Source organism: Lygodium microphyllum, chromosome 25 (genome assembly GCF_053477565.2).
Source record: "Lygodium microphyllum isolate KBCC chromosome 25, Lygodium_microphyllum_v1.1.10, whole genome shotgun sequence".
Classification (NCBI taxonomy): domain Eukaryota; kingdom Viridiplantae; phylum Streptophyta; class Polypodiopsida; order Schizaeales; family Lygodiaceae; genus Lygodium; species Lygodium microphyllum.
Window position 1 is genome coordinate 68412902 of NC_141159.1, and position 288358 is coordinate 68701259.

General features: G+C 43.2%; 2 protein-coding genes and 1 non-coding gene across 3 annotated transcripts; 2 read left to right on the forward strand and 1 right to left on the reverse strand.

Moving 5' to 3' along the window:
* The first annotated feature begins 8742 nt into the window (after nt 1–8742).
* On the forward strand, nt 8743–11247 carry LOC148014337 (pentatricopeptide repeat-containing protein At5g39350-like). The gene has a single exon (XM_087666539.1). The coding sequence runs from the start codon at nt 8743–8745 to the stop codon at nt 11245–11247; it is 2505 nt and encodes an 834-aa protein (XP_087522665.1).
* Nucleotides 11248–96364: 85117 nt separating this feature from the next.
* Nucleotides 96365–226687, forward strand: LOC148014338 (Transmembrane proteins 14C). The gene is made up of 5 exons (XM_087666944.1): nt 96365–96691; nt 173448–173512; nt 190736–190823; nt 225931–226043; nt 226162–226687. Exons 1-4 carry the CDS (start codon nt 96421–96423, stop codon nt 226041–226043), a joined length of 537 nt encoding a protein of 178 aa, XP_087523070.1. The 5' UTR covers nt 96365–96420; the 3' UTR covers nt 226162–226687.
* Nucleotides 226688–287115: 60428 nt separating this feature from the next.
* Nucleotides 287116–287187, reverse strand: TRNAC-GCA (transfer RNA cysteine (anticodon GCA)). Its single transcript has one exon. It is a non-coding gene; the product is annotated as a tRNA-Cys (tRNA).
* Between the last annotated feature and the right edge of the window lie 1171 nt (nt 287188–288358).

Sequence of the window (288358 nt, forward strand, 5' to 3'; positions counted from 1 at the left end):
GCAAGGGGGAAAAGGTAGAGCCAAAATAGCCACTTCCATGTGCGGCTGCTCAAGCTGAAATGGAAAGTCCAAGGATAGATGAGATAAAGACATGGGAAGGGAGAACATAATGGGGCTGGGCAATCATTAAAAGGGCTCTAACTCATGAGCATTTGATGCAAAATAATGTTTGCTTGACTTGTGCTGGTGAAGTTGTGGCTTTCTTGAGCATGCACCTTAGTATAGAAGTAACTGCTATGCACAACGAGCAAAAGAGGGAAGTTAGCAATGTCTTTTGGAAGGTCAAGCTCAGCAATGTTCAACAATTCTAACTATGGGATTGCAAATCATTGGAGGGCTCAAGAGGAATGCGTGAACGGATTCGCCTTTAGCCTTTGGGCACGTGAAACCGCACACTACGTGAATGAATATTCTAAGACCAATTGTTGTGCATTGAACAAAGTGATTATCATGTTTTTTCTTTCCTTGTAGGAGTAGCCAATGGAGAAGGCACAATAATAGATCACATGTAGAAATACCACACTTTGGAGCCAATTATTGAGGATTCCCAAGAAGATGGAGACTCAAATGACGAGGTCCAAGGTGCCACTTATGTAGGTCATGATGATTCGTTGAGTAATGCTCTCTCACCTCACAACCATTTTGTTCTTCCTTATGAAGAGCATAATGCGAGGAGGTTGCTAACTTCTACATTCTGAAGTGTATTGTAGCTAAGAACCTTGCAACTAAGGAGAGAATCGATGCATGGGGCAATAAGATAGAGGCCGAGACTCTTATGGTGACAGGTCATTGGTATAAATCTCTACAAGAAGACTTGTATGAGTTGTGGGATAACAAGTTGGTAGCTTTCATATATTCCCACTTGATAAGGGCAATAAAGTTTTCTATGAAACCTATAATGGTCAATGGCATAGCCAAAGTGTTTGAATTATCCAATGAAGATCATGAGGTTATATACAATAGCATACCCTTTGAATTGTATGTCAAGTTTGTGTTTGTAAAATTATGAGATAAAACACAATAGCTTATTATGTGAGTTTTCAAGATCATAAACATCATTTGACCTGTTTATCTTAATGAAGTTTCATTGTCTTATTTTATTTCAAAGGGGTACACCACTTTAAAGGGGTGCATCACCATGTTAAAATCGTATACAACATTCAAGAAACCACATCTTTCTAAGGCTTACTTTTGTCTTTACTTTTGTCTTTAGAGACTTTACAACATTTAGTTTAACAATAGTGGTGTTGGACAATCTAAGATTTGTGTTGGACCACTAAAAAGTGGTTTTGCACCACTAAATTTGGTCCTAAATCACTAAAAAATGGTTTTGCACCATTCAATGGACCACATCTTTGTAAGAATTGCTCTTAATATAAAGCCTTAAACTTACTATTGACATTGCAACATTTAGTTTAGCTAATTTTGCTGCATCATCCAAGATTTGTGTAGGACCTTTGAAAAGTGGTTTTACACTACTAAAAATGGTGTTGAATTATTGAAAAGTGGTTTTTCATCATTTAATGGACCACATCTTTGTAAAACTTACTCAACTTCATAGCCTAAAACTAATTCTTGACGTTGCAACATCTAATTTAACAACTTATGGTAGTGTACCATCTAAGATTTATGCTAAACCACTTTTTAGTGGTCCTGCATTACTAAAAAGTGGTTCTGAGTTACTAAAAAGTGCTCAAAAGTGGTACAATGATATAGCTTTTCAATAGTTTAGTAGCATTTAGACTTAATGTTGCACCACTAAAAAGTAGTGTTGTATCACTTCAAAGTGATTAAAAACATTAATTGCTTTTAAAGTGGTCCAAAACCACCAAAAAGTGGTTTTAGACATTTAGAATTCAAAGAACTTGGAATACTACAAAAATACATAAATATAGAAAAGTATATTATAGACCATCCATAGGTCATTGTACATTTTAGGCTATCTAGAGGTCATAGTACATTTTAGGCTATGTAGAGGGTATAGTATAATTCATTCATTGTCTTGTGATAGTATAAAGTGGTTGTGAACTAGCATTGACAAATGATCCTTGGGATTGTTGAGGGGGCTATATTGTGATAGTACAATGTGGCTTTGAACAAGCATTGACTTATGGTAAACCCAAAGCCCCTTTGTTAGTCTTGCAAATTCTATGTATTTTGAGACGAAAGGTTTAGGGTGTGCAATTGACCCTTTTTGTTTATCTCTTTTTGAAAAATCTATTTTGATCAGTAGCACATTTAGATCAAGAATTATAAGTTTCTTGATCCTACAAAAGTTTGAAACCACATATTACTCTCGATTATGGGATAAGCAGCATTTGCTCTTTCTTCACTTCATCTAACCACAATTAAGCATATGTTTGACTATTATTGACCGATTAGTTTACCTTTTCTTCTAGTTCTTCAATCTCTATTGTCCAATATAGTTCTACCATATACAAATTATGTTTGTATGAAGCCCTTAGAAACACTGAAATAAACTTACATTGTAAACTTGATCACTGAATAGAATTACTTGTTGAATTGAACTACATTTGTGACACAAATATATTGTTAAAAACTTTTGGACTTATACATTTCAAACAATTGTTATCTAGGGCATTTATTTCATGTACTTCATTGTGAATGACTATCCACCTAGGTGTAGCTCCCCTTTTACCTTCAAAAAGTATAGGAATTAAAAACGACTAAAGTTGAAATATATATACCTTGACCACAAAAATAGCATGAGTACAATAATGAATGGACGTAAATCAATAATGAACACTAGACAAAAGATCACATCATTGTTCCATTATAATTGAAGTTGCAAATAAAAAAAGAAGTTACAATGGAGTCATAGGCCATAAAAGGCTATGAAGCAAGCAAAGTTAAGAGCTTTAAAGGGGGCTATATGCTACAAGAGTCTCTTTTCAGACTTCGATTTTGGGGGTTTATTGTTAGGATCTTCAAAATTAGTGCTTTTACGAAAAGGTGAATGGCCGTTTACTAATCCTTTTACCTCTTGATTTAAGCACTGCAAACTCTATGGCAACTTTGATATTCTTCTTTGGAGTGGCATGTCGCATAGTGTATTTTCTCTTCCTCTTCCTCAAAATTTCAACGTAGACCTCCGAGATTATTTCCACCTTGTCATTAGGCAACTCCAATATTTCTCCTCCAACTAGCTTTCCCTTGTCTACCTTTTCCTCTTTTAGCCTTTCAGTTTCATGTGGATGCTCCCTCAATTCAGGCACTATCTTCTCAGACTTCTTCCTGACCAAGCTCCTTGTCTTCTCCACCTCTTACTAGATGTGCTAATATTGTTGCCCCTTCCTCTTCCATATGATGGGGCTACTCTCAACCCTTTTGGTACTAGGCACTTTTTTCTAGGATTTATTTGCTCCACCAGCACATGCACTATTAATGTCATTCTCTCTTGAGGACCTAGCTTGGGAGTGCACTACACAAATGATGAAGTGATAACATTCAACATTAAAGTTCTCCAAACACTTCAAGAGAAGAATGCATAATAGAATTTCAAAGTATTACCAATGTCATCAAATAGCGATTCAAATATGGCATCAACTAGTTCTCCACTTTATCTACATGGGAAAAACAAGAAATGTTTAAAGAGTGAAACAATAATGAGTAGTTAGTCTATTGTAAGATATACCTGTACTATGGTCGTTCGTATTTGTATCACCAAGTTCTAGCATTGTCACTATATCATTCAGAGACTCCTTGCAACCGTAAGATAGACAATGCAAGTAAGAGGTATAAGTAATTATAAAGCACAATGAGTGGTATGGGTATAAAAGGGATATTTGAACATGGGTCAATGGGTTAGTATAATAAGTGTCTTACCACTAGGGTAGTTACTTGATTATGCTTTAAAAAAAAGAGAGATCATAGACATACATATTCAATGATTTTGGCAAACCTCCATGGAGAGAGCAAGGGAGGTAGTAAGATTGAAAGAGTCATCTACACATTGATCACACTTGCAACTTGCAAATATACCCATAGGACCTACTAGTTTTATGCAAAATCACATGTTTCTGAATCACACCCTATGAAATGCCAGCTTTCTAGAGGTATTCTTAGGTTCTACAATAGAAACATCGATCTTGCAACCTAAATGTTTTAGATTTAAATATTTCCCCATGAAGGTGCTTGCTTTCGATGGCTTAGATGCAACTCCTCCCTTAAAGTGCTCCTTGAAGCATGCATGATCTTGAAGAGATTATAATAGCATAAACCTTCAACTGGTTAGACATGTGCAGCTAGGTTTAGTTAATGGCATTCGATATCTACATTGTTTCCTAAGTATCTTACTCAAGGTTATGCCAAATGAATGTATGTCTTTTTAGCTATCTAGGAGAATTGAATATGCTTTTAACCATATCTAGGCAAAATGAGACATACATATTCAATGATTTTGGCAAACCTCCATGGAGAGAGCAAGGGAGGTAGTAAGATTGAAAGAGTCATCTACACATTGATCACACTTGCAACTCACAAATATACCCATAGGCCCTACTAGTTTTCTGCAAAATCACATGTTTCTTAATCACACCCTTTGAAATGCTAGCTTTCTAGAGGTATTCTTAGGTTCTACAATAGAAACATCAATCGTGTAACCTAAATGTTTTAGATTTAAATATTTCCCCATGAAGGTGCTTCCTTTTGATGGCTTAGATGCAACTCCCTCAAAGTGCTCCTTGAAGCATGCATGATCTTAAAGACATGATAATAGCATAAACCTTCAACTAGTTAGACATGTGCAGCTAGGTTTAGTTAATGGCATTCGATATCTACATTGTTTCTTAAGTATCTTACTCAAGGTTATGCCAAATGAATGTATTTCTTTTTAGCTATCTAGGAGAATTGAATATGCTTTTAACCATATCTAGGCAAAATGAATATGTGCCTTTAAAATCTTAAGTGAGATGAACAATACTCACAAGTTTCTAAAGCTCATTAGATTTGGTTGGAAATATGTCATAAAGCTTATCATGTTATCTTGATAAGATCACATTGCAAAACATAAAACCAAAACCAAGAAGTTGCTCGATCAAAGTCTGAGATGTAGTGGCTTTGATATTTCACTTTTTTTTTTTGTTAAGAATTAACTTATATCTTTGCAAAGGCATGACAATAACACAAAAAAACACATGACCATGCTATACTAGTAGTATGCCAAAGAATTGGCACAATTCTCTTCATTGTTTTACAATTATGAGGGAAGGTACCATTTCCTTGTCTTTTAAGAACATATGTGATTTTATTTTCTATTAAATATCTCCAAAGAAAGAGGGAAAGTACATTCTAACCTTGTGAAAAATTGTACTTATGAATGAAGTTGCCCTTGCTGAAATCAAGACTACAATGATGGGACAGAACTAAATGAGTAAACCATATTAATACTACGTATAAACTTTATCAATTTCATGTTGAAAACTACTTGAAGTAAGCATTACATTATTAACTCAACATAGTTTAGCTAGATGGTATTATTATCTTGATCTATCAACTCCAACTTATTAATTTAACATACTATCTATTTAATATTAACTTAACATACTTACTAACTAAGCTAAGCGAGTAAGTAAGTAAGTAAGCAAACAACTCTAAGTACTAGCTAAGTGACTCTAACTAATATTCAACTATAACTAAATAACTAAGTAATTAAATAATTAATATTTTAATTATTGATAATAAATAACTAATTGGTTAATTAATATAAATTAATGCCTAAATAATAAATTATTAACTAATTGGTTTATGTATTGCATGGTTAGTTAATATGAATAAATAATTATTTGCATAAAAATTTAACTAATTACTTCATGTATAGCAGTTAATTTATAAAATATGCAATTAGTTAATATAAATAAATTGATAATAATTACATATACATAAGTGAAACAAGGATACGGGTTTTCACACACACACACACACACACACACACACACGCACACGCGCACGCACACGCCCACGCACGCACACGCACACACACGCACACACACACACACACACACACACGCACACGCACACATGCACACACGTGCACGCACACGCCCACGCACGCACACGCACACACACGCACACACACACACACACACACACACACACACACACACACACACACACACACACTTGTTTTCTCATTAGTAGGGTTTAGGAGAACTCTCTCTCTCTTTCTCTCTCTCTCTCTCTAACAAAATTGTATTTCTAAGAAAGAAGCTTTGTATGGATAGAGAGGGTGATGTTGGAAGAGAAGGCTACCAAAAGGGAGCAAGCAATCCTTAGCATCGCTCATGGTGTTCCCCAAGGTTATTGCCTACTCCGAGGTTAGAGGAATATGTCACCTCGTACCTAGCATCCCCAACATAGGGTAGACCCCATGTTTAGTATCTTATCTGCATATTTATTGTGTTGCCTCCTTCAAGGCATTTGTGATGGTGTTAGGGCACTCCCCCTTAGCCGATATGCTGTTGCTACTCATGAGGCGCCTATTGAAATTACTGCACCTTTGAGTTCAACTTTGACGCACCTCTAGTTTAGCTTCAGCTTAAGATCCTCTGATGTGGATCCATATGGTTCACTGCATACTACAACATCCCTTGACTCAAGCTAGTGGACTTGAGCATCTCCGGATCATTGAGCCCTACTCTACTATTGGACATTATAGTACTTGCAACGATTGCCAACCACCATCACCTTTGCAAGCAAGCATACCATAGCTTTTCATTTTGGCTACATATTGTCGTATTGCAAAATCCAATGCTTGTGTGTGTGTGTGTGTGTGTGTGTGTGGGCACATGCACATGCACATGCCTTATGTTCTCTCACAATTGCATATGAAAAACTTATATATATGACGAAGACATTGTTGCTACTATTGTGGGATCCAATAACTCAAAGTTGCTATTGTAGTGAGGATTGCACAACATTGCATTTTAGGGCATTATGGGTAGTTGTACTATCATGTAAAACGTAAAACCGTAACTTTAACTTTGTATTAAATCGATAGAGACATACATGTTCTAAGAGAGTCTTCACTATCACCTCGTGTCTACACCTTCGCTTCTCACATTTGCAACTTTTAAAAGACGATTTATGATTTGCTTTTTTCGACTTCACCTCTCTTAGCTTAGCTTTTCTTAGTTTGCTTACCTCAAACAATAGATGGAAACATGTAAAAAAAGGGGTATTTTAAAAAAAATGAGAAAAAATATAAAAAAGAAACCTCCAATAGTTGTATGCGTAAAAGTTGCAACAATGAATGTTACTATCTCTATTCTAGGAAGAGCATGAGACTCAACAATTATGTGATTGCTTCTAGGATGTTGCTTACTACGTCATGAGTAGATATTAGAGAAGGGAAGACACTTTGTTTCTCTTTTTCTCTAGTCTACATGCTACACCGATATATATATATATATATATATATATATAGAGAGAGAGAGAGAATTCCAACACATAAAATCATCAATTCCCATGCTCCCCATCTATGAGTCTACAATAGACCTCCTTGCACCTCCTCCCCATCTACAATAGCCCTCCCAGTGACCCTTCCCACTATGGTAGGTTGCTTGTACCTCCTCCCCATCCTCCCCATCTGCGTCAACCATATTCTCCTCTTATGACAATTGTGGAAGTCGAGACCCTAAGAGTAGAAATACACTACCATTACAGCTAAATGAAAGAGCTCAATGTGTACATAGTGTGCAAGGAGGCAAAATACATTGTGAGTGTTGGACTAGCAAAGAGATGTGTGCGCGAGCACGCACACACGCACACACAGAGGAGGGAGCCATTAAAGGTTTTCCAAGTCAATGGCTCTAGTTTGAATTTTTATTTTTTTGGTTTTCAAGTCATTGAGTCCTAAGGAAAAATATAGGGAGTTGTTCCCATGGGGGTTTTTTGAGGGACAGTTTTTGGAAGGTTTTCTTTGAAAGCTGGAAACCCCCCAAGGCCACATGGGGGGGGGGGGGGGGGGGGCGCGTTTAATTTTTTAAGAAAACAAGGGGTTTTGATAGAAACACCCTAGAAGTGGTGACCTTGTGGAAAACCCCTTCTTTTCCAAGTAAATACATGTGGTTATCCCAAAAAAAGGGCAGGTTTTATATCAAGCAAGAGAAACAGAAGGGGGAAGTGGGGCCAAGTGTACAAAAAGCAAGGGGCAGGGTGGATGAAGCCTGACTTTTCAAATGGTTTTTTATTTAAAAATCACATGGGGGTTCAAACCCCCCATGTGAACTGATCTGGTTTTTGGAAACGTAGAATTTGGCAGAAAACCGCTTCCTGCGAGGAACCCTCATGGGAACAGCTCCTATGTTTAACATACGAGCAGTGTCAAGTTGGGCTCTGCGTCGAGGAAATGTGAAAACGAGAGATACTATAGATAGTGGCGCATTATTTTTTAAAAAGAAAACGATTCATAAAAATTGCGACAAAGAGGCAGTCAGTGTTCACGAAAAACATTTTTCGTAGCAGATACAAAAACCTCTAACTCAAGTTTTTGCAGGGATTTTTGAATCAAATTACATGTATTTACCATTTTTATAACTAAAATTTTTCCAAAGTTCGAGGTTTTAAACCTTCTTCCTTCAATTTTGAATTGAAGGTTATTTTAAAAAATTTGGAATTCACTTTACATTAAACCTCGGTTTTTTGTGAACACTAGAGCCAATTCATATCGGTGGGGGGAAAGCCACATGAAATGCTAATTTCCAGAGCATTTCAGAGCACAGCATGCGTCTGGGAATTGCAAGAAGAGCAGCCGTGGCAGCAGTTCGATCCCCAGCAGCAAACACATTCCATGTGCTGTCTTCTGCATTAACCCCACAGCTCTCTGAGGAGGAGCAGCAGCAGGACCCCTCCTACCAGCATGCCCTCAGAGCTCCCCCTCAGGACAAGGCCTCCTTTGCAGAAATCCGTGCCCTCTGCCGTGCCGGCCAGCTCGACGCTGCATTGCGGGTCCTCTCCTGCCTGACCTCGCCCTCCTCCGACCATGTCTACCTGGACCTTCTCTCAGCATGCAGCAAGCAGAAGAACCTCCCCCTCGCCCGGCGCATCCACAAGCATCTTGCCACGCAGCCCGGCAGCCGCATCAATGGCTTCCTCGGCAGCCTCCTCGTTGTTACGCTGGCCAAATGTGGTGGCCCTGAGGAGGCTTCCCGCGTATCGGAATCGCTGCCATCCCGTACGGTCTTTTCATGGACAGCGTTGATCTCTGGATATGCCGAGCTTGGCCACAGGCAGGAAGCATTGCGTGTGTATCGGCTCATGCAAGAGGACGGTGTGCGGCCTGATGCATGCACCTTTGTCAGCTTGTTGAAAGCTTGTAGCAATACGCGTGATTTTGAAACAGCAAAGATGTTACATGAGGATGCACGAAGCTTGGGCTTTGCATCTGATGTTTATGTTGGGAGTATACTTGTGAAAATCTATGGCAAGCATGGTAGTATTGAGGAAGCAGAGAATGTGTTTGCAGCATTATCTTGTCACAACGTTGTCTCATGGAGTGCAATGCTTTCAGCATATGATTTCCAGGGTCGAGCAGGAAAGGCATTGAAGCTATTCAGGCAGATGCTAGAAGTAGGTGTGGATTCAGATCAGGTGACCATATCAAGTTCTCTTCATGCTTGTGCTACACTCGTGGATAAGGAAAAGGTCGATGCTGCAGAGATGAACTTAATCAAATGTAAATGTCTGAAAATCGGGCAGGCATTACATGCAGATGCTCGCCGAAAGGATTGGACGTCAAATTCTTATGTGGGTAATTCTCTTGTGAGATTGTATAGCAAGTGTGGAAGCATTCGGGAAGCAGAAAATTCCTTTGTCAAATTGTCCCAACCTGATGTTGTAACATGGAGTGTGCTCCTCTTAGGGTACATTGAACAGGGTCAAGCAGAGAAGGCTTTACAGTTGTTTAGGCAGATGCAACAGGAAGGTGTAAATCCAGATGACCAGGTAATGGTGGGTGCTTTTCAAGCATGTGCAAGCCTTGTAGAGAAAGAAAAGGAGTTCTCTATGGGGCAGCAATTAACATCTATGGAAATTGCACAAGCATTACATAGTGATGCTTGGATGAAGGGCTTTACATCAGATGTTTTTGTTAGCACTGCACTTGTGAGTTTGTATGCAAAGGGTGGAGACATTGTTCAATCAGAGAAGGCATTTACAGGGTCCTCTGAGCACAACATTGTGCTATGGAGTGCTATGATTTCAGCATATGTTCTGCAGGGTGACGCAGAGAAGGCTTTACTGCTGTACAGACAAATGCGAGAGGAGTGCGATACTGCAGACCAGCAAAGTTTTGTAATTGCCATTCAAGCATGTGCTGTCCTAGTGGGAAAGGAAAAACCGAACACTGCTAACTTGAGACCTTTTAGAAGGATGTCCCTAGGAATTGGTGAAGGATTGCATGCTGAAGCCAAAAAGAAGGGCTTTGGATTAGACAGCTTCCTTATTAACACCCTGCTGAGTATGTATGGCAAGTGCGGAAGCATTGTGGGAGCAGAGAATGCATTTTTAGCATTGTCCCAGTGTGATATCATAACTTATGGTGCTATGCTGTCTACATATGTGGAGGTAGGCCAACCTAGGAAGGCTTTAATGTTCTACCACCAGATGCAAAAGGATGGGGTGACCCCAAACCAGTCAACGGTCACAACTGCAATTCAAGCTTGCCTTGCCCTATTAGGCAAGCAAGAGGTCACTGTTGAGGGGGCACCAGCATACAGACTAGTGATTTTGGAAATTGGCCAGGCATTGCATGTTGATGCTCAGAGGAAGGGATTTATTTCAGATGACTTCATTGTAAACAGCCTTATTACTTTGTATGGGAGATGTGGGAAATATGTGAAAGCTGAGAGCCTGTTCAAAGGGCTGGGTCAACGCAGTGTTGTGTCCTGGACTACGATGCTCTCAGCATATGTGAATTGTAGGCAAGGCTGGAGGGCTTTGCGGCTGTATAGAGAGATGCAACAGGAACTTGAAATACTGGACAATGTTACACTTCAACATGTGCTGCATGCATGCAGTGATACTGGAAGGTTAGAGATCTGCAGGCAGGTCCACTTTGACATCACTTCCTCTGGGCATGAGGTGTATTCATCCCTAGCAAAGACACTTATTCATGCGTATTTCATTCTTGCAAGAAGTGCAGATGCTTGGGCAGTTTACAATGAATTGCCCGCAGACTGTCGATCTATAGATTGCAGGCATTGCTGCTCTTTACTAAGTGAATCGTGAGACCTAAGTGCAAGAATTTCAGTCAACTATATATGCAGGTGCGAGGCGGCATTGTGCTTTGCCAAGCTTGCCTCATTGGATGCATAGGCAGAGAGTATGGTGAGCACCTCAAGTTGTTGAGCTCAAATGATTAAGAACTAGTGGATGGAATCACGTTCAAATTTATGGCTATGCTTTTAGTGGGTGCATTTTGTGAGCTTTACAGGGCAGATCAAGGACTAAAGTATTACCTGTTGTGCAGGGCAGAAAGTGCCTTACAATTTGTGAAGAACTAAAGTTGCAGCAAAGAAAATAGTGGGGTAAAGGAGGTGGATAGCATCCTTACTTTTGAATGGCAAAAAGATGGATTCAAGATTCTTCATATGCAAAAGTGTCTTATGGATTGAGTGGTTCCCTGTGAGAATCGTAATTGGAGATTTGTGATGCGAGCGCTTAAGCTGTGCACTCGACATTCTTCAACAGTCAAAAGGGCTGGCACTTACATGGTCAAAGAGTGGTAGCATAGGGTGCAGAGTCAAAGAAAAGAGCTACCTAGATTAGAAGACATCCACCCACATTCCCCATCTCACTCGAAGTCAAAGAGCGTGGTAGCATAGGGTGCAGAGTCAGAAAAAAGAGCTAAGAAGCTACCTAGGTTAGAAGACATCCACTCATATTCCCCATCTCACTCAAGGTCCTACTCAAGGCTTTGATGATCTCAAGACATTGAAAGAGAAAAGGGATCAGAAGAAGGAAGAAGGGAAACAGTGTACACAAGTAACATGCTAAATCTACTTGGATTTAGTAATTTTGATTATGCAACTAATTTGGTTGATAGAAAAAGCACAAGTAGCTATGCTTTCTTTCTTGGAAGTGAAGCAATCTCTTGGTGCTCAAAGAAGCAAAATACAGTCAGTCTCATCTACAAAGGCTTAATGCAAGGCCTTAATTACAATAGCTTGTGAAGCTACATGGTTGAATAAATGTTTGGAAGAACTTGGATTCTATGGATCCTTTGATCCCTCCTATCCTTTATGGATAACATGTAAGCTAAAACTTTAGCAAAGAATCTAGTCATGCATTAAAGGACCAAACATATTGAAGTTAGAGAGCACTATCATGGAAAAAGTACATAACGGTGATATAGTGTTGCATCATTGCAGTACTAAGGAAAATGTGGCTGACATATTTACTAAAGCTCTAGGCAAAGAGCTCTTCTACAAATATAGAGGACTTGGCATGATGGAGCTTTCCTTAAGGGAAGGAATTTGAGGATAAGGGAAGTTCATCATGGAAAGAATAAAAGTCTTTCTATCATTACTTAGCTCTTTAGATTTTCTTCATTGTCTTACATTTTTTGATTATCTTCAAAGATGCTATTGAACTTGAGGGAAGGTGTTAAAGTATGCAAGCTTTCACTCTCTCTTCATTAAGTGGGAACAATGCTTTTGAGCTAGCAAAGGTCAAGAATAATGTTATGATATAGAAATATGTGCCTAGGGTCATACATTTGACGCGTGAGTGTGTCTAAGGTCATATATTTGACCTATGAGTGCCCTTTTGTTAATACTCAAGACATGGGCATAGATAATGAAAGTCTCCTTTAATCAAGGAGAAATTTTTAGTTTACCACTTTTGCAAGAAGCAATTTTGCAAAGTTGGTATCTCTAAATCCAACCATTAAATTTTAGAGAAATAAAACGATCAAAGATTTATCCTTTTGTCTAACAACTTGATTGTTGGGGTTTTCTAGATTTGATCTCTAGACCATTTTATATAGATACAAAATTGGCTAGTTACCTAGCTACCAAAACTTAAATTTGCACCTACCTACCTACTTGGAAAGCTAAATATATAGAGCTATATCTATGATCTCATGTTGGAGTATAAAGAAAATTGGTTTTCACTCAATGAAGCATCCATCTACCAAAGGCTTTCTTGAGATTCATTGACACTAGAAAGTTATATAAAACATTTTGAGCAACCAAATTGCAACTCTATATAGTACCAATGTAGTTGTAGCACAATCTACTTCTATATAGTCCCAATGTAATTCCAACACAATCGAGCTATGTTATAGACTATGAGAGTGGTTGTAGATAATAGATAGTGTAGAGGTGAGTTATTGAGAAAAAGAGTGGTGTTAAGTATAGTCTCCAATAGGAAGATGGTGGGAAATTTGATCTTCATTACTAGCATTAGGCCAGATTGTAACTACACAGTTTGCTTAGATGGTCCATTTATGTAGGTGCCTAGTAAGCCTCATTTGGACAGTGTGAGACCTATCTTGCAGTATCGTCAGACCACATTGGATTATGATATCTTTTATGAGGTTGATTCAATGGCGCAATTATTCGATTATACTTGTGTAGATTGGCATGCAATGTTTTTTATAGGATGTTCATTAGTGGTATGTACTTTCCTTTGGAAGTGGGGTTGTGACTTGAAACAGTAAGAAACAACGACTATTGTATTAGCGAGTATAAAGATAGAGTGCATGGGTGTTGTTATGGTAGCATGTGAGGTAGCCTAGATGTTAAAGCTACTTGATGCGTTGGGAATACATATAGACAGAAGAGTTGTCATTTAATATGACAACATGAGCAATTTATAGTTAGCTAGAAACCCAATGTTTCATGCTTCCACGAACATTTGAGATTCATTACCATTTCATCAGAGAGCAGGTCTTGGCAAGTGACATTGAATATGTGAGCATAGAGGAGCAGATTGCATATGTTTTCACCAAAGCCCTAGGAGGAGAAAAGCTTCGATGTTTTTAAAGCTTACTTGGAGTATAGGTTATGGAGTTGAGCTTAAGGGAAAATTTTGAGATGTCAAGCTCAACACGAGTTCTCACATTGATCATTTCTATATTTGTATCACTAACAAGGTTGGTATTTGCATCAGCATATCATTCCAGTGATACTTTACAACTAGACATCAATTACTCCACCTACTTGAGTTATGAGATATATATCTAGTCATCTTTCTAGTTAGCATGTTCACACTATGGATTGCTTGCATATTATGTATGTTGTACTCTCTCATTATTCTTGATGGACTCATAAGAAGAAGAAGAAGAAGACTAGGGGTTTCAACTTCCTATCTTATGTGCATTCTCTATGTGTTTTGTGTCTTGCAAGAGCTCAACGTCCTTGTCTCTTCCCCCATCTTTTCATAGGATAAGCATATAACATATTATTCAGAACACACAAAGAACTATGAAGAATAGAACAATTTGCTCAACCAAATGCATTACATTGGTTACGTTGTATATTATTACAGCATTCAATTACATTTTGCTCAATCGATAGACTCCTAAAGACACAACTGAGTACACGACTCTTGAATTCTCAGTTATATGACTCTTGTCATTTCAATATTTGGTCCATCCAATAGTAGTCCCTCTAACCAGCACCCGACACATGGCATGCATTGATGATCTCAAACACATCACTCTAGCTAATCCTCGATGTCACCTTGGTCATCTGGAGCTATATCTCATTCTAAGTAGTGAACAAGGGAGCTTGAGCAAGAGCATCCTAAAATGTAATTGCAGCACAACTTGAAACCACAAGGGCAGGAGTTCAAAATGGAGCTAGTGGATGATGTGGGGTAAGAATAGAAACTGGTCTACCTTGCCTTGGAAATGGGATCAAAATAGGAAGAGGCCAATGGTAGACCTCCTCACTAAAAAGGCCGACAAGGTAATGGCAGCAACAAAGAATGGTAATTTAAATGGTGATCTCACATCCATTGGTCAATCCAATTTCAAATAGGGATTGTGGAACATTGTAGACGACAATGTCTGCAACCAACAATTCAATGAATTGGGCCATGAAGGAAGTGAGCCTTGAAGTGGAAGCATGGAGCGGAAGCAAGAGCTATGGTGGAAGAAGCAAGGGCAAGAGAGAGAGATACACAAGATGTAGGAACTTCAACAGTCACAATGTGTGATTTGCCTTCCCTTTATTCAAATGCCACTAAAAGAATAAAGAATAAAGTGATACTAATGGGCGCTTGCTACTTGCAGTGTATAGATGTGCGGGTAACTAATACACAGTGTGGATGTAACTAATATATGGGCAACTAGGCACAGCCACCCCCAATAACCTCCCACTTAAAGATGGATGTGTCCCTAGTGAGAAGAGAACAAGAAAAAAGTGACAAAGTATAAATATACATAAGTACAATAGGATGAGGAAAGACATCATCTCATCCAAAGCCCATTAACTTCCTAAGGAAGGTAAAAAGCTCCACTGAGAGGCTTTTAGTGAGCAGATCTGCAAGAATTTGTTTAGTTGAGATCTTAAAAAGCTCAATGGACTTGTTCTCAATGACCTCTCGACTAAAGTGATAGCACACCTTAATGTGCTTTATCTTTACATGGAAGACCAATTCTTGGCCAATTGAATAGCACTCATAGAACGTGAATGTAGTGTGGGACCTCATCAATAATGGCATGGTTTGCCACCACATGGCCTAACTAGAGGACCTCTTTGCAAGCCTCAATGGCTATAATACACTTTACCTCTATATAGACAAGGTTGTGCATTTTTGCACCTTAGACATTCAAGAAATACCACCTCTAGCAAAGGTGAAGACATAGCTAAAGGTAGACTTCCTATTGTCTGCATGTACCACATAATCAGAGTCAGTGTATCCCACAACTTCTATATCCTGGGGCCACCATAATAGATGCACATAACTGTTGTGTCCTTCATGTACCTCATGATACCCTTGATGGCATCCCAATGTTGTCTGCTAGGTATAGCCATAAAGTGTGCCATAACTCCTATTGCAAATACTGTATTAGAGCAAGTAGCTATCATGGCATACATCAAATTGCCCACTACGGATGCATAGGGGATCTTGCCATCTCAACCTTTTGCTCATCAAATTATAGACAATCGGTCTGACTAACCTTCACATGAGAAGGTAAAGGACAACCAATAGACTTAACATCCTACAAATGAAATCTCTCAAGGACCTTTTGGATGTACTCCTTTTGTGACAAGTAAAGGAGCCCCTTGGAGCGATCGCATGTAATGTGCATCCCAAGAATATGTGCAACATGTCCCATGTCTTTCATCTCAAAGCTCTTCTTAAGCTGTCATTTCAAGGCATCCAACTCATCATGAGCACTCCTAGAAATCATCATATCATCCACAAAGAGGATCCAAATCATAAGGTTGCTATCATGAGACTTCTTCATGTATAAACATGGATCCATATCACTATGAGAATATCCATATGAATGCATATAAGCATCAAACTTGTGGTACCATTCCCTAAATGCTTGCGTAAGGCCATAAAGGTTCTTTCTCAATCTACACACTATAGGTGATCTCCCTGCCAGGTTCTCGAAAGCCCTTAGGATGCTCCATGTAAATCTCATCGTGCAGGTCCCCATGAAGAAAAGTGGTATTGACATCCATCTAATAAAGATCCAAGTCATGTTGAGCAACCAAAGCCAATACCAAGTAGTCATCTTCACAATAAGAGAAAAGACTTTATTAAAGTCCATATCATGCTCTTGCTTGAAACCCTTGGCAACCAATCTAGCCTTATATGCTAGTTTTGGGCACCCACTTGCATGGAAAAGCACACTTTTCACTTAAAGCAAAGGAACTAAATCCCAACTATGACTTTTCTACAGTGAATCATACTCTGATTGCATGGCCCTCTCCCAAGAGTGACTATCACCTCTACTCATGGCCTCATCATAGGTAAGAGGCTCACCAACATCTGTCATCATAACATAACCCATGGAGGGCTCAAATCGAGCAGGTTGTTGTCTATCTCTGGTAGACCGCCTCAAAACAGGCTAGGGGACATGTACGTCCTATGGAGCATCAGGGATCTAGGACACTAGAGCATCAACTCTACTATTACAGGCTATCTAGCTGGCTGTACAGTAGTAGGAGGCTCCTCCTGAAATATTACCCTACATACCTCAATGGCATACTTAGGTTGCTTATGTATATTCTCTTCATGAAAAACAACATCATGGCTGTGGATAACCTTCCGAGCCAATGGATCCCATTGGCAATAACCCATCTCACTTGCATCTCCATAACCAAGGAACATACATTTCTTAGACTTAAGATCCAGCTTATTGCACTTGTCCTTGGGAACATGGTAGAAAGCCTCACAACCAAAGACATGCAAATGAGAATATGAGGGAGGTTCTCCAGATCATACCTCCTCTGCAACCTAATAGTCAAGAGCACTACATGGAGATCGATTAATCAAGTGTACGACAGTAGTAACTACCTTAGCCCAAAAATATTATGATAAGCCTACTTGCTATACTGTGAACTTGCTACCAAATTATCCTATTCATGCACTTAGCCATACCATTCTAGGACGGGGTGTATAGGGTGGTTAATTGATGCTTAATATCCCTTTCATCACAAAACTACTCAAAGGCTTTAGAGACATATTCATCCCATTGTTTGACTTAAGGTATTTCAGCCTATACCCATACTAATTCTCAACCAAAGCAAGCCAACACTAAAATGTAGCCAAGACTTTTGATTTCTTAATAGGATATGCCTAGACCTTATGCATGTAGTCATCAATGAATGTAATGAAATAATTTGCACCACCTAAAAACTTGCAGGGCATGGGACCACATACATCTGAATGAATAACAGCCAAACGCTCACCCATGTGTATCATACCAGACTTTTTATGCCTATTACATGTCTGCCTACCATATAAACGGTGATCACAAGACTCAAAGCATGTATAGTCAAACGGTGGAAGATATTGCAAATAGTAAGCATATTCATTCCTTTCAAGGATATGTGCCCAAGGTGACGATGCCAAAGAGATATATGTAAAATTGCATTCACTACCAAAATATGGTCAATTGACCTAGATACAAGCAAGGGGTAGGGAGTATTGGACTTAGCACCACGTGTAATGATAATCCATGAGGAATTACCAAAAGAAAATACATAACCTGTATCATCCAAAGTGCTAGTAGAGATAAGGCTCTTCATGAGAGCTAGTATATGACGTATATTATGAAGAGTGAACGTGCTAGATGAACCAAACTACGAACATCACCAATATAACGCTAGTTACCCAAACGGAAAGATCCAGTCATATTGTGATGGGAGTGAAACCACTCTCTATGAGGGGTCACATGAAAGGAAGCCCTTGAATCTATCAGCCAACACTGATTATACCCTGGCAAAGCATTAGTTAGTTGTGAAGTATCAAGAGAAGAAGCTACAAGTATGAAATCATCATCAAAATCAAATTGCATGATATTAATCTCTTCAATCTTAACACTGGACTTGCTAGGGGCAATGTTGCGAGCATCATTTTTGTCATGTACTTTATCGTTTGTCCTTTTCCTTGCGCTTGTCCTTGCGCATTTTATGGAACTTACGACCACGGGACTTACTGTGAGACTATCCACGTGATTGAGAACAAGACTGATCATCCCATGGTGGTCATTACCGCTCCTACCATTATTGCCTCTAACTGTCAAAGCATGATAGGTGTGGGAAGCATTGATATTCATTATGTTAACCTCTTCATTCAAGAGTGTACCCTCTACACCCTGTAAGTCTAGCCCATGAGTAGGCATCTTTACACACATAGTAGTACGAAATGTATCCCATGATTCAGGCAGTGTAACCAAGAGGAACATAAGGGGAAGATTACCCTTGAATTCAATCCCCTATGAAGAGAAATGGTTGAGAATAGAATGAAACTCATTGAAGTGGAGTGACATGAACTACCCTCCTTTATGCAAAGGTCCTTCATGGCTTTTCTTGTCATAGACATTGTGAATCTTATCCCATAATTCCCATGCGGACTGCCCACATCAGAGACAACATTATAGAAAACTTGCTTAGAGAGGGACAAAATGGTGGTGGACTTACATTGCTCATCCCATTCAGCCCAATCCTCTGCATTAATATGTTCAAGCTTGACACCTGCATGTTTCAAAGGCTTAATATGTATTTTTTGCACTAAAACTTGCTAGATTTGGGCCTTCCAATAGCTATAGCTCATGCCATCCAACTTGTCAATATTAAAGATAGCATTGTCATGAACCACCAGCCATAATGAGACCAAGAAAAATGCACAAAAGGGTAAAACATGTTGCTGTAATAACTTGCAAATCATCCCCAAAACCTCTGCCAAATCAAGCTAAAAACAAGGGGTACTAACCAAGTAATGAGCTATCCACAAACTCAATGCAAAAAATTGTCAAATGGAGGTGATTGCTCACATAAACAGTGCAGTAAACTACAATGACAACATGTTGAAAATAAAATTCACCAAAAAGAAATCAATGCCAAAGAGGGGTAGTCATTGATACAAGACAAAAATGCGACTACCAGGGTATAACTGCAACAAGAATTGAGTGAATATGTGGTTGGCAAGCACTGAGAACTATCAAGGGATCAATATGTCATGAGACGAGTAACATAAGAGACCAACCAAAGGTACAATGGATTGAGCAATGTAACGAAAGCTCAATACATAGCCAACCAAGATGCATACATCACTAACAACAACATGACAAAGATAAGTGCCAACCCAAAAGCAATGTTAGATCAGCCCACTAAGCGTCAACTGCATACATAAAGCATGATGAGAGCATGTACATGCCACCAAGTCCCACATGGTCTCACTATAAGACCTTCAAGCTCAACTGCATAATCAAATGCTCAATGTAACATCCAAGTGTTGAGTAGTAACGGCTCCCACTAGAACAAAGTTTGAATTCCAAATGAGCAAATAAAGCTCAAAACATCATGTGGAAGGCATCTATACATCTAAGATCCAAGTAGCATCTATCTGAGTAACTTGCAAAGCTCTTACGGTAGCATCAGACGACCATTCATAATGGTGAATGATAGCCAATGTCAATCTCAAGAGAACAACTAAGCATGTAAGATCAATGGTATACCCTAGTATAGAATCCAAAGTGCTCGAGAAGCATCCAATAGCAATAGGCATACAAGATCCCTGATAAAATAGTATTTAGCCCTGCTTATGCAACAATAAAAAACCTCTATAAATTAAGAAAATGAGTGCTCAAATAAGTCCCATAGCATTCCAATACATTGGCATAGCATCCCCATATATGGTCATCAAATAGACATCCTGAGAAGCATAAGTGACCTCCAGTGTAGTAAGTGTTATTGTGAACTATACGATTATCACAAACTGTGAATCCATGGTTGATCCTAGGAGCTTCAAATGATGCCTAGAATCACAAGACCAATGTTGGGGAAGAGTCCACAAGGTTTCCAAGTGCCATGAGCAATGCCAAGAGTTGAAGGATAGGCCTAAGAGTGTCAGGAAGTGGGCAACATCAACAGGTTCAATTCACACTGTTGTTGCTACTCCTATTTCTACTCTTGTTGATGGGAATGGGGTTGGAAAATCACCTTGGGAAACTTAAACAAGTTAGAAGAAGCCAATACAAGCTAGAGGAAGCACGAGATCAAAGCTCACCTTGAATGGAAGAAGCCATGGCTGCCATTAAAACTATGAGCTAAAGGTATTATTCACAAGCTGAGTCAGGTTAGTGGGGTCAAGCTCTCCAGGAAGATGACATTGATACTAGAAGGGAGTGAGCCTTGAAGTGAAGCACATAGTAGAAGCACGAGCTATGGTGGAAGGAGAGAGAGAGAGAGAGAGAGAGAGGATGTGGGAACCCCAAAAATCACAATGTGTGACTAGACTTCCCTTTATTAAAATGTCACTAAAATAAGAAAGAATAAAGTGACAGTGATGGGTGCAGCTAGGCACATACGCCTTTACCCCCCAATAAGCCACTTGATGCACCTCTTGCTCTACTACAAATGATCCCTCTCAACATGAGCTTGTATCATGTATTGCTCCAAATGGCCAACGCAACGTTATGATGAGTATGGTTGTCCTCAAGAGTATAAATATGCATTAGGCATTTGGAAGCCAATGCCTTTGTTGTAGTGAGCCACCCATGCAAGTGTACCAATTGAGAGCACTTTCTAATGTCCGAAGTCAACTTGAAGTGAGCACCCTACATCTAACCCTCCTGCCTCTTCTCAGGTGACTACTGCTACCCACCAAACAAGTCCTATTTGGCTTGCCTAGACCCTTTGCCAGAGACGACTTACCTCACCAAGTACTCTAACCTTTTAGTGTAGACAATGATGGAACTGGGTCAAAATAATCAATAGATTGAAGAGGCACGATAGCATTATGCATATAAGTCACTAGTGTCTTCCACTTCTTTGGTGGAATGTGCTTGAAAATTGTTTATTGCAAAGTGAAGGAAGCGAAAAACGAGGCATCAAGGGGAAAGTGCAAGGCGGAAAAAAGGAAAAGGCGCTCTACAAGAGAGTGGGCCCAGAGGAAATCTAAAAGCATGGGAACAACTGCAAGGAGTCCAAGGCACAACCATGGAAGCTGCAAGAAGCCAAAACCAAGAAGGCGCACCTTTAAATATAAAGGCGCAGCCAAAACCTCTGTAAGAGAGCGCCAAGCTCCCTCCTATGCAATTTGTAACCATGCGAGTGGTAGGAATAAGCTATGAAGTAGGGTAAAGGGGAAAAGAGCCAACCATGTAAAAAGGGGATGGATATCCATGGGATTTTACAGCATGTATATAAAGTTCAAAAAGTGAAAGAAAGCTCATTCTTTGGTTGTGTCGCAAAGTGGACTCTTCTTCTTCTCTTCTCTTCTCTTGTCTTCCTTGCCTGCTTGTGTGTGCTTGAGAGAGGGAGTATAAGAGTGTGAGGGTGAGGGATCAAGGAGATGAAGCTCTCCACCGTGTTGTCTCTTCTTCTTCTCTTCTCTTCTCTTGTCTTGCGCATGGCTATGGAGGATGGAGCATGGAGGTGGAAGCTTGAGAATGCTTGAGCTTACATCAAGAATCATGGAGCTACTGGTGTGCTTGAGGGAGGAGGCAACTCATTCGGGCATCAAGGTAAGCTCACTACACTCGTAGAGAGGGATAACACGTCAGCTATGTGAGAGGTAGCCATTAGTGCTTGCTTGAAATGCTTGACCAATAAGCAATCCATGGGTCTTGGCGGTTGAGCTTGAGCTTCGCCTCTACATTTTGGTTCTGTTGCCGAGACCATGGATTCAAGCTTGAGCGCTTGCGCGCTTCAAATTGAGCATCAAAGTAAGGGTTTCATCCCTAAACTAGAGCTTGAGATAGATAGAAGGTCTTGGGTTTTTAATCCATGCTGCAAGTAAGTATTTTTGGTTTTTGATGGTTAGTTGAGTAGAAGAAATCTGTTCAGTACCTTGCTTTCGATTCTTGTTGCATTTAGAGTAGGTTAAGGTTAAGAGATTGGTTGAAAAGTATAGGGCTTGCTACTGTAAAACAAGCCAAATAGGGCACAGATCTAGAAAAAAACAGGAAGAAGGAGTATTGAAGGGGGTTGTGGTCGACAAGTGAGGGGGCAGGAGTGGCAAGAACCTTGCGAAGGAGGGGTTTAATAGCCATAGGAGACCAAGGGGGAGTTCATTTGAAATCTTGGTTGAGAGAGAGAGAGAGAGAGAGAGAGAGAGAGAGAGAGAGAGAGAGAGGAAGAGAGAGAGCTCCATTGCGTGGATCTGCTTCAATCGCATCGTCGATAAGTTGTTGCCTACTACAAGTATACCCACACCTTCTCCTTCACGTATAGGTAGGATCTAGAGGTTCTCAACTGGTGTGAAGCCCACAATCACCCGCGGCGCAAACAAAATTTTCATCACTTTAGAAAAAAAGGTGCTGCGTTCAACCCATCGTCCGTTGTAGGTCGATCTTCAGAATCGGCCCTCGGCCCTCTCTTATATTCAGCCATTCGGCCCACTCGACTCGAACTTGCGGAATATCGGCCCTTGGCTCTCTCCTGTATTTGGCCATTTGGCCCACTCGACTCGGACACCCACCGCTTGGCCCGCCGTCTCGATCAACCTAGAATCTTGGCCTCTGTCCCAGTCACGCACTCGGCCAGATTACATACTCGGCCTTCGGTCGCTCAGCCCATATGAATCAGTCACTCCGCCCCTCCAATTCGGGCCTCTTGGGATGAGTCTGATTTTTCCCATAATTTTTGAAATTTGGACCAAACCACCTAGACACCGGTTGAACGAACATCCGAAGGCCATACAAAAGCTTGAGGCGCCTTTCTAGCACAAAGAACAAAGGAATCAGCAAGACACAGGCGTAGAGGCTACACTAGTCGACCATCTAGCGATCCGGTTTGTCAGCAACATCAAGCGGAGTCGTAGAGCGCAAACGAATGATGACTGAGTGGAGGGCATATCGAAGAACCCTATGAACTAGTGAGGACGGCCAGTGTACAAGCCTATCAAGCTAAACCCATGACGAGAGTGCTAGAGCCATCCAGACACTTTGTTTTCTCACTTACTCTGATTTTCAGCCCTCAAAACACACTTGAGAAGAGCTAAAAGCCTGATTTCGCGCACTCGGCCAGATTACATACTCGGCCTTCGGTCGCTCAACCCATATGAATCAGTCACTCCGCCCCTCCAATTCGGGCCTCTTGGGATGAGTCTGATTTTTCCCATAATTTTTGAAATTTGGACCAAACCACCTAGACACCGGTTGAACGAACATCCGAAGGCCATACAAAAGCTTGAGGCGCCTTTCTAGCACAAAGAACAAAGGAATCAGCAAGACACAGGCGTAGAGGCTACACTAGTCGACCATCTAGCGATCCGGTTTGTCAGCAACATCAAGCGGAGTCGTAGAGCGCAAACGAATGATGACTGAGTGGAGGGCATATCGAAGAACCCTATGAACTAGTGAGGACGGCCAGTGTACAAGCCTATCAAGCTAAACCCATGACGAGAGTGCTAGAGCCATCCAGACACTTTGTTTTCTCACTTACTCTGATTTTCAGCCCTCAAAACACACTTGAGAAGAGCTAAAAGCCCGATTTCGCACAATGCACAGAAAAGAACACACACACGCACATAGTGAGGGTAAGTTAAGGACTAGTTGTAATTCACAAGAAACTCACCCAAACTTAAGAACTTGAAGGAACCCACCAGTAAGAGAAGACCCAAAGACATAGAAGGGTGATCGAATCCTCAAAGGTAAGACCAAGCGAAGAGCACAGCTAAAAAGCCACGCAACAAGGACATGTGCTATCATGGAAGTGGATCTACTCGGCCTTATCAATTTGATCGACAACTTGGCAGAACAAGAAGCCTTGGACATGGAAGAGGATAGCTCAAGCCGTAGAAGCAACAAAGAACTGGACCAAGGCAATTTTCCTGAGGCCGTCCAACAGTTAGTGAACAAATACGATGCTCAAAACTGGCTAAAACACCGCCGTAGACCTCTAGAGGATGTCATAGCATATCTTGAGGAGGAGAGGAAGCTGGCACACAGAGCTTTGCAAGGCCTAGCCGTGTACGACCAGGAGCTTGCACTAGAATATGGAAATACGAGAGATCCGAAGAGTCCTAGCCCTAGCAGGTAGAAATTAATCGAAGAGCGAGAGAGCGCTAGGAGACCTCACATTGACCGAGCTTCTGACAAAGCGGCTGCTAGATAACACGAGAGTAGAGAAAAGTGTTGCAGCATTAGCAACATCGCTGCTAGCAGGGTTAGGAGTCAACCAAGGCTCTAGAGCCAATCAAGAATTCATGAGGTGGTGAAGCGGTTGGACAAATACCAACGACCCGTATAGCTTTGTAGAATAGTTCAAGCAGGTCTGCGAGGCCAATGGCCTTACTGACCCCACGCAACACTCAGAGCTTTTGGACCGTGTTTGGGTGATAAGGGTTTCACCTGTATACGAGTCTGAATGCTGCGGAGAGTACGATTTCAATGGTTTGAAAAATCTCTTCATTAAGAGATTTTCCGAACCTAGGTACTTCGATAACCTGCTAGTGAGACTCATGAACATCAAGCAGAGATAGAAGAAGGATATTCAATATTATGTTACCCATGTGAGGAGCTTCTTCAAGAGAATCCCAATGGGTGAGAGACCAATTGAAAGAGCGGTATCCATGGTATTCATCAGCAGAATACAAAGTGAAGAGCTCTACAAAGCCTTTTGGTTGGCAACTCGAGCTTATAGCGAGACACACTGGCAAGGGTCTTTGAAGAAGCTATTAGAGTGGATGACCAGCTCAAGGAAAGAAGCTCCAGAGGCTTGAAATGAGAAGAGTTCAATGACGAGAATTCCAAGAGGGCCTCAATGCCAAGTGAGAGAGCAGTCTGAGGTGCGTAGGACAAAGGGAAGGGCACTGATTCATGACAAGAGCTAGCAGAGATTAGGATGGACATAGCCAAATTGTAGGAGGTGATGAGATGACCAATGTGCCCACACGTTCAATGTGTCCATTGTGGTGAAATCCACTTGCCAGTCAAATGTTAGGACCCTAGGTCACGACCTTGTGCTAATTGTGGTAGGTTCGGCCATGATGCCATGCATTGTCGATTACCTTGGAGACTCCCATAACCTTAGCCTTACGGTCAACACTACCTTATGAACATGCCACCGAACTTCTTTGGAAGGGGAGCTCCATTGGCTCTCCCGACACTTAACGACATAGGATGGAGATAGATCCTACAAGTATCCCTAGACCACATGGACCCTACGTGACCCACCCACCGAGTGATACTCCTGTCCACTACGTGGACGAGCCTAGCATCGAACTTATGTGAACCCATACGTATCGTACGATGAAGAAGGCAATGCAGTCCTTATGGACTACTAACCAATGCCAGTGATGGCGTTAGGTAGAGGGAGAGGCAGAGGCTTAGGAGGGTAGAACCAAGAACCAATAGTGTGTTGGACTTGCAGTCACCCAGGACACGTTTCTTCACGCTGCCCTAAGAGGGAGCAAGCTAATAGAGACAAGGCCGACCTGACATGCGTTGAGTGTGCAATCACTCACCTCTTTGTCAATTTCCCTAGATGGAAACCATCCTCCAATTCGACAAACGAACCATCAGTTCCATTGGGATTATTGGGTGTCGAGACACTTGATGGGGAGGCCATGCCTATCCCATTGCATGTCATGACCCATGCGTAGAAAAAGCAGGCCGGTATATCATTGCTAGGGCCTAGCCTTGATGCAACCTTAGTTGGAAAAAAGATTTAGAGACGGAGGAAGAAAAGGCCAGACGTTAAGGTCACTCTCAAAACCAAAAGCGCCACAACACTGCCTACTAGAAGGAAAGTCATTGACGTAGAGGAAGAAACGTTAGCTCCACGAATGGCTGAAAAAGGAAGTGCTAAGGTCAGGGAGTACCCCAACCTGAAGCACCAACTTGAAGCCATCCAGAAGGTGAAAGAGTGGGTGAAAGAGGCCCAAGAGTACCTAAAAGATGCTGAGTCCATACTAAAAGACGAGATTGATGATCTCTCAAGTATAAGCATGCCATTCTCTCTCCCACGAACAAAATTAAGGGAGCCGATGGCACCACAGACATGGCCACCTAGACAAAGTCTAAGTGCTCTGGGCTAGCAAAACAATTGAGGCCATTGGCCAAGAACCACAGAATTAGAAGAGAGGCAAATGGCTAGCAACCTCCTTAATACATTGGTGACCACTCCTGTAACTCTAAGCTTAGGCGACCTACTTAGGCAACATCCAACACTGTGGCTGGAGCTGAAACAGTGGGTCGAGGAATCGGATGAGCCAATTACCATAGACTTGCCTGAGCACGATGCAAAAACACAACTATCGAGTTTGACACTGCACTTCTTGGCTAAATCCTTGCACGTTAATGCTTTTTGGGAAGGCACAAAAATGCATACATTCCTGCCAGTCTTAGCTTTGGGGGATGTCATAAGAAAGGGGATCGTAGACATAGGGGCAGGAGTGAGTGTGCTAAGCCATGCGGTACTCCAAACTTGGGGTAACCCATCGGTTGAGATTGCTAGGTTCAACGTCACATTGGCTAACAGAATGAAGGTGAGACCATTCTCACAGTGTTGAAAAATTGGTCACTGAAGTTTGCAGGAATCCAATTCTCTATCGACTTTATAGTCATGAAGGGAGTGGACTATGACGTCCTACTAGGCCTAGATGTGCAACATGAGAGTCATAGAAGATTGGAGAAATGGTCTCATCTTTCTAGGAAATCGAACAGAGGATGTAAGAGTAGCATGCAAGCACTAATGGCTACCTCTCACATAGACGACGTGCATTTCTCTCTATGAGTGTAGTGAGCTTACCTTGATGCCCGATTGAGTTGCTTCCTCTCTCAAGCACTCCGATAGCTCCACGATTCTTGATACAAGCTCAAGCATCCTCAAGCCTCCACCTCCAAGCTCCATCCTCCATAGCCGCATGCGAAATAAGAGAAGAGAAGAGAAGAGGAGAGAAAAAGAAGAGAGGAGATGGTGGAGAGCTTCACCTCCTTGATCCCTCACCCTCACACCCTCACTCCCTCACACTCTCACACTCCCTCCCTCAAGCACACACAAGTAAGCAAAGAGAAGAGAAGAAGAGAAGAAGGTGAGACTCTTGTTGCCACACACCAAAGAATGAGCTCTCATTCACTTTTTGAACTTTATATACAAAACCCTCTTTCCCTTAGGCGGTCATCCTCTTTTTACATGGCCAGCCATAATCTGGGGCCTTCTTTCGATTGTTCTCCTATCTTCCTAGCTTCTCTCCTACCGCCCATCTACCTTTACAATTTGCATGGCGAGTGAGAGCTCCATGCTCTTAAAATAAATCATGGTGTGCCTTGCACTCTTTTACAAAAGTATTGACTTGCGCTTTTTCTTGACACACCTTCGTCTTCCATTCCACTTTTGCCTTGGCCTTGTCTTCTGCTTTATATTTTCTGGATTTTCCACCTTGTTCGTCTCACGGTTAACATTACCCCCCTCCTAGTTGAGTGCTAGTCCCATGGCACTTGCTAGGTAGTGAGTCGAAGGGATTTATGGAACTGAAAGGCCCTTGCATTGGATATGATCCCTGGTGTTAAGAGAGGCTAATGGGCAGGTCCATCTTTGAAATTGAATATTGTGTTGGATGGATTCGTCGTCTAGCCTTTTTCGGTTTCCTTCTCTTGCGTTGTTCCAAATGAGCTTATTCATTCACTTTTCGACTAGCGCTGTCGTGTCCTTGGTTGGTTGTGCCTGCATGGTGGCATATTGCGTAAGATGGGGAGTGCATTGCATGGATAATGGGGTCTGTGGGGTCGATGGTGGGGGTGTCAATTGGCACCTGGAAAGAGAAGAAGGTGCACTACCTGGGGATGTGTCTACCTTAATGTGGAGTGTGTGGTACCAGTGCTTGTAGGACTGGGAGATCGGTCCAACCTTGCCCTCGGTGTATCCCACACTTGAGGACCCAATTTGTGAATAAGGGAGGTGCGTTGCAGGTGACTTAGAGTGACATGCCGAACCATTGGCAAGAATTACCTTGCTAGGTATGTCCTGCCCTTGATGTGCCCTAAGCATGTGTCGCGGGGGACAGGGCTAGGTATGGAAACCCTAGGTGCAGAGATTGTGGCACGCAAGGCGATTCTTTGGGGGGTTTTGTTTTTTTTTTTTGTGGATGTAGATGATTATAGCCAGCATTTGGATACAAGGGGTGCTCTCCGCTCTACCTTGATCTTCCTTGGACAAGTCATGAGGTGGTCTTAGGGATTTAGTCAAAAAGGCGGCTCTGCAAGTATTCCTTGATGTTAGCCTTTGCATTAAGAGGTGTGGTTGACAAGAAAGGATGATTACACCTTGTAAAGTGGCTATCGCTCATGTCTTCAAGGATCCTCATATAAAACGAGGAAAGTAGGGTTGCCCTCCTCATGAGCCTAGCCATAACGCAGCTATCTATTCCTAGGTTAATGTTAAAAAAGAGTGGGGGAAGGTGGGCTTCCTCAGCTGCTAGCTTTTTTTCAAGCAAAAACATAATGGTCCTAGGGTAATTACAAGTAGTTATGAAGGTTGGGTCGAGCAAGAAGAGAAATCCTCGAGGAAGTGGTTGATGGAAGGGCACAAGTCCCCTACTGTAAAGATCATGCATTGCTCAAGAGTTGTTGCATTGACATTGTAGATCTTTGGAAAGTCGTACATGCCATGCACCCCCTATCGTACTCCACTCCATGTCTGCAAGGGTAGGGCATGTAGATAGGATCATTCCGTTCTTCTTGTAGCGTGCCGTAGAAGGCCATCCATGCATCAAGATTGGTGTCCCAAATCCTCCTCCGTCACTTTGGCTAAACCTCGTAACCTCAGATGGTTTTGGGAACCTGATAGACCTTGTCTTGCCAATAGTCCATGGGCTCTTGCCTCCATTGTGTGATCGTAGTGCTCTACTCCTCAACCCATTGATTCGCTAGCCCAAACGAATGATCCTTTCCACCACCTCCAAGGGTAAGACTTAGTCCAAAGCTCATGGGTAGAGGAAGGAGACCTCGAAGGGTCTAGATTGGATCTCTTGCTATTGCTAGATAGTCAGCTCTTATGGCTAGTTGACAAGATGTTGATCCTTACATAGTGGCATGGGCTCATCAAGAAGATGCTGTGGCCATGCTTGTGCCCTTTGTTGGGCTTGCTTCACAAGTTCTCGTCTTCTTCTTCTTACAACAATAATGCCCTCGGAAACCTGGGAACCCTCTGGCTCTTCCCGAGATAAATCAGGCAAGGGCGGACTAGGCTCTCTGATTTGTAATTCTTTTTCGAATGCATGTTGCTCAAAGTCCGGCCCTTCCTTGGTGTCTTGTTCCATTGTGAGTTGGATTGGGGGTGGATGGGGTTGCTCTTGTTCCTCGAATCCAAGTTCCCTGAGCTCATCGATGGAGAGACCGCCTTGTCGCAAATAGCTACATTGCTATTCCTTGGTTATGCTTGTGCTGATTGGAAGTATGTGCTCTTGCAAGCCATACCTTATAGCTCTGGTTGTCAATTCCAACTTCCTTTTCATTCTCTCCACCAAATCCTTGCCTTTAATTTGTGTGACATGAAGCACAATGCTAAAAAAGGCTTGCCTCTACATGTGTCAACAGCCTCAGCTCTGGATTCTACGAGCACCCTCTCACACTCGGATACTGCCAGGCACTTTATCAATCCTCTCACTCTTTCAAAATTGTGCCTCTCCCAATGCTGTGCCTTCTCTTTCACATTTTCCTTACCCCTCTCCATCTCTTGAGACAACATCATTACCACCTGTTGATGCTCATTCCACACTTCTATCATTTGGGTCTTTTCTTTATCCTGACAGTTTAGCTGCTCTTTTGCTATCCTCCTCCCTTGCTCAGCCATGGAGTATTGCTAGTAGGCTTCTATGATCCTTTCTGATAGTTCTTTAGTAGTTTGTATGCAGCTTTCTAGCTCTGCTAGGTGCAACTTTCTTTCGGTCATGCCCATGGCCATTAGTGCCTCCACCTCCTACGGGGCGTTCTCGAGGTCGTCTTGCAGGCTTCTTGTGGCTATGTCTATGGCCTCTTTCTTTATTTCTAACATGACTCCTATTTCTCTCTCTAGCCTTCCTTGCTCCTTCATTGCCGACCACAGTTAGAATACCAGGGCATCCTCCTATTCTTGGCATTGTTCTTCTGATGCCTAGTCTCCTTCTTGTGGGCTCTCCCATAATTCTGCATGCATAGCTTCCACCCGTGCCATTCGTTGCTGGAGCTTAGCATATTGTTGGATAAGTAACTTGTGGTCCTGCTGAAGGGAGCTTCAAGGTCAACCCTCGAGACCTACGGACCGCTTATTTGTCAAGCGTTTCAAGCAAAGTGGCCATAGCTACTTGTGACATAGCCGACGTGCCCTCCCTACCTATGGGGTATAGTGAACTTACCTTGATGCCCAATCGAGTACCCTCCTCTTCTGCGCACTCTGGTAGCTCCACAATCCTTGAGGCAAGCTCAAGCAACCTCAATCCCTCTCCAACAAGCTCCTTTCTCCATAGCCACGTGAGATAAGAGAAGAGTAGAGAAGAGAAGAAGATGAAGAGAGGAGATGGGGAGCTTCTTCTCCTCGATCCCTCACTCTCACACACTCACTCCCTCACTCCTTCCTCACTCCCTCGCACACTCACTCCCTCTCTCAAGCAAGCAAGAAGGCAAGAAGAAGAGAGGAAGAAAAAGAAGCTTTTTGCCACACACAAGGATGAGCTTCTCATTCACTTTCAACTTTATATACATGCCCTACTTCCCATGGGCGATCATCCTCAATTTTTACATGGCTGTTAACCCCAACACGAAGAAAGCAAAAGGAAATAAAAAAGATGCAGGTCAAAGGTGGAAAAAAGGTAGCCCGACTGAAGAAAGAAGAGGAGAAAAGGCCAGAAGTGCAAGGGCAACCTTAAAAGTCCAAGGGAAATGCAAAAGGGGAAAGGCGCATTTTAAAATATAAAGGCGCACCCTGAAATCTTGTAAAAGAGTGCCAGGCGGTGGAAAATCCGGAAAGCTAAAACAGAAGGTAAAGACAAAGGCCAAGGCAAAGAGAAACGGAGGACAAAGGCGCACGAGGAAAAGCGCAAGTCCAACTATTGTAAAAGAGCGCAAGCGCATCATGGTTTAATTCAAGGAGCGCCGGGGTCTCACCCGTGCAATTTGTAAAAGTAGACGGGCGGTGGAAAGGAAGCTAGGAAGATAGAAGGACAATGGGGAAAAGGGCCTAAGCTACGGCCGGCCATGTAAAAAAGGGGAAAAGGGGATGACCGCCCAAAAGGGATTTAGGGTTTTGTATATATAGTTGAAAAGTGAATGAGAAGCTCATTCTTGTGTGTGGCCAAAAGTAGCTCTCCTCTTCTTCTTCTTCTTCTTCTTCTTCTTGCTTGCTTGAGCTTGTGCTTGAGAGAGGGAGTGTGAGAGTGTGAGGGAGTGAGTGTGTGAGGGTGAGGGACCGAGGAGGAGAAGCTCTCCATCTTCTCCTCTCTTCTTCTCTTCTCTTCTCTTCTCTTGTCTTGCTCGCGGCAATGGAGCTTGGAGCGTGGAGCTTGAGAATGGAGCTTGCTTGAAGCTTGCACTTGGATCGTGGAGCCACCGGAGTGTGCGGGAGAGGAGGTAACTCGAACGGCACGGAGGTAAGCTCACTACACCCGTAGATATGGATGGCGCGTCGACTATGTGAGAGGTAGCCATTAGTGCTCAGCTTGGAATGCTTGAAATAATAAGCGGTCCGAGGGTCTCAGCGGTTGAGTGAAAGCTCCCACATTTTGGTTCCATTGCCGGGACCAACGGATTCAAGCCTTGAGCGTTTGCGCGCTTCGAATCGAGCATTGAAGTAGGGTTTTCCCTGAACCAGTGCTTGAGGTAGATAGGTAGGAAGCGAGGGGGTTGAAGAGGATATTCGATCTCCTTGGCAAGTAGGTTTTTTGCTGTCTTGAGATTTATGTTGTGGAATGGAGTAGTATAGGTATTTATTTTGTGATTTGGATGCATTTAGGATAGGAAAAAAAACAAAGAAAAAACAAGCAAACTGTAGGGTTTTCTGTTGCTGTATAACAAGCTAAAACAGGGAAACAGGGGACCAGATTCAAGTTTCTGGGTGAGGCATGGACAGGGAACTAGCTGTAAGGTTTTACAGCGCTGGGAAAGGACCTTAAGAGGCCTGGGAGGCCAGGACAGACCTCATTTCCTTGGTTGGCCTTGTGAGAGAGAGAGAGAGAGAGAGAGAGAGAGAGAGCTTCTGGTTCACAGGATGAGGAAGTGCTACACCGATTTCTAGGCGACAGCGATTCGTGCTGCTCCAGGTGAGTCTGGTGCTTCCCAATAAGTGCTCTAATCAGATCTAGGAAGTCTGCGGTGATTGTGTGCAATAGACAGTAAGGAGGGGTCAAACGCACGGGAATCACGCCCGCTGCCGACGTAGTCAGACCAACTTGCAGTGGTCCGATTCCCAGAATCGGACCACCCTGGTTTTGGAGTCGGAACGTCCGATTTCCAGAATCAGACCGCCCGACTGAAAGTGAGTCGGACCAGTCTAGTTCGATTCCCAGAATCGGACTAGCTCGATCGGATGTGCCACGTGGCACTCGGACCACTCAGATTCGGACCAACCTGTCCGACTCAGACACTCGGACCGCTCGGACCAACCTGTCCGACTCGGACACTCGGACCACTCGGACCAATCCATAATCGGACCACTCAGAATCAGACCAGGCCATCCAAGTCCCAGAATCGGACCAGCTCAGAATCGGACCTGCCAGAATCGGACCACCCTGTCCGATCCGATTCCCAAAATCGGACCACTTTGAAAATCAGACCACTTTTTGATCCGACTCCCAGAATTGGACATGACCAAAATTGGACCACTAGGCCGATCGGACCAACCCAAAATCAGACGTCCGATTCTGATAATCGGACTCTTGAAAATCGGACATCTGAGAATCGGATAAAAAATTGTCAAAATCGGACAGGTATCTAGAACATAAATTTTGACACATCTAAACCTCGAGATTGACCCCAAAGGCTACTTAGAGCTAAAGGCACATCACAGATCCATCACCGGGCTAAAATTTAGAGCACGTAGTTCAAAATTTGGCTATAAACGGTCCTCCAAATTGTGCATGGCTTTTACCGTAACGGCCCTGCAGACCGGGGGGGACTGCCCCCCCGGACCCCCGCAGAGGGGCCTCTGCCCCCTCCACACCTCCCCCGAGTAGGTTGGAGAGAAAATGCGCGCTGTGACAGGACCTCCAAATTGGACCCTAGTGTAGCAATGGCTCTACACGAGCATGGATTCTCACTTGCAAAAGAGCAGCCAAAAGCCCATACCTGAATAGAGACAAATAGAGACTCTAGAACCTCAATTGGCCAATCTAGCCATCCAGGGCAAAAAGGCCACACCACAAGAACACATGTACATTGTGTTCAAACTGCATCTAGTCGAAATAGAGTGCGACATCAGCAAACTACAAATGCCAAGATGACTAGACATGACACTCTTGACGAGAGATGTACCTTGAATAGCACTGCACTGACGATCCAAGACATCAGTGGGGAATCCACATCTGGTCGTGCAGTTGAGAACTCAAGGGCATCTGTCAAAAGGCTTAAATTTACAAGCCAAGACCCAGAATATGAAGACATAGTACCACCTGCTTATCTTAGGGTCAAACTCACCACGAAAAGAGAGCATACTATTGATGCTCTAATTGATGAAGGAGCAGATTTTAATATCTTGACCTATGAATCATGGACCCTACTAGGCCAACCAGAGTTCACACCGACTGATGCAACTCTTAATCCTTAGGGGGAACACCCATAAGCACTTCTAGGAAAGTGCAGAATCCTTGTAACAATTGAAACAGAAAGCTTGCCACTCCTGTTCTATGTTCCTCCCAATAGCGAGAATGGTGGAAAGGAAATCCTCCTAGGAAGGCCCTTCAAAAAGGCTACCAAGTGTGAGGCTAACTACGTAGCTCAGAGGATACACTTGACACTACCGGGTGTGAGGATAGTCACGACCTTTAGCAAGGGTGACCTCAGCAAACCTCGAGGGGAAGGCAAGGAAGGTGCTGACGTAACAGTCAAGCCCATTAACAAGAGCAAGGACTTGTTGGAAGAGTTAATACAAGCACAGGTCGAACAACGAGAGCCAGTGAGTGAGGCCATGCCTGAACCAAGAAGGTCAAGAGACAATGCCAAGGACAGGCTTTGGACTTACAAATATCGTAGAAGACCCCAAAAGAAGCCCAAGCCTTACAGACGCAAGCATCGATGGAAAGCTAGCACAACGCCACGATGGATATCCAAGGTGTTGCTTCTAGCTCAAGGGTATTATGCAGGCAATCGATGGATTTGGGTGCCAAAACCCCTTGCTAAACCTCCATGGTCGACTGAAGGCCAGATCGTATCAAAAGCAAAGAAGCGTAGGAGGAGATCTAAACGAAAAACCAAGTCTCGTGTCAACAACAGTGGAGTGACCGAGCCCCTCATGGTTGAAATCAAGAAACCAAACGGGACCAATCGGAGGGTAGATCCTCAGCCTAGCATGCGTGACAAGCAGATGCCAGATGTAATCGTTGAGGATACGCAGAAGCTGCTAGTGCCCAAGGAGCTTTTGATTCCCCAAGAGGATAACAAGCATCATAGGCACAACATTGCTCAAGGCAAGGCTGATCGCTCAACAAAGCAAATGGCACAATCATCTAATAGCCTCGAGAAAATCATTCAGCGAGTGCCAAGTCCACCTAAGAGTCCTAGATCTCCTACATCCTCTTTTTCCAAATGGACACAGGAAGCACAACAGCAGTTGTCAAGGGAAACTGCTCAATTCCAATCTCTATCTCCATCTAAGAGGTGGGACATGGCTCCATCTGTAGCTCTCGACCCAAGGATATGCATGAGCAACCTAATGTGACTAGATCTGCTCATGTTCGATCTACACAGATGAGTGCTCAAAGGTCAACAAAAGACACAACCACTTCTGATCGCCCTAATGACTTAACACCGCAATCCACCAAGGGTAGCCAGCCCACTAAACTAGCTGCTACTACTTCCAATCAGGGATCACAGCAGTCATAGCCCTTGGCCGTGACAATGCCCCTTGTGAAACATGTCCTTAGAAGTTTACCTGTAGAGGAGGTGTCACAACCAACTTCCTCAACAATGCCAGCGCTTCCAAAGTGCCTAAAGCCTATGCTAGAGGAGTTACACGCAAGGGAGTTGGCTGAAGAGCTAGACTCCCTAAAAAGGGAGGCAGGTGTGCCCTCACAGCCTGGTAAAGCAATTCAGCAGGCCACGACTGTGTCCCATGAGGATACACTAGAGAAGGGAAATGCTGAGGCCCAACCAAGCACATCAGCGAGGTCGACCTAGCCCAAGGTCCTGAGCCATTAGATGCACCTGCGCTAACCAAGAAAAAGAGGAGAAAGCAACGAAGACAACAACAATCACAACTGGTTGTGGAACCCAAGAACAATGAGACGAAGAGCGCCGGAGAGCCGATGAATAACGCATCGAGTCCATCCACCAATGAACCCATTAATGCCTCTCCTAATAGCGGTGAAACCTCAGACACATCCGCGTGTTCTGAAAAATCAAAGCAGCTGTTACCATCAATAGTTGCTTGCAGCACTCTATCCATTGAGAATAGAACTCACATTGACCAATCAAGGGTGGATACAATGTCGTCACAACAGGGTGACAAATCTATATCAATCACATCCGAGAAGAACCATGACAAAATAGCAGCAAAACCTCAAGAGAAACGTGAGAACCCCAAGAGCATAAGAAATCCTAGCGTTGACCAATCTTGCTCATCTAGGCCTGAGCCCCCAGCCATGCTAAAGCCTAAGGAAACTCTTAGAACTTTGCATGAGATAGCAACCGAGCAAGCCCTCGTTGAACATAGAAGTGTTGCAGAATGCTTAACTGAGTTGGAGGCTAAGCTCAAAGTGGTCGCGCGTGTCTACGTCCTTGCGGACATGGGCACAATCCCCAAGGAGCAGCTTGGAGATTACTTGACCTTTTCCTCTATCATGGGAAGAACAAGAACATCTTAACGGGCACTACGACAGGCTCATGCATGAACACATGCGACTCATCCCTGACGAGGAGGCCGACAAACTGCGCTTAACTGTCACGTTCAATGAAGTGCTCTGCCGACCAAATCTCGTAGACATAGAGCTACTAAAGCGACTGTCAGTAGGCCAGAGTCAATTTGAGCAGCGTTGGTGTGAAAGCCGCATTGTAATGGCCGAAATAGGGGCTCAGATCATGACGGTCTCAGAAGAGCGATTGGCCAAATGGCGGTCTCAAAGAGACCCAACCTATGTGGCACCGACTTCTCTTCGAGTGCTGACTGACATTCGGGGTACGGACTTAGCTGGGACTAGGCTATAGGGCCCTTTGATTGATAAGGTTCTCACTGAGGAGAAGTTACATATTGCCAGTAGACTCGATCAAGGTTCCATGCTACTCGACGTGGCAAAATATCTATCAGTATTAAGTCAGCTGCCACGAATACTGGATGTGTGTGCCATGCTCCGGTACAACCCCGAGTTCTACACTTGGTTCTTATCCTCGTGAAGTGACATTATGTATATAAATAAACATTGATTCTTGTGTCACCTTGTAAAAACAATATCAACACACACAAGCAATGACAGTCAAGCGCAGGGAGAAGAGTTGGGTCTAACAGGCTAAGCTCCTCAAGTCCTCTTCTCATCACATAGTTAAAAGCCGTGTGACCATTCCCACCTCCAAGTGAAGGGCATGCAACCCACATTACCACCATAGGAGGCCTTGACCAACAACACTGATGATGTAGACAAGGTGCAATCCCTTTCTATACACCTTCTTCCCGTTTTGGTCTATCCTTCCGAGGATGTGCCCTGTCCCACTCCATGACAACCAGTCCATACAACTTAGCATAAGCCAATATCTGCTAATGGCTAGAGGCAAAACGAACATCATCATGGGGGCCATCCCTCTACGACAAACACTGCATGTCTCACCCCTCCCCTTCTTGTCATATGCGCTTCATAAACCACGCTAAAATCCCTTCCATGCAAACAGTTGTATCCTGTATCAAGGTCTAAACCCTTGGGTTGCATCTTGCAGGCTTCCAGACGAAACACATGGAGAACCATGGACACCTGGCATGCAAGGACGTTCTTCGCAAGAGACGAGAGCATGTGGCATGCGCCCCTCCACCGAAGCGCTACGTGCCCACCATCAAGAGGTATGCCAAGAAGCGAGGCCCTAAGCGACAATGTCCAGGGCGAAGGCCGAAGAATCCTCGAGTCAAGAAAGTCGAGGCTCAAAATGCGCAACAGATGGCAGCACTAGTGGCACAAACCTCCAACTCGCGCTCGGGCCCCAGATGCTCAAGGGCAGAAAGGGAAGCTCTGGAAAGGGAAGAATTCAATGAATTGTTTAAAGACATTCTGGAAATGGTAGCGGCCCGGGACTACACTATTCATGTCCCGACCGACATGTTCCCTACCCAACCCCACAGGAGCCCCATGCCAGCAGAGCCCCAATCAATCGGCAACCCAGACTCGCCCCGCCTCGTACAAATAGAGTAGCCCCATGTTGAATAAAGGGCTTATCAAATGCTATCGGGCCATGACTTTTTGTCTTTAAATGGTTAAGTGTTGACATGTTCCCGAATTGTATGAACTTTTCATATCTGCATTTAATATATTTCACTTCTTTAGCAAAAGAAAAAGCTAATCAAGCGCAGGTGATAAATATCTAAGTCAACACCATAGAATTCTGATAAGTGATGTCTCCTTGCATTGCACTGGTTTATTATAGTTGCGGCATATACAATGCATGTACTCTCATGAAGCGACAAGTGGATGCAGGATAATACAAGTCCTTGTGCGAAAATGTTCAATGCCCAATCACCGCAACACCAACAACCCCACAATGAGCCGCGGCAAAGCCACGCTGCCGAAAGCACCCTTGCCAACCGCCCCCATCGCATGGTCCAAAGCACATTCATGGGACACGCTCTCTTTCTGGGTAAAACTCTATAGTTGGCTCACGATAGTCGTTACCTCACTTGTACCGACATCGAGTGTGTTGCAAGGAGGTTTGCAAAATCTCAAGTGTATCTCTTCATCTCAACAACAGTTCTCCTAGCATCAAGGCTGGTGACACAATCATCTCTGTAATATCCATCCTTCACAGCCTTTGGATCCCAACATTTCTCAATCCAAATGAAAGGCTAACAGCCTCAATGTATGGCATTGATTGTATTCATTTTTTCCACCAAAAAAAAAAAGAGAGAGAGAAAGGAAGAAAGAAAGAAAGAAAAAAAAGGGGGAGAAAAAAAAAGAAAAAGAAAAAAAGAGCACACACGATCACGGCACCGCACTTAGGGGTCCTCAAATTGGGTACGTCTAGTGACCTTGGTTGGCTGGCTCCGTCCCTAATCCCCTAGCCCTTTATACATCCCCCACAATTGTTCAGGGCACATTAAGGGCAGGACATACCTAGGGAGCTCGCCTCGCCTATGGTTAGACCTGTCACCCTGAACCACTTGCACAATTCTTTTGCACTAATCTCAATGCCATTACAATCCACAGTGGTAAGCAAGGCATGAAAGACAATGGAAAAGTACACCATACCTTTCACGCAGTATAGGTAGTCACTAGCTACCAAGCGCTAGACATCAAGGAGCTCACTTATGCTACATGGCCTTGACAAGACCATAATGATGTCTCAAGCAATCTTCAAGTGTACTCCCCATCTTCATCGACAAATTTTTCCATCAACTTAGCCCCTTGCTTCACTGATTGCTATACAAGGAACTAGGCCGATAGTCTTCTAACTAAGTAATACCTAAATATGCACGTGTACACACTTAATATTCACACTATAACCTATACACGGTTTGGGTCCTCAAGTGCAGGACAATACTCCAGGCTTGCTTAGAGTTTGACCTGTCTCCCAAACTAATCCAAATATATCTTGTGCACGATAAGAAGACTAGCACTACTCCTTAAGGAGAGACCACATGCGAGGTTTTCCACTTGCAGGTATAAGGTGTTGTTCGCTCTTCATCAAACTCTGACTACTTATCCCTTACCATCCGACAAGCCCGCAAAGAATCGTCATGTGCAGAATCCCCAACAAACTACCACTTGTGCTGGCCATCAATGCAATCCCCAACACAAAATAGCCCTACCGCCAACTCCAACAACCTTCCACCAGCCACCTTGGCCACCACCAGGCCCCCCGGACCTTCTACCACACCACCACCAATACTCCTCCACGGAAACCACCGGTGTCCTTGTCACCCATGTCTTCGGTGCATGCTACAGCCTGCTACCTACGATGGTGAGTGCCATGGGACTGGCACTCATCTAGGAGGGGGGTAATGTTAACCCCAACACGAAGAAAGCAAAAGGAAATAAAAAAGATGTAGGTCAAAGGCGGAAAAAAGTTAGCCCGACTAAAGAAAGAAGAGGAGAAAAGGCCAGAAGTGCAAGGGCAACCTTAAAAGTCCAAGGGAAATGCAAAAGGGGAAAGGCGCATTTTAAAATATAAAGGCGCACCCTGAAATCTTGTAAAAGAGTGTCAGGCGGTGGAAAATCCGGAAAACTAAAACAGAAGGTAAAGACAAAGGCCAAGGCAAAGAGAAACGGAAGACAAAGGCGCACGAGGAAAAGCGCAAGTCCAACTATTGTAAAAGAGCGCAAGCGCATCATGGTTTAATTCAAGGAGCGCCGGGGTCTCACCCGTGCAATTTGTAAAAGTAGACGGGCGGTGGAAAGGAAGCTAGGAAGATAGAAGGACAATGGGGAAAAGGGCCTAGGCTACGGCCGGCCATGTAAAAAAGGGGAAAAGGGGATGACCGCCCAAAAGGGATTTAGGGTTTTGTATATATAGTTGAAAAGTGAATGAGAAGCTCATTCTTGTGTGTGGCCAAAAGTAGCTCTCCTCTTCTTCTTCTTCTTCTTCTTCTTGCTTGCTTGCTTGAGCTTGTGCTTGAGAGAGGGAGTGTGAGAGTGTGAGGGAGTGAGTGTGTGAGGGTGAGGGATCGAGGAGGAGAAGCTCTCCATCTTCTCCTCTCTTCTTCTCTTCTCTTCTCTTCTCTTCTCTTGCTCACGGCAATGGAGCTTGGAGCGTGGAGCTTGAGGATGGAGCTTGCTTGAAGCTTGCACTTGGATCGTGGAGCCACCGGAGTGTGCGGGAGAGGAGGTAACTCGAACGACATGGAGGTAAGCTCACTACACCTGTAGATATGGATGGCGCATCGACTATGTGAGAGGTAGCCATTAGTGCTCAGCTTGGAACGCTTGAAACAATAAGCGGTCCGAGGGTCTCGGCGGTTGAGTGAAAGCTCCCACAATGGCCAGCCATGGCCTAGGCCCTTTTTCTCCATTCTTTCACTTCCTAGCTAGTCCTACTGCCCTTCTAAGTTTACAATTTGCACAAGAGGGAGCCTGGTGCTCTTTTACAAGGATTTGAGAGCACCTTTGCATTTAAAGGTGCACTTTCTTGCTTTTAACTCCTCCCAACTTCAGCAGCAGCTGCGCCTTGGACTTTTGGCAGCTGTTTCCATGCTTTTGGATCTTTTTCGGATTTATTTTTCTTCTAGGCGCCTTCTCCATGCCTGTCCTATGCCTTTTCCTACTTCTTAGATTTTTCTCTTTTTCTCTTTTTTTCATGTTGCTGGTGTTGCAGTAAACACTACCCCCTCTAGCCGAGTGCTAGTCCCATGGCACTGATGAGTGGTAGCTTGGAAGGTGGTAGTGTTGGTGGCCGTGTGGCCTTTTGAGTTTGTATACATGCCTTTATCGAGGATGGTGTTGGAGGGATTCATCTTGAAATTGAAAATGATGTGAATTGGGTCCCTCCCGAAAGGTGTCTTGACAAATATCTGCCCTTGAAATTGAAAATGGTGTTGGAGCGGATCCATTGGTTGATGTCTTTCTCGTTGATACATCCCGATCTTAACCTACAAGGCAAAGTTGTGCACTTCCTAAGGGGTGTGTCTACCTCTCCGTGGTGCGTGCAATGCACGTGCTGGTGGAACTGGGAGTTGGGTTGAACCTTGGGCCAAACCTTGGGCAAGCCCACGATGTTGTCCCACACTTGAGGACCCAGTTCGTGCATCATCATGGGTGCGGTGTAGAGCTTAGGGTGACAGGTCTGGTAGTCCTACCCTTGATGTGCCCTAAGCATGAGCTGGGGAAGGGGCTAGGGGGAACCCTAGGTGCAGTGAATGTGGCACTCAAGATGCTTCATAGGGAGCTCAACCCCTTGCTTTTCTCTTTCTTGCACCTGTTTTTGTCTCTCCCTTTTTTTTGGACGACCTATTGATGATGATTGCGACTGGAATACCAAAAGAGTTCTTATACTGTACTCTTATCATCATCGAAGGGTCCACGAGGTGGCCTCAAGCACTTAGTCAAAAATGCGCGGCTTTGTAGATATTCTTTGATGCTAGCTCGTACCTTCAGAGGTGTTGATTTGCATGCAGAAAGAGGGGAGTAAGGTTGCTCTCATCATGAGCCTAGCCATGGTGCAACTATCGATGCCTAAATTGATATCCAAAAAGAGCGGAGGAAGGTGGGCTTCCTCTACAGGATTTTTCTTAAGCAGGAACTTAACAAGCCTAAGGTAATTATAGGTCGTTATGAATGCTGGGTCTGGACATGACGAGAAATCCTCGAGGAAGCGGTTGATGGATGGAAGGATATCCTCCAATCTAAAAGCCAAGCGTCCCTCGGGAGTCCGTGCATTGACGTTGTAGACTATTGGAAAGTTAAGGGCCCCATGCAGGTTCCTATCATGGTCGACTCCATGTCTGCGGGGATAGGACATGCAGTCCAGGCATCAGAGTTGGTATCTCAAATCCTCCTCCTCCACTTCGGTTGTGCCTGGTAGCCTTGGACGGTCTTGGGGACTTGGTTCACTTTGTCCTGCCAATAATTTGCTGGTTCTTGCCTCCATCTGGTAACCGCAATGTTTCTTGCATCTATCCATCTGTTGGTGAGGTCATTGGCCATTTTGTTGACCCTTGCCATCATCTCTAGGGGTAGGACATGATCCAACGCTCATGGATAGGAAAAGGACAGCTCAAAGGGTCGTGTCTGGAACTCCCGCTGTCGCCATATAGCCAACTCCTCAAAGACCAATTGATGGGATGGGGATCCTCGCGCATCGGCATAGGCTCGTCAGGGAGTTACTGTGGCCGTACTTTCGCTCTCCTTTCAGCTTGCTCCGCAAGCTCTTGCTTTCTTCTTCGGGCTGCTATTACGTGTTGAGGGATTTGAGCCCCTTCTAGCTCTCCGGTGGCAATTCAGGCAAGGGTGGACTAGGCCCTCTGTGTTGTTCCTCCTCATATTCCTGCTCAAAGTCCGGCACCTCTTCCGTGGCTTGCTCTACTGCCTGTTGGTCTTCAAGAGGTGGTTGTTGCACTTGTTTTTCAAACCCTAGTTCCCTGAGCTCGTCAATGGAAAGGCCGGCTTGCCACAAGTAACTGTGTTGTTGTGCCGCAGTAATACCTGTGCCGGTTGGAAGGGTGTGTTCTTGAAGGCCGTATCTTAAGGCACGAGATATCAATTCCAACTTCCTCTTCATCCTTTCCATTGAGTCCTTGCCTTCAACTTGGGTGGCATTCAACTTCATGCTCAAGAAGGCTTGTCTTTGAGCGTCTGAGCACACCTCCGCTCTTGATTCTGTGAACATTCTTTTGCCTTCACTCGCTGCCAGGCATTCTGTTAGTCCACGCACTCGTTCGAAGTTGTGCTGCTCCCATTGTTGTGCCCTTTCTTCCATCTTTTTCCTCCCCTCCTCCATTTCTTGAGACAGCATCAGTACCACCTGTTGCTGCTCATTTACTAAGTCTAGCATCTGCGTCTTCTCTTTATTGCAGCAATTCAACTGCTCTTTGGCTATTTTCCTTCCTTGTTTCGCAGTGGTAAATTGCAGTTCTGCCTCTACGAACCTCTCCGACAACTCTTCCCGGATCAGCTTGCAGCTTTCTAACTCTACAAAGTGCAGTCTTCTTTTTGTTATCTCCATAGCCATGAGGGCTTCCACATCACTTTTTGTGTTTTCCACATCATCTTTAAGCTCCTGCATGCTTCTTCCTGTGGCATCCTTCCTTTGTTGCTCCAGGGCTTGGATTTCTCTTTCTAGCCTTCCTTGCTCCTCTATTTCATACTATAGTTGAAACATCAGGTCGTCCTCTTATTCTTGCCGTTGCTCTCCCAACTCCTGGCCTTCTTGCTACCAGTGCATCTCCAAGCAAGCGCTCCTTTCCATCAGCTCGTTATAATGCTGAATTAACATTTTTTGACTGTCTAGAAGGGCTACTGCATCTTGTTCTTCCTCCTTCATCCTTCGCCTCAAATGATCCTCACTCTCTTGAGCTTCCTTGGTCTTGGCATCCAACTGCTCCTTTAGAGTCTTAAGCTCTTCTTGATGAGCTGCAGCCTGCTTGGACATTTTGAGCCTCAAAGCTGTCGAGGCTTCCTTTTCAATGGCTAGCTCTGCGAGGGCCGCTTTCTTCTCCTCTCCGACCTGGCTCCATTGAGTGAGTATTTCAGCCACGGATGCATCGTAGTCTATTGCTAGTGGCATTGTAAGAGGGCCCGTAGTTGTCGACGCTTTCAGCTTCTGCTGCTTAGCATCTCGCCGTGATTCTGCATTTGCTACGGCTGGCTTCTATGTTCCTTTTTCGGGGGCAATCTCCACCACTTTGTTAGCCAGGAGCTGTATCATTGCCATTAGTTGAGCCGTGTCCACAACTGGCACTGACTCCTATGTCGTGGTGGGTGTGGTTTCAGCTAGGAGTGGCACAAGGGAAGAGAGGAGGGGGTGCAATGGGGCCTTGCCCTTTCCTGCAACCACCGGAGCTGTTTTTGTTAAAATACTGAGAATGCATGCTATGGAGGATCACTGATGAGCCAATAGACAATCATAATGAGGCAAAAGCATTGATAAAGAAGAACAACTAATATTATCCAAGCATAATCATTGGCTGGTCACCTAATCCAATGATGGTTGGTGCTTGCACAAATCTAGGACTTGGTCAAAAATGACTGTGATGGAAAGCTTGCTAAACAAGACTCCATTCAAATGTAAGGTCTTTCTTTGGAGAGCGTTGATTGGTGGACTTCTCCTTACCTCAACTCTTTTAAAGCACCAAATCTTGAATGGCAATTGTTTTTTTTTTGCACTACTAGAGCAAAATCCTCTTGTCACAAATTTATTTCATGCCATTTAGCCAAGAGAATTGGGACCCCTCTTGTCTCATATTTGGAGAGTTGTGGTTGGGCTATCATTGTGCCCCTTTGACTGGGTCTTCCCTAAACCAAATACAGTAGGTGGTATTGGTAGGTGGAGGTAGGTGAAAAGGGACCATGGTATTCAACAACCGTAGTTTTAATAAACCGTGCATACATGACCTAGTCTAAGGCTTTATTTGCAGTCTGATTCTTTGCCTTGTTTGTCCCATACAAAGAGGCTATGGTGGATGTGATTGCACATTTCTCAACACCCCTCCTCAATCACAACTGTAAAAGACACTGATTATACATAGGCTATCGTGAGTAGAACCTTGCTAAGTGTAGACATGGAAGAAACAAAAACAACCATACAAAGCTAGAGGCTGTTACAAGGCCTCACTAAGTGTGTAGAGGCTGTAGTGTGCAGAGGCTACATGAGGAATTTTAGGAGCTTATGGTGGGAGCATAAGGCAAGTCCACATGTTGAACTTTAAAATAGTCTATCATTAGAAAATGAGCTACAAAAGAGGGACTGGTGAGTCTTATCCTTTTGATCTTGGGTTTCTTCTTCTCCTTCTTCTTCAATGTTGTCTTCATCTTCTTTGACTGTAGCAAGATATGCTCTTTGAGACTTTTTCTTAGCATAGCAGAATTTCTCAATATGCCCAGGTTTCTTACGAAAGTCACAGACTATGCTTTTCTTCCCTTTCACATAGAGGAGTTGTTGGTCTCCTCTTGGGATTCTTGTTTCTCCTTTGTTCTTGATCTTCTTTTCCTCTTCTAGGAGAGAGGCTTTGATGTCCATAAGTTTTGGTTTTGGCATGTTGATTAATGTGGTAAACACATTGTCAAACTCAAGTGGAAGACTTTTGAGAAGCACTCCAATGCAAATTTTCATATCCATCTTCAAGTTGATCCCTGCAAGTTGAGTCAAGAAGCTTTCCATATAATTCAAACGGGTTGCAAGTGAGGTATTACTTTGCATGTCGCGCCTAAAAAATTCAATTAGTAAACCATATTTTGAGGATTTGGAATGAGCTCCAAATAAGGTTTCTAATCGATCCCATGTTGTGTAAGAGGTTTCACAATCATCAACATGATGAATGTAGTTGCCATCAAGTTCGAGCTTGATAATAGCTTGAGCCTTATCATCATTTTTATCCCATACAACTGAAAGTGTAGCATCCCTTGGTTTCTTCTCTTGACCACTTGTGATTGACCACAAGCCTTTCTTCATTACGATCAATTTGATCGTAGTTTGCCATGTATGGAATCCAACACCATTGAATTGGGATGTCGGTGAATCCTTGCCCATTTTGAGATTGCAAGATCAGCAGCAAATCGGCTCCAAAACACTTCAGATTTCAGTTGAGCAAGTGCTAAGAAGTACTAGATGATTAGTATCAAGAGATACTAGATGATTTAGTGACTATGTTGCCCTTGAGGTTGGAATCTTCAAGATCTTGTAAGTCCGAGTCTTCCCCTCCTTGATTTGATGTTAGAGTTACAAAGAAGAACTAAGAATAGTCCAGCAGAAGTGTTGAATTTAAGTGTGTCAAAGGACACAAGAGGATTAGTGTTAATCAACACTAGTATTAAGAGATACAAATGTAGTTGACATTTGATGTTGATTCTTCTTCTTGTTGATTCGAAGTGGTAACTTGACTGGGAAAAATCAGTGTTATAGTAGATCAAAGGGTCAGTGACAAAACTGAGCCAAAGAAAATAGGAAAATGAAGAGAAAATTGAGCTTTGAGGTTGATGGCTATGGAGTCTGCATTAGGGTTTCTAGGGGTAGCCTGGTTTTTTCCTTCGTGTGAACTGAATACCTAATCATTTTCAAAACTTTCTTGATAGAAATGAAGCTTAGGAAGCATGCTATCAAAGCCCTATGACGCTCATCAGCATCACGATGTGTGTAGGTGGAATCGATAATACAAATGGCAGAGGGCACAGAAAATGGCAGTGATTGAGAAAACGTGCAATGCTGGAGCTTACAGTCAACAGTGTTGGGCTTTGATGTGATGGGTAGGAGCGCCTTGAGTGCGCCCTGAGTTGAGAAGTATTTGCCTAGAAGACACCACGAGTTGAAATGGCCTAGATAGGGAGAATCAAGTCCTCCACTGAAGGTGGGTAGCTATGGAGGTAGGTGAGAATCTCATGGGAAAGTGGAGGGAGGCAGGATTTCAAACTAGAATGACTCAATTAGTGGCTTGATGACTCATTGACTTAAAAATCGCTCTGATGCCATGTTAAATTACTGAGAATGCATGCTATGGAGGATCATTGATGAGCAAATAGACAATCATAATGAGCAAAAGCATTGATAAAGAAGAACAACTAATATTATCCAAGCATAATGTAAGTACAACTGATTGATAATGACTGACTGAATGAGTGTGGGGATGAGTGCCTTTTATAGGCTTACAGTAGGTGGTATTGGTAGGTGGAGGTAGGTGAAAAGGGACCATGGTATTCAACAACTATGGTTTTAATAAACCGTGCATACATGACCTAGTTTAAGGCTTTATTTGCAGTCTGCTTCTTTGCCTTGTTTGTCCCATATAAAGAGGCTATGGTGGATGTGATTGCACATTTCTCAACAGTTTCTACACTGCCACTAACTCCAGCCTCATGAGGCAGGCTCAGTAGGCTCATCTCTCTCCCTCCATGGGTCTCTTCTACAGACCTGTGAGTTGCCTCTACCAAGTCTGCCGCTTCCTTCCTCATGTCTTCAACTTCATCCTCCGCTCTCCTCTTTCTCTCCTCCTCGGCTCTTCGTGACTCTTCTTTGATTCTTTCAAATTATTCGTCTTCTTTTCTCCTTCATTCCTCCTCCATTCTCTTGGACTCCTCTTGTGCTCTTTTCAACTTAGCTTTATCTTCTTTACTTATATTTTCCTTACTCTATTTTTGGATTTTGGTCATCTTTGCCTTTCCGTGTGACCTAGCTTCAGCTTGTGTGGAGGGTGCTTCAGGCATTTCTCTGTCACTCATGGTGTGTTCGCTCGATCTATCTTCTTCATGGGGCAGTGGCTGGGGGGTGTGGCTATCTCTTCAATTCCCTTTGCTTCCTTGGTGGCCTCGTGAATAATGGCCATCAGTACACCACTGTATCTGATGGTAGAAGCCTTGGCAAAGGGCCTCATGTAGAGGCAGGGGACTCTCCTCCAGTTGTTGCTACACCTGTAGCAAGGGCCTTTGCTGCTGTCTCGATGGTCTTTTCCAATCCACTTCTTTAGGGGACCCTTCCGCTATGCTTTCCAGCACCGGGACACTGATCCTGTTCATCAAAGCATTGTACCTCTGTCCTGAGAAGAGGGTGTGGACCATCTTTGCTTGCATCTTCACTTCCAGGTTTGGGATGTTTTCCAAGCTTACTCCATCCACTGTGTGCACCTCACTCTTGTTCATCCTGAGCATGGCATATCTCTTCTCTGATGCTTTACTGCCTTGGGGGCCACAAGCCAAGGGCCTTCTCCACCACTTCCACATTAAGTGGTACCTCCACCTGGTGGACAACATCCCCTCTTCTTACTGTCACTATGCCACTGTTCTTATGAGCATCAAAACTCCTCAAGAACTCTGCATAAGCACTGTAATCCACTGCTTGTCCCACTTTCTCCACATACTTTTGGAGAGCACACTTGTCCCAATAGCTGCTTCACTGCTGGCTCCTCTAGGATGGCTTCATCCAAGTTTAGAGTGTGCTTGAAGGTAAACTGATCAAATCCCCATGCCTCCACACCTATCCCGTACTTGGCTTGCTCTTCTTCTGTCAACGGAAGCTTACCGCCTTTCTCCTATCCTGCCCTTGTGGGTACCTGCCATGTGACAATACTCATAATTAGTGTTGATGGGATAGGAAAGACTGAATCATGACATTATGAAAGATTTGAACAATTAGAAAAGCTGCACAAGAACGTGAAATTTGAGGATTATCACACTGGAAGAGAAGACATGAATTTTCCACGTGCGCTTTGCTCTCAAGTTTTTATGCGTAGTTCACTCTTCATTATGTTTTTCCTTTGTGTTGTGTTTCCCTAATCACCTTACCCCCTCCCCCTCATGGGAAGATGAAGATCCTTCCTAGGATTGAATAGGATGAGGCAAGGGCATTAAAGCGTAGCGTGGTGTGCTTATTTTGACAATAGCCACCACTGGTAGAAATCTGGGTTGTTTTCCAATTGGGCATGACGGTCAAGTTCATGCGGTCTAATGGATGCTTGCATGATGTACGTTAGGATATCCTGGAGCACATCGCTAGGTTTTGAGGCAGCTAGCCACGTGTAGCTCCTCTGCTGTAAGGATTTGGTCGATGTAAGGATGGGCCAATAAACGGTCGTCAAGTAGTTTGTTATGCAGGATAGCCATAACCCTAAAAGAAGTAGGAGCTACGTACGTGGGGTCATATTTTGCATCCTTGATTGCATGTCTCTGCTCGACATTCGTCATAATTTGGCAACCTTTTTGCTCCCATTGGAGTCGTAAGGCGTACCATTGCTGTGAGAAGGAAGAGGTATTGGCAAGACTCAGGAGCTCTTCAAGCTCCTGGATTGGTGCAGAGCTGATAGGTTTTCGATATGAGGTTAGCATCTTGCCGATGATTGCTTGCTCCTTTGAGACTTCACCGCTAGCAATCAACTCAGCTGCAACCCTGGGGAATTTTATGGTCATCATCTCGTACTCTTCCTAGGTGCATGGTAAAGCACGGACTTTAGAAGCAAGTGGCTCATCAAGAAGGCCAAGGTCTAGCCGGTCATAACTGTAGGTGAAGGTCGTGAATGTGTTGTCCAGTATTTTAATGCAAGTAACCAAGTCATCACCTGAATTGGCAGCAAGGTCCTTGGCCATAGCAAGGAATGAGCATCGCTCATATGAAGGCCTAAGGCTTGCTGGTGGCTATGGTGGAACAAAACTAGATGGATGCATTAGCAATGATGTTCCGCTAGATTGTTCCTTGGGATGAGCATATGCTTGGAAGGATGATTGGGTGTCCTGCGGCTTGGAGGATGTGCAACCTTCATCTTGAGCTGCTTTGAGCCTGCAAGAATCGATTGCATTAGATGATTTCAGGACATCTAACTATTGCGTAGGTTGATGAATTTGTGAGATCTCGAGAGACATCGTGGGTTCAGGTTGCACGGGACTAATTGGTTGAGTGTCTAAAGACATTGCTCTGGTATCAGTAGTGGCTTGTTTAAAGCCAGCGGCGGGTTGCGGCTTTGGCTGATAGATGGACTTAGGTTTTGGCCCTTTGGCCTTTGTGGTTGTCATAAATTTGATAGCTTGGATCTTAGGTATGGCTGGTTGTTTAGTGAACACGCTGCTTGAAGAAGGCATGGCCACAAGCTGTATAAGGGATTTGTTCTTAAGGACTGACGTCTTGGGCACCCAGATCTAGCTATTGCCCTCATAGTATCATTGAGCACGTAATAGGGTTATGGGGACCCATCGCGGCTTAAGGGCGCATTTACTGCTTTGGCATCTAGGCTGCTTTCTAGGTTTTGCATGAGAGTTCCTAGGTTTGCGGGGTCACATTTCTTATTGTGGGAAGGCTTGCCTCGATGTTTAGGAACCCATTGAAATGTAGGTTGCTTAACCTTAGGAGTGGATTTGGTGGGGTGGTGTTTTGTGAGCTGAGTGGGGTGTGACACATCATGACCCCCCTCCTTAGCCTTAGGCATGGTCTTCTCTATTGGTGGAGCACCGGTCTTGGAGGGACCCACATTGTTCTTGTTGAAAGTTGTCATGACGTGCTCATTTCCTATGGTGAGGTGGATACGCTACTAGTCGTAATTGACGTAACAACGGGTTTGTTTTTTGAAAGTGTGCCCTAGCAACAACGCCTTGCCTGCCTCCTTCGTGTTGGGCAACACATAGAAGATGATTGGTAAACTTCCAAACTGAATAGAGACAATGACTTGGCACTTTCCAAGGAGTGCATAGGATTAACCCCCAAATGGGCTAAGTTTAGCATTAGTTGGCTACAACTGGGGGTTGACCAATGAGGGTCCAATGAGCATGGATTAGGACATTGAATTCTGCTCCCTCATCAATCAAAGCATCAAAAGAATGTGTCTTTTGGACTATGACCGTGATTCGTAAATAAGCTAGAGCAACAGCTTCCTCATCATCCTCTATCTCGATGATGGTTGCGACGCAGACATTGACAGGGGTCTCTATCATAGGGGGCTCATGTAAAGGATGTGTGGGAGGGTAGTACTTCTTCATGTGATTGCCATTGAAAAAGCCTATGCCCTCGCCTTCTAGTGTTTCAAGTTCGACATTGCCAATCCTACTGATGGTATGCACTCTAAAAGGTCCTAACCCTCGAAACTTCATTTTCTGCTTATGGCCCTCAGAATACCACAAAGGCCGAAGCACCAAAACCTAAGTCCATCTATCAGTCAAAGCGGCAACCCGCTGGCTTTAAACCAGCCACTACTGATACCAGAGCAATGTATTTAGAGACTCAACCAATCAGTCCCGTGCAACCTGAACCCACGATGTCTCTCGAGATCTCACAAATTCATTAACCTACACAATAGCTAGATGTCCTGCAATCATCTAATACGATCAACTCTTGCATGCTCAAAGCAGCTCACGATGAAGGTTGCATGTCCTCCAAGCCGCAGGACACCCAACCATTTTTCCAAGCATATGCTCATCCCAAGGAACAATCTAGCAGAACATCATCGCTAATGCATCCATCTAGTTCTGTTCCACCGTAGCCACCAGCAAGCCTTAGGCCTTCATATGAGCGATGCTCATTTCTTGCTATGGCCAAGGACCTTGCTACCAATTCAGGTGATGACTTGGTTACTTGCATTAAAATACCGAATAGCACATTCACGACCTTCACCTACAGTTATGAGAGGCTAGACCTTGGCCTTCTTGATGAGCCACTTGCTTCTAAAGTCCATGCTTTACCATGCACCTGGGAAGAGTACAAGCTGATGATCATCAAATTCCCCAGGGTTGCAGCAGCTGAGCTGATCGCTAGCGGTGAAGTCTCAAAGGAACAAGCAATCATCGGCAAGATGCTAACCTCATATCGAAAACCTGTCGGCTCTGCACCAATCCAGGAGCTTGAAGAGCTCCTGAGTCTTGCCAACTCTACCTCTTCCTTCTTACAGCAATGGTATGCCTTACGACTCCAATGGGAGCAAAAAGGTTGCCAAATTATGACGAATGTCGAGCAGAGACATGCAATCAAGGATGCGAAATATGACCCCACGTACGTAGCTCCTACTTCTTTCAGGGTTATGGCTATCCTGCATAACAAACTGCTTGACGACCATTTATTGGCCCATCCTTACATCGACTAAATCCTTACAGCAGAGGAGCTACACATGGATAGCTACCTCAAACCTGGCGATGTGCTCCACAATATCCTAACGTACATCATGGAAGCATCCATTAGACCGCATGAACTTGACCGTCATGCCCAATTGGAATACAACCCAGATTTCTACGAGTGGCTATTGTCAAAATAAGCACACCACGCTACGCTTTAATGCCCTTGCCTCATCCTATTCAATCCTAGGAAGGATCTTCATCTTCCCACGAGGGGGAGGGGGTAAGGTGATCAGGGAAACATAATACAAAGGAAAAACATAATGAAGAGTGAACTACGCATAAAAGCTTGAGAGCAAAGTGCACGTGGAAAATTCATGTCTTCTCTTCCAGTGTGATATTCCTCAAATTTCACGTTCATGTGCAGCTTTTCTAATCGTTCGAATCTTTCATAATGTCATGATTCAGTCTTGCCTATCCCATCAACACTAATTATGAGTACTCCAAAAGAAGCAATAACCATCGTGCAATGCATCCTGTAACGCAAGGTTTGTTCACTAGATAGAGCAATGCTTGATGGTCAACAAGAAAGGTGAGAGGTGTGGCCAAGAGATAATGTCTAAATTTCTTAATGGCAAACACCATGGCCAGCCCCTCCCTTTCTGTAATGGAATAGTTCATCTCCATGTTAGTGAGCTGCCTCCTAGCAAATCTCACTAGGTAATCCAATTTGTGTTTGTCAGGTTGGCACATCACAGCTCCAATGGCAAACTTAGATGCATCTATGTGCACATGGAACATTCTGGTCCAATCTGGGGCTCATAAGATGGGTGCAGTGGTAAGAACCTTTTTCAATTCTTCGTAACCACGTTGGCATTCTTCGGTCCACTCAAACACAATTAGCAACTTGTATAGTGGTCTTGTGATTAATGCATAATTCAGTATAAAGCATCGATAGTACCCTATGTGACCTAAGAAGCACTGAACACCCTTATAATTGTTGGGTGGTGGCAAGTCGACAATAGCCCTGATCTTCGAGAAATCAGTGGCGATGCCGTTCTTGGACACCACATGCCCTAGGATGCATCCGTGATTCACCCAAAATTGGCACTTCAAAGGGTTCAATGAGAGATTATAAAGTCGACACCAAAAGACTGCTTGTAGTTTCTCTAAGTGTTTCGCCCAGCTAGAGTGTACGCATAGATCATCCACAAACACCTCTAGCACGCGTCTGAGCATGTCTTTGAAGATTGTGCACATCAAATGTTGGAAGGTTGTGGGTGCATTCATTAGCCCAAAGGGCTTAACAATGTTCATCCAGAGACCAAGCAAACACATCCATGTACTCTCATAGGAGAGAAACAAGGTTAGCCTCCTTATCCTTGGTCAGGTCATCTACTATGAATACTGGTCGAGGCTTCTCTCCTTCCCATGCCAGGTTGACTTCCTTGACTCTAGCGAGTTCTTCAATAGGCTCACCAGTCTGGCCCTGCGTCTTTGCTCCTAGTAGGACCACCACTCTGTCGCCCTTCTTGAGCTTCGTGAAGCGTTTGGGTAGGTCCTGTGGTTTCTTCTATCGTTCTGCATCTAACTCTTTTGTTCATTTCCTTCTTAGAGATGGGTGATGTCGCACTTGGCACACCTGAGATCAGCTCTCTCCCTATTAGCCTGCTCTTTTTCTGGGCATCGTGTTGATATGTGACCAAGGTGACCACAAGTCCAACATGCGACTGGGTCTTGGGTTGGCCTTGAAAAACCTCTGCCCCTTCCCCTTTCTAACACCATCACTAATACTAGTCGATAGTCCATGAGAATTGGATTACCCTCTTCATCATACGAGATGTAAGGGTTCAAATATCACTCCTTGTCATTGGGCTCTTCCACATAGTGGATGGAAGCATCACTCGGTGGATGTGTCACAAAGGGTCCAGGCGGTCTGGGTATGCCCGTGAGATTGATCTCTAATCTAGGGACGGCCGGTTTTGCATCATAAGGTGTTGGAAGGGCCAATGGGGCTCCTCTTTTGTAGAAGTTTGGTGGCCTATTCCCGTAGTACGGTGAGTTATATTACTGTGTGTAAGAAAGCCTCCTTGGCAATCAGCAATGCATTGCATCGTGGCCAAACCTTCCGCAATTTGCGCAAGGCCTGGATCTTGGGTCCTGGCACTCAACAGGATGTGGTGGCCTCCATAGTGCACACACTGGGCATGCAGTCTAGTGGGTTTCTTTACTAGCTCTTGCAATCGTGCTAGCTCCATCCTAACTTCGGCCAGCCCTTGGTCTTGTGTTGTGCCCTTGCCCTTATCTTGCATGTCAAGGGCTGATCTCTCGCTATAGGTTGCAGCTCTCTCTATGGTGCTTTGGCTAGAGCCATCTCGATTCGAGCTTCTAGCGCTTCTCTCCCTAAGCTGGTCATCTACCCTTATTGCCTCATCGAAAACCCTAGCGAGCATATCTCTCTGCAAGCCTGAGTTGCTTGCCAGTGCCTTGTAAAGTTCCTCGCTGCGAATTTCGTTTATAAAGGCGGTAGAGACGGCTCTCTCATTTGGTCATTCGTCGATAGGGATTCTCTTAAGCAGGCTACATACATGAGTGACATAGTCTCTAATGTCCTCTTTGTCCTAACTGACATTCATCAGTCGGACCATGAGGTTGTCCGAGTATCCCATCTCTGAAAATCTCTTGATGAAGAGATCCTTCAGGCGATTGAAGTCTGTTTGCTCTGCTATGTCTAGACTAGTGTACCATGTCCTTCCCTTATCACCCAAGCAGAGCTCCAAAGCCTACGAGCGTTGGGCGAGGTCTGTGAGATCGTTGGCTTTGCAAACCTGCTCAAACTGCTCCATGAAGCTATAGGGGTCGTTGCTGGGCTGGTACTTGTCCAGCTGCTTGGCCACTGCAGGGATCTTATTGTGGCTTCTTGCCCCCTCCGTGACTCCTAAGCCTGTGAGTAAAGAGGTGGCTAGCACAGTTGCACTCTGTTCTGCAGTTATATTGTCTATGAGTTGCTTGGTGACAAGCATGCTCAGCGTCAGGTCTTTCTCTAGCTCCCTCTCCCTCTCTGCATTCGGCCCTGTCGTGGCCTTACCAGCTAAGGCTAGAATGCATCATGTCTCGTGCACCTCTAAGTCTAGCCACAATTTCCTTGTCTTTTCCTCGCGATTATATGCCGTGATACTCTGTAGTGCCTTCCTAGCTGCCCTCCTCTCTTTTTCAAGACTCGTAACTACTTCCTCGATCGGTCTGCCATGGATCATGGTCCTTGTTAGCCGGTCATATTGATCGACCATATGCTGTAATTTGAGTGGGAATTCGCCCAAGTCTAGTTGGTCATCCTCTCGGTCCGCGTCCGCTCCTGATATTTCTGCAGCCTCTCGCTCCACCAAGTTTTCAATCAGTCCAATCAACTCGGGTAGTGACCTGCCCTCAATCCTATCGTCTTCGAGCTCTTCGGGGCCTTCAAGGCCCTATTAAACAGGGCTCTATGGCACCCAGCTATGCCTCAGGGTCTGCTTCTACTGGTGGGTTCTTTGTATTATTATGATTCCATGTGAGTTCCTTGTTATTAGAAGCAACTGTTAATTTGATTCACACTTGTGCTTTCCTGTGCACAGTGCCAGATCAGGCTTTCTCCCTTTTAGTGCACTTTAAATGGTGAAATCAGCATGGGGTGTGAATGCAAAGTGACCAATCAGTTTCCACTCTTTCCCCTTTTGTTCGTAGCCTAATATGGCTCTAAGCGCATTTTTTGGCTGTCCTCTTGTATTGTCCAGGGTCTATGCTGCACACTCTACACTCCGTCAAGGCCAGATTGAAATCTGAGGGTCAGTTCCAGCTCTAAGTCTCGTCTATTGTATGGCCTGCTACTAGAGGTTGACTCTAGGCTGCCCGGGTGTGGTTCCTCCAATCTCTGGCTTCTGAGAGCTGGGGCTGGTACTCAGGGATATTTGGGGATGGGTTTGGAGCGGCCTTGGCCTAAGGAGGTGGCTCACTTACTAGTCTACAATGTTCTGCCCTGGTGGTCCAACTCTAGGAGTCGGACCGCATCCGAGTCCGAGTGGTCCACCGACTAGTGGAGTCGAACTATCCGATCGAACCAAGTGGTACGAGCCTATAAATGGGCCCTACTCAAAATGGCTCTACTGCCACGTGGCAGGGTTTGACTGGTAGGGTCGGAGGGTCAGGTCATTTGTTGGTCCGATCTAACCGGGTGGTCCGACTCTAAGGTGGTGTGTTTGAGTCGGACTAGCGGTCCGACTGGACGAGTGGTCCGATTAGACAGTCCGACTTTGAGAGTCGGACGGTTCAAGTGTCCGATTCTAGGACTCGGACACCTAAAGAGTGGTCCGACTACGTTTTTCGCAGCACAGTAGCGAGAGTGCAAATGATGAAGGCAACGCGTGGGGATCCTAGCACAAGCCGCAAATTTCCAAATCCAACAAGCACAACTCAAAGAAGGTCAAGGAATACCTGGGATGGCTGGGCAATAGCAAAATGACCGGATCGAATCCCTTCTGCACCTGCACTGACAGTCTCTCTCTCAAGCTCTCCTTAATCTCTCAAATGCAAAGTGAGGTCTTCCTTGCCACTCCTAGCCTCTTATTGCCCTGCCCAAGCTTGCATTCACCTTAACCTTGCTCCTCTTACCAACATTTAATCCCAGATTTCGTTTTTTGCCCTTGTTTTTCCTGTTTTAGCCTGTTATACAGCACCAGAAAACCCTCCTATTTTTCCCTGTTTCCTTGGTCCTAATCCTATCCTAATGCAACAAAAATAAAAAACAGTGGCTCAGATTGATTTACCTACTTGTCTACTCAACAACAAACCAAAATACTTACTTGTTTTGAAGATCAAACCACCTAAATCTCCTATCTATCTCAAGCATTGGTTCGGGCTGAAAACCCTACTTCTATGGTTGATTCGAAGCGCGCGACGCTCAAGGCTCGATTCTGTCTGTCTGGGCAACGGAACCAAAATGAAGGGAGCTTCAAGCTCAACCCCCGAGACCTACAGACCGCTTATTGGTCAAGCGTTTCAAGCCGAACGGCCATGGCTACCTCTCACATAGTCGACATGCCCTCCCTAGCTATGGGGTGTAGTGAACTTACCTTGATGCCCCGATCGAGTACCCTCCTCTCTCGTGCACTCCGGTAGCTCCACGATCCTTGAGGCAAGCTCAAGCAACCTCAATCCCTCTCCAACAAGGTCCATCCTCCATAGCCGCGTGAGACAAGAGAAGAGTAGAGAAGAGAAGAAGATGAAGAGAGGAGATGGGGAGCTTCCTCTCCTCAATGTTGGGATAAAAGGCCCTTGGGCCTGCCCGTGTATAGTGATCGCCCATATTCTTTATTCCTATATATATGAAAGTGTAATAAGGCTATCATAACATTGTTGACAGCACCTACATTGTGTGTGCTCTTCTCTCCCGCGTCTCTTGCATCCCTTTCAACTAGTATCAAAGTCACTCTTTCACGAGCTCTTCACAGCATCTACACGAGGTATGAGAGCTTGCTTCTCACTCAATTATTAGCCATTCTTTGACATGAACAGTAGGGTTTCATGAAGAGGCAGCCATAGCTTCCATTATTGAAGCTTGTTCTCTTCACCTCTTGCTTGGACTTATCCTAGGCTTGTTTAGACGTATTGTAGGCCTTCATTGGCTCTTGCTTATCCCCTATCCACCTTGATTTGGCCCCTCAAGTATAGCAGCATGTTCACGTTTTATTTGCGCATGTTTGCAAAAATGGCTCAAAAATCACTCTTTGCATTCAGAACCCGATTTAGGCAAGGTAAGAGTCTAAGTTGGGGTTTTGGCACACTCTGGACGCGATGGTGATATCGGATTTGCCAAATTCTGATGGCAAAATATTCTCCAATAGATTTTAGGTCTGAGAAAGCATGTATTTGTATGCATATGGCTTATGTGATGCTTCTACTGATGTCTATTGATATCGGATCACTTGTGGATGGTATGCCTCTTATGTGAGACACATTTCGAGCTGATTTAGCTCAGCCATTGACTGTTTTGAACAATCCCATATCTGTCCAAAACAGGGCAGCCACCTGTTATTTCAATTTTATGCTTACAGGTCTTCACATTTGATGCTCGATTATGCCTCGTTGGTGCCTATACATACAGGAATGTATGCCTATTGTTTGCCTATGGATTTGAGCTTGGATTGAGCGAGGTTATATGCTGCTTGCTAAAAACTTCAGGACTGAAGCTATTTAATGATTTGCCAGGTTATGCCTATAGCATACGGGGTGCTCCCAGCTACTTGGGTTGATGTATTCACGCATTTAGATGATTCCAGGTGGTTCTTCTATGCTCCGAAATTGATTTGAGCTGAGATTAGAGCTCGATTTGGGTTTGACTGTCGTTTCTTTGTAGCTGGCATTTCATCTATGATATGGTTTATACTTAGGATACCCAATATGGGTTATGATGTCTCGGTGAATGCTTTATGCTTTGGCTGTGGATGGCAGTTGTTTGAGCTCGTCTCGATATTCATTTGAGTATTCCCTTGAACAGTTGGACATTGACTTGGTTTTTTCCATTACGACTTGGCTTTTCCGTTACGACCTTGGATGCTATATGGGATTTGATGCTCTGATTATGGATCTTGGCTATTACTTGGATGCACTTATAGGTATTGAGCAGTGAACTGATCCCTTGTTTTGGCAATTGCCTATTGAGCTGTGATTGCTCGTTTGCATTTGATATGAGGGATACTTACTGATCAGTGGACTTGGATAGTGCTTGGGATTTACAGTTATGGCCGTCCTGTATATCTATTGTATGGCATCTATGCTATTTGGGCTGCTATTGCCCGTATATGTCAGGGAGCAATTGATCTTTATGGCGGGAGAGCAAGAGCAAGAAAGAGAGAGACAAGAAATGGGAACTCCAACAGTCACAATGTGTGACCGGGCCTTCCTTTATTCAAATTGTCACTAAAAGAATAAAGAATAAAGTGACGTGACGGGCGCCCGCCACCTGTAGTGTGCAGTGGCGGGTACTGTCAGTGTAGTAATACACGGGGCGGCACGGCGGAGGCGCCTTTACCCCCAACAACCTCCCACTTAAAGGTGAATCTGCCCTAGTGAGAGAGAAAAGAAAAAGAAAAGACAGTACAAATGTACATAGGTACAAGGGATGAGGAAAGGCGACATCTCATCCAACGCCCATCATTAATACCCCTATCATCACAAAACTGCTCACAAGCACGTGAGACATATTGTCCCCCATTGTCAGTCCTAAGGCATTTCAGCCTATACCCAGTCTGGTTCTCAACAAGAGCAAGCCAACCATGAAAGACTGCCTAGACATCGGACTTTTGCTTTATGGGATAAGCCCACACTTTCCTAGAAAAATCATCAATGAAGGTAACAAAGTTCTTCGCACCACCCATAGACATGCAAGGCATAGGCCCACAAACATCGGAATGCACCAATGCCAAGGGCTCACTCATGCGTGGCCTACCCGATTTCTTATGCGTAGACCTATTCTGCTTACCATAAAGACAATGATCACACGAGTCAAAACATGCATAATCCAAAGGCGGAAGATACTGCAAACCAGATAACATTTTCATTCCCTTCAAAGACATGTGCCCTAAACGAGCATGCCAAAGTGATACATGTGGGATAGAATCCACTGCCAAAACATGGTCAACTGAGGACCCAGATACAACAAGAGGATAGAGGCTGCCAGACTTGGCGCCTCTAGCAAGCACAAGTCTGCCACGAGTAATCTTCCAGGCAGAATCCCCAAAACATACATGAAATCCTACATCATCCAGCTGTCCTGCAGACATAAGACTGCGCGTAAGCGCAGGTACATGACATACATCCCTAAGCAAAAATGAACTGCGAGTGGAAAACTGCAACTGAATATCACCCATGCCCACAATGTCAAGAGATACAGTACGGTAAGAGTGAAACCACTCACGGTAAGGCGCCACATGGAAGGACGCACCTGAATCCAATAACCAGCACTGTGCATACATACTAGGTGTCTCAGTCAAGTGTGAAGCATCAGAAGAACTAGCTGCAAGTATACCATCGGACTCCTCAGTCTGCGTGACATTAATTTCCTCAATCTTGACACTAGACTTCGTAGGTACTATGCTGCGATCAGAGGACTTATCCTGCACTTTATCTTTCCCCTTATCCTTGCGCTTCTCATTGTGCAACTCATGACACTGTGGTCTAATATGGCCCTTTTTCCCACAATGATGACAAGTGACATTTGCATTGCGCCCACGCGACTTACTACGCGACTTGCCACCACGAGATTTAGACCGACCCTTCTGCGAGTCACGGCCTCGGCCATTACCACGGTCATACCTGTCATTCCTGCCTCTAACTGTCAAAGCATGACTACCACGAGAGGCATCCAAGTTTTTGCGATTCACCTCTTCCTGAAGAAGAGCACTCTCAACATCTGCCAATTTTAGAGTAGCACTAGAGGCACATAGGGCAGTGCGGAATACATCCCATGACTCATTCAGAGTCCCAAGCAAGAAAAGAGGAGTTACTTCCTCTCCAAAGGTAATATCCTGCGAAGTCAGGTTCTTCAGTATAGCATGGAACTGGCTCAAGTGAGCAGACATAGTCGCATTATCCTTCATGCGCAGATCCATAAGCTGCTTCAACCAGTACATCTGACTTGCCGGACTTTTCTTATCATAAAGATTTTTGATCTTATTCCATAGATCCCATGCACTCTGTGCTTCCTCAAATACATTATAATGTACCTGTTCAGTGAGAGACAATACAATCGTGGACTTGCATAGCTCATCAAGTTCAAGCCAATCGTCATTGTCCATAGTTTCAGGCTGCTCCCCACTCAACTGAAGTGGCTTAATCTTATATTTCTGCACCAAGACCTGCCAAATTTGACTCTTCCAGTAAGAGTAGTTGGTACCATCCAACTTTGCAATGTTAAAGATGGCACTATCATGCGAAGATGACACCATTATGCAGGCTGGAAATGCCCAAACAGTCCAAAACTGCTTGATGTTTTACTGCAGAAACTGCCCAAAAATGACCAAAACGGGGTCCAAAGGGCGAGCAAAGTGTGCCAAAAGTTGGTGCCCACTTAGTACTAGGTGCGATACACCAAATCAGGATATTTCAGCATGAAAAGTACACCTCAGTCCACCAATAACTGCTTGCTGTAATAAATTGCAGGTATGCAGTCTAGAGAGCAAACTGTCCCAAAATAGGATCCAATGTCAAGCAAACAATGCTAGGTCCAAAGCCGGCATGAAATGGACATAAGCAAGGCCAATGATAGTGAAAAGAACATGAGCTCAACACCAAAGCATGTCAAAATAGCATCTGCCAGTGAAAGGCACACCCCCAGACACTCTAGGCAAAGTGTTCCTGTAACTGCCAAAAACCTGACACAAATAGGTGTCTGCTCAAAGAGAAAGATCCAAATATGAGACTCAGCTCATAAGCATCCTATGAACCAAGAGTACATCAATGCATATCCATAAAGATCGGAGTATGATCCCAAAGTCTCAATGCGTATGTAGCTGCTCAAGATATAAACTGCTCCAAATACATGTAAGTGCTCCAATAGCATGCAACTGTCAAAGGTCAAGCAAGCATGTAAAATGCTCCCACTGGCACAAAAGGCATACAAAGCGAGCTCAGAAGCTCAAACAACCCAAGAGAAAGCAATTGTTCTCCTATCTTCCTAGCTTCTTTCCTACCACCCATCTACCTTTACAATTTGCACGGTAGGTGAGAGCTTGGTGCTCTTAAAATAAATCATGGTGCTCCTTGCACTCTTTTACAAAAGTATTGACTTGCGCTTTTTCTTGACATGCCTTCATCTTCCATTCCACTTTTGCTTTGGCCTTGTCCTCTGCTTTAGATTTTCTGGATTTTTCACTTTTCCACCTTCTTCGTCTGAGGGTTAACATTACTCCCCTCCTAGTTGAGTGCTAGTCCCATGGCACTTGCTAGGTAGTGAGTCGAAGGGATTTATGGAACTAAAAGGCCCTTGCATTGGATATGATGCCTACTGTTAAGAGAGGCTAATGGGTGGGTCCGTCTTTGAAATTGAATATTGTGTTGGATGGATCCGTCGCCTGGCCTTTTGCGGTTTCCTTCTCTTGCGATGTTCCAAATGAGCTTCTTCATTCACTTTTCGACTAGGGCTATCGCGTCCTTAGTTGGTCGTGCCTGCATGGTGGCACATAAGATGGGGAGTGCATTGAATGGATAATCGGGTCTATGGGGCCGATGGTCAGGGCGTCAATTTGTACCTGGAAAAAGAAGAAGGTGCACTACCTGGGGGTGTGTCTACCTTACCGTGGAGTGCATGGTGCTAGTGCTTGTAGGATTGGGAAATGGATCCAACCTTACCCTCGGTGTGTCCCACACTTGAGGACCCAATTTGGGCATTAGGGAGGTGCATTGTAGGGGACTTAGGGTGACATGTCGAACCATTGGCAAGAATTACCTTGCTAGGTATGTCTTGCCCTTGATGTGCGCTAAGCATGCGTCGTGAGGGACATGGCTAGGTACGAAAACCCTAGGTGCAGTGATTGTGGTGTGCAAGGTGCTTCTTTGGGGGGTTCAGTTTTTTTTTGTGTGTGGATATAAATTATTATAGCTAGCACTTGGATACAAGGGGTGCTCTCCCGATCTACCCTAATCTTCCTCGGACGAGTTGCAAGGTGGTCTTAGGGATTTAGTCAAAAAGGCGTGCCTCTGCAGGTATTCCTTGATGTTAGCCTTTGCATTAAGAGGTGTGGTTGACAAGAAAGGATGATTTACACCTCGTAAAGTGGCTAACGCTCATGTCTTCAAGGATCCTCATACAAAACAAGGAAAGTAGGGTTGCCCTCATCATGAGCCTAACCATAACACAACTATCTATTCCTAGGTTAATGTCAAAAAAGAGTGGGGGAAGGTGGGCTTCCTCAGCTACTAGCTTTTGTTCAAGTAAAAACATAATGGTCCTAAGGTAATTACAAGTAGTTATGAAGGTTGGGTTGGGCAGTAAGAGAAATCCTCGAGGAAGTGGTTGATGGAAGGGCGCAAGTCCCCTGCTCTAAAGGTCATGCATTGCTCAAGAGTTGCTGCATTGACATTGTAGATCTTTGGAAAGTCGTACTTGCCGTGCGCCCCCTATCGTAATCCACTTCGTGTCTTCGAGGGTAGGGCATGTAGATAGGATCATTCCATTCTTCCTATAGCATGCCGTAGAAGGCCATCCACGCATCAAAATTGGTGTCCCAAATCCTCCTCCGTCACTTTGGCTAAACCTCAGATGGTTTTGGGAACCTGATAGACCTTGTCTTGCCAATAGTCCATGGGCTCTCGCCTCCATTGTGTGATCATAGTGCTCTACTCCTCGACCCATTGGTTCAGTAGAGTATTTCCCAAATGAATATTCCTTTCCACCACCTCCAAGGGTAAGACTCACTCCAAAGCTTGTGGGTAGAGGAAGGAGATCTCGAAGGGTCGAGATTGGATCTCCTGCTATTGCTAGATAGTCAGCTCTTATGGCCAGTTGACAAGATGTTGATCCTCACATAGTGGCATGGGCTTGTCAAGCACATGATGTGGCCATGCTTGCGCCCTTTGTTGGGCTTGCTTCACAAGTTCTCGTCTTCTTCTTCTTACAACAATAATGTGCTCGAGAAATTGGGAATCCTTTGGCTCTTCTGGGGATAGATTAGGCAAGGGCGGATTGGGCTCTCTAATTTGCGATTCTTTTTCAAATGCATGTTGCTCAAAGTCTAGCCCTTCCTTGGTGTCTTGTTCCATAGTGAGTTGGATTGGGGGTGGATGGGGTTGCTCTTGTTCCTCAAATCCAAGTTCCCTGAGCTCATCGGTGGAGAGGCCACCTTATCGCAAGTAGCTACGTTGCTACTCCTTGGTTATGCATGTGCTGATTGGGAGTGTGCACTCTTGCAGGCCATACCTTACAGCTCTAGTTGTCAATTCCAACTTCCTTTTCATTCTCTCCACCCAATCCTTGCCTTCAATTTGTGTGACATTAAGCACAATGCTAAAAAAGGCTTGCCTCTGCATGTTGGAGCACACTTCAACAGCCGCAGCTTTGGATTCTACGAGTACCCTCTCACACTCAGATACTGCCTGACGCTCTATCTATCCTTGCACTCTTTCAAAGTTGCACCTCTCCCAATGCTATGCCTTCTCTTTTAGATTTTTCTTACCCCTCTCCATCTCCTGAGACAACATCATTACCTCCTGTTGCTACTCATTCCACACTTCTATCATTTGGGTCTTTTCTTTATCCCGGCGGTTGAGCTGCTCTTCTTCTATCCTCCTACCTTGCTCAGCCACGAAGCATTGCTAGTAGGCTTCTGCGATCCTTTCTTACAGATCTTCAGTAGTTTGCGTGTAGATTTCTAGCTCCGCTAGTGCAGCTTTCTTTCGGTCATGGCCATGGCCATTAGTTCCTCGTTCTCGAGGTTGTCTTGCAGGCTTCTTGTGGCTATGCCTATGGCCTCTTCCTTTATTTCGGACAACCTCCTATTTCTCTCTCCAGCCTTCCTTGCTCCTTCATTGCCGACCATAGTTGGAATACTAGGGCATCCTCCTATTCTTGGCATCGTTCTTTTGATGCCTAGTCTCCTTCTTGCAGGCTCTCCTATAGTTTTGCATGCATAGCTTCCACCCCTGCCATTTGTTGCTAGAGCTCAGCGTATTGTTGGATGAGTAACTTGTGGTCCTGCTACTCTGCCACTAGGTCTTGGGCTTCATCCTCTAGCCTTTTCCTTAGGCAATCTTCGTTCTCTTGTGCCTCCTTTTCTTTGGCACTGAGTTGCTCTAGGTTTCAAATTTCTTTCTGATGCTCTGCAGCTTCTCTTTCGGCCTCTAGCTCCACAACCATGGCCTTTTTCTCTTCCTTGGTCTTCTCTAGCTGGGCTAGGAGTTCAGCCACGTAGGCGTCATAGTCCACATCCACGAGCATCATTGGCAGTGCTGTGGTGGTGGATGCTTCCAACCTTTGCGTCCATTGCAGCCAACCTTTTGGCTCCTACCCTTGGTGCCATCTCTTATACTTTCGTGACTAGGAACTGCATCATGGACATGAGCTGAGTGGTGTCCATGGCAGCCGCTCGCTCATATGTGGTGGAGGTGGTGGTGGCGATCTGAGGTGTGAGAGTCGAAGGGAGGGGATGCAACGGGGCCTTGCCCTTCCCCGCAACAACTAGGGCTACTTCATCACTACCGCTTGGTTCACCTTTGTGCCATGGGCTCAAGGTGGCCATTTCTCTAGGGGCATGGGGCTCCTCTATAGACGTGTGCATGGCCTCTACCATGTCTTCATCCTCCTTTCTCCTTAGCTCTTGTGCCTCTTGCTCTGCATTTCTGTTTCTCTCATCTTCGGCCCTCTTGAAATCTTTCTAGGCCGGCCCGTTCCTCCCTTGTCATTATTTCTTTCATCTCCTTCTGTAGCTTTGATGGGGTTCCCTTCCTCTGCGCCTTTAGCTCTCCTTGGCCGGATTATGTCTCCTACCCTTCCCTATCACTTATAGTCCTTTCACTGGATCGCACATGTTCATGGTGAGGCAATCAGTGTCAGGGGTTTCCCCTACTCCCTCTCCACCTCCCTCTATATCCTTCAAGGCCTCCTAGATGATGGTTGTTAGGATTCCATCGAGAACATGATGGTGGATGCCTTAGAGGAGAACTTCTTTCGAGTTGACCTTGCTATGGAGGCGGGAAATTCCCCTCCTACCACTACTCTACCAATGGTCAAATATTTCGCTGAGCTTTCAATGGTTTTTGGTACGAAGGCGTTCCAATCTATTTCATCTAGGGATCCCACTGCGATGCTCTCTAACAATGGCACCCTGATACTGTTCACAAGGGCATTGTATCTTTGACTGGAAAAGAGAGCAATGACCATTTTTGCCTGCAGCTTGATCTCTGGATTTGGGATGTCTGCTAAGCTTATCTTATCCATTGTTCGTATGGTAGCCTTTTTCATCCTAGCATGCTATACACATCCCTCTTTGGTGTCGCTTTGTTCTACTAGTCAAGCCTAGCGCCTTCTCCACCACTGCAGGGCTCAATTCCACCTCCACTTGGTGGGCTTCTTCCCCTTTCCTGATTTTTACCATGCCATAGTTCCTTTGGGCATTGAAGCTCCTCAAAAATTTTGCACACTTTTCGTAGTTGTGACCGCCTGCTCAACCTTCTCTACATACTTTTGTAGGCTGCACTAGTCCACGAGTTGTTTTATGGGTGGCCCTTCCATGATGACATCTTCTAGGTTTATGGTGTGCTTGAATCATTTCTATCGTCAAGCCATACTTAGCTTGCTTTTTCTTTGTGAACGAAATCTTGCTACCTTTATCTTGCCCTGCTATTTTAGGTTCCTGTCATATATCATGGTTCACCATTAGTATTCTTAAGACATTTTCTTGCTGGACGATAAACAGGAATTGATCATGATTTTATGGAAAGAAGAACATGCTTTAAGCATAAAAAAAGAATTTTTCTTCGAGCTGTTCTATTCATTTCTAGGATTTTATGACAGTTTTCCTTGATTTCACCTTACTTCACCTTACCCCCTCCCCCCTTGGGAATGAGAAGAGTCCTTCCTAGGATTAGACATGGGAGAGGCAAGATATTTGAGCATGGTAGAGTGCTATTTACTTGGGCATAAGTCAATTGCAGAAATCATGGTTGTATTCCGAGTGGGCATGACAATCGAGATTACGAGGACTAATGCATACTTGGGTAATGTACGTTGGTTAGAAAATCACCCAAGTTGATGCGGCTAGCCACTTGTAGCTCCTCTTCTGTAAAGATGCGATCAATGTAAGGATGGGGGCCAAGACCTGGTCATCTAGGTATTTGTATTGAGTGATGGTGGCCAAGACCCTGAAAGAGGTTGGTGCTACGTAAGTTGGGTCATGCTCGGTTGTTTTGATGGCACGTCGTTGCTCAACATTAGTCATTATTTGGCAACCTCGTTTCTCCCATTGGAGACGTAGGTTACACCATTTTTGTAGGAACGAGGAGTTAGAGTGAGCGAGGTGAGTGAGTTCCTCAAGCTCAATGGTTGACGCAGGCCTTTGGGGCTTACGGTATGATGTTATTAGTCATCTGATGAACGCGTGCTCTTTTGATATTTCACCATTATTGATCAACTGCTTTGAGATGATGGGGGCTGTTATGATCATAAACTCGTACTCTTCCCAAGTGGAGGATAAAGAACGAACCTCGACAGCAAGGGGTTCATCAAGCAAGCTGAGGTCATGTCTTTCGTAACTCCTAGTGAATGTGGTAAAGGTGTTATCCAAGAGCTTGATGCAAGTTATCAAGTCATCTATTGTATTCTCGGCAAGGTCCTTGGTAGCCGATAGAAATGAATGTCACTTGTAGGAGGCCCTAAGACTTGCTGGTGGTTGGGGTGGAATTGAGCTAGACGCTAATGGTTCGAAGGGTGGCGGACTTGACAATGGTGTGTCCAAGGGTAGCTCCGTAGTCTGATTTGTGTGTCCAGTGCTGCTTTGGGATACTAATGGTGGCTCCATTGGCACAAATGGTGCGTTGCCCTCTTCATGCATAGCCACTGGGGGTGCCAAGCTCTTCGGACTTAGATGATTCCGAGGTATCACGCGGTTGTTTGGGTTGATAGATTGGTTGGGGTTTTTTTACTGTAACCATCACAAGTGTTCTGTATTCTTGGCCTCTCGGGCTTTTTGGGTGTTCACTGCCTTAGCAAGAGTGTGGCTTCCTGGAGATGGGGTGGCAAGTGATGGTCGTGGTTGGACTATGCTTCTAGGATATTTCTTCTTGGGCACCTATATCCAGGTGTTGCTTTTGTAGTATCTATGTCGATAGAGACTGCGATCTTGCACTTCCCTAGGAGTGTATATGACTTGCCCTCGAATGGGCTAAGTTTAGTGCTGGTGGGCTGTAACTAGGGTTGAACAATGAGGGTCCAATGAGTGTGAGTCAAGACATTGCAATCATCTCCCTCGTCAATCAAGACATCAAAAGTGTGTGTGCACCGAGTGGTGGCTGTGATGCATAGGTATGCTAGTGCTACTACCTCTTCATCCTCATCCTCTAGTTCGGTGATGGTGGCTACGCAGACATTGACAGGGGCTTCCAACATAGGGGGCCCATGCAGTGGGTGTGTGGGAGGGTAGTATGCACTCGGAAAGGTCCCAACCCTCGGAACTCCATTTTCTGCTTGTGGCCCTTTATTGAGTAGAGAAAAACAAGGTCTCCTTACTCAAAGTTGTGTTGTTTCACATGCTTTTTGAACCACATCTTCCATCATGCTTTCTCACAAATTAGCACATGGGTGACTAGGAGCTGAGTCTCAATGAGTTGTTCCAATTCCATGAGGCGGTTGGTTCAAGCTTCCTTCCCTTCCCATATCTCTTACACTGCTATCCTCAAGCTAGGGACAAAGAATTCTAATGGCAAAATCTCAGTCCCATAGGTCATCCTAAAGGGCGTCTGTCCCATAGCCATTTTATAGGCCATCCAATGAGCCCATAATGCTGCCATAAGTTTGTAGTCCTAGTCACTTCATGAGGTAGAAACTACCTTCGTAAGGACATTGACTAAGATCTTGTTCGTGGATTCTACTTGGCCATTAGCTTGAGGGTAGTAGGGTGAGGATTTCTTGTGGATGACTAAGAAGGTTGAGAGTAGGTGGGCAATCACCTCGTTGATGAAGTGCATGCCTTGGTCACTTACTAGTTCAATAGGTCAACCAAATCATGAAATAACATGCTCCCACAAGAACTTCGTTGTGGTCCTAGCATTGTTCTTTCTGATGGCTTGTGCCTTGGCCCATTTCACAAGATATTTAGTTGCTACGATGATGTATCTAGCCTATGAATATTGTGCTGCAGGACTGATGAGACTGATGAAGTTGACTCCCCATTTCTCAAAGGTTTTTCATGCAATGATAGGAGTCAACTCCATCTTATACTTTCAGGCAGTAACTTTAGTCCTTTAGCACTTGTCGCAATGCTTTACGAACTTAGCAGCATCATGGAATAGGGTGGGCCACCACAACTGAGATTGTAGCACCTTGTGGGCTGTCATATCCTCATTGTAGCACCTTGGATTCTTAGAATAAGTTGCCTAAGCATGTCCTTCTCGATAGGTCTATCAAGCAAACCGTGCTCTAGCACTTGGACTATATCATCTGCCCAGTATGGCATTAGGTCGGCTTTGAACAAATCTTTCTTGCTAGACAAGCTGAAAAGTTGAGGGTCCGGCAAATCGTTAGCTATGCCCTGCCCAACAATTTCTCTTGTAGGTATTCGGGACATGTGATCAGCCATGTAGTGCTACTTGCCCTTGCATACCACCATAGAGAAATCAAATTCTAGAAGAAGGAGCAACCATCTAGCAATGTGTCCAGCATTGCATGGCTTATTCACGAGATAGAGCAATGCTTGATGGTCTACGAAGAAGGTGAAAGGCATGGCTAGGAGGTAGTGTCGAAACTTCTTCACAGTGAACACCATGGCCAGCCCTTCCCTTTCTGTGGTGGAGTAGTTCATCTCCTTGTCATTGAGTTGTCTACTGGCAAAACTCACAGGGTAATCCAAATTATTCTCCCTAGGCTGGCACAAGATAGCTCCAATAGCACATTTAGATGCGTCTATATGCACATGAAAGGTGATGTTCTAGTTTAGGGCTCATAAGATTGGTGCAGTTGTAAGAGCCTTCTTCAACTCCTCATATGCTCGTTGGCACTCATCAGTCCACTTGAACACAATCAATAGCTTATACAATGGTATTGCAATCAATGTTAATTCAACACGAAGCACTGATAGTATTCGGTGTAACCTAAGAAACTCTGAACTCCCTTATAGTCCTTTGGTGGCTGTAAGTCGACAATGACTCTGACCTTCGAAGAGTCAGTGGCTATGTTGTTCTTGGACACCACGTGCCGTAGGATGCATCCATAGCTTCTCCAAGTGTTTTGCCCAACAAGAGTGCATGCATAGGTCATTACAAACACCTCTAGCTCTCATCTAAGCATATCTTTGAAGATGGTGCACATTAGCCACTGAAAGGTTGCAGGTGCATTCACCAACCCAATGGGCATTACAATGTAAGCAAAAATGCCCCACTTAGTAGCAAATGTGGTCTTATGCCTACCATCAGGATGTATTTGCACCTAGTTGTATCCTAAAAAAGCTATGGGCCTCTTTGCCTACTACCCTTTTGAGTATGTGCTATGTGTATCGTAATGGATAATTATCCCTTTTGTTCATGGTGTTAGCCTTCTTATAGTTCATGCACACTCGTATCTTCCCATTCTTCTTCATGACTATCACAATTGGTGATAACCCCAGTTTGTGTGCTCTATTTCATAGATGAATCCTACCCTCATTAGCTTATCAATTTCCCCCCTCATGGCTTGGGCCTGTTTTGGATTCGTAGGGTATGGTCATTGTTTTATAGACATCACATCGGGGGCCATCAGTATGTTATGCATCACCACTCTAGGACCCACTCCTTTGAGCTCAGGCGAACTCATCCACGTACTCTTGCAAGAGCACAATGAGACTGGCCTCTTCCTCCTCGGTTAGGGCATCAGCCTATTGCTAGGAACATGGGAAGAAATAGGTCTAGGTTGGTTGCTTGAGCTCCTGGCCATCATACAGAGTGGCACTGTAGGCTCCCTCTTTGACATGCTCACAGTTTTTGCAGCCTATTTGTACATCTCCTCCTCGTTTGAGAATGGGAGATCAATGGTTGCTAGGACAAGTATCCAATATCGCTCATCCTCAGAGGACAAGGGATGTATTTGATTAAAGGTCCGTGAGACTTCCTTATTGGTGCATCACCCCTGAGTATGGAAGAAATGGCATCTAGGTTGACAGGTATCGTCTTCCAAGTGTCCATCTCAACCTTTACTGCTTCTGTTCGATTCCCTAAGAACATTAGACCATTGCCCCAGTCTTCAATGACTCGAGTGTTCCTCATCCAGGGTCATCCTAGCAGAATGTCATAGTCCACTCCCTTCATGAAAATGAAGTTTACAAAGAATTGGACACTTGCGATCTTCACTGGCCAATTCTTTAAGACTCCAAATGGCCTTGCTTTCATTCTGTTAGCTAGAGTGACATTGAACCTAGCGGTTTTGATAGGTGGGTTTCCCCAGGCCTGGAGCACCGTATGGCTCAACACACTCACTCCTCTCCCGATATCTACAATTCCCTTCCGTGTTACGTCTCCTAGGGCTAGGATAGGCAAGACTGTGTGCATCTTAGTGCCTTCCCAAAAGGCATTGATGTGTAATGAATTTGACACGGAGTGTAGCGTTAAGCTAGGTATTTGCATGATTGCATCATGATCTTGCAAGTCAACGATAGCATGCTCCATTAGTTCTTCCATCCAGTGTTTCAACTCCTACCATAGCGTGGGGTGCTGCCTGAGAAAGTCTCCCAAACTCAAAGTCACTAGGGTGGTCACTAACGTTGCAAGGAGGTTACTAGTTTCTTGCCTCTCTCCCAGGTTTGTGCTTCTTGGATGTTGGTCTTGATTGACTGGTTGGGTTGTGGAATCTAAACTTGGCCTAGGTGGCACCGCCTATGGCATGGGTGCATCTCTTGACCTTGGTCATGCAGAAGAGATTGGCGTGCTCACACTAGAGAGATCCTCGATCTCATCCTCTAAGATAGGCTCAGCATCCTTGAGGTGTTCCTAGGCTTCCTTTACCCATTTCTTGACTTTGGCTATTGCCTCGAGTTGGCACCTAGGGTGGGGATACTCCCCTACCTTTGCACTCCCTTTCTCTACGGTCCTTGGAGTGGTGGTCTCTGCCTCTGCATCCATGACCTTCTTGCTAGTCATGAGCGTTGTCCCATCCTCAATCTTGAGCATGACCTTCGCGTCAGTCTTTTTCTTCCTTCTCCTTCGGCTCGTCTTTCCTATTGAGGATGTATCTAAATTGATGGGGCCTGGCAGTGATATGCCTACGTGCTTCATTTGTGCCCTGGTCATGACATATAGCAGGATGAGTGTGTCCTCGCTCTTGAATGTCTCAACTCTGAACAGCTCCAAGTGCACTGAGGGCACGATTACTAGGCTAGGGGATGGTTTCTGTCAAGGGCAATTAGCAAAGAGGTGAGTGATGCCACACTCAATACATCTGTGGTGGTCGACTTTTTCCTTATTTGTTTCTTCTCTCTGTGGACAGCATGATGAGATGTGGCCTGGGTGACTGCAAGTCCAACATGAGATTGGATCTTGGGTTGGCCATACAAATCCTCTTCCCCTACCTCTACCTAATGCCATCACCAGTACTTGGTCGATAGTCCATCAGGACTGGATTTCCCTCTTCATCATACGAGACGTAAGGGTTTACGTAGGCTTTGTCTTCGTTAGGCTCTTCCACGTAATGGACTGGAGCATCACTTGGTGGATGGGTCACATAGGGTCCTGGTGGCCTAGGTATGCCAGCATCGGGTTGATCTCCATCCTAGGGATGATGGGCTTTGCATCATTTGGCCTTAATCTACACTCTTCCCCTTGTCTTGCATGCTAGGGGTTGATCCCTTGCTAGAGGTTGTGGTCCTCTCTGAGGTCCTCTAACTAGAGTTATCGAGGTTTGAAATTCGAGAGATTCTCCCTCTCAGCTAGTCATCCACCCTAATTGCTTCGTCAAAGACCCTAGCTAACACGTCTCACTCCAAGCTAGAGTTACCTGCCAAAGCCTTGTACAACTCCTCGCTGCAAATTCTAATCATGAACATGGTGGAGACCGCTCTTTCATTTGGTCGCTCATTCGTGGGGATTCTCTTGAAGAGGTTGTGCACATGAGTGACGTAGTCTCTTATGTCCTCCTTGTCCTTTTGACTAACGTTCATTAGTTGGACTATGAGGTTATCAGAGTATCCTGCTTCTGAGAATCTCTTAATGAGGAGATCTTTTAGTCGTGCAAAGTTTGCCCGCTCTGCCACGTCTAAGCTGGTATACCATATACTACCCTTATTGCCTAAGCAAAGTCTGAAAGCTTGGGAGCGTTGTGCAAGGTTCGTGAGACTGTTGGCCTCACAAACTTGCTCGAGCTGCTCTACAAAACTATACGAGTCACTATGAGGCTGGTACTTGTCCAACTCCTTAGCCACTGCAATGATTTTTTATTAGCTCTTTGCCCCTTAACTAATTCCTAGGCATGAGAGTAGCGAGGTTGCTAATGTTGCTGCACTTTGTTCAATAGCCGTATTGTCGATGAGATGCTTGGTCACAAGCTTGCTCAATGTGAGGTCTGTCTCTAGCACTTTCTCTCTCTCCATGGTTGGTCCTACCTTGCTTTTGCTGGCTAAGGCTAGCATGCGTCGAGCCTCGTACACATCTATGTCTTGTTGTAGCTTCCTAGTTCTCTACTCACAGTTGTAGGCAGCTATGCCATGTAGTGCTCTCCTAACCACTTTCCTCTCTTCCTCCAGGCTTGCCACTACCTATTCTATTGGCTTACCGTGGACCACCATCCTGGTTAGTATGTCATACTCATTGACCATGTCTTGGACCGCGACTGGGAATTCACCCAAGTCTAGCTTGTCTGTGTTTGCTCTTAACATCGTTTCTGCTTCCTGCTCCAAGACATTGTCGATCAGCCCTAGCAGCTCTGGTAGCGCTTTTTCCTCAATCTTGCTATCCTTTCAGGCCCACCTCCATCTTCAAAGGTCCTATCAATGGGGCTCTAGGATACCTGAGTATGTTATGGGGTCTCCTCCTATTGGTGGGTTCCTTTGAGTTATTAAGTCTGACTATATTCCTTGTTGTCGAAGACAATCCTCAACTTATGTACACTAAGTGCTGGTGGGTGCTCTATTGTGCATGGTGTAAAATCAGGTTTTTTGTTCTTTTCTAGTGCACTTATGTGGAAGAAATCACTGTGTGGGGTGCACCTACAAAATGATTATGCAATTCTAGCTATCCCCCCTTCTTGTCTACAACCTAATATGGCTCTAAGTGCGGTCTCTAGTCGCTCCTAAAGATTTTCTGGGCACTATGCTACTCCCTCTATGCTCTATCAATGCTGGGTTATAATCTAGAGGCCAATCTTTGGGCTAATGTCTAGTTGGCTATGTGACTGGGGTCCTAGAGTTTACCTCTAGGCCATATAGTCACGGTTTCCTCTAGTTACTGGCTTTGGTGAGCCAGGGAGGGTTTCTATGGATGTTTTGGTTTCCTCTAGTTACTAGCTCTAAGCCATGGAACTAGTCCTGGGTTTGTGTTTTCGTATTTAGGTTTGTTGGTCTGATTCCCAGAATCAAACTGTTTGATTCTAGGTGGTTTGACTTTGGGAGTCGAACGGTCTGATTGTGCATGTGATTGGGCGGTCCGGTCAGACCAAGCTAGTCTGACTCAGAGGTTGGTCCAATTGGCAACCAGGTATCCAATCGATTGGTGGTTTGACTAGACCAGTCGGATGGTCTGATTGTGGGAGGTCATCCGACTATCCAAGAGTGTCCAACTGGAGGTTGGTCGGATTGGACCTAGGGTGATGGTCCCTGACTGGACCAATCGGATGATCCAATTGCCCGACTCTGGGAGTTGAACCAGGACATAATGGTCTGACTGTGAAGCGATGGGGCGCACATGACGATTTTGGTCTATTTCTTCAAGCTTGGTCCACAGTTGCTTGCAAGGCTCTACAGATCACATCTATGCCAAGCAAGGAAGGGTTTTGCAAACCTAGATCCAAGGAAAGACTCCAAAATCAAATGCCGTGATCTCCTCTACTCAATAGGTTTCTCTCTTTCTCTCTCTCTCTCAAGCTCTCCTTAATCTCTTAAATGCAAAAAGAGGTCTTCCTTGCCACTGGCCTCTTATTGCCTTGCTCAAGTCTGCATTCATCTTAATCTTGCTCCTCTTACCAGTATTTAACCCAAGATTTTATTTTTTGCCCTTCTTTTCCCTGTTTTAGCCTATTATACAGCAGCAAAAACCCTACTGTGTGCTCACACTGTTTTGACTCTATTCTACCTAATCTAAGCAAAAATCACAAGATAGTGTTCATGCTTCTTTAGCCTACTCATCTACTCATCCAAACCCAAAAATAATTACTTGTTTTTTATGGTTAACATGCCTAAATCTCCTATCTACCTCAAGCTCCAATTTGGGCATGAAACCCTTACTTCGATCTCAATTTGAAGCATGCAAGTGCTCAAGCTTGAATCCATTGGTCCCGGCAATGGAAGCAAAATGTAGAGGTGAAGCTCAAGCTCAACTGCCAAGACCCATGGACTGCTTATTGTTCAATCATTTCAAGCGAGCACTAATGGCTACCTCTCACATAGTCGACGTGCCATCCCTCTCTACAAGTGTAGTGAGCTTACCTTGATGCCCGATTGAGTTGCTTCCTCTCTCAAGCACTCCGATAGCTCCACAATTCTTGATGCAAGCTCAAGCATCCTCAAGCCTCCACCTCCAAGCTCCATCCTCCATAGCCGCATGCGAGACAACAGAAGAGAAGAGAAGAGGAGAGAAGAAGAAGAGAGGATATGATGGAGAGCTTCACCTCCTTGATCCCTCAACCTCACACCCTCACTCCCTCACACTCTCACACTCCCTCCCTCAAGCACACACAAGCAAGCAAATAGAAGAGAAGAAGAGAAGAATGTGAGACTCTTGTTGCCACACACCAAAGAATGAGCTCTCATTCACTTTTTGAACTTTCTATACAAAATCCTCTTTTACTGGGGTGGTCATCCCCTTTTTACATGGCCAGCCATAGCCTAGGCCCTTTTTTCCATTATTCTCCTATCTTCCTAGCTTCTTTCCTACCGCCCATCTACCTTTACAATTTGCACTGGTGAGAGCTCGGCACTCTTAAAATAAATTATGGTGCGGCTTGCGCTCTTTTACAAAAGTATTATCTTGCGCTTTTTCTTGATGTGCCTTCGTCTTCCATTCCACTTTTGCCTTAGCCTTGTCTTTTGCTTTAGATTTTCTAGATTTTTCACTTTTCCACCTTGTTCGTCTGAGGGTTAACACTAACTCAGAAGACCCAACTCCTTCACATTCCGAGTCCCTAACAATAGACAAGAGCTCCTAGAGATCCTAGGATATCTGACAGACAAGTTGGATGGCAATCCAGTAATGAATCTCAAGCCCCTCCAAGATCTCTTCGACGAGCCTAAATGGCGATGGTCCAAGGTACACGATTTAAATTTGAGGTACAATTGGGCTTTAATCCTCGACCATCAAGAGGAGATATATTATCAAAACTTGGAGAATGATGAGCAACTAGCTCTGACCAAGAATACGAGGACTGTTGTCCTTTCAGTGATAAGAGCGAAAGGGAAATCGATACTATAGAATATGACACTAGGGGGTGTATAATTGAATAAATACGAGTAGAATCCAGACCACGCAATCAAAGCGCCCCTAGAATGCAGAAAGGAGTGAGACATAAGGACAGTGGTCTTGAACTTGGTTGCAGCACACATGTGCAATCGACTAGCGAGCAGGCAAGCCTAACCCAATTGAGTGATGCACCACTATTGCGAATGTACTCACCTTTTGAGCTACGATCACCAAGAGAGGGCCCCTCTTCTAGCAAAGACAGAGAGTTTCATTCTGAGTCAGAAGTTAGCTGGCTCGTGCGATAGTAAAATACTAAGATCATGTGCCGTAGGCCCTTCATCCACTAAACATTTAATCCTAGGAAGGATTCTTCTCAATTCAAAGAGGGGGGGTAAGTAAGGTAAATCCAACCAAACGCATAGGGAGAATAGTAAAGAAAAAGCACACATGGGGGACCTCAATGGTAGGATAAAGCAACTTGTGAATGAGGAATTGACAATAAAATTTGAAATCAATAGACTGCTTGGAGGAAAAAGTCTAATTCTGTACTAAAAACAGTTTAATTTGCCAAGCATGAAGTCTTTTCTTCCAACAAGTGACTATTTGGAAAAGCACTAATGGCAAACCGTGGCTTATGACAAGAGCCGAAGATGTCATAGTAAGACCGAGTCCATCACCTATCCTTCACAAAAGAGAAAAGAGCAAAGTACAGCCTTGTCCTTGAGAACGCGTACAACCATCAGGTTTAGGAGCATCCACACCATCGAAGGGGTAGTGACTAGTGAGGAGGCCATCACGAGGATTGTGGACCAATGCAACCTCGCCATGTACATCGAAAAGTTAGCTGACCACTTGTTTGAATTCTTGAGGACATATGACCTCAATAAGGAGAGTGGGACAATGTCCTTGGCAAGCAGAGAAGGAATCAAGGAGGTGCAAGTCCCGCTCAGCAGAAAAAGCCTAAGTGGAAAAGGCATGGGGATTAAAACCAAAGGTGGAGAAGAGGCATAAAAGAGATGTCTATGCCATGCTGATGATGAGGAAGGAGAGTGTCTTGACAAATGATGGTATAAGCATCCAGGACATTCCCAATGCAGAGGTCAGGATGCAAGCCAAGGTGATCCACTCCCTCTTCTCCAGCCAAAGATACAATCCGCTCATGCATAGGATCAACATGCCCGTACTAGAGAGCATGGTGGCTCATTGCATGAAGTGGATTGGAACGATTACGTCAGGAAAACTATAGATCAATCAGCCAAGACACTAGCCCTTGGAAGCAGAATGGCAGGTGGAGAATCCCTAGTATCGAAGGGAACCGACAAGAAGAAGCCCTCAATTAAGGCCTCATTCATAGGGTATGGAAAAGTCTCAACCGCCCTTATCCGAGAGGCGATAAAAGAGGTGCAAGATGGAGAAGAGGGATCAGATGAAATGCCTGATAGGCCACCTCCTCATCATGGCAAAGAGCAATCAAGTGAGAGGATGGTTAGTGAAGAAGATGGAGAACAAGAAGCTCAATCTAGTAAGAGGAAGGCAAGGATGCCTAAAAAGAAGGCGACAAAGAACAAGCAAGAGGAAGAGAGGAAGAGAAAGGAGGAAGCGGACTTGCTTAAAGCCAAGGTTGAGTCAAAAAGAGCTGATGAAGAGAGGAGGAGAAAAGCCGGGGAACAGGAGGAGTTGAGAAGAAAAGAAGAGGACTTGGGACAAGCCGTAAACATGTCCATTGAGCAACAGTGTAGGCATGAGGAACTAGCAGCAATGAGCCCGCCAAGGTAGGACATAGGCCGGTAACTAGTGGCCAAGTATCAAAAGACTTACCTCCACCTGTCCCCAGAAGGAAGGGCAAGGCCATGCTCCACCTGACCCCGCCTACCATCTTGCCAAATACCCTGACCATCGCAGCAATGCTAGGCAATCCAACCACAGTAGACACCAATAAACTCATGGCATGGGTGCAATTCTTGGTCGACAAGGTACATCCTCCAATGCCCACCTCCAATGCAGAAACCACAACGATAGGAATGAAAAGAATAGCAGAGCTGTGGACGTTGAATCTCAATAGGGGCCCAAGCGATGAAGAATAGGTACTACTACCACGAAGCCATAGCTCGCTGACCAGGAAGAGCATGTCATGGATCTTTACGCTAAATTGGAAAGGGCAAAGGTGGAGAAGAGAGTAGTAGTGGCGAAGCTAGAAATGGAAAGGGAAATGTCAAATGCCTTCCAACTAGAAAAGACCCGCCAAGTGTCCTTGCAACATAAAGAAATCCACACGCTAAAAGTGGAGCTGAGGGCCATGGAAGATGAAGAAGAATAGTGGCAAAAAAGACTAGAAGAAGAGAACCAAGAGCTGGTCGAAATGTAAAGGGAGTACAAACTCCTGGTTCTATAGTACGCGGAGCTCGAAACACAGATGAGAAAAATCCAAGAGGGCATGGAAGAGCTCGCCACGTTGAAAGTAGAGAGAGCACAGGAACAAGAGGAACAAAAAAAGAAAGGGAAGAAGCAGAGTGTGGAATGCAAAGACAAAGGGAAGAACAAGTAAGATTAGAAAAGGAGATTGGGCACTTGACAAAAGAAAAAGAAAAACTTGTAGAAAAATGGAAAAGGCAAGAGCCGGTGATAGTGGCTCTGCCACAAAGGCAAAGTGAGGGCTTGGAAGAGATGAAAGAGAAGGCAAGGGAATGAGAGGCCAAGAGCGAGAAGAGAGTGAAGGACCTAACGAGCCACTTGGCCCTTGTAGAAGGAAGCAGAATACTAGCAGAAAGCAGGGAAGGCGCCACTCAAGCTAGTCTCGAATCCCAACAACATGCCTTCCTTAGCATGATCTTAAACATCACACTCTCTAAGGAGAAGGAGGCAGTTGAGGTGCTTAAAAGAAAACTGGAAACAGGCCACAAGGCGATCAAACAAGGGTTGTGCTCCCAGATCCAAGACACAAGTCTCAACCTGATTGGGCAAGATCAGCGAGAGAATCTATTGCGAGCAAGCTTGATGCTAGAGGAGGTTAACATATTGAAACTCCAAGAAGAACAACCCTAGGAGGCAGGAGCAGGGTTAAGCTATGAAGGCGCACAAGGAGATGAGGGGTGGATTCCAGCACCTCCCTCACCACAACTAAAGCCCCCTCAAGAATAAGATGCCACAGCAGAAAGGAAGGTAGAAGCGAAAAAGAAGAGGGCCACAATGTTGGATCAAGCATGCAAAAACGCAATCGCCTGCAGTTCCATAGCCTTGCATCCCACTAAAAAGGAACTGCTCACCCATGAACTGGAATACAGAGCTATCGGTGTGGGAGCAGTGGGAAAATCACTGCCAACCCTTTGATTTCACCTTCTGATACCTAGCGGCCTTGAGCAAAGTACTATCCACCGAAGTGGTAACAAAAGTAATCGCCATGGGAAGAACTGATGGCTCACTGAAAGAGAGAGAAATCCAATGGCTTGGGGGACAGAATCCCTAGATTACTAGGAAAACAAGGTTGAGGAGGTGCCCCACATGGTGAAAGGCTACGAATCCCAACCTAAGTGAAGGAAAAGAGTCTGGCACGACAATGTGGATGCATGGATGTAGTTTTGTGGTTCCCTACCCTTCGAACAGAATGACCCGACCTATCTACCATATCCTCGGAGGGTGAGAGTGGACTTTGACCCTGACATCCATGGCCGATACAACTTCCCAAAGATCTACAACATCAGTGCCACAAAACTAGAGGAAGCACTCACCTTCTCAGAACAAGATCTATGGGACGCCATGGCCCATTTTCTAATGGAATTATCCTCTTGCCAAGACTCCGCCTTTGTAACAACATGTAATTATATTAGATTACTTAGGACTCTCCTCGGGCAACCCCCTACACTAGTAGAGTACTATATTTTGCCTCTCTTTTTTTACATTAATGCGGGAACAGATGGATGCATCATGATTCGGCTAATGTTGCGTGCTACTTTACTCCCGTCATTTTGCATGGCCCTCCTTGAGGACATGAACGACAACCATTTTACCAACTGTAGCCATCCATTTTTTTCTACCACCCCTCTTCATGTTAGAATAGGCCAAAAAGGGTACATGCTAAGTAAGCACTTCCTTAGTAAATCATTAAAGGCCCCTACCTCCCCATCCCACGCTCAAGAACTCGAAGAATAAATCCTCTATCTTGTACTACCCCACCAAAGTCAAGGCTCTGTTTGTTTCACCCAAAAAAAAAGAGAAGAAGAAGAAGAAAAAGAGGAAAAAAAGGAAAGGGAAAATAAAAAGAAATGGGAAGAGATACCATGCAAAAACCACAAGCTGCACATCAATCACAGTCACTACACCTAGGGATTCTCAAGTTAGGTGCGTCCGATGGCCTTGGTCAGCTAACCCCCAAGCCCTTTGGACCCTCCACGACACACGCTTAGGGCACATCAAGGGTAGGACATACCTAGGAAGGTAATTCTTGCCTATGGTTAGAGACGTATCACCCTAAGCCCCATGCATTGCACCTCCCTTGTGCACAAATTGGGTTCTTAAGTATGGGACACCACCAAGACCCAACTCCCAGTTCCACAAGCATGGGCACCATGCACTCCATGGTAAGGCAAAAACACCCCCAGGTAGTGCATCTTCTTTTCTTTCTAGATACAAACAAAGGCCCCGACCACCAGCTGTAGAGGCCCCATCATCCATGCAATGCACTCCCCATCTTATGCAACATGTCACCATGCAGGCACAACAAAGCAAGGGGTGGATGCAACAACCCCAGTCAAAAAGTGAATGAAGAAGCTCATTTGGACCAATGCAAGAGAAGGCAATCTTGGAGGGCCAACCAAGGGATCTGTCCGACCCGATGTTCCATTTCAGAACCATAAATCCCTCTGTAGTGGCGATCAATCAGCGAGACCCATGGACTGCTTATTGGTTCAAGCATTCCAATTTGAGCACTAATGGCTACCTCTCACATAGCTGACGCGCCATCCATCTCTACAGGTGTAGTGAGCTTACCTCCATGCTCGATCGAGTTACCTCCTCTCTCGAGCACTCTGGTAGCTCCATGATTCAAGTGCAAGCTTCAAGCAAGCTCCATCCTCAAGCTCCACACTCCAAGCTCCATTGCCGCGAGCAAGATAAGAGAAGAGAAGAGAAGAGAAGAAGAGAGGAGAAGATGGAAAGCTTCTCCTCCACAGTCCCTCACCCTCATACACTCACTCCCTCACACTCTCACACCCTCTCTCAATCACAAGCTCAAGCAAGCAAGTAGAAGAAGAAGAAGAAGAGGAGGAGAGCTACTTTTGGCCCACACAAGAATGAGCTTCTCATTCACTTTTCAACTTTATATACAAAACCCTAAGTCCCTTTTCGGGCGGTCATCCCCTTATCCCCTTTTTTACATGGCCGCATGTGGCCTAGGCCCTTTTTCCCATTGTCCTCCTATCTTCCTAGCTTCCTTTCTACCGCCCATCTACCTTTATAAATTACACGGGTGAGAGCCCAACACTCTTAAAATAAATCATGGTGCGCCTTGTGTTTTTTTACAAAACTATTGACTTGTGATTTTTCTTGTGCGCCTTTCTCCAAGATTTAGGACTTTTTTGCACTTCTTGTGTTTCCAAATTCTTCTTGGCGTGCCTTTGTCTTCCGTTTCACTTTTTCCTTGGCCTTGTCTTTTGCTTTAGATTTTTTGGATTCTCCATCTTGTTCGTCCAAGGGTTAACACTACCCCCCTCCTAGACAAGTGCTAGTCCCATGGTACTCACCGTCATAGGTAGCAGGCTTTGGCGTGCACTGAAGACATGGGTGGTAGAGACATCTGTGGTTTGCTGTGGAGGAGTTTTGGTGGTGATGTGGATGAAGGTCATTGGGGCACGTTGTTGGCTTGGTTGGCTAGTGGTAGGGTTGTTGGAGTTGGTGATAGGGTTGTTCTTTGTTGGAAATTGCACTGATGGTTAACATAGGTGTTGGTTTTTGGGGATTCTGGACGTGATGATTCTTTGGTGGGCTTATATGATGATGAAGGATAAGAATTCAAAGTTGAGTGTTGATGAAGAGCTAACGATACTTTCGTTGGAGTCTTCAATACCTGCAATTGAAAACCTCTCATATGGTCTCTCTCTAGGGTTTAATTCTAGTCTTCTTATTGTGTACAAGCTGTAGTTTGATTAGTTTGGGAGACACATCCAACTCTAAGCAAGCTGAGATTATTTTCCTCATGCACTTGAGGACCCAAACTGTGCATATATCATGGTGCAGATATTATGTGAGTGCACATGCATACTTAGATATTATGTAGATAGAAGATTGTTGGCCTGGTTCCTCGTAGCAATGGGTGGATGAAGCAAGGGTTCGATGGCATGGGAAAATTTGTAGATGTTGAGGAAAAGTACACTTGAAGGCTTGTTGAGACATCATTTGTGATTTTGACAATACGATGTAGCATAATTGAGCTCATTGACGCCTTAGCTTTTTATAGTTGGTGGCTACGTGTAATGGTTGAAGAGTACAGTGTACTTTCCATGGTCTTCCATGCCTTGCTTACCACTATTGATTGCAATGGCACTAAGATGGAGTGCGAAAAAGAATTGTGCAAATGGTTTAGGGTGATAGGTCTAACCATAGGCGAGACGAGCTCCCTAGGTATGTCCTGCCCTTGACTCGTTGGAAAATTAAATACCCAAACATAAAGTTAGAAACATCATATTCCTTTTGCGGCCAATAAAAATCTTCAACCAATGTTCTTAAGTGGAAATAATACCTCTATGACCTAGATATGGAGGACAATGAATTTCATGCAACACAAATGATTTAAATTGAACAATCTTTTCTCATAAAACATAAATCCATAAAAGTAAGATAAAGGATCAATTGGAATCTAGAATGAAAATATTATGGATACTTGGTCTTCTACTCAAGGCCTCGACAACAACATTTTCTCTTCCTAGCTGATATTGAATAAGTGGATGAAAACTTTGAATGAAAAAAGCCCATTTAATATGACGGTCATAAATTTGTGGCTAACTAAGGAGATGTTTGATACTTTGCTGGTCAGTTTTAATCATAAATTCGGATCCCATTAGATAGTGTTTCCATTGACGTAAAGCTTGCACTACAACTAACAATTCTTTATCATAGGTGGAATACTTCCTAGAATAATATCACTAGCTTGCAAAGGCACAACTAAGAAATTTTTGTGCTCAACATAATCATCGATTTGAATCTCTAAATCGTATACTTCTTGTGTACCATTGTATCTAGTGTCTAAGAATGCAATCTTTATGCGAATGAGTTGGGATAGTAGATAAATTCAATTCTTTTACCAACTTTGCGGAAATAAAATCATGCATACTTCCATCATCATGCAAAACAATATTTTCTTGACCATGCACAAAACATTTCATTGTTAATAATGAATGAGGATTTGGCATACCTGGTAAAGTATCTGAAGCATCGTCGATATCATCATCATCTTCAATGAAGTCTGACATATCTTCATGGTCCTCGTCATTGATTGCTCCCAAGTGATTGATTTGAACAGCTTGCTTCTTGGACTAACAGTTCGCTACTAGGTGTCCAGGCTGATGACACTTGTAGCAAACCATAGGCTTTGTTTTGGAGACATTATTGGTAAGGGCTGGAACTTTGGGTATATTGGGATGGCTGGAGGAAAGGCTTAGGATTTGAATTAACAGTAGATGGTAAATCAAAAGGTGGAGTCCAGGGTTTATGGAAAGAAGAAGGAGCAAAGCGATTTTGATTGAATCTTTGGAAGTTAGAATTGAATTACTTTGTACCAAAGTTACCATTAACCGAAAATTGTGGTGGTCACTTTTCTCGTCCATGAATTTTATTCTGTGCATCATGCACTAAAGAAATCGCATCCTCCAAAGTCTTTGGCTTGAACATATTCACTTTCGCATAGAAGTGACCAAGCAACCCGAATATATACTTGCGCTTATGGGTTGCCTCAAGAACATCTTCAAGCATTAGAAGTTGAAGTAAGGCACTCCAAAAATGCTCAGTGTATTGCGGGATGGATTCATGATCTCTTTGTTGCAGGAGATCCCACTGTTTGATAGCTTTCTCGTGGAATTGCGTGGAATTGAGGTGGAAGGAAATTTTGCAAAAAAATCTTTTGAAAGGCTTCCCAAGTAGAGGGACAATCAACACTCTTGCAGACAACAGTCCACCATAATGATGCTCTGTCTACTAGATGGTTAGTGACACATTTAAGTTTATCTTTTTAAGCATATTGCTCTTCATGAAAATAGTCATCAAACTGACTAATGAAAAGAATAATTTTGCCATCACATTGCTCATTAAAAGTGAGAAATTTAAAATTTCTTTTACTTATCTTGACCTCTTTTCTAAGAGCTTATACATCAAGTGTCGCATCAATAGTACGTCAAATAACATCTTCAGGTTACTCGCCGTCTTGATCGACAGTAGATTGTTGAAGTGTAGCCAATTGTGCTTGTAAGTTTTGACGTGCCATTCACTCTTGTTAAAGCTGCATCATGATTAGATCCAATTTCTGCTCCATAGTCGGCTCTAGAAAATCGCATTCGCCCATAAAATCATCCATGTTATGTTCCGACATCCTACAAAAATCTCAAACAACCTCACATACTCAAAATCTAGTTAGGAGGATGAGCGTAGCTCATATTTGGATTTACAAGGCTTAGTTTTTTTTTTAAATGGCTTTTGCTTTTACGATCTTGCTTTTCTCCGATACGACAATTGATAACGGTCTTCTTCCAAGCAAAAATAGTCTTCTGCATAGACTATGCGTAACAGCCTTCTTGTTGTAAATCCACTCAACCAAGTTGCATGTGGGAACAGGGGCTTGCTGAAACTTCAAAACCCGTTTGAGAGTACCATAGTATGAACACCCACTAGATAAGAGATTGATAATTGAACTTTAAGCTTTAGATTAAGCTTTAATAACTTAAAGCTTTAACAACAAACTTAAGCAAGTCATTGATTTAGCATGCAGGACAGTGGCATGTTCTTGATGGAATCGACGACGATGAGTTCATGCCGAATTACTGATTTAAGGGATTAGAGATTAAGCTCTCTCTAAGCTTTAATATTAAGCTTAACATTGCACCAATCATGAATTGCTTTCTTTGTGATAAAAACGTCTTGAAGAGGAGACTTCCCAAGTGGTTCTTCACCTCCTATGAGAGGTCCTTCATGATCAGAGGGTACAGTAGGGGGTTCTTCACCGCCAGGAACACACCTGCATTGTCAATTTATTGCGAGATATCCTATAGAGCCCGTTTGTTCCAAGAGCTTCGCCCTCGCACGAGATGGTAAGCGATTGAAAGCTCTTGATCTCAACTTTGCTCTAATACCATTGGTGCACAGATCAGATGTTTGTGTGCGCAGCGAATGCCAGTTTGTCCCTGAGAACAAAGAACTCTACAAACCTTCATAATTGCAAGTAAAAAGAAAAATGAAATTTGCACGACATGAGACAAAAGACAAATTGGGTGGTGCAATCTCGCCCCATATCTTGTGTGAGCACTTTACAAGGCATGTATTTATAGATTTATTTATCTTCAAGCCCAAAAATAGCCCACTTTACAAATAGCATGCTTTTTCTTTTGCATTTACATTTGCCCAAATATAGAGTAAGGCGTTTGGGCATCCAAAAGTCGAGATGTGCCCAAATACAAATATCAAATAATAAAATGTTTAATCGAGTGCATATGTGCATATAAGATAATAAATATTTTGTCAAGTGCTTTAATAAATAAGCACTCTTAAATAAATATTGGTGCCACGTCTTTAGTGATAAGACGCACACCCATCAAAAATAGTAATTCTTCTAGGCTTTTGGATTCACGGTATCGCCCAGTGCTACCCAACGCCATTGCCGCCTGCTCTACACATCAACTGAAGCATTCACAGTTGCTAAAAAATAATTAAATAAAACAAAACAAAAGTGAATATCTAGCAGTCTTTAACTACAAAATAATTAGATAGGTTGGAACTCTATGTCTCGACCTTAATTTAATTCGAGTCCGCACTCTAAACTCGTAAAAATCTATTAATTTAATATGTATTTTATGGAATCACCCACGTGCACATTAAATTAATATGACACCCGAAAAGGATAGGCGTCCCCACAACTTCTCGCACAAGGAATCCACCTTATGTATGAGCCTCAACAAATAAATAAAATCGTGGAATCCACCATGGAATATGCCTCTTGGCATCATTTAGAGTTCTCATTGAATGTGGAAGCACAAACTCATTCATCTCACCAAAATATGCTACGAAATTAAACTTAAAAGTTGTGCTAGCCAAGAAACTTTGGTTGAATTGGCTAATTGACAAGAAGTGCTTTCTACACACCAAATTAAGGAGATTAAAATGAAACTAGCACAATATTATGGGTTATGAACTTGGGAGCTCATGAATGTTTACTAGGAATGGAGTGACTTATTTCAAACAATTTCCACATTCACTATAGCAAGGGGAAGGTGTTGTTTCAAAACATATAGGAAAACCTTGTAATAGTACAAGGGGAAGTGAGTAAGCCAAAGATCCAACTTGCAAAGGCTTGTCAAATTGCCCAAGGAGTAAGAAAGGGACTATTGGTCTATCTTATCAAACTTAACATGGTGGATCAAGCCCAAAGAAAAGAGGAAGAACCATTGTAAATGAAAGTATGAAGACATATTCTTGGATAAGTTGATTGAACTTCCACCAAAAAGGGAAGTAGAATACGAAATAAAGCTAATGTCAAGCGCTAGGTCGGATATTAAGCAAACCTTCTAGGATGTTTATTTTGGAGGCTATTGAGTTAAAGGAGCAACGCAAGAAACTACTTGATGAAGGGTATATTTTCCCAAGTAATTCCATGTGGGGTGCTCCAGCTTTGTTCTAAAAGAGGAAGGATGGAGCTCTTTGGCTTTGCCTCAACTATAGTAGCTTAAATTAAGTCATAATAGAAAAACAAGTACTCAATTCCCATGATAAATGTGCTCCTAATTGATTGCAAGGTGCAAACATATTTTCAAAAATTTTGGGGTAATACCAAATTTCCATCAAAGAAGAAGACATTACCAAAATAGCCTTTAGCATAAGGTACCGGCATTATGAGTTCATTTTCATGTCTTTATGACTAACTAATGCTTTGGTTACCTTCAATCAATTGCTACAAGACATATTCCACCCCTACTTGCATGAATTTATCCTAGTCTTTTTTAATGATATCCTTGCCTAATCTAAGGGAGGAAAGGACCACATGCCTCACTTATGGATCGTATTGGAAACCTTAAGGACCAATAAACTCTATGTGAAGACAAGCAAGTGTGCATTCTTTAAGAAACAAATAAAGTACATTGGGTACATCATCTCAGAGGAAGGAAGTACGATTGACCCAACAAAGGTCAAATATGTCCAAGAATGACCACCACCATAAACAATTGAGGAAGTTAGATTGGTTAGATTGACAAGTTGGTACGATATACGTATTAAGGATTGTGCCTTAATAGCAACTCCACTCATCACAAATCTTCTAAAGATGCAAACTTACATTGTTTGAAATCCTATTGAGCAAGACAACTTTGATAAACTCAAAGCATGTCTCACTATTGCTCTTGTTCTATGATTGTCAAACCTTAGCAAAGGAATTTGAGGTAATAACCAATGCTAATTCTCTAGAATTGGGATATGTTCTCACTCAAGAAGGACACCCCATAGCACATTCTTCTTGGAAATTGAAGCCATATGAAAGGAATTATGCCACACACGATCTTCAATTCTTGTCATGATCCATGCCTTAAAATTGGAGTGACACTATCTCCTTGGAAGAAGATTCATACTCATCCTCGTCTCAACATGAGGCAAAAAGATGAATCAAAGTTCTTCAAGAATTTGACTTTTAGATCAAATACAAGCCCAAAAGAAAAATGTTATAGTAGATACACAAAGCTCAAACCCCTTCCTCTATGCCATCATTTTAGAAGAGATGCCAAGGGGAGAGACACTAGCATCCCTAGGGTCAATGCTACCTAGCCATCCCATACTTGAGCTAGTCAAGGAGGAAGCAACAGGAGATGTTGATTGTCAATCCCTTAGGAAAGATGTATCCCAAAAGAACCAAAACCCTCACACCCAAGTCAAGTATAAGGAAGTTTTAGTGGATGGAGATTTCCTATACTTCAAGGATAGACTATGCGTGTCGAATAGCCAAGAACTAAAGAAAAGGATACTTTGGGAAGCTCACAACTCTCCTTTCTTAGGACACCTTGCGTATGCCAAGATACTCAATGCAGTAAGGAAAAGCCACCATTAGACAAGACTGTAAAGGGATGTACTCAAGTATGACACCCAATGTTTAAGATGCCAAAGGATCAAGGCTGAAAGGATAAAACTAGTTGGTGAAGCCCCATTGATATCTTGAAGATGAAGTGAGAATTCATAAGTATCAACTTCTTAGTGTGATTATGCATCGTGCAAAGGGGATACAACTCCACCATGTTTGTTGTTGATATCCTTACTAAGGTTATTTGTCTTGTCCTAGTAAAGCAATCTTCAAGGCTTCATGCCTTCATCAAGGAGATCTTTAGACTCCATGGATTTCCAAGGAGAATAGTAAGTGATATAGATCTCTCATTTACATCTAAATTTTAGACAAGCATAGTTGAAGCTATTGGAACACAACTATGCTTCAATACAGCCTACCACCCTCAAAGAGATGGTCAAACAGAAAGAGCAAACCAAGTACTTGAGGATATAAGGGATTACTATAATAGGGAGGCAAAGCATTGGATACAATACTTATCCTTAGTAGAATCTACATACAATGCTTTTTCTCATTAGAGTATAAAGATGACTCCATTTCAAGCCAAGACTGTTTAACACCCTTGAAATTTTTGAATCCAACTCTCAAAGTGGAAGTTTCAAAGCATATGTTAGGGGAGGTAGAAGAATAGGTTAAGGCATCTATCATGATATCCGAGAAGCCAAGGGGAACTAACAAAAGGCTTCTGCCAATTTAGGGAGACAAGAGCAAGCCTTCAATGAAGAAGACATGGTATTTCTCAAGGTACACCCCAAGAAGAGCTCCCTATCCTTAGGAAAGTTCAAAAAAGTTGAGTCCATGATCTTGCAAACCATACAAGTTTGTAATATGCCTACAAGGTATCTTAAGCATCTTAATATTCATAATATCTTTCATATTTTACTCAGAGCTTATGTCTTCAATCCAAAACATGTATTAGTTGACACTCAAACTGAAATGCCTAGCCAAGGAGTACTAGAGTTATAACTGTACAGAGTCATAGATATAAAGGAAAGAGCTCTAAGAAATAGGATTATTTGAGAGCATATTGTACAATAGAAAGATTATCCCAAAGAAGATGCTACATGGGTTGATGAAGATACCCTTTGTAAACAATATCCCCAATTTTTCTCGAGATGAGGACATCTTGATTCCTCTAAGGGGAAGGATGTAGTATCCCAAGTACTAAAAGTATATTCACCATTACATATTTTATCATTTAAAGCATTCCCATATATGTCATTTAAATTATCGTCACAATTTCTTTAGTAAAATGAGAAGACTCACAAAGTTAGATGAGAAACTCTAGTAAGAGCCTATTAAGTATTTGCAAGATGACCATGAGTGCAAGGAAAAGGGGTGATAATCTCAAAGGTAATAATCACAATGTAAAAAAGATAAGAAAATAAAAATGAAAAAGGGTAAATATGGGAAGAAGATGTCATCTAGAAGCAATTTTGTTACCTTCTATCTCATAATCTTCGAGAACATGATTGTCCTGCCCTTCTTTAATAGTTTTAATTAGTTTTCACACTAGCTAGCACCACAAATAATCATCTCACAGCTATTAGACTGCTAGCACCACAAAATCCACCAAATAATCATCTTAGGGCCTATAGACTAAGGAGAAAAATCAATGAGTAGCAAGGATCATGGAGGAGTAAGCTACCATGTGGGTAAACGAGTAGAGAAGAACCTAAAGATTAACTCCAACACAAGAGATAGCACACATACACTGTGTTATAGCTAAGAGAGGTGACCATTTATTTTTTGTAGAGGTGCCCGTTTATTTTTTGTATTGAGAGAGAAAATGTTATTTACTATTGAAGGGCCTCTACCCATCTCATTGCTACAAGGCACCTATTTCATCAAGCAAAGGAGACAACTAACTCATAAAAGTTTGATTTTTGAAGGTTTGTGATCTCTAGTAACCCATTAAGATCATTTTATAAGTCAAGTAGGACTAGAAATTCTACCTTGTAAGAATCTCGTATGGGATACTCTTACAGTTTGGTAGAGTGGCCTAACATGATCTAGTTCTCTCTAGAGAACTTCTTAGTTGTGGGGTAATATTTCCTAAGAGATAGATGGTCATCCAAATAAATAATGAGGATAATAGCAAAGCTAAGATCTTTTCCTTGATAAGTATGAGAGCTTAATTTCAAAAAAAGTAGAAAGAATATGAACTAATTTGGAAGAATAGCATTTGGTTGAGAAGGAAACTATTCAAGGATGGGTTGATTATTCCCTTTATATACCCATTTTAATGAACCAGAGGGGGAAAATACCATGGTAATTATCTAGGGTATGTAGCTACCTAGCATGTATCGTTAGAGGCTTGGAATTACCTTTAGAACTTTAGTCTCGTGTCTCATTATATACGACTGTCCTAAAAATTTCATGAGATTAGGAAGTTGTTGATTACTACCACTACAGGATGCATTCATAATTGTTGACCTAGATAAGGGCGTATGCAAACTAATATGGAAAAAGATCTCTTGGACATTCCTCAATTCTTATGTCTTTCTACTATTCCACGTAGCAATCCTTTAAGTCTTATATAATCTTTGGCAATGTTCTTTTACTAGTTGGTACAATTCCTTACTTGGATTTGCAACTTTCCTACAACAATTTTATGGCTATTTTTGTGTTTTGTTGCTAGATTTAGGGTTGCAACATGCAACTAGAATCAAATTCAAAGCAACCCCTACTACTTGCCCAAGACTCCCTAGAATGTTATATAATTCTTATGCTAGTCAACTTAATCCATGGTAAATTAGAAGATAAGAAGGAGCATTACTTGTAGAGGAGCTATTTGGCTCTCAATTTAATGGGAGATGGTATTCTTATTTGTGATTGACAAGATGATCTCAAGAGGGTATCTCGGATGGGTGGTTATGGGAAATGAAACTAACTCCTACAAGTCACCCATTAGATGTTCCTCCACTAGGAACTATGTATGTTTCACTTGCTAGAACCAATAGGGTGAGTGATAGGTCTCTCTACAAGGTTAGGTGCCATTTAGGAGATACTTAGGGGACCAAAGGGGATCTGGTAATAATCCCACACTAGGAATAAGTAGGCTTGTGCAAGCTTGGGAGAGTATTCTCAGAAGGCTCTATACTAATTGATGGGTGGGCTTGTGGATCAGGGCTCGGATAGCAAGCTAGATATTGGTCAATTATTATACAAACTTCTTATAAATAAAAATACTACTTTCAAAGGGTTTTTTTCTCTTGTCTTTGTGTCCATGTTCTAAGTTATGTGAAGGAACTTGTTCTAATGGGCCTAGTTAAGAAAGTTTTTAAGTGTCAAACTAATGTGGTAGGATAACTTGAAAACTAAGTAAACCCCATTTTAATGTGGATGAGTGGGCAAGTAAGAGGCCAAATTCTCAAGGAGTTCGTTGGGTGGTCCTAATTAGTTGAGAGGCTTCTTGCCACAATTGGCTTGGGGTCTAGTCTTAGAACTAACTTAGTGTCATTTTAGGGGTCTAGGTTGAGACTATGCCCTATGAACATAGGGGACAAGATTTCTCCTTCCTCTCATTTCTCACACTCATTGAACCGTGTGGCACTAGTCCTCTTTGAGCTTGGATGTTTGCACAAGTGACTATCCTCGCTTGATACTATAAGGCTATTAGGAGACCTTAGAATTCTCAACTAGGAGCCTCAAGTTGATTCGTGTGGGGATGAGCCAAAGTTCCCCTTGCAAGGTAGACTCCAATGATTTTCTTATGATTTTGGATAACATTTCCCAAAATTAAGACCCCATGGGCTACTAACCACTCCTATTCAATTACATTAGGATAGTTAAATTACAATGGTGGTAGGACTTGAATGGTGATGGTAAGGGTAAAGATAGGATGGCATTGTGGGATAGCATGGTGGGATGACATGACTCGATGGGATAATGGGATAGCACAGCTGCATGGCATGGTGGTGGGACTTAGACGGTGATGATGAGAGTAGGATAGGATGGCACTATGGGAGGCCATGATGGGATAGCATAGTGGGATGGCATAAAGGATAGTGAATTGGATTATTGCTCAACAAGATTAGCGGGTTGAAAATATTTTATGTTTTCCAAAAAAAAATTACTTACTTAATGCTCATAGTACACTCTAATCTCTCCTTATTTGCTTCCAACTCCAAATTCGATTCTAGGCTTTCTAATTAGCCATGCATGTTTTAGAGCAAGCAAGGCACACACGTAGAAGGCCAACACTATTTCATCTCACTCAGACACACAAGCCTCCTATTCCATCCCACAATGTGAATGTGAGCACCTTGAGTGGATTAATTCTATATTTTATTTAGGGAATAGAACCAAAATGCAAGCCTCAATAAGATCTCAACAATTGGAGCATTGGATGGAGACTGTTATTCCTTGAAGAATTTAACTCGCTATTGACTTAGCTATCTCTGATCTAGTCAACTTGTGCTCTTGCTCCAAAATGGCTAGTTCTCTCCATTGAATTCCCTAAAAAGAAAAAAGCTAAACGATTTACAAAAGGATGTAGTCCTCCACACATGTTGTAGTCAAATGCATTGTAGGGTTTTTTGATAAGCTGCATGCTTCAACTATGGCCCTTGTCAATCTATCATCGGTTCCTCCTTCATTCCATCTACTATTGCCACTCTAACATCCAAAGGAGAATATAAAAGGAGGATAATAAGAAGAAGAGGTCGTAGAATGGGACCCTCACTCTCAATCTCTATCTCCCTTCTCACCATTTGGATAGAAAGATGGGAAGAAGAAGAAGAAGCAGAAGAATGATAAGAACCTTCCCTTCCTTGAGTCCCCCACACTCCCTCACTCTCTCTTTGTCACTCTCAAGCTATGGCGAAGTAAGTAAGAATACATATAGCATAGAGAAGAAGAGTCTTTCAGTAGTTTGCACACACAAGAGTAAGCTCTCTATTCACCTTTACACATTATATGCATGGGGTTTTCCAAGAGGGTAGCCTCAACCCTTGTCTACTCTCAAGTTTGGGTCTTCTATCTTTTACACACCTTTGGCTCTTTAGTGTAGATGGACAAGCTTGCCTAAGGATCTACTTATTTTGTAGGTCTTGTTTGCACAAATGGAATTGAAAAGTGCATGCTTGTGACTTTGAAATATGTTTCAATTTGCACGTGAGTAAGCGCTAGCTCTCACATTCAAAATAAATATCCTTAATGTGAAGGAAATTTAATAATTGATTCTATCAACTTGCAATGGACTAATTTCAAGTGTGGCAAATGAATGGAAATATAATTTAAAGAGACATTGTGGCCTTGAATATCTCCAAAAATGACTGTTACTTTTCTAAGTTTGCTTTAGTTTCTTCTTGCTATTTCCAACTATTAGTTATCCCTTACTATTTTTAAAAATACTATTTATGGTAGTTACTGTTTATGAAAACTTATAAAAATGATGTTTCCAATAACTTCAAATACCCTTGATTTCTTCACATGTTTTACTCTTAATACTTCTATTGTTGACAAATTACTATATAATATTTTCTATTTTGGGCAATTCTTAAATTTTGTTAATAGGAGGTATGAGTGTTAGAGAGGAGGATCATGGAGATAGTAGGAGGGTAGGAGTGTGAGGTGGGAGGGTCATGGAGATAGCCAAGGCGAGGTCTCATGGAGGTGTGTCATGGAGATAGCACAAAGCAGGTGGATTGTGGGGATAGCAAGGAGAATAGAGTGGAAAAGAGATCGTGGAGATGGAGAGGTTGTGGAACTTTGAAATCCTCACGAAGAATAAATTTAATGTCCTAAGCAATAGAACCCCTCTATCTTATGGTGGCTACTAGTTTGGGTAGCTTTTATATTTGATGATTTTAGTAACCCTAGATGCCTTTGGTAGCTTCCTTTACATTATTGGACATTTGCAATTGCTATTTTTAGCATTAACTTTTAAAAAAAATCCGTTTAAGTTAACAGATTTCAAAAGAAAGCAAGTCACATTTGAGGAAGGTGGTTTTGCATTTTTGTCCCAAAATATTAAGGCTCTTGAGATGGGATCAAATCTTATGTTAGCTTGTCAAATTATGGTTAGATGATTGTGTATTTTTGAGTCCAGAAAGATAAAGACAATTGAGATGGGACCAAATCTTATATTACTTTGTATTGTGGTTAACTAGACTTCATAACAAGCATATAAATCTCAACTCCCATGGTAAGCACATAATTTAAAGTGTGGAATTATGCCTCTTTTCTATTATATGGCCCAACCTTGGATTCATTCCAATTATAAGCAACATCAACAAAATTCACATGAAATGATTGCACATCATATGTTGAGGCACATAAGTTATTGGTGTCATTTTACACTCTTCAATTGTTTGTCTTCTATCACATCCAAGTCATTTCCAAGTCACATATAATCAAGTTGTATTAGAAGCTTAATCCCATTGAAAAATTTACTTCTCAAACTCTTTTATACATGAGTCAAGTATCCATCATCATTGTCAAAATTGCACACTTTACATAGTGATATGTGCAAGCATTACATAGCTCTACAAATAGCTATTGATATACATATTTAGATTGTACTTAAGACTTCTGAGCATGAGTAGTGCACATGCATCATCACAGTGAGCCATAGTACAATTGCTAGAGTGGGATGTTCTAGGTTCCATCTTTACTCTCATGTAGTATTGAGAAACACTGATCCTTAAGCAAGGTTTAGCTATGGTGGTTGGAATTCATGGACGAGAAGCATGATGACTTAGAGTATCACTCAAGTGAATTAGATTCCAAGATTAATTAACTTGGACTCATAAACACAATCTTGAGTAGACATGGACAAGACTGAAAGTACAAAGTATAATAGCATTGCATTCAAATAATTGTCAAGTACATTGCTTTATAGTTCCATGATGGTACCACTTTTCCTCACCATGCCTATGGGATACAAGGCAATTTTTTAGGCTATTGCATATCCCTTGCCTTACTTCTCCATACAAAGGGGCTATCATAGGAGTGTGATTGCATAATTCTCAACACCCCTCCTCAATCACCGAGTATACAAAGGCTATCATGAGTAGAACCTTGTTAAGTGTAGACATGGAAAAAAACAACCATAGAAAGCTAGAGGTTGTCACAAGGCCTCACACACTTTAACTAGTGCAACTTGAGTTAGTACTTAGATAATCAATGGAATACCTCCAAAAATCAAGGGACTCCACGAGCTTGTTGGAGTTCATAGTTGTTAATTGGAGATTGATCTATAAAACACACACACACACACACACACACTCTCTCTCTCTCTCTCTTAGCAAGACAACTTGGACTTGTATGTGCTCCATGAGCTTGTTGGAGTTTAGAGTTGCTTGGGGATTAGTTTATAAGACACACTCTCTCCTCTTTTTGTGTTCTCTCTCAATGACTTGGACTTACATGTGGCTGCGTTGACTTCAAGTGCTTACATCACACTCGCAAATCCATACACAACTCTAATTGTTGGGCGAGTTATACTGGCACCTTAATATCTCTTTTTGGCTTGCATTTTGCTAAAGTTTAGATATGAAATGATTTGTGCCACCTAAGATTTGAACTAACGCACCCCCAATACTCAACCCACACTCAAAAACCACTAGGTACCCGGTTAACCAATTTTTAAAATTTAAAACTTGTGCATCCACAAATACATACACTTTAGAAACAGAATTTCCTGCAAAGTTCTCTCGCGAGCATTAATCAGCATGGCCTCTTTGTTCTTGTGCCTGTGTCCTTCTACTCTTCTGCAAGCAACATCGGCATCGAGAGTCTCTCACAAGGATGCTTCATTGTTCTGCAGAAGGCTCAAGAAGCACCAGCTCCAAGGTCTCCCTCTTCCAAGCCAACAGCAAGCACTCACAGTACAACATAGCAGGAGAAGCTCCGCTGTACGTGCAGAGGCCGGGTTCTCGGAGCTAGCACCAATTACAGCGGCTGTATATGGTAGCTTGCTCTTTGGAGGAGGACTATTTGCATGTGAGATCCCAGCCTTTGTTTTCCTCCTCTGCGTTTTCGTCTATCTCTATTGTGTGTGTGTGTGCTTGTCCCCTAATAAACAAAACATTGGTTTTGCCTGTTAGAGAGAGGGAGGGAGGGAGGGAGGGAGGAAGAAGTCTGCACAAGGAGAAAACGGTCTTACACGGAGCATATAGCACAATTTTGATGCTGTCGGATCATAAATAGATGCAATCAAAAGCACAGGCAAAATATGGCCAGTGAATAAATCAAACTGTAGAACTGTTTAATTTGCAAAGATCGATGGCTGCAATGAAAGATAAGAAGCGAAGTTGAGAGAAATAAATGCCAAAAACCGAAATAGAAAATAGAAACGAGATATTATTATACCTATATAGTTTGATGTGGTGTTTGTTCATCTTCCCTTATAAGATGCTGCAGCAACTGCTCTAGGATAAGAGTGCTGAAGTATTTCTGTGAATGTCTCTGGTGCCATTCAATAATGGCTCAGATTTGTTTTAGGTGAGAGAGTCGGGTCAGCACCTTGGGGGGTGGGATGCCTCACCCAATACAATGCTATGGTTTTCAGGGTGCCCCTTTGTGTACATGATCTACCTAGGACTAGAGAGGTAGCCATCAGAGGGGGAGAAACTTTGATCCTCACTATGGTAAATTGTAGTGAACTTTGTAAGCATCCTTTGTTTAGGTGGGTCTATACACGCTGCTCTCTTATCTCTCTATGTTGTCGGAGCTTGGGTAAGTAAAATCCTAGGCATCTTTGGTTCGAATGCTCTGCGCTATTTGAAGCCCTCTTGGAAGTATTGCCTTCTAATCTCATAGTATATTATTTAACGAGGCACATATTGGTCCTCTGACTTTGCCTCCATTTCACATTATTGGTAGATATGGTTCTATGATGCAATGCCTTCATATCTTCTTGTCTTTGTCTATTGTTGGTGTGAGAAGGTGCTGATTAGGACAATGGTGCATTTAATACTATATGAGAGATGTATGCTCATGTTTGTAGACATGTGACAAATAGAGAGAGAGAGAGAGAGAGAGAGAGAGAGAGAGAGAGAGAGAGAGAGAGAGAGAGAGAGGAAATTTTACGAAAAAAAAAGAGAGAGAGAAGAAAAAAAGATATATGTGGCCTATGAGACAAAATCCAGTGTACATCTATGTCTAATGTCATCTCATCAGTAAAGTAAAGTTAACATTACAAATAAGTGGGTGGCCTATGAAACAATATTGAAAATAACTATACGATGAAACTATACTAGGGTTGAACCATGTGTAGTGTTGTTCCATCAATAGAAAAGAAAAAGGAGAGGAAAGGAGAACCAAATCTGATAGAACCATGTACAAAAGTGTGGTGGAGACTATGGGCCGTAGTTGATCTCAAGATCTGCACATGATCTCAGCTATGATGCGGTCCCTAGTTGCTTCAGTGATATGCTTGGTGGCGAGTCTTCGGTGTCTCGTGATAATGGTTCTAATCTGACTGTGGTGTGGCCTCCTCGGACGTGGTCTTGGTACACGAGGTCGTCGTGCTCAATGAAGGGAAATGGCTCTATCTAATGTGACTCTGCGGTGTAGCCTGTAAGGTGTTTGACGGGGTGGCTCTCTCTGCTAGGCTGGTAGTGTCAGTAGGGTCAGCTCTGTAGAAGTTTGTCACTGCTCTTTGTGTGTGTCCCTCTAGGTGAGTTGGCCTCCTGTCTCGCAGTAGTGCAGTTCGGCGCCTCTCGAGCTTCAGGAGGAAAAGATCTAGGCATCTCTAGTCCTTGTACTCTATGATGCGATGAAGGGTCCAAATCCATCACGGAAGAGGCAGTGGTACTGTCGTAGAAACAGTGAACGGCTGTTCCGGCGCATAGGAACGGATTAACGCGTTTCGGGAGGTTGGAGCCCAGGAAACGCTGGCGGAATGTTCCAGCCCATTCCATGTCCCATTCCGGGCCATTCCTTGTTCATTCCAGGGCCGTTCCTTGTTTGGAACGGCAGTTCCAGTAATGGAAATTAGAAAAAAAAAAGTCATTTGTTTGTTGGCGCCCGTTTAGGGTCGCAATTTGCTGCCCCACGACTCTCGTCTCTCCTCTCCTCTCCCGCTTGTTGTGCCTGTCGCGCCTGCTGCTCCCGCCAGCTCCCACCAAATTTTGGGGCATTTTCAGCAAGGGAATGCAGGCTGGAATGCCCCAAATTTGTGGCATTTTTAGTAAAAGGAATGCAGGCTAAAGTAGCACCAAAGTTTGGGCATTTTTAGCAAACATTTAACACATGCACGTTGAAATTTTGGTGCAAATTTCTGCAATTTCATTGAACTTTACTAATTATTTGTCACTTTTATATAGATGGCAGCATTGACATCTATGGGATCTTCATCATCCTCAACAGGTACTTCGTCAACAACTGGACGAAGTCGAAGCACTACTTGGTCATGGTGGGATGAGGTAGATGCAGGGGTGCCATTGAGAGGTGGAGGGGCTCGCCCTTGGAAATGCAAACTTTGCACTTATGCTCGCACTAGTGGGGTTGATAAAGTGAGAGCCCATCTTCTACATGAGGAGGGAAAAGAGGTGCGTTTTTGCACTAATGTATCAATAGAGAAAAGACACGAGTTACTTGACCGCATAGCCACTTCTATGGGGAATTCACATGCCAGGAGGACGCCAAATATCGCAGTGGATCCAACGACATGGACTCCAAGGCCAGTAGGGCATGGTGCTTCATGCAGAAGATCACCAGGATTAGTGGCTACGCAACCTTCTTGTGGGTCATCAGTGGCAGCAGGTCATGGTGTTAGACAAAGTTCATTGCACACTTCATGGGAACCAAAGAAAAAAGAGGAAACAGATGCAGTAGTGGCATGCTTTTTTTAACCATGATCATATTGCATTCAAATCAGCCAGGTCACCTTATTTTTTAAATATGGTAACAAAGATTGTAGAGTATGAACCCACATATAAGCCCCCTTCATCAGAAACTATCAGGACTACATTGCTTCAGAAGGAGAAAGCAGCCATAGAGATTGCAACAGCAAATATTCGCAATCAATGGGCAAGAAATGGAGTGACATTGATAGCAGATGGATGGAGTGACACACGCCATAGGTCCATACATGGTATTGTCGCATATTCTCGTGGGGATGTATACTTCATTGGTAGTCATAAAGCTTCAGAGACTGGAAAGAGTGCAGATGTATTGGCATCCGAGTGTTGCGAGGCAGTGCAGGCTGTTGGGGCAGAAAATGTAGTGTAGTTTGTGGCAGATGGTGAACCTACAAACAGGGCAGTAGGAAACATTTTAATGGCAATGTATCCACATATCACCTTTAGTCCATGCATGGCGCATTGCTTGAATAACTTGTTGAAGGATAATGGGGACTTGCCATGGATTGCATCTCTTGTTGCGAAAGGCAACAAGATTATCACATTTATATGTAATCATTAGTACTTGCATGCTGAGTTTTGCAAGAGGAGTGACAAAGAACTTCTCAAATACTCGGATACACGATTTGTATATAACTTTCTTATGCTTGGTCGATTGCACTATTGCAAAGGTGCAATTAGGAAGCTATTTGCTAGTGATGAGTATGAAAATTGGATTGGGGCTGCCACTGCTACTGCTGTGTTATGTAATGCATACGTCTCTGATAGAGATTTTTGGGATGAAGTAAATCGCATCAACCAAATGGTTGATCTTATTATGCACATGTTGAGGCTTGCAGATGGCATGGATCCATGCATTGGGAAGATCTATGAAGGTATGGATCGCATGATTGAGAGGTTGGAGAGTTTGGAACCAAATGCAGATAGGTATGAGCAGATCAAGGAGTTATGCATCAGCAGATGGAATGAGTATGACTCTCCTATGCATGCTGCAGCATATGTGCTTGATCTTGAGTTTCAAGGAAAGATGCAAGAAAGAGACCTTGAGGTGGTCAAGGCTTGGAACACATTGCTTACAACAAGGCTTTATCCTAGTCGTGAAATGCAACGTAAAATTAAAAATTAGCTCTCTGTGTATCGGCAAACATTAGGGATGTTTGGTACAGAGGATGCACTAGAGGATAGGACAAATATTGGGGTTGCTTTATGGTGGGAGGACTATGGGGTAGAAGCTCCAGAGTTACAGAGTTTAGCTATTCGTATTCTTAGCCAAACGATTAGCTCTTCTTGTTTAGCACAACTATGGAGCTCATTCAATCACATTTACTCAAAGAAGAGAAATCGTCTTGGTACAATGAAGACGAATGACCTAGGTTATGTGAGCTCCAATCTTCGCTTGCTAGCTTGTACATCAGTTTGCAAAGGTTGATGCTTTTATACATTGGGAAAAAGATGACGACGACGATGATGATGGGGATGGTGATGGTGAGGATGTTGTTCAGCAAGATGAGCATTTAGACACAGTGGAGCCATCTTCCATGAATCAGAGCACTTAGCGGCTAGCCTTTTAGAACTTTAGAGTATTGACTTGGAAATTGAAGCTCTTGTAACTTGGATCTTTAGACTTTAAAGTTTAGTGCATATTTTGTGTCTTTGCAATGCACACTTGTTGAACTTATGTAATATTGTTGATTACAATGTTGAATCATGAATGCGACAATCCATTGTTGATTATAATGTTTTGAATCTTTATTATTGTTGAAACTTGATTATTATGTCTCTAATTTCATGAATTATGATTAATATGATATATCTCTCTAGATTCTAACTTCTAAGACTTAAGTGTTGATTCTCTCTCTCTCTCTCTCTCTCTCTCTCTTTATATATATATATATATATATATATATATATATATATATATATATATATATATATATATGCTGTTCTCTCCGTTCCCGTTCCCTTACTTTGGGCGTTCCTCCTGTTCTGAGGGATCCTATTTCCGTTTCCTTTCCCCATTCTTGGTAACTATGGGTACTGTCCTCGTATGTCATAGTATACTGTGCATCTGCATATGTAGCGCTCCTCGTCTCAGGCTCTCGACCACAAAGTTGGCAAGTCCTATCCTCTGCTAGGGTATTTGTCCATTTGCGTGTCTCCATTTGAAGCCTATGTGAGGAGGTGCGAATTTGTCCGATAGCAACCCGTACGCTATGGAAGAGATGGGTGTCCATATATGCTAGTTGAATAGTGAAACCATCATTAGAGAGACACAAGAAATGACTCCTGTAGAACTCCATTCTCGATCCTAGAGGGAGTGGTGGATGGATCCATGTCCTTGCTGTCTCAATTCTCAAGATATCAGCTCTGATCACCTGGTTCAACTCTGATTGGCTGAGATAAAGTGTAGGGCAATCAAGGCTATAATCCAAAGGTGGAAGACGGTCAATATCCAAACCATGTAGGCTCATCCAAATAGCCATGTGTGAAAACCAACAGTTCTTCTCGCCTCCTATTGCTAGTTGTCTAGATGAGGTTAGTGCCAATCTAGAGTATCTATGGCGTGGAAGTTCTCATAGTCTGTGCCAAAAGGTCACTGCCCTGAAGAGTGCCTCCGTAACTATAGGTGTTGCCCCTAGCTTTGCTCTGACAATGGGATGTGGGATGGAGGGCTTACTCCTAATCATGCGTGCTATCATCATGATCAATGGCCTTTCCATGCTATCCCAACCATCACAATAATCCCTCTCTACTCCAATCTGATTAGTGAGTGGGCTAAGACGCATATGGTACAAGTTGCAACCCCATACCTTTGCTCCATATAGTAATGTAGGTGTGACTAGGGTGTCAAACAACCAGAGTTTGGTGCGGGGCTCGTGGAACTGTATGTGAGCACATTGACTCTCGAGTGCCCCTAGTGCTGCGTATCCACGTGCCAGATGTGCCTTTGATGCCGCTCTCAACGAAAAACGTGGGCCAGAGAAGGTGACTCCCAAATATATATATTCCCTCACATGATCTATTATGTCTCCCCCAAATGTGAATTGGTACATACATCTAGTCACCCATGTTGTTGAAGTATTGAAAACCATGGTTTTGGTCTTCCCAACGTTCATTGTGAGGTCTTTTATCTCTACAGAAGATGTGCAAAGCATCTAGATGGCACTGCAATCCCTTTGGTGAATTTGAAATGAGAACAATATCATCTGCATATAGTAATATCGGTATCAGCATCCTTGCCAGGTTGGCTCTAGCTCCTCCTCCTCTGTCTATGTAATCAAACACTTCATCTATGTATAGACCAAACAATGTGGGTGAAAGTGGACATCCTTGTTTCACTCCTATGGTACTATCAATCCTCTCTGATAGCCCCCCAAGTGCTTGTACATGACTTGTCACTGCCTCATATAATGCATAGACACCCCATTGTATACCCTCTGGTACTCCAATGTCCTACAATCTTTGCATGATGCGTGTACAAGGCACTGTATCAAAAGCTTTGTGAAGTCTACAAAGCAGCAATAGATCCTCTTGTCTTGGGCTGCTCGACGCTTCTCAATAATGGCTCTAAGTGTGAGAATATGGTCCAGCGTGGTATATCCTCGTCTGAAACCTGCTTGTCCTTGTGCTCTCTTGCCTTGCATTTCAGCCCACTCATTGAGTTCATGCTCCAATATAGATCCATATATCTTGGCCAAAGTATGACCGATCATGATAGTCCTGTAGTTGCTAGGAATCAGGGGATAACCACTTTTAAATAGCGGAATTATAGTATTGTCTGACCAACTCATAGAGAAACCTTCACAAACTGCTCTATTGAACATATGTGCTAATATGGGTGCTAATATGCCACAAGCATGTGAGAAATGTTCTGCTACTAGTCCATTCTCATCCTGTGCCCTCCCATTTTGTAATCTATAAATTGCATCCCTACCATTTTCCATGTGAAGAAAGACCGCTATGTTGGCCTACAAGCTTGTGGGGGCTGCATAGGTGGTTGTCCTGGTAGGTCATACAACTGTCTCCCATAGTCAAGCCAAGCATCTGGTGATGTAATTTGGATGGGGGGCTGTCTTTCATGAAACATCTTCCATGCGCTCTTGCTATCCTGTCCCAAAAATAGCTGATATATCTCTGCTTCTGCTTTCGCTAAGTAGTCTTGTTTCTTCTTCCACACAACATGTTTGAAGAATGCCTTTGCTTGGTGATGTGTCTTAGTGCCTAGCTCCACTTCTCTCTGTAAGCGAGCTTGGGTGACTCTACACTCATCATCATACTAGCTATTTTGTGTAGCAGCAGATCGTGTGGGTCTACATCGAGGCAAGGTGTGTGGGAATGCATACATGGCTGATCCATGTATGGCCTTTGCTAAATCCCTTGTACATTCTTCCAACGATCTACTCAAGTCCAATGTATGTAAATTGGTCTCTGCAGAGAACCGCTATAGATGTGTGAGGTGTCTTCTGTAAAGTTGTATTTGGGATGTTTAGAGAGGCATGGTGTTTCATGTTTCATATGTACACAAGAGAGCATGAATGTCAAAATAGCACGATCTGTTGCTTTCCCAATTGGTCTCTTAGATATCTTAAAGTTTTGGATGTCTGGTATCAATTCTGGTGAGCCTATCAAGTAGTCCACAGTACTTGCCCCTCCTTTGTGATTCCAACATATCAAATTGTCAGATCCTGGCCATTGTGGCAGACCATTAAAGATGGCTAGTCTATGTGCACTTCCTAAAGTCAATAGGTGTGTCCCATAGGTACTCACTTCTTTATCTTGGGCTCTCCTGCGTAGGCCTATTTCATCTATGTCGATCTCTTTGAACATGGCATTATCATGCATATAAAGGTCACTCTGTCTATCTCCAGTGCGTGCATTGAAATCTCCTACTAATAATATGTCCCCAATGTTAGTATATCTCATGATATCCTCATAAAGTACATCAAAGGGAGATCCATCTCGTGTGGCATAGGTAATTTGCAGGAGAAAAGTAGCACATCATGATGAATATATCCCGTGGTCTTCCTGCATGTATCCTAATCCATAAATATTGTGCATCATCATCTCTTTTCATTACTTGCACTATCCCTTTGAGGTCTTCCCGGTATAGTATGGCCACACCTCTAGAACACCTAGTGCTTCCTGGTTTTCTAGCTGCTAGACGAAATGCACTTTCCCACTTGTATCCCCGCACGTCTGGTAGTCGGCTACCTTTACATTGGTGTGTTTTTGTGTACATTGCTAAATATATGTTTCAGAAGCTATCTTCAAAGGGAGGTTCACTCATGGGCAGAAGTGGCAAAGGCAACACAGAAGCAGATAGAAGAAGCCAACCCATGGATTGAGGTAGTAAAAAAGAATAAGGGAACATCAGTGAACAAGACTAAAGTAATGAATGCTACCTTGGAAGAAGAGGCTAGGAGACGGGCTAGGGTTTTACATGTACGGGTAGTAGGATGGGAGGAGAAGAGTAGTCCACAAGAAGATGCTAAGACACTTGCTGACAAAATTGGGGCTTCAGATGTACCTATCATTAGTGCTTGGAGAGTGGGGACAAAAGGACTCTAAGTCCAAGGCTCTAATTCTTCGCTTTGGGATATAGAGGAAAAAAAGGCCTTCCTCTCCAAGAGGAGAGCCCTCAAGGGTGAGAAGATTTATTTGGATGAGGACCTTACCCCAGCACAAATAGAGCATCGCAAAGAACACATGCCCAAGGTATTGGAGGCTCACAAAGAGGGAAAGTGGGTTGTTTATAGGGATGGACGAGTCATCATCACTGACAAAAGGACTTCATGATGGTACGAGGCCTATGAGACACTTCGGATGTCAATATGGAATTGTAATGGAGCCCTAACGCTTTGTAGGCATCTACCACTTTCAGCATTTCAGTTTTCAGCGTGTGCATTTCGGACAGCATTTGTGCCTGTAAGTCATTCTTAATCTTTATGTGCATGTCTTGCATTTCTGCCCTCTGATTTACTATCAGTTCGGCTTTGACCTGCTCTTGTATTTCTTTCTCCAATTCTTGTCTCATAATTCGTAGTTCAGAGCGAATCATGAGATGAATTTCTTCGTATTTCTTTTCATTCATGGTGCGTGAGGTCTTTCCATGCTTGTCAGATGCTGGGGAGACGGCCCAATCACATACCCTATGGCCATAAGTCTTGTACCACGTGTTCTTAAAAGGGGTGTTGAACATTGCTTCCATGGACGGTTGTGTTAGTTCTTGATCAAATTCGTCTCCCAGATATTCATTTTCCATAGTTTGATGCTTGCATTTGTCTACATTATCCATCTCTCACACACTGTGTGCAAAGCCACTCAGCTTGTACTTTGTATTGTCAAATCAGAGCAATTTTTGTGATTCCTGCAAATTTCCAGGGTTTCCCTAACCCTTCACTAAATTTTTGCAAGCCTAGTGATCTTTTACGAGCCCAAATGCCTTCACACTATTTACAGGCACTGCATAAAATACGAATTGCAGCCCTAGTCAGTGCATTATTGCATACTCTAGGACATGATCAAAATCAAAGTCAATGCATCATTGCCTAGTCCACAAGCCAGTGCATCAATACATTCACCCAGGTCTGCATTCATGTCATTCTGAGTACATTCGTGTCATATCAATCTGATTACGTCTGCAATCTTAGTACATTGGCATCTGGGTCTATGTCAGTATATTGCTGTGTCAGTACATTACTACATACAGTACCTGTGCGTCAATGCATTGAGTACGTCTTTGTATCGCTATAGTGCTAACGATAGGTCTACCTCACTGCAGGTACATTCTTGCTCACGACATGTCTGCCTCACACGAGAGAGGTGTTTGCCTCACGCCAGAGAGGTGTCTCTTGGAGGATGGACCTAACAGTCTTGTCACTCACGATAGACACGTCAGTCACGCCAGATATGTCACGTCACGTCAGCGTCACACGTCATGCGAGGTACACGTCCGTCATGTTAGTGTCACATGTCACGCCAGCGTCACACAGCAGCCGTCACACCCGTCAGCATTCGTTACACGTCCGTCAGCATTCACCTGGTCAGCATTCGCCCATGAGAGAGAGAGAGAGAGAGAGAGAGAGAGAGAGAGAGAGAGAGAGAGAGAGAGAGAGAGAGAGAGAGAGAGAGAGAGAGAGAGAGAGAGAGAGAAGGAGAAGAAGAAGAAGAAGAAAGAAAGTTATATTAACGTACAACAGGCCAAGTTGGCCTATGAGACCAAAATGTTGCATACAAAATGTCTGGGAGATTTCAAAAGTCCCAGTGAAGCTAACGTTTATGCTATGTTGAACTAAATTGAGTAGGTACAAAATGATATCTAGACTAGATACAATCTAGAGGTACTCCCGGTGCGGTGTGGAACTGCTCCTGGAGTGTTCATCCTAGGATGTCCCGCATGGGTCGGTCTAACATGGAGAGACTAAAGCGGCGGGGCAGGGCCTTTCGATGGCGGCATAGTATTCCTTGTATCTTCGACATGTGGTCTTCTGTGGGGACGGGGGCCGGCGGGGCGTGGGCGCCGGGCTTTGCCTCTCGCTATGGCTATTTCTAAGGTGGAGAGAGAGAGAGAGAGAGAGAGAGAGAGAGAGAGAGAGAGAGAGAGAGAGAGAGAGAGAGAGAGAGAGAGAGAGAGAGAGAGAGTGTGTGTGTGTGTGTGTGTGTGTGTGTGTGTGTGTGTGTGTTGGTATTCCCTTGTATTCTCAATGACCGAGATCATAGGAAATTAGGGAGTATGTTCATGGCCCCACAATCCCCTCAGGGATGCTAGACCTTGATAAAAGATGACCTTGTGAATTTTTCTTGGCTCACAGGCGGGGCCTTCTAGCTCTACCTTGCTTTGTAGCTTTGTTTTGTTAGCAACCATGTTTGTCATGCATTGTCATCTCTTGCCTATGAGCCTCAGTTTGAGTCAAACTAGGATGTTAGGAGCTTTGACAAGTGTGTCATGTGCTTTGACAGAGGAGGTAGCTCATTGCAGAGCACACATTTTGTCTTCTAGTCAAGTTTTGTGTGCATTTCTTGCATTTCCAATCAATTTCCAGCCCTACCAGTGCTTGTTTGGATTGTCCAGGATGCCAAGTCATTATTTTGCAGATTTTTCTATGTAGTTGATTTGCATTTGCTGTAGTCCTAGGCTATTTTCAGTAGGTCGGCCAGATTTAGAGGCCATTTTGACAGGCTGGCTAGATTTGGAGACATTCAGCTATTTATAGTTGACCCTCCTCACTTGGCACTTCCATCTTCTTCTGTTCTTGGCAAGTGCTTTGTTGGTTGTTGTAGTCTTCTTTGTCTTTGGTGTGGACAAGCAGTTGGATATTCTCCATCCTTGTCTTCGTCATTGTCATAGTCTTTGTCACTGTCCGTGCTACTCTCATCATTTCAGACAATGTAGTCGCTGATGACAGTGAGTGGGAATGACGTACTCTTTGTCTCTTCACACTTTAGTACACATACTTTACTTGCAGATATGGATGATGACATGCACACTTGGATTCTAGATTCAGGTGCTTTCTTTCATGGCACCCCTCATCGTGAGTGGTTTTTTGACTGTACAGGGGGTCGACATGGTATTGTCCATCTTGGGGACAACTATGCATGGGACATTGCAGGTATTGACAGTGTGCAGTTGTAGTTTCAGTATGGTTTTGTCTTCATACTTCAGCATGTACGGCATGTACCTCAGCTCAAGAAGAGCTTGATTAGCGCAGGGTAGGTAGATGAGGATGGATTTCATACCACCTTTGGTGATGGGAAATGGAAGATCTGTAAGGGATCTAGAGTGATTGCCAGAGGTTGTAAAAGTGATACCTTGTATCCTCTCCATTATCTAGTGTGCGTGACTATGTTGTTGTCGTGACCGAGTAGCCAAGTGTTTCTTTGTGGCATGACCGGTTGGGACACATGAGTCAAACAGGAATGAAAGTGCTTTCTCGTTTGGGTTACTTGCCTTGTCTTCGTTATGCTGATTTTGAGCATTGTGATCATTGTGTTTATAGTAAACATGCATAGATGTCTCATAAGAAGTCTTTTTCGTTGAAATCTTCTCCTCTAGAGTTAGTACATTCTGATGTATGTCAGATGCCGGGTTTATCTTTAGGGGGAAAGAAATACTTTGTCACCTTTGTCGATGATGCTACACGGAAGTTATGCATTTATCATATTCGTAGCAAGGACGAAGTGCTTGACAAGTTTAAAAAATTCTTGGCATTGGTTGAAAATTAGACTGATAAGACACTTGAGTGTCTTCGCTCTGACAGTGGTGGGGAATATGTGTCCAAGGCCTTTTAGGCATTTTGTGACAGCAAAGGGATAAAGAGGGAGCTCATTGCCCCTCATAATCCACCCCAAAATGGAGTTGCAGAGCGTATGAATCGGACCATACATGATAAAATCCATAGTATACTGTCTCATGCTGCATTACCCCATGGCTTTTGGGTAGAGGTTGTTATGATAGTTGTTTACTTGATTAATCGGTCACCGAACATGTCTTTGTGGAGGGGGGGGGGGGGGGGAATCCCTCAGGAAGCATGGTCAGGCAAGCCACCATATGCTCACCTGAAAGTGTTTGATTGCAAGGCTTTTGTGCACATTCGTAAAGAAGAACGTAGCAAACTTGAGCCAAAGTCATGTGAATGCATTTTTCTAGGATATGGCGACGAGGGTGAAATGGGGTATAGATTATGGGATCCTGAGAAAAGGAAAATAGTACGTAGCAATGATGTTATCTTCCAGGAAGATCGCATGCATAAACAGTCCGAAAAGATTGAGGAGGTCCGTAGGGTTGTATTCCGGGAAGAAACACCTTTTGGATAGCAAAATGTGCCCACTGTACAGCAACAAATACCTGCTGTAAATGAACCTGCAAATGCAGAAAATAATGCTGGAAATGATCAGCCAGCCATTGCCCATAATGATGAGTCACTGGATGTGCAGGAACAGCCAGGACAACAAGCTGTTAATACTGATTTGCAGGCTGAAATGCCAGGAAAGTAAGCTGAAAATGAAAATTTGCAAGCTCAAGAGCCAGCAAACAATGATCACTGGGTTAGGAGATCGTCTAGGGCTACTAGACAACCTGATAGATTCATTCTTGGTGCAAACAATGTGGCTGATTTTGTCATGTTGACAGACTGTGGTAAACCGTCTTGCTTCAAGGAAGCAATGGACAGACAGGACATCTAGAAAGGTATAAAGCCATGTTGTCAGAGATGGAATCTCTTGAAAAAAATGGCACTTGGGACTTGGTTCAATTGCCTAAAGGGCAGAAAACCCTTCCATGCAAATGGGTTTACAAGATGAAGGTCACTTCTGGTTCCTCGCCAAAGTACAAAGCAAGATTGGTTGCGAAGGGGTACAAGTAGGAACATGGAGGTGACTTTGATGAGATCTTCTCTCCTGTAGTCAAGATGACTACATTGAGAACCATTTTGGGCTTGGTTGCAGTTGAAGATATGGAGCTCATACAGATGGATGTAAAGACTGCATGATTACATGGTGATCTGCATGAAGACATATATATGTAGTAGCCTGAAGGGTTTGTGGCAAAAGGGAAAGTATGTAAACTCAAAAGGAGTTTGTATGGGTTGAAACAAGCACCAAGAGAATGGTATCATAAGTTTGATACATTTATGCAGTCTCAAGGTTTTCATAGAAGTCAAGTGGATCACTGATTGTACACCAAGAAGGTAGCAGATGGTAGCTTGATTATCTTGGTTCTGTATGTTGATGACGTGCTGATTGCTGGCAGGGATACTCATGCCTTGAACTCACTAAAGCAAAATCTTCATGGCAACTTTGACATGAAGGATCTTGGTGATGCAAATCACATTCTTGGGATGCGAATACTCAGAGATAGGTCAAAAGGATTACTCTCTCTATCTATCTCAGTAGGAGTACATCTCCAAGGTTTTGCAACGTTTCAATATGAAGGGGAGGAAAACAATTGGGGTTCCATTGCCTCCATATGTGAAACTTAGTGCAGAGAACATCCCTATATCTGATGATGAGAAGGCTGAAATGGCCAAGACACCATGTGCTTCAACTGTTGGCAGTTTGATGTATGCTGTGGTTGCTATATGTCCTGACATTGCCTTTGCAGTGGGAATGGTTAGCAGATACATGGCAGACCCTATAAAAAGCATTGGAAAGCAGTGAAAGGTATTATGAGATACCTCAAAGGCACAAAGGATTTGTGCATTTGCTTTGGAAAGTTGAAGGTATTTGTCATTGGCTTTACGGATGCAGACTATGCTGGTCATGTGGACTGCAGAAAGTCCACATTTGGTTATGTGTTTGCCTTCACAAGAGGAGCAGTCTCTTGGATCTCTAGGCTACAAAAGTGTGTTGCGTTGTCTACTACAGAGGCAGAGTATGTGGCTGCCACTGAGGTATGCAAGGAGGCTTTATGGCTTTCACGTCTGGTGGGAGAGCTTGGCATTACAGAGTTACTTGTTCTCCATTGTGATAGTCAAAGTGCTATCATGCTAGCATGGAATCCACTCTTTTATGCAAAGATGAAGCACATACAGGTGAAGTATCACTTTATTAGGGATGTACTTGAGAGCAAGAGCATTGAGCTTGTCAAAGTGCATACAAATGATAATCTTGCAGATCTCACGAAGGGTCTTCCAGCAAAGCGGTTTGCTCATTGCCGACAGATGATGGGAGTTGGATATGTATATGTAATTCAGCTTTGTACATACCTAGACTTAGCTGATTCTTTTCTCCTCTCAAGGCACATGCCCTTGGTGGTTGGGAATAAAGGGCCATCGTGTCTTTTATATGTGCACGGGTGTGAACACACCCTTAGCACATTTGTACTTTCATATATATCTATCTAAAACCAAAAGAGGGACACAACAAATTGTACCCAAGTACATTGTGTATCTCTCTCTTTGACTCCCACTCTCTACTCTTGGTTCCGTTTTGCTCTCTACCTGATATTTTCATTGCAGGACATTGCATCGCCACTGTGCATACTCACTTCATACTATGGGCTGCTTCTTGCTACTCCAAGAGATAACACTTGCACCCAAGGTAAAACAATAGCCTGTAGTAGACCGCATGTGGTCCACATCGGCAGCCCAATTCGAATCTCTCCAACTTGCAAGAACAAGAGCTGAAGCACCTGTACCTGCTGGATAATGAATCCCTAAGTTGGAGGTCCCCTTCAAATACGGTAGTATCCTCTGAGCAGCCTGCGAATGCTCTTGTGGTGAGGTGCACTCATGAACCCAGCCAAAAGACCTTCAGCAAAACATAGATCAACCTGTGTATTGAGGAGCCAAATCAATGATCCAATCAATTGACGGTAGCGGGCAGCATCCGCCAAAGGAGAATCGGCATGTGAAGTGGCCTTCCAGTTCGGATCCATAGGAGTAGAAATGGATCGACAATCCTCCATCTCAAAAGTCACCAAAAGCTCTTGTATATTTCTCTGTTGAGAGATGAAAATTCCCCTCTGAGACTGATAAATCTCGTGGCCCAAAAAGAAATGGAGAAGTCCTAAATCCGTCATCTCGAACTTCTGTTGTAGGACTGCCTTCATCTCTTCGACCTTGTGGGCATCATCACCTGTAACAATCAAGTCATCAACATACAAAACAAACAACACACGACCACCCTTGGAAGTGTGCACATAAAGTTGCGGATTGGCCCTAGAGCGCCAATATCCCAACGTGGCCTAGAGAAACGAATTAATCTTCTCGTTCCAAGCGCGGGGAGCTTGCTTCAGGCTATACAAGGCCTTTTTCAACCTGTAAACCTTCCCATTTGAGGAACCAAAGCCAGGAGGTTACTTGACATAGATCTCCTCCTTCAAATCACCATTCAAGTGTTAGAGATCACAGCCAGGCAGGAGGCTGGTGCAGTCGGACAGTGTGCAGTCGGACTGCACAGTCGGACTGCCACGTGGCAGTCCGACCCATTGCAGGCAGTCGGCTGCATTTACTGCAGCCGACAGGGTATTTCTGGCGCCCTATTTTCTGGCAGATTCTGGCTATAAATAGCCGACATTCCCAGCAGTCTCCTACACTTCTCTGCTTGCAGATTACAGACCGGTGACACGCGCAGATTCCTTCTCTGTTCGCAGATTTCAGACAGGAGACAGTGCAGACTGCAACGGACTTCGAGGTGAATAACAAGTTGCATCGTCGAGGTGGAGACACGTAGTCCAGCGCACTGCGCTCGTGTATATATCTGCATATCTTTGTATTCAGCACACTTTATACAGTAGATCTTCATCTTCCACTGTCTCTTTCTCTCTCTTCTCTCTCTGCGTTCTCTCTTTCTCAGTCCTACGCTTCCGCACCGCTGCACTCTGACATGGTATCAGAGCAGTGTTAGAGGGCTGACTGAGCGCAGAATCAACTTGAAGAGGAGTTTCCATCGCGACACAAATTTGCGTTTAAGGGCAGACAGGAGGGCTGCGCCTTGGAACAAGGCTGAAACGAGTGTGGATGCGCAGGAAAGGAGTCCAGGTGGTGGATTTGCTGCTGTTTACTACTGTTTGACGCGGAGGAAGTTTGAGTTTTCACCCTACAAGTGCAGGTTTTGCTTTTTCATCGCCTCCGGCGGGTGAAGAAGGTTGTGAGCCAGCAGCCATGTGTCTCCTGCATTCGGGGGAAGCAGCATAGGGATGCCATTCCCCACACAGCTTCGCGGCGGTCTACTTCACCGATGGAGCTTGTATCTACGGATCTATGTGGCCCTATGAGGAATGAGTCCTTGCGTGGGAGCTCGTACTTCATGCTGATCGTGGATGACTACAGCAGGATGACTTGGGCCTACTTTTTGGCATTAAAGTCAGAAGCTTTCTCACACTTCAAGGATTGGCTTCTCTTTGAGGAGAACTGATCGGGCCGGAAGTTGAAGACCTTGCGATTCGACAAGGGCGGTGAATTTGTTTCTAATGAGTTTGCTCGGTTTTGTGCAGATAAAGGAATTCACCAGGAGTTTGCCAATACCAACACTCCTTAAGAAAATGGCATTCTTGAACGGAAGAACCGCAGTGTGATCGAGATGGCGCGCACCATGATGGAGCACCGACAGACCCCTCAGGTTTTGTGGGCCGAGGCTGTGGCTATTGCAGTCCACATCCTTAATCGATCCCCTACTTCGGCCGTGGAAGGGATGACCCCGTTTGAGGCTTACTTTGGGACGAAGCCAGATGTTTCTTACTTCAGGGTCTTTGGGTGTGATGCCTATGTTCACATTTCCAAAGCTCACCGTGATAAATTTGAAGCAGCTTCCCGAAAACAGGTATTTGTTGGCTACAGATCCAGTCCCAAGGCTACCGACTGTATGATCCCGTCAAGCGGGATGTGTACACTAGCCGGGATGTGCGGTTTGTGGAGGTTCCGGCTATCTCAACGGGTGAGGAGCATCCCGTTCTTGGAGATCCAGGGGAGAGTTGGGCTCCTTCTACCGTTCCACTGGAGCCCGTGCCTTTTGATTATGATTCTGTTTCTGACACAGAGTCTACTGTTCCACCGGTCACCTTAGCGGAGTTACCACCGGTGGATATTCCAGCGCCTTCTGCTGATGGAGAGAGACGAGGGGAGGTTCGGCCTCCTCCTCGTTGGGCCCGTGACACACTCCGTGATTCAGGGATCGAGGGGGTTCCTGAGGAGTGGGGACCGCAGGATGGTCCACGGCGGTCACGGTGGCACCAGGCACATTCTACGGAGCTTGTTTGCTCTAACTATTGTTTGATGACCCGTGTTATGCAGGATCGAGAGCCCACCTTCGTGAAGGAGGCTTTACAGTCCGCACCATGGAAGAAAGCTATGGAAGCCGAGTTGGAGGCTATTGAGAGGAATGGCACTTGGTCACTCGTGCCCCGCCCCCCGAATAAGAAGGTGATTGGCGTCAAGTGGGTCTTCAAGACCAAATACCTTAGCGACGGTTCTTTGGATAAGCACAAGGCTCGCCTTGTTGCTAAAGGTTTTGCACAGCGCCCAGGGATTGACTGTCATGACACTTTTGCCCCCACAGCTCGTATGGCGACCATTAGAGCTGTTCTTGCTTTGGCTGGCCATAGGAGATGGCCTGTTTATCAGTTGGATGTGAAGTCGGCCTTCCTCAATGGTGATTTGAAGGAGGAGATCTATGTTGAGCAGCCTCCTGGCTTTGGGTCTTCAGATGGGAAAGTCTACAGGTTGAAGAAGGCCTTGTATGGCCTCAAGCAGGCTCCGCGTGCATGGAACGAGAAGATTGATTCGTTTCTCCAGTCTCAGTTGGGATATCGGCGTTCTAATATGTTCACACTTCCGAGGATGGTTGTGTGCTTTTTGTCTTATATGTTGATGATTTGATTGTCACAGGTGATGATGCACAGCAGGTCCAAGAGACGAAGTCAGCTTTACATCGGACGTTCGAGATGACGGACTTGGGTCTACTCCATTTCTTTTTGGGCCATGAGATTTATCAGTCTCAGAGGGGGCTCTTCATCTCTCACAGAGATATGTACAGGAGCTCTTGGTGTCTTTTGAGATGGAGGATTGTCGAGCCCTTTCTACTCCTATGGATCCGAACTGGAAGGCCACTTTCCATTCAGCTTCTCCTTTGGCGGATCCTTCCCGCTATCGTCAGTTGATTGGGTCCTTGATTTGGCTTCTCAACACTAGGGTTGATCTATGTTTTGCTGTTGGGCTCTTGGCAGGGTTCATGAGTGAACCTAAGACGGTGCATTGGCAGGCTGCTCAGAGGATACTTCGGTATTTGAGGGGGACGTCTGATTTAGGGATTCATTACCCCGCAGGGACAGATGGTTCAGATCTTGTACTTGCAGGTTGGAGCGACTCGGATTGGGCCGGTGATGTGGACCACAGACGGTCTACTACAGGTTACTGTTTTACCTTGGGTGCAGGTGTTATTTCATGGAGTAGCAAGAAGCAGCCCACGGTAGCCCTTTCGTCTACTGAGGAGGAGTATCGGGCCGCGTCTTCCACCACATGTGAGGCTGTGTGGCTTCGGAGATTATTGGAGGAGCTTGGGTGCCCCCAGCCTCGTCCTACTTTGCTGCAATGTGACAATGAGAGTTGCATTGCCTTGGCACGGAACCCTGTTTTTCATGCCCGGACGAAGCACATAGAGATCCAGTACCACTTCATCAGAGAGAAGCTTCTGGATGAGACCATCACTGTGGAGTACTGCAAGACGGAGGACAATCTTGCGGATTTGTTTACGAAGGCACTTCCCCAGGCTCTACTTCGGAGACATTCCAGATCCCTCAGGCTTCTGCCCTGCCTAGGCTCTGAGAGGGGGTGTTAGAGATCACAGCCAGGCAGGAGGCTGGTGCAGTCAGACAGTGTGCAGTCGGACTGCACATTCGGACTGCCACGTGGCAGTTCGACCCATTGCAGGCAGTCGGCTGCATTATATGCAGCCGACAGGGTATTTCTGGCACCCTATTTTCTGGCAGATTCTGGCTATAAATAGCCGACATTCCCAGCAGTCTCCTACACTTCTCTGCTCGCAGATTACAGACCGGTGACACGCGCAGATTCCGTCTCTGTTCGCAGATTTCAGACAGGAGACAGTGCAGACTGCAGCGGACTTCGAGGTGAACAGCAGGTTGCATCGTCGAGGTGGAGACACGCAGTCCAGCGCACTGCGCCCGTGTATGTATCTGCATATCTTTGTATTCAGCACTCTTTATACAGCAGATCTTCATCTTCCACTGTCTCTTTCTCTCTCTTCTCTCTCTGCGTTCTCTCTCTCTCAGTCCTACGCTTCCGCACCGGTGCACTCTGACACAAGAAGGCTGACTTCACATCCAATTGAAAGACATGCCATCTCCTATGACCAGTCAAGGCAAGAACAACACGAATAGTCGCCATGCGAGCAGTGGGGGCAAAGGTATCATGGAAATCAACGCTTGGGCGCTGTGCAAAACCTTTAGCAACAAGGCGAGTCTTGTGCTTGTCCAAAGAGCCATCTCTATGGTACTTGGTCTTGAAGACGCAGTTGACACCAATCACCTTCTTATGAGAGGGACGAGGCACAAGAGACCAAGTGCCATTTAACTCAATAGCCTTCAATTCGGCTTCCATCGCCTTCTGCCAATGATTAGACTGTAAAGCCTCCTTTACTGATGTAGGCTCTCTATCTTGCATAACATGGGACATCAAACAGTAATTAGAGCAAACAAGCTCCGTAGAATGTTCCTGGTGCCCTCGTGACCTCCGTGGTTCATCTTGCGGTTCCCACTCCTTAGGGACCCCCTCGAACCCTGAATCTTGGAGCGTGTCATAGGCCCAACGAGGAGGCCAAATCTCACCTTCGGCGCTCTCCATCTGCTGAAGTTTTTGGAAGGTCCACCTGCAATGGGGGACCAATTGGTGAATCCAGTGGTTGGGTAGTAGGCTTCTCATCCGAAGAAGAATCCTTAAGAGACACAGGCTCAAGAGGAACAATCGCTGGGGCCCAACTATCATCGGGATCTCCAAGTACAGGGAGATCCTCACCACAAATTGAACATCACGGCTCCTATAGACATCCCACTTAAGAGGATCATACAATCGGTAGCCTTGAGATTGTGAGCTATGGTCCACAAACACTTATCTTTTTGAAGCCGCTTCAAATTTGTCATGTTGTGTCTTCGGGATGTGAACATAAGCATCACACCCAAAAACCTTGAAATAAGAAACATCAGGCTTGGATCCAAAGTACGCCTCAAAAGGTATCATACCTACAACAACGGAAGTAGGAGAATGATTAAGGATGTGAACTGAAGTAGCCATAGTCTCAGCCCATAGACATTGAGGTGTCAAACGATGGTAGTACGGCCCATCTTGATCACACTTCCGCTCCAAAATGCCATTCTCTTGAGGGGTCTTTGTATTGGCAAACTCTTGGTGTATGCCATGGTCTGCACAAAATTGAGTAAACTCATTAGAAAAAAATTCTCCTCCCTTATTGGATCGTAAGGTCTTTAGCTTTCGTCTCGATCGGTTATCCTCAAAGAGCAACCAATCCTTGAAGTTGGAGAAAGCCTCTGACTTTAGCTTCAAGAAATAGGCCCATGTCATCCTGCTGTAATCATCTACAATGAGTATGAAATACAAACTCCCTCGAAGGGATTCCGTCCTCATTGGTCCACAAAGATCATTGGAAACAAGCTCCAAGGGTGTTGAAGACCGCCTTGAAGCCTTGATGGGAACATCAGGAGTGTGCTTCCCATGGATGCAAGATATAGAAGGCTACGGACTCACCACAATATCTGACAAATCTCGAACAAACTGGTCCTTAGATGCCTTGAAGGGAGCTCTCTCGCTCAACCCTCGAGACCTACGGACCGCTTATTGGTCAAGCGTTTCAAGCCGAGCAGCCATGGCTACCTCTCACATAGCGGATGCACTCTCCCTACCTATGGGGTGTAGTGAACTTACCTTGATGCTTGATCGAGTATCCTCTCTCCTGTGCACATCAGTAGCTCCACGATCCTCGATGCAAGCTCGAGCAACCTCAATCCCTCTTCGTCAAGCTCCATCCTCCATAGCTGCGTGAGACAAGAGAAGAGAAGAGAAGAGAAGAAGATGAAGAGAGGAGATGGGGAGCTTCTTCTCCTCGATCCCTCACTCTCACACACTCACTCCCTCACTCTCTCACACTTTCTCACTCCCTCATTCGAGCACACATAAGAAGGCAAGAAGAAAAGAGGCAGCTTTTTGCCACACACCAAGAATGAGAGTTTCCATTAACTTTTTGGCTTATATACATGCCCTCTTTCCCTTGGGCGGTTATCCTCTTTTTACATGGCCGGCTGTGGCCTAGGCCCTTTTTCCCTTTGCCCTAACTTCCTAGCTTAGTCCTACCGCCCGTCCATGGTTACAAATTGCACAGAAGGAAGCCTAGTGTGAGATGGGAGGATCGAGATACAGCTGGGATTCAGTAGACAGTGTGAGAGTGAGAGACAGAGTTGAAGCACGACACCCAAGAGAATGGACTGAATGAGTGTAACCAGAAAGTACAAAGTACAACCCTTAAACCTTAGGGTTGTAGGGGGTGTTCACACCCGACACACACTAAGTGCCCAAATGTGTGTAACATAAGCACATAAGTACATACGACAATAAGACCATAAGTCTGGGGAAAAAAACCTCTCCTACCGAGAGTAAAAAGTGCCCGAGTGTCCTACTGATCACCGACACTCCCATATGAGCGTAGGCGTAAGTGAGGCGTGAGTCAAATACCCAACAAACCCCCCTGGAGTGAAGAGTGATCAAGAGTACAAGGATCATCCGCCACCAAAAGATATCAAATTTAAAGCATTGCGAAATGCTTCAAATTTGTCACGAGGAAGAGCTTTGGTGAAGATGTCTGCCACATTACTGGTGGTAGGACAATAGACAAGGCTGATATCACCTGCATGTAGCCTCTCTTTGACAAAGTGATAATGAATCTCAATGTGTTTCGTGCGAGCATGAAACACTGGGTTTCGTGCCACTGCAATGGCACTCTGACTGTCAGTGAACAAAGGAGTAGGCTCAGTAACAGATACATCCAAATCAGCTAACAAGCGTCTAAGCCATACGCATTCAACTGTGGTAGTGAAAGCTGCCTTGTATTCAGCTTCACATGACGATGTGGCAACAGTGGATTGTTTCTTGCTAAGCCAAGAAATGCAAGAAGAGCCAAGAAAGAAACAATTGCCACTAGTGGAGTGACGTGTATCATAATCACCAGCCCAATCAGAATCACTGTAAGCATGTAACTGCAGTGGTTCCCCCTTGGCATAAAGCAACCCAAGAGAATGAGTACCCTGTAAGTAGCGAAAAACACGCTTGACATCTTGCCAATGTGACATACGTGGCTGATGCATATACCTGCTCAAAGCTGAAACTGCAAACTGTATGTCCGGCCTAGTATTGCATAGATAGATAAGACATCCAACTGCAGGAGCATATGTATGTATATCAAACAAATCACTGTCATCATTTAATGACAGTTTCAGTTTAGGTTCCATGGGAGTACAAATTGGCTTGCAATCCTGTAAGCCAAACTTCTCAAGAAGCTGCCCAATATACCTTGACTGTGATAGCCCAATGCCTCGAGCATTATGTATGAACTGGATGCCCAAGTAGTAATGCAAAACTCCCAAGTCAGACATGTCAAAAGTTTGCTGTAAATTTTGTTTGAATGCTGAAATCTGATCAGCATGTGTTCCAGTGAGCAAAAGGTCATCAACATAAAGACGTATAATCAGCATAGATCCCCCTTCTTTACATACGTAAAGGGTAGACTCAGATGAGCTGTTTAGAAACCCCTGACCAAGCAAGAAGGCATCTATTTTTGCATACCAAGATCTAGGAGCTTTTTTCAAACCATATAGTGCCTTTTTGAGCTTGCATACCAAATGTTCTGAGCCTTTAACTGCAAAACCAATGGGCTGCTGTACATAAACTTCCTCCTGAAGTTCCCCATGTAAAAATGCAGTCTTGATATCTAGCTGATGCACTGTCCAACCATTATGTGCAGCCAAAGCAATCATAGACCTGATGGTTGTCATACGGGAAGTAGGAGCAAATGTCTCCTCATAATCAATGCCCTTTTTCTGTGCGTAGCCTTTAGCTACAAGCCGTGCCTTGTATTTATCAATGGATCCATCTGCTTTTCTTTTTAGTTTGTAGACCCATTTCGTTCCAATGGCTTTCTTCCCAAATGGCAAGGACACCAAATCCCAAGTTTGATTCTTAGTAATAGAATCTAATTCAGCTTGCATAGCTGCCATCCAATGCACACTGTGTTGTGCATCCTCATAACATTCAGGCTCTTCATTATCAAAAGTACTTGTTGCCATAATAAACTCCATGGTATGTGCTGAATCATGCAAACGAGTTTGCCTTCTAGTACGACCAGCCATGGGTGCATCCAAAGGACTATCTTGCATAGTCTGCACATACCATCTAGGTAGCTGTCTAGCATCCTGACTGTGTGCAAGCTCTTGCTGAATTTCAGTTTCAGCATGATGCTGTATATTCCGATCAGCCAATGGCTGAATTTCTGCACTTTCCATAGGAGCAGCTGGCTGAACATTAGGTTCATTTTCTGAACCTCCAGCTGAATCACCAAAAGTAATGGGCAGCAGCCCTTTAAAAACATCACGGGCAGCCTGATATGTATCCAAACCAGCCAAGGATAATTCTGATTTTTCATAAAAAACAACATCCCTGCTGACAAAAACCTTCTTTGTAACGGGATCATAGAGTCTGTAGCCTTTACTCTCATTGCTATATCCCATAAAAATGCACTTAACAGCCTTGTTGTCCAATTTTTTCCTAAGTACCTGTGGAATATGGGCATAGGCAAGACACCCAAAGGTACAAAAGTGACCAACAGAAGGTTTACGGCTGTTCCAAGCCTCAAAAGGTGTGATGGTCTTCGAGGCTTTGGTAGGGCATTTGTTCAAAATATGGCAAGCACACATGACTGCTTCCATCAAAAAACTATGAGGCAAGCTCTTTGCCTTCAGCATACATCTGGCCATCTCCATGAGTGATCGATTCTTCCTCTCTGCTACCCCATTCTGCTGTGGAGTATAAGCTGTAGTATACTGATGGACTATGCCCTTCTGCTGCAAAAAAGAATTCAGCATAGAGGACATGTATTCCCCCCCTCGGCTCGAACGGAGAGTCTTAATCTTGCATCCAGATTGGTTTTCAATAAGTGCACTGAAAGCCAAAAATGCATCATACACTTCTGACTTCTTTTTCAAACAGTAGACCCAACAAAAATGTGTAAAGTCATCAATAAATGTCACAAAATAATAACAACCGCCCAATGACATGGTCTGCATAGGCCCACAAACATCTGAATGCACCAACTGCAATCTGGTTGTTGCTCTTAAAGCAACATCACGAGGAAATGAGAACCGATGCATTTTCCCCAAAATGCATCCCTCGCATAAGTGCTCAGGAGGTCTCTCCAAGGGAGGTAAGCCATCTAGCATCTGAGTACGCTGCAAAAGCATCAAGCTGCCAAAGTTTACATGCCCCAAACGAGCATGCCATAACTCCGCCTGTATCATAGCAGGAGTAAGAGTGGATGTCAAGTATGCCGACTGATCTACTGAAAGGGCATCCAACTCATATAAACCATGACACAAAGATCCTGTCAAGACCAAAGTCATGCATTCTTTTTCTCTAACCATGCAACGGTCATCATCAAAGGTGACTTGCAAACCACAACGTGCCAAAGAAGAAATATAAAGCAAATTCTTCTTGATTCCAGGCACAAACAAAGCATCCTGCAGGCGGAGAATAGAGCCATCAATGGCTGTGAGCTGAATCTCCCCAATACCACGAACAGGGTATGATGCATTATTGGCACACTGTATCGATTTCCCAACGGGAGGTGCACTAACTGAAGCAAACAAATCTCTGCGAGATGTAATATGTCTAGAAGCACCACTGTCAAAGAACCAAGTGTCAGCATCCTCTGTAGAGCTAAGTGCTCTATCGGCCCAAGAGATGTCATAACTGCAAGTGTAAAAACAATAGTCCCTGTCCACAATAAAGGACGCGGACTCGCTAGCAGTGGAAGGAGTAGTAGAAACAGACATTCCTGACTCCTTCTTCTTCTCTTTGGCAATGCGCTTCCTGCACTCAGTGATATAGTGGCCGGGCTTCTTACAATAATGACATTTTCCTTTTTTTGCTTGTGTCCCCCCTTGTGTTTGATTCTGCGATGTGCCCGAAGTGCCAGAACTCTGTGGAGCATTTTTCACCTTGATGTTTTTGCCTTTTTGTCTTGCCACAAAAGCCTGCGCAGAGACTATAGCATCCACACCACTATTTTTCCGTGTTTGCTCCTCCTCTAGAAGCAAACTAACTAGCTGAAAGTGAGTGGGTGCTCAGCAATCCTCATGGTGAGGTTCAATGCAGTATGAAAAGACAAGTATGAAGGAGGTAAGGAATTCAAGGTGGTGGATATCAACTATGCATCCGAAAAATACTCATCTACATTCATGAGCTGCTCCCTCAAGTCTTGAATCTTATTTAAGTGATCTTGCATAGAATCACCTTCATCCATCTTTAGAGTTTCCAACTCTTTCTTCAAGAAAGAGATCCGAGTCTCATTCTTTCCTGCAAACATATGCTCCAAAGTCAACCATGCATCTCGTGAAGAAGATGCCGAACAGATATGAGGTATGATGGACCGTTGAACTGCTAGAGCAATCAGTGACAAGGCCTGTGCATCACGTGTATCCCAGGCTTTTTGAGCTGCAGTTCTTGGAGGAAGTGGCTGAGGTGGAGCGGGCTGAGGTCCCCGTTGTCCACGTGCGCCATGGGGAGGAGGAGTAACGGGAGCTACAACTGCCGGTCGAGTTTCCTCTCCACTGACATAATCCCATAAATTCTTGGCCACTAATACATTTTTCATCATGAATGACCAAAGCGAATAGTTGTTTCCGTCCAATCTGTCTTCCTTGGATACATATGTAAAGACATCACCTCCCTGATTTGCCATAATGACAAATTTCCAAAGAGAAAATGAGCAATGTCAAAGCAGTATGAACTGGAAACCTGCAAATTTCCAGAAATTGCAGCAAACACGCTTCTGCAATTAATGTGCAAGGGCGTACTCTGTCAGAAAACTGTCTTTTAATGCACGCTTCCCAAGGTGCAAACAGTGCACTTCAACACCGTTATATCAAAATCCCCAAAATTTTTGCCAAAATTTTTGTCAAAACAGTCTTTCTGTGACTGTACCAACAGTTCATATGCAATTGTCCCCAAAATACACAAAAGCCCCAAAATTTCTGATGATCCAGTCCAGAAATTTGCATGAAATTTATCTCACACCTGTGCTGTGCCTGCGGTCCCTGCTGCGTATGAACCTCCTCTGCCAGAAATTGATTCTGGACTAAAATTAAAATTTTTGTTTTTTTAAGAAAAAACACACCTGACGTGGTCAGGGCGGACGAGCAGGCTTATGTGGCAGGTGGTTGGACGTTGGGCGGGCGGGCTGGTTGGTCGTCGGGTGGCTGGACAGTCGCGAGCACTGTGACAGGTGGCTGGTCGTCAGGCGGGTGGGCTGGCTGGTCGTCGGGCGGCTAGACAGTTGTGAGCAGTGTGGCACGTGGAGTAGGCTGACGTTTGACGGATAGGACGATAGGCAGCACAGGAAGCTGCGCGCTGGCGGACGAGCAGGTTGATGCGAGTTGCAACTGGCGGAATCTGACGACGACGTGGCGCTTGACTGCTGACGACGTGGCTGGGCAGACGAGATTGACATTGACGGCTTCTGCTGGTGGCGCGTTGGGACAGGCAGGTGGAGCTGTGTGCTGGCAGCTGGAGCTGACGCTGGCGGCTGGAGCTGACTGCCTGGAGCAGAACTGGCCTGGGCTGCAGATTGCAGACTGAAGACTGCTCTGATACCAAATGTGAGATGGGAGGATCGAGGTACAACTGGGATTCAGTAGACAGTGTGAGAGTGAGAGACAGAGTTGAAGCACGACACCCAAGAGAATAGACTGAATGAGTGTAACCAGAAAGTACAAAGTACAACCCTTAAACCTTAGGGTTGTAGGGGGTGTTCACACCCGACACACACTAAGTGCCCAAATGTGTGTAACATAAGCACATAAGTACATACGACAATAAGATCATAAGTCTGGGGGAAAAAACCTCTCCTACCGAGAGTAAAAAGTGCCCCAGTGTCCTACTGATCACCGACACTCCCATATGAGCGTAGGCGTAAGTGAGGCGTGAGTCAAATACCCAACACCTAGCACCCTTTTACAAAGATTTTGGTTGCGCCTTTATATTTAAAGGCATGCCTTCTTGCTTTTGGCTTTTTTGTAGCTTCCATGGTTGCACCTTGGACTCTTGGTGGTTGTTTCCATGCTTTTAGATTTTTTCTGGGCCCGTTCTCTTGTGAGGTGTCTTTTTCTTTTTCCGCTTTGTGCTCCTCCTCGTGATGCCTCTTTTTCCGCTCTCTGCTCTGCAATAAACATTACTTCCCTCCTAGCCGAGTGCCAGTCCCATGACACTGTTGGGTGGTAAGTTGGACGATGGTGATGGGGTAGCCGAGTGGCTTTATATACAAGCCCTGGTTGAGGATGTGTTGGGAGGATTCATGCTTGAAATTAAAGATGGTGTTGGAGTGAGTTCTTGCGGGGAGCTGGTTGTGGTGGAGGTCTGCCTTTGAAATTGATGATTTTATTAAGGCAAATCCCCTTCTTAAGGTTGGCCAGGGGTGGATCTATCCTTGAAATTAAAAATGGTGTTTGGCGGATCCTCCTTGGAGAAGCCGAAGATGGTAAACCTATCCTTGAGGTTAAGGATGCTGTTGGATGGGTTTTCTTCGTTGTGCCCTCTCCTTGATGCGACATGATCTTAACCTGGAAGACAAAGTTGTGTAGTTCCTAAGGGGTGTGTCTGCCTTACCGTGTGGTGTGTGGTGCACATGCTTGTGGAACTAGGAGGTGGGTCTACTAACCTTGGCCAAGCCCTTGGTGGTGTCCCACACTTGAGGATCCAGTTTGTGCATCGTATGTGCGGTGCATCGCTTAGGGAGACAGGTCTGGGAGAATGTCCTGCCCTTGATGTGCCTTAAGAATGTGCAGTGGTGGACGAGGCTAGGTATGGAAACCCTAGGTGCAGTGATTGTGGCACTCAAGATGCTTTTGGGGGGGTTCCAGTGTTTCCACTTTTTCTTTCTTTGTCTCTTTTTTTTGTTTGTTTTGGGAGTAGGCGATTATAGACGGCATTTTGATGTAAGGGGTGCTCTTAGACTCTATCCCGATCTTCCTCGGATGATGCATCGCGAGGCAGTCTTAAAGACTTACTCAAAATTGCGCAGATTTGCAGGTATTTCTTGATACTAGCCTTTACATTGAGAGGTGTGGTTGACTTGAAAGGATGATTGCACCTTGTAAAATGGCTATTACTCATGTCCTCAACGATCTTTATACAAAAAGAGGAAAGCAGGGTTGCCCTCATCATGAGCCTAGCCATAGCACAACTATCTATTCCTAGGTTAATGTCAAAAAAGAGTGGGGGAAGGTGGGCTTTCGAAGTTGTTGGCTTTTGCTTAAGTAAAAACCTAATGGCCCTAAGGTAATTATAAGTAGTTTTGAAGGTTGGGTCCGGGCAGGAAGAGAAATCCTCGAGGAAGCGGTTGATGGATGGGTGCAAGTCCCTTGCTTTGAAGGTCATGCATTCCTTGGGAGTCTCTGCGTTGACATTGTAGATCTTCGGAAAGTCGTATGTTCCATGCACCTCTCTGTCATAATCCACTTCGTGTCTGCGGGGGTAGGGCATGTAGATAGGATCATTACGTTCCTCAGGTAGCGTGTCGCAGAAGGCTATCCATGCATCAAAATTGGTATCCCAAATCCTCTACTACTTTGGTTGTGCCTCGTAGCCTTGGACGGTCTTGGAAACCTGATAGGCCTTGTCCTGCTAGTAATTTGCGGGCTCCCGTCTCCATTGTGTGATTACGATATTCCGCTCCTCGACCCATTGATTCGCTAGGGTGTTTGCCTAGGCGAATGATCCTTTCCACCACATCCAAAGGTAGGACTCGTTCCAAGGCTTGCGGGTAGAGGAAGGAGATCTTGAAGGGCCGGGATTGGAGTTCTTGCTATTGCCAGATGGTTAGCTCCTACGGCCAGTTGACGTGATGGTGATCCTCGCGTAGTGGCATGGGCTCGTCGTCAGAAAGCTGCCGTGGCCGTGCTTGCGCTCTTTGTTGGGCTTGCCCCACAAGTTCCCGTTTTCTTCTTCTGGCAACAATGATGTGTTCGGGGACTTGGGCACCCTCTGGCTCTTCTGGAGATAGGTCAGGCAAGGGTGGACTGGGCTCCCTGGTTTGCGGTTCTTCGAATTTCTGCTCGAAGTCCGGTCCTTCCTCGGTGTCTTGTTCCATCATGGGATGAACTGGGGGTGGATGGGGCTGCTCTTGTTCTTCGAATCCAAGCTCCCTGAGCTCATCAGTGGAGAGGCCGACTTGTCGTAAGTAGCTGCGTTGCTACTTCTTGGTTATGCTTGTGTTGGTTGGGAGTGTGCACTCTTGCAGTCCATACCTCAAGGCTTTGGTCGTCAACTCTAGCTTTCTTTTCATTCTCTCCATCGAATCCTTGCCTTCAACTTGGGTGACATGAAGTACCGTGCTAAAAAAAGCTTGTCTTTGAGTGTTTCGGCACACTTCTGCATCTTGTGCTTTAGATTTTGCGAGTACCCTCTCGCACTCCGCCATTGCCAGGCACTCTGTCAATCCTTGCACTCTTTCAAAATTGTGCCTCTCCCATTGTTGTGCTTTCTGTAGGAATTGATTAGGCACGGAGATCGAGGCAGACTGTCGTTGCGTGCAATGAGAGACAGAGAGAGTGGAAGAGAGTAGAGTAGAGTAGAGAGTGAGCATGTTTTTGGTACAATGACAAGTGTACCACTTTAGGTTTTTAGATAGATATATATATATGAAAGTACAATGTACTAAGGGTGTGTTCACACCCGTGCACATATAAAAGGCACGATGGCCCTTTATTCCCAACAACCTGTCAGAGTGCAGCGGTGCGGAAGCGTAGGACTGAGAGAGAGAGAACGTAGAGAGAGAAGAGAGAGAAAGAGACAGTGGACGATGAAGATCTGCTGTATAAAGAGTGCTGAATACAAAGATATGCAGATACATACACGGGCGCAGTGCGCTGGACTGCGTGTCTCCACCTCGACGATGCAACCTGCTGTTCACCTCGAAGTCCGCTGCAGTCTGCACTGTCTCCTGTCTGAAATCTGCGAACAGAGACGGAATCTGCGCGTGTCACCGGTCTGTAATCTGCGAGCAGAGAAGTGTGCCAGACTGCTGAAGAAGTCGGGTATAAATAGCCGAAAACGGGACAAAAAACAGGGCGCCAGAAATGCCCAGTCGGCCGACTGCCTGCAATGGGTTGAACTGCCACGTGGCAGTCCGACTGCACCAGGCCACCTGCCGTGCTGCCCCTGATCAGGCTATGATTTGATCTCTAACACCCCCTCTTAGAGCCTGGGCAGGGCAGAAGCCTGAGGAATCTGGAATGTCTCCGAAGTAGAGCCTGAGGAAGTGCCTTCGTAAACAAATCCGCAAGATTGTCCTCCGTCTTGCAGTACTCCACAGTGATGGTCTCATCCAGAAGCTTCTCTCGGATGAAGTGGTACTGGATTTCTATGTGCTTCGTCCGGGCATGAAAAACAGGGTTCCTTGCCAAGGCAATGCAACTCTCATTGTCACATCGCAGCAAAGTAGGACGAGTCTGGGGGCACCCAAGCTCCTCCAATAATCTCCGAAGCCACACAGCCTCACATGTGGTGGAAGACGCGGCCCGATACTCCGCCTCAGTAGACGAAAGGGCTACCGTGGGCTGCTTCTTGCTACTCCATGAAATAACACCTGCACCCAAGGTAAAACAGTAACCTGTAGTAGACCGCCTGTGGTCCACATCACCGGCCCAATCAGAGTCACTCCAACCTGCAAGTACAAGATCTGACCCATCTGGCCCTGCGGGGTAATGAATCCCTAAATCGGACGTCCCCCTCAAATACCGAAGTATCCTCTGAGCAGCCTGCCAATGCACCGTCTTAGGTTCACTCATGAACCCTGCCAAGAGCCCAACAGCAAAACATAGATCAACCCTAGTGTTGAGAAGCCAAATCAAGGACCCAATCAACTGACGATAGCGGGACGCATCCGCCAAAGGAGAAGCTGAATGGGAAGTGGCCTTCCAGTTCGGATCCATAGGAGTAGATAGGGCCCGACAATCCTCCATCTCAAAAGACACCAAGAGCTCCTGTACATATCTCTGTTGAGAGATGAAGAGCCCCCTCTGAGACTGATAAATCTCATGGCCCAAAAAGAAATGGAGTAGACCCAAGTCCGTCATCTCGAACGTCCGATGTAAAGCTGACTTCGTCTCCTGAACCTGCTGTGCATCATCACCTGTGACAATCAAATCATCAACATATAGGACAAAAAGCACACAACCATCCTCGGAAGTGTGAACATACAGTTGCGGATTGGCCTTGGACCGCCGATATCCCAACTGAGATTGGAGGAACGAATCAATCTTCTCGTTCCATGCACGCGGAGCCTGCTTGAGGCCATACAAGGCCTTCTTCAACCTGTAGACTTTCCCATCTGAAGATCCAAAGCCAGGAGGCTGCTCAACATAGATCTCCTCCTTCAAATCACCATTGAGGAAGGCCGACTTCACATCCAACTGGTAAACAGGCCATCTCCTATGGCCAGCCAAAGCAAGAACAGCTCTAATGGTCGCCATACGAGCTGTGGGGGCAAAAGTATCATGACAGTCAATACCTGGGCGCTGTGCAAAACCTTTAGCAACAAGGCGAGCCTTGTGCTTATCCAAAGAACCATCGCTAAGGTATTTGGTCTTGAAAACCCACTTGACTCCAATCACCTTCTTCTTCGGGGGGCGGGGCACGAGTGACCAAGTGCCATTCCTCTCAATAGCCTCCAACTCGGCTTCCATAGCTTTCTTCCATGGTGCGGACTGTAAAGCCTCCTTCACGGAGGTGGGCTCTCGATCCTGCATAACACGGGTCATCAAACAATAGTTAGAGTAAACAAGCTCCGTAGAATGTGCCTGGTGCCTCCGTGACCGCCGTGGACCATCCTGCGGTCCCCACTCCTCAGGAACCCCCTCGATCCCTGAATCACGGAGTGTGTCAGGGGCCCAGGGAGGAGGAGGCCGAACCTTCCCTTGTCTCTCTCCATCAGCAGAAGACTTTGGAATATCCACCGGTGGTAACTCCTCAGAGGTGTCCGGTGGAACAGTAGACTCTGTGTCAGAAACAGAATCATAATCAAAAGGCACGGGCTCCTGTGGAACTGTAGAAGGAGCCCAATTCTCCCCTGGATCTCCAAGAACGGGATGCTCCTCACCCGTTGAAGTAGCCGGAACCTCCACAAACCGCACATCACGGCTAGTGTACACATCCCGCTTGACGGGGTCATACAATCGGTAGCTGTGGGACTGGGAGCTGTAGCCAACAAATACCTGTTTTCGGGAAGCTGCTTCAAATTTATCACGGTGAGCCTTGGGAATGTGAACATAGGCATCACACCCAAAGACCCGAAAGTAAGAAACATCTGGCTTTGTCCCAAAATAAGCCTCAAATGGGGTCATCCCTTCCATGGCCGAAGTAGGGGATCGATTAAGGATGTGGACTGCAATAGCCACAGCCTCGGCCCACAGAACCTGAGGGGTCTGTCGGTGCTGCATCATGGTGCGCGCCATCTCGATCACACTGCGGTTCTTCCGTTCAAGAATACCATTTTCTTGAGGAGTGTTGGTATTGGCAAACTCCTGGTGAATTCCTCTATCTGTACAAAACCGAGCAAAGTCGTTAGAAACAAATTCACCTCCCTTGTCGGATCGCAAGGTCTTCAACTTCCGGCCCGATCGGTTCTCCTCAAAGAGAAGCCAATCCTTGAAGTGCGAGAAAGCTTCTGACTTTAATGCCAAAAAGTAGGCCCATGTCATCCTGCTGTAGTCATCCACGATCAGTATGAAGTAGAGCTTCCACGCAAGGACTCATTCCTCATAGGGCCAGATAGATCCGTAGATACTAGCTCCATCGGTGAAGTAGACCGCCGCGAAGCTGTGTGAGGAATGGCATCCCTATGTTGCTTCCCTCGAATGCAGGAGACACATGGTTGCTGGCTCACCACTATATCCGGCAACCCTCGAACAAGCTGTCCACGTGACACCCTCCGAAGATAGTCATAGTTCAGGTGACCAAACCGAGCATGCCATAACTCGGACTGTGACTGAGAGGTAAGAAGAAGAGTAGAGAGGGCGGTGGAAGACTTCAGTTTGTAAATGCCGTTCTCCTCATATCCGGATGATAGAACCTTCCTCGATCCACAATCAAGGACTTGCACCGTAGTAATGTCAAACTCCACCAAAAGGCCAAGGGAGCAAATCTTATGAACTGAAAGGAGATGGTACCCTAAGCCTGGTACATGCAAAACCTTTGAGGTATGGGTACCACCTCGTCCATCGGGAATAAGCTGCATCTTACCCCGACCTGCAATAGATACTGAAGAGCTGTCTCCAATGAGAATCTGCCCATGCGAGGGTCGCAATTGGGCAACACCATCTGATGAAGGAGTCATGTGCCGTGAGGCACCACTATTAACGATCCACTCTCGAGCCTGGGGAGCCGTCATCGCAGCATCAGAAGCATTCGGTGAAGCGTCCTCAATGACAGCTAGATGAAGAAATGCAGCTGATGAGGGTGCAACCACCGCTCCAGAATCCTTGGTGTCCTTCTTGTTGGTGTCCTTCTTGTCTTTGTCAGGGTAATCCTTCTTCCAATGGCCAGTCTTTCCACAAATATGGCATGTGGAGTCTTTGTCCTTGTCCTTCTCCTTGTCTTTCTTGGACTTGTTATCCCCCTTTTTCTTCTTTTGGTCCTTCCCCTTCTTCTGAGAGGCTTGACCTGTCAGCGCCTCCGACTTGGAAGCATTCTGTCCCTTTAACTGTTCCTGTTGGTCCAAGACCATAGGAACCAACTCTTTCCACGGAAGAGTAGACTCTCGCCCCGAAGCAATAAGGGCACAGTAAAACGTACCGAATCGTGGCGGCAACTGGGACAAAAGTGTGATCGCCATGTCTTCGGAGGAAATCGGCTTCCCCGCATTCTGAACCTGCATCTGAAGCTGCCTTAGCTTGTTAATGTGCTCCCGCAGCGAAGAAGACTTGTTTACGGACAAGGTCCGCATCTGTACCTCCAAAGAAACCCGCTTCATAAGGGTCATCCGATTGTACATCTGATCAAGCTCCAGCCATATCTCCCGAGCCACCGTCAAGTGCTCGATGTGAGCGATCACGGCTGTAGTTCATGATAGAAAGAGAAAGGATCGAATCCTGGCATTCGGTTTGTCCCAATGAGACTGGGCCTTGGCCAACTCTGTACGAGCATCGGAAGAGAGTTTGGACTCATCTCTTATCGAGGGCCGGTCAATCTCCTCCTGTACCAACTCCGCCAAATCATAGGACTCAAGGATGGCCAACATCATGACGCGCCAAATGCGGTAATTGTCGCCGTCGAGCTTCTGATCTGCAGGAAGAGCCGGTAAGACAGGCACCTTCCAGTCCATAATCGCCTGGAACTCCAAGTCGATCTCTGTAGACATCTTCACCTGCAATGCCTTCACAAACGCAAAAGCAGCCCCCTCTGACTGGGAAAACTCAGCCTGCTATGGCTCTTCCGCGTCCTGAACCTTCTTCACCCGCCGGAGGCGATGAAAAAGCAAAACCTGCACTTGTAGGCTGAAAACTCAAACTTCCTCCGCGTCAAACAGCAGCAAATCCACCACCTGTACTCCTTTCCTGTGCGGCCACACTCGTTTCAGCCTTGTTCCAAGGCGCAGCCCTCCTGTCTGCCCTTAAACGCAAAAAACGCAAATTTGTGTCGCGATGGAAACTCCTCTTCAGGTTGATTCTGCGCTCAATCAGCCCTCAAACACTGCTCTAATACCATGTCAGAGTGCAGCGGTGCGGAAGCGTAGGACTGAGAGAGAGAGAGAACGCAGAGAGAGAAGAGAGAGAAAGAGACAGTGGACGATGAAGATCTGCTGTATAAAGAGTGCTGAATACAAAGATATGCAGATACATACACGGGCGCAGTGCGCTGGACTGCGTGTCTCCACCTCGACGATGCAACCTGCTGTTCACCTCGAAGTCCGCTGCAGTCTGCACTGTCTCCTGTCTGAAATCTGCGAACAGAGACGGAATCTGCGCGTCACCGGTCTGTAATCTGCGAGCAGAGAAGTGTGCCAGGCTGCTGAAGAAGTCGGGTATAAATAGCCGAAAACGGGACAAAAAACAGGGCGCCAGAAATGCCCAGTCGGCTGCATTAAATGCAGCCGACTGCCTGCAATGGGTCGAACTGCCACGTGGCAGTCCGACTGCACCAGGTCACCTGCCCTGCTGCCCCTGATCAGGCTATGATCTGATCTCTAACACAACCCTCCACCTAAAGGCAATGTGCCTTAAGAGGAGGAAAGAATCAGCTAAGTCTAGGTATGTACAAAGCTGAAATAAATATATCTATCCAACTCCCATCATCTGTCGGCAATGAGCAAACCGCTCTGTTGGAAGACCCTTCGTGAGAAGGTCTGTAGGATTATCATCTGTATGCACTTTAACAAGCTCAATGCTCTTGCTGTCAAGTGCATCTCTAATGAAGTGGTACTTCACCTGTATGTGCTTTGTCTTTGCATGAAAGACAGGATTCCGTGATAGCATGATAGCACTCTGACTATCACAATGGAGAATAGGTAACTTTGTGATGCCAAGCTCTCCCACCAGACGTGAAAGCCATAAAGCCTCCTTGCATGTCTCAGTGGCAACCACATACTCTGCCTCTGTAGTAGACAATGCAATACACTTTTGTAGCTTGGAGATCCAAGAGACTGCTCCTCCTGTGAAAGTAAACACATACCCAGAAGTGGACTTCCTACAGTTCGCATGACCAGCATAGTCTGTATTTGTAAAGCCAATAACAGATGCCTTTTGCTTTCCAAAGCAGATGCACAACTCCTTTGTGCCTTTGAGGTATCTCATAATACCTTGCACTGCATCCCAATGCTTCTTGCCAGGGGTTGCCATGTATCTACTAACCACTTCCACTGCAAAGGCAATGTCAGGACGTGTAGCAACCATAGCATACATTAAACTGCCAACAGCTGAAGTATATGATATCTTGGCCTTTTCAGCCTTCTCATCATCAGATGTAGGGCTGTCCTCTGCACTAAGTTTCACATATGGAGGCAATGGAACCCCAATTGTTTTCCCCCCCTCTATATTGAAACACTGCAAAACATTTGGAGATATACTCCTGCCGAGATAGATAGAGTAAGCCTTTCGATCTATCTCTGAGTATTCGCATGCCAAGAATGTGATTTGCATCACCAAGATCCTTCATGTCAAAGCTGCTATAAAAACTTTGCTTTAGTGAGTCGAAGGCATGAGTATCCCTGCCAGCAATGAGCATGTCATCAACATACAAAACCAAGATAATCAGGCTGCCATCTGCTGCCTTCTTGGTGTACAAGCAGTGATCAACTTGACTTCTATGAAAGCCTTGGGACTGCATGAATGTATCAAATTTATGGTACCATTCTCTTGGTGCTTGTTTCAGCCCATACAAACTCCTTTTGAGTTTACATACCATTTTTTTCTTCCCTTGTTCAACAAACCCTTCAGGTTGCTGCATATATATGTCTTCATGCAGATCACCATGTAAAAACGCAGTCTTTACATCCATCTGTATGAGCTCCATATCCTCAACTGTAACCAAGCCCAAAATGGTTCTCAATGTAGTCATTTTGACTACAGGAGAGAAAATCTCATCAAAGTCAATTCCATGCTTGTGCTTGTATCCTTTTGCAACCAATCTTGCTTTGTACTTTGGTGAGGAACCAGAAGTGACCTTCATCTTGTAAACCCATTTGCATGGAAGGGTTTTCTGCCCTTTAGGCAATTGCACCAAGTCCTAAGTGCCATTTTTTTCAAGAGATTCCATCTCTGACAGTGTGGCTTTATACCATTTCTTGCTGTCTTGTCTGCCCATTGCTTCCTTGAAGCAAGACGGGTCACCGCAGTCTGTCAACATGACATAATCCAGCCACATTAATTGCACGAGGAACAAACCTGTCAGGTTGTCTAGTAGCCCTAGATGATCTCCTAACCCAATGGTCATTGTTTGCCGGCTGTTCCTGTAAATTTCCATTTTCAGCATGCTGTCCTGCCTGCAAATCAACATTAACAACTTGCTGTCCTGGCTGTTCCTGCACATGTAATGGCTCATTTTCATGGGCAATAGCTGGCTGATCATTTCCTGCATTTACAGCAGGTATTTGCTGCTGTATAACGGGCACATTTTGCTGTCCAAAAGGTATTTCTTCCCGGAATACAACCCTGTGGACCTCCTCAGTCTTTTCAGGCTGTTTGTGCATGCGATCTTCCCGGAAGATAACGTCATTGCTGCGTACTACTTTCCTTTTCTCGGGATCCCACAATTTATACCCCATTTCACCCTTGTCACCATATCCTAGGAAAATGCATTTACAGGACTTTGGCTCAAGTTTGCTGTGTTTTTCTTTACGAATGTGCACAAAAGCCTCTCAGTCAAACACTTTCAGATGAGCATATGAAGGTGGCTTGCCCGACCACGCTTCTTGGGGAACTCTCCTTGTCACAACTCTATAGAAACAGAATTTGTATAATTTTTCATTAATTTGTCTATATAGTGATTTATTAAATTTGTTTCCTTTGCACTAATTAGATATAAAGAAAAGTGCATTGGAGCTGGCCACTGATGAGTGGTCACAGGTTATGGTGGACCCACGCGGTGGGTTAGAGAAAAGATAGTTCACACTTCCACCTATATGGCCCGATTGGGCTTCTATGACCAGAACTCACGCATATCAGGATTAGACTCGCACACAAAAAGGATTGATGCCTTGAAGTGTGGGCTAGATCTGCCAGAACAAACAATTACAATCAACAAGATGGCATGATCATGAAATGCTTGTACAATGTGCATGTGTGGGTTGAAAGCTTGAAATGCACATTTCTTTGCATAGGAAAGTCACATGAAGATTCTGATACCGTTTTTGCGATGTACACAGAAAAAGCTTTCATATGACACCCATATTGAGGGGTCCCTAAATTTTAGAAGCCTCGAATTAGCCTAAAAATGCTAGTCCTAAAAAATAGGGATGTCATTCTAAAAATAGTAAATTCTGTACTCTGACTATACTTACTAAATTTGATTGTTTCTATTCTAGACAGTATTCAGCCCAAAAAGGAAGGCCATAGAGAAGAGACAAGTGTCAAGTGTCAAGACACTTGTCACACAAGTTTCTAAGAGTCCCACCACTTGTCACATCTTATGACATGTGGCTGGACACTTGTCTTGTGCTACTCCACTTTCCCCTTTTGTACTAGCTTTTCCCTCTTTTATAAATAAGAGCTTGTTTTTCTTCATTTAGCATCATTTTTCTTTGCTGTAAACTCATGTACAGCACCCACAGATAGCCAGAAACTGGCCCCATCCATCCCCATCATCATCCCCCACTTCTCCATTATCAAAATCCTCCATATTCCCTCTTCTATCACTGCTGTTTTACAGGATAGCAAGCCTGTAAATTCATTATAGCACCTCCTTCTCGAGCTCTTTCTTCCATTTTAGCAATAAGAAGCAAGCCCTATCCATGTACTGCTGATCAACGATGGAGAAAGGCTGATTTCCCCTCTTTCTTCTCTCATACTGTAAAGAAATCAGTTCTTATCATTGCATAATAGATAATGCATGTGTGTTTGTACATCTTTGCATGATCTTGTGAGAGTGAAAATTACTTCTTCTCACTCTCAGGTTGATTGTAACTGAGCTCTTCCCTAAGGGACTTGGGTTGAGTAGAAATACATTCCTTCGGGAGGGGGGGTTGCCCATCTTCAACCCTCAATCTTGTCTCCATTACTTTTACATTTTCACGGCTGTAATTTTGTGAGTAATTTTCATTTTCGGCTTTAAGTGTTCATTCACTTTTATATTAAATCTCGAAAACAAGCGAATATCATAATTGTTAAGCATACTACGTTGTTCGGGGCGTTTACACTCCCCCTCCCTCCCAAAGACTTGTTTGGTGATCGATTAATTAAGTGAACGGATGTCATAACAGCCTCTACCCAAAAAACATGGGGTAATGCAGCATGAGACAACATCATACGGACGTTATATTGTATGGTCCGATTCATACGCTCTACAACTCCATTTTGGGGCGGATTATGAGGGGCAGTGAGCTCCCTCTTTATCCCTTTGCTGTCACAAAATGCCTGAAAGGCCTTGGACACATATTCCCCACCATTGTTAGAGCGAAGACACTTAAGTATCTTATCTGTTTGATTTTCAGCCAATGCCAAGAATTCTTTAAACGTATCAAGCACTTCATCCTTGCTACGGATAGGGTAAACCCATACTTTCCGTGTAGCATCATCGACAAAGGTGACAAAATATTTCTTTTCCCCTAAAGATAATCCTGGCATTTGACATACATTTGAATGTACTAACTCTAGTGAAGAAGATTTCATTGAAAGAGACTTTTTATGTGATGTGTGTGCATGTTTGCCATAAATGCAATGATCACAATGCTCAAAATCAGCATAACAAAGACAAGGCAAGTAACCCAAATGAGAAAACACTTTTGTTCCTGTTTGACTCATGTGTCCCAACCGGCCATGCCACAAAGAAACGCTTGGCTTCTCCGTCACGGCAATAACATCGTCACGGACACTAGATTCATGAAGTCGATACAAAGTATCACTCTTGCAACCCTTGGCAATAATCTTAGATCCCTTACAGATCTTCCATTTTCCATTACCAAAGGTGGTATGAAAACCATCATCGTCTAGCTACCCTGTGCTAATCAAGCTCTTCTTGAGCTGAGGTACATGGCGTACATGCTGAAGTGTAAAGACAGAGCCATGTTGAAATTGTAACTGCATACTGCCAATACATGCAATCTCACATGCATAGTTGTCCCCAAGATGGACAACACCATGTCGACCCCCTGTATAGGCGGAGAACCACTCACGATGAGGGGTGACATGAAAGGAAGCACCTGAATTGAGAATCCGGGTATGCATGTCATCATCTGTATCTACAAGTAAAGCATGTGCACCGAAGTGTGAAGAGACAAAGAGTACGTCACTTCCACTGTCATTGTCATGAGTGACTACATTCACCACTTCAATTTTTACACTGCTCTTCTTAGGCTGATTGTCCTTCTCTTCCTTGCTATCATCTGTTTTCTTGCCTTTTCCTTTCTCTTTCTTCCATTTGTAGCAGTCACGTTTAAAGTGATCCTTCTTGCCACAATGATGGCATTTAACATCTTTGCCACTTGATTTACTGCGTCCCTTGCCATCCCCTTTTGCTATGATTTGCCCCTAGTATGTAAAGCACTGGAGGACTTACTGGATGCATTGTTCTGCCGATTCATCTCTTCCATAAGTAGAGCAGTCTGTACATCAGCATGCAAAATGATCACATTAGAATTGCTCATAGCAGTTCTGAATGTATCCCAACTCTCTGGTAGAGTGCAAAGCAAGAAAGTAGCCTTAAATTCCTCATCAATCATGAACTTCAAGGCAACCAACTGGCTGAAAATGGAGTTAAACTTACTCAAGTGAGTAGACATTGTTGTACCTTCTTTCATACGCAAATCCATAAGCTTTTCAGCCAATATACTTTCTTGCAGCACTCTTCTGTGCATACAGTTCTTTCAGTCTAGTCCATATAGCATATTCAGAATCCAAACCTTCAATGTTGAAGAGCAAGGCATAAAAAATCGATAGCTCTATGGTTGAGCGTGCAAGCTCATTCAACTCATTCCAATCGTCCTGATCCATGTCCGCAGGCTTTGCTCCTTTGGTTTTGATCGGCTTTGCTTGCTTCTTTTGTAATAGGATATTGTAGCACTGTTTTTGCCACATTGTAAAATTATATGCGCCTTCAAGCTTCTTTATGTGCATCAAATTACTGTTGTCATTGCTGCAAGCCATGATTTTCAGCCCAAATGTGACAAAAAAACCAGCAAATGCAGGCCCAAACTATCACCCAAGTGACCAAGGTACAAACAAGTACCAATCAGCAATAAATGACCATGCAGAAGTACATATTTCATGTCAGAAGACCCAAAAGAAAACGATGAAGCCAGAAGAAAATAGTTCTCCCCTGTAAGCACAAGTGATTCTTTTTTTCCTCCCAACCACGCCTAGATAAGTGCTGGCACCTCTCTCCCCGTTTCCTCTGCCAGCCGTCCACTTTTGGTGAGTCCTACTATTCTTGGACTCTCTTACTCTCTAGGCTCCCCTTAACCCCATTCGGGCGCCCAAGCCCGGACGGTCATCCTCGTGCATGTTCCCCTATATTTGTGACCTTAACGTTACATTAAATATCACTTTTAATGTCACATTAATGTCACATTTCCTTCCCCTTAAGAATCGGTTTCGTCCTCGAAAACGATACTTGGAAAGTCTAACTGTAAATCGAGAAACCTTTTCTTTAAAGTACACGCTCCCATGTTGAGCTTTCTTCTGAACAATCTTTCCACTTAACCAAACATTCTTGATAAATAGTATTCCTTGTTCGTCGATTACGAACATTTAATATTCTTTCTGGTTCATGTGGATTAGATTGGTCATTGAACATCTCCTCAATGTCATCATTTAAGATTAGATTATTCAAATCACCCAGTTTTTTCCTTAATTTACTTACATGAAAAACTGGATGTATTTTACTACCAGCAGGTAGTTGGAGCTTATAAGCCAATTCTCCCACCTTTTTAAGTATTATGAAAGGACCACAATACCTTGGTGAAAGCTTTGGACATTGTCCCTTTTTCATAGTTTTAGTTTGTTCAGGCACCTTAAGATAGACCAATTCTCATTCTTCAAAGGAAATGTCTCTTCGATGAGGATCTGCATATGCTTTAGCTCAATTTTGAGCCTTTTTAATATTTTCTTGAGCAAATTTTAACATACTATTCATATCCTCCAAAAAGTCTTTAGCTGCTTGAACCTTTTCCTTATGCAGTCCTACTGCAAAAGGAGCTTTGGGCTGAAACCCATACATTAACATAAATGGACTATATCCAGTGGAAGAGTGCTTGGCACTGTTATATGCAAACTCTGCTATCGGTAAATACTCTTCCCAATTAGTTTGCCTTTTACTTACATATGCCCTAAGCATATCTTCAAGAATTTGGTTAACCCTTTCAGTTTTCCCATCTGTTTGCGGATGATCCGCCGTACTGATGCTAAGTTTAGTATCCAATTTCCTAAATACCGCACGCCAAAAATGGCTATCAAATTTTCTATCCCGATCAGAAACTATATTTGCCGGAAGGCCATACAATCGGCATATGTTCTCTACGAACAATCTAGCCAATTCTGGTGTTTTAACATCAGTTGAAGTTGGAATAAACCTAGCCATTTTGGTTAACCTATCCACAATCACCCGCACAGAGTCGTGCCCCCTCTGTGTTCTAGGTAAAGCAACAATAAAGTCCATGGAGATACTCTCCCATTTTCGCGAAGGAATTTCTAGTGGATGGAGAAGTCCTCCCATTTTTAATCTTTCAGCTTTATTAACCTGGCATTTATTACATTTGACCACATAGTCAAGGACGTCCTTATTCATTCCAGGCCAATAGAACTGCCTTTTAATAAGACTATAAGTCTTATTAACTCCTGGATGTCCCGCGCTAGGGGTATCATGACACTCAAAGAGTATCTGGCGCCTTATTTCTGTATCTTTCGGGACACATACCCTACCCTTGTAGAGTAAATAACCATTATCAATGGTAAAATTCTTCCACTTGAATCGAGTTTGAGCAACCCCTGATGCTCCATTTCCTTGTTGAACATCCTCAGATATTCCTTCCTCAGTAGAAGCACTTTCATTTGGATCCCCACTGGATCCACAATTAATAGTACTGGAGCTGTAGCAATAGCTACCTTAAGTTTTTGAAAACTTTCATTTTGGTCTGTTCCCCAATTAAAACTTTTTCCTTTCCCTTTAAGTTGGTCAGTCATTGAAACAGCTATTTTGGCATAATCTTGAATGAATCTACGATAAAATCCAGATAAACCTAGGAAGATCTGTAGCTCTTCCAGGTTCCTTGGAGGTGGCCATTCAATAATTGCCCTTAATTTTTCTGGATCCATGTTGATTCCCTCTTTCGAGATAATATGCCCCAAATATTTGATCTCTTGTGCAAAAAATTCACATTTAGTTTTCTTCGCATAAAGGGAATGTGTTCTTAACAGTTGGAATACTAATTGTAAGTGTTCCAAATGTTTTTCTCTTGATTTACTAAAGATCAAGATATCATCCAAAAAGACTATTACAAAATGTCCTAGATAGGGCCGTAAAACACTATTCATCAGCTTCATAAAGGTATCTGGTGCATTAGTGAGGCCAAAAGGCATCACCAAAAAATCATAATGCCCGTATCTAGTACGAAATGCTGTCTTGGGAACATCTTGTGCCTTAATTCTTACTTGGTGATAACCTGATCTTAAATCTATCTTTGTGAAGAATTTTGCCCCTTGCAATTGATCAAAAAGATCTTCCATTCTGGGCATAGGAAATTTATTCTTCACCGTTATTTTATTAAGTGCTCTATAGTCAACACAAAGCCGCATAGAACCATCTTTTTTCTTTACCAATAAAATTAGTGAAGCCCAAGGTGAATTACTGGGTTGTATAAACCCTTTATCAAGGTAATCCTTAATTTGTCTTTCAACTTCTTGATGCTGTGTTTCGCTTAACCTATATGGTGGTTTAGAAATAGGGTGTGTATCCTTATTTATGTCAATTGGGTGATTTATATCACCCCTATCTGGTGGAAGGCCACTTGGTAAATTAGAAGGAAACACATCTTTAAAATCATCTAACAAACTACTTAATTCATTATTAACATTCAACTCACAAACATAAGAAAATTGTTGTTTTATATTACAGAAAGTAATAAGTGTTCTGTATAGGAAGAGACCATAACATATATACCTCACAAACTTCCTTTTTTATCAGCTTTTGAACTTCAGTAGAACACAGCAAAGGATTATCAGATACTTCATGTTCACCTTGAATGACAAAAGTCTTACCATCCCTTTCAAATTCCAGTGTATTATGGTGATAACTACGTTTTAAGGATGGTTCCAATCCCCATAGCCACTCCCTCCCTAGAGCAATATCAGCTCTTTCCATGTTCATAATTTGAAAATCAAGTTTATCTTTATATCCTTGAATCTGAATTTCCAAATTGGATACCATTGTATCCCATATTTTATTATCTTGGCCTTGCATCATACGAACAACATATTGATGCCCACTCTTTTGTTGGGGAAGTTTCAATTTTTTGACAAGTGCATAATTTATAAAATTATGTGTGGCAGAGTCATCAATCATGACTCTGACCCTCTTTCCAGCTATCAATCCATGTAGTCTAACTAAATCATGTGGCCCAAAAGTAGGTTGCCACATAGAAGTTGACATACAACACTTATGTTGTACATCCATGTGCAAGACCTCTAAAGATTTGTACTTTTCATGCCCTTTTAATTCTAAGGTCTGCACTACATGGATTTGTTTTTCTTTTTCCTTGCCCTTGTCCTTATCCTTTCCTTTGTCTTCCCCCTTTTTCTTTTGAGGGCAATTCCAAGCAGCATGGTTAGGGGATAGGCAATTGAAACACAACTTTTCTTTTTTAGCCTTATCAAAGTCATCAGGACTTAACTTTGGCCTCATATATGGTTTCTTTTCAAAAGGTTGTTTTTTACCCTTAAATAATGGCATTTTCCTTTTAAATTTGCCCACAAATTTTGAGGTTTCCAATTCCTTAGACTTGGGCTCCGTATCAGTGAGACTAGTGAGTGTACCTGGACGCATACTATCTTCATGAATTAATGCAAATTTAATTGCCTCTTCCAGCGTCTTAGGTGAACTCCTTTTTACTTCCTTTTTACAGGCTTTGTCTAGTCCCCTAATGAATCCTCTTGTTTTTTGGAATTCATCTATTCCTTCCAATTTGAGGATTATCTCACGATATTCCTCCAGATATGTCAGCAAGGGTCTTCCCTTTTGTCTGACATAATTCCAATCTTCCCAATTTCTTTCCATTTCATTTTCAGGAAGGAATTCGTTCAAAAAGACGGATTCGAATTGAGCCCAAGTTTTTATTTGCCTCCTTTAAAGTTCGCCACCACTTATATGCTTTGGGCCCCAAAGTTAAACTAGCCTCCAGTGCTTGGAGATGTGGTGGGGTATTTTTAAGTTTATGTAAATCTTCCCATTTTTGGAGGAAATTAAAGATTGTATCTTTATTCCTATCTTTTTCCTCCCCGTGAAATTGAGGTGGTTTCATATCCTTTAGAACTGGATTATCCCTCAATTTATGGTGGGGTTGGGGTTTCTTAGGATCTCGCATAGTCACATCTAAATCTTTCGATGAAGATGGGACATCCGAGGTTTCTATCTTATTTTTATTTCTTTCTAACAATAAAGTTAATTGAGATTTTATTTCAGTGAGTGTTTGGGTTAAAAATTCCATTTGAACCCCCTGAGCTTGCACACGAGCAGTAAGATCATCAAATTGCTCTTGTGTAGCAAAAAATTCTTCCCACTGTTCTTCTTGTATTTCTAGTCCATGGGGATCTACCATAGGTTGGTCCCCAGAACTAGAACCTTCCATTACTCTCTCTTTCCCTTTTTCTGCCATTAATACACTGGAATTGGAAAGCAAAGATAAGAAATTTGCATACAAAGTAAAGTACTTCCCTGATTTTAATGGCAGGCAGTTGTTGCTGGTTTGGAAATAAACCCGAAGAGTAAGGAACAAATTTTATCGCCCAAACAAAGTCGGTTACGCAGGAAATGGAGCTTCTTTGCAGAAACAACTAATATTCAGCCCCCTTCTTTAATAATCACGTAGGCCATCAATGCCCCTTTCCTGAATTTACTCTCTGCTGAGCTTACACTTGTGATATAAATGCAGTCGAGGTTGAAAATAAGAATTCCGAATACGCAGTCGACTGATCAAACACGCATCAGAAAATAACTTCAACTTCAGCCCGTGAAAATGAGAAGAATGTGTGTTTCGTTGGTGTGTTCATGGAGGGGCGTTCACGGACAGGCGTGACCAGGATTCGGTGGCCCACGATCAGCCTACGGCGTTCACGGACAGGCGTGAAAAGGTAGCTGCCCCCCTCGATAAGTGACGTGACATAGATACACGTCACGTCAAACTTTACATGACGTGTCACCCAACACCTTTGACGAGCGACTTCACGGATTCGTGACAGGTCGACGAAAAAAAAAAACCCGTCGACTGAAATTTCCTGCGTGACGTATGAAACCCGTCGACTGAATCGATAGCGGGACTGCTGAAAATCCGTCGACTGCCTTTTCGTTGAAGGGCTCCAGAAATCCACACGACTAAACCTGTATGCTCTGATACCAATGTCAGAAGACCCAAAAGAAAACGATGAAGCCAGAAGAAAATAGTTCTCCCCTGTGAGCTCGAGTGATTCTTTTTTTCCTCCCAACCATGCCTAGATAAGTGCTGGCACCTCTCTCCCCGTTTCCTTTGCCAGCCGTCCACTTTTGGTGAGTCCTACTATTCTTGGACTCTCTTACTCTCTAGGCTCCCCTTAACCCCATTCGGGCGCCCAAGCCCGGACGGTCATCCTCGTGCGTGTTCCCCTATATTTGTGACCTTAACGTTACATTAAATATCACTTTTAATGTCACAATGTCAGAAGACCCAAAAGAAAACGATGAAGCCAGAAGAAAATAGTTCTCCCCTGTGAGCATGAGTGATTCTTTTTTTCCTCCCAACCACGCCTAGATAAGTGCTGGCACCTCTCTCCCCGTTTCCTCTGCCAGCCGTCCACTTTTGGTGAGTCCTACTATTCTTGGACTCTCTTACTCTCTAGGCTCCCCTTAACCCCATTTGGGCGCCCAAGCCCGGACGGTCATCCTCGTGCATGTTCCCCTATATTTGTGACCTTAACGTTACATTAAATATCACTTTTACTGTCACATTTCAGATCTGTAATTAAGTTTTCAGAAGCATTATCCAACTGATTACAGCTGTTCCAAGGGCATGTGCATCACATTAAATGAGAAATTCCAAAATTTCAGCTGCAATTTCTGTTGTACATGTACCCACGGGCATAAAATTTGACACGAACGGTCAAAAGCCCCAAAATTTTGTGCTCAAAGCATCAATCACACATTTGCATTTCCTTTGTTGTGCATACGACATGCCGGTTTCGCCAAAATATAGCAATTTCAGCAAAAACCCCAAATTTTACCAAGTGTTGATGTCCAAATTGCACGGAATTCAACCTGCATGCACATAAAATGACCAAATGCTGCACAAATTTGCCCAAACTGCAAAAGCCCCAAATTGTACAGGGTCCAATGTGCATCAATGTCAGGAAATTGGGTAAATTTCAGCCCAATTTGTGCATGTACATTAAAAGGCCCAAATGTCGGAGGCAAGATTTCACAAATTTCTACAATTTTTGAGACAAATTTGCTTGTCTTGCATCACATTCCCCAAATCTGGGAAAAGCCCCAAATTTTATGGGTCCAATGTTGAGAAATTTCACTCAGATGAACAGAATTTCAACAATTTTGGCGAAATCCCCAATTCAAATGCGCACAATGTCTGCAATTTTGACGCAGATGCCTCAATTTTGCATGAATAGTACTCAGTTTGAAGAAGCCCCAAATTTTTGGGCCAAAATTATACAAATTCTATCTTTTGTGCTTGCACGCGCGAACCCCCCCGTCAGGCCAAGGGAAAATTCAAGAAGAATTATGAAGGATAAAAAAATTTGTGACCTCATTGATCTGTGGGGCGGGTTGCGTGACTTGCCAGCGTCATGGTGCCTGCCCTCGACCGCCGTCCTGTGATGCCACGCGCTGGCGCTTGGTCGCTGGGGTGGCGTGTTTGGTGCCCACGTGCCCTCACGACTGCTACCCGACATGATAGGGCCTGGTCGTTGCTCCCTGCAGATGTCACGCTCATTGGTCCACGCTGGACCTGCTGTCGCCTGTTGGACCACATTGGTCAATCGTTAGCTGCAATCGCTATTAGCTGCTGCACCAGTCGATTGCCTCAGGCTTGCACTTGTCGACTGTCTCTCCAGCACACGAGCTTGCCTGTGACTCTCCTACTCACCTTTGAGTTGTCTATTGCCAGCTCTGGTCTTCTGCTTCGGCTTGATGATCATCTGCAGCACCTTACGCTCTGATACCAGTTTGTAGGAATCGATTAGGCACAGAGATCGAGGCAGACTGTCGTTACTCGCAGTGAGAGAGAGAGAGAGAGTGAGAGAGAGCAGAGTAGAGAGTGAGCACGTTTTTGGTACAATGACGAGTGTACCACTTTAGGTTTTTAGATAGATATATATATGAAAGTACAATGTGCTAAGGGTGTTTTCACACCCGTGCACATATAAAAGGCACAATGGCCCTTTATTCCGAACACTTTCTCTTCCAGATCTTCCTTGCCTTTTTCCATCTCCTGAGACAACATCATTATCACCTGTTGTTGCTCATTCCACACTTCCAGCATTTGGGTCTTTTCTTTGTTTTAGTGGTTGAACTGCTCTTTTACTATCCTTCTACCTTGCTCAGCCACGGTGAACTGTTGGTTGCTTCTGCGAGCCTTTCTGATAGATCTTTAGTAATTTGCGCGTGGCTTTTTAGCTCCGCGAGGTGCAGTCTTCTTTTGGTCATGGCCATGGCCAACCATCAGTGCCTCCATCTCCTGTTGGGCGCTTTCTAGGTTGTCTTGCAGGCTTCTGGTAGCTTCGTCTATGGCCTCTTTCTTCTCTTTTGCCACTCTATTTCCCTCTCTAGTCTCCCTTGCTCCTCCATTGCTAACCACAGTCGGAATACCATGGCATCTTCCTGTTCTTGGCATTGTTCTTCTGATGCCCAGTCGATTTCCTGTTGGTTCCCTCGTAGTGTTGCATTCATTTCCTCCACGTGTGCCATTCGTTGCTGGAGCTTATCGTATTGTTGGATGAGCAACTTGTGGCTCTGCTGCTTCTAGCCTCTGCCTTAAGCGATCCTCCTTCTCTTGAGCCTCTTTTTCCTTGGCACTGAGTTGTTCTTTCAAGTTTCGAATTTCTTTCTGATGTTTCGCGGCTTGCTATGTCATCTCTAGCCTTAGTGCCGCATAAACTTCTCTTTCGACCTCTAGTTTTGCAGCCGCGGCTTTCCTCTGTTTCTTAGCCTTCTCCAGTTGGGCTAGGAGTTCAGCTACATATGTGTCATAATCCACAGTTGGGGGCATTATAGGCGGTGCTGTGGTGGTGGATGTTTCCAACCTTTGCCTTTTTGGGTCTTGCCTAGACTCCGTGTCTGTTGCAGTTGGCCTTTTGACTCCTGCTTCTGGTACCATCTCCTGTACTTTGGTGACTAAGGGTTGTAGAGAGGAAGAATTGATCACTCATGGAGATGGCCGTATGTATGTTGAAAGCAAAGAGCTTGCCACACAATTTTTGGATGGAAGCAATTATGTGTGCTTGCCATGTCTTGAATAGATGCCCCACCAAGGCATTAAAGAATATTACGCCTTTTGAGGCTTGGAACAGTCGGAAACCTTATGTTGGTCATTTTTGTATTTTTGGGTGTCTTGCATTCATGGACATAAGTTTAGTGGTGTCCATGGTAGGCTCTGGCTCTTGTATCGTGGAGGTGGTAGTGGCGGTTTGAGGTGTGAGAGTCGAAGGGAGGGGATGTAGTGGGGCCTTGTCTTTCCTGCAACAACAGGGTCGCTCTCGCGCTGCTGTTGGGCTCACCTTCCAGTCGTGGGCTCAGGGGGTTCATCTCTCTAGCACCATGGGTCTTCTCGACAGACCTGTGCATGGCCTTGGCCATGTCTTCATCCTTTCTTCTTCTCAGCTCCTTAGCCTCCTCTTTTGCTCTTCTTTTTCTCTCCTCCTCAGCTCTTTGTGATTCTTCTCTTGCCCTCTTCATTTCTTCCTCCTCTTTCCTCCTTTGTTCTTCTTCCGTCCTTTTGGATTCTCTTTGGGCTCTTTTTAGTTCAGCCGGTTCTTCTTTCATCATCTCCTCCCTCCTTTGTTGATGGGGCTTCATGGCCTTCTTCTTTTCTTGTGTCCTGGTCTCCTTCTGGATAGTCTGCACTTTTTGCTCTCCCCGGTCGTTGATGGTTCTCTCGTTGGATTGCTCTACGTCAGGGCGTGGTGATTGATTCGGTGTCTCTCCCACTTCTTCCTCAACTCCTTTTGCCTCCCTCACTGCTTTCTGAATGATTGCTGTCAAGACCCCACGAAATCTGATTATGGAGGCCTTGGAGGCAAGCTTCTTGCGTGCTGACCTAGCCGTTGAGACTAGGGACTCCCCTCTTGCTGGTGCTGCACTCGTGGCTAGGGCCGCGGTTGAGTTCTTGATGGTTTTCAAGACAAACCGGTTCCAATCCACTTCTTCAGGGGACCCTGCGGCAATGCTCTCAAGCAGTGGCACGCCAATCCTGTTCATCAACGCGTTGTACCTTTGTCTCGAGAAGAGAGTATGGGCCATCTTTGCTTGCATCCTTACTTCTTATTTGGGATGTTTGCCAGACTTATCTCGTCCACCGTGTGCACATCATGCTTGTTTACTCCCAGCATGGCCAAGCCTAGGGCCTTCTCGATCATTGCAGTGCTTAGTGGTACTTCCACTTGACGTTTTTCTTCTCCTGTCCTGATGGTAACTATGGTGCAGTTCCTTGCATCATCAAAACTTCTCAGGAACTCTGCGCACATGCCGGAGTCCATCGCTTGCTCTACTTTCTACAAGTGCTTCCGGAGGGCACACCTGTCCACCAGCTACTTTACAGCCGGCTCTTCTAGGATAGCTTCGTCCAAGTTCAGTGTGTGTTTGAAGGTGAATTGACTGAAGCCCCTTGTTTCTACACTTAGGCCGTATCTTTGTTTGTTCTTCATCTGTGAAGGGGAGTTTGCCACCTTTATCTTGCCTTGTCATTGTGGGTACCTGTCATTTACCATAGTCCAATATTAGTATTCCTCAGATGGCTTTTCGGTAAGCAGGAAATTGATTTTGCTTCCATGAAGAGAATGAACAAGTTGAATTAAAGACATGAAATTTTCGAACAATAGCCTATTCATTCCAAAATATTTTTGAGACTTTCTTTCCAACCCTTTTTTACTCTTTCTTGCTTTTAACTTTGATTAAGGCTTTTTGTTTCCTTCTTGCCTATGTTTTCTTAATCACCTAATCACCTTACCCCCTCCCCCTTGGGAAATGATGAGAATCCTTCCTAGGATTGGACATGGGAGAGGCAAGGGCATTTGAGCGTAATATGGTGGTATCTACTTTGGCATAAGCCAATCGTAGAAATCAGGGTTGTATTCCAAGTGGGCATGATGATTGAGATTATGAGGGCTAACGCATAGTTAGGTAATGTAAGTTATTACATGGGTTAGAAAATCACCCGAGTTAATGCGGCTAACCACATGTAGCTCCTCTTCTGTAAGGATGGGATCAATGTAAGGGCGGGCCTAGACCTGGTCGTCTAGTTGTTTGTTTCGGGTGATGGCCAAGACCCTGAAAGAGGTTGGTGCTATGTAAGTTGGGTCATACTCGGTTGTTTTAATCACACGTCACTGCTCAGCATTAGTCTGTACTTGGCAACCCCGTTTCTCCCATTGGAGATGTAGATTACACCATTTTTGTAAGAACAATGAGTCAAAGTTAGCGAGGTGAGTGAGTTCCTCAAGCTCAATGGGTGACGCAAGCCTTTGGGGCTTGTGGTATGATGTTATTAGCTGTCTGATGAGCGCGTGCTCTTTTGAGATTTCATCATTATTGATCAACTCCTTTGCGACCTTGGGGAGTTTTACGGTCATGAACTCGTATTCTTTCCAAGTGCAGGATAAGGAACGAACATTAGAGGCAAGGGGTTCATCAAGCAAGCCGAGGTCAAGTCTTTCATAGCTTCTAGCGAAGGTGGTGAAAGTGTTGTCCAAGAGCTTGATGCAAGTCACCAAGTCATCTCCCATATTCTCAGCAAGGTCCTTGGTGACTGATAGAAATGAACGTCGCTCGTAGGAAGGCCTAAGACGTGCTAGTGGTTGTGGTGGAATCGGACTAGATAGTGATGGTTCTAGGGGTAGTGGACTAGACAGTGGTGTATCTAAGGGTAACTCTGTAGTCTGATCCGTATGTCCAGTGTTGCTTTGGGGTATTGAGGGTGGCTCCAGTGGCATAAGATGGTGCGTTGCCTTCCTCTTGTGCAGCCACTGGGGTGCCAAGCTCTCTGGACTTAGATGATTCCGGGGTATCAGACTGCTGCATTGGTCGATAGATTGGTTGGGGTTTTTTGACCGCAACAGTCGGGGGTTCTGTAGGTTTTGCAGCTCTTCTTGCGTGTTTACTGCCTTAATGGAAGTGGGGCTTCCTGGAGATGGGGTGGCAAGCGATGGTCGTGGTTGGGATTTCCCTTCTTGGGCACCCATATCCATGTGTTGCCTTCATAGTATCCTTGGGCTCGCAACAGATCTTTGGGGATCCATCGCGGCTTGATTGTGCGCCTACGTCGATAGTGTCGGGTGCCGAATTTTGGTTTTGAATGATAGTTGTTAGCCTTGCGGGGATATGTTTACTTGTTACGAGTAGGTTGCTTTTGGTGCCTTGGCAACCATTTAAGCTTGGGCTTTGTGGCTTTGGGGATGGCCTTAGTTGGCGGTGGTTTTGTAGTCTGGGTGGGTTGTGATGACCCCCCCCCCCCCCCCCCCCCCCCCCCCCCCCGCCCCCCGCCTTCAGGCTTGGTCCTAGGTAGCTCTCTATCAGTGGCATAGTAGGCTTTGGTGGAGCCTTGTTGCCCTTACTGAAAGCTGTTACGATTCGAACGTTGCCAATGGAAAGATGAATACGTTGCAGGTCGTAGTCCACATTGCAGTGTGCTTGCTTCTTGAAAGTGCGTCCTAACAACGATTCTTGACTTGCATTCTTCATATTTGGCAATACATAGAAGATGATTGATAGGCCCTCAGGCTTGATAGAGACTGCAATGTTGCACTTCCCTAGGAGTGCATATGACTTGCCCCCGAATGGGCTGAGTTTAGCATTGGTGGGTTGTAACTGTGGTTGACCAATGAGGGTCCAACGAGCGTAAGTCAAGACATTTAAGTCAGCTCTCTCATCGATCAAGGCATCAAATGCGTGCGTACATCGGACGGTGGCCGTGATGCGCAGGTATATTGGTGCTACTACCTCCTCATCCTCGTCCTCTAGTTTGGTGATGGTGGCTATGCGGACATTGACAGGGGCTTCTAGCATAGGGGGCTCATGCAGTGGATGTGTGGGAAGGTAGTATTTCTTCATGCGATTGCCATTAAAGAAGCCTATGTCCTCACCTTCAAGGGTTTCAAGTCCTACGTTGCCCGTTCTACCAATGGTGCGCACTCGGAAAGTCCTCAAAATTTCATTTTTTGCTTGTGACCCTTTACCAAGTAGAGCAAAACAAGGTCTTCCTGCTCAAAGTCGCGTTGTTGGACGTGGTTGTCGAACCACATCTTCTGTCGTGCTTTCTCACAAATTAGGGCGTGGGTGGCTAGGAGTCGAGTCTCAATGAGTTGTTCCAATTCCATGAGATGGTCAATCTAAGCTTCCTTCCCTTCCCATCTCTCTTGTACTGCTATCCTCAAGCTAGGAACAAAGAATTCTAATGGCAAGATTGCCTCAGTCTTGTAGGTCAGCCTAAAGGGTGTGTGTCCTTCGGCTGTTTTATAGGTTGTTCGATAAGCCCATAATGCTGCCATAAGTTTGTTGTCCCAGTCACTTCGCGAGGTAGAAATTACCTTCGTAAGGGACATTGATTAAGATCTTGTTCATGGATTTTGCTTGGCCATTAGCGTGAGGGTAGTAGGGTGAGGATTTCCTGTGGATGATTAAGAAGGTTGAGAGCAAGTGGGCAATCACCTCATTGATGAAGTGAGTGCCTTTGGTCGCTTACTAATTTGGTAGGGCGACCAAATCGTGAGATAACCTGCTCCCACAAGAACTTTGCTGTGGTCCTAGTGTTGTTCTTCGTGGTGGCTCGTGCCTCGGTGGGTGCGTTCATCCTAAGCAAGGGGGCTGCTGGTGGTTGGGCTATCCTTGCGTGTTCGTAATCTATTGCTTCCACATGCTCCAACAAAGAGCGATCGCACTCCATGTGCATGACTCCTCTCTCGATCTTGTAAGCACTCCCTTTCTGAGACTTGGAGTCTGTTCTTATCTGCTCTACCACCCTTCCTTCAGTGTCGTATTCTACAATGTCTATTTCTTCCTCGCTTTTCTCACTAATGGAGTGGCAATCCTCGTACTCATCATCGGAATCAGCTCCTCCTAACTACTCGTTATCCCCTAGACTCTCGTCTCTAGCCTATCCTTCGTTGGTAACTAAGGCCCGATTGTACAGTAAGTGCAGATTGTGCATCTTAGTCCATTTTCACTTAGGCTCGTCCAACGGATCTCTGAGGGGCTTGAGATGAGCAGCAGGGTTACCGGCCAATCTGCCTGTTAGGTATTCTAGGATCTTGTGAAGTTCCAGCCTATTGCTAGGGATATAGAAAGAGACAGGCTTTGGTTGGTTGCTTGAGCTCTTGGCCATCATGTAGAGTGGTACCGTGGGCTCCTTCTTTGGCACGCTCGCAGTTTTTGCAGCCTGTTTGTATGTCTCCTCTTCGTTCGAGAATGGGAGATCAATGGTCGCTAGGACGTGCATCCAATCCTGCTCATCCTTAGGATAAGGGATGTATTTGATCAAAGGTCCATAAGGTCTTCTTACTGGTGCATCACCCCTAAGCATGGCAGAGATGGCATCTAGGTCGACGAGGGTTGTCTTCCAAGTGTCCATCTCGACCTTTATTGCTTCCGTTCGGTTTCCTAGGAAGATTAGAACGTTGCGCCAATCTTCAATGACTCGAGCGTTTCTCATCCAGGGTCGAATGCCATAGTCCACTCCCTTTATGACGATGAAGTTTACATAGAACTGGACACCTGCAATCTTTACTGGCCAATTCTTCAAGACTCCAAATGGCCTAACTTGCATTCTGTTAGCTAGAGTAACATTGAACCTAGCGGTTTCGACAGGTGGGTTTCCCGAAGCATGGAGAATAGCATGGTTCAATACACTCACTCCTGCTCGAGTATCTACGATTCCCTTCTGTGTTACATCTCCTAGGGCTAGGATAGGCAAGACTGCGTGCATCTTAGTGCCTTTCCAAAAGGCATTGACGTGTAGTGACTTTGGCATTGAGTGCAGCGTCAAGTTGGGTATTTGCATGACTGCATTATGATCGTGCAAGTCAGCGGCAACATGCTCCATCGGTCCTTCCATTGAGTGTTTCAACTCCTGCCGTAGCGTGGGGTGTTGTCTGAGCAAGTCTCCTAAACTCAGAGTCACTGGGGTGGTCACTAACATCGCAAGGAGGTTGCTGGTCGCTTGCCTCTCTCTTAGGTTTGTGCTTCTTGGCCATTGGTCTTGACTGACTAGCTGGCCTGTAGCATCTAAACTTGGCCTATGTGGCACCGCCTGTGGCATGGGTACGTCTCTTAACCTTGGTCATGTAGGCGAGACTGGTGTGCTCATGCTAGAGAAATTCTCGATCTCATCCTCTAAGATAGGCTTAGCGTCCTTGAGGTGCTCATGGGTTTCCTTTACCCACTCCTTGACTTTGGCTATTGCCTCGAGTTGGCGCCTAGGGTGAGGATACTCCCCTACCTTGGCACTCCCTTTCTTTGTCGTCTTTGGAGTGGTGGTCTCTACCTCTGTATCTGTGACCTTCTTGCTGTTGAGAAACCCTTTACCCTTCACCCATAGTTTGCGTTTTTTGCATTTTTGCGTTTTGCGTTTAGGGTTTATAGCCCCAAAAAGGGGGCGCCACCCTAGACTGAGTATGCCTATTTATAGGCCACTCTTCATTCATTCCTCACGGCTGATTCATTCAGTTAGTCACCTCTTCTCTCCAACCTCTCCACTACCCTCACACCCCTTCAAGAGGACATTGCGGTTCGTGGTTCATGGTTGTCTTTATCATCTTCCTTGTGCTATGGCACCCTTGTTTCGTTGTATCACATTCACTCCATGTTTCAGAACTTCATCATTCCATTCATCAGAGTTTTTTCTCTCTTCTCTTCTCTTCTCCATGATTGTCGAGTTCACTTTGTGTTCCTCCCCACAAACCCTACTGTCTCGCTGGTACGTCATCTTTTGACAGGGTATCAGAGCCGGATCTGCTCAAACAGTGGCAAAGATCCTCCACTCCAGTGAAGGCAAAGACCGGTGGTCGGCATCCACTTTTCTTCTTCCGCTGCATCAACATCTTGTTTTTGCAGGTTTAGGCGTTTTCAACTTGCTGTCCACACCCCTTTCGCGGAGGACATTGCAGTCTCAGCTGTCCCTTGCTGTCATCTATAGTCAGGCGCCTGTTTCTAGCCTTTCACCCACAGTTTGCAGTTGTTTACAGCAGAGCAACTACTGCTAATCATTCTCCATTCAGAAAACAATCTCGTTTTTGCAAATTTTAGGTATTTCAGCTTGCTTCCCACACCCCGGATGCGGAGGACATTGCTCCAAGCTGGCCATTGCTGTCTACAATAGTTTGGCACTTGTTTCCAGCCTACCACACATTGTTCGGAGTTGATTTCAGCATACTAATTGCTATTGCTGGTTTTTCCTGCGTTTTTAGTATTTCTCTCTCATGCACTGTCGTCTACATCAAATCCAGCCTTCCTTGGCTGCATTTGCCCACAAAGATCCTCCTCATCAGAGAAGACAAAGACCGGTGGTGGGTTCGGCATCAACATTTGATTTCTCTATCATTTCCGCTGCGAATTGGAAGATATCCTTTTTCTCCCTCCGACCCTCCCTTCTTCAATTTGCCACACCGGTACCATGGCATCTCCTTTGACAGATTGCCCTTCTACTGGGTGCTACTACTGCGGTACGAATGGTCATCCCACTGAAGACTGTTGACATCGACCTTTGCTCCCCACCCCTCCGGAGTATATGCGTCTTCCACAAGGCACTCCTTGTGCCACCTCTCCTTTTTGGGCCATAGAGATCGTTCTGTATCGGCTATCAGAGTATTATGCTCAAGGTAATAAGCCGCAACCGACGCGCACTAAGTCCTATCGAGCACACAGAGGCTCTAAGACCTTACGAGGTGATAAGCCCTCCTGGAGACCACCCCACTGTGCGGAGGTTTCCCCCACCCACTTTCAGGTACAGTGGCTTCCACGGCCCACATCTCCTCCACACTCCACTCTGTTGAGAGCCCATGACTATTTTCCACCCTTGGCTCATCCTGAGCCTCCTTCTTCCCCACCCTCTTTCACTTAGGTTCGAGAAGCCACTTTTGGGTGCTTTTCAGCTTTTTCTTCTGAGCACTAGATACCTTCTTCGGCACAACCAGCGGCACTTTCTTCGTCATCAGATGCTTCGCAGTCCGTGAGCCATGAGTGGTTGGATTCTCTTTCTTTCTTAGACTGGGATTCAGAAGGGGGTTTTCTTACTTGGCCCTCAAAGGGGGCTTCCAGTTCTTCTTCGGCTTCACAGGGGGCTCCTACTTCTACTCCTTCCGATTTAGAGAGGGACCTTATGTGCCTTGAAGTTCTTCACATACCACCACCTCACTTTCAAGGAGTGGCTCTCCTTTGAGCAGTCATTTTCTCTACTCATATCTAGGATCTAGAGAATCTACCTAGATCGGGGCCCTTGGGTCTTCAGCAAGTGACTTGGTTGCTAGGCCTTCGTATTGCTTCCAACATGGAGTCATGGAGCTAGTGGCTTCTCTCCTGAGGTTGAGTTTCGGGTTCTATTGCTCATCCAGTCTCTTGACTATCTTCAAAGGTCTTCTTTTAGGTGGTATTCTCAGATTACAGGGTGGATCTTCTTTGTCCCTTGGTTAGCATGGAGCCACCTCCCAAGATCGAGTACGAGCATATCCTTATGGTTCTCGGCACCACACAGAGTCCGACATTCCTCCTATGCATTGCATGATTTCGTAATCTTTGTACTAGGGTGCTTGGGCAAGTGAACAATTTCCTTACCACGTACATTGTCCAAGTGGCAGATGCTGCATGAGCATTTTTCAGCATGTAGCATTGCATCTTCACTTCACTCTTCTCTTGTTCTCCTTTTTGGACCTGAGAGGGGGTGTTGAGAAACCCTTTACCCTTCACCTGTAGTTTGCATTTTTTGTGTTTCTGCGTTTTGCGTTTAGGGTTTGCAGCTCCAAAAAGGGGTGCCACCCTAGACTGAGTGTGCCTATTTATAAGCCACTCTCTCATTCATTTCTCACAGTTGATTCATTCAATCCGTCACCTCTTCTCTCCAACCTCTCCACTACCCTCATATCCCTTTAGGAGGACATTGCGGTTCGTGTTGGAGATCATAGCCAGGCTGGGTAGGTGTGCAGTGTGCAGTCGGACAGGCAGTCGGACTGCCACGTGGCAGTCCGACCAGTGCAGTCAGTCGGCTGCATTTAATGCAGCCGACAGGCTATTTTCTGGCGCCCTGTTTTTTGTCAGATTCTGGCTATAAATAGTCGACATCTCCAGCAGTCTCCCACACTTCTCTGCTTGCAGATTACAGACCGGTGACACGCGCAGATTCGGACTCTGTTCGCAGATTTCAGACAGGAGACAGTGCAGACTGCAGCGGACTTCGAGGTGAATAGTAGGTTGCATCATCGAGGTGGAGACACGCAGTCCAGCGCACTGCGCCCGTGTATATATCTGCATATCTTTGTATTCAGCACACTTTATACAGCAGATCTTCATCTTCTACTGTCTCTTTCTCTCTCTTCTCTCTCTCTTAGTCCTACGCTTCTGCACCGCTGCACTCTGACATGGTATCAGAGCAGTGTTAGAGGGCTGACTGAGCGCAGAATTAACCGGAAGAGGAGTTTCTATCGCGACACAAATTTGCGTTTTTTGCGTTTGAGGGCAGACAGGAGGGCTGCGCCTTGAAACAAGGCTGAAGCAAGTGTGGGCGCACAGGAAAGGAGTCCAGGTGGTGGATTTGCTGCTGTTTGACTCGGAGAAAGTTTGAGTTTTCAGCCTACAAGTGAAGGTTTTGCTTTTTCATCGCCTCCGGCGGGTGAAGAAGTTTCAAGACGCGGAAGAGCCTTAGCAGGCTGAGTTTTCCCAGTCAAAGGGGGCTGCTTTTGCGTCTGTGAAGGCAATACAGGTGAAGATGTCTACAGAGATTGACTTGGAGTTCCAGTGGATTATGGACCGGAAGGTGCCTGTCTTACCGGCTCTTCCTGCAGATCAGAAGCTCGACGGCGACAACTACTGCAATTGGCACGTCATGATGTTGGCCATCCTTGAGTCCTATGATTTGGCGGAGCTGGTACAGGAGGAGATCGACCGGCCCTCGGTAAGAGATGAGTCCAAACTCTCTTTCAATGCTCGTGCGGAGTTGGCCAAGGCCTAGTCTCATTGGGACAAACTGAATGCCAGGATTCATTCCTTTCTTTTTCTATCATGTACTACAGCCGTGATCGCTCACATCGAGCACTTGACGGTGGCTTGGGAGATATGGCTGGAGCTTGATCAGATGTACAATTGGATGACCCTTATGAAGCGGGTTTCTTTGGAGATACAGATGCGGACCTTGTCCGTAAACAAGTCTTCTTCGCTGCGGGAGCACATTAACAAGCTAAGGCAGCTTCAGATGCAGGTTCAGAATGCGGGGAAGCCGATTTCCTCCGGAGACATGGCGATCACACTATTGTCCCAGTTGCCGCCACGATTCGGTACATTTTACTCTGCCCTTATTGCTTCGAGGCGAGAGTCTACTCTTCGGTGGGAAGAGTTGGTTCCTATGGTCTTGGACCAACAGGAACAGTTAAAGGGACAGAATGCTTCCAAGTCGGAGGCGCTGACAGGTCAAGCCTCTCAGAAGAAGGGGAAGGACCAAAAGAAGAAAAAGGGGAATAACAAGTCCAAGAAAGACAAGGAGAAGGACAAGGACAAAGACTCCACATGCCATATTTGTGGAAAGACTGGCCATTGGAAGAAGGATTACCCTGACAAAGACAAGAAGGACACCAAGGATTCTGGAGCGGTGGCTGCACCCTCATCAGCTGCATTTCTTCATCTAGCTATCATTGAGGATGCTTCACCGAATGCTTCTGATGCTGCGATGACGGCTCCCCAGGCTCGAGAGTGGATCGTTAATAGTGGTGCCTCACGGCACATGACTCCTTCATCAGATGGTGTTGCCCAATTGCGACCCTCGCATGGGCAGATTCTCATTGGAGACAGCTCTTCAGTATCTATTGCAGGTCGGGGTAAGATGCAGCTTATTCCAGATGGACGAGGTGGTATCCATACCTCAGAGGTTTTGCATGTACCCGGCTTAGGGTACCATCTCCTGTCAGTTTATAAGATTTGCTCCCTTGGCCTTTTGGTGGAGTTTGACAGTACTACGGTGCGAGTCCTTGATCGTGGATCGAGGAAGGTTCTATCATCTGGATATGAGGAGAACGGCATTTATAAATTGAAGTCTTCCACCGCCCTCTCTACTCTTCTTCTTACCTCTCAGTCACAGTCAGAGTTATGGCATACTCGGTTTGGTCACTTGAACTATGATTATCTTCGGAGGGCGTCACGAGGACAGCTTGTTCGAGGGTTGCCGGATATAGTGGTGAGCCAGCAGCCATGTGTCTCCTGCATTTGGGGGAAGCAGTATAGGGATGCCATTCCCCACACAGCTTCGTGGCGGTCTACTTCACCGATGGAGCTTGTTTCTATGGATCTATGTGGCCCTATGAGGAATGAGTCCTTGCGCGGGAGCTCGTACTTCATGTTGATCGTAGATGACTACAGCAGGATGACATGGGCCTATTTTTTGGCATTAAAGTCAGAAGCTTTCTCACACTTCAAGGATTGGCTTCTCTTTGAGGAGAACCGATCGGGCCAGAAGTTGAAGACCTTGCGATCCGACAAGGGCGGTGAATTTGTTTCTAATGAGTTTGCTCGGTTTTGTGCAGATAAAGGAATTCACCAAGAGTTTGCCAATACCAACACTCCTCAAGAAAATGGCATTCTTGAACGGAAGAACCGCAGTGTGATCGAGATGGCGCGCACCATGATGGAGCATCGACAGACCCCCCAGGTTCTGTGGGCCGAGGCTGTGGCTACTGCAGTCCATATCCTTAATCGATCCCCTACTTCGGCCGTGGAAGGGATGACTCCGTTTGAGGCCTACTTTGGGCTTACCTTGGGACGAAGCAAGATGTTTCTTACTTTAGGGTCTTTGGGTGTGATGCCTATGTTCACATTTCCAAGGCTCACCGTGATAAATTTGAAGCAGCTTCCCGAAGACAGGTATTTGTTGGCGACAGCTCCCAGTCCCAAGGCTATCGATTGTATGATCTCGTCAAGCGGGATGTGTACACTAGCTGCGATGTGCGGTTTGTGGAGGTTCTTGCCATATCAACGGGTGAGGAGTATCCCCTTCTTGTGGAGGTTCACACTTCCGAGGATGGTTGTGTGCTTTTTGTCTTATATGTTGATGATTTGATTGTCACAGGTGATGATGCACAGCAGGTCCAAGAGACGAAGTCAACTTTACATCGGACGTTCGAGATGACGGACTTGGGTCTACTCCATTTCTTTTTGGGCCATGAGATTTATCAGTCTCAGAGGGGGATCTTCATCTCTCAACAGAGATATGTACAGGAGCTCTTGGTGTCTTTTGAGATGGAGGATTGTCGGGCCCTTTCTACTCCTATGGATCCGAACTGGAAGGCCACTTTCCATTCAGCTTCTCCTTTGGCGGATGCTTCCCGCTATCGTCAGTTGATTGGGTCTTTGATTTGGCTTCTCAACACTAGGGTTGATCTATGTTTTGCTGTTGGGCTCTTGGCAGGGTTCATGAGTGAACCTAAGACGGTGCATTGGCAGGCTGCTCAGAGGATACTTCAGTATTTGAGGGGGACGTCTGATTTAGTGATTCATTACCCCGCAGGGACAGATGGTTCAGATCTTGTACTTGCAGGTTGGAGCGACTCGGATTGGGCCGGTGATGTGGACCACAGGCGGTCTACTACAGGTTACTGTTTTACCTTGGGTGCAGGTGTTATCTCATGGAGTAGCAAGAAGCAGCCCACGGTAGCCCTTTCATCTACTGAGGCGGAGTATCGGGCCGTTTCTTCCACCACATGTGAGGCTGTGTGGCTTCGGAGATTATTGGAGGAGCTTGGGTGCCCCCAGACTCGTCCTACTTTGCTGCAATGTGACAATGAGAGTTGCATTGCCTTGGCACGGAATCCTGTTTTTCATGCCCGGACGAAGCACATAGAGATCCAGTACCACTTCATCAGAGAGAAGCTTCTGGATGAGACCATCACTGTGGAGTATTGCAAGATGGAGGACAATCTTGCGGATTTGTTTACGAAGGCCCTTCCCCAGGCTCTACTTCAGAGACATTCCAGATCCCTCAGGCTTCTGCCCTGCCCCAGCTCTGAGAGGGGGTGTTGGAGATCATAGCGAGGCTAGGCAAGTGTGCAGTGTGCAGTCGGACTGCAAAGTCGGACTGCCACGTGGCAGTCCGACCAGTGCAGTCAGTCGGCTGCATTTAATGTAGCCGACAGGCTATTTTCTGGCGCCCTGTTTTTTGTCAGATTCTGGCTATAAATAGCCGACATCTCCAGCAGTCTCCCACACTTCTCTGCTCGCAGATTACAGACCGGTGACACGTGCAGATTCCGTCTCTGTTCGTAGATTTCAGACGAGACAGCGCAGACTACAGCGGACTTCGAGGTGAACAGCAGGTTGGATCGTCGAGGTGGAGACACGCAGTCCAGCGCACTGCGCCCGTGTATATATCTGCATATCTTTGTATTCAGCACACTTTATACAGCAGATCTTCATCTTCTACTGTCTCTTTCTCTCTCTTGTCTCTCTGCGTTCTCTCTCTGTCAGTCCTATGCTTCCGCACCGCTGCACTCTGACAGTTCGTGGTTCGTGGCTGTCTTCATCATCTTCCTTGTGCTACGGCACCCTTGTTCCCTTGTATCACATTCACTCCATGATTCAGAACTTCATCATTCCATTCATCATTCCATTCATCAGAGTTTTTTCTCTCTTCTCTTCTCTTCTCCATGTTTATCGAGTTCACTCCATGTTTCTTCCCGCAAACCCTACTGTCTCGTTGGTATGTTATCTTTTGATACTTGCCAGTCACTAGCGTTGTTGCATCCTCAGTCTTAGGTGTGACCTTTGCGTTAGTCTTTTTTTTTCTTTTTCTTTGGCTCTTCTTTTCTATTGAGGCTGCGTCTAAGTTGCTAGGCCCAAGCAATGATATGCTTGACTTCTTCGTTTGTGCTCTGGTCAAATATGCAATGGGATGGGTGTGTCCGCCGTCGAATGTCTCGACTCCGAACATCCCCAAAGGCATTGATGACACGATTGCCGAGCTAGAGGATGGCTTCCGTCTAGGGCAATTGATAAAGAGATGAGTGATGCCGCACGCAATACATATGAGGTTGGCTTTTTCCCTATTCGCTTGTTCTCTCTCTGGATAGCGTGATGAGATATAGCCTGGTGATCGCAAGTTCAACACGAGATTGGATCGTGGGTCGGCCCTGCGAATCCTTTGCCTCTACCTCTACCTAACGTCATCACGGGTACGGGTCGATAGTCCATCAGGACTGGATTGCCCTCTTCGTCATACGAGACGTAAGGGTTTATATAGGCTTCGTCTTCGTTAGGCTCTTTCGCATAGTGGACTGGAGCATCGCTTGGTGGATGGGATGTAGGGTCCTGGTGGCATGGGTATGCCTGTCCGATTGATCTCCATCCTAGGGATGTCTGGTTTTGCATCGTTTGGTGCTGGGAGCGCCAACTGGGCTCCTCTTCCAAAGAAATTTGGCAGCTTGTTCCCTAGGTACGGCGGATTGTACTGCTGAGTATAGGGGGATCTCGTAGGCAACCTATAGTGCATGGCATCATGGCCGAACCTATCACAATTCACGTAAGGCCTAGATCTAGGATCTTGGCACTCGGCAAGAAGGTGGTTTCCACCACAATGCACATATTGGACGTGCGGTCGCGCTTGTTTCCTCACCAATTCTTGCAGTCGTGCTAGCTCCATTCTCACCTCGGCTAGCTCTTGGCCTTGATCTATACTCTTTCCCTTGTCCTGCGTGCTAGGGGCTGATCTCTCGCTAGAGGTTGTGGTCCTCTCCGAGGTTCTTTGACTAGAGTCACCGTGGTTATCGCGGTTCGAGCTTCGAGAGCTCCTCTCTCTCAGTTGGTCATCCACCCTACTTGCTTCGTCAAAGACCCTAGCTAGTACGTCTTGCTGCAAGCTGGAGTTGCTTGCTAAGGCTTTGTACAATTCCTCGTTGCGGATTCTGTTTATGAATACGGTGGAGACAGCCCTTTCATTGGGTCACTCGTTTGCGGGGATTCTCTTGAAGAGGCTGCGCACATGAGTAACGTAGTCTCTTATGTCTTGCTTGTCCCTTTGATTGATGTTTATCAGTCGGACTACGAGGTTGTCGGAGTACCCTGCTTCGGATAATCTCTTTATGAAGAGATCTTTTAGTCAGGCAAAGTTTGCTCGCTCTGCCACGTCTAAGCTGGTGTACCATGTCCTACCTTTATCGCCTAAGCAGAGTCCAAAAGCGTGGAAGCATTGAGCAAGGTCCGTGAGACCGTTGGCCTCGCAAACTTGCTCGAACCGCTCCATGAAGCTGTACAGGTCGCTACTAGTTTGGTACTTGTCCAGCTGCTTAGCTATTGTAGGGATTTTTAATTGGCTCTTTGCTCCCTCAGTAATTCCTAGGCCTGAGAGTAGCAAGGTCACTAGCGCTATTGCACTTTGTTTGGCAGCTGTGTTGTCCATGAGCCGCTTGGTCACAAGCTCGCTCAGCGTAAGGTCTGCCTCTAGCGCTCTCTCTCTCTCTCCGTGTTTGGTCTTGCCTTGCTTTTGTCAGCTAGTGCTAGCACACGTCTGGCCTCATGCACATTTATGTCCTGTTGAAGCTTCTTAGCTCTTTGCTCGTGGTTGTAGGCGACTATGCCTTGCAGCGCTTTCCTAATTGCTTTCCTCTCTTCCTCTCGGCTTGCCACTACATCCTCTACTGGCTTGTCATTGCATGCATGCCCTGTTGTCCAAAAAGCATTGGATTGGAACTTCCAAGTTGGCCTTGTATATGCATCCTTGCTCCATTGGCATAATTTGCTTATGCTCACTACTCGCATTTGGAACATCATGTTGCTATATTGGCTCTTCTTTGGTGCATCTTGCTGTCCTGGAGCTCTTTGAAGATGATTTCCTCTTCTTGCCTTTGTTGGCCTCTTTAAAGAGGTACAAAAAGTGGATAGAGCAAGGTTCTTTTGCCAATTACACAAGTGTTTCAGCTCCTATTCTCGGTTGGTCTTTAAATTGGTCATCAAATTTCTCTCTCACTTGCATACCATCAGCTTCTAAAGGCCTAGAAGGACCCACATTTGGGTTTGAACTAATAGTATCATCTTGTTGTCCATGCTATAAGCCTGTTCCAAGATTAGACAATGCATTTTTTCCTTCATTATGTGCATTTTCAGAATGAGATGTATCATCACTACTTGATTCCATCTCAGTGTCTGAAGACATTCTTGCTGTAATTGCTCAGTTGAATATAATTCTAGCACTAGAGCAATGCTTTTGACCTTTAATCAGGTATCTTAGGTCCACCCATTCAAGAGAGTTGACAGTATCCTGACAATAGAACCATAAAACTAGCCTTTCTTCTTGGATAGGGTGGTATTGACCTAATTAATCAACAATTATAACAAGAGTAGAATTCACATAAATGAAAATGCACACTTTATCACTTTAATCTTGGACAATGGATAGCTTGTTAGCCCCTTCTAGCACTAGAGCAATGCTTTTAACCTTTAATTAGGTGCCTTAGGCCCACCCATTCAAGGGAGTTGATAGTAGCCAGTTAGTCCCTTCTAGCACTAGAGCAATTATTTTGACCTTTAATCAGGTGCCTTAGGCCCACCCATTCAAGGGAGTTGACAGTATCCTAACAATAAAACCATAAAACTAGCCTTTCTTCTCGGATAGGGTGGTATTGACCTAATTAATCAACAATTACAACAAGAGTAGAATTCACATAAATGAAAATGCACACTTTACCACTTTAATCTTGGACAATGGATAGCTTGTTAGCCCCTTCTAGCACTAGAGCAATGCTTTTAACCTTTAATCAGGTGCCTTAGGCCCACCCATTCAAGGGAGTTGACAGTAGCCTGTTAGCCCCTTCTAGCACCAGAGCAATTCTTTTGACCTTTAATCAGGTGCCCTAGGCCCACCCATTCAAGGGAGTTGACAGTATCTTGATAATAGAACCATAAAACTAGCCTTTCTTCTTGGATAGGGTGGTATTGACCTAATTAATCAACAATTATAACAAGAGTAGAATTCACATAAATTGAAAATGCACACTTTGCCACTTTAATCTTGGACAATGGATAGCGTGTTAGCCCCAAAACTGGTGCCTCTTATGGTATTAACTAAGATTCTCAGATCTCCATTAGTTCGAGTGCCTCTTGTTGTTAAAATTGACTAGTAAGGCTTCAAACCAATTTGCCCCTTGGTTTACTTGGGGAATCACCTTTCATTACCTTTCATTGTACTTCTTGCAAGACAAATTTAGCCCCAAATTGAAATTGACTTGCTGGTCTCTTGAATCTCCTTGAAAGTCTTCAATTTTAGTAGCTAAAATTCAAGTCCTAGGTCCTCGATTCTGAGTATGTATCTCAAGGAGATTGTTAAATCCTAATTTTTGCTGTAAAATAGGATTTACAGTAGAGATTTTCCAATATCTTTACCTTTCATGATGCAAATGGATGGATTTTGTTGAGATAACTTGAGAGATGGCTGGGGGATGAGAGAGATTGTTGTAGAGAGATACATCTCAAAGTTTCATTGCAAGAAAGGCTGAAAAACTGTTGTTGCCTTGCTCAAACAAACATGGAATTTTTCACGTATATTTTAGGACCACCAAAAGGATGCTACCCTCTTCTCTATGTTGTCACTTGCACCAGAACGACCTTGGGCTGCTGTCACTTGCACCTAGAGGGCTCCAAATTGTTGTTACCTGTTGTAGGATTGGTCCGTGGTGGTTGTAAATCACATCAGAAGCATCTCCTTGTGCTTTGATAGGCTTCTCTTCTCTCACAATGGTTAGAATAGACTTCCACCAACTCCCACTAACGTTTTTTCCATTTGCATGGGCAAGTTTTGCCAAGTAGCAGCCTTGTAATCCCTTTTCCAGCATTATCCAAGTTATTAAATTTATATTTAAATTGTTAATTTTGAAAATTAATTTAATACTTATTTTAGTGCTCGAAAATAAATTTTACGAGCCAATAATTAAATTGGCTAGACCAATTTGTCTTCCAAGTATCCATAAGCAGTTAACTATCATTAGCCCTTAGAATGACATTAATTAAATTTTTAATGCCTAGTCTCTAATGTCACCACTAACATTAGTGATGACCAATAAATTAGTCTAGACTAAGATTTGACATTAGGTACCACTTGATACTTGTCAGACTTAACTTATTACAACTTTTGCCTTTGGCATTGATTGATGTTTTAGGGTCCTAGGTCTTACATTGTGAAATATCTAACCTACACTTCACATGTGCAAGTCATGTTAGCACATTTGTTTAACTTGTAATCAAATGCTAAGCAAAGTAATAAAATTTCACGTCCTTGTGACAAACTTTTATATTTTCCTCATCATTGGCACCTTGGTCGGGTGGTTGGGGTTGTCTTTTTGTCTTGTGATGTTGGATTTGACCATTTCTTTTTCTCCTTGGTGGATACAAATGCTTTTTAAAAAAAGCAAAAAGAAAAAAGAGATAGATCAAAGCAGTTTCATTGCCTTTGTAGGTCTTGGACCTTGGTAGGCCATTTAGCAGTCAACAGGCACCCTTTGTTCGATGCATTGGTCTCTCTGGGGTGGCCCTTTGGGCTTCCAAGGTTAGATAATGATCGCTTTTGTGGTTTTGGTAGGGCATTGGGGAGCCGACATGCACTCTTTGTTTGATGCGTTGGCTGCTTTTTGTGGGATGTTTCAAGGTATTATGGGTTGAGCTATGTCTCTCCTTAGTTCCAAATTGGGGCTTGAGAGGGGGTGTTAAGCTAAAAAGGTGCATTATAAACTTAAAACCTTAATTAGCTATTCAAAATGGCCCCAAACTCAAAACTATCGATTTTCATTAAATGTTACTAAAGTTTTTGTGTCTCATAATTCAACACCCAAACTTTGGGAGGATCCACATTTATAAATAGGAGGCTGCGCAACAACTCTTCTCATCCTTGTTTTGCAGGTAAATCTACAGCTGCTGCCTTGTTTCACTACTGTTCACACCCCTCTAGAGGATATCTCAGCTTGTTGGTGCTATGCATCAGCTAGGCACCCCGTTCAGCCCTCCATTGCTATTGCGTTTTGCTGCGTATGACCTGTACCAGTCATTCTGGAGCTGTCCACTGCCAGGTGACTGCTGCCAGGTGTGGGTTTACTGCTCAGCCCTGCCATACAGCTACTGATGTCATCATTACTACTGCCACCTTGTCATCTACAGCCTGCGTTTGCTGTCTGTAGCTGCCGCCTGATCACGCATTGCCGCTAGGAACTGTCGATTGCTGCATTGTTATTGTTGGCTTCGTCATATTAGTCTTCTTTAGTGTCAGCCCTGCATTTTGGGGACATTGTAGCCTGCATTGCTGTTTTTCAATCATTTACAGCTTCTGGTTACTGTTTGGAGGCTGCCTGCTATGTTTTGGGGTCTGTTGAGAGTATGACACACTCCAATTTATCTTGGCCATGGTCCATTACTAGACATGAGGGTTTGATGTTATGCATTATGGTCTTTGCCCTCTCGAGCATGTTGCTGCTTGCTGTAAAACCTCTAGGTCCATGCCTCTATAGTTTTCTCTCCATACTGAAATGTCCCCCTATGATCCAACATGTACACAAGACACAAGCCATATCCACAATAAAAGGTACTAGACATTAGACTCACTTTCCAGCCATAGAGCCAAACAGGCTCACCCTTGAGCTTGGGAGGTAGCAATGCTCTAGGTCACGGCCACAACCCAAGGGTTGGTGTCCCATATCACCAGCCCACACCATCTTAGTGTATGGATGCATCGGTCAAGGGGACAAGAGTCCAAGAGTGGTGATCACACAATGATGTGTACAATAGGGCCTTGAATACTATAAATAGGACTCAATTGCCCTAACATTCGAGTGCCCTTAGTGCATTCCCACTAAATTACTTCATGACCATTGTGACCAATGCTACTAGCGTTCATTTGGATATCTAGGGAGGTAACACATATCTTGATAGAGCATGCAAGGCTAGCTTCCTAGCCCGTCCAGTGGATGTGAGTGCCCTTCCTGAGTTGCATCCTATCATGATGCTAGATCTATGGGTTCCAAATGATTGGCAATCTTCTCCTAGCATATTGGGGTTCCAAATGATTGGCAATCTTCTCCAGTGGATGTGAGTGCCCTTCCTGAGTTGCATCCTATCATGATGCTAGATCTATGGGTTCCAAATGTTTGGCAATCTTCTCCTAGCATATTGGGGTATGTTGCTCTAGAGCCTTACTCAAACTCTTCTTGATCCATAGCAGATTGTGAAAGAGGGATGATCTAGGTAGTGTGGTCGGTGCTACAGTGAAAATCTGTCTTAGAGAAGGTCTCCACTCCCCATCTAGATGAGGCTTGCACTCTTAAAAGCCCTCTCAAATGAGGGCTCTCTATGTTTGATTGCCTTGGACTGAGCTTGCAGATTACTAGCTTGCCCAACAAGGCTTGGCTCTTGTACTCCAGGTTAATTATCCCCAAGCCTCCTTTTGAGCAATGACAGATGATAGTCTTTGAAGCCATCCTAGCATGGGAGTCCCTAGACTGGTTTGAGCTGCAAACCACGGTAAGTTTTGAACTAGGTGGCGTAGCTGAGCAACACATAACAAGGAGAAACATATATAGAAAGCGATGTACTAGATTGTCATTAATAGGACCTAGTTGTCGTGCTCCAATAGGTTATAGCTTCCATCAGCTAGAGTTAAGCATAGGGATGTCAAGTGTAGGGGTTGAGTCAAGGAGCGGGGAGGCGGTGAGTGCAAGGGGGTTGGAGGCAAGGGGGGAGGTGGGGGGTGTTAGGGCCGAGTTTAGATAGGTGGTGGATGTGAGGTAGGGTTTAGGGAGGTGTGTAGAGTCGGAAGCAAGGTGGGGAGGAACAATGTGGAGGGAGGTAGAAGGTGGGACAGGAGAGCGTAGTGTGGAGGGGTGAGGTGATGGTTGCAGGGAGAAAGGGGGGAGGCAGTGTGTAGGGGATGAGGAAGGTAGTGCGTAGTGGAAGAAAGGAGGTAGTATGCAGTTTTTTTTTTGGGGGGGAGGGAGGCAATGTGCAGAGAGGTGGCAAGTGCAGAATGGTGCAAGGTACTAGGTTGTACATGGGGGCCGGGCAAGGAAGAGGCAGCGGTGGGAGCAACAAAAAATACACAGATGGGGTGGCGGTGGCATCTCACAGAGGAGGCAGGATAGCTACTCATTCAATGGGTCATTTCTTCAGTTGTTGGACTCTTTGTTGGTCATTCCAGTCTTTTCACAGGCTGCTCAAAGTGTATGACACATTGAATATTCTTACTTTGTGTCCAAAATTTGTTGAAATTTTACATGGTCCTTCAAAGACAAAGCATAAGTAGTAGTATTCATAGTTTGAGTGAGTTGGTGAGCCTTGAGGCTCCTTGCTAGCTAGCCCGACTCTTCAATGGATAGACTCTAGGAATGCCAAATGCACAGGGTGTGAAGATATGCTAGGGTTTGCACAAAGAAAACATAGAATGTACGAATGTGACTAAAACACAATAACTTAGACAATAACATAATAAACACAAATCCTAAACGCAAAACACAAAACAAAAAATTCAAAATGCAAAATGCAAAAGCACAAAACAGAGAGAGAACTTTGAAGTGAACGAATGAATGCTGTAAATGAAGGAAAGAATGTACAAGATGCTCAAGGCCAGAGTTGTCCAATAATCGATGGCTTTCGTAGGAGCATGCTGAGGGAGGTGTTGATGTGTGTTGTCCATTGGAGATGGATCTCAAGTGCAATAACCTCTAGTCGGAGCAAAGACTAATGATGAAAGGTGCCAAAAACACAAAAATGGCCTAATGTGGATGCAAATGCAAATCAGGCCAATGTTGGAAATGGAAGGGGAATAGGTTGGAAACTAGAACGTAACAAAATAGTCTCTGGGTTGGAATTGGTAAATGCATAAATGTAACCGCCTAAAGATGATGGTAGTTGATCACTAGCAGTAGTGAGGGGTTAGGCAACAGTTTTAGATCATGTAGCAAGAGTCGCTAGGGCTAGATAGCTAGTGGAAGAGGGCTGATAGCCAAAACTTGCAAGACACAGATGAGACTGAATGGTGAGCAGCCTGTCTATTTATAGACATGGTAGGATCCTCCCAAATCAAGATTTTGCATGTGGGACATAAACTCTCTAGAATTGCTCCATGTTTAATGGTACTTTTGGTAATTTGCATGTTTTGGGGCTGTTTTAAAGAGCTAATTAGGAATTCTTAGCTCAACACAGGGGTCCCCATTGCAACGGCTTGCTCATGGGCAATGTGCTAGTATGCTTGCACAAGGGAATAATATTCAGCATGCTCAGTTCATAGCCAACTATTTAGCAACTTCCACCATATCCAGGTTATTCTGGTGGTGGTTTTGTGTTCCAAGCTATGGCTTGTAATGCTTTGGGTAGTTTTGGAATTCAAGGGAACTTGGTGTTGGGTTTCAACGTGGGACTATGGCATAAGTTAGATGTTGTGGAGTGTGTGGACTTGGAAGAGTTACGAGTATAACACTAAATTTTGGGCAGCATTGCTGCTAGTTACCTCTTTTTGAGAGGTGTCGATATTAGACTAGATAGAAAGGTATTGTTATGGCCCAAGGAAATGTCATGAGGATATGTATTTTTGCAAGCCTCACTTAACATGTGGATTAATTTTTAATCGCATGTTTAAGAAAATGTTGCATATGTGAGGTGCAATTGAGGTTAGTGTAAATGAATGAGCTCGGGACCTGAGAGAATCAGTGGATGTCAAAGGAAAAAGTTATGGTTAGTTATTTGCACAGATACTAGGTGGTATTTGGCGCCAGTTATTGGCCCAAGTCATTTATTTGGCCATAATTGTGAGTTAGTGATACTAGAGATGTGGTGTTTAATGGTACTTAACACCAATCTGATGGTCAAAAATGGCACAAGGATAAAGGGGATGGGGAGAATCCCATTGTAAATCAACTTCTACTTCAATAAAGCTAAAGAAATATCGAAAGGGGTGCCAGTTTTTGGGCCAACCGAGTGTCCATTGTCCAAAGATTAGTAGTTAAATTTGTAGTTTCAGTTTTGTAATAAATGCTTAGTGTTGTAAGTAAGTTGTTATTAGGGAAGTACCACCCATCCATTGAAGGAAGATTGGTTTCAGGAAATCTTTGACTATTGCATGAAGAGTAGTGTGACTAGTATGGCACAACTTATCTAGAATGCAATTCCAGCAGATACATTGCTGAAAGGTTGTACTACATGTAAGAGCAACAAGCTTGCCTTTACAAAGAAAATGAGAAGGTAAAAAGGCCCTTCATTTTAACATATATGTTTTCCTGCATCCTTTCTCATGTTTATCTCTTGCTTGTGAGCTTTAATTTCAGTTAGATAAGCACACTAAGAGCTCTGAGATTGTTTATGTTTATCAATCTTTTTCTTGTGACAAGTTCCTTCATTACTTGCACATCAGGTGGAAACTAGGGTTTCTAGGCGTTGTGCATGGCAGTCTGTGCTTAGTCCAACAATCACTAGCAGCCCATGTGGCACAACAATAGTTGTATCTTGCTCCTTTCTACTGTTTGTGGCATCAGCTTGCAAGCATTTTTTAGTGTATTTTGGGGCTGTTTAAAAGGCTAATCAACAAGTAATGCATGTTTTAGCTCAACACCCCCTCTTAGGCCCAAAATTGAGCCGAAAGATTAGGCCAACCATTGTAATGTTTATTGACTGCAAGACATCCCACCTCAAAGCAGCTAGGGTATCGGACAACGGGTGCACGTCGACTGCCTAGTAGCCTACCAAGACTACAGAGGTGATGGTTATCTTACCAAGGGAATCCAAGTAGTCACCCCAAAGAGGACAGAGCATCGGACAAAGGGTGCACGGTGGTTGCCCAGTGGCCTACCAAGCCCTATAAAGGTGGATGGAACCACTTGGAACTTTAAATTTAAAAAAAAATGAGTGAGGTAAATTTTATGGGATGCGACCGATTGAGTAATAGTGACCCAGAAGACGGGAGGAGGTAGGGTACACCCAACACATGACAAAACAATACAAGCTAACCCATCCACTTAGGGTGTTGATGACGAGGAAAAATAGGTGGTGACGTATCCATGTGATGGAGGATGGTGGTGTGGTAACAACATCCATCGGTGGAAACAGCCGAGGATCCACTCAAGTGGTGCTTTGCACAATGAGATGCAAAGTATGCTACATGTTGAAGAATGCTCATGCAGCAGGTGCTACTTGGATAGTGTCCCTCATGGGGAAATTATTCACTTGCCCAAGCGCCCTAGTACAAAGATGATGAAATCATGCAATGCAAATGATAAGGTACAACAGGGGGGAGAAGCCGATGTCGAAGACAAAGTGCTGAACCCTGTAGAATATCAAGGAGGGTAGGAATCCCTCTCTCAAGGTGGATGTAGATGCCGAAGAAGAAAGAGGAGCCTGATGTCGGTCTTCATATGGTACCGAGAACCATAAGGAATGAAAGAAGATGAATTGGATGAAGCACCCTGCTAGAAGAGCAAGGTAAAAGTCACTGCCATGATAGCATCGAGAGACATGTTGTACGATCGGCCTCGGGAGGGGAAATCGCCATGTTGGAAGAAGAGCAAGCACTCCGAGGAGGATAAAACTGCAAAAAAAACGGTGCGCATCCCCACGTCTCTAGCCCAGGTAGGACCAAAGCAATTTGCAAGTTAGTCCTACACTGAAAGACAAAACCCTGCAAAAGAGATGAGAATGTGAAAACACAAAGGTTAATGGTGAGATGCTCTAAAGCAAAACATAACAGAAAGAAAATCTAACGCAAAATAAATGCAATGAATGTGGATGTGTGTGAGTAAATGCAATGGAAGACAAAATAATGGAAAAGCTAAGGACAATGAATCCTATGGGTCCGACTCTAAGAGTGCAAAAAATGAATGCTAGACTGACCTAGGGCTAGCTTGACTTTCAAATCATTCCCTTCCTTAATAGAGAACTCTTGAAGCTCAAAGTCGAGATTGATGCGCCGAGTACGATCACGAGCCGCATAGCAGTCGAGAAGGTGACTCCAATGCTCTCATGCGAGTGGGAAGTGCTGTAACTGAGAGTGAAACTCAAGAAGCAATCCTTGCATCAAATCAACATTGGTTGTGGCATTGCGGGCTCTCCATTGACGGATGTAATCAGGGTGAGCTAGTCGAGGGTCCGCCGGCATAGGCTCTAGACCAATGGCGAGGTCCCAAAAACCCTGAGACTCAAGCACTTGTTGCATGAAATTAGACCAAAGTGGTGAAATTTGACCCGTTAAAACGTGTCTTATCCGTAAAGGCGTTCTTGGCTGTTGCAACAGGAGTGGTAGTGCTTAGAGATGGATAGTGTGAAAGAGTGTAGTGGGGGTAGGATGGGAGAGTGGAGTACACTTGGGAATGGGCCCTAGAGTGCTCACGAGGCATGCGGGTAGTGTGCAAGGTGGATCCATAGGTAGGGATGGGTTGACTAGGCATGGGCATGGTAGCCACACAAGGAATCCAAGGAGATGGGATGGGAACATGGGGAGTAGAAGATGGGAATCTTTGCGTAGGTGTAACCCAAGGAGAGTTTGAAGACGCACCATAAGCTGAGGATGGAAACCCCTACGTATGAGTGGTTGTGAGAAGTGCAGCTGGGTATAGTGAGGGGGATGCCCATCACAGTCGGCTTAGGAGTTATGGGTGTGCTCATTTGCTGAAAGGTGAGAGGCACTGTGTTAAAGGGTGGCATTCCCCCTAACGAAGTACCATGGTGCAAAGAGATAGAGATTGGGGTGAAGAAGGAAAAGGTGTTAGGAGCAGAGATGGAAGATCCAACCCCTAGGGTGTATGATGCAGATGTGGAGTGTAATCCAAGGTTTTGGAAAGATGATGAGAGGTGATCACGGTGTGATATAGAACAGGGTGGGATGGGAGGGAAGTGAGAAGCGTGTGTGATATGCTTAAATGAAATAGAAGCTATAGATGTACCTGAATTTCAACTGCTTTGTGAGCCCTCTCTATTGAAGTTCACATACGCAAAGCCATTCGGATCGTGTACCTCAAAAGAAGAAACATGTGAGGGTTTTGATTCATGCAACACAAAAGAATTGTACAAACCTGACATTGGACCTGGCTGAGATGATGAAGATGGATTGGAATGCCGTATGTCCTCCATGATCAATACACCTATCAATACATTCTGTGTAGAGCTTAGAGAATGTGAGTATGATGAGAAGGGCAATGTACTTAGCGAAGGTGATTTTGTTGAGGAGGGAAATGACTCCTCAAGTATTGGCAAGGATGCTTCTAGCTCCGATGTCGAGAGTGATATGAGTACTTAGACTCTAGAGCTTATGTCATGACTCATATGAGATTGATCATCTTTGTCACACTAAACATGATCCATTTTGTAAACCTTTTTTGTATGAGATTGCTATTTGGATCATAATAAAGTTGTTGGTTTACCGTTTCATATTATATTCTTGAGTCTTCAAAGTAAAGTCTTGTTTTAACTCTCTTTTGCACTTAGTTTTGAGGGAAGTCTCTAAATGTATATTTTAACTTCAAACATTAAGTATAGACTTTAAATTATATGTAATTTTTTTTTCATCGGACATAGGTCTAAAATTTATAAGTCCGATTAGTACCGTACTAGTATTAGATGGTACCAACCAAACGCCATCAGACATGTCAACCTTGATTGCAAATATATTTGAAAAAGTTAGTATGTTGTGCCCTTGTCAACGCTAAGAATAATATCAAGGTTTGTTTTGCAATTTTAAATGTATTTTCCTTAATGTGTTATATTACAATTGGAATTTCTTGTTATCTTTTATTTCTCCTTTTTCTAACTTGGTTTTGAGATGACACAAATTTGACTTTTTGTTACTAATGAGTGCAGATACAAGAAGTGCAAGTAAAGGCTCTCTTTTTGGGGGCCTTGTTGGAGGTGTGTTATTAGGGTTGGTAAGAACCATTGTCTCCTTGCCATCATTGCTTGTAGGCATATTTGTGCCTTTCTAGTTAAAGCATGTAATTTTTGCAGGTTGGCCTAGGATATGTGTTAATGGGATACCAAAATAACCTTTGAGTGTATTCAAGGACTATGTCATCGATAGAGATTTTACATGTCCTTTTCCCTCTTGACATTTCCAATTTTGGTGTTCAGCATATACATGTGCTCATATGTCAAGGATGTGATGGGATAGGTAGGGCGGATGAATGGTGGGAGAGCTTTGTGGGCAGTAGGGTCTCATGAGAGTTGGATTGTGTGATGCAACCATTGGTGAAATGTTGAGGAAACAGGTGGTGATGGTGTCTAGGGTTTGAGTAGCAGTTGGCAACATTATGTTGTGTCGGTTGCATATGTGACCTTTTCTCCAAGAAATCAACATTAAAACGTTTTTATGACACATGCAATAAAAGCTAGATTGTTTTAAACATTAATGTGAGAATAAAAAATGTGGGTTGCTTGTGAATTTAAAAAAATCTGATTGCACATTTTCCAAGGTTGCATAAAGGTGAACCATTGGCAAGCTGCAAGGATCATTGTGGTGTGGATTTGCGTGAGCAACAACTACAATCTTCTTATTCTTTTGTTCATCAGTGAAGAAACATCTTGTTGGCGAATTGGATTGTTTGATAGATCTACAATCCAGGGTGTTCATGGTAGATTGCACTTGAAGATTCATCAAGGATGAGTGTGCAACATAGAAGAGTTGTCTTGGATTGGATGGTGACTCGGCTGTGAGGAATCCAAGTGAAGAGTGTTAGTTCATACTTGGGCTCTCGAAGCCAATACTTGTGTAAATCTCCATTAATTGCTGTAATAAAGTTTTGAGGATCTGTTTTGCCTTTTTGGATTCTCTCATCTCATGTTGAGCTATGCAAATAGGATGTTGTTTTGTTGATTTGTACAAATAGGACTTTGTCTCCTTTATACTTGTATTAGAGCCCACTCTTGATGACTGTGAGAAATGATTAAATGAGCGGATTCCAAAATCTTCACTCTTTCTCTATAGTAGATTGTAGGGATTTGATTTTTTTGACCATGGATGCTTGCATGAAGATGCATTGTATAGATCTCAGGATGCAAGTGAAGGCAACACAAGTGGTGGTGGGGCCAACATGCTTGGAGGCCATATAACTTTGCCAAGAGTGCACTATTCTCCAAAGCTAGATGACTTCTTTTCATTTAACGGTCTCCGAGCTTTGAGGGGAGGTTGTCGACATGGGGTGATGTGGTGATGTGGGGTGACGTATGGATCAAAGTGAAGAGAGTGAGTTCGGAGTGGAAACAGATGAGTAGAAGCAAGAGCTATGGTGGAAGAAGTAAGAGCAAGAGAGAGAGAGACATAAGATGTGGAAACTCTAATAGTTACAATGTGTGACCGGCCTTTTCTTTATTGAAATGTCATTAAAAGAATAAAGAATGAAGTGACAGTCATAGGTGCCCACCACCTGCAGTATGTAGGTGTGCGGATATTATTAGTGTAGTAATACACGGATAGCTAGGCATAGACACCTTTATCCCCAACAATCCTCCACTTAAAAGTAAATGTGTCCCTAGTGAGGAGAGAACAAGAAAAAAGTGATAAAGTACAAATGTATATAAGTACAATAGGATGAGGAAAGATGTCATCTCTTCCAATGCCCATCAACTTCCTAAGGAAGGCAACACGGTGCATCGAGACTTTTTGTGAGCATATTTGCAAGATTTTGGTTAATTGAGATCTTGAGAAGGTTAATAGACTTGTCCTCAACGACCTCTTTGATGAAGTGGTAACACATCTCAATGTGTTTTGTCTTCGCATGGAAGTGTGGATTCTTGGCTAATTGGATAGCATTCATAGAATCCAAATGCAATGTAGGGACCACATCAATAATGCTAAGGTCTGGCTTAACCAAAGAGTCTCTTTGCAAGCCTTAGTGGTTGCAACATACTTTATCTCTGTAGTAGATAGGGCCGTGCATTTTTGCACCTTGGACATCTAAGAAATAACACCTCCAACAAAGTTGAAGACATAGCCAAAGGTGGTCTTTCTAATGTCTGCATGTCTTGCATAATCAGAGTCAGTGTATCCCACAACTCCTGAATCTTGGCCACCATAATAGATGCATATAGCTGCTATACCCTTCAAATATCTCATGATATCCTTGATGGCATCCCAATGCCGTTTGATAGGTGTAGCCATATAGTGTGCCATAACTTCCATTGTAAATGCTATGTCAGGATGAGTGGCTATTGTGGCATACATCAAATTGTCCACGGTGGATGCATAAGGGATCTTGGCCATCTCGACCTTTTCCTCATTAGATTGTGGACAATCGGGCCGACTAATCTTCACATGGGAAGGTAGAGGATAGCCAATAGGCTTATCATCATGTATATGAAACCGCTCAAGGACTTTTTGGATATACTCCTTTTGTGACAGATAAAGGGGTCCCTTAGAGCGATCGCATGTGATACACATTCTAAGAATATGCGAGGTCTATTCTATGTCCATCTCAAAGCTCTACTTGAGTTGAGTTTTCAAGGCATCCAGCTCATCGCTAATGCCGGACTTTTTATGTATACTACGTGTTTGCCAGCCATATAAACAATGACTACAAGACTCAAAACACTTATAGTCTAGGGGTGAAAGATACTGCAAACTGGTAAGCATTCTTATTTCTTTCAAAGACATGTGTTCAAGGCGGCGATGCCAAAGAGATACATGTGGAAGTCTAGCCAAAGCCAAAACTTGGTCAATTGACCTAGATACAAGCAAAGGATAGGGAGTACTAGACTTAGCACCTCATGCAATAACAAGATTCCCACGGGTAAGCTTCCATGAGGAATCACCAGAAGAGACAACATACCCTGTATCTTTCAAGGTGCCAACATAGATAAGTCTCTTCGTGAGAGCTAGTACATGATGTACATCATGAAGAGTGAACATGTTGCTTGAATCAAAACGCAATTGGACATCACCAACATCAACTATCTCCAATGCCAGGTTATTACCTAAACAGATAGATCTAGTCATATTGCGATAGGAGTGAAACCACTTTCTATGAGGAGTCACATGAAAGGAAGCCCCTGAATCTATTAACCAACACTGAGTAGATCCTAACAAAGCATCAGTTAGCTCTGAAGTATCCAAAGAAGAAGTTGCCAAGATAAGAACATCGGATTTATTAGGTTGTATTACATTAATCTTCTCAATCTTGACACTAGACTTGCTAGGCACAATGCTGCGATTATCATTCTTGTCTTGCACTTTATCCTTTCCCTTTTCCATGCGCTTGTCTCTGCGTATTTTATAGCGCTTTGGCTGAATATGACCTGCTTTCTCACAATAATGACAAGTAAGACCTGACTTATTGCGAGACTGTCCATGTGTCCTAGATTGAGACATGTTAGAGTCTCTACCACGACCATTTCCATCCTGCTAGCCTCTCACAATCGATGCGTGTGAGGTAGGGTAGCATCCATATTCTTTCTGTTCACCTCTTTTTTCAAGAGGACACTCTCAACATCTTGCAATTTCAGCCCGCGTCCTTAGCACATAGAGCCATACAAAAAGTGTCCCACGACTCAAGTAGAGTACCAAGTAGAAATAAAGGATGCAAAGTATCCTTGAACTTGATCTCTGGCGAAGAGCTAAATGGCTAATAATGCAGTGAAACTCATTCAAGTGTAGAGACATAGAAGTTCCTTCCTTCATGCGAAGGTCCATCAATTGTTTTAGCCAATAAATTTGAGATGGACTCTGCTTGTCATAGAGATTCTTAATCTGTATCCAAAACTCATATGTGATCTGATTTTCAGTTACAACATTGTAGTGGACTTGCTTAGAGAGTGGTAAAATGATTGTGGACTTGCATAGCTCATCTAGTTCATCCCAATTCTCAGCTACAATGTTTTCGAGTTTGGTACCCCCATTTTTGAGTGGTCTAACTTGCAATTTTTGCACTAAAACTTGCCATATCTGAGTCTTCCGATAGCTATAATTAGTCCCATCCAGTTTCTCAATATTGAAGATAGCATTGTCGCGAGATTCACTAGCCATAATGAGACCCAAGCAAGTACACAAAAGGGTAAGACGGGCTGTTGTAATACCTTGCAAATCAGCCCTAAAACCATTGCTAAATCAAGTGGGAGACATGAGATATGCCAAAGTAATGAGCTGTCCACAACTTTTAAGCAAAAAGATTGTCAAGTCCAGGTGATTGCCTTCAAATAGAATGCATAAAACTAAAATGACAGGCTACTGTAATAAACTGCAGCAATATGCCAACAACCATTTGTGAGCAATCAAGAAGGGAGAAGCCAAGAACAACCGGCACTGAAGACTGTTACAATTGTTGTGTCAGAAACCATATATGCAATAGGCATAGACATCATGCATAGGGCAGGTCTCAAGGGTAAATGAAAAGAACTGCCAAATGCATAGCCCATTGAGCAAAGGCTCAATATATAATCTAGAAGTATATAAATACCACTGACAACACCCTGATAGACATAAGTACTAGGTCGAAGCTAATGATGAGTACGAGCAGAAGTAGAGAAATGAAATGAAATGATACATTAACGTCTACAAAAGGCCAAAATGACCTATGAGACCATGAGTTACAATCATGTGTATGATGGTACAACTGTTTGGGCAAAATATGTAGCACAAAGCAAAATATATATATAGAGAGAGAGCACACACGTCAATGGAGGTGTAGTAGGAACTTGAGAGTGTGAGTGAAAGTTTACAAGTAGGTGTGTACCAGTGTGGTACACACAAAGAATAAAAGAATATATTTATACTTAGGGTATAGTATACTTACACCCACTAGGGTGAGTTCACATGTGTAAAGTAATATATACACGAGAGATACACGAGAGAGCGTAAAGGGCCTTTACACCCAACAACCTCCCACTTAAAGGTTCTAAGTGACTCCCACAAGTCTAATGCAATGCTCATGTGGAGCCTTTGCAAGACTTTTAGTGAGAACATCTGCAGGGTTATCTTGTGATTTGATCTTAGCCAGTGTGACTAGGCCATCATCTAGAACCTGTTTGACAAAATGACACTGAACATCAATATGTTTGGTAGGTGCATGAAACATGACATTCTTAATTAGGCATACAACACTCTGGCTATCACATCCAAGTACAGGTGTTTTGGTGGGCAGCCCAAAATCCTTGACCAAATGACCAAGCCAAACAACTTCTTTTGAAGCTTCAGTGGCTGAAATATATTCAGCCTCAATGGTAGAGAGTGCTACTATCTTTTGCAATCTAGAGTACCAAGAAACTGCCCCACCAGCCAAGATAAATATGTATCCACTAGTAGACTTGCGAGTATCCAAGTCACCTGCCATGTCTGCATCACAATACCCCTATAGATCTAACGTACCCTTTCCATAGCAAATACATTTTCTTTGTGTGCCCTTAAGGTACCATAAGATACATTTCACTGCTTCCCAATGTGCTTTGCTAGGATTTGACATAAACCTGCTCGCAACTCCCATTGCATGAGCAGTGTCAGGTCTAGTGGCAACCATAGCATACATGATAGCCACAAGCTCAAGCATAAGGAACACCCTTCATAGAGTTGGCTGCTTTATCGTCTTTTGGGCAATCTGCCTTGCTAAGCTTAAGATATGGTGGTAAAGGTACACCAAGAGGCTTAGCATCTGCCCATAGAAAAACAATCAAGTACTTTGCTGATGTACCTTTCTTGGGAGAGAAATAAAAGCTGTTGCTCTCTATCTCCTGTCACATGCATGTCCAAATTGTATTCAGCTACACCTAAATCCTTCATGGAAAAGGTTGAATTCAACTGTTTTTTCAATGCATTAATCTGGCTTTTATGCTTACCAACAATAAGCATATCATCCACATAAAGCACGAGTATAATAAGGCTTCCATCATCAGCCTTCTTAATATATAAGTAGTGATCTGCACTACTTTGTTGAAATCCACATGAGGGCATGAAGGTATCAAACTTTTTATACCATTGTCTAGGAGCCTGTTTCAAACCATACAAGTTTCTCTTAAGCTTACATACCCAATGCTCCTTTCCTTGTATAATAAGACCTTCAGGCTATTTTATGTACAGCTCTTCTTCCAGATCACCATGTAGGAATGCAGTTCTAACATCCATCTGATCAAGTTCAAGGTCCATAGATGCTACAATGGCAAATAACATTCAAAGAGTGGCCATTTTGACAACAGGAGAGATGCCTTGTTTTCCCAATAGGGGTGGTATTCTAGCTCAGGAAAAGAAATAAGGAAGGTTGGAGCGAAAATAAAACACTTCTTGAAAATCAATGCCCTCCTTTTGTGTATAGCCCTTAGCCACAAGTTTGGCTTTGTATTTGGGTTTTGCCATCCATACATTTGATTTTATAGACCCATTTGTTAGGAATGGCTTTCCTATCCTTGGGCAATGTAACCAAATCCCAAGTATCATTCTGATACAATGACTTTATTTCTTCCTGTATAGCTAGTGCCCACTTTTTCTTCAATTCACATGTTAAAGCCTCTTTATATGTAAGAGGCTCACCTTCATGTGTGAGCAAAATGCAGTCCAAAGAAGGACCAAATCTTTGTATAGGTCTTCTGACACATGTAGACCTTCTTACCCAATGATTTGTGTTATTAGGTAATGGATCCACATCCAAAGGAATGTCAATGACCTCATTGTTTGGCTGCTGAACTACATGTTTAGGTTGGTGTAATACAATTTCAGGCTGCTGTAATTCATTCTCAGCATGCTGATTTTGGTGCTCTAGTTGATTTTCAGCATCCCCTTATTGCCGAATTTTCAGTGGGTGGTTGATGGCTGTTCAAGTGTTTGACCATGCTGAAATTTAACTTTCTTTTTTTTGAGTCATTAGATGTGACATTTTTCAACAGCTTTGACTCATTAAATACCACATCCTGACTACGTAGCACCTTTTTTATGCTTGGAACCCAAACTCTATAGCCCATTTCACCCCCATCTCCATAACCCATGAAGATGCCTCTATGAGATTTCATATCAAGTTTGGTTCTGCTAGCAACATGTACGTGCACATAGCATTCACAGCCAAAGTTTTTTAAGTGGTCATATGAAGTAGGTTTGCGAAACCAAACCTCTTGAGGAATGCCACTTTCAAGTGCACGGTGTGGAGATCGGTTGCAGATATGTACCGTGGTTTTAAGTGCCTCTTCCCAAAACAATTGCAAGAGATTAGTTGTGGACACTATGCATCGAATCTTCTCACATAACGTACGATTCATTCGCTCAGCCACACCATTAGAGGATGGATTATAAGGAGCGGTAAGCTCCCTTTTAATCCCATTTGTATTACAAAATTTATTAAATTCTTTAGATACATTCTCTCCCTTGTTATCTGTTTTTATGCATTTTAATTTTAAACCCTTTTGAGTACTAACAAATGTATAAAACCTTTTAAAAGCATCCAATGTCTCACTTGTTTGCTTAAGTAGGTAAATCTATATTTTTCTTGAATAGTCATCAATAAAAGACACAAAATAACGGAAACCACTATGAGTTTTTATTGGCATAGTGCATACATTAGAATAGACTAAATCCAAGATACATGCCTTTCTAGAAGCTCCATGAGAGTATGGACTCTTTACATGTTTACCTAGAACACAATCATCACAAAAGTCAAGCTTTGAGTTTTTCATATCAACTCTTCCAAGTGAAGAAAGTGCTTGTAAACCCTTTTGGCTCATGTGTCCAAGACACTTGTGTCATAACTCCATGTGTAACTGCACTTTAGTAACTGCAATAAACTTTCCAGGAAGTGCCTTGCAGTAGAGATAATATAGTCTCCTTTTTACCGCCTCTAGTGACTAGCATAGATCATTTCTGTATCTTCCACATTCCATTGCCAAAAGTCATGAAGTAACCTTTGCTGTCTAGCTGCCCAACAGAAAGAAAACTCTTCTTGATGCTAGGTATATATCTAACATCATGAAGAATCAATTCTTGACCATTTTCTAGAGTCAAGTGTATGGTGCCTATTCCTTCAATATCACATGCATGATTGTTACCAAGGTAGACTTTTTCAAGGTGACCTTCTACATAGGAAGAGAAACACTCGAAGAGGATGGAGTTTCATGAAATGAAGCACCGCTGTTAACAATCCACGATTGTGACAAACCATCATGAGCCGACAACAATCTGCATAGGAAGAGAAACACTTCAAGGATGGAGTTTCATGAAATGAAGCACCGTTGTCAACAATCCACGATTGTGAGAAACCATCATGAGCTAACAACAAAGTATCTATCACATCCGTTTTAGTATTATACATGTCCTCCACTGTCATAGCATGTGGATCTGAAAATGCAACCAGTAAGTCATTATCTTTATCCTCTTCTATCTCCTCAATAACAACACTAGATACCACATTTGCTCTTTTTGTCTCTTTAGGGGTAGAGCTACCATCCTTCTTATTCTTTTTACTTTTTGCATTACCTTGCTTATTGCGTTCTCATTCCCTTTTAAAGTATGTGCAATCAGGCTTTTTGTGCCCTTTGTGACCACATTGATAACAAGTTACATCTTGCTATTTTTCCTTGCTTTTGCTGCGATTTTTGTTCTTATTTGCAGCATTATGTCTTTTTTCAGTTCTTCCTTTTACATCGTAGGCTGGTCCACTGTTTTTTCCACTTGCCTGCGTCTGATCTCTTCATTGAGAATAGAACCACACACACTATCAAATGACAAGTTGGGGTTATTTCTCAATGACAAAACCAATGCTTCCCATGAATCAGGCAAGGTCATGAGCAAAAAGATAGCCCTCAATTTAGGATCAAAAGCTGGCAAGCTTGCATCTTGTAGTTAGCTCAAAATACTAGTGAAAGTATCAAATGCTGTGAGGTAGGCTTAAACTCATCAAGCTTCAAGTTGACCAACTTTCACATGAGATGTACCTGATTGACAGGAGTTGTATTCTCATTAAGTAGCCTTGAGTTTCTCTCAAACTACATAGGCAGTATCAAGCCCCTTTATATCAACCAAGATATCATCTATAACTGCCATTTTAATGTAAGTAATGGCCTTTTTATTCATTTTAGCCCAATCCTCATTTGACAAAGCAATAAGCTTATGTTCTGCTCAAGCATTATCACAATCCTTTAGAAAGAGTATACCTTGCATACGAACTTTCCAAAGATCAAAACCATTGCCATTGAATTTACGAATCTCAAAGAGATTCTTTGTGTCAGATGAAGATGCACTACTAGCCATCTTGAGCAATAAACAACTGCTATAAAGGGCTGAATGCTTTCAACCAATAGCAAGGTTGTTGAATGTAATAGCAAGTATACACTCTTGTACTTCCAAGGTGTCCAAGAAAGCTGCAATTTCAGTCTCAAGTTTACCATTGTTTCATTGCATAATGAGTATTCAACAATACATATACCAAGAGAAGTTGCCCTTTTACAACATTTGAAGCATCCAAAGTTCAAAATTCCCCCACTCAGCAATGAATCTGCTGCAAATTTCACAGTCTAGCCTCAAATCAACTCAAAACATATCACCAATGTGAAAAGGCCCAAAATTTTTAGAGTAAAACTTTTCCGGTTGCATCAATTCATGTTCTCGAGTCTCAAATGTGGGCAAATGTTGCAGAAATTTTACGAATTCTGCAAAAACCCCAATTTCGGAATCCAAGAGTGCACAAATTCAAAAGGAAGTGGCTCAACCGAGCAAAAACATCACTTGCACTTGAAAATCCCCGAAATTTCTGTGGCCCATGCACTCAATATTTTAATTTGCACAGATTTATGATCTGTGTTTATGCATGTGAAGGCCCGGAAGAGAAGGAATAAAAACTGAAAATTTCAGATTTATTAAAGAGGGCCGTTGACCTGCTCGTCTGGCTCCTGTCAGTCCTGACTCTCGGCGACTTGTCCGTCAATCGGACCGTCAGTCGGCTGGCCTCCGTCTCCTATTGCCCGCCATGCGCGCTTGGCCTCCATCAGTCCTGTTGCTCGCTACCTGGCCTTCGTCAGTCCATTGGCCTTCGTCAGTCCGTCTAGCCCCGTGTACTACTCCTATTCACTGTCGCAATGTATGTAGGTCTCATCCATTGGTGGCTGCGTGTGCAAGTCTTGTCCACCTAACCACCGTCTGATGCCTGCCTGCGTTGCTTGTCAGCCACCTGGGCCTGACGACTGTCGTTGCCCATAGCTAGTGCATGTGCACCGACTGTGGCTGTTGATTGCAGCTGACGACTACTGCCTACGACTGTCAATGTTGCATCTGCCTGCGTGGACCATCAACTCTGATATCAATTTGATGAGTACGAGCAGAAGTAGAGAGAGAGTGCACACACATTAATCGAGATGCAATAGGAGCTTGATTGTGAGAGTGAGAGTTGACAGATAGGTGTGTACCAGTGTGGTATACACAAAGAATAAAAGAATGTATTTATACTTAGGGTATAGTACACTTACATCTGCTAGGGTGAGTTCACATGTGTAAAGTAATATATACATGGGAGAGTGTAAAGAGTCTTTACACCCAACAACCAAGAGATCAAATCAGCCCACGATAGGATAACTACATCCACTAAATATCAAGAGAGCATGTACAAGTCACAATGAGTCCCATTGTCTCATTGTAATAAGCTCAAGCTCAAGTGCAGAAACCAAAGGCTTTGTAGTACATCCAAGTGGTGTCAAAGTGGCTTAATACATAAAGCCGAATAGCTCCCACTGAAGCAAAAGTCAAATGCTAAATAAGCAAGCAAAGCTCAAAACATCACGTGAATGACATCCAGACATCCAAGATCCATAGAGCATACATCTGAAAGCATAAACCCAATATATTCTTCAAGCCCGTAGTTGCAGAAGCCAATGAAGCAACCAAGACTCAAACCACAATCAAGATGATTATTGCCAAGCTCAAAATTGAAGCTCAGGAGCATCCCATAGCATATTGGAGTGCATAGACCAATGTTAAGCATGAATACATGTATATGAAACACCTGAATGACATTCAAGAGTGATAGGCATTTAGTGTTTCTTGAGAAAAGCTTGCTGTCCATTGTATTACAGTAGAGAAATCTTTGCTAAAACAGAGCCAATGCAAGCTCAATCGAAACCCAAAAGCATTCCAAGACATTTATCAAGCATCCCTAAGTGTCTAGCTAATATTCGGGTATCAATACCAAGCCTCGGAAGCATCAAATGAGAAGAGGCATATGCTTTTCCTAGATAAATGACATTCAGCCTTGTTATTACAGCAATTAAATCTCTGAGAAAATGGAGCCAAATGTGTGCCTAAACAGGCGCAAACACGTGGATTGCTGATGGAGGGGCTGCTTCAAATGCTGGCCTCAATAGGCTTTGTGGCAATGCTTAATTGTCTCTAACACGGCCCTAGATCAAGCCTCAAAAGGTCGTGATGAATGCTGAAGCAATGGGGGACCAATGTGAATCTCAAGAGGTGAAGCTATGGTTGCCAATCGGGAGAACTCCAACATTCACAATGTGTGGCTGGCCTTTCTTTTATACAAATATCACTGAAAGAATAAAGAATGAAGTGATAGTGATGGGCGCCTTCCACCTATAGTGTACAAGTGTGCCGGTACTGTCAATGTAGTAATATACGTGCGGCTAGGCACAAGTGCCTTTATCCCCAACACAAAGTTGGACTGATTGGAGTGGTCTATGGCTTCAAATTTAGTAGACAAAGAGTTTTGTATAGTATGCTCATGCCATAGCTCTCATTGAGTTGGCCACGAGAGAGCTAGAGCTGTTTTGGTGTCCCAACTATCAAGTTTACATATGGAGAATTTGGAATGGGCTATGTAAGAGCACTCACCTACCCCTACTTATATTTCAACTACTTTCAATCTTTCTCTAGGGAGCACCTTTGAGCATTCCCAACATTCCAATTTGTCTACGTGTATCCATTCAATGGATCTTCGTGTCTCTCTCATTTAGAAGTAAAAGATGGTGATGGAAAAGTGATTGACCATTCTTAAGTTCAATAGCAAGCGAGATTAAGAAACTTGTCTTTGCTTGGGTGAAGGAGGTGGATGTGTGGCAAACATAGAGATTTAATATTTTTTATGTTTAAAAGGGCCTTTAGGATAGAGCAGCTCTATGGTGGTAGTTGCATCTCAAATCACATGCAGTGAGCACTTGGGCCTAGATGCATGCTTCCATTCTTCAATATTTCACTCCAATGGACTACAAATTGTAGAAATGAAAGGGGTGTGAATCCTTCAAGTAGAAGCAAGAGGAGGATGTGGACACCTTCTTCATTCGCTTCACCAAATTTCCACTGACGCATCCCTTTCGCCTTACAAGATTGTTTCCAAGTTTGTGGATATCTTGCATATCATCATTTCGGCTGATGTGGAGGTACAATGTTTGGATTGGAGTTGTTCATGGAGTTGGCTACATCTATGAGAAGCAGAAGATGTATAAGATCATAGGTTAATCCAACCAATATGTTGCTGCTAAAGACAAAGAGAAGGCAAAGTCCAAGCTTCTAGAAAGCGTTTGCTTGAAACTTCCAAGGTGGGAGTTAAGACTATGGAGGCATCCTCAACCTTGTTTGACTTGGTTGGGAGATGTGGACTTTTCTACCTTGGGGCATCATGATCTTGTGCTCGTGCAAGCAATGGTCATGGGCCATCCTATACGTTGCTTAGTGAATGTTGGAACATTTGAGAATTTGATCAAAGACAAGTTTATCGAGAAGTATCATCTCCAAATGGTACTCACTTGTGTGCATATTGAGTGGAGTAGGCATTTTGGCCTAAGAGGAAGACTAAGCTTAAATACCCCTAGGTGCAAGATGTGGCTATCCAGATAGAATATTTTGAGGTTCAAGACACTTTGAAGGTATCTCCTTTTGTCAAAATCAACATAATTTTAGGCGAGTAGGCTCTAGAAGCCCATGGACTTGGCGGATGGTCACTCACACTCCATTCTCATTTGGGACGGGTCTTGGCAGGTGAGAAGACCTTGCATGGCATCGTTGCACCCTTGGCGGCTCAAGCTTAGCGAGTGATAATTATTTCTCATCCTAAGGCAAAACGAGCAGTTTTTAAGGGAGGCCATGCTATGATGGTGTATGTGTCGGAGCTTGAGAAGGAGCCTTCTTTTGTTTGATAGCAAGGAGATGTGGGTGAGACATACTTGGCATTGTCATAGGAGTTTTGATTCTCTTTTCTCGGGTGAGTTACCTCAGGAGTTGCCTCCAGGAGGATCAGAGGATTTTAGGATTGAGTGAGTTTCAGGAGTGCAACCTCCCTCAAAGGCCCCTTTTTTAGATGAACCAGGAAGCTAGAGGAGTTCTAAGCAAAGATTGGGGATCCTTTTGAGTGGGGATTGATTCAGGTCAATTCTAGCTTCTTAGTGTTAGCAAATCAGTCAGTTCATGTGTAAGTTTGTGCAGGTTCTAGTGGGGTGGGAATTTTCTACCAGTCGTGGTGAGGTTTGTCTGCTTGAGGTACTCTACTCAGCTTGTGTTTTGGCTGCAGCAATGTGTGTTTTATGGTTGCAGGCTAAGGCAACCAATTTTTTTGTAGGACGACTGCATGTAATGTTGCGACGGGAATTGGTCCCTCCCCTTTCATAGGATTTTGTTGAAAAAAAACCATGGATAGTGCGTGAACCATATATAATGGGCTGATTTGCTGCAATTTTAAAAATTAGGGTTTTAAAATCCTAAGTTTTGGATGAACTAGGAAGCAAGTTGACTTTCTTATTTTTTGTTTTGATGTGTTTAAACCAAGTAGGAAGAGGTTCTTGGATGAATGCTAGATAAATGTGCAAAGCATGTGGTTGAAATCTTAGTATTAGAGCTTGTTAGAAGTGAAGAGAGAGAGACCGCCAATATGTAGATGTGAGGCTTGGGTGCTCAAAAGTGGAAAGTAGATGCTATAAATGACAAGTGTTGACTGAAAATGACAAGTGTTGAGCAAAATACAAGTGTAGGGACAGTTGTCATTTTCGAAATGACACGTCCTATTCTAGATGCCACATGTGAATTTTCTAGAGAAAGAAGCTTGTAAATCTTCTACTCTAAAAATTCCTCAAATGATAAAGACTTTGAGATGGTTGCTAAAGACAAAATTGTTCCGTGAAATGATTAAGACTTTGAGATAGTTGCTAAAGATAAAATTGTTTCTTGCAAAATTCTAGAGTGTTTGTTGTGAACAAAATTTTGGTTTTAGTAACTTTCAAAAATAGTCTCTCCTAAATTTTAGAAGCCATCAAATTTGGATTTTGGGTGGCTTAATTGAATATATTTATAAATTTATTGGTTTATGGTTAGTTTCTTTGATCACGAGCATCCGGTTTTGCATTTTGAAACCATTTATTATGTGGGCTTCTAGTCAATGTGGCTATCCAAGCAAAAAAGTCTGTGTCATCTTGGTTCTCTGGTCAATTTGTGCGCAACTTAACTTTTGATTTCTCTTCGACATCTTATCGATGACAACCTAAGTATAATTATAGGGTGTTTTGACCATTGGCCATCCTTCAATAAAAATATGAATATTTAACCATATTTTGAAACACTCAAATAATACAAATCACCTTTTTAAATCTATCAACATCAAATTAACACTAGTCTTATGATTTTTCATAGAAGTTGTTGCAAGCCACTTAAGTGGCTTAGGTGCTATCTCACTATATTTGTAACAACATGTGCATATGATACTGAAATTGGATGGGACTTTAGTAATATTGAGAAAGCAAATGATGCTTGTATTATGTATGGCCATAGAGGCTAGATGTGTGCCCAAAAAGAGGCTTGCCCACAAGAGGCTTTGTTTGGAAGATATGAGAAAATATGTATGCTCTAGAAGGTCTATGAGAGATGCCCAAAATCCCATAAGCACAGTGAGGAAGAGTGCTACTATCCAAAAGCTATATAAGCATGTACTTGAGACTCATTTCAATGCAATGGTACCTTCATTTTGTGTCACTCAAGATCGTGTTTATGAGTCCAAGCTAATCTACATTGGAACCTAATTCACTTGAGTTACAATCTTTCACCTCTACCATGTTTCATATCTACGATCTGCATCCTCCATAGCTAGGATAGCTCTAGATCAGCGTTTCTCAACAAGTAATATAGTTAGATAGTAGAATAAAAGATTCAAAACAAATTTCAAGGGAAAAAATTCATTTATCCATAAAAAGTGGATTTTCAAAAGTACAGAAAATTTGGTTAAAACAGCCCTCAACAATGCTATTTGGAGCTATTGAAAAAGTTGACACTTGTCATTTAATTGTAAATCTCTTAATAAAAATGCATTTCATACATATCAAAGTAATTTTCATAGAAGTTCTAGCCTTATGTGTGTGTGTGATATGGTTTTGATTGGAAGCATTAAAAGTTCGTGCTTCACTATGAAAATGGTTTTAAAGGTTGACATAGAAATTTGCACTTTTTAGCGTGTTTTGGTCTCTTATATTTTTTTCAACTACTACCTTGTGTTGAATACATTTTTCTAAAACTGTTTCTTCTTAGTCTTTATCATTGAGGAGAAATGAATTTTTTGTAGAGGGTTCAAATTGCCACAAAAATGGCTTTTCTACCACAAGACTATCGTTAACTTGAATCATGAGCTAATACATCTTGATAATAGTTGATATACAAAAGGTTAGTTGTAATCCTTGCCTGAAAATTAGTTGGTGTCCTTTCATATTTAATATGCTAACCCCCATGGAAGTTTAAAGTGTTCTAAACATTAATTGTCTTAGGACTAGCACTAATTAATTAATGCCTAGTTGTGATGTCACCACTAGACATTTCAATGGTCCAATATTGCCCTAGACCCAAGCTGACAATAGGCACCCATAAGTACCTGTCTAATATAACTCTACACAACTTTTGCCAATGTCACCCAATGCTCCACTTGGGATAATTAGCTTGTCACAATGACTTGATCGACTTCCACTCGGTCAGGCCGCTTGATTCTTTAGTCCTATTTGCCTTTCATGTGCTCCCCTCAAAATGTTGATTCTCATTGGAAGATTGCTATGAGTGTAGTCCCCTCTCTAGCCTATGATGTGTCTTTGTAAGAAAGATTGGATCCTTGCCCTTCATCGCCTCCTCTACCTGTCTAGGATTTGATCGTACTGCTTCATTGGAGTTTGAGAGTCTAAGTTGTATATGTGTCTCATTGGCACCATGTCCCTATGTGACCACCTTGCCATCAATGATGACACGACTGTTTTTATACATTGCCTTCTTTCCTTGCACCCGTGCTTGCCTTACTTTTGGCATTTGTTGCTTCCTATGCTCTATTTGAGCTTGCAAGAGATCCTCATCCAAGTAGATGGGTGTACCCTCCAACACTTGCAAAACAATCCTCCTCTTGAGGTAGGAAACACTCTTGGTATCATGACCAAATTGTAAGATTAGTGCTCGTGCTGCTTGGGGTGCATGTGAGATCCTTTTGTGCTCTCCACGCTTTGAGGAATGGGATGGGCTCTTTGTGGTATTCTAGATTTGCTCATAGATGCTTTCCATCTTCTTCGGGGGAGGTGCTCTCCTTCTCCTCAATGCCCATCACCCTTAGGTTAAGTCTTCTTGCTTGCCTTATTTTCTCCTCTTGGATAGTTGCATTGATTGACTCCAAATCCTTGAGTTATTTAGTCTTCTTTGTAACCACTAGCCCTTCTTTCTTGGATTCTTCTTTACAGCTTTAATGACAACCTCCTTCCATTTCTGCTTGGCAGTTTTAATCTTGGTTTCCATGTCTTGAGCTAGTGCCTCTATGTGAGGCAACTCACCCTCTTCTAGTATGATTCTCAAGGTTATGGGTTGTCGACTCCACCTCTTCGTTGAGGGCTTCCACTTGATCTTGAAGCATCTTTATGAGAACATTATTCCATTTTATCTCTTCCATCATGATGGTGAGCTATGTTCTCATGGTCGTATTTTTGGGCTTGAATTTCTTTGGCATGGTTCTTTTCTTGTAGGAAGAGGTTTTCTTGGGTGTATTTGATTCCTTCCTTCACAAGGCTACCGGGGGAAATTGTATCTGTCCCGAGGAGTGTTTCCATTCTCTTTATAGTGGTATTGAGGGCAGTGAGCAATTTTCAGACTCATGTTGGTGTCACACACACACACACACACACACACACACACACACACACACACACACACAGAGAGAGAGAGAGAGAGAGAGAGATTCTGTGTGGCGTTTCAGGTGTATGTTCTAATGAGGTCCCCAGAAACCAAAGACCTTGGTGATGCCATTGGGTTTGGCTCTGCACTTCTGTTTGTTGCCTTTTTTGGTAAGTCAGGTTTCTCTTCTTTCATGGCAGTTAAATTATTTGATTTTCAATTCCGTGTGTGATTGAAAAGGAAACATTGACTAAACACTGATGACAAGAAAGATGATGGTAGCCGGCCATGTTATGGTTATCTCATAGAGGTGTCTTTAGCAGCCAAAACTGAGGAGCTTCCCTGCCAAAAGTGATTATACTGTGAAGACATTGCCTAGAATGCTTGAAAATGTGTAATGATCATGGTAGTGGGCTGTTCTTGGCCTCATTTAAACTGAATTAGTTTCCTGGAAGCTCTCAAACTGAATCTATCGTCATAAATATCTAGAGTTTCCTAGTGGGTGTGCTAGTACCGGTCAACATTTTCCTTGCGAAGAGCTTTGAGTAGTGCCAAGTGCTTCTGTGCCTCCTTTCTTAGAAAGGTTTGGGAGTGGGAGGTGTTTCTATGCCCCTCAATTCTGATCAAGGAGTCGTCTGTAGTTTGTATCATCTTTGTTGCATGATTGTCACACAAAACTATTAGAGCAGTGCAAAGTGAGAAAAGTACAGACTTGTGCATTCTAGGCAGTTAACGGGGAGTTGGCTGGTGTATAGGTTGCCCCTTTTCCAATTTGCACAGTCAATAGTTGTAAGACATTTTGTGAACATTCTTGACCTAAGATAAATCATGCTGTCTTTTAATACTGAGTGGTGCACTCTCAATCTTCAGTTAGAGCCAAGTTCCTGCATTTATAAGGAATGCAATAGGCGTGGCAACAGGTTCACAATCAACAGTATTTTACAACTTGAGAGAAGCGGGAGTACCGATAATGGCATCAGCAGGCTAACTCAACAGGATCAAGATTAGACCATCATCAAGAATTCCATGGATCAAAGGTGTTGCAACTTGAAAGGTTCATTGCTTGCAAAAATCCCAGGCCAATATTTGATGGTTAAACAGTCGTGGCCTGCCCAAAGTTTCATTTTGCTGCCTGAATCTAAAGTTTTGAAAGGGCTGCTCCAAACTTGGCTCAAATTTTAAATGGGTCTGCCCAAACTTTCACATAAAGGTCGAAAGCCAATCTTGTGGGCCTTAATTGAAATTTACAATTTCCAAGGTCTTGCCTATGTCTAGCATTGCCAATGTGACATTCATCATGCCCAAAGCTTAGAGTAAGTTCACATGCTTATGATATCTCCTTCTCATGACATGCCCAAGGATAAGAGTAAGTTCACATATTCACATGCTTATGACATACCCTCCTCTTCAAAAATGCCAAATGTCTTCAATTGCTTTCTTATAGCATTTTGCAAGGCAAACGAAATACATATGATAGAAAAAGACCCAGACAACATTTGCAATTTCTTTTGCCATAGGCATGTCCCAACATGTCGTATACACTAAAGTTGTTTGTAAGTACATCAAAGCCATGGGTTATGGTTTATATACGATACTCAATTCCACAAACTTAAATGATTGGTACATTGATCATAGAAGTTCCATAACAAATATATTGTCAACAACTAGTACTTAAAAATAATATGTAATATCATTAGGTGACCTCTAGGTATGCAAGTGTGTCTAAACCAAGGGAGGTGAAGATATTGCACCTCCTCTTGACTTTTTAGGCATGCTCCACACCTATGCTTTGATATCAACTAACCCATAATCGAAGTCAATTTTAATAGAAAAGCATTTAAGTAAAAATGCAACAATTAAGGTGAATTTGCTAAGTCACTATGCTTCATCCACTTTGCCTCCATACTAGATAACAACGCAAAACTTTGAGGGATGCATAGCAATGCTCTCTTGTAGTCTATCCAAATTAGGATGCAAGGCCTTACAAAAGCATTCATCTTTTGTCTTAAAGTTGGCTAAAGAAAGTCTCCACTACTTTCAATGTAGCATCTATACATTGATGCCTTGTAACTCCAAGCTTCAGCTACTTTGTGACAAGAATGCGACCATATTTTGGAAGGAATCTATCACGAGGATGTGAAATTTTATTGCTTTGCTTAGCATTTAATTAAAAGTTAATCAAATATGCTAATGTGACTTGCACAGGTGAGATGGAAGTTAATTATTTCACAGTATGGGACCTATGACACCGAGATATCAGTTAATCTCAAAGGCAAAAGTTGTAATAAGTTATATCTAATAGATACTAGGTGGCATTAATTAATTAATTAATGTTGGTCTAAGGGCTAATAGTTACTCGGGGATACTTGGAAAAGACAAATTGGCTTAGCCAATTTAATCATTGATTGGTGAAATTAATTTTTTGAGCACTAGAATAATTCCTTGAAAATGGGATTAGAAGGTTATCACTAGGCAAAACTTGATGCAAGTGGAAAAAACGTTTTTAGGGGATGGTGGAGTCTATTCCAACCATTGTGAGAGAGGAGGATGTTGTTAGAGAGCAAAGAGAGGCTGTTGATGTAATTTGTAGCTACCACGGCTTAGTTCTACAGCAAGTGAGAATAATTTGGAGCTCTCTAGGAGCAGGTTACAGAAACCCAAGGTCCTTCTAGTACAAATGACAACATAAGGAGGGGATAGCAGTCTTTCTGGTGGTCGTAAGCTATAGATGACAGCTTCCATGGCTATTTGAGCAGGTCAGTAGTAGCTTTTCTACATTTCTCACGACGAAACTCTAAAATTTTTCTCTATACAACATTGTCTCTCATCCACTAGCCATTTCTCAAGTTAGCTTAGTATTTTTCAACAGTTTAAGCCATAAAAGGAAGATATTTCAATTAATCTCTGCTATAAACTCTAATTTATAGCAAAAATTAGAATTTTTGATAGCCACCTCGAGATGCGTACTCAAAATTGAGAGTCTAGGGCTTGAATTCCAACAACTGAAATTGAGAAGTTTCAAGGAGATTCAAGAGGCTAGCCAACTTATATTAGATTTGGGGTTGAATTTGTCTTTCAAGGAGCAAGGTGAAGACCAATCCCTAAGCAAACCAAGGTGCAAATTGGTTTGGAGGCTTACTAGTCAGTTTTGATAGCAAGAGGCATTTGGATTAGCGGAGGAGATAAGAGGATCTTAGTTTTACTCCTTCCATTTGCAATATAAGATAAAGAAATAGCATAACGAGTGCTAGTTTTGGAGCCAACCGGGGGTGTCCAATTTCCAAGATTAAATGGTAAAGGGTGCATTTTCAGATTATATGAATTTAATGCATGCTATAATTTGTGCTTAATCAGGATATTTACCACTCTATCCGAGGAGGAATTTGATGATCACTTTAAAGATCAACTAAGGAAATAGTTGAAATGTTTATGCAATTGACAAATGATCCTTAGTTTATGCACTTTTTGAACGCGTAGAGGAGGGTAACAAAGGCAAGAATAGGAAATCAACTTCAAGAGCTTCAAGTCAACAAGATACACTGAAGGAAGAGCTAATACAACAACATGATGTTCTAAATGTGGGTAGCGAGTATAAGCAAATGATGCCAGTGGGGCAATTAATACATATCCAATGCCAACTTGAAAGTGTTAATTTAATGTTGTTTAAGTAGGAAGGCATGTATATAATTATGGGATATGCATGTTACTTTTGGTGGTGGCACTAGTTTCCATGCTATGGTGGGTTAGAGACTGCATATGGAGATGTATGACAACTCCTTATGGTATGCAACAACCAATGTGTGGTATGCAAGGCCCAATGCATTTCGGTATGGTTGATAATATACATAACCCGATGTATAACAATGTTGGCATGATGCTGGGGCACAAAGTGATAAGTTTGGCAATGCATATATGTAGCCCATCGTGTTTGGGACTCATGGTATTAATGCTGGTCATGCAAATGCTGTGTATAGTATTGTTCATGATAAAAAATGTTGCTAGTAATGTATGCAATGTATGGGAAAGTGTATCTTGGTATGATTGATAGTATGCAAATTTCCGTGCACAATTACATTGCAATGGTCCAAAGTATGTAAACAAGAATGTTTCCTTATGCATTTGGTGCTCCTAGCATTTAAGGTATCCATGATGAGCTAGTCAATTGGATGCAATGTTGCATATTAGTTAAGTTGGAATTGCAGCAATGCCAGAGTATAAAGCATCACAATGCTCTAGGAGAAGGAAGGCTTACAACCTAGTGGAGGCTTGAGGCAAGTATAGTTAGTGGTAAAGTTTCCATATGTTTTCTTGGTGAAGCTTTAGTATTGTTTCTCCAATAGATGCAAAGTGGATGACTTGGTAGACCATCCTCAGTTGCTGCAACTTTATTAAGATTCCTTTCAGCTAGAGCCAACTTTAGTTTGGGCTTAGTTAAGTTTAGCAGAGCAGGGGTTCAGAGCATTGCTTGCTCAAGGGGGAGGTCGCACTTCCACTTCACCATTTTTAGATAGCTCTCGTATGTAGTGGATTTTGGATGTATTGAGTATGCATCTAAGGTATTGTGCTGATAGTATGTCTACCATGAAGTCACTACTCAATGTACTAGTCACTGTGAGATTTATATAGATGAGTATGAGTTTCACATGGACACTGAAATTTTACTTTTGCATCAGTTTATGAATAGTTTGGCATGAGTTTTTGCCTCAGTTTGAGAAGAAGTGCTGATCAGTTTCAGCTTAGTTTTTGATGAGTTTGAGAACTGTTTATGGTCGCTTTTGGGATCAATTTTGTATCCATTTTTGCATTAGGTACTGATCAATTTTGCAATTGGTTTGTGATCAGTTTGGGGTCACATTTACAATAGTCGATGATCAATTCTCAAATCAGCAAATGATCAGATTATACTCAGTTTTCAATGGTTTACAGTTGGTTCCATGGACATCAGTATGTTAGTAAAATCCATTGAGAGTTTCAGCTATGGTTTATGTTGAAAATATGCTATATTGCAATTTTGAAGTCAAAAAAGTTGAGAAATATGAGTTATGGATGTATCCAATGGCTTTCTAGCAATAGTTTTGGACTAGTTTTCAATTTTATGTTATGTAAATGCTAGTTGGAAAATTTCAGCAAGGTTTGGGGTATGTGGCATGGTTGGAGAACAATGGCCAATGTTGTGATTGTGATGCCTGATGGAAATTCCAATATAGTATGCTTCTCTTTTAGCACAATGCAGTGTAATAGAGGACGATTGCAGGGATTTCACGCGGGAGGATTGTCAGGAGGACATGAAATTTTATTGCTTTTGCTTAACATTTGATTGAAAATTTAAATGTGCTAATGTAACTTGCACATGTGAGATGCAAGTCAATTATTTCACAACGTGGGACCTAGGACCTTGAGATATCAGTTGTGCCAAAGGTAAAAGTTATAACAAGTTATGCTTGACATGTACTAGGTGGTATCCATTGTCAGATTTTGGTCTAGACCAATTTATTGGCCACTGATGCCAACGGTGACATTAGATACTAGGCATTAATGAATTAATTAATGCGGATCTAAGGGCTAATAACTGCTCGGGGATACTTGGAAGACAAATTGGCCTAGCCAATTTAATTATTGGTTGGTGAAATCAATTTTTTGTCCACTAGAATAAATATTAAATTAATTTTTAGAATTAATGTTTTGAAAATTAATTTATTTCTGCCGCAATTCTCAATGCAAATAGTCCCGCTTTGGTTTTATGGGTTTGACAATTGTTATTTCCATGTGTAGTGACCTTTACACAACAGAACTGATCAAAATTCTCTCTAATCAGTGCCACTTGGTCACCCATGCTTTTGCCAACTACTTGCATAAATAGTGACCCTTGATGTGACAAAACTGATTGGCCTCTGAACAGTCCTTGTCATCAATACTTTGACCATTGGTTGCTCTCACCAGCTATGGCCTTTCATTTTATAGACTGATTTGAATGATGCATGAAGCCTTGTAAATGCTAATTGCGTGGCTGATGAAGGTAAACACTAGTCGCAGATGCTACAAATCTTGAATTGCTTGGGAATGTTGGTCCCTTAGCTGATCAAGGTTCAAGATGGACTTTGCCAGTGGCGAAGCACTCTTTATTCACCCAACAATGCCTCACTACAAACCCCAATATTTGTTAGTGTAGTAAATGTGGAAGCATATGACCGGATTGAAAGACATGAACATGAGAGAAGACGGAGAGAGAAAAGAGATAGTAGGATGTAGAAATCTTTTTTTTTGGGTAATGGATCCCATGTAAATTGTTATGAATATGAATACAATTTTTTTGACGTGTTTTATTTTTGTTTAGTCACTTGTTATTTGTTTTATTTCTCTTTGAGTTATCGTTACATGCGTTTAAACAAATACATGTTGCACACGAATTCGATAAAGCATTGCATATTAAATTTAGGTACGAATTGTGTTGCATATAAATCCAACAAATAAACGTAACATTCAAGAAAAAAAAAAGACACGTATCACAAAAACTACATTGCATGCAAATCCAACAAACATCGGTTTTCATTACTTTAAGAGAAGATTACAAAGTGCATTACGCTTATTATATTACTTTAGAAAAAACCTAAATACAAAGAAGTGCTCATGCTCAACAGACTAGCTGGAGCTGATGCAAAGTCACAGATAAATCAAGTATACAAGCCTCTCAAGGCGGTCTAGGGGGGATGGGGGCAAGAAGCCATGGAGGGGGGGTGTATCGCCATCTGGGGCTGCCTACCTGCATCACGAAAAACAGGTTTTGGCCGCCCCAAGTGTGCATGAAATGAAGAGGAGCTCTTAACGAGCTTGAGACTCGCCCTGCACCTGGTCTCATTGACCGTGGAGGGAGTGGATGATGGAGGTCCAGAGCTCTGCTAAAGTCATCTGTACTGAAAGTCTCTCCTGGCCAAAAACCTCCTAACACCAAGCCTTCTAGATATGCAATCTAGTAAGACCATATGATCTCCCATACCTCAGAACGGTCTCTTGTGGGCCCCAGTACCTGGCGGATGTGTAGAGTCTCCAAATCGACCACTGTGCACGACCTAGCCTCAATAATGAATATTGTGTCCTGCATCCCAGCCTCATACAGAAGGTGACGGCCTTGGTTGACTGCTTGTCAACATAAAGCTCTCCATGAGATACATCCAAGGCTGGGTGCTATACGGGCGGAGGATGCGGCATGGTCCTCTCCACACGAGCTGCACTGCCTCACACGACCAAAGGCAGTGCTTTGGAGTTTCCAGAAGTTGCTGTGTGTAGCGTTTACAACCTCCATCTTTTTGCATCTAGGCTAACCAACTTCCCACCGCGAGGCCTCCATGTGCCACTAGCAATAAGAAATACGATACCCTCCTCGGCCTCTAGGTATTCCATAGGTGGCACGAGAAGATTCGTCGGAAAGCATCCGTGATGCTGTGCTCCGCCCAATACTTGCTACGGGAGAGTGCCCAGTCCATGTCCTCCTACATGAGTACGTGTCTGCCAATCCTGGCTGTGTACTCCAGGAACCTTGGTAGCTTCTTGGTGACCGCAGTGGCCGGCCATAGCCACCCTCTCAAATCTACTCCAGCTCATCAAGTGGCGTGTCCTCCCAAATCCAGAGGCGCCACTCCCAGAGCCCGATCTAGAAAACATAAGGGTCCAGACACCATGTCTTCCCTTGAAGGCCAACCACCCTAATCCTCCTCCGTGAAAGGACAACTATCCCCTTATCCTGGTGCTCTCTGTTAAGGGCCAAACACCCCCCCTCCTGCGCGGTGAAGAAAGTCCCATGTGGGGCACCGCCTACTCTACCTGCCACTTGTAAGGGGATACCTGTTGGTGAAAACCTAGCGGCCCATATCTCCTCGGGCTCTACCGGCTCTCATATGGGGGGGAGGGGGCAAGCTACTCTTGAGATATTGTTGTGTCAATCTCCCTTCTCCTCAACTCAACTCCCCTCTAGCAACCTGATGCTTGCTGCAACACCTCCTTGTCCACCATCCTGTACATCTCCCGCCATGTCTTGATGGTACGAGCCGGGCTGGCCTTTCAACTAGCCCACTGGATGTGGGGGCATTTGCCAATCTGTAACCCATCCCGATCTTTGACCTAGGGTTTCCAGATCACCGGCTGGCGGTCTATCTCCTACGGGCGGCCTGGGGGGGCTTTGAATTAGGGCCTTACAGAGGCTCTGCCACACACAAAGTAGGCTGTTTAGGAAGGGGGATATGGGGGGCGTGATCTAGGCCACCGTAAAGATCCATCTCAAGGACGGCTTCCAATCACCACCAAGCCTCGGTCTACACTCTTGGAGACCCTACTGCAATAGGACCTTCCAGGTCTGCCCTCTTCGTGTGAGACCGCGGACTACTAGCTGTCCCAAAAGGGTCAGACTCTGATACTTTGGGTCTCTGATTCCAAGTCCTCCCTCTAACTGATGCCGGATGACGGTCACCCATGCCACGTTGGCCCATGAGTCCCTGGAATTGTTTGACCTGGCCCAGAGGAAGTTCCGAACTAGGCGGCGAAGTTGAACTACATAGGGTAAGGAGAAGCACCAATACAAGGCAATGTACCAAGCCGTCACTAGGAGGACCTGGTTAACCACCAGGACTCGGCTCGCTAGGGAAAGACGAGCTATACTCCAGTAGGTCAGCTTCCTTCGAATAGAGTCAAGGATTGGAAGAAAGTGCTGGGCGGGAGTGATGTTGAGTCCCACGTGGAACCCTAGGTAACGGACAGTCTGCCCTCTCCACACCCATCTAAATCCCAAGTGGACTCCCCACTCCGTGCTAGAGTTTGGGTCTATAAGGAAACCGACCGACTTTCCCCAGTTGATTTTTGCTCCCGCTGTAGTACAGAACACCTCGAGAGCTAGTCTCACTCTCTCCAGCATCAACTCATTGTCCTCTATGTAAAGTGATGTATCTTTTGCATAGTCTAATAGCTCCGTCTCCTCTCTCATTGGAAGTTGGAGGCCATGTAACCTGCTCACACGTGACGTGAGGAAGCGAGACATCGCCTTTGCAAAGAGTAAGGATAGACACGGGGCCAGAGGGCAGCCCTACTGGACCTATCTCTCCAACCCAAACTCCTCCGCTCGCCTGCCACCTATGAGAACCCAGTTGATAGCCGATCTATAAAGTGCGGACACCCCGTGGATCCATGCTTGGGGGAAGCCCAACCTCACCATGGTGCCCTCTAAGAAGTCCAAGTCCACCCTGTCATAGGCTTTTTGAAACTAGCCTTCCTTTCGTGGATAGGTGGTAAATTCTAGATTACAACTTAATTACAGAAACAAACAATTAATGCAAATCTGAAAATACAAATTTACCTACTGATCTTGGACAATGCACACTCGATTTGCCTCAAAATTGGTGCCCCTTTCGGTATTTCTTTAGCTTTATTGAAGAAAAAGTTGATTTACAATGGGATTCTCCCAATCCCTTTCGATATTCCAACTCCCCTTGCTGTGATGAATCGTCAACAAGTCTTTAATGTGATTTGCCCCTTGATTCGGGCCGTCAATTGGCCTTCACCCACTTTGATGGAGATGAAAAATGCCCCAAATTCAATTATTTGCTGTTCTCTCCACTTGAACAGTTTTAGCCCTATTGAATCGAAGTCTTGGAGCTTCCAACTTCTGGCACACTTCTTGCGGCTATTGCTAAACCCTAATTTCTGCTGTAGATTAGGGTTTACAACAGAGAAATCTGAAATTTCTCAGCCTCCAAGGGTCCAAATACTGAGATCTTGGGATGTGAAATGGCTGGGAGATGAGAGGGAAAGCTATAGAGAGAAAATTCAGTGTATACAAAAGCCTGTAGAAAATTCAGGAAAGCCTGTAGATACTATCTCCTACTGTTGATTGGTCTTCTTCTACCCTTGGTTGCCTTAGAAGGTCCTCCAATGGCTGCAAATCAGACTAGCAGCCTCCGGTCCCTCTCTTGCAGGCTGAATTGATAGAAATGTCTCTATCCAAGCTCTAAAGACGTTTTTCAGTCTTGTATGGGCATTTTTGACAAGTGCTAGCCTTCCCAAATGGGTTTTTCAGCATTTTTCATAATTAAATATTAATTTTCAACCTTAAAATACTGAAAATTAATCTAATAATTATTTCGGTGTCCTGAAAAATAATATGACTGGCCAATAATTAAATTGGCTAGGCAACTTCCATTCCCAAGTGTCTTTGCGTCATCTTTGACTATCAGATTGATGTTAGGTATCATTAAATGCCACTTCTCTAGTATCATCAATTGACACTTATGGCCAAATGAATGACCTAGGCCAACAACTGGCACCAGATACTACCAAGTACTTGTGCGGCATAACTCATAGCAGCCTTTGCCTTTGACATTCCGTGATTTCTTCGGGTTCCGGGCTCGTGAATTCACTTCAACCCCAGTTGCACCTCAGATGTGCAACATTTACTTAATCATGTGATTAAAAATTAATCCACATGTTAAGTGAGGTTTCAAAAATACATGTCCTTATGACACTTTTTCGAATTCCAGGAGTAGTACAGCCAATCCCTGACCACTATGCTGGGCCCAATCTGTCACCTCAAAGAAGGTGAAGACATTATCTAGGATACTCATATCCTAGACAAAGCCTGTGTGTGTGTCATGAATGATGTCTGCAAGCATAGGGCGGAGTCGCCTACCAATCATCTTTGCCAAGGCCTTATAGGCCACTGACAACAAGGTGATCGGTCTCCATTGGGATAGCTCCAACCGGTCTCCCCTTTTGGTGAGAAGATTGATAAGAGCTGTCGATAGACTCCATGGCATCCATCTTGAAGTGAAAATCTCTTGGACTGCCTCCTAGTAGGTAGTGAAGAAGACCTTACAGAGGCTGTCCTCTCTCGGACATTTCTGCCCGTCCTGTGTATGGAAAGCCTCCTCTAGTTCCTTCTGTCTGAAGGGATCTAGGAGGGAGCGTCCCATCTCCTCTGTGACGAGGGACAGAATGTGATGCTAGACCTGCTGTCTACATTGCTGTCCTCTAGCTAAGGCTGTCTCTTGCTAGAAAAGGCGTCTGTAGTAGTCGGTGGCAATCTCCATTACCTCATCTTGGCTAGAGCAAATCCTCCTATATTGATCCCAAAGGTTGCGTATTTGCTCTCTTGAGGTGCGGGAATGATGCACCTGGAGAAACTCCTTGCGCATCGTGTCTCTCTTCCGCGCCTAGAAGGCTATTGAGTTGCGGAATGAGAACTTTGAGCGCCTGTCCTCTAGGTTGGCGATGACTGCTCGTATGTGCACCTCTTGTGCGTGGATAATGGACTGCTCGGGTGTCTTGTGTAGTAATCTCTGCGTGGCTGCTCGGTCCTGCAGGAGTGCTCTCTTTTTCTCCCAGCTCTGCTGTCTGGCCTGTAGGGCTGCCTCCCGGCAGATACTGCTCGACTCGGCTAGGACCTCTGCAACCTTCTCTGCGATCCGGTCCCTCCTGTCCCACTCTCTAGTCCAAATGTGCTCAAATTGTCTCTTCACCTCCTCCCTCTTGTAGATTGAGTCAGGGATCTGACAAGATCGTGTGTCTAGGGCAGATGATGGGGGATCAAGTATCAGGATAACCAGGCAGTGATGGGACAAAGTGGTGCTAGCCAACTGCCCTATCTAGCCTCTGCGAGGGCATCCCCACTCTCCTATATAGAACCTGTCCAACCGCTTCAGCAAGACTCTGCGCCTAGCTGTCTGTATTCCCAAGAGAAGTCCAACGACCTCTCCCTCATGTGGAAAGTTGGGTCTCTCCAAGCATCGCGTGCTCCTACTGTTAGTAGGAAGACCTCCCATGCCTCCTGCTCCTCCCCAACCATGCCTTGGTGGTTTCTGTCGTTGCCCTGTTGGTCCTCTAAGGCCTCCTGGTTGTTAAAGTCTCCTCCAACAATCCAGGAGTCCACCTCTGGGAGTCCTGCTGCAATCTTCACCCAAAACGTGCTGCGTGCCCTAACCTCAATAGGGGCATAGACATTGAGGACTCCAAGGCATGAGTTCGCAATATCCAATTTGATCCATAGAACCCTCCTTGCCATAATTGTCGTGTGGTCCCGTACACAGGCGGTGATACTCGGGCCAATAGAGGTGCATACGTCTCCACTCTTGCCGTGGGCAACGATGGTGTGCTCCCAGTAAGTGTGTGAACTGCCCGAGCATACCTTGCCTACCCGTTGGGCTTGGGCGGGAGTGAGCTTGTGCTCTTGTAAAAGTAAGATATCGATCCCTCCGGCAAGGGCATACTGTAGCTCCTGTCGAACAATCAACTTCATGGAATCACGTGCTCCAGCATAGTGGAGACTGTTCACATTCTAGGATGCAAGATGTAAACTCATAGGGAAACCTGTAACTGACCGAATGAGCATCTGTTCGTCGGTGTGGAAGCTACTGACGAAGAAGAGGAGCTATGAGACATGTGGATACGCTTCGCTACCAGCTTGGACGGTGAACTCCATTTCCCCATCGTAGCCCTCAGGCGGACCATGGGGGTGATGGATGTGCATGGTGGTACCACCAAGGCATCTATCAGCCATGCTGAGAGGCGAGATTTTGTAGACTGGTAGAAACGGGCCGCCTATGCTAGGGGCCACTTGATCACATCCATCAGAGCTCTCCACTGCGAAGGGGCTCGAAAAATAATACTCAGATGTGGGACCTTGGCCCTAGCCCACCAGTTAATGTCCATCATGCACCTTGGCCACTGCTGGGAAAAAAGTGCTAGTTCACCTTCTTCCATCCATTGGGAGATGTGGTGTGCCACATGACTCTTCACCTCCTTTTGTACCTGTGTTGTCGTCTAGTCTCCTGTATGAGAGGTCTGAAGGAAGAAAGTGTAGTTTGGTCCATCCGGTGGTGCTAGTAGATGGACCTTGCCGCTCCTTGACTTGTGTACCATGAAGATTCCCTTCTCCAGGGGTAGTGGAAACTCTCCGCGCTCCGCAACTCTCAGGTAGGACCATAGCCCATTGCGAAAAAGTTACTGTGGTGGCAGCTAAGCCTGTCTCGGGAAAGTGTGATGGGTAGCATGGACCCATGAGGTAGTGGCTGTGTGGGGAGGGGGAGGGGGGACAACCTATTGGTGACTGGGGGATGTTAGCGTATGGGGCTCCTCACCTCCTTGGGGAAGGGGGGGGGGGGGTCACCTGTATTGGGTGGGGATCAGGGGGGTTGGTCGGCGGGGGTGATGGTAGGGAGGGGGAGGATCGAGGGATGATGGGGTAGGCACAAGGCGGGTGTGGGGGCGGGGGGCTGTGGGCTAGGGTCGGGGAGAACCGTGGGGAGGGGGGGGGAGGGTGTGGGGGATGTGGGCCCTCGGGTGAGGTGGCCTGTGCCGCCTCCGTGGGGGGTGGATGTGTAGGCTTTTGTTCCTACTAGGTAGGGCAAGGAGGAGGTGACCACGTGGCGCTCTGCCTGGGGGGTGACACTTGCCCTCCTGCTCCCTGTTGCCGTGGCTGTGTCTGAGGGGATGATTGTGGCCCGCCTTGCTGTCTCTCTCTATGTCATCTTTGGACTTGTATAAAGCCATCCGCGTATACTTGTGGGTCTGTTAGGGAGGCCGCCTTAGCCCTGAAGCGCGTGCACTTTGTTGCCTGATGCCCAATGTCATGGCAATGCGAGCATTGCCCTGGCTGCCCAATCACAATAACCTGCTACTTGAATGAGTGTTCGCTTGCCTCAATCTCTAGAAAGTATGGTATATTCTTTCTCTCTTTCACTGCCACCTGTACCTTTGGGACTCTTGTGGTTGTCACTGCGTTTGCGAAAGAGGTGGGAAGGACAGTGCCAAAGAGTCGTCCAAAGTCTTCCACTAATTGGCGGTACTCTATCGCTAGTCCGGGAAAGAGTAGGGTGACTGGGTGTCTAAAGAAACTGTTGTGGAGTGCGAATGCCTCCACTGTGAAGCCACTGTACTAGGAAACCATGTGGATGACCCCCTTTGTGGAAGCATAGGGTGAGCTAGCCAGTAGCTCATGGGCTGCGTCTGTCGAGGTGAGTCGTACCATGAAGATCCCTTGAGCCATTAGAACCGTCTCCACGATCGGTGCTGTGCCGATGCGTAACCTGGAGTAGGAGGCAAGTGGAAGGCGGAAGAACCAGTGCGCCACGAGCAATAAGCGGGGTGGGGGAGAGCTGGTACGATGGTCGGGGTGGAGCAGCAACGCACGCGACAGCAGGAGCAAGATGAAACTGAGCCCCGAACCATATGGGCCTTGGTTATGCCTATTGGAACAAGGATATACTGTCCATCCTGCAGGATGCAGAAATCTGCAGTAGAAGAATGCTGAAATGAAGAAGGTAGATGTATACATGGGCTATTGAAGTATCTCCATGATCCAATCTCTCTCTCTCTCCACTTGAAAAGACAAGTGAGGAATGACTAGGGGTAGGTTGCCTATAAATAGGCATGAAAAAAAAAAATCAGGTCAGCCAGAAAAAAATTGGCTGATTGCTGCACACGTACAATTGCTGAATAGAATAATGCTAAAATGTTGCGCAATAAATGCAAGTTGCCATATGGCACCCTCCTACGTGGCATGTCTAGCTTGCCCGACTACACGGAATGGTGTGTAGATTGCATAGAACTACTCGATCTGATAAATGGGAAATGCGTGACTATGCCCGAAGTGCTAACTGTACAACAATAACTTGCCAATGCCTATCTAGGGGATGAAGAAATCTCTTACACCCCCTCTTAGATCCTGGATAGCGCATAAGGCTTGGGGATTTGGAGTGTTGTCAAAGAATGGTTTGAGGAAGAGCCTTTTGTGAAGGTATACGCTAACGTAGAAACATAAATGAAAGTGTATGACAAAGCATAAACTCAATAGAACATAGTTAAGGTTAGGGTAACTTAGAGACAATAAACATAGTGAAAATCTGAATGAATGAATGACAGAATGCTGAATATACAATGCTAATGCAGGAAACAAACCATGCGACAAATGAAAATTGTACCCAGCATGCTTGTGACTTGAGGATCAAGGTAGAGGTAATGAGTTGGAGAGTGTCATACTCCTAACTGATCCTGAATTGCAGTAAGGCAGCCTCAAAGATGTTTGACAGTAGTAAACGCAGCAAGGTGATGATGATGTGGCAGGTTGACAGCAACAAAAACATAGATATGATGATGTGGTAGGCTGACAATTGTAAAAACGTAGGTATGATGATGTGGCAATCAATACAACAATCGCAGATCACAAATGCAACAGTTGAGTAGGTCACCAATTGTAGACGATGTGGCTGATCAGCAAACACAGTAGAAATCAATGTAGATTGCACGATGGAGGCTGAAAATAGGTGCTAGGTGGATGGAGACAATGTCAGATAACCTCGGTTGAGATATCCTTTGTGAATAGGGTGTCGGCAACAAAGCTATATCATGTGAAACCTGTAAAAACTAGATTGAGACTAAATGGAGGATAACATATCTATTTATAGAAAGTTTTGAGAGCTCTTACCTTGCTCCATTTTAAACTCTCTTGAATTCTTGACCATTTTAGGGTTTTCATTAATTAAGCATTTTTGGGAATTGTTAAGAGGCTAATTCAACATGTAATACTTATTTTAGCTCAATATCCCCTCTTAGGCCCAAAAAGTAAGCTAGAAAGGAAAGTCTACCCAAAGTTTTGTGTGTTTTTGTTTTTATGGGTTTTTGTCTCAAGGTATTCCATTGCAAAGTAACCAAGACTACAGAGGTGATGGTTATCTTATGAAGGGAGTCCAAGTGGTCACCCTAGAGAGGCCAGGGCATCAGACAAAGGGTGCATATTGGCTCCCCAGTAGCCTACCAAGTCCTACAAGGCGGATCGTACCACGAAGAACTTTTTTTTAATTGATTTTTTTTTTGTTTTTGTTTAATAAGGGTTTGTTTCAAAATATGTGGGTTGCGGTCGATTATGTAACAGATGGCAAACTAGTGGTTAAATCCAAAGGCTTTCACAAAATAAGCAAGCTATTTTTACCACTACTGGGTGTCGATGGGGAAGCAATAGACTAAGGGCGGGTCAAGCAAATATAGTGAGTGTGGAGAGGTAAACAAGTGTGCGGAAAGCAAGCTAGTGAAGCTAAGCAAGTAGGAGAGGCTGCTATGAATATGGTGGATCCCGAGTCGACCACTTTAAAAGACCGAAAAGGGATAAATGTGCATGGATGCATGTTTACAAGAATAGAATGCCATTGTACTAGAGTTATGCAAGAGGCAATGCAGGTGTGATTATACTCATGCAAAATGCTGTGCAATGGCACCACTTCACTTGCCCAAGCGGCCTTGTACATTCATGTCATCCTGATGATGCGGATGAAGATACAAAGTACATTATGCATAATGTTTGAAAAAGAAACTGTAAACAACATTCTGTTTTACAACCAAGGAAAAAAGCCGTCCCCTCTCAAATTCAAAGGGAAAGCTGGAGGGAATTACTCTTTCCCTGTTAATGTGAAGTAGGGGAAGGTGGACCCAAGTTGATCCTAGGTAACAAATATTGAAGCATTGGTCGATTATTGCCTTTGTCAATATCTTTGCAAAATTGTTCGATGAAGGTACAAACTCTAGGCGAATGGTACCTAGCCCAACATGCTTTGTGGTGAAGTGAAAGTGGATCCCCATATGCTACATCTATGTGATGTAATGATCGGATTGCCTACAAGGGCAATGTCACTATGGTTGTCGTAGTAGATAACTGTAGGAGTGTCACATGGAAATTGAAGTGCCGCTTGTAAGCCCCTCAAGTAAATAGCCTCCATGGTACTATCACGGAGAGCCTTATACTTAGTCTCGGTTGTCGAAGTCGCCACTATCTCCTTCTTATGGCTAGCCCAAGAGATGGGTGTCGTGCCCAAGGTAAGATCTTGTGCCTAGTTAGAGTTAGTGTGCCCTTGCAAATATAAACAAGAACCATAAGTCAGACCATAAGTATAGGTACATTGCAAATGTGACATCTTAGTTGGAGTGAAATACAAACTAAGCAGACTAATTGAGTAAGCTAAATCTGGCCTAGTGTGAATTAACCAAAGGAGTTTCCCTACCATAGATCTATAGATGTGCTTGTCAAAGGGTTGACCTAGGGTATTCTTAGAAAGATAAACAGTGAGATCAAGAGGCATGGCCATAGGTTATGTTTGATTCGTGCAATATTGGTCTACTAACTAAAGAGCGTACTTTTGCTATGACACAAAAATACTTTACTAGATTGAACTTTCTCCATCCCTCAAATATAAGATAACAAACCAAGGTTTGTAATCTCAAAAGTAGAACAAAGTTGAGTCTTAATTTCTGCTATGGCAACAGAATTTGAGCCAATGATAAGTAAATCATCTATGTAAAGTAGGATATAGTTGACCCCCTTTGAAGTAACAAGGACATATAAGTTTGGGTCATAAGGGGTAGAAGAGTATTCGTGAGTTCTAAGGAACTCATCCATCCTTTGAAACCAAGACCCTAGTGCTTGCTTGAACCCATAAGGAGCTTTTCGCAAGCAAAAGACCTTATCTTTCCGATCAAGAGAGGCGATAAGACCGGCAAGGAAGGAGAAGATCAGGGCCACGATTGATTGTATGGGTTGTATTCAGCCTGATGATCACGCCCATTATCCATGGAGCGCAAAATTCGGGCGCATCCTGGCATCAATTTTTCCATGCTTCCTTTATCTTTCTACTTCATGTTTTTTCATCTATGTGGCATAAAATTTTTAGGGGGTCCCAAGCCTCCAAAGGTCACAACTCATTTGGCCAAACTTTGGTCCACCTCTTCATATCTTGACCGTTTGTTGGCTCCTTCCTCGTCCGACATCCAATTCCAGCTCTGAAAAATCATGGGCGTCCTGCTTGACATTCCGCATTGATTGGCAGCTCTTGACAACCCGCACGGCAGTCTGAAAAATTATAAAGATGGCTTTCTTATGGCTCAGATGGTCCACTAAGGTCCATGTCTCGTTTCAGTCAATACTCTCTAGCTCTTTTTCCATGGCCTCTCGTCATTGGGGATGCTAAAGAGTCTCCTACCAATATCCGACTTAGAATGCACTACGTAATTAGTTGTAAACAATGATATAAATGATGCGTGAGGTGCAAACTGAATAGATCTTCCAGGGTTTGGAGTGGAATCTGTTGGAAGGATCCTCGAATTCTGCATGGTTTGCTAGTATCAGTGAGGTAACGGGTCTGGTGGAGGGGAACCTAAGAGTTGAAGAATCTGTGGATAGGTCAGGAGGGAGCAGTAGACTCGGCTCAAAAGGCACTATCTCCGAGGGAATAGTGTAAAGAAGGGCTCAAAGTTTGGTGCAGAAAACTACACAATGTGCTCTCATCAAAACATCTCTCCGAACGATCACCTTGTTTGTCCAAGGATCGAATAGACGATAGGCATTTGCTTCAGAGGAGTATCCTATAAAAATCAAAAGATTAGCTCGAGGAGTGAGCTTGTCTATCTTATCATCAGGGATGTGCGTATAGGCGCGACTCCCGAAGACTCTAAAGTGGGAAACTATAGGCCAAGAGTCAAAAAATGCCTCATATGGAGTCCTCTAAGAGACAGCCATAATCAGACACATTGTGAATAACATAAGAGTGTGCTATGTTCATGATGGTTTGGTTCCTATGCTTTGTGACTGCATTTTGTGAAGGGCGGAGTTGGTAGAGGTAAGTTGACGTGAAATGCAATTCTCTTATGGAAACTCGAAAAACTCGTGGGAGGTGAACTAGCTCTCCTTATCACTCCTCATACATCCTATCCGACGACCAGTTTGGTTATGCACTAGCAGCACCCAAGCATAAAATATGTAAAGGCATCAGACCTATGTAAAGGTGCCGTTTAAGGCGGCGGTGGATGTCGGCCCACAAAGATCAACATGGATCAATCTAAGAGGCACCTTAGCTCTATGTGTAGACTATTGAGAGAATGGGATACAGTGCTGCTTTCTGAGTTGACTACAGATATCCGATGATAGCTATAGGTATGGAAGACTATCAATCAGCTGTCGACGCGATGACTCATAAAGAGAGTCGTATTCGAGATGTCTGAAGTGAAAATGCCAAAGGCCACTAGGTTGTGCCTCACCGTGAGCAATCACGAAACCAGTTTGAGAGTCAATGACCTTGATTGTGGTCGTTGTGAAAAAGATTGCTTGACCCAACCGATGTAATGCTTATTTTAGCTCAATATCTTCATAAACAAAATTTTTAGGTTATCCTCAGTGTTATAGTAAACCACATCAATCCAAGATCTTCTCGCGAATGAAATGATACTATATCTCAATGTGCTTGGACCTAGCAACCAATATGGGATTTTGTGCCAAAGCAAGGCAACTCTCGTTGTCACAATGTAGTGTTGTAGGACCTATCTGTGGACAACTAAGCTCTCCTAAGAGTCGGCAAAGCCACACTGTCTCACATGTGGTAGAAGATATTGCTTGGTACTCCAGCTTCGTAGATGATAGGGTAACAATGGGTTGCTTCTTGCTACTCCAAGAGATAGCACTTGTATCCAAAGTGAAACATTATCTTGTTGTTGAGCTCTTGTGGTCAATATCTCTAGCCCAATCTGAATCTGTCTAGCTCTGTAGAACCAAGGTTGAATCTCCTGTATGTATTAGACAATAAATACCTATGTTGGGGGTTCCCCTCAAGAATTGCAAAATCCTCAAAGCATCATGCCAATAAACGAGCTTGGGTTCACTCATGAACTTTGCAAGCAAACCTATAAGGAAACAAAAATCAATTATGAGTATTAAGGAGCCATATCAATGACCCAATCAATTGCCTGTGGTGGGTAGCATCCATCATTAGTGAATCTACATGTATCGTAGGCTTAGCGACAGGGAATCGTAGACACGGGAGCGGGAGTTAGTGTGCTAAGCCATGCAGTGCTTCCAACTTGGGATAAACTTGGGATAACCCACCGGTTGAGGTTGCTAGGTTCAACGTCACATTTGCTAACGGAATGAAGGTAAAACTATTCGGTGTGTTAAAGAATTGGCTAGTAAAGATCTCAGGAGTCCACTTCTCTGTTGACTTTATAGTCATGAAGGGAGTGGACTACGACATCCTGCTAGGCCGGCCTTGGATGCGCAACGTGAGAGTCATAGAAGATTGGGGCAACGGTCTCATCTTCTTAGGCAATTGAACGAAGGCTGTAAATGGTAGCCATTTGAGCTGTAATTGTAAAGGTGTCATGGAAGTCCACCCTTGGCTGTTGCGTGAAGCCCTTTGTAAAGAGCCGTGGCTTGTGATTATCTAGAGTGCCATCTCTATCATACTTGGTCTTAAGGATCCATTTGACTCCAACCCCCTTCTTATAAGCAAGCCAAGACACAAGATTCCAAGTGCCATTCCACTCAATAGCATTCAACTCTTACTTCATAGCCATAGTAAAATGAAATGGGGGATGTGAATGGGGACGAGGATGGGGTCAGGGACAAGGGGCGACTAAAAGCAAGGAACGAGGATAGGGGGTGGGACGGGGGGGGGGGGGGGGGGGGACAACATACATGAATAGCAATTAAAGATGCATGCATGTGATGTGGTGGGTGAGTGTGTGGGTGAATGTATGCTACCAAAGAACACGTGCATATGCATGCATGCTTACATATATTTTCGAGTGTAGAAAAAATGCATGTGTAATGTGGGCTGATTTGATATGCCTTCCTACAAGAGTATATTGATTTTTGCGCGTGTGTGTGAAGTCCTTGGAAGAAGTTTGAAAAATTCACCCAACAAACCCCCCCCCCCCCCCCCCCCCCCCCCCTTTTTTTTTTTCATCCGAAAAGAGAAAGGGGTTCTCTATCAGGGGATGTGATAAGGGGACAAGGTAGGGAACGATTGTTTGGGATGCGATAGGGAATGTCCCCCGTCCCATTTTGGATGGTGTTTCTGTTTTCTGGGGGCTTGACTCGCTGGAGAGTGTTTGGTTCCTTCGAGATTGCGGCGGGCCATCCTACAGCTAGCACTTCTCAAGAACTCTCTCAATCCCTACATCACAGAGTGTATCATGTGCCCAACAAGGAGGAGGTGGATACTCTCCTCATTGCTTTGCCTTTGTCGAAGTCTCTAGTCCAGCGGGGCCAGCTCAACGGGTAAATTTGGTGGTGAACCAATCTCCTTCTCCACTAATGGTGGAGCTTGAAGACGTAGAGGCTTCAAAGGCACTAAATTAGGTGCCTAATTGTCACCTAGATCTCCAATTATAAGATGCTCAACACCCCACTTTTTGTAGTTGGAAACTCCACAAAGTAAATATTCCGACTGGTGTATATCTTCCATGAAACAGGTTCGTAAGGCTTGTCTCCCAAGGAGTGCAAGCTATAACCCACGAACACCCGTTGTTTGGAAGTCAGTTCAAATTTATCCCTTTGTTTCTTTTAGATGTAAACATAAGCATCACACTCGAACACCTTGAAATAAGACACATCCGTCTTTTGACCAAAGTAAGTCTCAAAAGATGTCATACCAACCATGGTTGATGTAGGGGATCGATTAAGGATGTGGACTAGGCCATTGCTTCGGCCCATAGATACTAAGGTGTCTTAATCACACTGCGATGGTTCAGCTCCAATATGCCATTCTCTTGGGGGGTGTTCATGTTGGCGAATGCTTGGTGAATGCCATGATCTGCACAAAACCTGGCTAGCTCATTGGAGACAAACTCCCCTCCTTTGTGGGAATGTAGGTTTGAGCTTCTTGCCCGATTGGTTCTCCTCAAAGATCAACCAATCCTTAAAGTGAGAGAAAGCTTCAAACTTCAACTCCAAGAAATATGTCCAAGTCGTCTTGCTAAAATCATCAAAAATTAGCATAAAGTATAAACTACTCTCAGGGGATTCCGTATGCATTGGTCCACATAAGTGCGTTGAAACAAGCTCCAAGGGTTGCTTAGCTCTATGTGAAGCCTTGCTAGGAATCACATCTCTATGTTGCTTGCCATGAATGCAAGATACACATGGTGGATGGCTCATCCCAATCTTTGGCAATCTTGGCACAAATTGACCATGAGTGGCCTTTTGAATGTACTTCTACTTGACATGGCTGAACTGAGCATGCCATAGCTAAGTTTGTGAAGAGAGGAGACGTAAAGGCAGATGAAGTCTGTATCTTGTAGACTCCATTATCCTTATGAACCTATACAAAGAATCTGTTGAGAAACTCCATGAAGAACTTGGAATGAGTCCTTATCAAACTCGACCATAAAACTAAGAGCACAAATCTTGCTTACATAAAGAAGATGATATCTCAAACTCGGCACATAGAGAACTTCTGATGCGCGTTGCCACCTTGCCCATTTGGAATCAATTGCATATCACTTTTGCCTTTTATAGGAACAGAAGAGCTATCACCTATGAAAATTTGCCCATGCATCATATTTATATGGGTAATACCATTTGACGGAGCAGTCATGTGGTGGGAAGCTTCACTATCCACAATCTACTCACAAGGCTGGGGGGGTAACATCACTGTATTAGTGGTCGTCAGAGGAGTATCCTCAATCACCTCTAGATGGGAGAAGGCAGCTGATGAAGGAGTAGCCACCACTTGTGAGTCCTTCATAGTTTTCTCCTTCTTGGAGTTCTTCTTATGCTTGTTGGGGGCAATTCTTCTTCCAATGACTTACTTTGCCACTTATGTGACAAGTTGACTTGTTGGCTTTATCGTGCTTGTTCTTCTTGTCATTCTTGTTGTTGTTGTTGTTGTTCTTTCCCTTTTGTTGGGAAGGCTGTCCTGTCAACACCTTCGACATGGGAGCGTTTTGACCTTTGAGTTGTTCCTTATGTTCCATGACCATCAGGATCAACTCCTCCTAGTTAAGGGTATCTGTCCTTTTGGAAACAATCAAGGTGGAAGAGAAAGTACTAAATTGGGGCGGTAATTGCAAACAAAGAGTCACTTGAAAAACTTGCACAAAAACAAGGGCAGCCCCCTTTAACTCCACAAATGGTGCTTGCTAGGGCTTTCTTAGCTCCTCTTGAACTTGTTTCAATTACTAGAGGCAATGAAAACTCTTAATCTCTTTCAAAAGTCTGAAAATGCTACCTTTTCTCCTTCAGGAACAGCAAAAACCTGCAAAAAACAGCCACTTTGTAGGGAACAATTAGGCATGGAGATCGAGGCAGACAATTGTTACACGCAATGAGAGACATAGAGAGTACAAGAGAGCAGAGTAGAGAGTGAGCTCATTTTTAGGTACAATGACGAGTGTACCACTTTAGGTTTTTAGATAGATATATATATGAAAGTACAATGTGCTAAGGGTGTGTTGACACCCGTGCACATATAAAAGGCACGATGGCCCTTTATTCCTAACAACCTCCCACCTAAAGGCAATGTACCTTAAGAGGAGAAAAGAATCAGCTAAGTCTAGGTATGTACAAAGCTGAAATAAATATATCTATCCAACTCCCATCATTTGTCGGCAATGAGCAAACTGCTCTACTGGAAGACCCTTCGTGAGAAGGTCTGCAGGATTATCATCTGTATGCACTTTGACAAGCTCAATGCTCTTGTTGTCAAGGACATCTCTAATGAAGTGGTACTTCACCTGTATGTGCTTTGTCTTTGCATGAAAGACAGGATTCTGTACTAGCGTGATAGCACTCTGACTATCACAATGGAGAACAGGTAACTCTGTGATGCCAAGCTCTCCCACCAAACGTGAAAGCCATAAAGCCTCCTTGCATGTCTCAGTGGCAGCCATATACTCTGCCTCTGTAGTAGACAATGCAACACACTTTTGTAGCCTAGAGATCCAAGAGACTGCTCCTCCTGTGAAAGTAAACACATACCCAGAAGTGGACTTTCTGCAATCCGCATGACCAACATAGTCTGCATCCGTAAAACCAACAACTGATGTCTTTTGCTTTCCAAAGCAGATGCACAACTCCTTTGTGCCTTTAAGGTATCTCATAATACCTTTCACTGTATCCCAATGCTTCTTGCCAGGGGTTGCCATGTATCTGCTAACCACTCCCACTGCAAAGGCAATGTCAGGACGTGTAGCAACCATAGCATACATCAAACTGCCAATAGCTGAAGCATATGGTATCTTGGCCATTTCAGCCTTTTCATCATCAGATGTAGGGCTGTCCTCTACACTAAGTTTCACATATGGAGGCAAATTTTCATTTTCAGCATGTTGTCTTGGCATTTCAGCCTGCAAATCAGCATTAAGAGCTTGTTGTTGGATATTTGACTCACGCCTCACTTACGCCTACGCTCATATGGGAGTGTCGGTGATCAGTAGGACACTGGGGCACTTTTTACTCTCGGTAGGAGAGGTTTTTTCCCCCAGACTTATAGTCTTATTTTTGTATGTGCTTATGTTACATACTTATGGGCACTTACCGTGTGTCGGGTGTGAACACCCCCTACAACCCTAAGGTTTAAGGGTTGTACTTTGTACTTTCACATCACACTCTTTCAGTCTATTCTCTTGGGTGTCGTGCTTCACTCTGTCTCTCTCACTCTCACACTGTCTACTACACTCTCACTTGCACCTCGATCCTCCCTCCTCACATTTGGTATCAGAGCTTAGGCTCTGTTCAATTGAGGCCCTGTTCAGCTTAGCTCCATTCAGCATTCAGGAATCTCTGCTCAGGTCTAGCCTCAACCTTCAGAAGGAGACGACCTGCTCCTCCTCCAGCTAGTCTGCCCGCCAGCACCGCCTATTCTGCTCATCACCAGCTTGTCCTCCTGCAGCTCGCCACCGCCTGTCAGTTCGCCAGCGCGCAGCTCCATACGCCCTCAGTGCCACCTGTCCCAGCGCGCCACCAGCAGACCCCGTATGGACCAGTGCTCGCCTCCTGTGGCCAACGCCACCCGTCTGAGGCAGGGTTGACTTTGCAACTCCACGTCGTCAGCCCTGCCGCTTGACTGGCCGCTCGACTGTCAGTTAGCGCCGTCCGCCCTGTCCACGTCAGGAGCCCTCCCGACTGCCTTGCCTCCCTGCGACATGACCAGCGTCCGCCCTATGCACGTCAGGTACTCGCCCGACTGCCCTGTCTGCTTGCGACCTGACCAACGTCCGCCCTGTCCACGTCAGGTATTTTTTTAAAAATTATTCTTTTATTCCAGAATAAAACTCTGGTAGAGGGGGTTCCTACGCAAGCACACATAGAATTCAAGATACGTGTTTGGGACACGGTTGATACAAATTTCTGGGCACATTCATCAGAAATTTTGGGGCTTTTATGTATTTTGAGGACAATTGCATATGAACTGCAGTTACAGTCATAGAAAGACAGTTTTGAACACATTTGAGGCAGAAATTTTGGGGATTTTGATATTAGAGTATTGCTGAGCAATGTTTGCACCTTGGGAAGCGTGCATTAAAGACAGTTTTTGACAGAGTACACCCTTGCACATTAATTGCAGAAGTGTGCTTGCTCCAATTTCTGGAAATTTGCAGACTTCCAGTCCTTACTGCTTTGACATTGCTCATTTGTCTTTGGAAATTTGTCATCATGGCAAATCAGGGAGGTGATGTATTTACGTATGTATCCAAGGGAGACAGATTGGACGGAAACAATTATTCGCTAAGGTCATTCATGATGAAGAATGTATTAGTGGCTAAGAATTTATGGGATTATGTCAGTGGAGAGGGAACTCGACCGGGAGTTGTAGCTCCCGTTACTCCTCCTCAAGGGGCACGTGGACAACGGGGACCTCAGCCCGCTCCACCTCAGCCACTTCCTCCAAGAACTGCAGCTCAAAAAGCTTGGGATACACGTGATGCACAGGCGTTGTCGCTGATTGCTTTGGCAGTTCAGCGGTCCATCATCCCTCACATTCGTTCAGCATCTTCTTCACGAGATGCATGGCTGACTTTGGAGCATATGTTTGCAGGAAAGAATGAGACTCGGATATCCTTCTTGAAGAAAGAGTTAGAGACTTTGAAGATGAATGAGGGTGATTCTATGCAGGATCACTTGAATAAGATTCAGGACTTGCGGAAGCAGCTCATGAATGTAGATGAGTACTTTTCGGATGCACAGTTGATATCCACCACCTTGAATTCCTTACCTCCTTCGTACTTGTCTTTTCATACTGCATTGAACCTCACCATGAGGATTGCCGAGCACCCACTCACTTTTATTCAGCTGGTTAGTTTGCTTCTAGAGGAGGAGCAAACAAGAAAAAATAGTGGTGTGGATGCTATAGTCTCTGAGCAGGCTTTTGTGGCAAGACATAAAGGCAAAAACAGCAAGGTGAAAAATGCTCCACAGAGTTCTGGTACTTCTGGTACATCACAGAATCAGACACAAGGGGGGACGCAAGCTAAAAAGGGAAAATGTCATTATTGTAAGAAGCCAGGCCACTATATCACTGAGTGCAGGAAGCACATTGCCAAAGAGAAGAAGGAGTCAGGAATATCTGTTTCTACTACTCCTTCCACGGCTAGTGAGTCCGCGTCCTTTGTTGTAGACAGGGACTATTGTTTTTACACTTGCAGTTATGACATCTCTTGGGCTGATAGAGCACTTAGCTCTACAGAGGATGCTGACACTTGGTTCTTTGACAGTGGTGCTTCTAGACATATTACATCTCGCAGAGATTTGTTTGCTTCAGTTAGTGTACCTCCCTTTGGGAAATCTGTACAGTGTGCCAATAATGCATCATACCCTGTTCGTGGTATTGGGGAGATTCAGCTCACAGCCATTGATGGCTCTATTCTCCGCCTGTAGGATGCTTTGTTTGTGCCTGGGATCAAGAAGAATTTGCTATCTATTTCTTCTTTGGCACGTTGTGGTTTGCAGGTCACATTTGATGATGACAGTTGCATGGTTAGAGATAAAGAATGCATGACTTTGGTCTTGATATGATCTTTGTGTCATGGTTTATATGAGTTGGATACTCTTTTAGTAGATCAGTCGGCATACTTGACATCCACTCTTACTCCTGCTATGGTACAGGCGGAGTTATGGCATGCTCGTTTGGGGCATGTAAACTTTGGCAGCTTGATGCTTTTGCAGCGTACTCAGATGTTGGATGGCTTACCTCTCTTGGAGAGACCTCCTGAGCACTTATGCGAGGGATGCATTTTTGGGAAAATGCATCGTTTTTCATTTTCCCGTGATGTTGCTTTCAAAGCAACAACCAGATTGCAGTTGGTGCATTCAGATGTTTGTGGGCCTATGCAAACAATGTCATTGGGCGGTTGTTATTATTTTGTGACATTCATTGATGACTTTACACGTTTTTGTTGGGTCTACTGTTTGAAAAAGAAGTCAGAAGTGTATGATGCATTTTTGGCTTTCAGTGCACTTGTTGAAAATCAATCTGGATGCAAAATTAAGATTCTCCGTTCGGACGGAGGGGGGGAATACATGTCCTCTATGCTGAATTCTTTTTTGAAGCAAAAAGGCATAGTTCATTAGTACACTACTTCCTATACTCCACAGCAGAATGGGGTAGCAGAGCGGAAGAATCGGTCACTCATGGAGATGGCCAGATTTATGCTGAAGGCAAAGAGCTTGCCTCATAGTTTTTGGATGGAAGCAGTCATGTGTGCTTGCTATATTTTGAAGAGATGCCCTACCAAAGCCTTGAAGACCATCACACCTTTTGAGGCTTGGAACAGCCGTAAACCTTCTGTTGGCCACTTCCGTACCTTTGGGTGTCTTGCCTATGCCCATATTCCACAGGTACTTAGAAAAAAGTTGGACAACAAGGCTGTTAAGTGCATTTTTATGGGATATAGCAGTGAGAGCAAAGGCTACAGACTCTATGATCCCGTTACAAAGAAGGTTTTTGTCAACAGGGGTGTTGTTTTTGATGAAAAATCAGAATTATCCTTGGCTGGTTTGGACACATATCAAGCTGCCCGTGATGTTTTTAAAGGGCTGCTGCTCGTTACTTTTGGTGATTCAGCTGGAGCTTCAAAAAATGAACCTAATGTTCAGCCAGCTGTTCCTATGGAAAGTGCAGAAATTGAGCCATTGGCTGATCGGAATATTCAGCATAATGCTGAAACTGAAATTCAGCAAGAGCTTGCACACAGTCAGCAAGCTAGACAGTTACCTAGATGGTATTTGCAGACTATGCAAGATAGTCCTTCGGATGCACCCATGGCTGGTTGTACTAGAAGGCAAACTCGTTTGCATGATTCAGCACATAGCATGGAGTTTGTTATGGCAGCAACTACTTTTGATAATGAAGAGCCTGAATGTTTTGAGGATGCACAACACAGTGTGCATTGGATGGCAGCAATGCAAGCTGAATTAAATTCTATCACTAAGAATCAAACTTGGGATTTGGTGTCTTTGCCATTTGGGAAGAAAGCCATTGGAACGAAATGGGTCTACAAATTGAAAAGGAAAGCAGATGGATCCATTGATAAATACAAGGCACGGCTTGTAGCTAAAGGCTACGCACAGAAAAAGGGCATTGACTATGAGGAGACATTTGCTCCTACTTCCCGTATGACGACCATCAGGTCTATGATTGCTTTGGCTGCACATTATGGATGGACAGTGCATCAGCTGGATATCAAGACTGCATTTTTACATGGGGAACTTCAGGAGGAAGTTTATGTACAACAGCCCATTGGTTTTGCAGTTGAAGGCTCAGAACATTTGGTATGCAAGCTCAAAAAGGCACTATATGGTTTGAAACAAGCTCCTAGAGCTTGCTATGCAAAAATAGATGCTTTCTTGCTTGGTCAGGGGTTTCTAAACAGCTCATCTGAGTCTACCCTTTACGTATGTAAAGAAGGGGGATCTATGCTGATTATATGTCTTTATGTTGATGACCTTTTGCTCACTGGAACACATGCTGATGAGATTTCAGCATTCAAACAAAATTTGCAGCAAACTTTTGACATGTCTGACTTGGGAATTTTGCATTACTACTTGGGCATCCAGTTCATACATGATGCTCGAGGTATTGGGCTCTCACAGTCAAGGTATATTGGGCAGCTTCTTGAGAAGTTTGGCTTACAGGATTGCAAGCCAGTTTGTACCCCCATGGAAGCTGGACTGAAACTGTCATTACATGATGACAGTGATTTGTTTGATATACATACATATCCTCCTGCAGTTGGATGTCTTATCTACCTATGCAACACTAGGCCGGACATACAGTTTACAGTTTCAGCTTTGAGCAGGTATATGCATCAGCCACGTATGTCACATTGGCAAGCTGTCAAGCGTGTTTTTCGTTACTTGCAGGGTACTCGATCTCTTGGGTTGCTTTATGCCAAGGGGGGACCATTGCAGTTACATGCTTACAGTGATTCTGATTGGGCTGGTGATTATGATACACGTCACTCCACTAGTGGCAATTGTTTCTTTCTTGGCTCTTCTTGCATTTCTTGGCTTAGCAAGAAACAATCCACTGTTGCCACATCGTCATGTGAAGCTGAATACAAGGCAGCTTTCACTACCACAGTTGAATGCGTATGGCTTAGACGTTTGCTAGCTGATCTGGATGTATCTGTTACAGAGCCTACTCCTTTGTTCACTGACAGTCAGAGTACCATTGCAGTGGCACGGAACCCAGTGTTTCATGCCCGCACGAAACACATTGAGATCCATTATCACTTTGTCAGAGAGAGGCTACATGCAAGTGATATCAGCCTTGTCTATTGTCCTACCACCAGTAATGTGGCAGACATCTTCATTAAAGCTCTTCCTCGTGACAAATTTGAAGCATTTCGCGATGCTTTAAATTTGATATCCTTTGGTGACAGATGATCCTTGTACTCTTGATCACTCTTCACTCCAGGGGGTTTTGTTGGGTATTTGACTCACGCCTCACTTATGCCTACGCTCATATGGGAGTGTCGGTGATCAGTAGGACAGTGGGGCACTTTTTACTCTCGGTAGGAGAGGTTTTTTCCCCCAGACTTATAGTCTTATTTTCATATGTGCTTATGTTACACACTTATGGGTACTTACCGTGTGTCGGGTGTGAACGCCCCCTACAACCCTAAGGTTTAAGGGTTGTACTTTGTACTTTTACATCACACTCTTTCAGTCTATTCTCTTGGGTGTCGTGCTTCACTTTGTCTCTCTCACTCTCACACTGTCTACTGCACTCTCAGTTGCACCTCGATTCTCCCTCCTCACACTTGTTGTCTTGGTCTTGCACATATAATGGCTCATTTTCATGGGCAATAGCTGGCTGATCATTTCTAGCAGCATTTTCTGCATTTACAAGTTCATTTATAGCAGGTATTCGTTGCTGTATAGCGGACATATTTTGTTGTCCAAAAGGTATTTCTTCTTGGAATACAACCCCACGGACCTCCTCAGTCTTTTCGGGTTGTTTGTGCATGTGATCTTTCCGGAAGATAACGTCCTTGCTGCATAATACTTTCCTTTTCTCGGGATCCCACAATTTATACCCCTTTTCACCCTCGTCACCATATCCTAGGAAAATGCATTTACAGGCTTTGGCTCAAGTTTGCTGCGTTTTTCTTTACGAATATGCACAAAAGCCTCGTAGCAAAACACTTTCAGATGAGCATATGAAGGTGGCTTTCCCGACTAGACTTCTTGGGAAACTTCCCTCCCAAAGACCTGTTTGGTGACTGATTTATTAAATGAACGGCTGTCATAACAGCCTTTGCCCAAAAACCATGGGGTAATGCAGAATGAGACAGCATCGTTCAGACCTTATCCTGTACGGTCCGATTCATACGCTTTGCACCTCCATTTTGGGGCAGATTATGAGGGGCAATGAGCTCCCTCTTTATCCCTTTGCTGTCACAAAATGCCTGAAAGGCCTTGGACATATATTCCCCACCATTGTCAGAGCGAAGACACTTAAGTGTCTTATCTGTCTGATTTTCAGCCAATGCCAAGAATTTTTTTAACTTTTCAAGCACTTCATCCTTGCTACGAATAGGGTAAACCCATACTTTGTGTGTAGCATCATCGACAAAGGTTACAAAATATTGCTTTCCCCCTAAAGATAATCCTGGCATTTGATATACATCTGAATGTACTAACTCTAGAGGAGAAGATTTCAAAGAAAGGGACTTTTTATGTGATGTGTGTGCATGTTTGCCATAAATGCAATGATCACAATGCTCAAAATCAGCATAACAAAGACAAGGTAAGTAACCCAAACAAGAAAGCACTTTCGTTCTTGTTTGACTCATGTGTCCCAGCCGGCCATGCCACAAAGAAACGCTGGGCTTCTCAATCACGGCAATAACATTGTCACGCACATTAGATTTATGAAGTCGATACAAAGTATCCCTTTTGCAACCCCTGGCAATAATCCTAGATCCGTTACAGATCTTCCATTTTCCATCACCAAAGGTGGTATGAAAACCATAATCATCTAGCTGTCGTGTGCTAATCAAACTCCTCTTGAGCTGAGGTACATGGCCTACATGCTGAAGTGTAAAGACAGAGCCATGCTAAAGCTGTAACTGCACACTGTCAATACCTGCAATCTCGCATGCATAGTTGTCCCCAAGATGGACAACACCATGTCGACCCCCTGTATAGGCGGAGAACCACTCACGATGAGGGGTGACATGAGAGGAAGCACCTAAATCGAGAATCCAGGTATGCATGTCATCATCTGTATCTGCAAGTAAAACATGTGTACCAAAGTGTGAAGAGACAAAGAGTACGTCACTTCCACTGTCACTGTCATGAGTGACTACTTTCACCTCATCATTTTTTACACTGCTCTTCTTAGGCTGACTGTCCTTTTCTTCCTTGCTATCATCTGTCTTCTTGCCTTTTCCTTTCTCTTTCTTCCATTTGTAGCAGTCACGTTTAAAGTGACCCTTCTTGCCACAATGATGGCATTCAACATCTTTGTTACGTGATTTACTGCATCCCTTGCTATCATATTTGCCCTTTTGTTGTGATATGCCCCTAGTATGCAAAGCACTTGAAGACTTACTGGATGCATTGTTCTGTCAATTCATCTCTTCTATAAGTAGAGCAGTCTGTACATCAGCATACAAAATGATCACATTAGAATTGCTCATAGTAGTCCTGAATGTATCCCAACTCTTTGGTAGAGTGCAAAGCAAGAAAGTAGCCTTAAATTCCTCATCAATCATGAACTTCAAGGCAACCAGCTGGCTGAAAATGGAGTTAAACTCACTCAAGTGAGTAGACATTGCTGTACCTTCTTTCATACGCAAATCCATAAGCTTTTTCAGCCAATACACTTTGCTTGTAGCACTCTTCTGTGCATACTGTTCTTTCAGTCTAGTCCATATAGCATATGCAAATTCAAACCTTAAATGTTGAAGAGCAAGGTATCAGAAATCGAGAGCTCTATGGTTGAGCGTGCAAGCTCATTCAACTCATCCCAATCGTCTTGATCCATGTCCGCAAGCTTTGCCCCTCTTGTTTTAATCGGCTTTGCCTGCTTCTTTTGTAACAGGATATTGTAGCACTGTTTTTGCCACATTGCAAATTTATGTGCGCCTTCAAGCTTCTTTATGTGCATCAAATTATTTCTGTCATTACTGCTAGCCTTGATTTTCAGCCCAAATGTGACCAAAAAACCAGCAAATGCAGGCCCAAATTGTCACCCAAGTGACCAAGGTACAAACAGGTACCAATCAATAATAAATGACCATGCAGAAGTACAGATTTCAGATCTGTAATTAAGTTTTTAGAGGCACCAAACCAAGTGCTATAGCATTATCCAACTGATTATAGCTGTTCGAAGGGCATGTGCATCACATTAAATGAGAAATCCCAAAATTTCAGCTGCAATTTCTGTTGTACATGTACCCACGGGCATAAATTTCGACACGAATGGTCAAAAGCCCCAAAATTTTGTGCTCAGAGCATCAAATACACATCTTCATTTTCTTTGTCATGCATAGGACAGGCCAGTTTTCCCAAAATATAGCAATGTCAAGAAAACCCCCAAATTTTACCAAGTGTTGATGTCCAAATTGCGTGGAATTCAACCTACATGTACATAAAATTACCAAATGCTGCACAAATTTTGCCCAAACTGCAAAAGCCCCAAATTGCATGGGGTCCAATGTGCATCAATGTCAAGAAATTGGCAAATTTCAGCTCAATATTTGCGCATGTACATTAAAAGCTCCAAATCTCCGCGACAAAATGTCACAAATTCTTGCAATTTCTGAGACAAATTTGTTTGTCTTGTATCACATTCCTCAAATCTAGGAAAACCCCAAAATTTTTGGGTCAAATGTTGAGAAATTTCACTCAAATGATCAAAATTTTAACAATTTTGGCGAAATCTGCAATTGAAATGGCACAATGCCTGCAGTTCCGACGTAGATGCCTCAATTTTTCACGAACAGTGCTCAGTCTGGCGCAGCCCCAAGTTTCTGGGCCGAAATTGCACAAATTTGACCTTTTGTGCTTGCACGCACGAACTCCGGTTAGAGGAAGGAGTTTGAAAAAATACTTTTTTTGAAAAAAAACATTTTTGATGATGGGTCCGTTGACTCGTCAGGTATGTCTCCTGTCCTCCCCGTCGAGCGCTCGCCCCGCTGGTCCCGTCACCGTTGCGTGCTCGCTCCGCTGGTCCCGTTACCGTAGCGCACAAACAGCAGTTGCCTGTGCTGGACCGTCCAACACCAAGTGCTGCTGCCCACTGCTGGTCATCACCACGTTGGTCAATCGTCGGCTGCAATCGCTGTTAGCTGCTGCACCAGTCGACTACCTCAGGCCTGCACTCGTCGACTGTCTCTCTAGCACACGAGCCTGCCTGCGACTCTCCTGCTCGCCTTTGAGCTGTCTCTTGCCAGCTCTGGTCTTCTGCCTCAGCCTGACGATAGTCTGCAGCACCTTACGCTCTCATAACAGTTTGTAGGGAATGATTAGGCATGGAGATCGAGGCAGACAGTCGGTACGCGCAGTGAGAGACAGAGAGAGTACAAGAGAGCAGAGTAGAGAGTGGGCACGTTTTTAGGTACAATGACGAGTGTACCACTTTAGGTTTTTAGATAATATGTATATATATGAAAGTACAATGTGCTAAGGGTGTGCTCACACCCGTGCACATATAAAAGGCACGATGGCCCTTTATTCCCAACACACTTTGCTCCTTTCTCGTGCTGCACTTGTTTGCCTCAGCCTTCAAACACTGAAAACACAAACTTTTGTCGCACTAAAATCTCCTGTTCAGTTTGGCCACAATCAATCAGCTCTTCAATGCTGCTCTGATACCATGTCAGAGTGCAGCGAATGCAGAAGCATATGATTGGACTAAAAGAAAATGAACACAAGAGGGAGAGAGAAAAGAGAATAGAACACAGAAATTTGCAGTAGGCAAATGCTGAAATGAAGGCAGATGTATACATAGGCTGTCAAAGTATGTCCATGAGCCGATCTCTCTCTCCACTTGAAAAGACAAGTGAGGAATGACCGGGGGCAGGCTGCCTATTGATAGCATGAAGAAAACAATAAAATAATCAGGTCGGCCAGCAAAAACTGGCCGATTGCTGCACAACTACAATTGCTGAATAAAATAGTGCTAAAATGCTGCGCAATAAATGTGAGCTGCCACGTGGCACCCTATGTGGCTTGTCCAGCCTGCCCGACTGCCTGGAAATGCTGGTAATGGCCTGTAGAACTGCATAGAACTGTCCACCTGATAAATTGGAAATGTGTAACTGTGTCTGAGAGTGCTAACTGTACAACAGTAACCTGACAATGCCTGTCCAGGGGATGAATAAATCTTTAACAATATTAGCCACTGCAAATCAGTCCCTAAGTCATCGCTGATTCCTTCAGGCACACTCCTTAAACTTAATCCAGCTTTGTCCTAGTGCTGCCTACAGTTGCTCTCACAAATGGTGGCATTTCATACAACAAATGACCCAAATGGGCTCTCAACAGGATTAGGATTTTTAATCTGAATACCCTAATGTGTACAGTAGCAGATCAGTCCCAAATTTGTCCTCGTATGCATAGTGCATGCTCTTCATTCTCAATCCAACTTTGCCATAGTGCATCTACTTATGGTTGCTCTCACGAACAGGCATTTCACACACCAAAACTGACCCGAATGCACGCTAATAAGTGCCAAAGTGCATCACTATGTCGATCTCAGCCCAATGAGTGATTGCATGTCTAGAAAACGAGTTATGCATGTCCATGTGCTGCTGTATATCCACATGCATGTTTAAAAGCAGGGAATGCATCCTTCAAATTCTTCTCTCTTTGCACAGTGGAGTGTACCATGTTTGTTTTAGAAAAATCAAAACCTTACAAAGTGAACAAGTTGCTACCTTTGCATATGGGAAATTTTGAATAGACTATTTTATTTTATTCTATTTGCAGTTCAGAAAGCAAAAGTAATCGACTGAGATGACTAAACTTTACAGGTATTCGTCTTGCTGCTACAAGAAAAATAGTTCCAGCAGCCCCATTATTGCTGCTCAGCATTGCTGCATCGGCTGTTTTTGCAGGGGCATACTTACAAGATCGAGTAATTTAGGTAATAGATATCCTGGAAAGGTTTCAATGCTTTTTAATCTACACATAGAGATCTGATGTTGTTTTCCACGATACTCAACCTCCTGTAGTCATTTGCTGATGCTGTCTTTCCTTTTCAGATTTTGCATTGCTGCTATGAGAGTGTAGATTGGGGTTCCAGAGAAGGCCTGAGTAACTGTAAACATCAAAAGTTTTGAGTTGGCACGGTTGTGCAACCATGATACGAATTTTGTGGCATCCGCCATTAAGAGGGTTATGCTATGAATTTTGCAGCTTTGGTTCAATAACGAAGTGATGTGATGTATACTTAAAACATTCAGGCAGGGTAGATCTCTGCATGGTGTGTACCTGTAGCTTCGTTCTTGTGTGTTTTGGTTGTCTGGTAGATGCTCAAACAGAAAGTGAAATTTATCTAGGTTGGTTACACCTTGTACTGCTTGAGACTTGACAGATTGCAATCAGGTTGATCAAGTACCCAATTGTTCTTGTTTTCCAGGCTCCTTTGAGGCATCTAGGCATGATTGCATTCAGCTCAATAGAAATTTCCAGCAGTATAATTTATACTTCACCAATTCTAGATGTTTTCTGAGGGGCCTTCAAAATATAGAGACTCTGTGAATATCAGTCTGTGCACGCTTATGTGAGTGTGGTCTGGGGCATTTGCATGGACCCAATTGGAGCTGAATTGCATGGACCCAATTGCATGCAAGATTGTCGCACATGGATTTATACAAGAGGCAAGAGTTTGAGTATGGAAGAATTTCTTTATACATATTTTGCATGTGTACACATGCATATGTGTGGGGGTGAGGACAAAGGTTTTACCATCAAGTGTATCCTCTTTGAACCCCTAGGCTTGATGCTCCCTTGTACTAAAAACAGAGAGAGAGAGAGAGAGAGAGAGAGAGAGAGAGAGAGAGAGAGAGAGAGAGATGCACCTTCAATTGTCATTGCCTTAGTTGTTGATGCCTTTGCACTATCTCGTGTAACCCTCAACCCTATTCCTTGTATGTGTGAGTATCATTGCTCTCTACCTCTTATGCTTATGTTGTTACTTGCAATTGGAGCACCCAACCTTTCAAAGTTATAGCTTGATATGATGATTTTGTTTCACTTGTGTGCCATCATCAGTTAGTCTCGTGATTGGAGCTAGGTGCGAAACCATGTCCTAGAGAGAATAGATGATGATAGCACCAACACAATGTTGAGTAGGATAGATATTGATCTCAAGTAGGTCTACATATTCACCTTAGTTTTCATTGGTGCACACAAGCTCAACATTTGTCCACATGACTAATACCTATCCCCCTTCTCATATTTACTGCAAAAAGGCGATTGTGTAGCTAGTAACCTCCTACTTGCTTCAACAATTGCACTAATAGATTGAGATTGAGATTGTGGAAAGGATAGGAATCTAGATTGTTTGTAAGATGTTGCTTTACATGTGTATGCTCGCGTGAATGCGCACCCGCGCGCACGCACGCATATACAAACACACACACACACAAAGTATAGGCAACAACCTTGATGTGGGCAACAATGAAATCCTAATAACTTTGATGTGGACAACAATGATTGGATTTCATTGTCAATGTTACTATCTTTGAGTAAATGAAAATTTACATTAGCTTTTGCATGCAAGTTCTTACTAGCTTGCCATACTCTTTCATTTTGCCATTTTCACTAATGTGCCCATCAAGGGATTCTGGAGCCCCGAGAGGAACACCAAGGGAAAGGGAATTCTCTTGCAAGAAAATCTATCTTGTAACATCAACAAGCTTGTTTATCATGTTTCATATGATCACAATGAAGAAAAGAACACCAGTCACAACAAATCTTCATGCAGCATCATGTAAATCTCCCACGGATTTTTATAGAATCAACCATATTCTTCAACATCTTCACAAAATCCATCAATGGAACAAAGAAATCAAAGGAATACACCATCTTAGAATGGAAAAACATCACATAGTATTCATCTTCAATATCTTCATAGTCTTCTCTCTCAATCTCTTATATACAATCACTTTGTTTTAGTAGAATTGACTATCTCTGACTCTCTCTCTCTCACTCCATCAATAATACCTCATATTCTCATTACAATCTCTCAAAAATTACTCTCAATAATCACTCTTAGATCGTGGATATCCCTCCCAAGAGGTATGTCTGATATGAAGAGTCACCAGAGTCACTACAGTGTCTCTTCACAGCTCACTACTGTCACTTCACTCTAGTCTTCTCTTGAGTCTTTAGTAGCTACTTCTTTCACTTCCTTCAGCTTTTTTGCACTTGTATTCACCTCTTTCCAAGGCTAGAAAACTTTCCCAAAGTCACACATACATTCCACAGAACACTTACAGAAGCATACAGAACAGTCTACAGAACAGCTACAGTACAGAACAGAACAGAAGCAGAAGCTCTACAGAAGACCTACAGAAGGTCATCAAAACCACATCACTCATTCTCAAACCATTCCAAACTCTCACAAACCATTCAATAAACTTTCACAAGATCTCAATCTTCATTAATCAATACTTCATCCCTCCTTACAGAAGACAATCAGAACAAAACAGAGCAAAACAGAAGGTATACAGAACCAATCAGAACCTGTCAGAACATCATAGAACCACCAACAAACATCATGAACTTCCAAAACACAATCAATATCATCCAAAACACTCTTAAACCACTTCTAAATCAACCAATCATTCCATAAAATCAACCATTCAGCTCTCAAAAACAACAAAAATCAGCCAAAAAATAAGTCATTTCAACACTCAACATATCCCCACACTTAATAAGGAAGCGTCCTCGCGACCCAGTAAAAAAGGAATATAAGTTCATAGAAAAGCTCAACTTTGATCTTCAATATCTTTTCAGAAAGAATCCATCCACCACGACCCCAACTTATAACCTGTTTCTGATATAAAAATACAAAGAAAGGAAAACCCTTTATATATTAACACCTCTTATCAAACTAAAAATCATCACAAATTTGTAAAGGATATAAGAGTTTGCTTCTTCGTCATCTGCATCAGCTTCAACTCTCCAACCACGACCCCAACTTTACAAATCTTCAAAACATAGCTCGTACACAAAATCCAATAGGAAACCACCACGTTCGTTTGACATAAATGAACTCACAACACAAACACTAATACACAAGACAACCATCTGAATGACTTCTTCAAAAAGAGAGTTGTTCATTGGAAAGCTTCCACCATACATTGGAAAGGTATCAATGAAGATGATCCCTCTTAAAAGATTGATGTTGTCGGAATCGATCCATAGATAAGGATTCATCTACAAAGTTTTTAGGAGGATTTTGGAAAAATTGGAGACAGCACATCCTTTCCAACAGGACCAAGTATCTGCTAGGCAAACAAAGGGCATGAAAATACAGTATCTCTAGTTGTTGGGAATCAATGCTAACATTGACATTCATGCACAACTTTGGAATAGGCTTTGAATCAGTATGAGAGTGCCTATGCATATACGCTAGGTACCAAGCAAAGTGAGCAGTTAATCTCACTGAGGGATCTGCAGACTGTGAATATTGTTGGGTAAAATGAACATAGTTTTGATAAGCTTGATTGGAAGCTGTCTATTCCCCTGGAATTACTGGCCAATTAATCTGTGGTCCTGTAAGGCAATCATCCGAACTCCATCCCCTTCTTTTGGAAATCTGAGTATCAAAACCGTCACAGTCACTAACCAACTGATGTGGTTGAGATATGGAAGTGTTAGGAGAGGGTAGTGGAATAAGGGAAAGTGGATGTAGGGAAGGATAGGAAAAATCATAAAAGGAAGAAAAGGTTAAAGGAGTGGCAGAAATTTGTAAGGAATCACTAAGGAACGGTGTTAACTGATAAATAGGAAATGTAGAGGGTACATTTATGAGGGGTGAAGGACAGGGTGGAGAAGGGGAAAATACCCTATCCTCAATAAAGGAACAGTAAGTGAAAATATGAATTTGATGAAAATTTAAAGGTTGGAAAAGAAGTGGTAAAATTACTGTGGAATTAGTTTGACAAAGGGAAAAATATATAGCATAGCGGTGAGCCAATTGTTGGTAATAGAGGAGGGTAGGAACAGAAGGTCCCAAGAGAGATCGTCTATGATAGGCATCAAAGAAGGTAACATCAAATGGATTATGTTTGGAAAGATAGGTTAAGAGATCCATCCTCAGTTGGTTAGTACTCTGGGTAAAGGTAGGAGCAGTGTTTTGTCTTTGATTGAGGACCACCGAATCAATCATGGAATGCCACGAATTATCCTGACAATCAGCTACTTTGGAGGAATAACTTTGAAACATATCAGCTATGCAGCTCCAAATGATTGACATATAGAACAGCCTGTAAGACCACATCCCCCACATACCATGCCATATCTACCTCATCTGGAATTAACAAATCTCCTCGGAGATACATATATGACTTCAACATGGTGTCTGGCGTGACAGAATCTTCAAAGACCATTCTGACTACCTCTGTCAACAACTCAGCAGACCAAGCCCCACTCCAGCCATCCTCTGGAAAAGGTAAATCCATCGTGGAAAGCTTCATATAGAAGACCAACTTCTGCAAGTGGTAGTGGACAAAGAAAGAATGGTCTAGTAAGACATATTCCTGAAACTGTTCAAAGGTAGACCATAACAAGTCCATTCTGGACTGCAATCGTTCCACTTTGTCTTGGAATAGAGGGCACAAAGTAGAATGTCTCTGTAGGGTAGCCAAATCCTGCGGTGAAAGAGAAGGAATTAATGGAACAGGAGGGCTTGGAGGAACAGAGCGGGACTTTGTAAGCTGATCTTGCAACTGCTGGATTTGGGAGGCTTGGTTGGCCACTGTGTGATTAGCCATCTGTAAAGCTAAAAGCTTGTCATCTAAAAGAACTTGGAATTCTTTCGCTTCGCTGAACATCCTCTCCTTCTTTGCTAAAAGGCTAGTAACCTGTGACTGAGCCTCGAATAACTGGGTCTTCAATGAAGAAATCTCATCGCTTTGAATGGCAACCAGTTGGGTTTGCTGTTTCATTTGCTTAAATAGATCTGCTAGGGTATCCTTAGCAGAAGCTAACTCAGATGTTGCCTTATGCAACTGGTCCTTAGACTGCATGAGCTCTTCATAGAAAGATGCGTACAGCTGTTGAACACAGGCTGTCACTGACAACTCAATGGAACTTTGAATATCCTTGCAGAGGAAAGGAATGGCATCTCCTGAGACGAGACTGTTCAGGGAAGGAACTGAGATCTCCAAGGATCCTTCTCGATGTGCTCGGAATAGGTTATTGCAAGTGAGATACCCAGGGAGTTCACTGCCAAAGGTAGCAGGGATAGGTACTGAGGGAAGTACAGCAGGGGCTTTATCCGCTACCCTCTTCAAGCGTTTGCGCTGTATGACCAAGGGAGGCGGAGAATCATCATCCTCAATGTCAATAGGTGCTGACTCTTCTGAAGGTGGAGGAGGAGGTACTGGATCTGATGGAGGAGGTGGAGGCACAGTCTTCTGTAAACCTGAATAGGTCAAGAAGGCAGACAAATATGATCCGTAGGTAACATTGGTAATATTACCCCTCGTGACTTTAACAAAATGCTGATCCATTTTAGTAAGGAGGTATGTGCTCCAATCAATAGCAACTCCTTTTAGTACCATCCTGGAAGCTGTGAAAAGCTTTTTGGATAAATAGTGGGATGGCGTTTTGGCAGGCATAAACCTGTCTTGAAGGAACTGACACATCGTCTTCCATACGGGATCAGTGATCATAGAAAACGAAACTCCTGAAGAGTTTATCACTTTCTTAACATCAAGGACTTCCCTTGTCTGCTTCTGCAACAGCTTGAGAATCTCTTCATTAGAGAAGAGCTGACGAGTGGTCACAAAAGGTTCTCCTTTGGAGGGTAAAGATAGAGCCTTCCCTAAGCCACGAGACGTCAATGTCATAGACATTCCTTGGACTACGCCTGTCTTCTTGCTGTAAGAGGCCAGGAACTCATCACATACGGACGGATCCTCTGGAAGTAATGGAAAAGGAGTGGCCACAAAAGCAGCAAGTCCTGCCTTCGTGAGGGGCTCAAAAGTAAGTAGGGACGAGTAATCCCTACTAACTAATGGGACGTACTGGATAGGGGGAGGAGCATGAGAAGGCGCCATTCAAATGGTTACACACACACCACAAACACAGACAATCAAGGAGAATGCCTGAAAAGTAACAGACAAAAACCAAGGATAAGAGAATTACCAATAAAATGTAACTCGACCTACTAACCCCAAGCAAACCACATCCTAGAAAAAATTTGACATGACCTTGAGACAAATGCGACCGAAAGCTTCATGCGATGCATCAGACAAACACCCTGAACCCTGTATCAGGCAACAAAAGAAAGAAAAAAAAAAACTGCATACCGTACCCGTAACCGTAACTAAGATAGGAAACCAAAACCATGCCATATCCGACACATATCAATACGACATCTGTGATAGAACCAAGACTGGACCATGGAAAATAACACTAATGACTGCGTATACCCATCCCACGAAACGGTTCATTAAAAAGGGGAATTAAGTGCAGTGAGGGGGGAATTAATTTAATGAAGGGTTGATTTTAATCAATTATTAAAAATGGGTGAATTTTTATTAGGTAATAAACCTTAGCAAGAAAACGGCGGTTCCTTATTATAAATTTATTTACCAATTATTAGGTTAAAACGGTGCAGTTATTCGATTCCCGGACTTCGATTCTCGATTGGGTCTCTAAATGCAATTCATTGATTATAATTTAAGGTGATGAGCGCTTTTTTGCCAGCGCGTGCTCATGTGACGGCTGGTTCATTTTAATTAAAAATTAAAGTGCCTCTTTAGCGCACGTAGCGCGTGCTAAGTGAACGGTTGGTTTATTTTAATTAAAAAAAATGTGTATTTAGCGCGAATGCGCGTGGAAACGGTGGGTGAATTTAAGGGTTCATTTTAACAATGAATTTGTGATTAAGGGGAAAAATTAAAATAAATAAAGCACATAAAATAAATACCTGGAAGGGGTGTATGTAATGCAGGAATGCGCACGGAAGAGTTCCAGTAAAGGAAAAGTAAAGAGCACTGATGAAACAACAATGACAACACCTTAGCAGATGTGTTGATTTGGTTTGTGTTGGTTTTGTTTATTTTTATTTTTTTATTACTTTTTTTTAAATTTTTAGTTGTGATTATTTATGGTTGAATAAATGGAAAATGAGCAAGGGAGGTGAGGGAAATTTTTTAGAATTTTGTAAGAAATTTTTAGAATTTTTTACAATTTTTTAAATGAAATTTCTATATTTTTTGGCAATTTAAGGGTAAATTTAGGAAATGTGGAATTTTCAGAAATTATAGGGTAGGCAATTTCCAGCAGACAAATTTCCAAAAATTGACAAAAGGCAAAATGAATTTTTAGAAATTTTTTTGAATTTTTTTAATGGAAAATTAATGTAGTGATTAATTAAGTCACCTAAATCACATTAATCAAATAAGTCAGTTAAACATAAGTCAATTAAGTCAGGTTAGTGGGATAAGTCAGGTTAGTCTACCTAAGTCTAGTCAGGTAAGTCAGTCAGCTAGGTTAGTTAGGGTAGGTTAGTTAACCTAACTAAGGTTAGGTTAGGGTTAATGGGTGGGATTAGGTTAGTTAACCTAACTAAGGTTAGGTTAGGGTTAGTGGATAGGATTAGGTTAGTTAACCTAACTAAGGTTAGGTGAACCTAGTTAGGTTAGTCAATTAACTAGGTAGGTTAGTTTTAACCTAGTTAGGTTAGTTAATTAACTAGGTAGGTTAGTTTTAACCTGAGGGAGGAGGTGGAAGAGGAAGAGGAGGAAGGGGAGGTGAACAGGCGCCGGCTCGACGGCTGACGGCGCTCCACGCGGCGGCAACGGCGGCGACGGCGGCACCACGCGGCGGGCAAGAGGGAGGGAGGAGGCGCTGCGGGCGGGGGGTAGCAGGCGCCGGGGGAGGAGAAGGAGATGTTGGGGGCGGGGGAGGAGAAGGGAGGCGTTGGGGGGGGTAGGAGACGAGGGAGGAGGAGGAGATGCTGGGGGGCGGGGGAGGAGAAGGGAGGCGCTGGGGGGGGTAGGAGACGACGGCGGGTAGGCTGGGGGGGTAGGATGCGACGGTGGGTAGGCTGGGGGGGGTAGGAGACGAGGGAGGAGGAGGAGATGCTGGGGGGCGGGAGAGGAGAAGGGAGGAGGAGAGGCTGCACGGGAGGAGGGTAGGAGATGAGGGAGGAGGACACGCAGGAAGAGAGAGAAAGAAAGGGAGAGAGAAAGAGAGAGGGAAGGGCGGTTGGGGGGAAGGGATGGGCAGTTGGGGAGGGAGGGGTGGGGGCACATGGGGGGGGCATGGGGTGGTCAGTTAGAGGAAAGGGGTGGGGTTATGGGCGGGGTAGGGGTCCAAGGGGGATAGGGGGTGCCCGAAGGAAGGGGAAGGGTAGGAAGGTATGGGTGCGTACCCCCGTCCCACGCGCGTGCGCGGGGCGGGGTAAAAAAATTTGCCGTGACGGGATTGAAATGAAGCGGGGAAGACGGTACGGGTTACGCGGACACGACCGAGGCACGTGGAGATTCGTAAAATCGAAAAAGGGCGCGTTCACGCGCAAAAAGGGCGTGAGAAAAAACATAAAAATAAAGAAAAATTAATAACTCCCAATCCGGACGTCAAAACGAAATAGCGTAAAAACGAAAAGTGGGCAGGACGACAGGGGGGAAACAAGAAAAATACGGGACGGGGGTTCCAGGAGGGGTAAAGGGCGGTCACGTGCAAAAACACAAAAAACGAACCAGAAACGCAATTTAAAAATTCATATCGAAAGATCCGTGCATCGGAATGAGGTGCAGAAAAAAGGGAAACTGTGCAGAAAGATGTGCGCGACAATCCTATCACGTCAAAACATAATTCCGACTAAGGTAAGACGCGTTCACATGGGAAAAACCCAAAAAACAAACCCGAAAATGGGATCAGAAATTAATATCAGACGAACCGTTTACCGGAATAACATGCAGTAAGAAGGAAAAATGTCCGCAGAAAGGAGTGGCACAGGGTTATCACGTTAAACCGCAGTTCCGGCGGAAATAGGAGGGGTTCACATGTGAAAAACTCCAAAAATACTCCCGAAAACTCTTTTAAAATTTAATAAGTAAAAATCCAGAAGTCGAAAAAGGGTGGAGGAAAAAGAAAAAAGGTGGGGGACGGCACAGGGGACACGACTGTCAAATCAAATTGAAATTTCGATGCAAACAGGGCAGGTTCACATAGAAAAATGTCAAAAATACACACGAAAAAGTCGTGAAAACCCGGAAAATTAATAACAGACAAACCATGTATCGGAATGATGCAGAAGAAAAAGAAAAAATGTCAGGGGAAAAGCGCTAGTCAGGGCTATGATGTCAGAGCATGATTCGGAAGCAAGAAAAGCGCATTCACATGGAAAACCGTCTAAATTGCGTAAAATGCTTCAAAAATTAATAACTCAAAAACCGTGCACCGGAACAGGGGTAGGTAAAAAGGAAAAATGATCAGTTCAAAGAGAGGAACAGGGCTATAAGGTTGGATGGGGACTTTGGTGAACGTAGGGTGCATTCACATGGAAGGACCTCAAAATCAAGGAATGAAGGAAAACTGCAAGGGAACAGCCCCAAGGGTGGGTGGAAAATGAATGGGTGGGTGGGAAGGGATCCCATTAGGGTAAAAGCAAGTCATGGCATACATGCATGAGCAAGGTAAGGCATATGCAGAGAAATATGCACGGAAGATGCGCAGGGACGCGTCCCCACACTTAAGACCTTAACGGATAGGGTTAACCGAGCAACAGGGACCTAGGACCACGCCACATACCATCCACTAATGTCCCCACACTTAAAACATGACCATCACTAAGAAACAAAAGTTGTAGGGTTAGAAAAACTTGGCCCGTTTCGTCAAGAATCAAGGTTGAGTGTCGATGGCACGTCCAATGTTGTTGTCGACTGCAGGAGGTACCAAGGCATCTTTACAGCACACATTCGTCATGGCAGGGACCACGCGGCAGCACCCAGGGAGGTAGCTGATGGAAGGAATCGCAGAAAATTCGTCGATGATGATGAGGGATACTACACTCAACTCACAGTCACTCAATTGGAATGAAAGAACAGTCACTCGCCCCATGACTAATATCACTTGAGGGAAAAGGATTTAAACCCATATCTCATACCCAGTTGAGGAATTGACAAGGGGAAAATGGTGCGAAGGAGTATGCCAGGGTGCACATTTGATGGTGCATTAGTGCGTCCAACCCGTCTGGCATAAGTGCAAAGAGGAAGGCAAGGGAGCCGTACAGTGCAGTGTACAGAACAGGGTGATGTGTCTTGTGTTGACGGTAAAGACCCATCCCGTGGGTGCATAGGAAAACGGGAACATACCTGACTCCAAGTGTCGTAACGTCCCTCAATCTCACCTCTCGGTAATTGATTGAAGAAACTCCAGTCACACTCATCCCACCCTCTGTCTCACTCTCTGTTGATAGATACAGGAGGGCAGCCTTTTCCTGAAACCCATTGATGTAATCCTCATAGTCACTTGTGCAAAGGGTGTATGCCTTGTGCGCAGTTGATGGTGCAACAGTGCATCCCGCCCTGTGCCGGCATACGGTGCAAGAAGGAAGGCAAGGGAGCCTTATGGTGCAGTGCACCGAACAAATCGTGCTTTGTGCTTTGGGAGGCCCCATCCCGTCCGTGCAACACTTCATTCACACTTCTCACCTCGCATTTGATTTGAAGGGAAAAGACTGGTCTCTCGCCCCACCCTCTGTCTCACTCTCTGTTGATAGATACAAAGGGCAACCGTACTCACTTCCCCATCCGGTTAGGATGAAAGCTCACATCACTCGATTGTTTGTCGATGAAGATCGCGTCATCAGTTGTTAAAGAGGCGTACCCAGGGAGGTAGCCATCAAATCGAACGTTGTATTGGACAGGAACATAGCGTCTGCTAGAGGACAGGTAGTCACTTTGCAAAAAGACCCAGGACACAGCGTACCAAGGGAGGCAGCTTCGGAATTGGATCCTCGAGATATCAATTAATAAATCCACTTTTTGGACTGCTGGGTGTTACCACCTTTTCCACAGCCAGCTTCTCGCCCAAGGGTGTTTATCACCTTTTCTCGGAACGAGGCCTGCTATGACAGGGAATTGCTTCCTTTTCTCTCATAACAGATTTTTTTTTTCCTTTCTCCTTTGGTTTTTTCTTTTTCTTTTTCTTATTTTCCCCTATTCCCGAGGGTGTTTCCACCTTTTCTCGAAGAATAGGTCGGCATGATAGGGACCTTAGTCCTTTTCTCCCATAATCGATATGTTTTGTTTTGTTTTTTTTTTTTCTTTTCTTCAAATTGAACAAGGGAATGGTGGAAAGACCATGTGTTAGAACCCACCTCGTCACTGTCGCTGGTGGAAAATAGAGGATAAGAGATTAAGGCTAGAAGGGGGGTTTGAGGAGATAGGGTTGCATCCATCTCATCAGAAGTGGCTGAAGAATGGCTATCAGAAGTAGCATCATAAGAAGTACAGTGCCGTGCCAACGAGGGAAAGGATCAAGTGTCCATAATTGTCAAGATCCCCAAGGAGGAAAGTACTTCTTCAGGCGATATCCATTGATCAGAAAGGGATCATTAGAGGCATCAACAGTCTGCACTTGGACAGAACCATTAGGGTTGATGGCAAGTACCTTATAGGGGCCCATCCACCGTTGTTGGAGCTTGCCAGGAAACTTGCCAAAGCGTGAATCATAGGCTAGGACCAAATCACCTTCTTTGAACTCCTTGTGCTTGATGAAACTATCATGGTAAGCCTTGCGTCGAGCTTGCGTGGCTTCCATGCACTGTAGAGCCATCCTGCGAATTTCGTCCAAACATTCCAAGTGCAGGAGACGGCGTTGCAGTGAATCATCATCCCCCAAACGCTCTTTGATAGCCACTCTCAAAGAGGGTAGTTCCAATTCAACAGGAAAAACAGCTTCTGTTCCATACACCAACTGGAAAGGTGTCTGTCCCGTTGCTGCTTTATGGGAGGTTCTGTACGCCCAGAGGGCCTTTGTAAGTCGATCGTCCCAATCACGACGATGTGCAGCAATTGTTCTTGTCAGAATCGAGCAGAGGATGCGATTGGTGACTTCGACTTGGCCGTTGGCTCTAGGGTAATAAGGAGTGGACTTGCGATGGCGGATCTTATACAACTCTGTCAACTCTTCCATGACTTTGTTAAGGAAATGAGTGCCTCTGTCACTTACCAGCTCTAAGGGACTGTCAAAACGGGTGATGATATTCTCGTACATGAACAGGGCCACGCTGTTACCATCGTCCCGCTTAAGGGCTTTAGCTTCACACCACTTTGTGACATAATTCGTACATACGAGGATGTATCTGTTCTGTTTCCTTCTGGTGGGAGGGTCGATCGGACCTACGAAGTCAATGCCCCACTTCTCAAACGGCTTCAAAGGAAGGATAGGTTGCAATGGCATGGCACTTGTCTTGGTGGGTTTCCCCATTCTTTGACAAGCATCACATCTTTTACAGTAATCATAGGAATCTTTGTGAATGGTAGGCCACCAATATCCTGCTAGCAGAGCCTTCCTAGACGTAGCTTCTCCTGCAAAGTGACCTCCACATGGCTCGTCGTGGCAAGCCTTCAGAACAATCCCAATCTCATCTCCTGCAACACATCTTCTGAGCATTTCATCTTTGCCTTTCTTGTACAGTGCACCGCCTAGCAGGGTGTATGGGGCTGATTCTAGCATGAGCTTCTTCCTTTCCCGACTAGAAATACCAGGAGGGTACTGTTGGGTTGCCAGCAGATTGGCAATGTCCGCATACCAGGGAGTGACAGTTTCTACTAAGAATAAGGAATCATCCTGCTCCTCGTCTGCAGTTTGTGGGATACGCGACAGATGATCAGCCAGAACATGTGAACGACCGGGCTTAGTAATCACCTCAAAGTTAAACTCCTGGAATAAAAGGAGCCATCTCATCAATCGTCCTTTCACATCTGCTTTGTTCATCAAGAAGGACAGGGCCTCATGATCCACATAAAATTTAAAGTGGGTGGATAGGAGATAATGGCGAAACTTCTCCAAGGCAAACACCATTGCCAAGCACTCCAGCTCTGTCATTGTATAGTTTCGTTCCCTATCAGTGACTTTTCGGCTTGCATAATAGATCGGTTGATCCAACTTCGAGGAGCCCTTCTGGCAGAGGACAGCACCTAAGCCTTCAATTGATGCATCAGTGTGTACATGGAACTCTTTCGTCCAATCAGGAGGTTGCAGAATGGGTGCCTCTATCAGACACTGCTTCAGAGTGTGGAAGGCTTTGTCACATTCTTCCGTCCAAGTAAACTCTGCATCTTTCCTCAGAAGCTTGTGCAAGGAAGTTGCCTTTGTTGCAAAATGGGCTATGAACCTTCTGTAGTAACCCACATGGCCTAGGAATCCCCTCAACTGTTTGAGGTTGGTGGGTGCTGTCAGAGCTGCAATCTTTTCGATCTTTGCAGGGTCTGTTGATATCCCTTGTGCTGAGACAATGTGGCCCAACAAAACTCCAGAAGAGACCCCAAATATGCATTTGTCGGGGTTGAGGGAAATCCCATACTCCCGGCATCGGTCAAAACATTGTTCCAGATGTTCCCAGTGTTCACAAATTAAACTATAGACACAGAAGTCATCTAAATATACCTCAATAAAGTCGTGCATGTGATTTTGAAATGCAGCCATAATGACTCGTTGGAAAGTAGCAGGGGCATTGCAGAGCCCAAATGGCATCACTCGGTAAGCGTAGGTCCCCCATTCTGTGGTGAAGGTCGTTTTGGATTGGTCTTCTTCTGCGATTTGGACTTGGTTGTATCCGCTGAATCCATCCAGAAGAGAATAAAGTTCATGTCCTGCCACTGTGTCCAACAGTTGGTCTGTGAAAGGGATAGGAAAGTGATCCTTCTTTGTCTTGGAATTAAGCTTTCGAAAATCCACACATATTCGCAATTTTCCATTCTTCTTGGGTACAACCATGATGGGTGAAACCCATTCACTATTTGCCACTGGATAGATGAACTCGGCCTCCAGAAGCTTCAGCAGCTCCGCTTTCACCAATGTGGAATAATTCGGGTTCATTCGCCTCTGTCGTTGCCGTACTGGCTTGGCATCAGGCTCCAAGTCAATATGATGTTGACATATTGTGGGATCAATCCCCTTTAGGTCTTTGTAAGACCATGCAAACACGTCCAAATTCTCTTTCAACAAGTTGTACAAGGTTAACAACTCCTCTTCTGGGAGACTGTTACCCACCTTCAAGTGGCGTTCAGTGCCTTCTGAATCCACAAAGGTTAACTGCCTTTCACCTTCTACTTCACGGATGAAGGCCCCACGGACTGCTTCTGGATACAGATCCGACTCCTTCAAGGGAGTGATGTCCTCTTCTGATGTCCCACTAGAACCAACTTCTTCTTTTGGTGGAGACTTAGGTTGCTCCTTAAGACGTTGGAATGGAATTAGAGCTGTTTCGGGTTTGGTTTCAAGATTAATTACGTCTTGGCTTGAAGACTCATCTTCTGAAGATGACACATCCAGGAATGTCACATAACAGGGACCTACTAATTTCTGTCGGGTTTGTCGGACTGGTGCTTGTTGGCACAGTGCATCATCATCATCTTTCTTTGGCAAAAATGGGTTAGGACAGCATGAGCCACTCTCAAAAGACGGCTTGCTCTTCTTAATCCATTTCTTATAAAGGTTTTGCATATGAGAAGATCCATTTACCAGACCAAATGGTACCATCGCCATTCTGTCCCATAGCATGAGCTCATCGGCTTCTGATGCTTCTGGAACTTTTTCCTCAAATGTATCCTCTTCAGGTGGGATAGACTCTTTTGTTTCTCTTTCATAACCTTCTTCGTCCATTTCATATCCAACCTCTTCTGTCTCTGTCTCTGCTTCTGCTTCTGCTTCTGCCTCTGCTTCTGTCTCTGTTTCTGCTTCTGTCTCTGTAGGAGCTCTGTAACAGAAGAACAGATTCTCTGTTTTCTCTCCTGCCTCTGTCTCTGCTTCTGCTTCTGCTGTGACCATGTAACAGGGAGAGCAGTACATCCATGCTTCTATCTCACTGTCAGAAGTGATTTCAGAAGTCATTCCTGGTTCAGGCAGGAAGTATTCACCCATTGATAATGGCTTTGCCTCTTTTGGAAGTTGGCCTACAGTATCCACTGTTAAGGAATGTGCCACTGTTTTCTTGGGAAGGATCTGTTTGACAGCATCTTCGTCTGCTGATGTTCCATCCATAGCCTCATTAGGGGAGTCAGAAGATAATTCCAAGGAGGTGGATCCATGTCCTTTTTGAGAACCATACAGTTTCAGCATCACTTTGTTGGGTCCTCTACCCAAGGTCAAGGTTCCTTTGAACCAATCCGTCCTTGCTCGGGCTTCAAAAAGCTATGGTCTGCCCAGTAACAGAGGATAGGATGTACCATAAGAGTTTGGCTTCACCACCAAATAGGTCAGCCAATAATCTTTTCCAGCCACAGTAGTCTTCACATATGGAAGAATGCCCAAAGGCTTGATTCTACTCTGATCCGCCAGTCTGATGAGCCATTGGGTTGGTTGCACACCTTGTAGGCCTAGATCCTTCATCGTCACATCCGTCATAATGTTTACTGATGAACCACCATCAATCAGTGCGTTTGCAATGAAGCAGCCTTCTATCCACGCGCCAGTCTCTGGAGTACCCGGATCTAGAAAAGCATTAGCCACATCCACTTCTTTTACAGGCTCTGGAGCCTTGTTGGACTTTGTCACTGTTGAGGGAGCAATCCTTAAACCACGTCTTTTTGTCAGTATACTTTTGAATCTTTTCCGGCAACTGAGAGACAACATCAATAATTGTCGAAATGTGAGGTTTGGTCTAAAGGTATCTAGATCTCTGACCAGATCGTATTCCTTAATAGGATCCACTGACTTCTCTAATCGGTTAGGGAATGGGGCAACACCCATTTTCATTTTCCCTCTTTCTTCCATCAGAGGAATTACAGGAACTTCTTCTGCCACTTGTGGTACTTCCTCCTCTTCTGTATCCTGGACCTCTGGTCCTGTCTCTGTAACTGTCTCTGTGGCACTGTAGGGCTCTGTACGGCACTGTTAGGCTCTGTTCTGTTCTGTTCTTCTGGTGGAAGACTGAACTTCACTGTTCTGGCAGGAGGGTTATTTTCTTTCTGGGTAGGTGGTTCCTTCTGCTTTGCACGCGTGATGGCAGCAACTTTCAATTCTACCAAATTGGAGGTAGGCTCTTGGGCCTTGACCAGACTATCAGTAGCACTGTTTTTCACTGGGGCTGGGCTTGGACAGTCTTTTGCAGTGTGGCCTTCTCCTTTGCAACGACTGCATAAGGGCTTGTAATCCACTAACCTTCGAGGATTTGGACAATTTGGTGAGATGTGTCCCTTTTCTCCACATCTGTAACATTCCACTTCTGATCTCTGACCACCGCCAGACTGTCTTCCTCTGTAACTTTGAGAGGGAAATCTTCTGGGTCCGAAATTAGGACCAAACTCTCTAGGCTTAGGTCCAATATCTTGTGTTGTCATTTTGGATTCCAACAAGTTAAATCTTGCGTCTTCTTCCTTTCTTCTCCTATCATGCATCTCCTTCAGGGAGCAAATGTCCTCTGTATGATTCTTCCGCAAACAGTAGGAACAGAAGGCTCCAGGGATGGTTGGTTTCCGTGTGCATTCAGTGGCTAAATGGCCTGCTTGATGACACTTACCACACCAAGTATTTGACCGCATCACATCTCTTCCTGCTCCTGCAACGTTGGATATGCTTGCGGTATTCACTTTCAACGTCTGTAGTTGTTCTGTAATCACATCCATCAACTCCTTTTTTATGTTTGCAACTGAGTTGGATAAATAATCCTTCAAGCTTTCTCCTCCGGACGTACTGGCAGGAGGGTTTTGAGGAGTCTCTGTAATCACTGCATAAACGGGTTGGGCTGGTACAGAGGGGTCTCTGTTCTGGTTCTGATTCAGTGCTCCTGTTTGAACTGTTGGCTGTTGACTCCAGTTGGTAGGGTTCCACTGTTGCTGCTGATTTGGCATTGAGAAAATTGGTTGAGACCATGGTGGTTGTGGTGGAACCACCATTTGAGGCATGGATTGTGGCCACTGTGGATTTGGTGCACTGTACTGTGATACTGAGGGCATCTGTTGGTAGGGATAGGGAACAGTCCCTGGAACTGCATTTGGTGGGTACATCATTCCTAGCATCAGAGGAGGTAGGACTCCTCTTCCTGAATTCATCGCCAATCGAGCTTCCACTTCATCGTACAGTCTTGCACCTTCTGTTGCAGCTTGCAGTGTGGCTGGTCTTTGCAGCTCCACAAACTTACGGACTTCTGGTTGTAATCCTCTGAGAAACACTCCCTTCTGAATGCCATCATCCAGATTATGGTTAGTCCATCTCTTCAGGATGGATTCCATTCGTGAGACATAGGCTTCCACTCTTTCTCCAGAGGACTGACTTAGGTTCATAAATTCCTCTCTCATCCGCTCTTCAAAACCTTCACGCCTGAATTTAGTGAGGAAGGCCAACTTCAGGTCGTCCCATGTGCCAAAAGTTCCTGCTGCTTGTCTCTCATACCACTGAAACGCCGCGCCCTTGAAAGTGGCGGAGAATATTGCTAACCAATGCTCAGGGGTTCTGGCATTGTTAGCCACACATGCTACCATAAACTCTGCTACATGAAGATCGGGGTCTTCATTGTACTCTCCCTTAAAAACTGGCAATGGGACTACATTCGCTGGTCTGTCATCAATATTTCCAGGACGGATCTGGCTTGGAAGTGGACCTCCAGCAGGAGGAGGAAGGGCTTGATGTGCCATTGGAACTTCTGTAAAGAGTTCCGCAAGGGCATCAAAGGCGGCTTTTGCTGCGAGCTCGCTCTCGGCTCTGATTCTTACTTTCTCTCTTCTCACGTACCTCTGGACTCGTTCCAACGCTTGCCTTTTTATTGCGTCATTCATCAGGGGTTGACTCCACTATGTTGTTAGTGCTCCACAGAGGGTTAACAGAAGGCTTCAGTCTCTAGAGGACTCTCTTGCCAACATTTCTTCTACTTCTTTCCTCTCAACGTCCCTGAATTCTGCTTTCATGCCACTACACAGAGGAAGGTATTCGGTTCTGAAGGTGTCAAAATGCATACGTCTGAGCATTGTGGTGGTGCCATCATTATAGTAATGTCAGCTTCTAATGGTTTCAATAGTGTATGTTGTGAAAAACACTCTGTCTACCAACTTCCAGTGGGTTGCTAATTGAACAAACAGAAGATTATCAGTACACCAAGCATCCCATGTATCTTGCTGTTGAGCATCCACGAACAAATTCCAACTCTTTTCCTTCTTGTCCCTGTGAACCTCTACAGACCAAGACTCCTGAAGCTTCTTCACAATCTCCCACTTGATGTTGTCTGGAAGCTTCTCAATGAATGCCAAATCTTCCATGGATGTTCATTCTCTCTGTTTCTGTTCTTCAGTTTGTTCCCAAACAGTTTGCCACCAAGATGCAAGTTTCTGCTGCTTCAATAGGAAGAGGAAACTGTCCACCACATAGAGCATGCATCATGATGGTGATGTGTTTCCGCCATTGTGGGATGAACTTTTTGTGGAAAGTGGCTTTGATTATGAGAAATTCCAACTCTTCAGTGGAAGAAGGAACTTTACAAACATTCATTGAATTCTTCTCTTCTTGGCAATGCCATTTCCTTCATTTTCAGCCTCTTTTGATGCTTGTTGATGGCAAGTTTCCCCGGCTGCGCACCAAAAACATGGAGCCCCGAGAGGAACACCAAGGGAAAGGGAATTCTCTTGCAAGAAAATCTATCTTGTAACATCAACAAGCTTGTTTATCATGTTTCATATGATCACAATGAAGAAAAGAACACCAGTCACAACAAATCTTCATGCAGCATTATGTAAATCTCCCACGGATTTTTATAGAATCAACCATATTCTTCAACATCTTCACAAAATCCATCAATGGAACAAAGAAATCAAAGGAATACACCATCTTAGAATGGAAAAACATCACATAGTATTCATCTTCAATATCTTCATATTCTTCTCTCTCAATCTCTCATATACAATCACTTTGTTTTAGTAGAATTGGCTATCTCTGACTCTCTCTCTCTCACTCCATCAATAATACCTCATATCCTCACTACAATCTCTCAAAAATTACTCTCAATAATCACTCTTAGGTCGTGGATACCCCTCCCAAGAGGTATGTCTGATATGAAGAGTCACCAGAGCCACTACAGTGTCTCTTCACAGCTCACTACTGTCACTTCACTCTAGTCTTCTCTTGAGTCTTTAGTAGCTACTTCTTCCACTTCCTTCAGCTCTTTTGCACTTATATTCACCTCTTTCCAAGGCTAGAAAACTTTCCCAAAGTCACACATACATTCCACAGAACACTTACAGAAGCATACAGAACAGTCTACAGAACAGCTACAGTACAGAACAGAACAGAAGCAGAAGCTCTACAGAAGACCTACAGAAGGTCATCAAAACCACATCACTCATTCTCAAACCATTCCAAACTCTCACAAACCATTCAATAAACTTTCACAAGATCTCAATCTTCATTAATCAATACTTCATCCCTCCTTACAGAAGACAATCAGAACAAAACAGACCAAAACAGAGCAAAACAGAAGGTATACAGAACCAATCAGAACCTGTCAGAACATCACAGAACCACCAACAAACATCATGAACTTCCAAAACACAATCAATATCATCCAAAACACTCTCAAACCACTTCTAAATCAACCAATCATCCCATAAAATCAACCATTCAGCTCTCAAAAACAACAAAAATCAGCCAAAAAACAAGTCATTTCAACACTCAACAGATTCCAATGGAAGAATATGCAAGAAGAGCTGCTTCCCATCAATGTGCTCATTGAGTAGGCTCTCTTTTGTAGATGTGGTGGATTTCTCTACAAGATGTGATGCACCCATTGCAATATGCCCTTGTGCAAGTGTGGCGGAGTTGTTAGTTTTTGTGACCTATTGATGGACACACCATCACCCTTGTGGTGAAATCTAGGAGGTTGAGCCCAATGTGAATGAATGAGGCTATGGTAGAAGAGGAGCAAGAGGGTGGGGGGTGACATTCTATGGCTTTTTTGAAATTTTTTGATTGGATAGGTTTGGGATCATCCTTCAATTCTCTTGCAGGTTCAGTGTGAAGTTCAGTCTCAATTGTAAGGTAGTGTAGATTAGCTCTATATGTAAGTAGAGTTATCATATCTCATATTAGTCATGTAAAGCTACAAAGTAGGCTTGGAATGCAATCTAATCTAGAGTAGGTGATTCTTGATAAGGGTGACTATATGGATACATTTACATTTCTTGTGAGAAATAGGGATTTGAAATCATTTTCAATGACACCTTAGTTACCAATCTCTTAAATGCCTTATTAGACTCTCATTATGGTTTTGTGGATGCACTTTAACTCATGATGAAGGGCAATTTGAAACCCCATGCATTGGGTGAGTTAACCTTAATGCTATTCCAGTTAGAACAATTGAGAGGAGACAATTGCTCTATCATGCATATAGTTATTCAACCATTTATTGTAGCTCATCAAAAGGGAATTAAAAGGACTCCTTTACTGGTGGCTAAAGACTAAGTCTAACTCTACACAAAATTTTGGTGGAAATAGTAACTAGGAGTAGTGTTAGCATATTCTTGCTTATAATGAGTTGTTTGCTCCTCGGAAATGCTTGGTATGAAAAATTCTTGTTGCAAATTTCTACAATGATCTAGCTTCGTGGTAGTTATGGTTGTGGATGATAGAAAACATTTCATGATCATGGGGATGGTGAAACCATTATTGTTTCAAAGGCCTTGTGTGGTGGAATTTACCGAATGGATGCTTATGAGATGCTTATGCATGATACTTGTGTTATGGTTGGTTTTTCAAACCATTCTAAGGCACATCCTGGACACTCAAAATATGGGTGTATGTTGTTAGGAAAGACATCGTGCCCAATTTTCCATATTTGCAAATTGTTACAGTATGGTAGGATTCTATTCTTGGTAAATGGCAAAATTTTGCATGTCCTTGGGGACACTAAGGAAGGAACACTTTTATATAATGATGTTTGTTATTCTATGGAGATGCGTTCAATTGTCTGTTACACTCATTACTAATTATAGTAGACCACCCTTTGAGCTAAGACCAAAGTTATTTATGTATTTTAAGCAACTTTTATCGATGGTTTAGAATGAGATAAGTTGTACTCTTGAGCATTAGCACAAATTATTAAGAGAATAAATGTCTAAATACTTCACATATTTATGACTAAAGGAGGTATTAAGAATAAATGTAGAGTCACTTACACACAATAAAACAGAGTGTTTTTGAGAGAGAAGATAAAATTTTGTATGTAGATGGTACAATGCATGGTGAAAGCATATACTTATGAGGCTAAGCATAGTAGAAAAGCTTTTGTTTGCATATTTGCATGTATTTTAATCCTTGGCTTTTGCCCTTCTTTTGAGGAAGAAAAACAAAAAAAAGTTTGTGAAAAATATACTTCAACTCTCTCTCTCTCTCTCTCTCTCTCTCTCTCTCTCTCTCATAAAAGGAAACAGAGTGTTTGTATACAATGATAGAGTTTTTAGGAGTGTTACCTTTGTTGAAATGTAGTTTAAATCTCTCTGACACATAAAAGGAACAAAGTATAGATGCTTAAGATGTTTCTAATACTATCCTTCCCTTATGTGATGTATACACCCCTAGCTAGCCTAGAGGAAGCAACTTTTATAGTTGCTCCAACAAGTAACACCATCAAGCCCATAGAATGCATGGACTTAGCCAATTAGGTGGTCTTTGAGTCTGCCTTGAAGTGAAACATCAGCCCCTTCACCTAACAAGATTGGACTTGAGGTTTCTTAAGATCATCCTAAAATCAATAGTCTAGCACTCCTTGAATCTTTAACCACAAGGGCTGAGCGATATTGGAGACAATGAAGATTGGAATATTACATCCTCTTCCCCTTAAATAAATCGTGATGTCCTCATCTTGACAATAATTGGGGCATTCTCTTACAAAGGTAAACTATGTAATCTTATTGCTAGGGAAGTTAATTACTTGAATTAGATATTCTTGAGTACACAAATTATAGGGATATTTTCTATAATGTGCAGAAATCTTTGGAATTTCCCAATACTTTACCCACTCATGTGGAATTAGTCTCTCTCTATGCTTTTCTTAGGAAGTCCCTTCCTTAATAAAAAATGTACTCAACTTCACTTGTGAACCAAAACCTTATTAGGGATGACATAAGCCTAGTTTCCACCAAGAAATTGGAATAAACATCAATTCACAAAATGATTCTTTTGATATGCTAATGAATCAAACAACAATATACTTATTAACCTATGCCTTGATACCATGAGTGACATACCCACCCTTAGCTATGCTAAAGGAGGAAATTTTGATAGTTTATTGGGAACATTTGTGCCATGATCAACACTATCTGAATACCATTAATTACATAGACATATATGCTAGGTGGTCTTTGAGTCTACATCATAGTGAAACGTCAGAGGCATGAACCCAAAAATATCAAACTTGAGGGTCCCTAAACTTATAAGATTATCCTAAAAATAGCCATCTAACACCCCTCCTAAAGATAACAACATTTGGCAGCCTATTAAGAAGGGTAACCAACACCATATTTGGTTGAAGGAAAGTGTGAAAAAAAGGGGAACAATGCATTAATCCCATTGCCATTCTATCTTGCTCTCTCTTTTTCTCTATCTTGCTCCTATTTATGATGTATAAAAAGAAATCTTGTTTGAAGAAGCAAAAAAGCCTAATGACACATGGGATTTGATTAACTTGCTTGAAGCCAAAAATGTTGTTGCCACTAGGTGGCTCTATACGTTGAAGAGAAACGGATATTGATTACTAAAATTATTGGCTTTTTGCAAAGGGTTATGCTCAATAAGGGGATTGATTATGATAAGATCTTAGCTAGTACTAGGTGGGTCTAAAAGTTCAAGAGAAAAGGATATTGATTACAATAAGGATTGCCCTTTTTCAAAGGCTTATGCTCAACAAGGGGATAATTGTGATAAGACCTTTGCACCTACTTCATGTATGACCTTCAATTAATGTTGTTGCATTAGTTGCAAAAAATGGCTAAATATACATCAATTGGGCATTAAGAGTTTTCTCTTTAATGACAACTTGCATGAGGAAATACCTTTTCATAGCTTGCTTGTTTGTTATTGAGGGACATGATTTAGATATATGCAAACAAAAAAGTTATTTGCCATTGTATTGCATAGGCACTTGGATCTTAGTATGAGGATAAATGCATACTTTTTGGCTTATTGTTTCAACTAGATTTTGAGTAAGAGTATACCATTTTAGGAAACATGAAGGATCTCTATAGTTCATTAGTTTATATGTAGATGATTTGCTATTCATAGGCACGATGAGGCTATTTTGGCTTTCAAAGCTAATCTGCATTCTATTTTTGAAAGTTTAAACTTTAAATCATGCATTACATGCTTGAGGATTTTGTTTACATACCACAAGCATGGCATTGTTATGTAACAAATAAAAACCCCTTAATTTTTTTGAATAGATTTACTTTTGATGCATGTGAACCTAAGGACTTGATTTTTATCTTAATCTTTGAGATCAATGCTATTCTGATGATGCATCTTTATATCAACAAGCTATTGGATGTCTTTTTCATGGTTATGACACTAGGCTAGATGTGTAGTTTATAGTATCACATGTGAGAACACTTTATGTATACCGTAGGTTTGGATTATTGAGAATATGTGACATAGATCTGATACAAATGATTATGCTTTATTCCAACAATGTGGTATTGATCCATAAGTGCATGTTTTTTGTGATTTTGACTAGGCAAGTTGATATGACAAGACTTTTGGGCTGAGGCAATTAATATTGTTGTACATTTGTTAATCAATCCCCATGCACTACTCTTGACTATCAAGTTGCAAAGGAGGTATTTCTTTGGTTGTGATGCTTTCTTCCATGTTTCCAAGGACAAGCGTAATAAGCTGGATCCTAAGTCCATGAAATGCATATTTCTTGGTTATGGGATGTAGGTGAGATGGGCTATTGCCTATGGGATCCGTAGGCTCGAAAGGTCATCCCCAACCATGATATTATTTTCCATGAGGAGAAAATGCATATGCAACCTGAGTAGTGGTTGAGATACGCATGGTAATATTTTTGGAGGAGCCTCTTGTAATTGTATAACCTACTAGACAGCTTGTAGCATCTGATGCTCTAGTGGCTCATGACAGTGATGTTAGAACACAGGTATAGACTTGATAGCCTATTTTGCAGTGATCTATTAGAGATAGACGCCATCTTGATCGGTTTGCACCATCATGGATTATTTTATGGTAACATATGCTAGTGAGCCTCTTACATATGATGGGGCCATGCACAAAGATAATAGTCACTCTTGGGAGAGGGCCATGCAGTCAGAGTGTATGACTCACTACTGAAAAATTATACATGGAATTTAGTTCCTTTACCTAGATTGTCCACTAATATATTTTTCTTATGCCTTGGTCCATTAGGTGCATTCAAGGCCTAATTTAGAAACCCCTCATTCATGATCTTTTTTGATAATAAAGCATAGCATTTTTTTGATAAATAGTTTAGTAGATCAAAGGTAGTCTATTGTAGCTACTTACACTTGTGAAGTTGGTACAGGTAGCATTCACAATCACAATTGAGTTTGTATGGCCCAGATGACTTGTTAATGCCTTAAATGTTGATCAATTATGTCATGCCACTATCTATCCCAATAGTCAAAGCACTTGTGGCCATTGGAAAAAAAAAAAGTCTCAATAAACAATATCGATTTGGTCTATATGCCTACACAAGACAACTTGGTAGATCTATCTACAAAGCACCTCGCTTGTGGGTGTTTGAGGTTTTTTGTAGGGCTTAAAACATTTCACCCTTCCCAAATTGATTTGCTATATCCCTATATGGATGACATAATTACTCACAATGGATATTTGTGGCATAAGCTATGATAATGATGTGTCAACACACTTACTAACCAAAGAGAAACACACATATGGGAATAATGAAATAGACATTGCACAAAGATAAGCAAGGACTACAACAAATGAAGGGTATACCAATAGCAATCTCATGGAAGTACATGTGGAAAAATTCTAAAACCATGTCATCAATATACATATTGAAATATTTGTCAAGATGGACACATTGAAATATTTGTCAGGAAGACCATCTAATTGGTGGTCAATATGGTTGTCGCTATGCAAATAGACACGTTGATGGTCATTCCTATGGAGCTTTTGATGAAGCATATTTTGATGAGTGTAGATAAAAATTTTATGTGTATATTGACCAGTTTACAAAAAAAAAGGGAAGCATGGATCTATCCCTTGCATAGGCCGAATCTCTCCTATCCATATCTACTATCATGGACTAATTATTTCCTATATACCACCTCAAAAACCAATGAAAGAAGTGGAATTCCTTGAAACATTATCAAAAAGTACCTGAATGCATTGCTGAGAGAGAAATATGAAAATATATGTCTCACAACCTCTAATGCATGATAGCACAAAAAGTGGAGTAGATAAATGATAAATCAAGATACAAGTGAGTCTTAAGGAATACAAGAATGATAGAAATAAGAGTGTATGATTAGAAGGATGTAGTTGAATAGCTATAAAGTATAGGTAGATGAGCTCCATAATAAAAAATATCATCATTTTGCAATGGATCGTTAATGAAATCCTACAAGAAGAAAAAAAACAAAAAGTATAACAACTCTTGAATGAAATATTTAGCACATACAAGTCATGGATTGCCACCTTCTTTTGCTGCTTCCACTTGTCAAGGATTCCATTATATCTTTCTTTATCCTATTCCATTGGTCTTGATCAAGTTTCCCAATCATTCCTAACCCATCATTGTAGGCATCATGTGCCTTAGAGTTAAGATGGGCTAGGTGTTTACACATTTATGTATGCATACAATCATTGAAAATATTGTCACTATTTGAAGGTTATGGGAGCTTCTTATGGAGGGCGTGTATGACATTCCTATAGTGGGGGGATCTAGTTTCTTCATCTCTTAGATATGTTGACGACTCTCTTTCATTCGTTGTTGATCACCAACTAGGTTGTATAGTCATGAATCATGTATGACAAGTTGACAATAGTCATAGACAATCTATAGTTTTAACGTGTAGTGGTGTTGGTGGACTACGAGGGACATCACTCACTTGGGCTCTATGTGGGGTGAGTTCTACCCATGATGAAATTGTCATGGGGAGTCAAGATGATGGTGGGGCCATGCGTTATGATGAAGGAAAATGAGCTCCAAGGTTGAATGTACCAAACCTTGGAGATACCTCAACAACAAAACCCCCAATGCTAGTCTTATATGGGGTTGGTGTGCTACGCCTAATACTAGATGAACTTAGTTGAGATAGCCATGCTAAGAAAGTCTCATATGGGGTTGGTGTGCTACCCCTTAGACTTAGCAAACTTAGTTGAGAGGGCAAGGCTAAGAAAGCCATTGATTACAAGACAGATGGAGGGGCCAAAGCAAGCAATGATGGTGTGATAGATTGTGGGGCAAGGGGAAAGGGCTATGCCTTGTTTGGTGGCATTAGTGTGGTGAGACAACATCATCTCCTCCACAAGGATTACAACCACCACAATTACATAATCTTAAGGAGCACTGCATAAGTGTGTTGGTTCTATATGGTGTGAGGCAAAAACTTCTACTCTATGCATGAATAATATCATGACATGTCCACCTTTTATATCATCCCCATGAATCACCCTTGTGAGTTAGGGTCCATACTCACCACAATGCATTGTAGCTTCTTGTCTATGTAGCATCGGCTCATGGTGACAAGTGTAGTAGTTATCTATTTTTAAAAATAGCATGAAATCTTCTCTCTCTCTCTCTCTCTCTCTCTCTCTCTCTCTCTCTCTCTCTCTCTCTCTCTCTCAAACTATTAACTCACTACCTTTCTTCCCTCTCCCTCTCTTGCTCTTCCAATCCACTTTCTTGCTCTCACTTGCCCATTAAGACTTGTTATTGTAATAAAGGATCATAGAATTGATTCATAGGTGACTTGATGGATTCATAGGATTGTAGAGTTAAAACTATTGTATGTTGTTAAAAATTTGAAGCATCTAAAATACATATCTTGCTTATGATTGTTTTATGTATGAGGCTTAAGTGTTCTAAAGATTTCCCTCCTCATCATATTGGTATTGATCAGTATAAATGCCCAAATCTATATATAGCTCTCCTCCAACTAAAAACTCCCAACTTCTGTGCAACCACTTGTTCATCATCATCCAAGTTTGCAAGTTTTCTCCTTCTCTTGTCCATAGACACTTAGTTCAATAAACTCTTTCTTTGGCTCATTGGGATTGTTCTTTGTTAACCCCTTTCACCACAAGGTTAGCTACAATAGTAAAAAGCAAGAAGCTATAGGAGATGGGCGACAAAAAAGTAAAAAAGAAATGGATGTGCAAAGGGTAAAGTAACAAAATTAGCAAACATCAAAAGTGACTACTCCAAAGCATATGGCCGCATCAAAGTGGTAAACACCAAAGCCAAGAGTTAAAACACATCTCAAAATGCAGAAAAACAAAAGATGGCATGAAGGTGTTAGTAGGTGTCCCATGAAAAATTGGGCAATTAAATTCAATGCATAGGAAGTTGCAATATTTATTGTAAAAATCTTTCTCAAGAACCATGATCACTCCTATGTGAATTGTAATTTACAAATTCTATGTGAATAAATGTGTTGCACATGTTTGAGTTAGTGTAAAAGTGCACCAATAGGCAAAAGACCCAAGTTTGTGAGTAATGAAATGCCCTAGTATGGTGCCAAGGGTAAGAGGCCACCCAAATGGAAAAGAGCCCAACTATGTTTAAGGTGGGAAAATTTGAATTGAAATCATTATTGCCATTGCAGACTAAAATATGGCTTATCTTTCTCCTTCTTCCATCATTCTTGTGGTTGCAAACTAAAATTTTAAATGGTCACCATTGCCTCTTGGATTGATTGAGAGGAGAGGGAAACCATTGCTTCACTTATTTGAAGTCTTATTTATCTTTATCACTTTCTTTTGTTGCTTCTTGTAAGTAGGGAGAGTGAGGGAAAGGGGGAGCAAGAGAGAGAGATGTTAAAACAAAGAGGTAAAGTAGAGAGCAAGAGAGAGCAAGAGAGGGAGAGAGAAGGTGAACTTAGTTTGAATTAAGGAATAACTGGAGCAAATCAATTTCTTGCATGCAAGGGATGTGGGATCAAGAAGTGTGGAGGCATAAAAGGAGCAGCAACTAGAATCGAGAAAGGTTGGAAATCACGAAAGGCTTCCAGACTACAACGGGATGAGTTTCTATTGCTTATCTAGAATTGAGAAAGGTTGGAAATCATGAAAGGCTTCTAGACTACAACGGGATGAGTTTCTATTGCTTATCTAGAATTCACAAAGGTTGGGAATCACAAAAGGCTTCTAGACTACAACAAGATGGATTTCTATTGCTTATCTATCTTCTTCTTTGGTTGTTTTGATAGCCAACCGCAAAAGGAGAATAGCATCTTTGAGTAGGTAAGGTTAAAGAGATGCTATGGTTGGGAAACCCCTAGTATGAGAGGTCATGAGAGATGAAAGGATTGAGCATGCATGAATCAATATGCATACATTTGTCTAAGTTTTCCACAATCGCATTAGAAAGTTACATTTTGGTTTTTGTTGTCTTGAGACTAAGGGAGTCTTGATGTATTGATAATCCTTGCCAACTACAAGAGGATTGTGCCATATACTAGTGAGATGCAATTTCTCGCCACATATATGTGTGCTCGCAAAAACCTTGCGTGTCATAGTTTAGGAAGGCTAGATTGGGAGGCAACCAATCTGAAGTAGGTGACAAATTATAAAGATTTATATTGATAGATTGATTTGAAAATTATATTTAGAATTTTTTAAAAATTCAAGGAAAAAATAAAATCACCTAAAAGTATTCTAAATTTATTGATCAACATTCATTGGAGGTGTATGATTAGATAGGCTTGGCAAGTGGCATCGATTTCTTGTGTGCTTTAAGAAAGAGGGAGATCGCTAATTTTTTTCTTTTTTGTTGTTTTCTAATTGTTAATTACTGATTTTTTAATGGAATATGCATGAAGCATCATGGACAAAGTGATAGACTATGACTAGTTAGGTATTGTCCATGCTAGATAGTTGGAAAGGCAAATACATATATGCATGTGTAGGTTGTACACTAGCTATATCTTTTTTGGGTGGTGACACAAGGGGTTGAGTTTCCTAGTAGTTATTGAATTTTAGAGAAGAGAAGAGAAAGTCCATTTTTCTATGGAAAAACAATAATTTAACAACATGAAAGGGAATATTAAGCAATCCAAAAGTTTACGAAAGGGGCAAAACAATTCTATGATATACAAACAAGTAATTATGTTGTGATTGTATCAATTGTTGGAAGTTCAAAGTAGTGGTCTATGCTACCATGAAACTGATATGGGCTAGGATCATAGGTTGCAACAATGTGCAAGCTAGGGAGGACAGAGAGGGCATGCACAATGAAATAGCAATGTGATTAAATGGACTGTAGAGAGAAACATCTTATGTAACCTATATAGTGCCCCCCCCCCCCCCCCCCCAAGTTCATCCCAAGGTCTAAAGAGATCACTACCATCCTCTCCTTCCCCATCCAGGTCATACTATTAATTCCATCATCTAACAATGATTTGGATATACTTCCACCCTCTAACAAGAAGAAGGCAAAGAATAAAAAATCTCCACCCTCATTGTCCAATGCTAAAAAGAAGTAGAAGCACATTGGGGAAAATTCCAACACCTCGAACATAGAAGTATTAAATTCATTGTGTCTTAAATTGTAAGTGCATGATCATGTTGTTGCATGCATGCATGTTGCTTTCATAATGCTTGTTTGTAAATGGATGTGTTACATGCATTTTTCATTATTATTTTTTTATTATTTTCTACTCATGGAATTTTGTTTGTGAACTTTGCAAGGGAATTTGCATTGGTATTCACCTCATGTGCCATTTGAGAGGAAGTTTACGTTTTGTGTCGACTAACAAAATCTCAGGCACATGAGGTGTATTACTTTCTTGACTTAGGAGAGAATACTCAAGCAATAAGGAGGTAGATTTCATGACCTTGGACTAGTTGATCTACTTCGAGGAGGTGCCGAAGAGGGCAACAAAGTGAAGTGCAAGGATGTAAAGACAGAATTTTGGCTCTAAATTATACACATTATTCACCTTTGTTTACTAAGAGCCTCTAGGAAACTATGGTATGGGTATCACAAAAGTTTTTCTAGGGAGTTTTTTGTATGAGCACTTGAAGGGCTGTTGGTTGGGTATTGTTTGCAAAAAGCATCATTCCAAATATGGATACTACTAGGAAGGCCAAGAAGCAAAGACTAGGGGTTTCTCATTCCTCCACACATTAGAACTCTTGATTGAAGGCCATAGATTTTCATGGAGGGCCAAGGCTTATGTTGTAAATAAGGCATATCACCGGCAATGCGATTTGTTGTTTATCCTAGAGGGTAGTGATGTAGAAACAATACCATCTTGAATGCTCTTCAAAACTATGATGCTAAAAATGGCACCAAATATGCCTTCTCAGTTCCCCATTGAGCTAATTATAAGGATCTTTTATCCATGATAATGAGAGGTCTTGACATAAGTGGTAGGTAGGAAGTAGTTACTAGTCCCAAATTGGGGGTCTAGGGTCTCATAGTTGTCCTTATTTGGGACTACAATCTATCCTTAATGAATTGGTAGCTAGTTGGTAGCTACTAGTTCCACCTTGGTAGCTACATGTTTGTGGAGCTCCTTGGCTTGGTGTCTACCAATTCTAGATTGGTAACTAGATGGTAGGTACGATTAGGATTGGGGTTGCTACTAGTATACTAGTCAAGCATTGGTAGATACCATAGCTAGACCTCAAGAAAGCCACTCAAAAATGTGTAAGTCCATTGTGTAGGTTCAAAAGAAGGGATTTTAAAATGACCCCCTTTTTGACATTTTTTAACATACAAAAGGGCATCATTTAAAGGGTACATTCACAAATTGAATGAGAAAAGGGTGTGTTTTATTCATGGAAAATTCAAAGATAAAGGTTGTTATAATTGGCCTTGAATGTACGTGATAGGGGAGAGTTTACATAAAGTGATCCCTCAAGGAGATGGACTAATACTATTCAATTTGAAATTGGTATAGATGTCTACCAACCACTATTCCCAATTGAGTCCTAAGGGTATAGTTGTTTTCCAGCCACCATTAGTCCCAACTATGAGTCCTAGTGGTAGCTCCCATTCCCAAAGTGGTAGCTACTAGTTTCATATTGGTAACTACCAACCCTGAACCAAGAGACTCATCAGCTCTACCACTCCTAGTCTAGTAGCTACTAGTCCTAGACTAGTAGGTTGCTAGCTCCTAGTCCAAGACTAGTATCTACTAGAGTTTCAAAATAGTAAATTGGTAGCTACCAGGCTACTAGTCTAAGACTAGTGACTACTAATGGGGCTAGTAGCTAGCAGTTCGATAGTAGTAGCTACCACTAGGATTGGTCCTCTTAGTCTAGGTTGGTAGTCACCATAGCTAGGACTAGTTTTTTCCAATTCTGGAATTGGTAGCTCTTTGCTAGCTACCATCCTTGTTGATGCCAATCCTACACTGATAGATTGATAGCTACACAAATCCCAAATTGGTAGACTTATAGCTACCAATAGTTATTAGTCCTAGGTTGGTAGATGGTATATGGCAAATATACATCAGTTGAATGATGTAGGAAGCCTAACTAGCATGCCACTGGACAAGGGAGCCAATCAGCAAGGCACCAAGCAAGGGTAGCAAAGCAACATGTAGTAGAGGAGTAGATGGATCAACCCCAACCTAGTAGTGCTCCTACAAGGTCGAGTTCAATGGTCTTGATAGGAATCAACCTCCAAGCCTATTAGTACAATGTTTAGAGATACCACCACTATTGCATAGATGCTAGCATGACTCAACCCTTTGCCTGGTTTTGACTCCTTTGTTACCTTTCTAAACGAATTTGTTCTGGTGCATGGCTATCATTGCTTGGTATAGTTATTTGTTGAGATTGTGGGCCAACTAATTGTTGTTAGGTAGGAGTTGGATGCCCTATGGGATGAAGTGGCAGTGGTGCGTCAAGAGAATGTAGACCTTAGGGAGTAGGTTTGCCGACACCAATAAGCTATGTCTCAAGAGTAGTGGTAGTGCAGATTCCATCCAAGAATGGCTATGTTGGGAAGAGACGGAGATCATTCAATGCCTATCTCTTCTGAATTCTCTGGAGGTTTTGCATTAGTCTTTCCATGAGTAAATTTGGGAGTATTGGAATGAGAGATTAGCAAATAATCCAAAGACAAAGTTGTTGATGAAACGTGCAAAGTTTTGGAAGGGCTAAACGTTGATATATAGGAGTGGGTTTGAGTTCTAGAGGCAAATGCCCCACAATTCTTAGTAGATGTGGATGTTGTAGTAGAGTACATTTTTGTAGAGGCGAGAGCTCAAGCTCAACTGCCAAGTCCCATGGATTGCTTATTGGTCAAGCATTTCAAGCGAGCACTAATGGCTACCTCTCACCTAGTCGATGCGCTATCCCTCTCTACGAGTATAGTGAGCTTACCTTGATGCCCAAATGAGTTGCCTCCTTCCTCAAGAACACTAGTAGCTCCACGATTCTTGATACAAGCTCAAGCATTCTCAAGCCTCCACCTCCATGCTCCATCCTCCATAGCCGCACGAGAGAGAAGATAAGATAAGATAAGATAAGATAAGAGAAGTAGAAGAGAGAAGATGGTGGAGAGCTTCACCTACTTGATCCCTCATCCTCACACTCTCACACTCCCTCTCTTAAGCACACACAAGCAAGCAAGGAAGAGAAGAGAAGAGAAGAGAAGAAGAAGGCTCCACTTTGCCACACAACCAAAGAATGAGCTCTCTTTTACTTTTTGAACTTTATAAGCATGCCCTAAAATCCCATGGGCATCCATTCCCTTTTTACATGGCCGGTTGCGGCCTAGGCTCTCTTCCCCTTTGCCCTAAAATCCCATGGACATCCATCCCCTTTTTAAATGGTCGGGCTCTTTTCCCCTTTGCCCTACTTCCTAGCTTAGTCCTACCACCTGTTCATAGTTACAAATTGCATAGGAGGAAGCCTGGCGCTCTTTTACAGAGGTTTTGGCTGTGCCTTTATATTTAAAGGTGCACCTTCTTGCTTCTGGCTTCTTGCAGCTTCCATGGTTGCATCTTGGACTCCTAATGGTTGTTCCTATGCTTTTAGATTTCCTCCAGGCCCACTCTCTTGCAGGGCACATTTTTCTTATTTCTACCTTGTGCTTTCCCCTTGATGCCTCGTTTTTCGCTTCCTTTGCTTTGCAATAAATATTACCCCCCTTCCAGTTGAGTACCAGTCCCATGGCACTACTGGGCGGTGAGTCGGATGGTGTTGTTGGGGTAGCCATGGGGCTTTTTGAGTGTGTATATGACCCCTAATGGAAGGTGTGTTGAAGGAATTTATGCCTTTGAAAGGCTTTTTGAGTTTGTATACGAAACTTGGTGGAAGGTGTGTTGGAGGGTGTTAACCCTTAGATGAACAAGGTAGAGAATCTGAAAAATCTAAAGTAGAAGACAAGGCCAAGGCAAAAGTGAAACGGAAGACGAAGGCACGACAAGAAGAATGTGGAAACACAAGAAGTGCAGAAAAGTCCTAAATCATGGAGAAAGATGCATAAGAAAAAGTGCAAGTCAATACTTTTGTAAAAAAGCGCAAAGCGCACCTTGATTTATTTTAAGAGTGCCGAGCTCTCACCCGTGTAATTTGTAAAGGTAGATGGGTGGTAGAAAGGAAGCTAGGAAGATAGAAGGACAATGGGAAAAAGGGCCTAGGCCATGGCTGGCCATGTAAAAAAGGGGATAAGGGGATGACCGCCCAAAAAGGGACTTAGGGTTTTGTATGTAAAGTTGAAAAGTGAATAAGAAGCTCATTCTTGTGTGTGGCCAAAAGTAGCTCTCCTATTTTTCTTCTTCTTCTTCTTGTTCTTTCTTGCTTGAGCTTGTGATTGAGAGAGGGAGTGTGAGAGTGTGAGGGAGTGAGTGTGTAGGGTGAGGGACCCTGGAGGAGAAGCTCTCCATCTTCTCCTCTCTTCTTCTCTTCTCTTCTCTTCCCTTCTCTTCTCTTGCTCGCAACAATGGAGCTTGGAGTGTGGAGCTTGATGATGGAGCTTGCTTGAAGCTTGCACTTGGATCATGGAGCTACCGGAGTGCTCGCGAGAGGAGGTAACTTGATCGGGCATGGAGGTAAGCTCACTACACCCTTAGATATGGATGGTGCGTTAGCTATATGAGAGGTAGCTATTAGTGCTCAGCTTGGAGCGCTTGAAGCAATAAGCGGTTGGTGGGTCTCACCACTACATTTTAGTTCCATTTCCGGGACCACACATTCAAGCCTTGAGCGCTTGTGCGTTTCGAATTGAGCGTCGAAGTAGGGTTTTCCCCGAGCTGGTGCTTGAGGTAGATAGGTAGAAAGTGAGGGAGTTTGAAGAGGTATTCAATCTTCTTAGCAAGTAGGTTTTCGGTTTTTGGACTTGGAAAAGCATATCGGAGTAGTGTAGTATTTCCCTTATGATTTTTGCTGTATAACACGTTGAAATAGAGAAAAGAAAGGCAAAAAAATGAAAATTTAGGTTAAATATTGGTGAGGGGAGCAAGACTAAATTCTTGAAGAACTTTGATTCATCTTGTTGCCTCATGTTGAGACGAGGATGAGTATGAATCTTCTTCCAAGGAGATAGTGTCACTCCAATTTTAAGGCATGGATCATGACAAGAATTGAAGATTGTGTGTGGCATAATTACTTTCATATGGCTTCAATTTCCAAGAAGAATGTGCTATGGGGTGTCCTTCTTGAGTGAAAACATATCCCAATTCTAGAGAATTAGCATTTGGTATTACCTCAAATTCCTTTGCTGAGGTTTAACAATCATAGAATAAGAGCAATAGTGAGACATGCTTTGAGTTTATCAAAGTTGTCTTGCTCAATAGGATTTCAAACAATGTAAGTTTGCATCTTTAGAAGATTTGTGATGAGTGGAGTTGCTATTAAGGCACAATCCTTAATACGTATGTCGTACCAACTTGTCAATCTAACCAATCCCCTAACTTCCTCAATTGTTTATGGTGGTGGTCATTATTGGACATATTTGACCTTTGTTGGGTCAATCATACTTCCTTCCTCTGAGAGATGATGTACCCAATGTACTTTATTTGTTTCTTAAAGAATGCACACTTGCTTGTCTTCGCATAGAGTTTATTGGCCCTTAAGGTTTCCAATACGATCCATAAGTGAGGCATGTGGTCCTTTCCTCCCTTAGATTATGCAAGGATATCATTAAAAAATAGGAGCACATTTATCATGGGAATTGAGTACTTGTTTTTCTATTATGACTTAATTTAAGCTGCTATAGTTGATGCAGAGCGAAAGAGCTCCATCCTTCCTCTTTTAGAACAAAGCTGGAGCACCCCACATGGAATTGCTTGGGAAAATATACCCTTCATCAAGTAGTTTCTTGCATTGCTCCTTTAACTCAATAGTCTCCAAAATAAACATCCTAGAAGGTTTGCCTAATATCCGACCTAGCACTTGGCATTAGCTTTATTTCGTATTCTACTTCCCTTTTTGGTGGAAGTTCAATCAACTTATCCAAGAATATGTCTTCATACTTTCATTTACAATGGTTCTTCCTCTTTTCTTTGGGCTTGATCCACCATGTTAAGTTTGATAAGATAGACCAATAGTCCCTTTCTTACTCCTTGGGAAATTTGACAAGTCTTTGCAAGTTGGATCTTTGGCTTACTCACTTCTCCTTGTACTGTTACAAGGTTTTCCTGTAGGTTTTGAAACAAGCCTTCCCCTTGCTATAGTGAATGTGGACATTGTTTGAAATAAGTCACTCCATTCCTAGTAAACATTCATGAGCTCCCAAGTTCATAACCCATAATATTGTGCTAGTTTCATTTTAATCCCCTTAACTTGGTGTGTAGAAAGCACTTCTTGTCAATTAGCCAAGTCAACCAAAGTTTCTTGGCTAGCACAACTTTTAAGTTTAATTTCGTAGCATATTTTGGTGAGATGAATGAGTTTGTGCTTCCACAATCAATGAGAACTCTAAATGATGCCAAGAGGCATATTCCATGGTGGATTCCATGATTTTATTTATTTGCCGGGGCCTGTACACAAGGTGGATTCCTTGTGCGAGAAGTTGATGGGGACGCCTATCCTTTTCGGGTGTCATATTAATTTAATGTGCACGTGGGTGATTCCACAGCGGGTGATTTTGTAAAATACATATTAAATTAATAGACATTTACGAGTTTAGAGTGTGCACTCGAATTAAATTAAGGTCGAGATATAGAGTTCCAACCTATCTAATTATTTTGTAGCTCAAGACTGCTAGGTATTCACTTTTGTTTTGCTTTATTTAATTATTTTCTAGCAACTATGAATGCTTCAATTGATGTGTAGAGCACGCAGCGATGGCGTTGGGTAGCACTGGGCGATACCGTGAATCCAAAAGCCTAGAAGAATTACTATTTTTGATGGGTGTGCGTCTTATCACGAAAGGCGTGGCACCAATATTTATTTAAGCGCACTTATTTATTAAAGCACTTGACAAAGCATTTATTATCTATATGCACAGAGGCGCTCGGTTAAATATTTTATTATTTGATATTTGTATTTGGGCATATCTCGAATTTTGGATGCCCAAACGCCTCACTCTATATTTGGACAAATGCAAATGCAAAAGAAAAAGCATGCTATTTGTAAAGTGGGCTATTTTTGGGCTTGAAGATAAATAAATCTATAAATACATGCCTTGTAAAGTGCTCACACAAGGTATGGGGGAAGATTGCACCACCCAATTTGTCTTTTTGTCTCATGTCGTGCAAATTTCCTTTTCCTTTTTACTTGCAATTATGAAGGTTTGTAGAGTTCTTTGTTCTCGAGGACAAACCGGCATTCACTACGCACACATACAACATCTGATCTATGCACCAATGGTATTAGAGCGAAGCTGAGATCAAGAGATTTCAATCGTCTACCATCTCGTGCGAGGGTGAAGCTCCTAGAACAAACGGGCTCTACAGGCTATCTTGCGACAAATTGACAATGCAGGTGTGTTCTTGGCGGTGAAGAACCCCTTACTGTACCTCTGATCATGAAGGACCTCTCATAGGAGATGAAGGACCACTCGAAAAGTCTCCTCTTCAAGACGTTTTTATCACAAAGAAAGCAAGTCATGATTAGTGCAATGTTAAGCTTAATACTTAAGCTTAGAGAGATCTTAATCTCTAATCCCTTAAATCAGTAATTTGGCATGAACTCATCATCGTCGATTCCATCAAGAACATGCCGCCATCTTGCATGTTGAATCAATGACTTGCTTAAGTTTTTTGCTAAAGATTTAAGTTATTAAAGCTTAATCTAAAGCTTAAAGTTCAATTATCAATCTCTTATCTAGTGGGTATTCATACTATGGTACTCTCAAACAGGTTTTGAAGTTTCAGCAAGCCCCTGTTCCCACCTGCAACTTGGCTGAGTGGATTTACAACAAGAAGGCTGTTACGCACAGTTTATGCGGAAGACTATTTTTGCTTAGAAGAAGACCATTATCAATTGTCGTACCAAAGAAAAGTAAGATCGTAAAAGCAAAAGCCATTTTTTAAAAAAAGTAAGCCTTGTAAATCCAAATTTGAGCTACGCTCATCCTTCTAACTAGATTTTGAGTATGTGAGGTTGTTTGAGATTTTTGCAGGATGTTGGAACATAACATGGATGATTTTATGGGCAAATGCGATTTTTTAGAGCTGACTATGGAGCAGAAATTGGATCTAATCATGATACAGCTTCAACAAGAGTGAATGGCACACCAAAACTTACAAGCACAATTGGCTACACTTCAACAATCTACTGTCGATCAAGACGGAGAGCAACCTGAAGATGTTATTCAATGTACTATTGATGCGACACTCGATGTACAAGCTCTTAGGAAAGAGGCCAAGATAAGTAAAAGAAATTTTAAATTCCGCACTTTTAATGGGCAATGTGATGCAAAATTGTTCTTGCTTTCATTAGTCAGTTTGATGACTATTTTCATGAAGAGCAATATGCTGAAAAAGATAAACTTAAATGTGTCACGAACCATCTAGCAGACAGAGCATCACTATGGTGGAATGTTGTCTGTAAGAGTGTTGATTGTCCCTCTACTTGGGAAGCCTTTCAAAAGATTTTTTTTGCAAAATTTTCTTTCATCTCAATTCCACGAGAAAGCTATCAAACAGTGGGATCTCCTGCAACAAAGAGATCATGAATCCATCCTGCAATACACCGAGCATTTTTGGAGTGCCTTACTTCAACTTCAAATGCTTGAAGATGCTCTTGAGGCAACCCACAAGCGCAAGTATATATCCGGGTTGCTTGGTCACTTCTATGCAAAAGTGAATATGTTCAAGCCAGAGACTTTGGAGGATGCGATTTCTTTAGCGCATGATACAAAGGATAAAATTCATGGACGAGAAAAGTGACCACAACAATTTTCAGTTTTAATGGTAACTTTGGTACAAAGTAATTCAATTCTAACTTCCGAAGATTCAATGAAAATCGCTTTGCTCATTCTTTTTTCTGTAAACCCTGGACTCGACCTTCTGATTTACCATGTACTATTAATTCAAATCTTAAGCCTTCCCTCCAGCCATCCCAATATACCCAAAGTTCCAGCCCTTACCAATAATGTCTCCAAAATAAAGCCAATGGTTTGCTACAAGTGTCATCAGCCTGGACACCTAGTAGCGAACTGTCAGTCCAAGAAGCAAGCTGTTCAAATCAATCACTTAGGAGCAATTAATGACGAGGACCATGAAGATATGTCAGACTTCACTGAAGATGATGATGATATCGACAATGCTTCAGATACTTTACCAAATCCTCATTCATTATTATTAATGAAATGTTTTGTGCATGGTCAAGAAAAGATTGTTTTGCATGATGATGGAAGCACACATGATTTTATTTTCGCAAATTTGGTAAAAGAATTGAATTTATCCACTATCCCAACTCATTCGCATAAAGACTGCATTCTTAGGCACTAGATACAATGGTACACAAGAAGTGCATGATTTAGAGATTCAAATCCATGATTATGTTGAGCACAAAAATTTCTTAGTTGTGCCTTTGCAAGCTAGTGATATTATTTTAGGAAGTATTCCACCTATGATAAAGAATTGTTAGTTGTAGTGCAAGCTTTACGTCAATGGAAACACTATCTAATGGGATCGGAATTTATGATTAAAATTGACCAACAAAGTATCAGACATCTCCTTAGTCAGCCACAAATTTCTGACCATCATATTAAATGGGCTTTTTTCATTCAAATTTTTCATCCACTTATCCAATATCAGCTAGGAAGAGAAAATGTTGTTGCCAATGCCTTGAGTAGACGACCAAGTATCCATAATATTTTCATTCTATCTTTTGATTCCCTTACTCCTATGAAGGATACCTATGATCGTGACCCCAGTTTTGGAACAAATTAGTTGTTAACAACTAGATTCCAATTGATCCTTTATCTTATTTTGATTGATTTATGTTTTATGAGAAAAGATTGTGTGTCATTGTTCAATTTAGATCATTTGTGTTGCATGAAATTCATTGTCCTCCATATCAAGGTCATAGAGGTATTATTTCCACTTAAGAACATTGGTTGAAGATTTTTACTGGCCGCAAAAGGAATCTGATGTTTCTAACTTTATTTCTCGATGTTTAATTTGCCAACGAGTCAAGCAACATCATGGTAAGCAATATGGTTTGTTAATGCCTTTACCAATTCCTGACCAACCATGGGAACATATTTCAATGGATTTTATAACTGGTTTGCCTAATACACAAGCTAATCATAATATGATTTGGACTATAGTCGATCGATTTAGTAAACAATCATATTTTCTACCATGCAAGAAAACATTAACTACATCTCCTGCATTCTTTTCTTCTTTTAGCTTTGCAAAAGCATGGCCTTTTTCTGTTTAGTCATCTTGTTGAGTTGAATTTGAAGTTCTTTCACCAACTCATCATATTCTTCTGTATCATGCATGGTTGAGGGCACTCAAGTAGTTGACACTTCCAAGCGGGGTACCTTTGACCCTTGGCGTGATTTGGCATCAACTATTATTGCTAGCCCTTTAGATCCTGCACGGGGGACTCCTTTGCTTGGTGCAGATGCAAGTTCTTGCACTTTGCTCACTAGGTATTGCTTTCATTAATTTCCCCTTTGGTGGTTCCTCGTGTGGGAGTGATTGTCAGGGTGGCCAATGACTGGTGGAATTGTGTGTAGAGGGGGTTTAACCTTGGTTCCACCTTCGATCTTTGTTCTACCTCTTCTATTGCTACACTTGTGCTTGACGTGTCATCTTGTACAAGGCTCATCATTGCCAATTCCTGAGATCAGGAGGGTTGATCCACTTATCTCCTAATAGTAGACAATGCTATCTATTCCTCTTGTTGCCTTAGTCGCTCCTTCTCCTCCTCTTGTTTCTTTCTGCGCTCCTCTTCAAGCCTTTTAGATTCCTCCTCCACCCTTTGCAGTTCTTTGTTTTCTTTTGAAGTGGGTTGGGTTCTCCTGATGGGGATTTTCAGTGTGATCTTTCTTCTCCCTCCTTGGCTTGATAGGTTTGAGCCTTGCTGCTCGCTAATTGTTCTTTCACTTGAGGTTCCTTGTTGCTGAGTGGGTCAGTCAGCCTCCTTCTCCTTAGCAACACATTTTGTTTTCTCCTGCTGAACCTTGTTGAATTCATCCCTCCCTCCTCTTCTGCTAGGAATGAAATACGCGAGCTCAGTGGAGTGGGGGAGAGATGCTCCTCTTGGATCGGTGATGGTTCTGGGGTTTTCTCTACTACTTCTTCTCTTTGCACCTCCCCTAGGGCTTCTTGGATTATAGTTGTTAGTACCTCTCTAAACCCTATGGTTGATGCATTGGAAGCTATTTTTTTCCTTTCTAACTTCGTTGTGGTAGTTGGAGACTCCCCCTGCATCCCTTGGCACTATTCTAGTACCTTTACTAATGTCTAGATTGTTTTTTGGATGTAGACGTTCCAATTTACCTCATCTAGTGCATTTGTTGCAAGGCTCTACACTAATGGCACTCCTATTCTTTTCACAAGGGCATTGTATCTTTGGCTTGAGAAGAGGGTGTAGACCATCTTTACATGTATTTTGATGGTGGGGTCGGGGAAATCAACCAAGATGATTCCATTGTTTGTGTAGACTTTTTTCTTGTCCATTCCCAGCATCTTATAGACATCTCTCTTGGGCCTCTTCTCTTGTTTGTCAACTAGTCCCAGGGCCTTCTCCACCATTTCTAGGCTAAGTTCAACTTCCACCCTTTTGGTGGCATCTCCTTGCCTGATTGTTATTGTGCCCACTTGTGTGATATAAGTTAATACATCATTCAAGAGGTCCCTGAGTTGATTCAGCTTGCAATGTGGAGTTCCTCCTCATTAGGATTCTATCCAAGTATGGATGTAGCATGATGTTGTCTTCTAATGGTCGATTTCTTATCATGGTTAATACCCTAAATGAAGTTAGGGCCACATATGTCTGGTCATACTTGGAAGTTTTGATGGCATGTCATTGCTCTGCATTGGTCATGATTTGGTAACGGTATTGAGCCATGACATGCATAGAGTATACCACTTTGGAGCTCATCCATGACATGCGTAGAGCCATGATTTGGTCATGTAAGAAATTGGGCTTAGACTCAACTAAACTTTTGAGCTCAGCAAGTTGCTGTGGTGGCATGGGAAATTTGCTCCTCTTGTAGGAGGTGATTAAGCATTGGCTTAAGGCCTGTTCTCGTGAGATTTTATTAGCAATCATCTCTTCTACAATGCATAGGTCTTATCTTAGTGAAGATGAATTTGTGTTCTTCCCAAGAACATAGCAAGGAACGTACCTCGTTTGCTATGGGTTTGTCAAGTAGGCCTAGGTCCAAATATTTGTAACTTCTAGCAACAATGTAAAGGTTGAGCCTAATTGTTGAATGCATATTACTAAGTCATCCCCTATGTCCATCGCCATATTGGAAGCGACTTCAAGAATGGATCGTCATTGTTGTGATGAATTTAAGCATACTATGGTGGTTTTGGTTTAGTTGGGTTGGACAAGTTGGTATGTGGTGTTTCCACTTTGGTATGCTCATTGGATTTTGGTGAGCACGGTTTGAGAAGTTTGGAGCTAGGTTTAGTCTTCGGTTTTTGCAGCGGTGATCACATGAGAGTAATTAGGCGGGAGCTCATTCATGAGTGGTTTCTCATTGACTCTTGGTTGAGCTTTGGGTCAATAGACCATTGGAGCGGCTCACTCATGGATTGAACACCCTTCTTTTTGGTTTTTATTGTCCCCTCTTTTGATTGATGTTTCTAGGCCTTGATTTTTGGAGCATGATATTGAGGATCATACATTGCACTTGAGAGTTTAGGTAGCCACATTAAGGTGTTGTCTTTATAGTAGCCTTGGGCTTGCAATAGGACTTTCGGGATCCAATCCAGTCTAGTCACCTATGAGTTATAGGAGCGCCAACTCCTCCCTTTAGACTTGGAGTGTGAGGCATGGAAACTATGAGTTGCGAATATCTAGATGCTGATGTGGCTTTACTATATGGGAGTACATTGTGGTGCACTATCCCCCTCCTTAGGGTTGACACTAGGTGTAAATACTAGTGGTACTCTAGGCTCTTCAATAGTCGTGGTGCCCTTGCAGAAAGCTATTACAATTCTAATAATGCCGATAGCAAAGTGGAACAATGAGATTACTTGCTCCCAAAAAAACTTGGTCAGGGTCCTAGCATAGTTTTTGTGAGTTGCTTGTCCACTTGGTGAGATAGTTTGTGGAAATAATGATGTACTTGGCTTGTGAGTACTGTGCTACAAGGGTGATTGGACCTATGAAGTCAATTCCTCATTTCTCAAATGGTTGGTGTGCAATCACTGGGGTCAACTCCATTTTGTTATGAATAGAGACTTTGGTTTTGACACTCATCACAATGCTTCATGAATAGAGCTGCATCACAAAATATTATAAGCCACCACAATTGAGACTGGAGCACCTTGCGTGCTACGGTGTCTCCATTGAAATGTCCTCCAGCAATCCCACCATGTGCCTTCGCGAGCACATCATGCATTTCATGTTTGCAAACACATCTCCTTAAGAGTCTATCCTGTCCTAACCAATACAATTAACCTATAATCAATTGATAGGGTTAGATTTTCAACATCACTCTCCTTAACCTAGCTAACCCTTCCCTCTCTGTTGTGGAGTAGTTTATTTCAGTATCCGTGAGTTGTTTGCTAGCAAAACTCAGTGGTGGATAGTTGAGGTTAGCTCACCAAATTGGACAACATGGCCCCCACGATAAACTTTGAGACAACAATGTGCATGTGGAAGGTAATTGACCAATCTAGGTCTCTTAAGATAGGGGCTGAAGTTAGAAATTTTTTAAGCCTTTGATAGGCATGTTAACATTTCTCGGTCCACTCAAATACTATCAACAACTTGTACAAAGGACTTCGATCAATGCATAGTTCAGCACAGACTACTGGTAGTACCTTGTGTGGCCTAAGAAGCATTGAACTCCCTTGAAGTCCATCAGAGGAGACAAGTCTACAATCAGCCTAACTTTTAAGGAATCTATAGCTATCCCATTCCTTAACACAATGTGCCCTACAATACACCTGTGCTTCACCCAAAATTGGCACTTTAAGGGGTTTAACGAGAGATCATACTGTCCACACTATTCAAAGACTATTCGTAGCTTTTCTAAGTGTTCTTCCCAATCGGTGTGGATGCACAAGTCATCGATGAATATTTCCAACCATTTTTTGAGCATGTCCTTAAAGATAGTACACATGAGCTGCTGGAAGGTAGCATCTTAGGAGCAAATATTTCTGCTTTTGCATCAGTGACCTATTTTCCTTTGTTAACGTGGTCTCACTCTCTGTCTTGAGCATTATTTTTGCCTTAGTTCTCTTTTTTCTCCTTCACCGGCTCTTCTTCCCTATAGAGGATGCATCTAGGTTGCTAGGTCCATGTAATGAGATACTTGCTTGCCTTATTTGGGCTCTTGTCATGACCTTAATGGGGATAGGTGTGGCATCATTGACATGTGACTCAATACAAAAGAGTCCAAGTAGCATAGATTGTGCAATTGCCAAACTAGTAGAGGGTTTTTGCCCAGGGCAATTGGCGAATAGGTGTGTAACTCTACATTCAAGACACATCAAGTTGGCATTCTGTCTATTTGCTTGCTCCTTTTCAAGCCAGCAATATGAGATATTCCATGGATGGTCATACGTTCAACATGCTATGGGCTCATGGTTCTGAGGTTCTCCTAGGCCTCTACCTCTTCCTCTGCCTAAGGCCACGACTAGCACAAGTCTATAGTCCATCAATATGGGATTCCCCTCTTTGTCATAAGTTACCTAAGGTTTCATGTATGAGTCTTCCTCCAGTGGTTCCTCCACAAAGTGCATTGGATCATCGCTTGGTGGATGGGTCATGATAGGTCTTGGTGATCTAGGGATTCCCATTGGGTTGATGTCTATCCTTGGAGCAGCTAGCTTTAAATCATTAGGTGTGGGTAGAGCCAAAGGGGCTCCCCTTTTGAAGTAAGGCTACCTAACTCTTGGATAGTATGGTTGAGTATAAGGTTGTTATTATGGCAACCACCTTGGAAATTGGGAGTGCATAGCATCATGCTAAAATCTTCTATAGTTGGCATAAGGCCGAGATCTAGGATCAGGACATTTAGATGGTAGGTGGTTCCCTCCATAGTGCATAAAACACTGCACGTGAGGTCGTATTGGCTTTTGTATTGACTCCTACAGTTTGGTTAGCCTTGATTTTAGATCAACTATAGCTTGGGTATGGTCAACACTCTTTCCTTTATCTTGTTCACTAGGGGCTACTCATTTGCTAAGTGTTGCAGTTCTCTCAATGTTTCCAAATGTGTTGCTCCCTTGTTGCGTAGCCCTAGAGCTTCTCTCCCTGAGCAAGTCATCCACCTGTATGGCCTCTTCAAAGACTCTTGCAAAGCATATCCCTTTGTAGGTTCGAGTTGCTTGATAAGGCTTGATAGAGTTCTTTGTTGAAGATCTCCTTTACGAATACGGTAGAGACCACTCTCTCATTGAGTCACTCAGCTCTACAGGTATCCTCTTGTAGAGACTCCTCACATGTATGATGTAGTCTCATATATTCTCTTTATCTTTTTGGCTAACATTCATAAGCTTAACAATGAGGTTATCGGAGTGTCCTACCTTTGAGAATCTCATGATGAGAAGAGATCCTTGAAATGGGTAACGTTATTATGTTTGGCATTATCAAGAATGGGAAACCAAGTTCATCCCTTGTCTCCCAAGCAAAGACCAAATGCTTGTGCTCATTGAGCAGGGTCCATGAGGTTGTTAGCCTTGCACACTTGCTCAAATTGCTTGACAAAGCTATAGGGATCATTGTGTACTTGATATTTATCAAGTTGCTTCACAACTATGGGTATCTGCATTTGGCTCTTGGTATTTGGGGTGACTCCCAGCCCAGGGCTGGTAATGATGCTACCAAGGCTGCCCCACCTTGCTTATTGTTGGTATTGTCTAGCAATTGTTTTGTGAGTAGCTCACTCACTGTAAGCTCGGCTTCTAACACACTCTCTCTATCAGCTATGCCTCTCATTTTGTTCCTACCTGAGATGGCTAGGATCTTGTGAACCTCATTGAGCTCTCTCTCCTAGCACAACCTCTGAGCCCTTTGTTCCTAGCTATAATTTGCAATGCGCTGCAACTCTATCCTTCCCAGTTTCCTCTCCTCCTCAAGGTCGGCTATGATATTAGCTACTAGTCTTCCATGATATGCTATCCTTTTCTACTCGTCATACTGTGTGACAAAACATCGGTTTCGGTGCCCTACCATGTTAAGGTTCAAGTTCAAGGTCGAGATTGTTCTAATTCAAGATGGTGCCTGCCATGGTGGTTGTCTCTTGACCCACTAGTGCTTGTATGAGGTCAACTAGGCCGGTTAAAGATGTGTCTCTAATCTTAGCTAGTCCTTCCTTCCTTCAATGGTATGATGGTTCTATCTACCCTAGATGTTAGTTCCTGGTGTCTTGGGTCACTCATCCGCTTCCTGGGGTCACACTCCTATTGGTGGATTCGTTTTTAGCTTAATTCCCCTTAGTGTGTTCCTTGTTAATCCAGACACTTGTACATTAGAGTGATGCGACTTGATGTGAGTTATGTGAAATCAAGCTTTCCAGCTTGCACATGTACTTAAGTGTCTACAATGTAGAGTGTAACCTTTGATGAAGTCAATCACATCCAATCGGTTTCATGTCATTGTAGCTTTTTTTTTGCATGGATCATGATTATTCCTAAACATTTAACTATGGATCATTCACAGGTTGTGATTATAAGTGGTCTGATGGGGGTGCTTAGCCCAGACGATCAATTTAGGTCTCTACCAGGGGTAAGCGGATGGTGGTCAATTATTTTAGTCACTCTTGGATTGTTAGGTCAAAGTTTTGAGTACAAATAGTTCTATGGTCTCATTTGCTAGTTTGGATTCCTACCTAGGTCGTTGGATAGCTAGCTGTAAGCCCAAGGAAGTCTTAGAGTGGCAAAAAATGGTCAAAATTGGAGTTTTGGATAACTTGTATGAGTCCCAGACTTGGCCATCCAAGTCCTAGATTCAGCCGTTTGAGTGGGCTTCTAAAAGTAAGTGGTTGCTCAAGTGGTCATGGACTCGAACAAGGTACTTGTCCAAGCATCCCAGTTGACTATTTGAGGTCTGAGGTTTGGCCATCCATGGCCCAAATTTAGTCTGAGTCCAAGAGGACTCTTGTCCAAGTTGGGTGTCTGAGTGAACTTAAGTGGCTTCGATGTTCGAGCCCGATCAAAATTTGGTCGTCCGAGGCATATGATCACCGTCTGAGTGGCACAAGGAAATATGTCGAATGGCATGAAATGGAGAAAATCAATCAAATGTCTAGCCTATTAATGCACCCATGGTGCTATTCTCATTCAATGAATATAAGGGGAGACTTAAAACATACCTGGAGCGCTCGAATGTGACAATGCCCAAGGATTGTTGATGTTGCTGCCTCCAATTCTGTAACTCCTCATCTCTCTCTCAATAGCTCTCTCTCAATCTCACAAGGTGCAAATGAGCTCTCTCTTTCCCCTTTCCACCTTTTCTGGTCTCTCTTTCTCCCTTACACTCTATTTTCCTTCCCAAACATGAAAAATATTTTTCCTTCTTTCTTTGTTCCCCTTTTTTTTGGTTATACATAGACTTATCTTTTCCTTCTTTTGCCTTATTTCCCAAACCTTAATGTCTCAAATCTGATCAAAATACACTTCTCCTACTTTAACCAATGCATAGAAAGCTTTCTAAACCTAAATCAATCTACAAGAGAGATCAAATGGCCTTCGACTCCCTCACTTCCTATCTAAAACCAAGTGTTGTTTCAAAGACAAACTCTTACTTTGTCACTCGATTCAGAGTATGCAAGAACTCAAGCTTGAATCCATTGGTCCTGACAATAGAACCAAAATGTCACCGCTTTCTCGAGCACACCACCAAGACCCACAGACCGCTTATTGTTTCAAGTGTTTTAAGCCGAGAGGTATGGTTACCTCTCACATAGCCATATGCACACACACACACACACACACACACACACACACACACACACACACACACACACACACACACACAAATGTAGTGAGATTATTTTTGAATCTGATTGAGTGCCTCCTTCCACGAATTCACTGGCAGCTCCATGATTCAAGATGCACTCTCAAACAAGCTCCATCTCCAAGCTTCGAGCTTCGACCTCTATAGCCATACGTGTAAGAAAGGAGAAGAGAAGAAGATGACGATGATGAAGACAGGAGAAGAAGAGCTTCTCAAGGCCCCTCACTCTCTCACACATACACTCTTTTATTGTGCACTTCCTTTTACATTTGAAACTTTTTCTTGCACTTTGTATCTTCATATTTTTCTAAGTGTGTATTTGTTCTCCGTCTTCCTCTTGCCTTGGGACTGCCTTCCACTTCCAAATTTTTGAATTTTTTCTATCTTAGTCTTTCGAGGGCACACACACACACACACACACACACACACGAACACACACACATGTCTAGAAAGATAAAGCCCCTAGACATGAACACACACACACACACACACACACACACACACACACACACGAACACACACATGTCTAGAAAGATAAAGCCCCTAGACATGACGACCTTGCCACATACATGCAAGGATCTAAGTACCATAGTTTTTGTGAGAGGGAAGGGGACTAGGACTCTCCCCAAGTTTACAAAAGTTTGTTTTCTACAAAAATATGCTAAGGTTTTACCAAAATTTATTCCTACAAAGAGAGGTTAAGGGTTTGCCATGATGTATAGCATCAAGGGGCCCAAGGTCTTTATGAGTTAGGGATATATTGGCTAAGTCCTAAGGAATTTATGGGCTAGGGATATTTTAGGGAATACAAAAACCAAAATTTTAGGGTTTGTTTTTTAGAGCGAAAAATTAAAAGTTTGCCATGGTGGATATTGTCAAGGCTTAAAGGTTTCCTATGGAGGACTTAGGTGTTCAAGGTGCATAGTGGGCTTTGATAACCCTATTTGACTAATTTCTAAGTTCTCTATGGGTATCTATTGACTCTAAGGAGAGACTATTTGAAGTACTATCAAGTCATTGAAATTAGATACAAAGTTTTATCTATAACATTTTTTAAAAATAAAAGTGTAACGTATGTTTCTATTGAAGGATTAGGTAAAGGTTTGAGGAGCAAAGTCCTAAGGGCTTTGGAAAATATAAAAATTAGAGATTTAGGGTTTTTTTTTTGAGAGGGGTGAATGAAATCAAGATCTAAAATTTGTCATGGGAAACAAGATGAGAACTTAGATCTTCATGAGATGTTGCAAATGGATAATTGTTAAGGCATTTTATCTCTATGGTTGAAGTGTAGGCTTTTTTGGCTCATTGCATTGTCCAATTCCTTCAAAATCAAAGACAGAAAACACCCCCCATCCCACACACACACACACATGTACCCACACATGCCTACATGTGCATGCACATATGTGTGTATGTGTGCATGCGTGGTGTGTGTGTGTGTGTGTGTGTGTGTGTGTGTGTGTGTGTGTGTGTGTGTGTGTGTGTGTGTGTGTGTGTGTGTGTGTGTGTGTGTGTGTGTGTGTGTGTGTGTGTGTGTGTGTGTGTGTGTGTGTGTGTGTGTGTGTGTGTGTGTGTGTGTGTGTGTGTGTGTGTGTGTGTGTGTGTGTGTGTGTGTGTGTGTGTGTGTGTGTGTGTGTGTGTGTGTGTGTGTGTGTGTGTGTGTGTTGGAAAATGCAATGAGTTTTCTATTGAAGTGTAACTTTCAATGAGGTATTGCTCCCTTTGGAGAAATTGAGAGAGAGAGAGAGAGAGAGAGAGCCCATAGAGAGGACCATCTTGCCACATACATGCAAGGATCTAAGTACAAATTTACACCCTTGTGATAGCTAAACATTTGAGGGATTTTTAAGGTCATAGTTTTTCTAAGAGGGAAGGGGTCTAAGGCTCTCCACCAAGCTTACAAAATTTGCAATGCTAGATAGCATCAAGGCTTAAAGGTTTGTCATTGAGGACTTAGGTGTTCAAGGTGCAAAGTGGGCTTCGATAACCATTTTTTACCAAGTTCTAAGTTCTTCATAGGTCTCTATTGAACTCCAAAAGTCTAATTGAAGTACTATCAAGTAATTGAAATTAGATATAAAATTATGTCTATAACATATTTTTCAAATATTCAAAGTTTAATGTATGTTTCTATTAAAGGATTAGGTAAATGTTTGAGGAGAAAAGTCTTAAGGGTTTTGGGAAATATGAAAATCAAAATTTTAGAAAAAAAAGAATGATTGGTGAAATCGTGCACGTTGCGATCGCAGTTTATAGGCAGCAAACAGTATTCCAAATAGGGAGAAGAAGAAAGAGTGATCTGGAAGTTTTCTAATTAAGTGTCTTGGGGTTTTACCCCCCTTTCGGAGCCAACAGAACTATCAGATTTGTGATTTGAGCATCAGACTGCATCTGAGAAGTTTCAGATTGCTGATTTTTCCAAGATCCCCTCCACAAAGAGTTCTTTTTCTTAGTTACAACCCTTCTTCTCTTGTTTAGCTACAAATATGAGGCATGGGGAGTAGTTAGAGAAGCACAAGGAGACCTCGAGAGGCAGAGAGAGGTAGAAAGATACCCCTCCAAGAGGCTCTGTGTGTGTGTGTGTGTGTGTGTGTGTGTGTGTGTGTGTGTGTGTGTGTGTGTGTGTGTGTGTGTGTGTGTGTGTGTGTGTGTGTGTGTGTGTGTGTGTGTGTGTGTGTGTGTGTGTGTGTGTGTGTGTGTGAGATGAGTTACCTCAAGACGCTAGGAGGGAGAGAGTTAGCTCAATTCCCCCTATCTCGATTTTCGACTAAGCCATCTACTTACACCCTCCCATCTCAAATTCATTCCTCCTTCTTTATCTCTCGAATCCACTTGAACGATGGCCCCAAAGCGACAAGGTGGAAGGACATGGGAACCACCATCGCAACCGATCAAAGAATGGGTATTGCCAAAGATACGAGAGTGCTCGAGGTTGTTGGAGTTGCCACTACCAACGAAACATCGGGTGTGGCGAACACGAGTGCGGGAAAAGACAAAATTTCCAATGTTGTCGTGCCAAACCAGGTTATCTCACTACTAGGTTATTATTTCAACACATAAAATAATTACATAAAATATTAGCTTCTATATTTTACACTTACATGAATTAATAGTTTCATCTAGAAAGCATACTAGTGCATGCATAAACAATTAATCTCTATGATCTGTAGTTAGATTAAGTGAGATTCTAGATCATGGAATCATGATGGAAAGAGTTATAACAGGTTATTGCACATATGACTTTATGCGCACTCGAGTTTAGTAAAATAACTCGATATGATTATTGTCAAACGCGACAAGATTAAGTCTCGATTAAAATGTGAAACTCTATTTAAAGGATCTGTAAGTCATCTCGTTAAGTTATTGGCACAATATATTTGTTTGAGGAATTTTGCTTATGTTGGGTAAGATAGCCCAAATGGGAAATTCATGCCTTGCTTAACGTGCGGTAAGAGATGTACTCAACACTTTTTTATGGGGAGGAGAATCCTCATTAGAATGTAAGGTTACCTTAGGATAAGGTCTACCTTGGCTATGGAAGCTGTGAATTGCACGATGGTGTGATTGTCATTGCATCATTTGATACATATTTGAAAGGACTGTTTATGTTTGCTAGAATCTAGATCTATGATTGAAAATATTAACAAACATGATAAAAGGAAGGATCGCGCTAGGCTACCCCCAAACTAGTCACGAGACCCTACTCCAAGGGTGTCATGGTTATCACTCCATGAGGCTTAGACTGCCTTCGTTAGTGAAAGGTCTATCAATAGGGATAGTCTCGAGCAATAGGAAGTGTGGGTGGGAGGGGGGCTCTAGCTGTAAATCTTACATTGTTCCTAGAATTTGGCGAGCCCCTTTATGACCTAGGATGGAATCCTAGAACCCTACATACTAGTTACATGGGTGGAATCTTGGTGGACAAAATACCCTCATGGAATTCTGTGTATCTTTCGCAGGGTCAGACGTACTGCACTCTCATTCATCTCCCATTCTCTTTGAACCAAGTGAAATGGCAAGTCCCCTTCAGATCGAGTAATCCTGTAGAAGTGGGAACTCGAAATTACTGATGCTAGCTGGCTGTTAGGAGACTCATCTAATTTTAGGAACCTGGAAATTCAGGTTGATCCTAGTGGATTCGGTCGGAACTCTGTTGTTGCGAAATAGACTCAGTAGGGCTTCAATGATAAACCCCATGGCATTCCAAGGGAGCGTCTGGCGGCATCATTTTTGGAAAACCTAATGATGGACTACTAAAAGGTGTGATGTGGATTGAGATTGATGGACAACTCACAACCTTGTATCCCACCATTGCTTCCCTCTCAGCTTTTGGTATTAGAGTGGCATTCAATGTTCATGGAAGCCTTGTACTTAGGATTGAAGATTTTTCACATGAAGGTCAAGGATTTAGCTTTCTTTTTGACATTGATACTTGATGCCCACACATTGATGGAGGTATTATTCTCATTATTGTGATTTAGATTTGAGTCAAGGCATTGAGGTCTAATTTGGCACTACAATAGCCCAAGTTAATAGTGATTTGGAAGCCATCTGTGGGGTTGGCTTTGAAGCAAAAGAACTTGGCTTTGGATGCTTAGGAAGATATCTTGGTATATTGTCATGATCTATGAAAGCATAGGGGCTACTTAAGCATAGAGGCAACTTATTTTTCAAAAGCAAGGGTTTTAAGCAAGGGATTTGCTTGGATGTAGCACAAGGCTTGCTTAGGCTTAGGCTTTGCTTGTTTTGAAGTAGGGGGTTTACTTGTCTCTATAACAAAGAAACAGAGAGAGAGAGAGAGAGAGAGACTTGATGATTTACTCAAATAATGATTGTGGACTGCATTGCTAATTCAAATGCTCCATGAGATTGTTTATGATAAAAATGACTTATGTTGATACTTTTTAGTGATTCACACTGCTTGTTATAGTTTTGCATTTTTTCCCATTATTTGGAAGCTATAGGGCATCTATCTTATCAATAGAAACCTTTCTACAAGGTCCATAAAGTAGTCACCATAATAGCTAGTTTAAAATCGAAGGCTCTTGGATTACTCTCAGCTTCAAATTGCACACATACTTTGATGGATGTGTCATAAAGAAGTATTTTTCACATTATTTATGCTCACTTTGCAAAGATTATGCCAAAATTGGCTAATGAAGGCATTTCACATGTACTTGACTGAAATATCATTTTTACATCAGCTTAGTGCTCATTTGATATTTGGATAGTTGTTGGTTGACTTTTTGAGGCACTCCAACTACAACCATTGGTCTATTTTGAGCTTGTAGTTGGGTACATCTTACTATTTTTGGTGTACAAATATACTTTTGTCACTATGGCTTCTTCATCAAGCTCAAGGAATGCATTCTTCAATATTGAAAAGATTCATGGAACAAATTTTTCATACTGGAAAGAGCAAATATACAATATATTCGTCAAGACAAAGTAGGAAAAGTAGATCAAATGTAGTGATATTAAGCCTTAAAACATGAATGCAAATATATGGCAGGAATTGGATGAGCTAACACACTCCATTATAATATTGAAACTCTTCAACTCCATGTACTTCAATGTAAAAAACATCATAAGTGCACTTGGTGTATGAAAAAAGCTTGGTGACATGTATAAAAAAGAAAGTGCAACTTCATAAATTGGTTGAGAAAACTCATTGATCACCACATGAAGGAGGAGGATTCAATGTCTAATCGTCTCAATCAGTTTAACACTATTTTGAGTGAATTAACATCCCAAAAGATTATCTTTCATGATTCAGTGAAGGCCATGCTTTTGTTACTCATCTTGCTTGAGATTTGGGATACTATTAGGATTGCCATTAGTAACTCCGCAAACATAGGTGGTCTTACGAGTGCTCATGTTGCTTGAAGTTTTCTCACTGAAGAGGTGAACAGAAAGAATAATATAGGGTCAAATAGCTCCATTCCACCATGGGGAACACTTGTGAGAGAGGCAAGTTAAGGATCAAGTCAAGTAGCAAAAAGAATGTGGAATGCTACATCTATAACAATAAGAAGCACATAAAAAATAACTAATTCAAGTGAAAGAGTAAGCAAAAGGGTAAGAATCCAAACGAGGATGATGGCAAATAGATTTGCAAGGCAAAGATTGAGGAGATTAATACATATGGAAGTGATGATTGTGATGTCCTATTTGTATCCTCTTTTGGTGATGTATTCTTGGTTGCCATGGATAATGGCATGTTTGAGAATTGGCTTGTGGATTCTAGAGGATCATTTCATGTTTCTCCATATAAGAAATGATTTCGTACTTATGATGTTGGAAATAGAGGATGTGTTCTTCTTGGAAATAACTATGCATGTAGCATTATTGGCATTGGGGATATACACTTGTCACTACCAAATGGTTCTTCTTTTATCTTGTAGAATGTATGGCATGCTCTAGACTTAACAAAAAGTTTGATTAGTACATGATGTCTTGATGATTGCGGTTATAGAGTGATCTTGGGTAATTATGTATCAAAGATTTACAAGGGATCTCTTGTTGTGGCCACAGGGCTAAAATGTGGTACTTTGTATCCTTTCCATGTTTTTGGTGTTAAAGATCATGTTATAATTGTCATTGAATAGCCATTTGTTTCTTCATGGCATTGTCATTTAGGGCATATGTCAGTCACTAGAATTAAAGCTTTATGCCATTTGAACTATCTTCATTGTCTAAATTTTTTAGTCTTGGCTTTTATGAGTATTATCCCTTTGAAAAGTAAACTAAAATGTTGCATAAGAGAGATAGTGGGAGTAGAAGATCAAGATGTCTTGATTTGCTTAATAGTTTTTTGTGTGAACCAATGCCTATGATTTTATTTGGTGGATTATTTTACTTTTTCATTTGTATATATTATGCCACAATGAAAGTTTGGGCTTATTCTCTTCGTAAGAAGAGTGATGTGTTAGATGCATTTAAAACGTTATTAGAATTTGTAGAGAATTAGTAAAGCAAGAAGATTAAGTGCTTGGGGAGTGATAATGGTGGAGAGTATACCTTATATGCCTTTACAAACTTTTGTGCAAGACATAGTATCAAGAGAGAATTGACACCTCCTGAAAATCCATCTCAAAATGGTGCAGCTAAGAAGATGAACATGACCATTCAAGAAAGGGTCTGTAATATGATTTCAAATGTAATTCTCACTAATGGAATTTGGGCCAAATCTATAAAGACAATAGTGGTTTTGATCAATAGGTCTCCTAGCAAGCCATTGGATAGCAAGATACAAGAGAAGTTATGGTTTGGCAAGATACCTAGTTATAATCATTTGCATGTTGTTGGTTGTGAGGGATTCATGCATATACCTAGGGACAAGCAATGTAAGGTTGATCCTAAGTCTAAGAAATGTGTTTTTATTGGCTATGGAGAGTTAAGAAAAATGGGCTATTGACTATAGGATCATGATTCTATAAGGGCAGTACGCATCAATGATGTCATCTTTAATGAGGATAAGATGCATAAGTAGCCTATCAAAATAGTTGAGATCCAAGAGTGGTATGTAGAAGGATGGGAACCCATCACATGAGTAGATTGTACAACCTATTTGACATGATGCAAGGATTAGATGTCTTGCTAATGCTAAGGTGGAAGTACCACAAGATAGTGGATAACCTCCTGTCTTATAGTATAGACAAGGAACATGTCTATGAGGGTTTCTAGACTGCCAAATAGATACACTCTGTCTCTAGTCCATGTTATTGTTATGAATTGTGGTGAGAACTTTTGTTATACAATTGTTATGACTAGAAATGACAATCATAAGTGGAAGAGGGATATGCAGCCATAGATGTATTCTTTGGAAAATATCCTATTTGAAGTTAGTTCCTTTGCCTAAGGGCAAGCTTAAGGGCAAATATGCACTACCATGTAAGTTGGTCTACAAGTTGAAGGTATCTCCATTTGATGCATTGCCTAAGTACAAGGTAAGATTCATGGAAAAAGGATTCAAGCAAGAGAAGGGGATTCACTTTGATGAGATATTCTCACCAGTAGTAAAGATGACCATCCTTCATATGGTCCTTGCTACTTTAGTTGCTAAAGAGGATATTGAGTTTATTCAAGTGGATGTAAAGACCACTTTCTTACATGGGGACTTGCATGAGGACATTTACATGTAGCAGCCTCAGGGGTTTGTTGTGGAAGGCAAGGAGCAATTGGTGTATAAGTGCATAAGAGCTTATATAGTTTGAAACAAGCTCCAAGGGAACAATATCATAAGTTTGATGCCTTTATGTGGTCTTAGGGATATGTAGAAGTGAGACAATTATTACCTATACAATAGGAAGGCTAGGGATAATAGCTTTATGATTTTGATTCTTTATGTGGATGACATGTTGATTTCTAGGAAGTTAATTATGGATATGGATATTTTGAAATGTTGATTACATTCTTGGTATGCGGATTATGTGAGATTGAGACAAAAAGATAATCTACTTGTCTCAAAAGGAATACATTGGAAAGGTATTGAAGTATTTCAATAGGGAGAGGGGGAAGGCTATCAATATTCCATTATCTTGATATTTGAAACTTAGCAAAGAGAATACCCCCAATTAAGATGAGAAAAAGGTTAAAATGGCCAAGGTTCCTTATGCATATGCAATTGGTAGCTTGATGTTGGCCATGTTTGCTACACATCCAAACATTGCCTATGCAATGGAAGTTGTTAGTAGATATATGGAAAACTTTAGCAACAAGAAGCATTAGGAGGCAGTAAATAGTATGATGAGACACTTGAATGTCATTAGGTCTATGTGAGTATGCTTTAGAAGGAATTAAGCACTTGTTATTCAATATGTAAATGTTGATTTTACAAGAATTGTGTACTCTAGGAGGCCTACTACAAGTTATGTCTTCACTTTCATAGGTTGTGTAGTCTCTTGGGTCTCTTGATTATAGGGATGTACGACTTATTGACCATTGAGGTAAAGTATGTTGTTACAGCTATACTGAGGCTTACAAGGAAGCTATATGGCTTACTTGTCTACTGGGAGACTTGGCCATTGTGGGAGAGTTACCTACATTCCACTTTGATTGTTAGAGTGACATTCAATTGGTATGAAATCCTATCTTTAATATAAAGATAAAGCATCAAGGAGGTGCTTGAGGACAAGCAATTGAGCTTATCAAGATCCATATGGATAATAGGGCCTCCGTATCTTCTCACAAAGAGTTTATCTTTTGAGCACTTTGCACACTACAGATGTTGACGGGCATTGGATAGTATGGGGATAGTATCTTCAATTTCTTCTTGTACTCCCACAAATGTGCATTGGCTTTTAAGTGGGAATTTATTAGGGTAAAAGCAAATGACTTATAGAGAATTAGGTACCCTTTGTATATGTACACATTGTACAATCATATGTAAGTGAAGGTAACAAAGAATAAGGATACCATTTCATTTGTACCCATGTAATTCTCTTGTGTTCTTCTCTCTCTCAATCGTCTTACACTCCATAGCTTCCACCTCATATCCCACCATTGCTTCCCTCTCAAATAGTACTCTTGCAACAAACTTGCATATAGAATAGGGCCTTTGGCACCTTCCTTGGCATAGTACTTCACCTTTTTGGTGTCTTACCCCTTTTATTTATTATTTTGCTTGATGTTTGCCTTGTGTTTTTTTCTCTTCAAGGGGATCCTTCACTTTTTTGTCTTTGTTTCCACCCCATGTTTTGTTTCTACTTTCTCTCCTTAGTAAGGTGTGTGACTCACTCTAGTTTTGAATATTTTCTTGAACTTCTTGCAACTTTTATGTTAGTTATTGTCCTCCTTTGCTAAATGGTACCTTGGGTTTTTTTTGTTAATTTTTCTACTTGACTTGGTTTCTTGAACTGAAAGCTACTATGATTACACCTCATAGTATCAACTACACCCTTTTTGCAACATAGTCCAAGTTGCAACTTTCCTACAATTAGAAACCCTTATCATTAATATTAGGTAGTATATAGAAAAAGGGTTAGAAGACTTTCAATTTCAATAGCCCATCATGAACTTGCACTTCCCTACAATGAAATGGCTTCGCGCTTATGGATTGAGAACAACATTATTTGGCACAAGCTTGGGTTATTCAAGTATAAAAGACAATGGTATTATGATTCATCCCATTGATGAGAGCATGCAAAGTGCATGCTTTTTTCACAATCAACTTGACTCTAAGGTAAGCACGCGGTATCATGGGCTCATCCTCATAGTCAATGTTTGCTATCTAGACTGCATGTAAATCAATTATTTACACTATATCTAGCATCAACATGACTACATTTTTAATTTTACTTTTTGAGCCTATGAGCCAACATGTGCATTCAATTGTGTCCTTTTAGAAGGAGAATGTACTCATTCTTATGATTGCACAATATGTGTCCTAATTGCATTTTTGATACAATCTATGTGTCCTAATTGTATTTTTGGATACAATATCAAGGTTCATAGATGAGATCTTCCAAGTCTCCATTTCTACACAAACTACCTCTAAATTATTGCCAAACAATACTAAATCATTACCCCAATCCACTATAAGTTGTGCACACCTTTCATCGCTATGAAAGTAGTTGAGAATCATATTTATGTAACCTTGACTAACCAATTCTTAAGAACTTCTATAGTTTTAACCTTGGACCCATTGGCTATAATTAGATTAAAGTGTGCATTCTCTATTGGTGATTGTCCCAAGCTCGAAGCACTATTATTGACTTCACAATACTAACGCCTAATCCTATGTTTGGTATTTCCTTTTTGTAAATCTCCTAAGTCCAGTATTGGTAGAACAACATGCCTTTTAGCTCTTCATTGAATGTAATTGCTCCTAAAGCTCTAAGGATTGGAGTAAGCACTTGATTGGGTACATATATGCTAGGTTGGCCATCTTGGAAATGAGTTTCCATGATTGGTCCTTTATGTTCATCTATCCACAATTTGGAAGCTATCCATAGTGTTTTATTCCCTTTGAGCAACACTCCTAAAGTTGATAGTAAATGTATGGAGGCCAATGCTACTATTGGTTCTATATCTATATCCTTAAACATATTAGTCTAGCTCTCCAAGGTAGATGGCTCTACCCTTGGTGGCCTATTGTTGATATCTCTTGTTTGACAAGTGGGCTAAACATGGATCTCCCAATGATGCCTAATCCTATTGGGATAGGCAAAGGTGTTGTGCTTGATATTCTTAAAGCACTCTTGTCTAACACCACTCCTTGATCTTGAAAATCTCTTTAGGAATCCTTGATCAATTAACTATATCTGATTTTTAGGGTTAGTATAGTCTAAAACTTTGGTACTATCAAGTTGATCAATTTTGGATGCTAATGTAGCCCTCTCAACATTAGTTTTCCTAAGGGCAAAGTGGTTAACATTTTACTCTTTAAGATGGTTTTAGTCATTTCTTTTCTTTTGGATTTGTCCTTGGTATTCCTCTTTTAACTTGAGATCCACCCATCACTGATACTCCAAGAAGGCTTATTCCAACCTTTTGCTTTGAGCTCTTGTCATGACATGTAAGGAAATCAAACTCTCATTGAAACTCTCTACTCCAAATAGGCTCACAAGTACGAATTGTATGGTTGTCTTACTTGTGGATGATTTTCACTTAAGACAATTTGCAAGTAGATGTAAAATATTGCATTCTCAATATGTATTTTTTTCCCTTATCGTCTCTACTCAAGTCTTGTTTTTGACACATTTTAAACATGTGTGCTTAGGGTACCCACAACATAATAAGAAATATCCTCTTTAGGTTGCATCATTCCTCTAGCACATGCTTGTTTGAATACCATATTGTTTGACATCAACTCTAGTTGCTAATGGTTGTTGATAATGGTTATTGATAAAGTAGAGTATGGCAATAGAATTGGAATGGGTTAGACCCTTGGGTGCATGACAAATGGTTGTATCATGTTGATATCATCCATAAGTGCTATAAATTGTACTTCTAGGCTCTAGATATTCTAATGATATGTGAGTGCCACCATAATGGACACATTGAACATTGGGTCTATAGGTTGCCAAGTCTCATGATAGACTTGATTCTTTTTCCTTCATTCTCACTATGGAAACTAATTAAGGTAGAGGATTGAGATTTGCTCTTGCTTCTCTCTAAGCAAATCATCTATGTATATTGCATCCTCAAACACTCAATTCAAGTTAGACTTATCATAGGTTGAGTTGCTAGCTATAGCCCTAAATGCTCCTCCTCTTCAATCCCACAACTTTCTGCATTGGTCACTTCACTCGAGATATTATTTTGTAAAAAGCTTGGATAGTAGTCACATAGTCTCTAATGGTTTTCTTATCTTTCTTTGTCCTATGTTCATGATGTGACTATCAAGTTGTTTGTGTAACTAGCTTTAGAGAACCATGTGCAGAATAGGCTTTTGAGAGTGGAGAAGCTAAGCTCTTTGATGCTTCAAGACTTCTAAACTAACTCCATCTCTTTTCTCCTAGACACAACTTAAAAGCTAGTACCTATCTCTCCCTTGGTGTAAGGTTGTTAGCCTCATACACTTGCTTGAATTGTTCTATAGAGATGTAATGATAGCCTCTCGATGTATAGTTTCCAAGTTGATTACTTTATGTTTCTAGGGCTTAGCCTAAGTCACTTAGCAAATTGGTAGCTAACAATGAGCTGGATTATAGGGTTGTGTTGTCTAACAACTTATATTGCACAAGTTTTGAGATTGAACCATATGATGTTTCTGCACATCTTGTCATGCCCAAGGGTTGTCTTATCTTATCCAATTCCTCATCCTACTCCTTGTTGGTCTAAAGTCCATCGCATAAACGTGCTTGCTCCTTAATTTTCAAAAATTTCAAGAATGAATAAAAAATGACAAATTGCCTTAATTAACCAAAAGTGAAATGGAAGGTCTCTTGTGTGATGTAGAGTGACTATGACAAAGAGAGCTTGAGCTTTTCCATGGTCTTTAACCTTGACTTATCGTTGATATATAGCTCTTCATTCTTCATTCGTTGTGCAGTTTCACAAAATTATTGGTTAGACGGACGGCCACAACCAATAAAGGAAGTCTCCAGAAAAGCACGATAACAGATAATTAAGAAGCTTCAAGGGCGCAACCGGGCTTGAACCGGTGACCTATCGGACTGCAGCCGATTGCTCTACCACTGAGCTATACACCCCACATGACGTCATCGAGCAAACTGTTTTAAATGTCAAAAATTCTTAGCTCCCCAGAATGACATCTCGCTGGTTACATAACGGTCCAACTCGACTTTGCAACCTTAAAAACTTATTGCTACATTCCTGGTTTGCTCCCTCTAAAAACAAGGGCAACTGGTTTCTTCTCTCTTGAGCTTGTTACAATTGAGCCATTTATCCACCCTTTACTATAGTGCTATAAGCACTAATCCTTGGGATTTGCCAATGAATGTCTTGTGCATGGTTTTATTTATTACGCTAGCTTGAAAAGAGAACGTGGAGAGCCACTTGGATATAAACTTGTGTAATGCCAATCATCTCAAAAGCATCAATTATGAGTCCCCTTGAGGAATTCTAGTAGGAACAACATGGAACACTCTTTACAAGCAAGGTGCCCTTTCATCCCTGTAGGAGTTTACCACCTAGAAGTTTACAGTCAATCAAGCTTTCACATTTTCCTTTGGAAAAATATACCTTTGTATGCCAATCTTATGAGAAAAATCTCCCTTTAACTTGGTGTTTCTTTTCTAGGTTAGTGGAGACTTGAAAACACATATTAGGCATAGGAAGTGTGTTTTTATAAAAAATTACAACTACTAATCCTCTCTTGGTATGACTACTAATGCTCACTTGGTACATCTAACTAGAGCTATGAGAAATCTCGATAGAAAGTATCTGGTGCAAGATGCATATATCATACTTATCCATGCATTTCTTTACATATGCTTTCATTTCAATGAGCATGGATTGCAAGTTCTCATATTTCAAGGAGAACATTAGAGGGGGAACTAAAAGTTTGGCATGCCTTGAGAGAGAGAGAGAGAGAGAGAGAGAGAGAGAGAGAGAGAGAGAGAGAGAGAGAGAGAGAGAGAGAGAGAGAGAGAGAGAGAGTTTATATCCTTGTCCATCCATGAAGCCTATACTACTACTACTACATTATTTCATGGAGTGGACATGTTGCAAATTACAAGATAGTGCTCAAAAATTAGATTTATTGCCCATACTACCACTATATATATGCATATTGATCTACTATAGAGACCATAACCTCAAGGTAAATTCATTGATGTATGAGCATATGCATTAAGCATGACAGAGAGTCTGTATACATCATGCCCATGTGCAAGGGTTGTCAACCAAATACTTGATCAT

Coding starts and splice junctions, on each gene's coding strand:
- LOC148014338 (XM_087666944.1), top strand. CDS start 96,421: ATGGCCTCTTTGTTCTTGTGCCTGTGTCCTTCTACTCTTCTGCAAGCA. Junction 96,692..173,447: donor TGGAGGAGGACTATTTGCAT/GTGAGATCCCAG, acceptor TAATGAGTGCAG/ATACAAGAAGTGCAAGTAAA. Junction 173,513..190,735: donor GAGGTGTGTTATTAGGGTTG/GTAAGAACCATT, acceptor GTGGCGTTTCAG/GTGTATGTTCTAATGAGGTC.
- LOC148014337 (XM_087666539.1), top strand. CDS start 8,743: ATGCGTCTGGGAATTGCAAGAAGAGCAGCCGTGGCAGCAGTTCGATCC.